Source organism: Natator depressus, chromosome 1 (assembly GCF_965152275.1).
Source record: "Natator depressus isolate rNatDep1 chromosome 1, rNatDep2.hap1, whole genome shotgun sequence".
In the NCBI taxonomy this organism is placed as follows: Eukaryota; Metazoa; Chordata; order Testudines; family Cheloniidae; genus Natator; species Natator depressus.
Window position 1 is genome coordinate 11,849,421 of NC_134234.1, and position 248,417 is coordinate 12,097,837.

Here is a 248,417-nt window from a genome sequence, read left to right on the forward strand (position 1 = left end):
TCACCATGAACCCTATGTCTTTTTCAGAGTCCCTCATCCTGCAAGTGTGACCTACATTCTTTGTTCATATATATAGGCCTTGCAATTGACTGTATAAAAACATATATTGTTCAAGTGAGCCTAGCTTACCAATGATCCAGATCGCTCTGTATAACTGAACTGTCATTATTATTTACCGCTCCACCAATTTTTGTGTCATCTGCAAGCTTTCCCAGAAATGATCTGATATTTCTTCCAGATCATTGACAAAGCTATTGAATAGCTTTGGGTCAAGAAAAGATCCACGAGAGATACCCTCTGCCTTATCCTCTGAACTGTTTTCCTGAAGACGGCAGCACTGACGTTTGAAAACATCTCTAATGTGTGTCTGCTGACAAGGTTATGAAAATACGTATCTTAGAGAGAAGAGAACTGATCATATACAAAGTCTGAGACAATGCAGTTATTCTGGTTCTCCACTGCAAGGGTAGCCCCTGATGTCAAGGGATACTGACCCTGGCCATGTGACAGAGGTATAACCTGATGTCAGGTGACAGAGGCAGGAAATAAAAGTCAGTCTGACATCAAGCACAGGTGTTATTCCAGGGTGTGGAGACGGTTGGGTGCTGAGCTGAATTAAAGATAGTTTATGTAAGGGGTTGTGGGAAGTAAAACCTGCAGCTGGATGTGAGATGCTGATGTGACTTCTGAGGACTCTGAAGTCCATTGGGCTGCAAAGAGCCATCATGGCAGGGGCGACGGACTCTTCCTACACGTGGGGAGGCTACGAGGTCCCACCCCCTCCATGGCTCCATCCCTGTCCCACCGCTTCCTCCCAAGGCCCTACCCCCTAGCCAAGCCAGAGCCAGTCGGGGGAGCTCGGGCCCCCCACCTGCTCGGGGTGCAGGGACCCGAAAGCAGCCCCCAGCCTGTGTCCCCGCCCCCCCGACCTCCCGCCCAGGCAAGTTAGAGGATCTGCAGCTCCCCACAGCTGCCCGGGCTGCTTTTACCCAGGCCAGGCTCCAGCTTCCTGGCCCCTGACAAAAAATGGATGGGAGAGCCATGGCCCTTTCAAAAGTGGGAGAGCCATGGCCCTCGGCCGCCCCCCCCCTCCCCATTCCAGTGCCCCTACACCATGGGATGCTCATTCAAATGCTGGCAGTTGGGCGACGACTGTTAGAAGAGAGAGCTGAGACTTGCCGGCTAGAGATGGGTTGTTCCAGGACCTGGCTGAAGGTGCCAGGAATGGACTCGCAAGACACCAGAGACTAGTCTCATTGGGGACTGTGTGGGTCCAGGTTACTGAGAAGGAGGCAGAAAGACCAAGTCTGGAGGATGTAGGACCCAGCAGCTTTTGAGAACGATGTCTGAACAGGGATCTGTAATAAGACTTCCCTGTGCTTGGGAGGATAAAGAGGGCACCTCTAGAGGAACGTTCATGGGTTTACTTGTAATTAATAAAGACAGAATTTGTTAACTAAATCTGGGTTGGAGCTAGGGTTGCCGAACCTCCAGGATTGTCCTGGAGTCCCCAGAATTAAAGTTTATGTCACGTGACGAAACCTCCAGGAATAAGTCCAACCAAAACTGACAACCCTAAGTGGAGCTGTGGTGACTGGGATTTCCTGCAGTGGCCTTTGAAAAGCACTTACCATATTTATCAGTGACCACCCGGTTCCTGTGATGAGCCGGGCAGAGTGAGGGGTGACATGATAGAAATTTTATAAGTGCAAAGCTCAGAGATGGCAGCAATTATCCACGCTCAGGGCGTAGGATGAGTTTTCTACGTGCTGCTCCTTTAACAAAATAGATAAATAAATCCTGCTTTTCCCTCCATTCGGCCAGGCAGCGAGGTGTGTCACTATCGCAACTTGACACAAATACTGAACTGGAAAAATTCTTATGGAGGCTGCCTGAAAACTCATTAAAATAACGTGGCAATTTGTTGTTACACAAACATTCAATCCTCCATATACTCTTCTTTAAGGAAAGAAACCGCATCCCTGCTGTAGCGGAATAGTTCGTAAAATTCAGGGTCCTGGCAGTGGCATTGGCAACAAGAGAGACTCTGCACTCACCCGCCATCCTGCCCTCCTAAAGTAGGCATCCAAAGTGCCACACCCTGCCCAGGTGACCCATGTGGAGGGCACTGTTCACAATCTACATGTTCAGCAGATGTTTCCTCTCTGTGACAGGAAGGCACCTCAGGATTTAAAAGCTCCCTCATTCTGCTTCCACAAAGAGATGCAGGCTAGGAAGGGATCTACCCCCAAGACCATTTTAAATGCAAGGCAGTTTATTCCGTTTCTAAAGCCTACAAACAGCTAAACCCACATCACTGGCAGGCTACCAGCGTCATTCACTGTAATGAAGACGTGCTATTTCATGGGAGAGAACATCAAATTCAGGGTACCACTGAGACCCTTTTTTTCCCCCTGGGGGCTCATTCCAGCCATGTACTGTCTTCCATGACCTGATCTCTTGCGCCAATACTGGAGAAATTCCTCCGACTCCATTTTGTGTCCCTGGCTTCGATTTTGAACAAGCAAAAGTCACTCCACCATTGGAAGCTGCAGGTCACATGATATTTCTGAGCATGTGCAGTACAAAAATAGGCTAAAGGTCACATAGCCACTGAATGCAGGTAAAAGGTCACAGAGTGCTGTGTGAAGAGGTCACAGAAAGTAGTAAACAACGATGATTGACAGACAACAGCCCTCGAGGGCTGACGGTTAGTCAATAGGATGTGAGCAAGTAGGATGATGTAACAATTAGCCAATGGAATGCTTGGAATGTTGGAATACGAATATGTATAGAAAGATCTGATAGCTGACAGGACAGTATAAAAGTCAGACTCTTGGAGAGAAAGAGAGAGATTGGGAGAGGAACGGACAGGGAGGCTAAGAGCTGCCGAGAAGGAAGAGAGCAGAGAGGAGAGGAACAGCTGGAGAAGTAGGCGCTGAGGAAAACAGAAAAGACGCAGACCTGGAAAAGCAGCAGCAACAGAAATCAGTGGACAGAGTAAACCTGCGAGCTTTAATTATAGCATAGCACAGTATGTCTGTGTGTAGGTTAATAAAGATGCATGAGTGGGTGTTAATTGTAACTTATATATGTTAAACTTAAAGTACAATTTAAGAACTGCTGTCAGTGATCTGTAACAGACTGGCCACCTGTTCCAGAGCGCATCCACTTAGAATCATTTGAACTGTACGTTATTACGGCTTAAAATGCTCTTTAACTGGCAATAAGGGATTTGTGTTCTCTTTAGATTTTTCAGGTATTACCATATTAGGGATTATTAGTTACATTCATAAAAAGGTGTCTTGTTTTTGGAAAGAATCCTGACTGTGTCAATTATTTATCCGTGTCCTTCAAGTATATCCTTAACTACCCTGGAGACCCATATCTTAGGAAGACAGATTAAGGGGGCAATAGGTAGGTTATTCTAGGGGCACTCTGAAACCTGTTTTGGGGGCTAATCGTTTGACCTGCATTCATGGACCCAGCTCTGCTTTAGTCCTCATTAGAGCAGTCTGATTGTAAAAGACATGTCACTGAGCTATGAGATTCCCCCAGAAAACCACCCCCAAAGTGCATCAGCAACAAGCTTCTTTGGAAGCTGAGCATGGATCAGCAACACAGAAGCTCGAGGGAGGGCACCCCGGCTGTAAGTTTTAGTACACATTGCTCTGCCACCTTCTTTCCTGTTTCCAGTTCCATTTTGATGAGTGGCCAAATGCAGGTAAGAGCAGAGCAGTCCATTGAAGGTGACTCTCTACGGAATACTGGATGAAAATCAGTGTCTGAGCATCGCATCGCACATGTTCACAGGGAAACGATCACTGAGGACATTCCCTCTCTATTGTGATAGATCACACGCAATGGAAGATCCGAATAGCTGTGTGAAGGTATGTATCTTAGTCTCAGAGGAGAATCTCAGTAGGGTCTTCCAGCCAGACACCCAACCTGAAAAATTACTCTATCCCATTGCTCCCAACTGATCTGTTTCACTGACATCAGAGACTCGGGAAGGATGGTGTGTCAGTCACACTTACTCTAGTACAGTGCTAGATCACTGTGAAAAAGGGAATGATGTACTGTGTGTAACATTATTTATAACAGCTTCTTTAATGCAAAGTGTATGCCAAAGTGCTTTATAAAGTTACACATGGTACATCATTCCCTCTTTCACAGTAAATTAAAGCCAAAGTTGGGGAATGTCTGTTCCTCGTAAAAACAGCCATAATCTCTTGCAATCAAAAGTATCTATGTGTGAACATGAATCTTAGAGAGGATTTCTTTTTAACTAAAAAGAGCTATAAACCCTCACTTTTCAGATCATAAGGCAGCCATTAGCTGATGAGGGTTAAACAGAAACTTTTCCTATGGGAAGGTTATTTCATAATTGTCCATTATCAGGTTTTTGGCATGTTCCTCTGATGAATCTGGTGCTGGCCACTGTCAGACATAGGACTGCGGACTGGATGGACCACAGGTCTGATCCAGTCTGGGAATTCCTGTTATTTGTTAATGTCCTGTTTCAGAATTTCATCCATTCCAACCAGGAAGCAGAAACAAATCTATTAACATTATTTTTTGTATTGTGGTAGCACCTAGGAGCCCCAGTCATGGACCATGGCTCCGTTGTGCTAGGCACTGCACAAACAGATCATAAAAAGACAGTCCCTGTTCCAAAGAGCTCACAATCTAAGTATAAGATTTAGGTGGATCCAGACAAACAGATGGAGGAGCACAAGGAAACAATGAGATGACAGTGGTCAACACAACAGGCAGAGATCACAGCACACCAGCTGTTGAGCTTTCTGTAGGCATCACAGCAAAGGACAGTTTGAAGGAGGAATTTCAAAGGGGACAACGAGGTGGTTTTCGGGATGTTTACAAGCGGGAGAGGCAGCACGGGAGAAAGTGCAAAGATGCTTGTTTGACAATGTAACAAGCGAGCAATGAAATCTAAGTGGGCGAGGTGGCCAGTCACAATAGTTAGGAGGATCTAATACTTTTTCAGAAATCAGGATCAGTTTGCTAAGGATTCATGAGCAGAAAAAGGGCTAAATTCCCAGCCAATATAATTCACCACAAATAATTTAACCACCTCTAGTTACAGTGTTGAAGTCAAATAATCTGTGGGAGATGGAGGTAAGGCAGGAACACTGTGTTTCAGATGGTCCACCAAAATAAATGGGGAGTCTGAATGATTTAATCTGCATCTGATTTAGAAGTGAAGACCTTGAAGAAGGGACCCTTATCTTCCTATGCCTGAATATGTTGCCAAGCACAATGTCAATACTCAAATAATCTATAATCACGATGAGTCAGTGACGTGGAGAGGCGCAGGTGGGATGTTCCAGACGACAGGAGCTTCAAGAGGAGAGATGAGGTTCTCTGAAGGGAGAGAGGAGGACAGCATTGGATGAGCAGGGAGGGAAGGAGAGATAAAGGCCTGTTAAATCGCGTAGAACAAGTCTATGGAGGACTTTAAAACCAAAATGAGCAGTCTTCTAATGGATCCTGAAATAAGATGAGAATCCAGTGGCGTGGGCTAAGCGTGGGAATGACACGGTTGTGTTTATTTGTGCAAAGGTGGGCAGCAGCATTACACACATGCAGGAAATTGGAGAGGTGGGAATTGCAATGCAAGAGGAGATGAAGGTATGGATAGGCTTTCAGCTGGACTCCAGGCAGTGGCATTACACAGAAAATGATAGGGAGGTGGTGATAGGCAGACGGCAGACATGGGAGGTCCGGGGGAGGAAAAGTCAGGGACAAGGAGGACACCAGCATTATGGACAGAGGAAACAAATTGAGTATATTACAGTACAATGCCTGCATAGTGACCAGGGTGGGGTTGATGCCTGATGCAGTACAATGTTCATGTCAAACATCCAAGCCGTACTGTGGATCATCTACACAAGCCCCCTGAGTGGGACTATTGCGATCCAGTAACCCGTCTCTTGATCTGAATTTAGGTCTGCAGATGTTGCTGTGAAGGTTGAAGAGCTACAGAAGTGAAATAATGTTACCTTCTATAGAAAGGGGAAGAGGTAAGGGCTTCTCACGTGCTGGAAGTGTTCTTCTACTGATTCGGTAAGTAAACAGTTCAGTACATTTGGCTGCACAGGGCAGCATGAGTTCAGTATAGAGTGCTCTGCCGTCTTAGGATGTCATCTGTAGTCCAGTGCTGTGCTATATAACTTCCTTTATCTCAGGTAACCGGGTATCTCTAAATATGATTATATAGACATAGTGCTCGTGACACTGAAATAAAGTCCAATCCAGGTTCCGACAGAAGGGTTCAAACAGTCTGGGCAGTATATGTTGGAGAGGCCCAGAAAATCCTGTTCTCAATTTATTGGAATGATACAGGTTAAATAAGTGTATGTAAGTTTCCCTCATATGTGCACACTTGGTGGGTAGCAATTGCTGACACTCTTCCCCCCCCCCCCCCCCCGCCCAGCATGCCCTCCAATGCAATGCAATGCACCACCGCTACCAGCCTTCTCTCTCTGCTCCAGGGGCAAGGTTTAAAAAGCAGAATCAGTGAATGAAAGACAAGAGGAGAGAGTGCAAGCTATCAAACTGCAGCAAACAGAAGCTCTGAGCCACAGCAATGGAAATATCCTAGTAACTCTACTTGGAATAGAGACCAGGTTTTGATCACAGTGACTTTGGTGGATTTCTCCAGATTCCCACTAGTGTAGCAGATCCAGATCTGGCCCACCACGGCTTTGTAAATGGGAAATGTTTTGCTTTTTGGGAACACGTTACCATCTGCAGTAATAACTAGAGCAAAGCCTGGCTCTGTATAACAGAGACATCTACTGGAGACTTTCTTTGAATGCATGTACTGCAGCTCTGGCTTTTGGATTGAGTACATACCAAGTATTAATCCTAAAATTTCTTCTAATTTAATTTTACCATTGTGCATAGTAAAAGTCATAATTATGGTCCTTTTTTTTTAGCAAGTTCTATTTTTTTAACCTGAGTGGCATTCTGTGAAACAACAGAGGCTAAAACAAACTCAATGTAACAGTATAAAATTACAAAAACAACAAGGAGTCCAGTGGCACCTGAAAGACTAAAAGATTTGGGCATAAGCTTTCGTGCATAAAAAACCCTCTTCTTCGAAGCTTATGCCCAAATAAATCTGTTAGTCTTTAAGGTGCCCCTGGACTCCTTGTTGTTTTTGTGGATACAGACTAACCCGGTTACCCCCGATATAAAATTACAATCACTCAGATCACACAATTAGGATGCAAAGAGGACAACTGGGGGACGGGGAATGTGAATAAGCCAGTGGGCAGCGCACACTGAGCAAGGCTTCAGACCACAGAAATGGACATAGACTTCTCTATCCACACCCTTCTGAGGGAGCTGCACTCCATGGGGACACCAGAGGGTGAAACCAATGACATCCCTTGCAGGGACTGACATGGAGCATTCACAGAAAAGGGCCCTTTTTGGCTATGGAATTTCCATTTCCTTCAACACTCCAATATCCAGATTGCCAAGCGTGGTCTTTCAGGTGACACAGATGTCATAGCAACTTCCATAAGAGCAGGGATTTACTTGCAAGGCTTGAACGCTAAGCATTGAACAGGAGAAGCTGCCCCCTTCCCTTTCTTTTCCATCCTCTCAATCTAGTATCTTATTTTAACCTCTCTAGTGCTAGTGTTTAGCTAAGCTCCTGGTAATCACCGCTGGGGGCTTGTGTGAACACAAGCTGTACTGCTTGACCTATACCAGCATAGCTAATGCAGTACAACCCTCCCCCCATGCGGTTAGGTTTTGTACAGGCATAACTGTATCGGTAAACAATCACACCCCTAACTGGCACAGCTGTTGGAGTACAAAAACTGTGTGTGCTCTTCCTCTTTTCTAAGGACCTTCTCTCGGTGGGGGATGGAATAACCACAGCTTTGGCGGTGGAAGTTGCGTCCACACTAGGAATGCTTTGCCGGTATAGTTTAGAGCCACTCTATTCTGATGGGAGAGACCTCTCCCATCGATATAATTAAATCACCCCCAATGAGTGGCAGTAGCTATGTTGGCGGGAGAGCGTCTTCCGCTGACAGAGCGCTGTGCACGCCAGCGCTTCTGTCAGTGTAACCTGCGTTGCTCAAGGGGGTGTTCTTTCACACCCCTGAGCGACATCAGTTATGCCAACAAAAGTGCTCGTGTAGACATAGCCTGAGTAACTCTTTGCCTGTTTCAAAGCATTATTATAGGCTCGTATAGGCTTTTTAGAGCAATTTCATCGGTGTGCTGAACTATGCCAATGATGAGCTTGTCCTGGCACTGATCTTCAATCAGATAAATTCAGGGGATTGTTTAAGCTTAAAAAACAAACAAACAGGCTGTATCACAAAGGATGCAAATGCTTCGCTATTTCTCCACTGGACCCATACTAAGGATCTAAGCTACATTTTGACTTTCTTTGTTCGAGTTGGGGGGGGTGTTTAAGCCATTTCAGGATGTGGATGGAACAAACCCTTCGCTAGTGAATAGAAAACATGAGGGTTAGAGTGAATTCAGTGACCAGATCACCTACTTTTCCTCTGTTTCTCTCGAACCACCCTGAACTTGCAAACCAGTAGGTGCCCCTTTAATCAGGTTCTCCAAAGCTGCGGTCATACCTCATACATACAGCTGTGATGACAGAAGCTGAATTGACCAAGACATTGGTGAGAAAATATTAAAACTCCTTCGACTCTGTAACTGACTTCTGGCACTCTTGGACCAACAGTTCGAATTCTAGCTTAATTTTGCCTGTTAATGTTTCTAAAGATTGTTTGATACTTTTTATTATTCCGCAAGAAACCCTTTTTTTCCTTGAGGTACTACAGTATCTTTGGCCAGAATTTCCCCTCACTTGTGTCCGGTGCACTGGTGTTGGCGGACACCTTCCATCACTGCATTTCAGTGGGGAAATATGTAGCCAGCTAACAAGGCATATCAAAATAAAGTTGGTTTAGACACTCTGTTTTCAGGTATTTAGATTAAAAGCATCAATGTTTCTCTTATGCTATTTCTCAGTCATAGGCTGGGTCCTAGGGTCTGCCACCCCCTCGTGGCCAGTAGTAGCTCTGCAGTGCCCTGCCTCAGGTTTCCCCTGGGTATACATACACAGAAGGGTTTTCACGAGACCAATAATAGCCCTTCTTGGGGCCTGGTTTTATTAATACTAAATTCAAAATAAATACAGCCTTCCAACCTAGCCTTAAGCTGAGCACAATCCCTCCTCCCTGAGGTATTGTATCTTTGTGATCTCTGAGCCGCGGGAGACACAAGGCCGGACCTGCCTTCTTTGCCTTCTCCCCAAAAGGAAAATAAAACCCCCAGCCAGGGCTTTCTATCCAGCCACAACTCCCTAATCTGGGACTGTGCAGAAGACTCTCATCCTGCCAGCTTCACTCTGCAGTCCCCCCTTTGGCTGTCCACTAGGGTGACCAGGTGTCCGGTTTTCAAAGATACAAAAAGGGACCCTGGCGGCTCCGGTCAGCACCACCAACCAGGCTGTTAAAAGTCCAGTCGGTGGTGCTGCGGAGTTAAGGCAGGCTAGTCCCTACCTGACCTGGCTCCGCACTGAGCCCCAGAAGCAGACAGCAGGTCCAGCTCCTAGGTGCGGGGGCCCCAAGCACCAGCTCCGCAACTCCCATTGGCTAGGAACCGCGGCCAATGGGAGGTGCGACGGCAGTGCCTGCTGAACCTGCTGGCTGCTTCCGGGGCGTACCGCGGAGTCAGGTCGGACAGGAAGCCTGCCTTAGCTCCCCTGCTGACCAAGAGCTGGCGGAGGTAAGCCCATGCCCCAACACCCTGCCCCAGCCATGAGCCCCCCCCAAACCTGAAGCCCCCTCCTGCACCCCAAACCCCTCATCCCCAGCCGCACCCCAGAGCCTGCAACCCCAGATGGAGCCCTCACCCCCACTGCATCCCAACCCCCTGCCCCAACTTTGAGCCACCTCCCACACCCTGAACCCCTCTGCCCCACCCCCCCAGTCTGGAGCCCCCTCCTGCACCCCAACCCCCTCATCCCCAGCCCCAGCCCAGAGACCACACCCCCAGACAGAGCCCTCACCCTCTCCTGCACCCCAACCCTGTGCCCCAGCCCAGAGCCCCCTCCCACACCCTGAACCCCTCTGCCTCACCCCCCAGCCTGGAGCCCCCTCCTGCACCCCCAGAATTTCTAAGATGGTGACTTGGCAAAAGGCCAAATGTGTGTGTACAGACTGGCAGAATCATAACTCTGCGGTAATCAACAGCAGTGAGCATGTGCAAAGTTAATAGCTACTTTGCATGTGCGGTACGGGGTAGAGAGAGAGGTCAGCTAGCTGGCTGGTCATTGTCCACTCATAACTTGTTCTAAAGGTCAGAGCTGTCAATCATAGCTCTGAGGTAAGGGTTGATATTGAGCATGTGCAAATGAGGTAATTGCTTCTAAGAACGGAAAGTTACATCAGGAGAGAGAGCCAGAGTGCAGCTGCCAGAAGGCAGAATTTAATTTGGAGAGAGAGAATGCAATCGGGAAAGGACGGGTAAGGGGGAGCAGTTGCAGAGAAAAATAAAGAAGACTGGAGCAGAGCAAAACCGAAGGACCAGAGCGAAGCTGACTGATCAGAGCTGAGGAGCAGTGGCAGGCAGCAACTGTGATTTAAAGGGATACCAACAGATTGATAATTAAGCCTGCTATTTTTAATTGTAGTATAAATATAGTGGAGGATAGTATATAGGATTAGCATGTGTGTGTGTGCTGATAAGAATGCATAAAATTCTGTTACTAATTGCAACTTAATGTAAACTTTATAGCAAATTTAAGAACTGCTGTCAGCGACTTGTTGCAAACTGGACATTTGTAATAAAGCGCTTTGGTTAGAATCATATAAATTATATGCTGTTATGAACGCTCTTTAAACTCGCAGTAAGGGGTTTGTATAAGGGATTTTGTGCCGCCTTTTGGGTTTTTAGACTATACCGTATTAGGGATTACTAGTTACATTAATAAAAAGATCCTCTGTTCTGGGAAAGAATACTGCCTATGTCAATTACTTTATCAGAACGTTATATCTGTGTCCTTTAGGGTTTTCCTTAACAACCTGGAAATTTATACCTCGGAAAGGACAGATTAAAGGGGGCGAGAGGCAGGTCATCCTAGGTGCACCTGAAATCCATTATTCGGAGTATCACTACAGTCTCTCGGGGAGGTGGATTACTTGCACAGACAAGAGAACCTCTTGCGTTGGCCTAGATAGCGTCTTCACTGAAGCGCTACAGCAGCAGCGTTTTAAGTGTAGACAAGCCCTAAGGGGGCAAACGCTGTGGAGATCAAGGCTGCTATGATAGGGTGGTAGCTTTCCTAGGGCTGCGAAGTCAGGAAAACCAAGGCTGCCATCTCACAGGGCACAGGGAGGTTGTACTCCTTCCCCTTTGCTTCTGTTTAACCTTGCCCCCGCTCTTTTCCCTCCCCTAATCATTCTCTAACCCAGTTGTCCGTTGAAACCTTCTCAACCTGCCCTCCCTTTTCTTCTGAAACTCCCTGTCCAAAAGCAACTGCTAGGGAAACAGACTGACATTCCCAGCCACCCAGGTCCAAGCCCTGCCTGCAGCAGCAGACTAAACTTCACCAGGCTAGCAGCCATTTTAACTTCATCTGGCTGTTTATCTACAGATTTGTGATTAGGCTCGTTCCTGTGTGTCAATATAAATGGTATTTGATACACTAAGCACAGATTAGGCCGCTCAGTTGTTGGCAAGTGCCCCAGAGCTATGGATCGATCAGGCAACCCTATGCATTGCATTTATGAACGACTGGACGGGCTGCACAGAAGAGAGCATATTCTGCAGTTGTCGTTCTACTTCAATGGAAAAGGCATTTTTTATTCTGACTTCTAGTTGACGATTCCTATGATGTTTTTAAGTGATCAGGACACTTGCCCCTGTTTAATTTCATTGTGAGATCTGCCTTTTATTCTGTTCTTCCCTCTCCCTCCTCCCCCATGTTAACTTAGAAACTCCACAGGTCACTGTCCTGCTTGGCTTATTTGAAGGTGCTTTTTGCCAACACTACTTGCACCCCTCCTTATATGTATCTTGAATTTTCACTGTAAAGCTCTTTAAAGAGGAAATGTGTGATATAAAAATTAACAAGAACACAGATTTTTTTTCAGTGTAGCTAATTATTATTATGTATTTGTGTTACACTAGCACATAGAGGCCCTGCTAATGGGGAACCTACGCAGAACACCTACAAGACAATCCCAAAACCAAGAGTTGAGACACCTGGTTATAAACTGGAGAAGATCAAGGAGGAGACTTCAGATGTGCAAGGAATCTTTGCACAACTCATCCAGTTGTACATTTTTGCAGGGTGATCCTGACCCAGGCAGGTAATTGTGCTGAACTTGAGCAGTTCCCAGCTGTTCTGAGAAAACATGATCAAATATGGTATGTTGGTGGATCCAATACAAGACAGAAAAAAAAGTGAAAGGATTGAGTTTCCTGCCCCAAATGGCACTTTCCCATCTCTAGCTGCTTTTCTGGACACAGGAGTGGTCGGTTTTATACCTCACTATTCAGAAACATAACAACTGGCCCTTTTCATGGCAGCTTTTTTGTCCTAGAGGAGAAACAGCAGCATAAGCTGAGCCTCTTGGTTTGGGAGATGACTGGTCATATCTCCTTTCTCCAGCACACAGTTTAGAAGCGCTGTTGGTGAAAGTAAAATGCTTTTGTGTTCTTGGCTGAAATAGAGGTGTATGTGACAGCGATGGAAGATGCACTGGTAAAAGATGTGCCCTTGAAGAAGACCATGATATCTTTGTTGATACAGGTTTTGAGACCCAGTTAAATCAAATGGTAAATTTGCCACCTGATTCCATCGTGATGTCTCAGGACATTTTTTTCTGCCTCCTTTTCCTCCTGGCAACCCCTTCGTTTAAGCCAAAGAAGTGGAAATTCCCTCTCGATTCACTGTTGAATGCGTAAGAACAGTCATAAGAAAACTGAAGACCACCCATCCACTAGCAGACATTAAGTAAAAGTATTTGGAGATGTGGGCTTTCTAGCATAAACTGTCATCAATAAATGCATGTAGAAAGGCAATGCATATTTTTTAACTTGTACAATACAGAATAAACACACACACACAATTTTATTCCCTAATCTAACCACACATTTATAAATCTATTAGGAATAAATATACTCAAACCAAATTAACTGCAATAAATAATGCTAAAAGGTCAAGTTCATTATGTGTAAGGATAACTACCAATTAATTTAGGGCTGATTGGTTTGTAATGATATTAACATTTTGAAACTCTGGGTCCTTTCAAGACAGAGTTGCTAATGGATGGATGTGACAGAATAGACCCCTACAGTGTTCACCCCCTACACACTATTGTAATTATGTTTACACAAAGTATGCCTTCTGAGGTATCATTTAAAAACTCATAATTTGCTGATCAATCATATCATGGCAAAATGCACATAGCAGCATTCTATGTGAAGTTATAATCTGAAATCATGACCAAAAGTATGTTTTCCAGATACATCTGGGGAGTGGCCAGACTAGTTCCTCAGAGATGAAGGGCACACTGATGCCTCAGCCAGGTGTAAGCAAGGCTGGTGGACCATTACCAGCTAAGTGGCCATTCTTTGGCAGGGGCAAAAAATCTACATCTTGGCAAAGAAACAACATGGAGTTTCCTTCCACACAGACTGCCTGTCGCCATGCTCCCAGCTGGAAATGTTTTTCAGAAGGGGAACTGAAACTATAAAAAGCAGGGGCAAACACCCCAAGACACCCATTTCTCTCTCCCTGCCCATCACATTCACTGCACCTGGAGAGACAAAGGAAGCACCACTGGACTCTGGGTCTGAGGTCCTGACCTAAAGAGTTGGTCAGCAGGATTGCCGAAAGCATGTGGTGAGAAAACTTTGCTTTGAATCTAATATAGTTTGTTAGGTGCTAGTAAGCATTGTACCTTAATTTTTCTTATAACTATTTCTGACTTTTATACCTCATTATTTGTACTCACTTAAAATCTCTTTGTGGTTAATAAACTTGCTTTATTGTTTTATCTAATCCTGTGTGTTCAAGAGTCTGGGTAACCCCATTTGGGGTAACAAGTTGTGTGCATATTATTCCCTTAAAGGAATAACTGACTTCATATAATTGTACTGTCAAGGAGAGGGCTGGGCAGGAGAGGACATACGTTTCTGGGGGGAAATCTGAGACTGGGAGTGTGTTGGGGTGACCCTTTGGTAATCTCCAAGGCTGGTAGAAGCCAAGGTATGGCTGACACACACACACACACCGCTGAGAGTGACTTTACATGCTGGAGGCTACAGCAGCAAGGCATTGTGAAGGGCACCCCAGGGTAGAGGGCAGGGATGACACAGCTACTCAGTTAGTCTGGATTGTACTCTGATATTTCACCACAGTGTCTTTTTTAAAGTAGGTGTTTATAATGATATTTATATTACAGTAGCACCAAGAGGCACCAATCAGGGACTAGGTGCTATATGGAGACAACCCCTGCCCTAATGTGCTTACAGCTTCATAGATATGTTTTGTATTTGTTTGCCATAAAGAAAAGTTAATTTTTTTCTATTACCATTTATGCCAAAAATATATTTTATCAGCTCTTCCATATGGGAATTAAATCATGTGAATTCTAATAATTATATAAGGGATCTTCCCGAATCTGTGACTAGCCCCTAGAGAGAGGGATTTATGTAACTTTGCGCAATGCTCAGATTCTACAGGGATAAGTGCCACATCGATAGATTGGATAGATTCCTACTGTGTGTTTGAAAACTAATCCTGGAATCGGTCAGCCTAAATATAGGAATAAATGAGTGAATTTGGCAAATCATCACAAAATAGTTCTGTCTTGAAAAAACAGTCCATGATTATGTCCCCAACGGCCGCTGATGGGACAGTAGATGGGGAAGGCTCTGAGTTAGTACAGAGAATTCTCTTGCAGGTATCTGCCTGGTGGGTCTTGCCCACGTGCACCGGGTCTAATTGACTGCCATATCTGTGGTCGGGAATGAATTTTCCCCAAGGTCAGATTGACAGAGACCCGGGGGTGGGGGGACACTGCCTTCCTCTGCTGCATGTGACATGGGTCACTTGCAGGTTTAACCTAACATAAATGGTGGATTCTCTGTAACTTGAAGTCTTTAATTCATGATCTGAGAACTTCAGTAACTCAGCCAGAGGTTCTGAGTCTATTACAGGAGTGGGTGGGTGAGATTCTGTGGCCTGCAATGTGCAAGAGGTCAGACTAGATGCTCATGATGATCCCCTCTAGCCTTAAAGTCTGTGAGTCTATGATTACACTTAGTTCACTAAGACCTGGTGAGAATAGGGCATCTTCCTATTGAGTTCATTGCTTTTGTCTAAAATAGCTGATACTATCCTATCTCTGCTCCCATGTTCTCCACAGACAGGCAAGTTAGCACATCACACAGGTAGACTCTGGTAAACAGGCAACGTCTGTAGTGGCTAGTTACAGCAGGCTAAATTGTAGCTAGGCCCAGGAGCCAGCAGGGTTCCTATCTCCTCCCCCCTTGACCCTCCACCCCTGCTGGCCATTCCCACAACTGCCATTCCCAAATGTCATGGAGCCTTCTGGTCCTCTGTGTTCCAGCTCTCCCAGTAACCGTTCAAACTAGCCCCTTGCACCTGAGCTCTACGCCCCGCTGCTGCGCTCACCAGCAATCCTCCTGTGGATCTTAAACCCCGATCCTCACAGAACTTAACCTTTCTGGAGGTGTATGGACCAGCTGACCTATGTGAGATTGTCTCCCTCTGGAACAGTCCTAGGGGGGGTATATGAGACAGCACTTCTTTGTCTGTAGATCTCCCTCCCTACAAAGCATGCCCCTATACTCCTCCTAGTTCAAGTCCACTTTCCTCCTCAGGCTTCAGGGGAGTTGTTTGATGTAAGATTTAGCTAGAGACAGTGCAATGGCCATAAAGAGTTTTGGGCAGACAGAGGCTGAGGAAAAGGCATCCTTGACGGAGTTATTGCCTTCCCATGAAAAATGTCGTGTCTGTGGCTATAACGACAATACCCAACAGCAGAGACCGTTCAGTAAAGTTTTGCCTATTCTTTGTTACCAGGGCTGGAGTAACTCAGCGCTCCTAAAGCAATGCTCTCCTTAATGCAAGAGCGAGTTTCTTTATGCTCTCTGTCCAACTCAACAACTTTTGAACCTTGCACCAAAAACAACTCTGCTAGGGGATGTCCCATAAGCACGTGTGGGATGATGGCTAAAGTAAATGAGAGCACAGGTACAAAATGAGTTTAGTTCTGCATGGGGGCTTGTTTATCCCAAACCATTTATGAGACTACACCATACACCCTGCTGGGGGAAGGAGCTGCTCCGTGCTCTAACCTAGCAGCTGCTGGTTGCAGGTCCAGAACATGAAGTGTTTATGGGTTAGAGACAATCTGTTTCTCTTGCTATATTTAACTGGGTTTTTTTAAAAAAAAAATCTTGATAGAAGCAATATTGAGATTCTGTTGGGGGAGAAAAGTCAAACCTATGCTTTAAAGCAAACCAGTTTTAGGTTCAACTGGGAGAAGAAATGGAACCAATTTATACAATTAACAGTTTTGCTGAAATACATCTGAGGACATACTCAGCTGGATTGTCAAAGCATGTTCCGTCCTACTGTTCTATTCAGGGGTTGCTTCTTGATGGAAATGAGCTCCTTCTATATGACTTATTGGAGCAGCCAGGAGATGTAGAGCTCCCTAGAGCAACCAGGGACAAATAGATTCATTTTAGGAACCTCATGTGCTGAGGTTTGTTAGTCTCTAAGGTGCCACAAGTATTCCTTTTCTTTTTGCGGATACAGACTAACACGGCTGCTACTCTGAAACCTGAGGAGGATGTGGAATTCAAACAGATAATGGGTGCAATTTTGAGGTTTATAATAATAATCCCTAGGTTCTGTATAGCACTTTGCATCAGCAGATCTCAAAGCACTTTACAAAAGAGGCAGTATCATCCCCACTCTGTGCCTCAGTTTCCCCATCTACAAAATGAGGAAGTAACTTGCCCAAGGTCACCCAGCAGTCAGTGACAGAGCCATGAATGGAACTAGGTCTCCAGAGTCCCATTCCAGTGCTCTATGGACTAAGCCATACTGACCCAATTTGCACTGGAAGGGCTGAAATTAGGCTTAACCCTAAAAAACCTCTATTTTTCACAACTTATTCAGATATCCCTTTGCTTTCTTCCCTTCATTTATGTAAAATTCCCACTCTCACTGGTTTTGGGGCTTGCATTACAGCTACCAGTGTTTCTGACTGTGGGGCTATATCTCTGCTCCCCCCATACTACATATGAATGAAAAGGCCCAGATATTTCAGTACGGGGATTTATTAACCCTCAGCCCTTCCCTTCAGACTGGGGTGAAGGCAGTGGTGCAAGCCGAATTTATTTCTTACTGGTACGCTGCGCATAGGCGACTCATGGGAGGGACACAAAGGGGGGGCAGCAGCTAAACGGGGGGCATGTGACCCTCCCACATGACTCCTCCCCACCCCACCCCCAGCCTGGGCCCCCAATGCTCTCTCTGTCTCCTCCCCATCCCATGTTACCTGGGGGTGGGGCTCTGTCCTCCCACTGCGCCAGATACAGACTTCTGTACCGCAGGGCTCTCTGGAACTGCAGCGGCAAAAGGAGCAGAATGTGGGGCCGCCTGGCTCACAGCTCCTCTGGTGTGGCTGTACTGCCCCCAGCCCTGTCTTGGGGCAAGGCTGTACAGACCCCAGATAGGAGATGCAGCTGCATGGAAGGGTGGGGCTGGGGGTGGCACAGCAGTGCCAGAGGAGCTGGGCGGCCCCACCTTCTGCTCCTGTGTCTTTCTGGTACGGCGTATCGGCAATAAATATCTTAATGGTACGGCATACCGGACCGCCCTACTTGCACCACTGGGTGAAGGCAGCCATTGCATTTTTCAGCTGAGCGGGCGTATCTCTCCCCATTAACAAAATGTTAAGTAATGTATAAGCCCCACTATGCTCTGTAGCACTTGAGCCATAGGCCTTTCAAAACTGGCCACAATGCTGGCCTCTCTTTATAATAATCAAACATATTGTACCAACTGTGTACAAGTGTGGGGCATCATCTACAACCCGGGTTCCCTTAGTGTCTGAGCACCTCACAGGCTTTAATTTATTTATCCTCACAACTGCCCATGAGATAGGGCAAGGCTGTTATCCCCATTGTAGAGATGGGGAACTGAGGCCCAGGGAGGCTAGGTGACTTGCCCAAGGTCACACAGGAAGTTGGTGGCGGAGCAGGGAACTGAAGCTTGGTCTCCCAAGTTCTAGGCTAGTGCCCTGATCACTGGACCGTCCAGTAGTTTGATGGGCCATCACAGAGATTCAATGAGCAACTAGTGTGGCCATACAGCCCAAAGAGGGGAAAGTCCCAGATAACTCCCCAAAGCAGCAGTTTACTGCTATATTAATCCTCCTTGAGTCTTCACTGGTAGATTAATTAGCACCCATCCAGAAGCACAGGAAGTCTATGTTGGGCATTTACTGTGTGATTCATTTAGGCAGATCTGGTAGCCAGCAGGGCCCCTCCCCCCAGCCCTGCATTGGCTACATCCATAACCTACCTGGAACCTTCTGTCCCCATGTAAACTAGTCAGAACAGCCCCTCCCACCTGAGCTCACAGTTTTCACCCACATTCACCCCATTGGTAGAGCCCTGTAAATAACACTTCTGTGAAGTAAGGAACTATTGTCTTCATTATTTGGCAGAGAAAGAAACTGAGGCAGAGGGTTTCAGATGCATACCCAAAGAGGCAGAGGGAATTAGTCAGAGCTGGGGTTAGAATTCAGGAGGTCGTGGTTGCTAAACCTGCACTCAAGCCTACTGCTCTTTGCCTACTGCTTAGATACTTGAAACAAATCACTGGATATTTTTCTGGACTGACCAGTGCCAAGGCTCCGAAATATCCAAAATTGCCACTCCACCCACAATTTATATTTAGACATTATGCAAAACCTTCCTAAAAGGGAAGGGGTGTGGGTAGAATTGTAGCTAACTGCCTAAATGTTAGGACTGTATTCAAGGGCAGACAAGCAATTCATTAGTCAGTAAACACTTATTATTTTACTGAGCACCTGGTGCGCTCAGTCCTGTACAAACATCGCGGTGGAGACAGTTTTGCTATGATCTTATGATTTAGCCTAAATTCAGCTTTGAAAAGGCCATCAGAGCACCTGGCTGTTACTGCTGATCACTAGTAAAATGCAACAGCTGATGTAGTTATTCTGCGGAACTTCTCAATGGGCCAGCTCCGTCTGCAGGAAACGAATACCAGGCCAGACAGAGGGATAAATAGGCCCTTTTGATTTCGTGCATAAGACAACAAACGATCTCCTTAGGGGCGCACAATATCAATAGCCTGTAACCAAAGTAGTGTCGGGAATTAGAGTGCCCTCTGCGTTCCAGATCCCTGTACTTATCCCTCACTGCCCAGAAACAGACTCCTTGTCTCAGATACAGGAAGAGGGAGGCAGGTCAACATTTCATGGAGCAGTTCTGGCCCCTGCTGGCCATGGGGATGAACCACTAAACACTTGTTCAAGCTGAACTGGCATCAGTTACAACAGGGGAGCAAGTGAGCATGTGGCGGTAGTTCAGAGCACAGGACTGGGTATTAGGATTCCCTCTGTTCTATAAATGGGTCTCCACTGGTTGTATCAACCTGCGAGCTTCATAACCTCCCTGTGACTCAGTTTCCTTTTCTGTAAAATAAGGCTAGTGATACTATTCTCACCTATTGACAGGTTTCAGAATAACAGCCGTGTTAGTCTGTATTTGCAAAAAGAAAAGGAGGACTTGTGGCACCTTAGAGACTAACCAATTTATTTGAGCATGAGCTTTCGTGAGCTACAGCTCACTTCATCAGATGCATACTGTGGAAACTGCAGAAGACATTATATACACAGAGACCATGAAACAATACCTCCTCCCACCCCACTCTCCTGCTGGTAATAGCTTATCTAAAGTGATCATCAAGTTGGGCCATTTCCAGCACAAATCCAGGTTTTCTCACCCTCCGCCCCCCCCCCCCCCACACACACACACAAACTCACTCTCCTGCTGGTAATAGCTCATCCAAAGTGACCACTCTCCCTACAATGTGCATGATAATCAAGGTGGGCCATTTCCAGCACAAATCCAGGTTTTCTCCCCCCGCCCCCACACAAACTCACTCTCCTTCTCACCTAGTGTTCCAGATTCTTCAGTGCACATCACAGTATAAAGGCATAGCATTAATATTAGTAATTTACACACGGCCTGAGACTGCTGTGTCCTCACTGACAAAGGAAAGTCACAGCTGGATTTCACACTTCCATGATGAATGTGATGTGTTGCTCTGTTCAAAAGTGCTACCTCAAGCCAAGAGTCCTCATAGCACAGACCCACCAAATTTTCATAATAGCCACACCATACAGGCATTTATAATCAGTAACTTTTTTCTTTTCTTCCACCATTGCACTGAGCTACAGGAGTCCATTTTCCCCCAGTTAGGGCCTGATCCTGAGGGGAATGGAGGACACACAAATCCCTCTGAAGTCAATAATTATTATTATTAATTACTTGTATTATTGTGGTACCTAAACACACCAGTATTGGACCAGGATCCCACTGTACTACGTGCTGACCAAACAGACCAAAGAGATGGTTCCCCACCGCAAAGAGTTTGTTAGATCAATGAATAAGTAACCATACTCAGCACTTGTATGGGGAAAGGACTCAGAGTGGACCCCATTTGACGGGATTAATGCAAGGAAGAAGACGACAACACTTTCACAGTGCTTTACACTATAGATCTCAAGGTGCTTTACAAAGCACCAGGGGCATGTGCAGGAATTTAAATTGGACCCCTTTTGGAAGGGCACATTCTGTGACCCCCGCACCCATGAGCTTGCTCTACCCCCTCCCCACCCGGACCTGGGAGGAGCTCGCTGCCCCCCACTACTCCTGAAACCTGCTTGCAGCTCCACAGCAGTCTCAGAACCCCCCCCCCCCGCCCCAGTTGAGAACTGCTGATTTAGAAGGCTCTGCCCCTTTAAGGGCACCCTACTATGCTTAGAGCATCAAAATATCCAGAGCCAACCCTGGGATTGAGTTGGAAGTGTTCTCTTTCTACAACTAAAGCTACCCTGCCAGGACAGCTCGGGGGTATTTTTGCGGTTAGGCAGACTGGCAAATGAATGCCCCTCACTAGCCACTAAGTTCCAGAGTTTTAAAGGGCCTACACGTGCAATCAATGGAAGTCGGACACTTAGGTGCTTTTGAAAATCTCACTAGGCACCTACCTGCATGTTTGGGTTCCTAAATACCTTTCCAAATCTGGCCCTAACATCTTCTCATCCCAGGCCATTTGCTATTCTGACGGCATGGCAAAGCCAGCCACATGGCCTCCATGGACTGAGCCTTAAAAATGCAAACTAGTCAGTGCAGCCCTAATGATGCCTAGAGTTCCAAGGTGCCAAGAGAGATTTGCCTCCCCAGCTGGTCCCTTGGGGGGAGGAAATCAGGCTCTTAGCTGTCATATACAGCCCATCCAAGTGATCTAACCACAAGTTCCTTTTCCAAAGTGTGAGAGGCAGAGACATCAGGTTGCAAGCTGTTTGCCTCCCCCTGTACTTCCAGTTTCAGGGAGATTAGGCCAGACCTGCTCTTTTGGGTACCCTGTATCCAGTACAGATTGTTACTCACAAGCTGACCTTATATCAGTCATGAATGGGACCTGAGAGAAGGAAGCATTCTGATCCTCCCAGCCCTTCCAGTAACAGGCCAGATGGGAAGGCAATTCACAGGCTGATTCCTCCCCTTCCAATACCTTAGAGTCCCTATAAATCATTAGGCCAGTTCTTGGCTGGCCCATGAGTTGTGCCGGGGCAGGGTCCCCTTGTACTTTGCTAGTGTTTTACACCACATGGATCTGAAGCTACAAACAGTGCTAGTGCAGGTAACCAATTGTCTAGCTTCTTTTCTCCAAGCTACTAGTCCGGAGAGATTAGACAAGGCCTACATGTCCCTGATTCCTGGGAAAGGCATGTGAATCTGGATTTCACAGACTGTCTCCTTTAACCTTCTCTCATTCAAAATCACCTGCTCTTACCCTGGAGCTGATTTTTAAACACCTCTTCAAATCCTGCACAGTGCGGAAAAGTTTCTACTGCAATGTCCCCAAGGATCTGCTCTCAGGCAGCTGGAAGCAGCGGCAACACTGAATTGCAGGGGCTTGTGTGGCAGCGGCAGGGCACGCACCCGGGCTCTGATGCTCTCGGCAGCCAGTGCCTACTGCACACGCCCACTCCCAGCTGCCTGAGCCGGAGTTGTTTACTTTCCAAGCTATTGGCTGTGCTCTTCTCCCTACCCAGCCGGCTGGCACTTGAAGCACCCGCAGAGTTCTGCTAGCAGAAGGGGTCTTTGCACAAACACTCACTGCTCCTCAGCCATTATTCTGCAACCCCCACCTAAAAGTATCTGAAAAGCATTTTGCTTTCCTCATCCCAACAAGCCCCCCTTAATTTCACACCTTCCATGATTAAAATACTTAAAAGCTAGCCCCCCCCATTAACTTTTGTTTGTTTAATCAATGAGCAACGAAGGCCCATCTGCCCTGTTTTCTTTTTACTTTGCTTCTAGAGGCCAAATCTTGCTTGCCTTATTCACACAAGGATTATTATTGTTAAACATCTGTTAATTATTTCTATTGTATTAATATTAATACAACTAAATATCTAATACTCAACACTGATCTCAAGAGGCACACAGCATTGCACCCCCCTGAGTCACTTGCAAGACTGGGGACTTATCCAACAGTGTAATTAAGCCTGTTGCCTTGCAGATTTTTAAAATGACAAGATCCCTGCCTCCACCCCCTGATCTTAGACTCTAAATTAGTTAATTTTAGAGCCTCATTCTCCACCATCTTGCGTCCTCGCTGAGGAGAACGTTTTGGGACTGTGGATGAAAAAGGATTGGGAATCCCTGGGTGAAACCAGTGGGGAAAGATTGCCTTTTGGAGATGCTTGAACTTCATGGGACACAAGAGTGGAGCTCTAAGCAGACCAAGCTCTGCGGTGGGTTATTGTGATGCTGGGAGACTGAAGTTTGGAGCAGTCTTCCTAACTCTTTGGCAGTGTTGGAAGCATATAGTGATCCCTGGAAAGAAAATTCACTACCCCTCTATCTACTGCAGGGATGTATCCAGCTCCAGCAAGAGTTAAATCATAGGGTTTGATTACCATTTAGCCCTTTTTGCCTGGCCAGTTAATCCAGCAGGAAGTTTATAACCTGCTAATCTTACCTGTGGAGCTCCCCTGAGTTTATAGACACAAGCCAGAGAGTTTGGAGTGAGAACATAGATAGTTGGGAGAGTGGGTTCTCTAGGGCTTAGCACAGTGGTTCTCAAACATTTTTTTTCGCCATGGACCACTTGAACATTGCTGAGGGTCTCGGCAGACCACTTAATGATCTTTCCAAATATTGTTTGTACCGCTAACTAGCTATTGTAAAGCACTTTGGATAAAAGCGCTATATTTTTTTAAAAAAACCTTAATAATTAACATTTTTTGTTCTACAAATAAAAGCACACCACTCATATTTTAATACCAGTAGTCTTACCTTTCTAATGCAATGGATATGCCCTCTCTCCCCCACTGCAGCAGCCCCTGAGGTGGGGCTGGGAAGGAGAGGGAGGGTCTGTCCCCTGACACAGCACTGGGGCTGGGGAGTAGGGCAGTCTCTCCCCAGCAGCCAGCCACAGCCCTGAAGCTGGGGAAAGTCACCTCCTCTGGCCACCGCAGAACTGCATGTCCCAAATTCCCCCCCTTTTCACCTCACTGCCCCTTCCCACCTATTCCCCCAAAGCCACCACCTCACCTTATATGTGTATCTTCTCCAGGGTCCAGGCAAGGCGTGGCTCCACTAATTAGGTGGATGGCCCTTCATTCTCTCAAGTGCAGCTGCCCAGGCATGCACCTCAGAGGGAACTATCCGCGGACCACCTGAATGGAGCTCGCGGACCACAGTGTGAAAACCTCTGACTTAGCCTGTTTCTGTTTAATCAGAACTGTATTCAATTGTTGCTATTTAAAGACTTTAAAAGAAGTTAGAAGCTTCAGATCCATGTGGCTTTAAAAGAAGCATCTGGCTGGATCCTAGAAAGAGAATTTGTAAATAACCACAATAGCCTTGGCAAATAGAGAAGAGTCTTGTTAATAACAAAGTATCTGGCATTTTTTTAAAGAGAAGGAAACATGAGCTTTGTTCGGGGGGGATTAGAGTGATGGTGTGAAGAATGAGTTTTGGGGTAGCTCAAGTTTTGTGGTGGGTTGATGCGGGCCGGGAGTGGGGGAAGATGGTGCTGTAAGAGAGGCCTGAGCTGTATGGTTTAGATGGGGGCAGTTTGAGTTCTATGGTAGATGAGAGCAAGAAGAGGCTCTTAAGGACCCTAAAGAGTCTTGGGAATTTAAAGCAGATGGTTAGCTGACAACAATAGAGCGTTATACTGTCTGCTCACTGTGGTATCTGCAAAGAGAGGAGGATTGTTACCCTCAGCCTGTGATTTTGTTGCTGTCCATTCCAGACTTGGTGGTGATGTTGTCCCTCTGTATCCCTAGTTTTATTCATCCATGTTTTGTTTTTCTCATCACTTACTAATGGAAAGTCCCTTTACATTTCAGCTACTGTGAGGTAATTTCTTTCACGCTCCCTCCTATTCTGGACACATGAATAGAAAGTGTCTTTCAATTGCTGCTCTCACCCCATGGCTGCCACGCTCGCCTCTCTGGATTTATACAGTGGTTTCTCACTCCATCTCTACCTCTTGTTTATGGTCCCTGAGTCTGTATTTGAGAGCAAGCCGTAGTCGTGTAGCGTGACAGTCTGTTAACCTGCCAGTTCTGGAAGGGATTTGTAAGCCTAGCTTCTTTTTCATCTGGTTATCCTAGTGATCTGTCTAGTGGTGGCTCAGCCTTTGGTTTAGTGTCTTAAGCATCAACTGGCAGTGGGTAAAATTGTTTGCTGTTGGTCTTGGGCAGGTGGGAGCAAGGCCCAGAGGTGGCAATGAGGGCTGGCCTGGCTCTTGGGGTGTACTGAGGTGAAGGCCTGAGAGTGTGGGCATGAAAGGGGCAGAAGCGGAAGAGACAGTGGTGCCTGATGTCATGTGCAGCGTTAGGCATTGACCAGACCTGCTGCACCTGCAACAGGGATCATTCTAAGGCCTGGTCTACAGTATACGATTATGTCGAATTTAGCTGCATTAAATCGAATTCAAACTAAATCCGTCCACACAACCAACCCGGTTTTGTCGACTTAAAGGGCTCTTAAAACCGGTTTCTGTACTCCACCTCGGCAAGGGGAGTAGCGCTAAAATCAACATCGCTGGTCCAGATTTGAGGTACAGTGGATGCAATTCGACGGTATTGGCCTCCGGGAGCTATCCCAGAATGCTCCATTGTGACTGCTCTGGACAACACTTTCAACTCAGATGCACTAGCCAGCTAGTCAGGAAAAGCCCCGGGAACTTTTGAATTTCATTTCCTGTTTGGCCAGCGTGGCGAGCTCATCAGCATGGACGGAACGGAAGGTACTGGATCTGATCGCTGTATGGGGAGAAGAATCCGCCCAGGCAGAACTTCATTCCAAAAGATGAAATCCCAATATATATGCCAAAATCTCCAAGGGCATGGACAGAACCCCAGGCTGGGCTGAGCGGGGCCAGCGCCCGGGACCCCAGCTGGCAGGAGCCAGTGGCCGGAACCCCAGACCAGCAGCAGGCTGAGCCGCTGAGCCCACTGCAGCTCTGGGGTTCTAGCTGCTTGCTCGCTCAGCCCGCTGCTGGCCTGAGTGAACGGAACAAAAATTGGCATGCGTGCCGCCGGTTGCCAACCCCTGTTTTAAATGAATGCGATGAGAGGAGGCAGGATGAAATGCTGAGGCTAATGGGGGAGCAAACTGACATGCTCAGGTGTCTGGTGAAGCTTCAGGAAAGGCAGCAGGAGCACAGACCGCCGCTGCAGCCCCTGTGTAACTGCCTGCCCTCCTCCCCAAGTTCCATAGCCTCCTCACCCAGATGCCCAAGAACGCGGGGGTGGGGGAGAGGCTCCGGGCACCCAGCCACTCCACCCCAGAGGATTGCCCAAGCAACAGAAGGCTAGCATTCAATAAGTTTTGAAGTGCAGTGTGGCCTTGTCCTTCCCTCCTCCCCTCATCCACCACGCCACCCAGTGCTTCCCTCCTCCCCCACCCCTCCCAGGCTACCTTGTGAGTTTTCCTCCTATTTGTGTGATGAATTAATAAAGAATGCATGATTTTGAAACAATAATGACTTTATTGCCTCTGCAAGCAGTGATCGAAGGGTGGAGGGCGGTTGGCTTACAGGAAAGTAGAGTGAACCAAGGGGGGCGGGTTTTCATCAAGGAGAAACAAATAGAACGGTCACACCGTAGCCTGGCCAGTCATGAAACTGGTTTTCAAAGCTTCTCTGATGCACAGCGCGCCCTGCTGTGCTCTTCTAATCGCCCTGGTATCTGGCTGTGCGTAACCAGCTGCCAGGCGATTTTCCTCAACCTCCCACCCCACCTTAAACGTCTCCCCCTTACTCTCACAGATATAGTGGAGCACACAGCAAGCAGGAATAACAATTGGAATATTGGTTTCGCTGACTTTTCCTTTCACTTTTTAACCATGGTCCTTGTATGATTCTTACAGAGAGTAAGAGATGGGGAGAAGGGAGGTAAAGAAAGTGGGGGAAGGGGACAGAGGGGAAAAGGGAATGGGAAACCACCTAAAGCTTCTTGTATAGCACTAGGGGCTCAGAGTGAAACTTCTCTAGGAGTGGAGGGCTCTCAACCTGCCCCTGCTGAATCCTTGGTCTAGGACTTGCTATGACAATGTCCAGCTCTTTGAGACCTAACTCTTTCTGCAGCCCCTGAGATTGGGGATTGCGATTCCTGCCCCCTACTGCAGGCTTTAGATCCTGCTCTGCTGTCCTCTGATCACTGCTACACCATCCCCAGCGGCTTCTCGCAATGAACAGCTGCTGGGTCTGTGCTTTGAGAGAAGTCTGCGTCCATGTCCTCATCACTATCGTGATCGCGCTATCGTCTCCTCCTTGCCTGCTTTTGCAGGTTCTGCAAATACTGCAGGATAATGCATGAGGTGTTTACAATGCTCACAACTGCAGCAGTGATCTGAGCAGGCTCCATGCTTGCAGTGCTATGGCGTCTGTGCAGGCAATCCAGGAAAAAGGACGCAAAATGATTGTCTGCCGTTGCTTTCACGGAGAGAGAGAGGGAGGGGTGACTGATGACATGTACCAGGAACCACCCGTTACAATGTTTTTGCCCCATCAGGCATTGGGAGCTCAACCCAGAATTCCAATGGGCAGCAGAGACTGCAGGAACTGGGGATAGCTACCCACAGTGCACCACTCCAAAAGTCGACGCTAGCCACGGTACTGTGGATGCACTCCGACAACTCAATGTACTTAGTGGGGACACACACAATCGACTGTATAAAATCGCTTCCTAAAAATTGACTTCTATAAAATTGACCTAATTTCATAGTGTAGACGTACCCCTTCCTAGGGAGTTTCCCCTTCCTAGGGAGCACTGTAGTATTGGGGTTTGGCAGCCCAGAAGCGGAGCACAGAGGTGAAAGCTAGCTGAGGGGTGAGATGGGGAAGAGTGGGGCTTAGAGAGGATGAGAAGTGGGCAGCTAAAGGGGAGGGAGGTGGGATTGGTGAAAGCTTCCTGCATTTCTCCCCAAGCTCACCAAGGGGCTCACTCCCAACCTCATCACAACAACCCTCATAGGCATGGCTTCCCCTCACCCCGGCCCTCCTCTGGGCTCTCTCCTCAGGCTGTCCCCTACATGCTTCACTAACCCCCTTGCTCCAGCTCTCCCCCAACCCCTTGCTTCTGAGGTAAATGAGGAACAGGGCTCCTGCTTCCCCTACACCTGCACTCTAGGCTGGGGCAGAGACCCTGTGGTGGAATGTGGAGAACCCAATGGGGGGGTTGGGAGAGCACATGAGGGGGGCAGTGGGGAAGGGCAGACTGGTGTAACCATAGTACAGGTGGGAGAGGTCAGGAGAGCAGGGGGGTGCTGGGGGGTAGGGCAAGCTGGGGTAACCCTGGTCTGGGTGGGAGAGGACAGGGGGGCCAGTAGGGTGCTGGGGGGCACAACAGGCTGGGGTAACCCTGACCCAGGTATGGATGGTGGTGGTGGTGGGGGGAAACAGTGGGGTGCTTGGGAGCAGGGCAGACTGGGATATCCCTGGCCCAGGTGGGGGAGGTCAGGAGGCAGTGGGGTGCTGGAGGGGCAGGACAGGCTGTGATATCCCTGGCCCAAGTGGGTGGGGGGCCTTGGGGAGCAGTGGCATGTTTGGGGACAGAACAGGCTGTAGTATCCCTGGCCCAGGTGGGGGGAGGTCAGGGGCAGTGGGGTGCTGGGGGAGGGGGGCAGAGCAAGCCAGGGTATCCCTGGCTCAGGTGGGGGAGGTGCTGGGGCAGTGGGGTGCTGGGGCACAGAGCAAGCCAGGGTATCCCTCGTCCAGGTGGGGGGAGGTGCTGGGGCAGTGGGGTGCGGGGGGGGGGGAAGGCAGAGCAAGCTGGGGTATCCCTGGCCCAGGTGGGGGGAGGTGCTGGGGCAGTGGGGTGCTGGGGGAGGGGGGCAGAGCAAGCCGGGGTATCCCTGGCCCAGGTGGGGGGAGGTGCTGGGGGAGGGGGGCAGAGCAAGCCGGGGTATCCCTGGCCCAGGTGGGGGGAGGTGCTGGGGCAGTGGGGTGCTGGGGGAGGGGGGCAGAGCAAGCCGGGGTATCCCTGGCCCAGGTGGGGGGAGGTGCTGGGGCAGTGGGGTGCTGGGGGAGGGGGGCAGAGCAAGCCGGGGTAACCCTGGCCCAGATGGGGGGGTGCTCGGGGAGCAGACCAGGCTGGCCCGCGTGGGGGAGGGGCATGGAGGCCGGCTACGCACCCCGCCCCCTGCGGGACCAGCCTGGAACGTCAGGGATCTTCACGCGAGGGGGCGGGGCACGGCGGCCGCGGCTGGTGACGATACCCGAGGGGGCGGGGACACTCTGTGGGGCCGCGCGGGCTCATGAATATTACCCGCCCTGCCCTGCTGAATATGGATGAGGTGGGCGGCGCCGCGGCCTAACGCACCGCTCCAGTCCCTGCCAAGGCTGAGAAGATGGCGGCGGCAGCGGCGGGCCCTGGCGGCCGGGCCGCGGCCCCGGGGCGGCGGGGCCGGCGGCGGCGGGCGCCGGCCGAGGAGGAGGCGGCGGCGGCGGCGCGGGCGGAGTGCCCGCTGTGCCGGGATGTGCTGGTGGAGGCGGTGACGCCGCCCTGCCGCCACTCGCTCTGCCGCTCCTGCTTCCAGCGCTGCCTGCAGGGCCCGGGCCTCTGCTGCCCGCTCTGCCGCAGCCGCCTCTCCACCTGGGCCCGCCGGCAGCAGAGCGGGGCCGCCGCCGCCGCGGGAGGAGGCGGGGAGCAGCGAGCGCCGGACGAAGGTGCGGCCGCCTCCGGAACCTCGCCTCAGCCGGGGGGGGAGGGGGGTTACATGCCCTGAGTGCGCGGGGCTCAGCCGGGGGGCGGCGCGCTGGGCTATGGGACCCCCCCAGGATCGGTGACACACAGTGCGGGGGGGGGGGGTTACATGCCCTGAGTGCGCGGGGCTCAGCCGGGGGGCGGCGCGCTGGGCTATGGGACCCCCCCGGATCGGTGACACACAGTGCGGGGGGGGGGGTTACATGCCCTGAGTGCGCGGGGCTCAGCCGGGGGGCGGCGCGCTGGGCTATGGGACCCCCCCGGATCGGTGACACACAGTGCGGGGTGGGGTTACATGCCCTGAGTGCGCGGGGCTCAGCCGGGGGGCGGCGCGCTGGGCTATGGGACCCCCCCCCAGGATCGGTGACACACAATGCGGGGGGGGGTTACATGCCCTGAGTGCGCGGGGCTCAGCCGGGGGGGGGTTATATGCCCTGAGTGCGTGGGGCTCAGCCGGGGGGAGGGCCGCTGGGCTATGGGACCCCCCCCCGATCGGTGACACACAGTGCGGGGGGGGGGGGATTACATGCCCTGAGTGCGCGGGGCTCAGCCGGGGGGAGGGGCGCTGGGCTATGGGACCTCCCCCCCCCCCCCCCGATCGGTGACACACAGTGAGGTGGGGGGGGGTTACATGCCCTGAGTGCATGGGGCTCAGCCGGGGGGAGGGGCGCTGGGCTATGGGACCACCCCCGGATCGGTGACACACAGTGCGGGGGGGGGGGGTTACATGCCCTGAGTGCGCGGGGCTCAGCCGGGGGAGGGGTGCTGGGCTATGGGACCCCCCCCCCCGGGATTGGTGACACACAGTGCGGTGGGGGGGTTACATGCCCTGAGTGCGTGGGGCTCAGCATTGGGGGAGTGGTGCTGGGCTGTGGAGTGGCCCCCCGGGATCAGTGACACATTGGGATGCAGGGGTTACATGCACTGAGTGCATGGGACTCAGCCTGGGGCAGGGTGCTAGGCTGTGGAGGGTGTGCCCCCCCCCCGGATTAGTAACACAGTGGGGTGTGGGGGTTACATGTATTGAGTATTGTAGGCCTCAGTCCAGGAGGCTGTGAAGGGGCTATTTTCATCACCATCACACAGTGGAGGATGAGGGGATTACATGCACTAAATCTACTGGGGCTCAGCTCATTTCTTAGTGTGGTGGCACTCAGCTCATGGGGGACACTGGGTTCTTTCTCCCTCTATGAGATTCGGCTGAATGGGGGTACAGGAAAGGGGCTGGAGTGACTGAGTTTTGGGGTCAGTATAGAGATATGCTCAGACTGTGCAGATTCTGCACAGCCTTTCAAAATTATTCTAGTCTTCATAGCTGCATAGCGAACTTTCCAAATAAATAATCCATAAAAGGCTGTCTGCCTCAGTCTACAGAAAGCCTGAAACATTGACTCAGCGATGTGTGAACTCTCTTGCCCCCATCCTTCTAATTTGGGTGGATTAAGATCTTGTTGTCATAATGTATTGTGATTATTTTCTTGGTGTTAGCATTGCCTCCTTGTTACTGCTTCTCAGCCTAAGTCATGCCATTGTCCGATAGGACTGACTTTCTAAAAATGGTAGGTCTGCATTGAGGAAGGATATGTTATCCAGGGTTACATGTCCTGTCACATCAGTAATTAACCATTACGCTGAAGGCCACACAAGCTTTCAGTAAACTAGAACAGATTGCAAACTCTTTCTTTAACATACAGCTTCTTGCATCTCATCTTTGAAGCTGGTTGCTTTACAGGAGCTGGTAGCTTCTTAGACTGTCTGGGTTGGCCATGCAACTGTAGTCAAGAGACAAGATCAAATAAAAAAAACTCCAAAAACTCAGTTTTTCTTGAGCTGACTTGCTCATGTTAGAATAACTTCTTAAAATGGTGAATTGAAATAGTAGAGGGAAAGGTGGCATTGCCACTTCTCTCATTTCTACATTTAACTACATCATATAGTTAATCAGTTGTACCTGTGTCCTCTAAATAGGTAATCAGTTCTTCACTTTATTTGTGTGCGTCATACCAACATGGAAGAGAAAAACATGAATCGCTAACGCACTGTGATTCGAATACCACAGACCTTGACAGGTGGGCTCTGGGTCAAGGGGAGTACCTAGAATTACTTTAACTCCTTGAAATTGACTGGACTCCTGTTGACAAGAACAGCCGGACTAGGTCAGACCAATGGGCCATCTAGCCCAGTATCCTGTCTCTGACAGTGGCAGATGCTTCAGAGGGAATGAACAGAACAGGGCAATTTCGAGTGATCCATTCTCTGTGGCCCAGGCCCAGCTTTTCTCAGTTGGGAGTTTAGGGATACCCAAGGCATGAGGTGATGTTCCTGTCAATCTTGGCTAATAGCCTGTAATGGATCTGTCCTCCATGAATTTATCTAGTTCTTTTTTGAACCCAGTTATGAGGTTCTTTTAAATAGAAAAGTTGGTGTCAACTATAGGTATCATTTATAATGCTGGAGCTGCATTTGCCCTCATGCTGTACTTTTTTTACCCATCACCCTAAATGTTGTTTGACTGGGGTGCGTGCTGAGGGGAACCAGAGCAAAAAAACTAGATGGAAGGTTACTTTATGAATGTAAGCAGGCAGTAGACAGAGACTAGTGGTTCTTACTGTTGAAGTGAATGCAGGGTTATTGTGTGAGATATTGATAAGTGATATCTCAAGACAAAATACTTCAGAATTAAGCTTGTAAGTACATGGCAGTTGCCTTAAACCAACTTTATTACAATGTTGAGCTTTTAACCAGTTTCTCTGTAGTGAGTTGTAATAGGTCTGTTCTTAGGGGAGAAGAGTGAAAGGAAATAAAATAACTACTGTATTAAAATATCTTTTGGCTGTTTTAGTCAACAAATAGTGACAACATGAATTTATTTTAGAAAAGTCAATGAAAGGCAGACTGAGGTCTCGGGGTGGTGGATAATGTGTTGTTCCTCTTCTCTGTATATGCTTAGCTTCAGATTAATAGTGCAAAGTCTTTAAAACTCATTACCATAATTTTGGGTGTAGGAATTGAAAATTTTCGTATAGACTGAGATGGCAGATTGGGAATTATTTTGTAACTGGCAAAATATATAGTCCAGAAGTAAATGATTACTGAGGTATTTTCTTTGGCATCAGGTTAGTCAGCTGGTAAAAGTAAGGTCAGTTCATCTGTATGGTGTTAGGAAAAGAGAAAAGTTTTGTGCCAAAGGGAGTCTCTTCTTGGCAAAATATTTACTAGCACTAAATTCATCACTTCTTTTGGCTGATTCCTTGTCTATCTGTAAAGCAGGCAACACAGTTGAGGGAACACTCACTACAAACAACTTTCTTCTAAAAGTTGTAGCTATAACACTTGATCATTTAAAAAATTAACTCTTCACTGATGCTTTTTCATTAGCCATGCACCATTAATACTGATGTTTACCCTCTGGAGACTGGACAGTGTAAACAGATTACAGATTAGCTAGTTTCACTTTCTCATTCTCAAACATGAACATAAGGTTTGTCTTCATTGCAGCAGTTATTTTGAGTTAGTACACTCTGCTGTGAAACAACGTACGACAAGTGATTGCTAATCCATTCATTCTGCTAATCCAGTTGATGAGTTTTGCTAACTCTAGTTGTAGCCTGTAGCTGCGTATCTCCTCTGCTTGAGCATCAGCAGTAGAGCTTCAGTCCATGTCCCGTGAGTTAAAGGCGTGGACGAACCTGTAGACTGTTCTTAAATCTCTTCTACCCTCCCCCTCCCACCCCCCCCTTTAAAAGATAAGTAAATTGTGAGCTGTCTTGGTTGTGTAGAAAACATTCAAAATGAAACCCAAGAGTAGTTTTTTTAGTTGTTGCAGTGTTGTCTGCAATGTACCTGAAAGGGTAGCTCTGAGGTGTGAACTGCCCTCTGCCTTGCAGTGGGTGTTAACTCAGTGATATGTCAATATTGTTAGAGTAGATTGTGTAGATCTTCATAATATGATATTCCACCTTGAGTGTCTACAGGTTGTGGGTAGATCTTTAACAAATGGCAGTGTTGAAAGGGAACTGGGCTTAGCTTTAAAAATTTGAGGAAACTCTGTGTAGGGGAAGTGTTAAAACAGTGGTGGTCCTCTTCTACAGTTAGCACTATTACTATACATTAGCAGTATAAAAGTGATTTTTCCTTCCTTGGTATTCACCCCTTCTTGTCAACTGTTGAGAATAGCCCACTTCCATCTTAATTGAATTGGTTCGTTAGCACTGACCCCCCACTTGGTAAGGCAACTCCCATCTTTTCGTGTGCTGTGTATTTATACCGGCCTCTGTAATTTCTGCTCCATGCATCTGATGAAGTGAGTTTTAGCCCATGAAAGCTTATGCCCAAATAAATTTGTTAGTCTCTAAGGTGCCACAAATACTCCTTTTCTTTTTGCGAATACAGACTAACACGGCTGTTACTCTGAAAGCTGTCATTATTTTAAATGGTTTAAGAGTGGTAGCCGTGTTTGTTTTTGCTGATAGTGGTAGCCGTGTTAGTTTGTATCAGCAAAAACAAATACGGCTACCACTCTTAAACCATTTAAAATAATGACAGCTTTCAGAGTAACAGCCGTGTTAGTCTGTATTCGCAAAAAGAAAAGGAGTATTTGTGGCACCTTAAGAGACTAACCAATTTATTTGAGCATAAGCTTTCGTGAGCTACAGCTCACTTCATAAGTGAGCTGTAGCTCGCGAAAGCTTATGCTCAAATAAATTGGTTAGTCTCTTAAGGTGCCACAAATACTCCTTTTCTTTTTATTTAAAATAATGTAAACAGGACTTTGGGGTGGGATTCACAAGGGAAACTAAGTGCCTAACTGCCACTTTAGATGCCTACATCCAAAATTTAGATTTTCATAACTCCTGCTCAGCTGCTGCCTAACCTGGTAGGTGACTAAATTCCCATGGTGGCTAAATTTCTGCTACTGGGAATGTACACAGCCACCTCAGTCCTGAAATTCCTGAGCACTCAGTGCTGAACTCAAGCCTAAGCCTCTGTAGGATTCACAAAGTAGGATCAGGTCCTACAGGCAAGAGGCAGTAGATGTGGTCTGAGGCCATGTCATGGTATGTCTACCAGATTGAGTCCTGCACAAAACACAGGAGAAGGAGATGATGCTCCCCTGAGGATGAGGAGCAATTGTTCCATGAAAAATATTCACCCACAGGCGATACGGTGCTCCTATCATTTTTCTGTGTAAGTTCATTTGAGAGCATAGTGATTGACTGGCTTCAGTCATGTTATTATTGGGGCATTTAGTGTGCTGGCTGAGGTATACCACATGTTGTGATAGATATGAGTAGGACCCATGGATTTGAAAGGTGTGTTGGGGGGATACTGACCACTGTAGCAGTGGAATTTTGTCTGCAGGTTTTGCATCAGTTGTTGTAGCAGGGCCTAGTGCCACTGTGAACTGGTGGGTCCTGATCTGTGGGGAGCTTGCTTCTGATGATGAGATTTGGGGTGTTGTTTTTAGGCCAGAAGAGGGGGTTCAGGAAAGATGTCTTTCAGGATGGAGTCCTCATTTATGATACCACCCCACACTGGAATCCGTACAAGGTATGTGACCATTAAGGGTGTGCAGTCAGAGGGTTTTGTTTTGTTTTTTTCCCATATTGAAGCAGCTTCTCTCTGGATATTTAGGTAGCCCGTTCCATGGTGCAATCTGTTTCTCTGGTGGAGTGTCCTTGTTTGATGAAGTCAGTTTTAAGTGTGTTAAGGTGTGTGTACCAGACTTCCTCCATGGATCATATCCTGTGGTATCCGAGTGCCTGGCTGTAGATAACTGATTTCTTGGTGTGTTTGGGGTGGTGAGCGTGAGCAGGTCTACACTTAAAACACTGCATCGACGCAGTTGCACTGATGCAGCTGTAGCGCTTTAGGGAAGACGCTGTACGCCAGTGGGAGCTCTCCTGTCAGCGTAATTAATCCACCTCCACAAGAGGCAGTAGCTATGTCAGCGGGAGAGCTTCTCTTGCCGACGTAGCGCTGTCTACACCGTGCTTAGGTCAATATAACTACATCGCTCGGGGTATGAATTTTTCGCACCCCTGAGCGACATAGTTGTACTGAAATAATTCTGTACTGTAGACCTGGCCTGTGTCTGTGAAGATAAATATGGTGATCCATGGGTTTCCTGTATATAGTCTGTAGGGTTCCATTGTTGAATCTGATAATAGTATCCAGGAGGCTCATGCTGGTGAGGGAGTGTTCTGTTGTTGAAACTAAAACTAAGTTTTGTAGAATCCCTTTTAACAAAACTTAATTTTGGGCATGTACTAAAATAAAATAGAACTTTTACCATTGGACAAAGAAGATACATTCCTTAAGAGTCTGGCGGAGGGAATGGGAGTGCATAACCCAAGGCTGACTGTCAACAGAAGAAATCCAGACACAAAGCCCTCTGCACAGTAAAATGTATGAGGATCATGTCAGTTTCACTGTGCTTCTGCTTTTGTGAGAGCACTGATGGTGGCAGTGGGGATGGCGGCAAAGAAACACATGATCCTGTGTAAGAAGGGAGACAAGTGAGAGGCAAAAACACAGATCTTGTCTATGCTGGGCAAGTGCATCCTGTTAGAAAGTGTGTTAATAAGAATGATGTTAAACACAGTTTTGCCCTTAGTGTCCTTGTATAGACTAGAAAAATAGGTAGCTTGAAAACATTTTACCTCAACTACCCTGTCCAGTTAACGTGCTTTAAACGTGAATGGTCTTGTTCATACAAAGGCCAAATAATAGTTAATATTTGATTTGTTAGTATGGCTTCTGTCTACCGCAGTGCTTTTCAACCTAGGGGTCTGCAGATTGTCTTAAGGGTCTGCAAAAGGTTGTCGTTACCATAGAACAGTGGTTTTCAACCTGTGATCCATGGACTCCTGAATGGCTACGCAGGTGGTGTCAGAGAGAAGGCTTTGGATTCTTTGACCATGGGATGGTGTTCCAAGAAGGAGGAGTGCTAGGCAGAGACGGGCTCCACCTAATGAAGAGAGGGAAAAGCATCTTCGCAAGCAGGCTGGCTAAACTAGTGAGGAGGGCTTTAAACTAGGTTCACTGGGGGAAGGAGATCAAAGCCCTGAGGTAAGTGGGGACGTGGGATACCAGGAGGAAACAGGAGCAGGAGAGTGTGAGAGGGGAGGGCTCCTGCCTCATACTGAGAAAGAGGGACAATCAGCAAGTTATCTCAAGTGCCTATACGAAAATGCAAGAAGCCTGGGAAACAAGCAGGGAGAACTGGAAGTCCTGGCACAGTCAAGGAATTATGATGTAATTGAAATAACAGACTTGGTGGGATAACTCACATGACTGGAGTACTGTCATGGATGGATATAAACTGTTAAGGAAGGACAGGCAGGGCAGAAAAGGTGGGGGAGTTCCACTGTATGTAAGGGAGCAGTATGAGCTCAGAGCTCCAGTATGAAACTGCAGAAAAACCTGAGAGTCTCTGGATTAAATTTAGAAGTGTGAGCAACAAAGGTGATGTCGTGGTGGGAGTCTGCTATAGACCACCGGACCAGGGGGATGAAGTGGACGAGGCTTTTTTCCGGCAACTCACGGAAGTTACTAGATCGCAGGCCCTGGTTCTCATGGGAGACTTCAGTCACCCTGATATCTGCTGGGAGAGCAATACAGCGGTGCACAGACAATCCAGGAAGTTTTTGGAAAGTGTAGGGGACAATTTCCTGGTGCAAGTGCTGGAGGAACCAACTAGGGGCAGAGCTCTTCTTGACCTGCTGCTCACAAACTGGGAAGAATTAGTAGGGGAAGCAAAAGTGGATGGGAACCTGGGAGGCAGTGACCATGAGATGGTCGAGTTCAGGATCCTGACTCAAGGAAGAAAGGAAAGCAGCAGAATACGGACCCTGGACTTCAGAAAAGCAGACTTTGACTCCCTCAGGGAACTGATGGGAGAATAACAAGAGGGGGAAAGGAATCCAGGAGAGCTGGCTGTATTTTAAAGAATCGTTATTGAGGTTCCAGGGAGAAACCATCCTGATGTGTAGAAAGAATAGTAAATATGGCAGGCGACCAGCTTGGCTAAACAGTGAAATCCTTGTTTATCTTAAACACAAAAAAGAAGCTTACAAGAAGTGGAAGATTGGACAAATGACCAGGGAAGAGTATAAAAATATTGCTCAGGCATGCAGGAAGGCCAAATCACACTTGGAGTTGCAGCTAGCAAGAGATGTTCAGAGTAACAAGAAGGGTTTCTTCAGGTATGTTAGCAACAAGAAGAAAGTCAAGGAAAGTGTGGGCCCCTTACTGAATGAGGGAGGCAACCTAGTGACAGAGGATGTGGAAAAAGCTAATGTACACAATGCTTTTTTGCCTCTGTCTTCACGAACAAGGTCAGCTCCCAGACTACTGCACTGGGCAGCACAGTATGGGGAGGAGGTGACCAGCTCTCTGTGGAGAAAGAAGTGGTTCAGGACTATTTAGAAAAGCTGGACATCCACAAATCCATGGGGCCGGATGTGCTGCATCTGAGAGTGCTAAAGAAGTTGGCGGATGTGATTGCAGAGCCATTGGCCGTTATCTTTGAAAACTCATGGCGATCGGGGGAGGACCCGGACAACTGGAAAAAGGCTAATGTAGTGCCCACCTTTAAAAAAGGGAAGAAGGAGGATCCGGGGAACTACAGGCCTCAACTCAGTCCCTGGAAAAATCATGGAGCAGGTCCTCAAGGAATTAATTCTGAAGCACCTAGAGGAGAGGAAAGTGATCAGGAACAGTCAGCATGGATTCACCAAGGGCAAGTCATGCCTGACTAATCTAATTGCCTTCGATGATGAGATAACTGGCTCTGTGGATGAGGGGAAAGCAGTGGACATGTTGTTCTTTGACTTTAGCAAAGCTTTTGACATGGTCTTCCACAGTATTCTTGCCAGCAAGTTAAAGAAGTTTGGGCTGGATGAATGGACTATAAGGTGGATAGAAAGCTGGGTAGTGATCAATGGCTCCATGTCTAGTTGGCAGCCAGTATCAAGTGGAGTGCCCCAAGGGTCGGTCCTGGGGCCGGTTTTGTTCAATATCTTCATTAATGATCTGGAGGATGGCGTGGATTGCACCCTCAGCAAGTTTGCAGATGACACTAAACTGGGAGGAGAGGTAGATACGCTGGAGGGTAGGGATAGGATACAGAGGGGCCTAGACAAACTAGAGAAATGGGCCAAAAGAAATCTGATGAGGTTCAACAAGGACAAATGCAGAGTCCTGCATTTAGGATGGAAGAAACCCATGCACTGCTACAGACTAGGGACCGAATGGCTAGGCAGCAGTTCTGCAGAAAAGGACCTAGGGGTTACAGTGGATAAGAATCTGGATATGAGGCAATAGTGTGCCCTTGTTGCCAAGAATGCTAACGGCATTTTGGGCCGTATAAGTAGGGGCATTGCCAGCAGATTGAGGGATGTGATCGTTCCCCTCTATTCGACATTGGTGAGGCCTCATCTGGAGTACTGTGTCCAGTTTTGGGCCCCACACTACAAGAAGGATGTGAAAAAATTGGAAAACGTCCAACGGAGGGCAACAAAAATGATTAGGGGATTGGAACACATGAGTTATGAGGAGAGGCTGAGGGAACTGGGATTGTTTAGTCTGCGGAAGAGAAGAATGAGGGGGGATTTGATAGCTGCTTTCAACTACCTGAAAGGGGGTTCCAAAGAGGATGGATCAAGACTGTTCTCAGTGGTAGCAGATGACAGAACGAGGAGTAACGGTCTCAAGTTGCAGTGGGGGAGGTTTAGGTTGGATATTAGAAAAAGCTTTTTCACTAGAAAGGTGGTGAAGCACTGGAATGCGTTACCTAGGGCGGTGGTGGAATCTCCTTCTTTTGAAGTTTTTAAGGTCAGGCTTGACAAAGCCCTGGCTGGGATGATTTAGTGGGGTATTGGTCCTGCTTTGAGCAGGGGGTTGGACTAGATGACCTCCTGAGGTCCCTTCCAGCCCTGGTATTCTATGATCCACAGACTATGCCTAAGATTTCCAAAGGGATCCGCAGCTCCATTTGAAATTTTTTAGGGGGTCTGTAAATGAAAAAAGGTTGAAAACCACTGCTCTAAACAGTCCATTTCCCAGGATAGACAAGGACCCAGTGGGAGAAACAGCTCAAACAATGTGAAGCGGGGGATAGAGCCATAGTAAAGGGGTAGGAGACTGACAGAAGGAGGGAGTTGCTGTACGAGTGGCAATGACTCCTAGCTGAAGACAGCATTTGGTGCCTCATTCTGTTGACCAGCAGAGATTGGGACAGCTGAAGCTAGAACACTTAGCAGCAAAAATATATGAGAATGAAAACAGTTATCTATAACTCAAACTATAGTTTTATCCATCCACCCCCCACACACACTGAATTAAACCCCTTCCTTTCTCTCTCCACACAAGCACTTGAGAATTGCTCAGGGCTCTGTGTGTCTTTTATAAGGTGGGGGCCCATTTTATTCCCACTGCATTCAAAAAATGAAACAAAGCCACTCTAGGTTGGAGGAATATCTCTTTACAAATTGAAGCTTACCCCCAGTTCTAGTAGGCCTTCATGAATCTGGCAGCTAGTTTGTATTCAGTGCATTGCTGTCATTCATAAAATGGCTTGTTAATTATGAAAGAGCTTCAAGAAGCAGGACGTTTGTGACTTCCCTGCCCTAGCATGGGGGTAATTGAATTGGGGAAATCTTTATCTCACTCTCTGCTAGCCATAACATGCAGAGATAACGTCATTATCCTGTCTAATATTTGCCATAGTAAAAATGAATAACAATAATTTAGATACAGTTTAGGCCTGCATCTAGCATTGCAATTTAAGGGGACTTGTTGTTAACTCACTGGTAATAATGCAAATATTAAATTATGTGGCAGCACCCTAATGCCCCAGTGAGGATTGAGGCCCCTTTATGTGAGATGCTGTACCCACACATAAAACAAGGTCCCTACCCTGAAGAATTTATAATCTAAAAACACGAGCCAGACAAATCCTAATACGCAGATGTGAGCAAAACATAAAGGTACTAATCTTATTAGTTACATTTGTTTCCCCCCTGAACCATCCCTTCTACCATCATCTCCCTAATTAACTATAGGAACAGATTACCAAGGCATGTGGCAAATTCTTCAGCACTTGCAGTCTTTAAATGAAGATAGGAAGTCTTTCTAAAATGCATGATCTTGTTAAGCTGCAAGTTATTAGGCTGGAAGCAGGAACCACTAAGTGAAATTCTGTGGTTCATGTTTTGCAGGAGGTCGGAGTAGATTATTTGTATTTCAGTAGCACCTATGAACCCTACGTATAGACCAGGACCCCACTCTGCCCGCCACTGTACAAACACAGAACAAAGAGACATAGTACCTGCCACAAAGAGTTTGCAATCAGAAAACAGACAGCAGGTGGATACTGACAGATGGGGCAGCAGAAGGAAACAATGAGACAGTATTGGTCAGCATGATAGGCAGCAGTCTCACCATACTTGCTGCCTAGCTATTAAGTTTTAGCAGGCCGATGATTTTGGAGATTATTACAAAGTCCCATTTGGCCTTGAAATATATGAATCCTTCTGTTTGGATGCCTCGGCTAATATGCTCCTCCACTGCTGACTCAAAGTGCTTCCGCTTTATATTGTATTGTATTTTAATGCTTGCCTGTTGCCTCACCTTTCTGTATGTCTCCTTCCCAAGTCTGTTTCAGCCCTAATCCGCATCTACACCTTCCCTTATTCCTCTTTTGTGCATTTTCAGTATACTTCACAGTTTTGCTGCCAGGGGTTCTGAAAGCATCCTACGTCTCTGATGGCCTGCTTCCTCTCTCCCACCTGCTCTGGTTGCTGCTGCTCAGGTCTGACTCCTGGGAATTAGTATATTCTACTGCCTGCATGTTTTGGGACAGCTGTGGGGATATTATATGACATAAATTGTCCAAACCTTAAGATAGTGTAAGTGTTTGCTAAGGTTTGAGAAATGAATTCCACTCTCGAAGACCATCTTTACTATCATAGGGATGGAAAAGACTTACTAGGTCATCTAGTCTCTCTCTTTCTGGCATTGCAGGATTCTTCCCTGCAGTGCATTCTCTAGTGCTTTGCCCAGTCTAGTTAAATAATGGAATTTCCACCACTTTCTTTGAGAGAGCAGGCTACTTACTAGATCTCACTTTCAGGAAGAAATTACTGCTTTTTTTTTTTTCTTTCATCCTAAATTTTCTTAATTTCTGTCCTTACCTTCTAGTTATATTCCTTGGATTGTTCTAAGGAATTCCTTTCCCTACTCAATGTTCACATCCTTAAATCTTTTGAAGGTTGTGAAAAACTTCTTCTTTTTCTGAAGATAAAAGAATAAATAGGTTTTATCAGGGCTTCCTTCCTTCCTGCCCCCATTTCTGCACCTCTGTATCACTGAAATATTTACATAAACATAATTTATATTTAAAAGCACTAGCCTCTGTCTGTGAATGAAAACATTTTCTACTTTAAAATGTAAAAAGGGAAGTAGGGAGACCCTCAAAGTTTTTATGATGTCTACCAGGAAACCAAGAGTGACAGTGGTCTAAGGGCTTGTCTACACTGGCACTTTACAGCGCTGCAAGTTTCTCGCTCAGGGGTGTGAAAAAACACACACACACACACCCCCGAGCACTGCAAGTTTCAGCGCTGTAAAGTGCCAGTGTAGACAGTGCATCAGCGCTGGGAGCTATTCCCCTACTGGAGGTAGGTTTTTTTTATAGTGCTGGGAGAGCTCTAATGTTGCTAGTGAAGACATGCTCTAAATGCTCAAAGAGAGAGGAGCGTGCCCAGGGAGCGGGATTAACTGAGTGGATGGAGTTATGAACTTGTAGGATGGAATTGGTTTAGCAGAATGTAGGAGCTTCTGGAAGATGAACAGGGCATCTGATGATGTTTCCATATAAAGCTAGCTAGTTCATCTTATTTTTCAGTCTTCATATTTTTGAATGTACTAGGTGTCTGTTTCTCATTCTAACTCTAATAAATGTGAAAGCTGCTGATCAATACCAAACAAGCGACTAGTGACCACCAAATGTGTGTGTGAATTTGTCTGACTCATCATACCAAAAGTTGAAAAGTGATAGGTTATGAGTGATTGAATAGACTGAAGTTACAAAAACTGAATTATTCTGAAGTAAAATCTCAGTGTTAAGTAACAAGATAGAAAGTATGTACAGTCATCTCAATTAGTGCAGAAAATCTGTGTATTTGGCTTCTTCCAGGTCAAATATGCTGAATGAAATGCTTGAATGAATTGAATGAAATGCTATTTGTTGAAATAAAAGTGCAGATCATTGAGTTTGATCCCATATACTTTTGATTCTATCATAGCCATCAAAGTGTTACCACAATGATAATTAAGTCCTCATTCCAGCTCTTCTGGCAGCTCTCAGACATCAGTTTGATTCAGAAGCAGTTTCTGCTGGTTCCCTCTTCTGTTTACACAAGCAGTGGCAAAGATAAATCAGGGATTGTACTACAACAACTGAAAGGCAATTTCTTGAACTTTTAGGCCAACTACATTGACATTAACATAGCACAAACTAAGTGAGAATTTAAAGAAACATTTGAAGGACATCATCCTGGATACACATCCAGACAGATTTAAACTTCCACTGCCCCATACTGAAAGTGAGGGAATAAAGGAAAAATTAAAGAAGTTAAAGAATCAGTATTGACAGTAATGCAAGATGATTGGCTAAAGATAAGAAATTATCTGATGATGTCTACAAACATCTGTACAGGAAAGACTGCTTTCCTTCTTAATATTGATTCTGTGTCTGAAAAAATAGCCACAGAATACAGGGTCCAGATGGCTGAAGCTGTCATCCAAGAATGTAGAGAAGAGTGTGACATGGAGGTCTTTGCCATTTTTCATACAACAAAAGTAAAATGGGAGGGGGGACCAGTCTTCCTAAATCTGTAACGTATGGTGGTTCAGCACACTAAGCCTTATTATGTAAGTAGTAATCTAATAGAGTTCTAAAGCACATTCAGAAAGTTTAAAAATGAATTCTTCCCTGGTCAATCTCATTTAAGGGGGGAGAAGATTATTGCCCAACTTCCCAACACAGTGGAGTCGCATCTTACATGGGGGTTAGGTTCTAAAGTCAGCGCATAAAGCGAAAATCACGTATAGTCAAAATTACCCTTGAAAATCCCTTAAATCACCCATAAAGTACAGTATACTGCACATGGTTTTGTGTATACTGTACAACCCTGTACAGTAATATGTATAAAGTATACAGTAATGTACAGCATATAATAGAGTACCTATGCTAAATATAATTTTACAATACTGTATTTTTAATTACGGGGGGGTAATTACAGGGGGACATCAGGGCTTGATGTCGATCCAGGAGACGGAGGTGACGGAGAGCGAGTCGTAGATGAAGTGGGTGGCTCTGGTTCAGCTCAAGAAGTTGATTGCGTAGGCTCATCTGCTGCTGGTTGTTTTTCCTTGAAGTGATCGGCAGCTGTCGCTGTTGTCTCTTGAGCTGCTCAAACGTTTCTTGATATGGTCTCAAGTTGTCCGTAATACTACGTGTGATTTTGAGGCTTCGTTCCACAGAGGGGTCGTATTCAGAAATCATTCAATGTTTCGCTGCTTGTAACGCTTCAGCAGATTTATGAAGATTCCATCTTGCTGGCTCTTCCTGTTTGTCGTCGTCATCTTCATCTTCTATAGACTGTTTTATCAGTTCCTCTAACTCTTCATTAATCAATGTGTCTCTCTCTCTCAATTAATTCTTCAATTTCTTCCTCAAGGATGTCGACGAAGCCATCACCACCCACTTGCCTGGCCACCTGAACAATGCGTTTCACTTTGTCAATGGTCGGGAAACCCTTAAAATCATTCACACATTCTTTCCATAGGTTTCGCCAACATGCATTGACTGTTTTCAGGCTTGATTGCATCCATTGCCTGTTTAATATAAGTGATGCAATCAGCAATGTTGAAGGACTTCCAACACTCCATCACATTGACTGGGATCAGCATCCATAGCGCTATGTATCTGTGAGAATGTAAGCCTCGTGTACATGGCCTTAAAACAGCGAATCACGCCTTGGTTGAGAGGTTGGAGGATGGAGGTTGTATTGGGGGGGAGAAAGACTACTTCAACATCATTATGCGCAAACCGGAGTGCCTCAGAGTGGCCAGGAGCATTGTCTATGATCAGCAACACTTTAAAGTCAAGTCCTTTCTCTCCGAGGTACCGCTTGACCTCTGGAATGAAACACTTGTGGATCCAACCCAGAAATAATCCAGAAATGCTGCCATCACCCAAGCCTTTTTATTTATTTGCCAGAACACAGACAGGAGATTTTTGTTCTTGCCTTTTAGGGCTCAGGGATTTGCAGCCCTGTAGAGCAAGCCCAGCTTTATTAAATGCCCAGCCACATTGCCACAAAACACAGTCACATGGTCTTTAGCTGCTTTAAAGCCAGGGACTTGTCTTTCTGATTTTGAAATGTAAGTGCAGTTGGGCATTTTTTTTCTAGATGAGCCCTATCTCGTCAGCATTAAAAACTTGTTCCAGAAGATAGCCCTTTTCTTCTATGATTTTCTTCAATTGTTCGGGGTAGGCTTTTGCTGCCTCTTCATTGGCAAATGGAGCTTCACCAGTAGTCTGCACGTTTTTGAGGTTGAAGCGGTTTCTAAAACTGTTAAGCCCACCTTGGCTGGCTTTGAATTCCTTCTCATCAGAAAGCTGTCCCTCTTTGGGAGGTTTGAACAGTGCGTAGAGGCTAAGAGCCTTTTCTCGCAATGTGTTGCCATCAATAAGCACACGTTTACAGTTTGTCTTCCAGCCATAAGTTTAATGCCTTTTCACTCTTCACTAAAGTCTTATCACGCATCTGGCTTGTCGCCTTAACAGTTATTGGAGCACTTGATGCCCCAGCTTGACGAATTTCTCTCTCAAATCTTGATGGCATGGATGCTAGATTCATTGTGGCCATTTTTACGCACCACGTTGGAGACCGACATACCGTCTCTCAATAAATCTAACACAGCCAGTTTTTCCTCCAGCGTTGGAACAGATCACTTGTTTCTTCAGTTGAGCACCAGATGAAGTAGTTGGCTTGCGTTTAGGGGCCATGTACAAAAAATAAGTATCTTTAAACACTAGAATCACACTCAGCAGGGCAAGATGCTCACACTATGAGAGGCACGTGGGAACTGAGACCGACTGAGGGAACAGCAGATTCACGTCTCCCATCTCACGCTCACTCACGCTCATTGAGTGTAATGGTGGGCGGAATCGCCCGCACTATTTACAAGTATCTTTTTTTTTTTTTTTTTGGCAAAGCACACATAGTTGAATTTGCGTAAGTTAAATGCGCGTATGATGCAACTCAGCTGTAGATACTTTGTGAGACTGAGAACTAAATTAGTGGCTTTGTCTGAGCTGTGTTTGGAACCAAGTGGGGTGTGTATGTAGGGATGGCAAAAGTGACTATGCCAGTATTATGTCCATCCACACCTTGTCCTGGGGCTGTTTGGGGGGGGGGCAGCTTCTGCCTCTTTCACAACTTACAGCTGCTCTGCACATCTGTTTAGGAGACCCAAAGAGCCGCCAGGTATAGCTGTGCCCCTACACAGGAACTAATGACAGAGGGTGAAAAGCTGATTATACTGGCTCTGCACCACGTGGGGATTCCATAGTGCCGGGGAATTCTTAGCTGGCTAGTTAAACTGGCTTTACAGCTACTTGTGGCTAAGAGTCCGGCCCCATGTCTGTCTGTATTTGACTCCAGATATCGTAAGTGTGGTGAATACATTAGGTATAAGGACTTCGTTCATAACACACAATGTGTTTTACATAGTAAGGGATCTACAGAGCCCATATGCACACAAAGTTTCAGCCGTTTGATGTTAAACCAACTTACTAAACCAGTGTAACTTTGTGTGGATATTCTTATGTCAGTTTAAACCTCACTTATATTGGGTTGCTAAACCAGTGTAAGAAGATTATAAGATGATGTAAGAATGTCTACACCCAGAGTTGTACCAGTTTAGTTGAAATGGTTTAGCATCATGTTTTTAGTTATACTGGTGCAACTCATGGTTTTTTTTAATTTCTTTTCTTTTTTTTTTTTTAAAGACAAGTCCTAAATGTTGAAATGCAACTGAAGGTTGTTTTAGGCATATTACAGGTTCCACTGTTGCAACACCATCTCAGCAGAAATCTGGCTTTATTAAAATTAACAACAAAGAACTGGAGCTGCTCAAGGACACAATTGAAAAACGGTTTGGAGCAGCTCTGGAACTTTTCCGTTACTTTAGCCCACGTGACTGGTCCCAAATACAAAGCTGTTAGGTTGAGGAGAGGATGAAACTTGGGGGATGGAATTGTCAATGCTAGTGAAGCTATCATAAGTCTCATATTTTTCTAGCGTTATAACTCTTGAAGTCATGGGACTAAGAAGAAATTTCAGCTTTAATTTAAAAAAGCAAAGTAAGTTTATACAATTAATGGTTGACCAGAAAAGCTTGACCGTTTGCTCCCTAAAGGCAGAAAGACCAGAAGGACAAATAAAAATGAACCCAACATTTATTTCTGAAATTCTCATCTCATGCTTTATAAACCTTTTGGTGTTGGCAATACTGGTTCCTTCTTTCTAGTATTTAAAATTGAAGCTCCAAATCTATACCCCAAATTCACCCTTCTGAAGGAGGTTGTCTTGTGTGTTTGTTGTATCAGAATGTTGGAAAATCATGAAAGCTAAGTCATGGAAGACAAGAGTTGAATTCAAAAATTTTCAACTTTTACAATGCCTGTACTGTCCAGCCAGCTCTCTTATCAGTTGAGTGTGTGTTTTTAGCATGGCTGAAATTTTGTGATAGGCAAGTGACTGTAAAAGCAAGTAAGTTGATGTAGATATTGATACTGAAAAGCAGGCACAAAAGAGTGGTAGGACCTCACTAGTTAGTAGGCTGGAGACTCTGTTGTGTTCTTTTAAGTTAGTTACACAGTTGTGAACTTTTCATTTTGGACTATAAGGATGCCCTCTTACGTTTGAGGAATAAATCTGCTTAAAAACTGACTTGCATGGTTTGATTTTGTTTCATTTCATAAAACCTTTTACTCTCTCTTCCCCCCCCCCCTTTTTTTTTGGTGGAGCTTGGGGATGGTTGAACAAAATTATAGAACAAAAAAAACTAACCCCATAAATTTTATATAAAATAGGCCTAGCTTGCCTGTATTAATGCTGCATCATGGGTATGAAACATGTTTTTTTCAGGTTGCTTGCTCTTTTGGATTCCTCTTAAAAATTTCTCTGACTCTAGAGTGTAACTGGTCCAGACTTGTGCTGTATAAAAGTGGGTGGGGACTTTTAAGCTGACATTAGGAACTTAATAGAGTAACAAAACTTACTGCTGTGGAACTTAAAAGTGACTGTTCACCAATATGATAAACTTGGTTTTGTTTCTTCTACTTTAGTTTTGTTTTAGTGTACTCAGGAAAGAGTTGAATAAATTGTGTGAGACTTAAGAATGCTGAAGTTACTCAGTGCATTGCAAACAAAATACAAGCTCTGTTGTCTAATTATAGTTAATAAGACAGCTAATTGAGAAGTTCACACTGTAAAATGTTTGTGTAGGTGAATGGAATGTAGATCTCATAGGTATATTGATAAATGTAACAGATCATTTAAACAAAATTTAGAAAATATGTTTCGATTAATAGCTTTGTTTAAATGGAAGCAAGAGACGTATAGGAATAAGGATATTGTACTGCCTTTGTAAGTAAAGACTTGTAGATGATCTTGCTAGTTTGGTCTAGTATAGCATAGCGCTGGTTTCTATTTCTGGCTGTGCCACTGACACACTGTGACACTTCAAGCAAGTTGCTTAAGTACTGTTTGTTTACATGCGTGTAAAATGGAGATAACACCTCCATTGGGGGTTATGACGCTTAATTGCTTGTAAAACGTTTGGAGAACATTAGAAGTACTATAGAACAGGGAAGTGTTATTGCTTGGCACTTAGCTTTCAGAACACTTTTGTGTATTGAGTTGGGAGAGCAAGACTGTGTAACAAGGGTAGCTCGACGATATTCCTAATTATCATACTTTAATGTATGTTCCCTTTTTTCTTTTCTTTCTAGACTTTATATTCAGAGCACCCATCAAGTTAAGCAAACCAGGGGAACTGCGTGAGGAATATGAAAGCCAGCTGAAGAAGGTATAGTATTTTGTTTAATTGTGACTTTCTTCCAGAGTAACTTGGAATCCTTACAGATATGCCTGCTTACCTATATGGAGAATTCAAAGCGTTCTTTTCTTTTCTAAAACAAAGGTCATTTATCCCTTCACACCATTTCAGTCAATTCAGGAAAATGTTGGCAGTTGTCAGTAGTTCTGGAACCAGCAAACTGCTATCTTAGGCCATGTCTACACTACAAACTTTGGTTGACACAAGTTACGTTAGGGTACAACCTCCAAAGTTTGTATACCACTCATGCGCATGCATACTTGGCTATTTGCATCAGCGCTGCACGTGTTCACTAGGAGTGCTTGTGTTGATGAATAAGGCTGTGTGCCATGCACTACCATCTGGTGTGATGCCTTTTGGGAACGCTTTGCAGTGGATTGTGGAGTAGAAATGAGTATCCTGGGATCTCTAGGAGCTAGGGGTCAAATTCCCAGAATGCAGCTTTCTCTGTCCCATGATGCCATCCATGTCCCATAACTTTCTCACCCTTTTTTTTAAATCTCACAAACTGGGCAGCACTTTTCAGTGTTCACCATCTTTGACAGAAGCATGGAGCCCGCAGACCTCTCTACTATTCTCACGAATGCAGCAAATACAGGACACACGATCCTCTTCTGTTTGCAGACCTGCTGGAAGTACACCTCTACCCTGATATAACGTGGTCCTCAGGAGACAAAAAATCTCACTGCGTTATAGGTGAGACCGCGTGATATCGAACTTGCTTTTCGAACCTTTTCCTTGTTCCCTGACCGCCCCCCCTCCAAAGACCCTCCCATCCCTAATCACCCCCAGGACCTCACCCCCTACCCACCCCCCCTGCTCCCTGTCCCCTGACTGCTCCAACTCCTATCCACACCCCTCGCCCCCTGATAGGCACTCATCAGCAGCAGTGGGAAGTGGAGCAATGCGGCCCCAGCTCGCTCCACTCCGCCAGCTCCCAGCCGCGGCGCTCCGCCTCTTGCTGCCAGTGAGTGCGGGGAGGTTGGAGAAAGGACACTGCCCGTACTCCCCTGTGGCGGGAAGCAGAGCGCAGCGACTGGGAGCTGGCGGAGTGGAGCAGGCTAGGGCTGGGCTGCTCCCCTTGCACTGCTGCTGGTGAGTGCGGGGGGGGATCCCTTCCCCCAAGGCCTTACCGCGAGCGACACTGCTGGGGCAAGGAAAGCGGAGCAGGCTGCTCCCGGCCCCCCCGCTAATCCCCCGGGCCAGTCTGGGACTGCAGGGCCCCCGAAAGTGCCCCCCCCCCAACTCCTGCCTCCCAGACCTGGGGGGGAGAAGCCCCTGACTGCCTCCATGACCCTCTGCCCCTTATCCAACCCCTTGGCCCCGGCCCGGCCCTGCACCCTTAACACGCTGCACAGAGCAGCGTGTTGGAGCTTTACTGTGTTGTATGCAAACCCGTATTCTATCGGGTCACGTTATATCGGGGTAGAGGTGTACTGCAACAATGGTGGACGTGATGATTTCTTGGAGGACAGTTTGCTGGAAGACATAGCGAAAAACAGTTCAAGGTTGTTGGTGACATTCACAGAGCAGCTTCAGATGGTGGAGTGCTGCTTCTGGGCCAGAGAAACAAGCACTGAGGGATCACATCGTAGTGCAAGTTTGAACAATGAACAGTGGCTACAGACCGTTCGGATGCGAAAGGCCACATTCTTGATCTATGTACTGAGCTCACTCCAGCGCATGGATACCAGAATGAGAGCTGGATTGATAAATGAGAAGCTAATGGTAGTTGCACTGTGGAAGCTTGAAATACTTGTTTTCTACTAGTCAGTGGGAAATAATTTTGGAGTAGGAAAATCCACAGTTGGGGCCATTGTCATAAAAATGTGTAGGGCCATTAATTGTCTCCTGCTATGTAAGGCTCTAACTCTCAACAATGTGTAGGCCTTAGTAGATGGATTTACAGCAATGGGGCAATAGATGCACGCACATCCCTTTTGTAGCACCTTGGACAGAGTATGTCATTAGAAAAGGCTACTCTTCTGTAGTTATGCCAGCATTGGTGGATTACCAGTGATGCTTCACCAATATCCATGTGGGCTGCTCCAGGAAGGTGCAAGACTCTTGCATCTTTAAGGACACAGGACTGTTCAGAAAGCTGCAAGCAGGGACATAAATTCCCAACCATCAGATTACCATTTGTGATATTGAAATCCAGGAGTGATTCTGGGGTACCCAGAGAAGCCCTTGCTCTCCTGGCTCAGGAAGCTGAATGCTGTCCATCTCGACTGTATCAAGGAACTATTCAGCTACCCGCTCAATAGGTGCGGAATGACAGTTGAATGTGCTTTTGGTAGATTGAAGGGACATTGGCAGTGTTTACTCACTAGATGGGATATTTTTCTCACTGAGATCCAAATGGTTATAGCTGCCTGTTGTGTCCTGCATAATATCTGTGAGGCAAAGTGGGAAAAGGCTGCCGTGGAGGTGGAGGTGGAGGTGGAGCTGGAGGGGCTGCCTCCTGACTTTGAGCAGCCAGACACAAGGGCCATTAAAAGGATTCAGTGTGGAGCTATGCCGTAGAGGGGGGGCTTTGAAAGAGCACATGAACAGTCAGCAACAGTGATGTTCTGTGCTGCAGTCTTCTCTGGCCTGGTGCTCTGGGTGCTGCTAAGAACTGTGTAGTGCTTGCTGTACATTTTATAAATGACTGTTTTCCTGAATCTCTGATTCATGTGGTCCTTCCTGTTTGTTTACAAGTACTGCACGTTTTGAGTACTGCTTTGCATTCTGCAGCATGCGTTGTGAACTAATAAAGATAACTGTATTCTCCTCACGTAGAACGTCATTGAGTGGCAAAAACAGTGCAAAAATGCAAGAAACGGGTAAACTTTTAACACAAATTCAGAGAATAGAAATTTGAAATTGGAAAGGCAGCAAACAAACATTTCAGTGCACAAATGTTGTCCATCGTGGCTACATACACTGACCTGTGAGAACCTGTGTGCTGGTGTGTATGTGAAGCTGTGGTTTTCCTTCTTGTTCCCCGGTGTGGCGTGAGAGGGATAAGGATCCTGGCCCATGATGCCAAGTGGAATGTTGGGGGGTATAGGGAGCTGCTAATATGGAGTTCTCCAAGGACAGCAAAGGGTGGGGAGTTCTGGGATTTTTTTTTGTTTTTTTTTTTTGTTTGTTTGACCTGTAGGTTCACCAAGGTGTGCATCATTTGTGTTTGCTGCCTAGGAAGACCCATTATGTGCGGGTGCATCTCCCTATTCTTTTCCTGCTGGGATTCCTGGACCTTTCTCCTGTCTGCCCTTTCCTTCTCCATGCTGTCTGCCATGGTATCCCTCCAGGCCTTTTTTTTGCAGGCCAATGCACTACTGGCTTGCAGGATCTCACTGAACATGGCTGCTCTAATCCTCTTCTTTTCCTCCTCATCAGAGTCAGGCATTCTGCAAGTGTGAAGGGGGCATCTCAAGGCTGTCAGAGCAGCAACTACAGCCAAAACAGACACATGTACCATTGGATTTACAATCATCGTGGAAAGGGAAAGATAAGTGTCAGAACTCACTTTTCTTATTCCCATAAACACTTTTAAGAAGACTTGCTTATTGACCCTTCATCTTTGGAATGCCTTACCACAGCACTGGTCGCCAGCCCCAGCCATAGTGAATATGGCCCACCGGGGACGAGGGTGCGGAAGAGAAGAATAGGGTGATGGCAGTCAACATTGGCACTATTTTCCACAGGTAGTGGTGGGGTTAGCTGATACCTCACTTCTGAGGGTCACAAAGGCACGGAGAGCACAGCTGGCACCCTGAAGACTTGAGGCCTGTATGCTGCTAGCTTGTTTACTGCAATGATGCTAGCTGAACGCATCGTGGGGTGGGGTGGGGTGGGAAAGTGCCCTACCTCAGAGGAAGAAATAAGGCAGCCATCTCTAGAAACCTTTGGGAGAGGATTGCACAATATCTCCATGAAAGTTTCTCATGGATATGTCTCAGGAGATACAAGAGACACTCCTGTGTACATAAACTGCTCTGCCCTGCGCCCCCCCTTCTCACTTGCCTAAACCAACAGGGGAATGAATAGCAGATGCCAATTCTACATCTGTTTGTTGTACCTCTACCTCTTCTCATACGAGTAAAACCGTGAAAAGTTGATACCTGTGTCTTGTTAATTTGGGGCTGGGTGCCATTTTTAAATTTAAACACTGTAAGGGAAAGTGGATGCACACACTTACCCGAAGTTCCTTCCCCTTTCTTGCGCTCAGCTGGTGGAACTGGCTATACTCAAACAGGTCCTGGCTCGCAGCATAGCCGGACCACCCCATTGCATCTCTCCTCTCCTCTTGGCTGTTCACAGCAGAGGTCTCTGGCTTTCCTGAGTTATCCATGGTGGCCTGCAAAGTACTCATGGAGTCTCTACCCATGTATGGCACGCAGCTTGTCGTAAAAGCAGCAGGTCTGCAGCTCATGACCAGATCAGTTGTTGGCCTCCCTGGCCTTCTGGTTTACCTGGCGCAGTTCCATCACTTTCACGCTGCATTTCTGCTGATCCCGTCGTACCCCTTTGCCTGCCTTCCCTGTGCAATCTGCTCTTAAATATCCATGTTGCTGTGGCTGGTCCATAGCTCTGCTTGCACAACCTCTTCTCCCCATGGCCCAGGAGATCCCATACCTCCTGTCTGCGCTTAGCCAGAGGACATCTAGTACATGGAGCTGGCATGGTTGGTTGGACAATTGCTAGGGAGAGTTGCTAGGTGTGCCTGCCAACTTGGGCAATCAGGAAAAAGCATTTCAAAAATACTCAGGGGGATGTAAAGCAGGGATGGCTTCAGGTCTCTGTGACCCCTGGGCAGTGGAGTGTACAACTGTGACCAGAACAGTCACTGTCACAAGGAATGGGACATTGTTGGATAGCTGCTGGAGAACTGTTAGGGTTGCCCTTGCACTGATTGGCCCCAGTAGGTCAATCATGGCTCCATAAGGGAGGTGGTTTTACTATATAACAATAACAAGGCACTTACATTTTGTCGATCTAACTTTGTAGTGTGGATCAGCCTTCGGTTGCCTTCCAAAAGGTGAAAATGTACCTGCTTGGTGCAGTTCCACCATCTGTGTTATACAGGGTTTATAGAAGAATGAGCAATAGTGAATGTAGTAGGTTTGCAAAGCCAGTTGCAGTAAAATCTCCCCTTTCCCTACTATAACTCTTTCAGAATCTTAATTTGTCAAACTGAAGCTTTCAGTGCTTGGTATTAGCCAAAAGATGAACTCAGAAATATTTGAGGAGAATCCATTCAGCCCTTTTGGACTTAAACTGTGTGGGTGTTTTCCCCTTTTTTAAAAAAGAAGCATTTTTTACACACACATCACTGAAATGACTGAACTCTAACCCATAACTATCTCGTGTGGCTAGTCATTATTCTAGAAATGTCATAATGGGGCAGTGACTGCTGTAGTTAAGCTAGGATAATAGTTTCCATTCTAACACCCCGCCCCCCAGTTCTGAGTTATTCATAACTTTCTGAAACTTTCATTTTTTCCAGGCATAAGCCCTGATCATGTAATCAGATCTGCTAGTGTGGACGCGTGCAGAACCCTGTTTATTTCAACAGGGCTCCACACAAGAGCAAGGGCCTCCGACAACAGATTCATTTGCTGGATTGGGGCTGTGCGAAGGTGGGATTCTGGGGTGTTTTGTATTTTTTTGTTTTTTGTGAAGCTTGACCAAAAGTGGTTGAGCTCTTTTTGATAAGGATAGTATATATGCATATCTGCATAGGGAAGGAAATAATTTTTTCTAATGAAATAATCTTTGCAGTCTTCATTTGAAGAATTCAGTAGCCTCTGAAGACCAGCATAATGCATATAGCAAAGGGGCAGATTTAAGGTTAAGAGTGACATCTGGAAGAGTTGATTGCACTGATTTTAGCAGTGAGTTGCCACACTGACACGCAGTCAATAGAGCTTCAGTTGATTGAGGCTTTGTCCCTAGGAGTTATTGATTGTGGTCTTTTCAATTGATTTAAAACACATTTGCAAGTGGATGGAAGGTGTGAATCAGTCAACTGAGGGATGCTACAATTAATTGATTTCTCTATCTTAGACAAACCTCTATTGTAAACCAAGCACAATGGCTTCTGACATTTTTACCACTGTCGGGAATGTGGTAAAAGATTAGGTGCATAGAGATTTTATTCATGTAAATATCTAATTTATCAGTTAATTTAAATGGACACCACTATAGTTAGGAAATTACAACTTTAAAAAAAATTAATTTAAAGATGAATATTTTTATAACTGAGCCTCTTGGCTTAAAAAAATGAGTGTAACTTTAGACCTCTACCAAATGTATCAGCCATGCCAGGATTTTATAAATCTACTTCCTAATGGTGAGGAGGAGACCTTTCCTGGTGAGATACAGGGCTTACTCATCATTTCTGCAGAATTTAATTTTTGTGTGTCTGTCTGTCTCCAAGGAGATGTGACGAGATGCAGTTTTTCTTTCTGAATTGTGTGAACTGCAAATAGCTCAAGTCGTGGTCTCAGCACACAGCCCAACCAATTAGGATGTGTACCGGGGATTTCTGCTGGGCTTGAGGGAATATCTTTCTTCCATCAGCTGCTGGCAACTTTGTGTGATGGCTGCTATTCCACCCTCAGCTACAGTGGCCTCTGGTAACTACAGGGGTTTGAAGTGCCTCAGTGCATTTCAATGGGGTGTTAATTCTGACATCTGATTTTGTTCCTCCAAACCACTAGATGCCTGGAACTTCAGGGGGGACTCACCCATCCTCCTCCCAATGTTCCACAAACCTTTTATATGAGCATCTTCTGGTTAGTGAACTTGTAGTTGATTTGTAGTCCTTTGCATACTCTGGTCAGTCAGCAAGTATTGAGTGTACAGCAGTCCTAATCTAAGTGCTGCTGAGTCTGTTTGGGTGTCGGAGTTTTGATTTTTATATATATATAATTTGAAGTTCAGTGTAATAAGCCCACTTTTAATCACAGTAATGTTGCAGCAGCTATAGATCATTCTGAGATCTTTTTGTAACTATTTCTTGACCTGAAAAAAATTGATAGCAATCCTTCTCATTTCCATTCCAGCAAAAAGGAAAAGTATTTTAATGTGCTTCTGGCATTTTGACTATTCCACTTGTGTATTTTGAGGATGGAATTTTTTGTCTATCTTCCTCTTCTCAATCTTTGTTCCCCACTGCCAGACTGGAACCCTGTTTCCTTCCCTTCGCAATGTGTACATACCCTTTCTGAACCTCATCTGAAAAAGGAGGGGATTGGGGATATTCCCCAAATCTCATCCTGTGAGCAAAGAACAACGTAATCCTTCTGACACATTGTCAGTTGAGAAAATTCTCTATCACTTATCACCAAACCTTATGTAACTAATACACAACTTAAAAAAAACCCAAAATTTTTACGCTAAGTAAAATTTTGAGGGCTAAATACTGTCCCTCTTAACTCTTGTAACGAGAGTTTCATAATATCGCTTTGTATCGTTATTTGGATAGAGTCCTAAACACTAGGGGCAACATAGCATGAAACTGAGGGTGGTTCCTTATTCTCAGTTCCTTATTTGTGGTACAGCTCCTTATTCGTGGTCCCTAGTTCCTTTTTCGATGGCCAAAATTATATAAAAATATAAGTGGGAGCCCGGACTCTTGAGTTCAGATCCCATATCTAACATTGGTCTTGTCTACACTGGCAAGCTTCTGCGTAGTAAAGCAGCTTTCTGCGCTGTAACTCCTGTGGTGCACACACGGCCAAGCCACCTAGTGCGCAGAAACTGCGCAGTTGCAGCATTGTAAAAAACCCAGCCCGACGAGAGGCGTAGAGCTTTCTGCGCTGGGCCTACGGCACCGTGGTTCTACTGTAAACACCCTGGTCGATTACAGCGCTGCAGTTGGCCTCTGGGAGGTGTCCCACAATGCCTGTTCTGCCCTCTCTGGACATCAGTTTGAACTCTACTGCCCTGCCCTCAGGTGACCAACCATGAGCCCCACCCCTTAAATTCCTTGAATTTTGAAAGTCCCCTTCCTGTTTGCTCAGTGACGAGTGCAGTGGTCTCAGCGCATCTTTCCAGGTGGCCGTGCCTGCTCTATGCACCAGGCGATCCCCCGCTTGGAGCAATGCCAAGCTGCTGGACCTTATCAGCATTTGGGGAGATGAAACTGTCCAGTCCCAGCTGCGCTCCAGCCATAGGAATTATACCCATGGACAGATTTAACGATGCATGACCGAAAGGGGCCATGACTGGGACACAGTGCAGTGCAGGGTCAAAGGGAAGGAGCTGTGGAATGCCTACCACAAGGGGCAGGAGGGAAACCACTGCTCCAGTGCTGCACCTACAAGCTGCCAGTTCTACAAAGAGCTGGACGCGATACTCGATGGCAACCCCACCTCCACTGAGAAGACCACTGTGGGTTCTTCTGTGGCGCGCGTGCCAGTCGACAGTGGACCAAGCCAGGAGGAGGAAAACTTGGACAAGGATGTGGAGGGAGACCCAGAGGCAGAGGATGACTCGGAGGTCAGAGATGTCAGGAGCTCTTCTCTACCCCAGAGGAGCCTAGCCAGTCACAGCTGTCGGATCTTGGCGAAGCACAAACAGGAGAGGAGGCCCCTGGTAAGTGGCTTTGATTTTTGGGAATCGCTGAAGTGAGTTGTTGGGGGCAGGAGGGTTGCAGAAAGCAGGCTTGTATCTGTATGATGCGCATACCACTACATGCCTAGTCTGAGCGGTGGAAGAGGGTGTTGATTGACTCCCTCACTTCACGGGAGTCTGCCTCAGATCTCCAGGAAACTCTCATGGAGATACTGGGCAATCTGCTGCCGCAGGTTCTTTGGCAGACCTGCTTTGTTTCTTGCCCCATTAAGGGTAACTTTCCCACGCCACTCTGCCATCACTGGGGGGGACCATTGCTGCACACAGGCAAGCTGCATAAGGGCCAGAGCAGAAAGTCTTAGAGAAGACCCTCCCTTGATTCCCTGCTCACCCTCAGCAGCAAAATATCTTCCATAATGAACACAGCCTGTGGAAAATGTGGGGACAGGAATGATTATAAGGCCCCCTCTGCAGCACTGGCTCTCCCCAAGAACCACGTGTACAGTACGGTTCTGAAACATTGATTTCCCCTTCCCCTGCGGTTACTCACCATTTTGGGGGGCTTGTGGCTCATGTGCGCTTGCCTGGGGTCAGCCAGTTAGTGACAGATATGTGAATAGTGGCTGTGTTTTAAATCACTGAATCAGTGGTCTGTGTATTGCAAACAATGCTGCTTCTGTAAAATGTTGCATTTTGGCTTCTCATATATGACCTTGGGAGCCCAGCCTCCCTCTTTGTTATTGCCAGCTGAACGGCTGCGCAGAATTAGAAAGCAGCCACGAAGAACTAAAGAGGACTTTCTGCGTGATGTCATGATGCACTCTGTGGCCGAAAAACAAGAATTGAAGGCGTGGCAGGACAGTGAGAAGAGGAACCGAAAGGAGAACATGGTGCACCAGAGTGATGCCATGGAGCAGCTCTTAAACGTTATGGAGCGCCAAGCGGACGTGGTCTGGGCACTACTAGCACTGGAAACCGAGCAGCTCCATGCCTGCCCTCCCCTGCAGCCGCTATCTCAAAACTCTTTCCCATGTGCCTCCCAGACACCACCAACACACTCTGATCAATCTCCTGGCTCCAGTCTGTACCTGCGGCATTCCACTCCTGCCCCGTCACAGTCCAGCCCTGCGGTCTCCCAGTACCCACTGCACTCAACACCCGTCCCTCTGCAGTTTAGCCCTGCTGAAGTACAGTGCCCGCTGCACTGTACTCCAAAGGACAAGGTTGGATATGATACCTGGACATACACAAATCTTTAACCGTCCCGGGACCCCGCCTCCTTCTGGGACCCTCCCTTTCCCCCATCCCCCACAGTGCTGATGTGGGGTTTTTTGTTTTGTTTTTTTTCCTTTGTGTCTGTCCTCCAAATTGTGTTGGTTTGAAAGCCATCTTTATTCCATTCCTTGAAATCAAACAGAGCCCTGCAAAGCAACAGGCAATTTCTTACACCTTCATTGTGATTGGTGCAGACGATGAGTTCAATTCTTGAAGGGGCCATTTAGGGATCGAGGCAAAAAAAAAATGGGGGATTGGTCGTACTTTGAACAGGGGGTTGGACTAGATGACTTCCTGAGGTCCCTTCCAACCCTGATATTCTCTCTGGGCTTTGTCTACGGCCATACCACCCCGAACACGCCCGATCTCGTCTGATCTCGGAAGCTAAGCAGGGTTGGGCCTGGTTAGTTGGATGGGAGACCTCCTGAGAATACTGGGTGCTGTAGGCTTAAGGGGGTGGGATAGCTCAGTGGTTTGAGCTTTGGCCTGCTAAACCCAGGGTTGTGAGTTCAATCCTTGAGGGGGCCATTTGGGATCTGGGGCAAAAATTGGGGATTCGTCCTGCTTTGAGCAGGGGGTTGGACTAGATGACCTCCTGAGGTCCCTTCCAACCGTGGTATTCTATGATATGCCATTATGTCATCTTCACCTCCTAGCATTACAAGCATTGCACTCCTGAGCATAGCAACAAATATTAGTGGCTTTCAGCTTCAAATTGCTGCCTCAAAGCATCCCTGATCCTTACAGCCCCGCACTGCGCCCCTCTAATAGCCCTGGTCTCTGGCTCTTCAAATTCAGCCTCCAGGTGCTGAGCCTCTGCGGTCCAGCCCTGAGTGAAGCTTTCACCCTTCCCTTCACAAATATTATGGAGCGTTCAGCACATGGCTATAAGCATCGGAATATTGTCATCGGCCAGGTCCAGCCCCCATATAGGCAGCACCAGCAGGTTTTTAAATGGCCAGAAGCACACTCAAAAGTCATTCTGCACTTGCTCAGCCTGTTGAACCGCTCCTTTCTGCTGTCAAGGTGCTCCGTGCATGGCTTCATAAGCCACAGTATTAAGGGGTAGGCAGGGTCTCCTAGGATCATAGTAGGCGTTTTGGCTTCCCCTATGGTGATCTTCTGGACCAAGAAAAAAGTCCCTGCTTGCAGCTTCCTCAACAGGCCAGTGTTCCGAAAGATGTGTGCGTCATGCACCTTTCCGGACCAGCCTGCGTTAATGTCCGTGAGATGCCCATGGTGATCCACAAGTGTCTGGAGAGCCATTGAGAAGTACCCCTTCCGGTTAATGTACTCAGTGACTAGGTGGTCTGGTGCCAGAATTGGAATATGTGTGCCATCTGTCACCCCTCCGCAGTTAGGGAAGCCCATTTGTGCAAAGCCATCCACAATGTCATGCACATTGCCCAGAGTCATGGTCTTTCAGAGCAAGATGCGATTAATGGCCCTTGCACACTTCCATCAACACGATTCCAACGGTCTACTTTCCCACTCCGAAGTGGTTAGCAACCAATCAGTAGCAGTTTGGAGTAGTCAGCTTCCACAGTGCAATCGCCACGCGCTTCTCCAATGACAGAGCAGCTCTCATTCTCGTGTCCTTGTGCTGCAGGGCTGGGACAAGAGCACACAGTCCCCAAACATGCATGACAATGTGATCCCACCACTCAGTGCTTGTTTCCCGAGCCCAAAAGCAGCATTCCACTGTGGTCAGCACCTCCGTGAACGCCACAAGCAATCTCATGTTGTTGTAGCTACCTCGTGTGGTGAGATCAGTGTCGAACTCCTCGTGCCTTTGTAGTTTAAGGAGTAACTCCACTGCCACTCGTGACGTGTTAGTGAGAGCGAGCAGCATATTGGTCAACAGCGTGGGATGCATCCCTGCAGACCGAAGAGGCAGAGCACACAGGCCGTTGAAAGATGGTGCCAGATGCAGACGGAAGCACAGGGATTGCTGGGATATGAAGCAATGCATCACGGGACATTGGGACAGGACCCAGGATGCCCCGCCACCTCCTCCACCTTCCCACAATTCTTAGTGGCAGAAGAGGAAGAGAAGCTCTGTGGGATAGCGGCCCAGTGTGCACCTCTCCAAATACCGCTGCAAGTGTGAACGCGCTATTGCGCAGGCAGCTCACAGTGTGAACACACAACAGTGGTTTTCCGTCAGCTCTCTGAGCGGCGATAGAACTGCCAGTGGTGTAACTCTGCCAGCGTAGACATACCCTTAGATTTCCTCTGTGATCTAAAGCAAGTCACTTAACCTTTGTCTCAGTTTCCCCACCTGTAAAATGGGGGTGATACTTGCTTACCTTCCTTATAAGTGTGAGTAATGATTGTTTAAAGTGTTTACATTTTTCTTTAAGATGTAAGGCACCTTAGAAATTCTAAACATTGACTTTAGTTTAATCCTTTGCAGTCGAATACAATGCAGTCTTTCTGTCTGCCTGTCTTTCTTCCCTCCCTCCTTCCTTCCTTCCATCCATTTATTTTACTGAAGAGTGTTGATTAGATTTAGATACTCCAGTAAAATACTCTTCTTGTCAGTATGGATGACTTTGTTTCAGGATAAACTAGCACACTGTAGAGTTGGATATTTGTTTTTCCATCTTACTAAGCAAAAAAAAAAAAAAGATAGTTTTCTTATTTTGAGCAACTTGCTTTGGGTACTTGTATTTTGCTGAGGTGAGAAGGCCTTGTAATACTGAGTAAATCCATAGTTGCATCCAGTTCTCTTCACACAGTTTTTTCCTTGGAAACTCTGTAATCAGTAGGGAAACTCCTACCTGTGGCATGTGCTGACATGTCACTTTTCAGCAACAGAGCAGTTTCACCTAAGACGGGGGGCACCTTTAAAGACTACATAAACCTGGACTAGTTCAAGGAAGAGAAGATATCAAATGTGAGTTTCACAGATTCTGGAAATATATGTTGAGCATATAGGAGCAGAATTTCTGATCTCAAGAAATGAGAAAACTGATCACTTTAAAAACCAAACAAATCCTTTTCCTTTAGATTACTTGCAAGGGATTATTCTCTGAAGCTCTGAGAATAGCGATCAAGGCCTCTGGGATATTAAAAGGACGTAGCCAGGTTAAAATAAGAGCTGTTACTTATAATTACTAATAACATCTGAGATTATCAAAACTGAAACTTCTAGGAATCTACTCTTTTTACTTCTCACAAGTTGGGTGTTACAAGTAAGGTAGTCTGTTTTGCTTTTTCTTTTCCTCATGCCTTAACACAGTAATGCAGTGTTCATGTTGCAAATTCTTCCCTGAACTGTTTGCATTCAAACAAAAATTTTGGGCCTAAATTCCTAGGCAGTCTCCCATTAATTAGAACACAGGTTGTTTCTGCTCTGGTGGTGGGTTTTTTGTTTTTGTTTTCCACTGTTTTTCCCCCTCCAGGTTAAAGAAACCTACTAGTTGCAGAAGCTACTTCATCCAAATGGGTATATCTGGGGAAGGGTACATGGAGAGTAACTTCCAAGCCAAATTTGGAGCTGTTGGCTTCCAAACTTTATACTGTAGGGCAAACTTTGCATACTTCTAAGTCAAATGGAAACAAAGCTCTCAGTTGCCTTTGTACAAACATGTTATTGGATGCCAACATTAACCCTTTGGCTTGAGGAAGATCTATATGGTCTCCAAAATAGAGCACAAAAAGTCTTTGTCCACAAGAGATGCTTTTTTCTTTTTGTAAGGTTTTTGTAGAATTCTGCTGTTCTTAATATCCAAGGAAGATAGCCCTGAGTGTTTTCTGTTGACGGAGGTTATGTTTGCACCTTCATAGATTCATAGATATTAAGGTCAGAAGGGACCATTATGATCATCTGGTCTGACCACCTGCACAATGCAGGCCACAGAATCTCACCCACCCACTCCTGCAATAAACCTCTCACCTATGTCTGAGCTACTGAAGTCCTCAAATCATGGTTTAAAGACTTCAAGGTGCAGAGAATCCTCCAGCAAGTGACCCATGCCCCATGCTGCAGAGGAAGGCAAAAAACCCCCAGGGCCTCTTCCAACCTGCCCTGGAGGAAAATTCCTTCCCGACCCCAAATAGGCGATCTGCTGACCCCTGAGCATGTGGGCAAGATTCACCAGCCAGATACCTAGGAAAGAATTCTCTATGGTAACTCGGATCCCACCTCATCTAACATTCCATCACAGGCCATTGGGCCTATTTGCCATGAATAGTTAAAGATCAATTAATTGCCAAAATCATGTTATCCCATCATACCTTCTCGTCCATAAACTTATTGAGTTTAATCTTGAAGCCAGATAGGTCTTTTGCCCCCACTGCTTCCCTTGGAAGGCTGTTCCAGAACTTCACTCCTCTGATGGTTAGAAACCTTCATCTAATTTCAAGTCTAAACTTCCTGATGGCCAGTTAATATCCATTTGTTCTTGTGTCCACATTGGTACCGAGCTTAAATAATTCCTCTCCCTCTCTGGTATTTATCCCTCTGATATATTTATAGAGAGCAATCATATCTCCCCTCAGCCTTCTTTTGGTTAGGCTAAAGAAGCCAAGCTCCTTGAGTCTCCTTTCATAAGACAGGTTTTCCATTCCTCGGATCATCCTAGTAGCCCTTCTCTGTACCTGTTCCAGTTTGAATTCATCCTTCTTAAACATGGGAGACCAGAACTGCACACAGTATTACAGGTGAGGTCTCACCAGTGCCTTGTATAACGGTACTAACACCTCCTTATCTCTACTGGAAATACCTCTCCTGATGCATCCCAAGACCACATTAGCTTTTTTTCACGGCCATATCACATTGGTGGCTCATAGTCATCCTGTGGTCAACCAATACTCCAAGGTCTTTCTCCTCCTCCATTGCTACTAATTGATGCGTCCCCAGCTTATAACTAAAATTCTTGTTCTTAATCCCTAAATGCATGACCTTACACTTCTCACTATTAAATTTCATCCTATTACTATTACTCCAGTTTACAAGGTCATCCAGATCCTCCTGTATGATATCCCGGTCCTTCTCTACAATACCTCCCAGCTTTGTATCATCCGCAGACTTTATTAGCACACTCTTACTTTTTGTGCCAAGGTCAGTAATAAAAAGATTAAATAAGATTGATTCCAAAACCGAACCCTGAGGAACTCCACTGGTAACCTCCCTCCAGCCTGACAGTTCACCTTTCAGTATGACCTGCTGTAGTCTCCCCTTTAACCAATTCCTTATCCACCTTTCAATTTTCATATTGATCCCCATCTTTTCCAATTTAACTAATAATTCCCCATGTGGGACCGTATCAAACGCCTTACTGAAATCTAGGTAAATTAGATCCACTGCGTTTCCTGTGTCTAAAAAATCTGTTTTTGTCCTTTCTCAAAGAAGGAGATCAGGTTGGTTTGACATGATCTACCTTTTGTAAAACCATGTTGTATTTTGTCCCATTTACCATTGACCTCAATGTCCTTAACTACTTTCTTCTTCAAAATTTTTTCCAAGACCTTGCATACTACAGATGTCAAACTAACAGGCCTGTAGTTACCCAGATCACTTTTTTTTCTTTCTTAAAAATAGGAACTATGTTAGCAATTCTCCAGTCATACGGTACAACCCCTGAGTTCACAGATTCATTAAAAATTCTTGCTAATGGGCTTGCAATTTCATGTGCCAATTCCTTTAATATTCTTGGATGAAGATTATCTAGGCCCCCCGATTTAGTCCCATTAAGCTGTTTGAGTTTTGCTTCTACCTCAGATATGGTAATATCTACCTCCATAGCCTCATTCCCATTTGTCATGCTACCATTATCCCTAAGATCCTCATTACTGTCTGATAAATTTTTAAACATTCTTATATGTCTCACTGTACCTGGACGTTAAAATAAAATCCAAATAGAACCATATAGATTAGAAGACAAATAGATAATTCCATGTGGATTTCTACAAATTCTGGGGGACAAGGGAAAGGAGGGAAGATGTGGGGAGGATTTCAGACAGACTGCCAGAAATAACTTTTAAAAATCCTGGTTTATTTACCTCTATTTAAAGATTAAGACTCCTTAACCTCTGAGATTGTGTGTCCCATAGTAAAACAAATAGAGCAGACTCTCTTTAATTCACACTTCCCATTACTGAGTAAAGACTTAATATGAATCCTGTAGCGAGGTTCTATATTACTCAGACCAATCACTTTTGTCATCTCCTGAGAATTATTAACAAACCATGCATCGAAAGAATGTACCCTCAACCCCAACTTCAGCATTTGGTCATACAATTTTTGCTCCTGTTTCTGCCCTCCTTTCTTCACTTTCATAGAATCATAGAATATCAGGGTTGGAAGGGACCCCAGAAGGTCATCTAGTCCAACCCCCTGCTCGAAGCAGGACCAATTCCCAGTTAAATCATCCCAGCCAGGGCTTTGTCAAGCCTGACCTTAAAAACCTCTAAGGAAGGAGGTTCTACCACCTCCCTAGGTAACGCATTCCAGTGTTTCACCACCCTCTTAGTGAAAAAGTTTTTCCTAATATCCAATCTAAACCTCCCCCATTGCAACTTGAGACCATTACTCCTCGTTCTGTCATCTGCTACCATTGAGAACAGTCTAGAGCCATCCTCTTTGGAACCCCCTTTCAGGTAGTTGAAAGCAGCTATCAAATCCCCCCTCATTCTTCTCTTCTGCAGACTAAACAATCCCAGCTCCCTCAGCCTCTCTTCATAAGTCATGTGCTCTAGACCCCTAATCATTTTTGTTGCCCTTCGCTGGACTCTCTCCAATTTATCCACATCCTTCTTGTAGTGTGGGGCCCAAAACTGGACACAGTACTCCAGATGAGGCCTCACCAGTGTCGAATAGAGGGGAACGATCACGTCCCTCGATCTGCTCGCTATGCCCCTACTTATACATCCCAAAATGCCATTGGCCTTCTTGGCAACAAGGGCACACTGTTGACTCATATCCAGCTTCTCGTCCACTGTCACCCCTAGGTCCTTTTCTGCAGAACTGCTGCCTAGCCATTCGGTCCCTAGTCTGTAGCGGTGCATTGGATTCTTCCATCCTAAGTGCAGGACCCTGCACTTATCCTTATTGAACCTCATCAGATTTCTTTTGGCCCAATCCTCCAATTTGTCTAGGTCCTTCTGTATCCTATCCCTCCCCTCCAGCGTATCTACCACTCCTCCCAGTTTAGTATCATCCGCAAATTTGCTGAGAGTGCAATCCACACCATCCTCCAGATCATTTATGAAGATATTGAACAAAACCGGCCCCAGGACCGACCCCTGAGGCACACCACTTGACACCGGCTGCCAACTAGACATGGAGCCATTGATCACTACCCGTTGAGCCCGACAATCTAGCCAGCTTTCTACCCACCTTATAGTGCATTCATCCAGCCCATACTTCCTTAACTTGCTGACAAGAATACTGTGGGAGACCGTGTCAAAAGCTTTGCTAAAGTCAAGAAACAATACATCCACTGCTTTCCCTTCATCCACAGAACCAGTAATCTCATCATAAAAGGCGATTAGATTAGTCAGGCATGACCTTCCCTTGGTGAACCCATGCTGACTGTTCCTGATCACTTTCCTCTCATGTAAGTGCTTCAGGATTGATTCTTTGAGGACCTGCTCCATGATTTTTCCAGGGACTGAGGTGAGGCTGACTGGCCTGTAGTTCCCAGGATCCTCCTTCTTCCCTTTTTTAAAGATTGGCACTACATTAGCCTTTTTCCAATCTTCCGGGACTTCCCCCAATCGCCACGAGTTTTCAAAGATAATGGCCAAGGGCTCTGCAATCACAGCCGCCAATTCCTTCAGCACTCTCGGATGCAACTCGTCCGGCCCCATGGACTTGTGCACGTCCAGCTTTTCTAAATAGTCCCTAACCACCTCTATCTCCACAGAGGGCTGGCCATCTCTTCCCCATTCTGTGATGCCCAGCGCAGCAGTCTGGGAGCTGACCTTGTTAGTGAAAACAGAGGCAAAAAAAGCATTGAGTACATTAGCTTTTTCCACATCCTCTGTCACTAGGTTGCCTCCCTCATTCAGTAAGGGGCCCACACTTTCCTTGGCTTTCTTCTTGTTGCCAACATACCTGAAGAAACCCTTCTTGTTACTCTTGACATCTCTTGCTAGCTGCAGCTCCAGGTGCGATTTGGCCCTCCTTATATCTTTCCTACATGCCCGAGCAATATTTTTATACTCTTCCCTGGTCATATGTCCAACCTTCCACTTCTTGTAAGCTTCTTTTTTATGTTTAAGATCCGCTAGGATTTCACCTTTAAGCCAAGCTGGTCGCCTGCCATATTTACTATTCTTTCGACTCATCGGGATGGTTTGTCCCTGTAACCTCAACAGGGATTCCTTGAAATACAGCCAGCTCTCCTGGACTCCCTTCCCCTTCATGTTAGTCCCCCGGGGATCCTGGCCATCTGTTCCCTGAGGGAGTCGAAGTCTGCTTTCCTGAAGCTTTCTCTTTTTCTGCTTTCTCTCCTCCTGCTCCCCTTCTCCCCCCATTATGGATGGGGAAACTGAGGCATGTGGCGGAATAAGGAACTTTCCTACGGTGAACCATTGTAAGAAACCAGGATTGGAATACAGGATTTTGTGGCTCCCAGTTCCATGTTTAATTCAATAAATACATAGGCTGTTAATACAGGCAATTTCAAGTATGTTATGTTATCTCCTTTCTTATTTTATTGCTAGTTGAGGGGAGAAAAATTACAAGAGGAAAAAACATCTGAGGATCTGATCCACAAGCTAATTCTAGAAGACATGGAAGTGGGAAAAAGAAAAATGGAAGAACAGCAAAAAAAAGATGAACCACTAATGCTTAAAACGAATCAAGAATGTGTAAGTAAATACGACACTGTTCCCACCCCAGATATAGCATTAAACCTACCCAAGACTGACAGGATTCAGTCCTGGATCAGTAATCACTTTTCTAGACGTAAAAAATGATCTGATGTCTCTGACTCCTGCACAACTGAAACTAGGGGATGTATGTCATTGAAGGGATAGTGTCCTTAGCCTGTTCGCCTGAAGCTGGGAATGGGTGATAGGGGGTGGATCAGTTGGTGATTACCTGTTCTGTTCATTCCCTCTGAAGCACCTGGCATTGGCCACTGTTGGAAGACAGGATACTGGGCTAGATGGACCTTTGGTCTGACCCAGTATAGCCATTCTTATGAAGCTGTAGCTTCCCAATAGAACTTGTTTGATTTCCTTCTAGCTCTAGAAGGACCTGAGATACCAGACTGTACAGTTTTGGTATTTTTAGCTATAGGAAACCTACCTTAGGTCATCTTTTTGAGGTTTGAATAACTCTTCTATGCATTGTACGTTTGGATTCCATAGTGACTAAGGCACCTGGCTCTAGGGGGAAGAAATACAAATGATAGTCCCAGTAACATTTTGAAAACATTCCTAAAATCATTTATCTGTCAGACATGTAACATTTTCGGAATACAGGATGATGTGGAATGAAGGTTTCATTTCAGAGTAGCAGCCGTGTTAGTCTGTATTCACAAAAAGAAAAGGAGTACTTGTGGCACCTTAGAGACGACCCAATTTATTTGAGCATAAGCTTTCGTGAGCTACAGCTCACTTCATCAGATGCATAAGCTATTACCAGCAGGAGAGTGGGGTAGGGGGAGAGAAAACCTTTTGAAGTGATAAACACCCATTTTTTTCATGGTCTGTGTGTATAAAAATATCCTCACTGCATTTTCCACTTTTATGCATCTGATGAAGTGAGCTGTAGCTCACGAAAGCTTATGCTCAAATAAATTGGTTAGTCTCTAAAGTGCCACAAGAAGGTTTTATTGGCTCCCATTTGGAGTGACCTGTTTAACTTGCTTCTGGCTTCCCCACTTATGAGTAATGTGGCCGTTTCAAACACTGTGGTGATAAAACCTGTATTGCAAACCATACCATTGCATGTATCCTCTTTCTCTCACATGTTCAGACTTGTAGAAATAGACATCTACAAATGTATATAATACGAGTCATCAGGGGAATATATGGCAGCATGGTAAAAGAGTAACTTCTTGTTTAGCTTTGGCTCTTGCCCATATCAGTCATAGACTGTGTGGAAAGTACCATAGAATAGTTTATGGTTGATAAAGGTTACGCTGATATCAAACTGTTGCTCTCTTAATATTGTTTGCTGAGTGCCTTACTTTGGGCTCTGAGTCCTGTAGCATTTGATAATGAAATGTTCATCACCGAACCACAACTGCACATATAAGTTCTTTTTTTTTTTTCCAAGTGGCAAAAACGTTGGGCCAGATCTTCAGCTGACATAAATTGCTCTAGCTTAAGGGAAGTTAATAGATCTATGACACTATACACCAGCTGGCACTCGCATTCTGTTCTTTACATACTTCAAATGTCGCCACTTTTGGAGACTCAAAGCATTTTCCTGAGGAATAACTATTTCCTGAGTGACTTTTTTGTGTATGCCGGCTGATTCTTCCTTTATTAACTTCAGTTTCCTGAACGCCTCTCGGATTCAGAGAACGAAGAACCATTCCTGAGCAAATACACACATCGGTCGGCTTTTGTCTCCAAAGGCAGCACCTATTCTTTTGCCTTCCTGACAGGGTAAGAAACAGACTTTAGTTCACACTGGCTGTCCGTTACAAACATAAATATTACTCCTTTCATATTTTTGTTCTAAACATCCCTGAAGTACTTAAATCTAATTCAAACAGTTGTCACAGCCCAAAATAAGTTATTGCTGTTTTAGAAAATGTAGTATTGAATAACTGATCAAATACAATCATAGAATCCATAGAAATGTAGGGCTGGAAGGGACCTCAAGAGGTCATCTAGTCCAGCCCCCTGTGCTGAGGCAGGACCAAGTAAACCTAGACCATCCCTGACAGGAGTTTGTCCAACCTGTTCTAAAAACCTCTGACAGGGATTCCAAACCTCCCTTGGAAGCCTGTTCCAGTGCTTAACTATTAACTCTAGTTGATATCTAAAGCCGCCATGCAGCAGATTAAGCCCATTGCTGCTTGTTCTATCTTCAGTGGATGTGAGAACAATCACCATCCTCTTTATAATGGCCCTTAATGTATTTGTAGACATTGGGTCACCCCTCAGCCTGTTTTTCTCAAGATGAAACGTGACCAGTTTTTTTTAACCTGTTCTCATAGGCTAGTTTTTCTAAACCTTTGATCGAGAATAGGACCTATTTGTCCCACGGTTGCCATAGAATTGAGGAATAATGCATAGGGTATGTGTCCTTTGAAGGATGTATTGTAAAATTCATTACATTTACAGTCTCTGTAGTTTATAAAGATCTACATGGTAGGTTTATGTATAAAAATGTTTGTTTATACGGTTCTCAAAAGGGACAGGGCACAAATGCCAAGAGCTGGCCCCAACTCCAAGGAGCTGCTTATATAACTTTACTCTCATTGGTTGCATCAAGTGTAACAAATGGGGGCGATTGGGTAGGACAGGACAAGGGTTTCTGTAATGTCATGCATTTATTCAGGGCTAAATTGTGGCTTTGCCATAAGCCCTGGGTGTAGAGCAATGTGTTATTGCAGTGGCCCAGGAAACAGATCAGTCATAATCTCCCTCCAAGTTCCCCCTGCTCTGGTAGTTGGGAGGTATCCTGTGCAAGCTAGATTCTGTCTTGGTGGCTACCCCTACCTCCTGCATGACACAGGTACCTGGTGCACATAAGCTGAATGTGCTATGTGCCCATCTTGATGGTGCCATGAAATGCGCTGTTTTTAAATTAATACACAGTCTAATGTTTTACACATTCCTGATTTTTAGGAACCTAACCTCCAAATTGGAAAGGAGTCAGAGTTGCAATGACACCATTCAAGATCGATCAAAGAGCAGGCAGAGATCAGCCCCAGCCAACAGAACAAAGGTACCAGATGTTTTTGGAAATATATTACATCCAGTGAGGGAGAAGTTTGTACGTTTCATAGAAATGTTGTTGAAGGCTATACAGTGACAGTTACTTGGAGACCATCTATCGATCGGTCAAAAAAATTGTGTCAGCAGAGGTTTGATGTTAAATCCGTATGGCTAATCAGTCCCTTACGATTTACAGCAGGAGCTGACTGCCAGTCCAGGTTGGAAGTAATTGAACAGAAAAATGGACAACACACACTTTTTTGCTAGCATCATGTGATAACAGGGAATTCAAAGGGTACTCTACTTCCTTTTTTGTAAATCAGATTTCTTTTCAAACCTGATTCACTGGTGGTTTAAAAAATAGCTCTCTCACAAGCTTGAAAAACAACTGTCTCCATCTCACCCCCAGACTACTTTTTAACCTCTGCATTTTAGCAAAAAGTTATTCCATCTCCCCGGCCCTGCCCCGCACCCCTTGCAGATCATTTTTAAAATGGAGCAGAAATGATCATTGTTGACCTGGTCTCTCTCCTTCCTCGTCCACCGTCACTGATTAACATCGCCTCTCTAGGAACAGTTGATCTAGTCTTGCTCTTGCTGAAGTCAATGGGGCTCTGTTTGTGAATGAACTGGTGCTACAGGCCCAGCAGAGGGAGAACAGGAGGCCTGATTTCCAGAGGTGCTGAGTGCCTATGGCATGGATGGACTTCAGTAAGAGTTGTGGCTACTAAGCACCTCTGAAAATCCAACCCATGATTTGCTCAGGCAAATGTCCGTCTGCTGTTCCAGCCTAATTACTGGGCTGCTGTTGCGCGTCTGGCAGACTTCTTCCTTTGCACCATTTCTGAGACTCTAAGGCCTTTGTAGCACCATCAGCCTCAGGATTTGATCTCCCCAGCAGCAGCAATTTGATATCATTGTCTGTGCTTTTACTCCGCTACTAATCTCCACATACTCGGCCATTTTCTGCCTCTCTGGCCTGCAGGCTCCTGGTGCCTGGCAGCAACACAGTGGATTCAGTCAGTGTTATTTAGTCCAGTCGCACCAAGTATCAGGTGCCTCACGTCCACTCCAGAAGGCCCAGCCCAGTCCAGGTAGGAGATGTGGGGGATGTAGTATGCTTCAAAGGGCTTCAGTGGCAGGGGCTTCTTATGAAACCTGTGGCCCTTCTCCTCCTTCCATCCACTCCCTGCTGAGTCTTCCTGCATGGAGATGGGGTGTCCCCTGCAGCCATTGGCTGAGCCCTTGCTCCAGAGCCTTTCTCCCTCCCACTGCACCTTACATCCATCAGAGCCTTCACCTCCAGTCACTAGAGGGAAGTTCCACTCTTCCTCCACATCTCCCTGTCCAGCGAGAAATCTTCATGACCTCATTCTCCCCAGAACTTCACTTCTTTCAAGAAGGAATAAGGAACCATCCCTCTTCTGCCTGCATCTGTCTCCTTTACTAGGACTGTCCACTTTTTGCACCAAATCCCCTTCTCTTCAGCTTTTGCTTCATCTTCATTCCACAAGTGGGGGGGGGGGAGGGGGGAATCATGCTAAGCATCCAGTCACTGTCGGAAGCAGAAGGAACCCTTGGGATAGCCATTTGATGGGGAACCCTGCTTGCAAGATGGGGAGATCCTCATAGGTCCTGCTCAGGTGACATAAATAGTCTTGGTGACAAAGTACTGTGGACCTCCCTGAGGTGACAGTCATGGGCCATGCTCCTAAAAAAGGACCCTCTTTCTAGTGGTTCTCAAACTATGGATCGGGACCCCAAAGTGGGTTATGATCCCGTTTTAATGGGGTCACCAGGGCTGGCATTAGACTTGCCAGCGCCCGGGGCTGAAACCAAAGCCTGAGGGCTTCAGCCCCGGGTGGCAGGGCTCATGTTACAGGCCCTTGCCTGGGTCTGAAGCCCTTGGCCTTCGGCTTTGCCCTCTTCCCCACCCCCACCCCACCTGGGGCAGGGGCGCTAAGGCTTTGGCCCCTCCACCCAGGGCGGCAGGGCTTGGGTGGGCTCAGGCTTCGGTTCCCCCTCCTGGAGTCATGTAGTAATTTTTGTTGAGAAGGGGGGTCGTGGTGCAAGAAAGTTTGAGAATCCCTGACCTAATCTAACTCGCATTGGAATTGATGGGAGTTGGATCAAGTCCAGAATGAGGTACCGTAAAAGTAATCTGTCTTCCCAGCTCCCAGATCTTTTTTTAAAGTAGACTGTGAGTGGACCTGCCCAGAGAACAAGTGCTCCACGAAAAGGACGTTCCACAACCTGTATTAACTCCAGAGACATAAGCTTGTTAAAATCACCTCTCTAAACTGAACAAAGAAAAGCCATTCCAGAGCCGGGGCTAGCCACCATATAAAATCACCTTGACTTTGAAAAGGAAAACTCATTTGCATTTGTGTATATGTAGTTTTTACTCTGTGTTATCTGTAGCTGTATGCCCTCACGCTCTTAAATGTGACTGTTAGAAATGTCTTTGAACATGGCTGGCCGTGCTGCTCTTAAGGAGTCTCTGCTGCCAGCTCCCTTGTTGTTTAATCACTAGCAAACTGGAAACCACGCTTTGTGTGCCAATAATGCACAGGAGATTTGTTTACCTGACCCTATTCAGTGTCCTCTGGCCAGCCTTTTCTCTTTGCTTGTTGCAGTAAGAGCGTGTTAAAGCCTGGATCAGCCATTTCTTATACATCAGTTGATGGCAAGAAAATGTCTGAGTTTACTTGCTGTAAACAGCGTGCCCCTGGCAGTACAGTCATGCTGCTGCTAGGCATGTCGTAGCTTCATAGATTGCAAGGCCGGAAGGGACCATTATGATCATCTAGTCTGACCCCCTATATAACACAGAACCCCTCCCCCCCGCCCTCCCCCCACAAAAAAATCCCTAGAGCAGATCATTTAGAAAAACATCCAACCGTGATTTAAAAATTGCCAGCGATGGAGAATCCATCACGACCCTTGGTAAATTTTCTTTGAGTTAGTCTAGTTCCATGGTTATCAACCTCTTTGTTCCTGAGCGTCAAGCTTTTGCCACCACTCTGGCTAGCTACTCTCCATTCCTTTGATGTCCCAAGCACAGCCCTCATGCTAAGGATGAATTTGGGACCCAGGCTGTGCTTGATTCTGGTGCTCCCTTGTTACCTGTGGGCCATTCAATGTGCTCAAACCAGCACAGTCGCTTAGTCTGACTTGCTGCAGGATCAGGAGCACCCCAGGCTGCATTCCAGAATAGACAGTGCACAGTTGAATGGAAGGCAAGCAGGACTGCAGGGCCTAGCCCCAAGGCTGGACTTAGTGCTCATTATTGACATGGTGGGATAAGGAAGTTGCTGGCCCAATTGGAAGAAGGTGGCTGAGGCTGCTGGCTGGTACAGCAGACATCGTGGCCTGATAAACAGGTACAGTTGCCTGAAAGATTAGGAACTAGTGGTCTAGTTAGTTGTTTGAGTGATTTTGCAGCGTTTCCTATTCTCTTGCAGATTCACCCATTTCACTCTTACTCTGGCCCCTCTTTTTAGATCACTACAATGACAAACTTTCTAATCCCAATGACTTGTTTTACAGGTTCTATCCGTGACCAGTGCATCGACTCCCATCGTTGGAGTTTTGTCATCCACCCAAAACAATCGCTGCCTCTCTGCCCCAGATTTGACAGCAGAAAAGCGACTGGTTTCCAACTCTGTTTCGTCACTCTCCATCCTGCACAAGCCGGAGCGATCCATCAGCCCTGAGAGCAATGACAGTATCTCAGAAGAGCTCAATCATTTCAAACCTATTGTCTGCTCACCATGCACTCCTCCCAAGAGGCTTCCCGATGGCAAAGTCTTGAGTCCTTTGATTATAAAGTCTACTCCAAGGAACCTGAACCGAAGCCTGCAGAAACCAACCACCTATGAAGCTAGTCCCAGAATCCTGAAAAAATGGGAGCAAATATTTCAGGAGCGCCAGATTAAAAAGACTCTCTGTAAAGCTACCCTTACATCTCTGGCTTCAGAGACCGGAGAGGACTTTCTGGTTCCTGACATTGCTAACTCCAGTAAAGAGCAGCTGCGAATCTTAAATGATCAAATTCTACCTGATACTGCGGCACACACAAACACAGAGTTAGATTATTTCCCTTCGATCAGTGAAGTGAAGCTCGAAAGGGCTGGTAACAAGAAAAACCGTTCACAGGCCTTAACAATGGATGGCAGTTCCTCTGATCTAGATACAAGATCAAATGGAACCTCTCTGAACACTCAAGTTTCAGATGTATCTGAAGTAAAAACAAATTCATATCTGGACAAATCTTGTCTTAGCATTGGGGCAAAAATAATGACCAGAAGAATAATTGGAGTCAACCCAGCGCTGCCAGGGAACAGTATGCTAGGAGTTTCTATCAAGACAGCAGGAAAAAAGCAGCTTAAATACCTGAACAATAGTGAATTAATCAACGTACAAAATGGAACCTGCAATTCTGTTGAAAATGTGATTGGCGAACAGCCCCCTTCACTGAGACGAGGACGAAAGAGACACTGTAAAACAAAGCACTTGGAACAGAATGGTTCAGTTAAAAGACTGAGGCAGACCGCTGGCGAGATGGGCTTGGCCACAGATGATCCTTTAGTGAGGGAGATGGAACAGAAGCTGCAGCAGGAGGAGGAAGACAGGAGGCTAGCCTTACAACTGCAGCGAATTTTTGACAGTGAAAACAGGACAATGGATAGGCGGAAAGCAAGAGTAGATCAATATCTCTTGCGGTCAAAGAGCACTACAGGTGCAAAGCAGCACCTATGAACAATGTTGCCTTTTGTAGAGGACATGAGGTTTATCAAAATACCCTATAGGAGGAGCTATTTTCTTGTCATACAACCACCCACAATTTTTTTTTTTTCTTTTTGATGGTAAGACATTTTAGATCCAGTTCACGCTGAAGCCAGGGTCCTTGCAGGCTAAAAACAAAAATTCACCTGTCCCGTTTGGTCCATCACTCTGAAAGACAGTCGATCCTCCCCATGTATACACTGAAATGTACTTATACATAGTAGATGACATTTCTGAGTTAAATGCTGGTGGTGGCCATCTTACTAAGGCAATGGGATACCAAGAGTATATGAGCCCAATGATAAAGACCTTGTAAATCCAATGTCCAGCCTGCTGCATCATGTCAGACAGAAATTAGGGATTGAAAACACATTTACATAAATCATCTAGACTGTTTCTCTCCAACCCCCAATCCTGTGCCTGTTTCACGCTCTCCCTTATGCTGCAGCCAGATACTGTGAATGGATCGTAAGTTATACCATAGTGATGTAAACTCCCTGGTTTGTGATAGCCTCTTTATTAAGGGGTCCCACTGTTATAAGATTGAGTCATGCTTTCTCCTTTTTGTCCCAGCAACTAAGGAGCAAATGGATACACCGATAGTGGATACGATTCAGTAACACCTTCCAGGGGCACAAAAAATGAAATACATTAGACAGTGTAGATATGGGGTTATTTTAATGAGACCAAATGCAATGTAGGAAACGTGCAAACCAAGGATTTCACGGAAAATGCATTGTTGAAAACTAGTTAATCGATGTTGGTAATATCGCAGAAAACTTAGCTATAAAGAGAAGGTAAAGTGAATACTACCAACCCACTCTCTTGGGGTGGCACAAAGGTGAAACCAATCAACATGGTTTTACTCATCTTGGACATTTTAGGAAGAGAAGAATCAGTAAGGAAAAGAGCCACCCAAATGAATCCGTTGGACATTGGCAGCATGGGAGCCCTGTGTAGTGCTCATTCCCTCGGTATAAACCAGCCACGGTTGGGTTGGGGAATGTGTGCACTGCAGTGATAGTAATACGCTTACTGCACTATTTACACAGAGGTTTCAAAGTGTTTGGTAGCAGTAATTATCCATTATCTTCACTTTAGAGATGTATAAACTGGCACACAAAGTTAAAATTCTCAAAACGGCTGCTAATTTTGGGCACCTCCCATTCCAGTTGAAATCATAGGGAGCTGGGGGTGCTCAGCACTTTTCAAACTCTTGGTCCTAGATCTCCCAAACGGGGCTCTCCAAAGACAGTAGCATCCAGTCATTTGACTCTATCAACTTGCCCGGGGTCAGTGGTAGAGTTGGGAATAGAAAACAGGACTCTTGACTAGTCCAGGCCCCTATCCAGTGGAGAGCGTGTTCTCCTCCCCACATGCAGCAATCACCACATGAAGCCCTTTCCAAGTGAGAATTCCCACAAGGCTTTCACTGTTGAGCTTTATGCCACAATCTGGCCCAAATCACTCTGATGTTTTAAGCAGCCCGATGAAGTCTGTCTGTCTGTCATGGAGGGTGTTCGTTGTTCTCTCTCGGACCAATTACACGGAATATAGATCAGTGCATTAGGTAAGATAAATGTCCATGATCACTGTTTAATGGGTGTGCTTCCTTCCCAAAGAACCTCTGCTTTTCTCCCTTTCATCTCAGGCCTGTCCTCGCAATTGTTTTACTGAGTGAAATAATTTTCTTGATTACCACCAGTAATGGGCTCAGAAATGTCACTCTTGAATCCTGAATTTCTAGACGATGGATCTTCTGTTCTTTCAGTGGAATTTCCCCCCCCACCCACCCACCCCAGAAACGTGAGTCTGCCAATTTAATATCTTGTTGCTCCTTATACTAGGTGATACTGGCATTTTAAAGAGCTACCTGAAACACACTGAACCAACAGTGCACCAAGCAGCTGGCAAAGCTTGCAGCTGACCTGTGGAGTGCGGGGAGGTTCTGCTAATGCAGCTGTGTCTTTTGCTCTCTCCTTCCATCTTAAATGATGATGAATGGCTTGCCTTCCTGGCAACAAAGGAATTGGTTTTGTCTCCAGCTTGCCACTTATTCATATAACTACAAGGACCCTGAAGCTTTTTACTGCTTTAAACTGGATTTTTAAAAAAAAAAAAAAAAGAAATCTTATATTTTAATGGATAAAATTTATATATTTTAAATACTATATTTCAACAGATCGACACTTTCATTTTGAGAAATCTTGTAGTAATGATGACATAATATATATCTCGTATTAACACACAAAAAACTACTGGCTATTAAACTAATATGTGAAGCCAGGAAGTTGATGCTGGCTTTCTGCACTCTCTTAGACTGGACTGCTGTGCCTAACTGTTGTAGCTCATGGGTTGTGTATTATTGTATCCTCTTCGGAGAGGAAATTCTGCCCTTAGTTACACACTTGCAACCTTTCTGGGCCAAATGCACAGCTGATTTTAAGCTGATACAACTCCAGTGACTTGACCTGCATTGCACTCACTTAAGCCAGCAGTGAATTTGAAGGAAACTGCCGAGTCGTTGACTTGATTGAAGTCAGTGGGTTTGCATGGGTCAGAGTTACTGATGATCAAATTTGGTCTCATCAGTACTTACGAACAGCAGAGTACATTAAGGATGGAGCAGCAGTCTTTAATCCTGAGTTTCTTTTATTTTTGTTCCGAGCAGAAGCTTTTTTTACACTATCCAAGAGTATTCTTGATTCCCCCCACCCCCCCACAGTCTCTCTTTCAACATCCCCCTCGCACCACCCAAGTGAATACCTTGAAACAGGCTTCCTTACTCAATTACCTTGCCTTGTTCTAGGCCTGGGCTGCTGCCTTTTTTTTTTTTTTTTTTTTAAACAAAAGAGCTTTTGAGAAACTCACTTTATGTGGGTTTAACAAGCTGAATGTATCTTTCCTGGGAATGAGATTTTGAGTCCTACCCACCTAGGCCAGTGTCCTTTTGTGTGTTGGGTTTTTTTTTTAAAAGGTCACTTAAACACTTGGGTTTTATGTGTTAATTTCATGTTAATTTCTTTTTTTATTTTAAATCTGAGTCTCAGTGGAAGTGCAGGAGCCATTGCCTCAATTATGACAGTTCCTCAAGCTAACATAGCTTGATAGAAAAGAACCAGGCTAGAATGTCTGTTATGTACTTTATTATCTACGGGTCGTTCACACAAAGGGCCCTACTCTGCAAACTGTTACATGATTAATCCAAGGCCCTGATCCCATTGAAATTAATACAAAGCTCCCGTTGATTCAGTGGGTGCAGATCCGGACCATAACAGAAAAGCCCTTACAATGTATGGTCCATTGTATCAGTATTTATTTAAGGAGGCCTTTGATTTTGGGATCCTCGTGAGGAATAACTGTGGATCCTAAAAATCTTTGTCACTTTTTTTATGAGACATTATTACTCGTATGCAGTAGCATCTTTAAATAATGTGGCAGGGTTGGTTTTAATATTTCCAAGGGGTATTTGTCCACAAAATATGGTGTAGGATTTTAGTCCATTAATTTCAACCTTTCTTAAAAGAAAACTAGTTTATTTATAATTTTATCCTCCATCTAGTTGCTTAAAGATCAAGAAAGAGTTTCCAGTTTGCTAGAATAGGTAAGTCCTACTCCCTTTGAAGTTGGTGAGAGCAGGATTGGGCCCATACTGCCCGGTCCAAAGTCCAGTGAAGTCAGTGGGAGTCTTTCCACTAACTCTGGGCTTTGGCTCAGACACCTGGTTTGTGCACCTGCGTGTGCACTGAGCCTGGGAGGCTGGAGACTCGAGTTGGTGGAATGTTGAGGACTCTGTTGGAATGTTTTACTACTTTAAAATGAACAGTGCTTTTATTAGTTCCTAGAAGAGCTTGGGTAAAAACAGGGCGCTGCATACAACTGCACTTCAAACAAGGGACGTCCCCAGCCCCTCACGCATTCAGAGGTCCAGTTCACACTTCCTTTGTCGCAGCTAATGCCATGTGAGACGTATCAGTAAACCAGCAGCTCTGGTGGAGACACCAGAACCATGGATGGAGTCAAAGATCTCCACATGTCTGGAGACACTAAAACAACACAAGATTTTTATTAAAAATCTCTATTTTGGCAATTGTTTTGCATCCTACTCCTTTCTGATCTCACATTCTCTAAGGAATTGAACCTAATCCCTGCAGTTTGCGTGAAGGTGAAGGCATGTACAAATTCTTCCAAAATGTGAAAGTTTCTCACCTTACTGCCCTCCTGTAAGATCAAATGGGGCTCAGCTGTGGCAGCCCTGTTGCTGGTGAAGTAATTGCACTGCTTATTGCACTTCTGTGTGACCAGAAGGGGTGGGGTTAGGGATTTCATTTAGTAGGTGAATGACTGAATCTGCCAAAGATGCCACAAGACTTTAAACCAACTCTGACTCTATGTAGATTTCTAGATGGAAAAAAATGTATTAAGGTTCTTTTTGTGGGGGGTTAGTGACTACAGACATCAGTTAAAAAAAAAAATGAAGGAAAAGTGCCAAAAGAATGGATTGTGCAGAAGATGATTGTGTAACACTGTCCTATATTGTCAGTATTTTTCTTCAAAGGGTATTGTACATGGAGTATGGATTAGTCTTGAAGTACAGCTTAAACAAGTGCTTCTTTGTCGTTTGTCAATGAAAGCAAAGGGGAGATAGAAGCCTTAAAGACTATAACTGATTTTAAAACCAGGCCTTTAGCCATGCATCAAGGAGATAGCCCTGCAGTGCTCTCTGCTGGACTTTCCGGACCTCTTTGCCATCTTATAGTTTTCAAGTGAAAGGTTGGTAAGGAGCTTGTCCTGTGAGAAGGAAAAATATTTCATAAAAACTCATCCTTACCGATTTTTAAAGGGGACGAGAAATGAAAACTAAAGACCAGTCCTTATTCAACTTGTGCATGTGGACATGAAGGTCCAGAAAGTCACTGATCGAGCTCCAGGGGATCTTTGGTGGATCTTCACAATGAGCTCAAAGCTGTGCCAGGTTCGCTGATTGAACTGCAGCTCGGAAGCCGGAACGGTCGCTCTCCGTGTTGTACATGAGTTTGATGCAAACTTTTTTCTTCCCTGTATCTTTAAAACACTGCAACGCATCAAACAGATAGAGAATTAGCTATTCACTATGCAAAGAAAAAAATCATTTAACTGATGGGATCATGTGTATGCCTGGTTTTCTGGTGTTTACTGTCAAACTGTTTAAAACCAAGATAGATGTTGCTACATTTTTCCCAATATGCTTTAAATTATTGTGCTGTGGTGTATCCTCAACTTGCTGTTCAAAACCCAGTGCAGTAAAAGACAAAAGGTCATTTAGGGTCTCAGCTGAATCACTGTGGCTTCCTCAGCACATTATAAAACACAGTGGAGTTTGCTGAAAGCTTATTTACTTGCATGTGTGTAATGTGTGGGTAAAATAACATGTGGGGACATGGTTCTATGGGACTGTGGCTTCTGTTATTTCAAGCAGAGTAAAAAATTCCCAAACTAGACCTGTGTCAGCCATACAGATACCTTGTACATTTTAACAGCAGCGAAGAGGGCTCTAATCCCAGGACAAAGGCAGAAGTTAAAATAGAATAAAACAAGGTTCTTGTAGTGAATTACCTGTTTGGCCTGAAGTTGCTGTACGTGAAAACGAGCAAGTCCGTCCCTGTGTCTTTTCTAACCTGTTACAGCCCCAACTAGGTGGGGATTGGTCCTGCTTTGAGCAGGGGGTTGGACTAGATGACCTCCTGATATTCTATAAATGGTATGCAAAAAAACAGCTGCTGAAACTTCCAGTTTGCCATAATAAAACACATTCTTCGTGTAGCGAAGTAACCATCTGGCCAGTGCTGCCAGAAAAGGCCGGGCTGGGGCTGGGTGGCCTGCAGGTGGTAAGTGGCAGTTGGGAGCTCTGAGGGTAGGACTGGTACTGGGCTGAGACAATGACACCATGAGTCCAAACAGCACAAAGTTTTGCTTGGGTAGGTGAGGGCCCCCTCCCCTTGCTAACCGCAGGAGGCCTGAACTGCTGTTTTTGTAGTGCAGCCAAGGCTTGGGGCTTCCACGTATCACAGGGCTGGCATTTGCCATAGTCTTCCTCTGTTCCCATTGCAGTCAGTGGGAGCAGAGGCAGGGCTAGGGTACAGTCACCAGAAGCAATACAGCTGAGAACAAGAACCTTTGCTGTATAGTCAAGGATAACTTCAGCGAGGTGGGAGGAGAATGAAAGATGGGCTCCACCATGGTCCTTCTGATGCCCAGCTGCCGTCTCACACAGGAGCCAACCCTGGCTGCAGAAATGAGATGGAGAGGAGGGTTTTGGAGTTGGGCCATTGGAACGCTTCCTGTGCTAAGGTATAGATTCAGAGAGTCCAAGCCCAGAAGAGACCTTTAGATCATCTGGACTGGCCGCCTGCTTAACACAGGCCACAGAATTTCACCCTAGTTTGAGCCCTGTAATTTGACTAAAGCATCTCTTCCAGAAAGGTATCCCGTCTGTAACGGGCAACTAGCATCCTCCCAGAAAAGTTCAGAAACCTGGTGCTCTGATCCCAAGCATGGGGGGAGTTTATCTCTACAGAATGCTGCCCCCAGGCATGGTGGCAGGCTTCAAAACCCTTCCCTTGCTACTGAGGGAGCCAACAGTCATGTTCTGTCCAGCCAGCACCAGAGTACCCCCCCCCCTCAGCCCACAAGGAGGTGAGGGGAGCAATCCTTAAAGGGGCCAAGGTTTTCTTTCTCCTGCTGGCCCAGATAGATAGATAGATATACACACACACACACTCTCTCTCTCTCTCTCTCTCTCTCTCTCTCTCTCTCTCGGGCTCTCAAGCTGCAGGGGGGCACTGGGAGTTGTTACACCTTTCTCTGCTAAATGAAGAGCCCTTAGTAGCTGCTCTCCTCTCTCTGAAGGTGTTTATATGCTCTGATTAAGTTCCCCTCTTGTTCTTTTTGATAAATGAAACAGGTGGTGCTCTTTCAGTCTCTCACATCCACACCTCAAATCAATTTTAATGGCTCTTCTGTGCCCTCTCCAACTTTTCAACATCCCCTTTAAAATGTGGCCACCAGCCCTGGATGCAGTCTTGCCATCTCAGCTTGCCGAGCGAAAATAGTATCTTCCCCCTTCCATGGGGTTTACCATCTTCCCCCACTGCACATGCTGAGCATTATCACCGGTTTAGATTTGGTTTAGGTAAATTAGCCCAAGTACCGTGGAATCCCTTCAGGGCTGAATTTGGCCCACACTGGTTCTTTTAATCATTCCTCCCAGGTCACTTCCCCCCAAGCCCTGTGATTGTTTGTCAAACATCTGCCTCTTACAGGAAAATTAGTCTTTGCATTGATGAGTGCTGCACGAAGTACTTCAGTACAAACATGAACACAGCCCATTCAGACAGTCAAACTGCCGTCACACGGAGTAGAGCAACCGGGTCTGTAACAACTCCGCAGCCACTGTAGCAACGGGTGTTACAATGGTGCTCCTTCGCCCTGCCACCGCACCTCTGGAGTTGAGGGGAGGGGCTTTAATTTTAAATACAACTAAGCCCGCACATTATTTTCCTAACTCAATTCTGAGCCATGTAGAACTTTTTAAAATCTCTCTGGGCTATTGCTGTACTCCAAGCAAGGTGACCTCAGCAGCAGCTGGTCTTGCAGGGTAGGAGTGAGTGGTTAGTAACTTGTTTTAAAAGCTGAACGCTGGATAAGCTTCCAGCAGTCACCTGAGTTACTGCACTTGCCTTAGAAACAAAGAGAGTGTATCAGCTTCACATGTTTCACAAATCCAGCCCCCGTGCTGCTCTGGGAAAGACACCACTGCGATACACAACCACCAAGCAGGTGCCTGATTGTGGGGTTATGCTACAGGTGTGACTCATAAAACACATGCAAAAATGCATGCGCTGGAGTATATTTTGCTTAGAAAATGTTTTAATATTTTGTCTTGAGTTCTTACCTATTCCTAGCTCCGAATGATTCAGTTACGTGGAGTGGAATCCTCACCTTGCTTATCTATGCTAGAAATACAAGTACTTTAATGCGTTAGTTTCCTAGGTCCGGAATCCATGTGGAGTAGGTGTGAGGGGTATGGAAGAGAACTCGTCGTCCATGTAAATTTAACCAGGCAGGGTTAATGAATGTTCTGCTAAGATGAGCTGAAGTTAGTATGGCAACATGTGAAACCAGCTCCATTTGTTGCCCTTCCCTCTGTTTTCACTACTTCATGAAGCCGTCGCTGGTGTCGGGCGAGTGCCTTTAGCCACCCTTGTTGTCACCCATCTACAGACACTGCACGGCACCCTGGGTGACGAAAGGAGTTCTGCTACACTCGCCCCCGTCCACGCCTGGAGCAGCACGTTAGCCAGCTGGATTCCTTACTTCCGAATAACCACGTTATAGCGGCAGACGCCTTGCTGGTGGCAGCAGCAGGGCAATAACTGACCGGGTGTTTTGGGAGCTATTTGTTTATTTCACTGATTGCAGCTGTAACTATGTGGACTCAAGTGAGAACAATTGTCCTGGCATGTTACACACAAACCTTTTCACTGTGCTGCATTTTCAACCCTCGCTCCGAAAATCGCACTAACCTCGTTATAAAACTAACTCAAAAATATATCTAGAAAGAAACGCAAAAGTTAGGAAGCTCCTGTTCTCCACAGACCAGTTTACAAAGCAAATGTCACTAAACTCCTCTTACGAGATGAGCTTTTCTCCAAATCCGTATCCTGAGGCAGAGAGTCTGGTTTACTTTCCTCGATCTTGACAGAAGTTTCCTGAGTGGAGCTTTGCCCCGGCTCTGGGATATTCACACTCTCCTTGGAAGTTGCCAAAGCAGCCTTGTACTTCTTGTGGAATTCCTTCATCAACCTCAGAGCCTCCTGATACTCCTTCCGGTTGGATTTCTTCTTTCGCAAAACAGATACTAGGGAAGATCAGAAACTTGATCTCACTATGTTTCCCCTGGAATTGGTCTTTTAAAATCTCACTGTGACTTTGATCTTTACTGCTTGCCTCCCACTTCTGATACAGAAAACATTGTCAGGTCAGATCCCATGCTCTGAACTCAGCCGCAGCTCCTACTGTAGGCAACCGGGACTGCACAGATTGGGTCCATACAGTAAAATGGTTTAGTCCATAGATAGCTGGACTCCAGCTACCTTGTTTAGAGAACCTTACTCACTAAACTACTTCCAAACGGGACTGCTTCTTCCCACGCTAGGTTTTGATGCGTCGGGAGCACAAACAGTAGAGTTTGGGATGAAAGGTTCTGCTCTGGAGCTAGAGAGGTTTAAATGGCCTAGGTATTGGATTAGGCCCCTGGCATTCTTGAGTCAACTCCAACTCGTCTGGCTTTGGACAAGTCACTTCCCTTTGCCTCTGTTTCCCTTCTCTGTCAAATGGGGCTGACTGCAGTACAGGAGTGGGGTGAAGGTCAGTTACAGGGCTTGATGCTGTGGCCCCTGTTCTCAGGATTATTCTATTATAAAACCTGAAAATATGGACTTTAGAATGGAAATTTGAACACGGTGCCTCCACTTGGTTAGTGGTCTGTTTAACCTGCAGCGGAAGGTACTCGGTTAGCCCGGAAGCTACACTCTCTGGTTTTGTACTTTTCCACTTTAGGAAGCCATTTTTCCATTTAGTTTGAGGAAACAGATGGCAGCAGGGTCCAGTTCATGATTTGTTCCTGGTTCACATCACGGAGGACCATGCGCGCCCTGGTTGTTGCGGGTCTGAGTCTATAACATGCTGCTTGCTGCCCAACTTGTACAGGCTACTCAGCACCTCCTAGAGGGATGGGGAAACTGAGGCACAGAGAAGGGACATTTCCAAGGTCATCCATAAGTCACTGTCAAAAAAATCACGGGTGGAACATAGGTAACTTGACTTCCAAATCTAGTGCCCTTAGTCACTGGACCACACACATTTAATTTCAAATACTTCACAATGCAGATGTTTCCAACATTTGCACAGGTCTGTCCTATCACAATCTTTGCATGCAAGTGAAGAGTAGTGAGCAGAAATGCAGAGGGGAAAATACCTAGTGGAACTTCTGTGATGTTCATGTTGCCTCTCATGGCTAGGAAGACTTCTTCCAGCAGCTCAGCTTTAGTCTTTTGAGACGGAGGGCCAGGTGGCTTCCCCAGCTAAAAGGAAAGCAGACAATGACGAGTAGGTGTGATGGTCCATGTCCCTGGTCATCTTCCACTATTCTCCTACCCTGCCCTGCAATGTTCGGCGCACTGCGCTTTCACTGGAAACACAGCCTATCCATTCTAAGCGCTCGGCTCAGTTTGCCCTGAGCAAAGCTGGTCATAGACGTGTCTCAGACGTGCCAATCTACATCAGGTCCATGTTTCTCAGCTGTCCTTTGTACCTAAAATGCTGCGTGATGTGCAATTACGGAGTAGCGTGGCTCTTACATCATTCTACTGCAATGTAAGAATTTACTCCATAGCATCGACCCATCCTAGTGGGCTACTGTCAACATTTTGGAGATGGACAGTTCCTCACTAAACCATAGACCAGTGGTTGCCAATCATTTTGGGCAACTGTGCCCAGGTACCAGATTAAGCGGGGTGAGCCCATGCTCAAAAGTTCCCATTCAAACTGCACACAACACGCCATGATTAAGCTTGGAATGATCGTGTAATGGCAAGGTGGGGGTCTGGAGCATGCCATGGTCCTAATATCCAACGAAAGGTTGGCTATTAGGAAAAACTTTTTCATTAGGAGGGTGGTGAAGCACTGGAATGGGTTACCTAGGGAGGTGGTGGAATCTCCTTCCTTAGAGGTTTTTAAGATCAGGCTTGACAAAGCCCTGGCTGGGATGATTTAGTTGGGGATTGGTCCTGCTTTGAGCAGGGGGTTGGACTAGATGACTTCCTGAGGTCCCTTCCAACCCTGATATTCTATGATTCTGTGAAAGGCAAGGATGAGCAATAGCTGGGGCCCTAAACAGAAACTCTTCACTCAGGAATAAGGGAAGCTTATTGTACCAGCGTCGGAAGCCTGTCATGCGACATATCAGGAGATGGGACCCACTTGCTTAGACTAGAAGGAATCTGATAGCACTGGGCCAAAACTTTGGAGCCTGACATGAAAAGAGGTGAAGGATTTAATGAGAGATGACTCAGGGATACAAAATTCTGACCCAGATCTGACTGGGGGACATTCAGATCTAGGGCTTCCATTCGAGTCCATTACCAAGTTCTGAGCCCAGTTTGGCAGGGGTTGGATCTAAAGTTCTGGCTTGGACCCAGTTCCAGATATAGACAGAGAACAAAAATAACTTTTCTGCCATCAAAGCCTAAATGTTTTACCTTCTTTTTTCTGGGCACATACGGCTTCTGCATGCTGTCAAGCCTCGCCTTCGAGTCACGATACACCAGGGGCTGTTTCAGAGCACGCCTCAGCGCCTGGACGTTTTGCTGCATTCCTAGGAACAAAAGGAAATAGGTGTGTCTGAGGAAACCCCCTGCTGCGGCTGACAATTACAGTAACACTTAGCACTTACAGACCTCTTCAAAAAGCCTTCCCATATTAATCAGATAAGAAATCATCTTTAGCTGCTTTCATCATAAATCATAGAATATCAGGGTTGGAAGGGACCTCAGGAGGTCATCTAGTCCAACCCCTGCTCAAAGCAGGACCGATCCCCAACTAAATCATCCCAGCCAGGGCTTTGTCAAGCCTGACCTTAAAAACCTCAAAGGAAGGAGATTCCACCACCTCCCTAGGTAACGCATTCCAGTGCTTCACCACCCTCCTAGTGAAAAAGTTTTTCCTAATATCCATTCTAAACCTCCCCCACTGCAACTTGAGACCATTGCTCCTCGTTCTGTCATCTGCTACCACTGAGAACAGTCTAGATCCATCCTCTTTGGAACCCCCTTTCAGGTAGTTGAAAGCAGCTATCAAATCCCCCCTCATCACACTGCCATTAACCAATGGATCTACAAACTATGTACGCAAGACACTGGAGGACTATACACCTCATTCACCACTAAAAGACGGCCCATTGTGGAGTAGGACTCGGCCCCTATTTAAAATCCACACTATACACCAGGTTCAACACAGGCTAGAGAATGATTGTTCACAAGGGTAACATTCCCAAGGGCAAGCTGGATCTCAGCTTTGGCTAGCCAATGAGAAAATAGCATTGCTCCAATTGCTTTGTAGCCTGCAGTGCGGCACAGGGTCAAGGCAGCCACTGGAGACCTGGCTGGGCTGGGAAGAATACAGACCATTTCTTCCGCTGTTCACTGGCACATGACAAACAAACTGAGACAGGGGCTTCAGCTCGGACATGCCAGTCAGACACCCAGCTCAGCGTGCAGTTGGCAATGAACAAATACTTCACTTGCATGGATCAGAACCGCAGTCAGCCCAGCCTGGAGGAGAACAGGATTTTTCACAGGAAGTGGAGGATACCAGCCAGCTGAAAGCGCAGGGGAACCTGGGGAGCAGGAATTTAGCCAGGACACCGAGGCTAATGCCCCTCTGCTTGCAAAATGGGTCATGGGTTCTTCAGTGGCTCCACGTGGCCAGGGTCTCAGACTGAGGTATGAAAGGGCAGACCCTGCACCAGCACAGGGCCCTATCTAGCTCTGCCAGCACTAACTGCTGTCTTTTCATACTTGGGTGGCTCAGAAGCTGACAGACTGAATCGTACCCAACTACCCCAAGGAAACGGCCTTTCAGAGCAAAGAGATGCATAAGATTCCAGGCCAAAGGATGATCTGGTTCACTCCACTTACCCAGAATGCACCCCTGCATCAGGGCCAGCCTCATAGGGCCGAGAGGGACTTACGTGACACAAAGACCATGTATTGGCCCCCTGCCCAGAGGTGAACATTACCCTTATTGTGGAAAACTCCGAAGGCACCAGTTTAACACCAACATTGCTCAGAGGCAAAGAGAGGCACTTCAGGAACATGGTTCTTTCCACTGACTGTTCAGATTCCGAGTTACACCTGCTAACCTAAAGGTCAACGGCAGGTTCAGATTCAGAGGTTTTAAGGTCAGAAGGGACCTTTCCGACCAGCTCGTCTGATCTGCAGAACAAGCATTTCTGAGCAAGAGAAATCAGCTTTCTGGACTTACCCACTGGCTCAATGAACTCAGGGTCAGTTTTCACATGGAGAAATTCTTCATAGCCTTTATATTTCATGGGAATATACATGCAGCTGCCCAATGTCTTGCGCTTGTGTTTCCTTTTCCCTTGTCTTTCCTCCAGTTCATGTCTCCAAATGGAGCTGGGGATGTCATCCGCATGATCCAGCTTCAGACATCCGGGGGAAAGGATTTACAACAGGCACTTTTCATTGCAAAGCAAGTCACCAAAGACCTGCCTTTACCCCACCCAAACTCTAGATCGGACGCAGATCTCTCAGAGCCGAATTCTACCAGCTACATCAACTGCAACTGCATAGCCCCTCGGGGCTACTCGGGCTTAAGTGAGGGTAAAAATGGCCTCTAAACATCCAAATTTGATGCATCGAGATTTCCTAATTGAATGCATTGTAATAATAATATCTAATAATTAAAGTATAGCATCTAATATCATAACACACTCCAAGCGTTAATTTACCTGCAACCCCGCTGGAGAAGCCTATATTATCCCTGCTAAGCTGGGATTTTTCAGACAAGGCTAAGACCTGCTTAGTTGTTCTTACCACAATCCAACCTTAAGGTTAAACACCAGGTAGTAATGACACCTGAGCTCATCTCAGCCCTGTCTACGGGATTGTTTCCAGATCAGAAAAATCCTGGTGCAGACCAGACCGAAGACCAACAGGGAGTTTGCTCATTGTCACACAGAGAGTCACTAGAAATGCTGGGAACAGAAGTCAGCAGTGCTGGTGCTTGGCACCCTGCTCTCACCACTAGACCACTATCCCTAGGCCAGGTGCAAAATAGGAAGTGGCCTACAGAGATCGGAAGCTCTTTGGTTGGGGACGGTTTTGTACGTGTGCGATGTGTATACAGGGCTGAGCACAATTAGGGCCTGTAGGTGTTACTGCAATCGAACTAACTAACAAGAACTTCACCATTCTGCCCAGCCAATGCACCTCAGTCTGGATCTGGACCAACACCTCAAGAGGAGAGGTGGGAATTCAGTTTCCATGCACAAGTAGTCCCTTGAATGTGGTCACCTCTACTGAGGCTTCTAATAAGGGAATCGATTGGTGCCAATGGCTTTTGTGATGTGGTCACTTTCCCAGTGGGAACAGAAAAGCAACAACCAACTTGTTTCAGACACATCAGTAAAGAGCCACTAGACGTTAATGATTTTTGATGACATGGGCTGGATTTGAACCAGTAACTGCAAGGGCTAGGTTCTATAGTCAGTTACCAAGCGCCTAACCATCTAGTCCACCTGCAACCATGTTACCTTTGTAAATGCAAGCATGACCAGGAAAGCAGAGAATTGATTTTTGGTTTCCTCTAACACTACAGCTGGGCATGTAGTTGTACTTGTTCCTGCTGGGCTTTCTATTTCCAGCTGGCTTGTAAATGGAGAATTATGACTCACCACCTTCAGTTACATGCATGCCATGCTTTCTTCTTTTAGAAAACAAAGGTCATTTCCACCATCTGAGCATGTCTGGACTAGCCTTTGGCTCTCGAAAGCTGGATACCTCCCTCATGAATTCACAAGTGAGGCTGGTTTAATACTAGGCAGACACACACGGTACATGCTCACACACCTGAGTCAGGAAGAATAATTCAATGTCATCTCCAGCGCTGTCAGGGCCAAGCTTGGAATCACATTTCTCTTTCTCTGGCACCTCCCTATGGCTACCAAGCATTTTGGCGTCATCATAAGGCTCCTGGTGCTGCTGCGCTGATGATGGTCTGATCGGCGGAAGAGGATCAGACAGGCTCAACCTATGTGATCCTTCCTCAGACTCCTCTAGTTTACCCCCTTCTGTATCCGACCAGAGTTTCCAAAAGGAGGACTCAAGAGGAGCTTCTAGCATCAGCGGCTGCTTTGGAACCTTTGGGATGTGTGATGTTACCTGGAAGAGAAGTAAAGGCTGAACCTCCAGAGTTCTCTGAGCCCTGACAAATACTGAGCACCCTATAGGACTTCTGACCCATGCTGGAAGGGACGGTGGCATTTCTAAATAAACGGTGTGTGTAGGTAGGGCCTGAATGCAGACACAGCCAATATCAGCATCCAGCTATGACTCATATACTTTAAGGCCAGAAGGGACCATTGTAATAATCTAGTCTGACCTCCTGCACATTGCAGGCCACAGAACCTCACCCACCCACTCCTGCAATAGACCCCTAACCTCTGGCTGAGTTACTGAAGTCCTCAAATCATGATTTAAAGACTTCAAGTTACAGAGAACTCACCATTTACACTAGTTTATACCTGCAAGTAACCCAGGCCCCATGCTGCAGAGGAAGGCGAAAACCTGCCAGGGTCTCTGCCAATCTGACCTGGGGGGAAATTCCTTCCTGACTTCAAATATGGCAATCAGTTAGTTAGACCCTGAGCATGTGGGCAAGACCCACCAGCCACACACCTGGGAAGAAATTCTTGTAGTAACTCAGAGCCCTCCCCATGTAGTGTCCCACCACCGGCTGTTGGGAATTTTTGCAACTAGCAGTCACCAATGGGCCACACACCAGTGTAGGCAGTCTCCTCACACCATCCCTCCATAAATTGATCAAGCTCAGTCTTGAAGCCAGTTTGGTTTTTTGCCCCCTCTGCTTCCCTTGGAAGGTTGTCCCAGAACTTCACCGCCTCTGATGGTTAGAAACCTTTGCCTAATTTCAAGCCTAAACTTCTTGTTTATATCCATTAGTTCTTGTGCCAACATTGTCGCTTAACTTCAATAAGTCCTCTCCCTCCCTGGTATTTATCCCTCTGGTGTATTTATAGAGAGGGATCAACTCTCTCCTCAGCCTTCTCTTTGTTATGTTAAATAAGCCAAGTTCCTTAAGTTTCCACTCATAAGGTAGGTTTTCCATTCCTCAGATCATCCTAGTAGCCCTTCTCTGCACCTTGATCCATTTTTAAGCTGGTTATAATAGTTTAGCCACATTCCCAAAGACCAGAGCAATCCATGTTATACCTTCGCTCAGCCACAACAGAATTTAATTGCCATTGTCATGGGAATGTTTTTATTCCACAGCTTCCAGGCCAGGTTGTGAGAGCCGAGTGTCAGGAATGTGCTAGGCTCTGCCACGGTCTGGGAAGCAACTTGTCTTCAGTCAACACCCTAGGGATGCACTTGCTGGACAGCGCAAATCTCAGGGTGAAGCAGCCCTGGCTGGACATCCAGGGGAAGTTTATTCATTATTGCAAGAAATGCAGGCAGGAGTAAATCATGCTTGATGCATCCTTAACTCCTGTAAGCCCCCCACCTTCTACTGAGCAGCCACAGGAAGACTTTGCCAGTGGCAGCTCAGACCCTGCTGGAGCCACAGAGCAGGAATCACTGGGAGAAAGTCTGTGGCCTCCATTACACGCAAGGTGAAACTATGTGATCATAAGGGTCCCTTCTGGCTTTCAAATCTATGAAGCATGTGCCAGGAGGAAAGGAGCCAGCAGAGCAGCAGTCATTCATGCAGAGCAGCTCCTGCCTCCATATATCAGGGGGTGCCCATATCTACGGATCCCCTGGATCCATGGGATGGGGACGTCTATGCTCCTCCAAAGCCCTCTCACTTGAGGGTCGAGTCCCGCATGCTCTGCGGGGTTCACTACATGGAGGGGCCCCATGTAATTATACTGAAAGTCACATTACGCAGTTGCAGTGCTTAATAGAGCTGGAATTCCGCACCAGCTTAAAATTAAGCATGTGCTTTAGTGCTCTGTTAAACTGGGGCCATGATACGGACTGTATGTTATTTAGACTGTAAACTCTTTGGGTTGTAAAATTGCCAGGGCTAGGAGCCTGTCATATTTCTCTGTGCTGATTGATATCGATATCTTGACTATACTTTGGAATGAACGAACAGCTAATGTGCAACTTCAAACCATCTCGTTAGTGGTTGGTGGGTGAGGATTGTCGCTCCACCGCCCAGAACAACATGCAGTTCGAGCTTTCTGCCAGAGAGAAGCACAATTCTGTCAGTACTGCAACGTTTTGCTGCAGTACTTGGTTTGGGCTGATGTGAACTCCTCCTACGCTGTTAAGAGTTGGACATGGATCAGATGTACCACTGGGGAGGCAACAATAATTGGACCATTCTTCATGTACGTGTTCTTTGAATATGTAACATGACTAGCGCCCTGCAGACTGTCTAGTGATTAGAAATGTCGGGTCAGCCAGGTGCTAGGAGCCAGGAGCGGTCAGAATCATGCAAGTCAATGAGAGTTTACCACTGACTTCACTGGGCTCAAGGTTGTGTTTACCACGCTGATCCATTCATACCTTCCTATTAGCCTTGACTGGAATGAAGATGTGTGGTTTCTCCAGTTTTGAAATCTTTCTTCTAATTAGCTTAATCCCTAGTCTGTGCTGAAGGAAACTGGTTAGCAAAGGTGGATCACCTGCCAAACAAGGAGACTGCATTAAAATCAGCTGTATCTGTCCTGGCGCTCTAGAAGCAGAAAGCAAGCTCTCTTCTAGATCCCGCGTTTTGCTCAGTTCCAAGACAAGGCTCTCTGGGCTAGCAGGGGCTGGACTGACTCATGCAGTGAGACAATGAGCCAGCACCTCCTCTGGCTTCCAGCGGTTGCTGCTGGATTGAAGCTTTAATCTGTAAAAGCACTGGGGCAGATCCTCAGCTGGTGTAAACCGGCATAGCTCCACTGAGCCACGGTGAGACGCAGCAGCTGGGGATGGATCTGTCCCAGTCCTCACTGGTCTATCACCAAGAGGCAGCTGATTGGTCACTGTAATGGGACTCAGGAGACCGGAGCTCTAATCATAGCAACCTCAAGGAGTTGGGAACCTAACTCCCAGAAACTCAGTGGAGTCGTGCACCTAACTCCCTTAAGCTCCAGCTCCGCACAATTTAGAGTGATGGGGCTTGCTCCCCCTGGCCGGTATGTGGGCATAGGCTAGGCCTTGCCTCCTCCCCGCAGACTTTGGAGTGGCTTAAAGCTACAGAAGCAGTGTCCAGGAGAGCACAAGGGCTGTAACAGGCCCAACCCTTCCCAAGAGACACATCCCTGGCCCAGGACACTGAGAACCTGCGAATTGCCCTGGAGATGTCATGGAGGCCAAGGCCAGCGGGATTTCTCCCAGACCTGAGCAGGCAGCCAGCGGTTTAAAGTAACAGCAGCTCTAACACCTCAACTCCTGTGTCCGGCCAGCTGTCAGAACAACAGGCGCTGGAGCAGCAAAACCGAGGCAATGCGTGGAAATAGCCCCTTTTCAAAATGAGCAGCACCGGGGAGCAGTGGATGGATCCTGCACCTCAAGGGGAGTTTTGTTACTGACTCCAGGGGAGCAGGAGCTGGCCCTGCGGGTTTCCCTTCTTCTTAAAGGGCCAGACCCCTCAGGGATCCTGGCTGGTCCCGTACCGCTCCTGAGGGTGGTCAGGGGGTTGCTATGGAATGTCAGCTCCGTCAAAGAGGGAAAGAGCGCCACGGCTAGCAGGTCCTCCTCATTTTTGATCTGCAAGATAAAATACAAAGCCACAGCACTCCCTGCTTGCCTGCGCTGGGGCACTCTCTTGGACTCAGATTTTACTGTCATCATAAAGGTACCCGATGGGCTGAATCCCCGAGGCAGCAGTCTGGGGACAGAGAGGACTGTGCTGTCTAGTGGGTAGAGCACGGCCCTGGGACTGAGGAGACCCTGGGTTCTATTCCCAGCTCCGCCACTGGGTGACGTTAGGAAAGTCACTTCACAGCTCTGTGCCTCAGTTTCCCCATCTGCAAAACAGGGATGATGGTTCTGCTCTCCTTTGTAAAGTGCTTGGAGATCTATGGATGGAAAGCACCATGTAAGGGCCAGGTACGCTCTCTGAGGGGCAAAGCTTGTGTTCTTCCCGAGTAAACACTGACAGCAGGGCTGGGGTGCAGCCACCCTCATCTCTCACATGGACATGCAGTCCAGTAGCTTGAATCAGCATGGAATAATGCATGCTGGGAAGTGTAGTCTCAATGAGCCACACCTCCATAGCAAAGACGAGGGTGTATCTGCAATCATAATTTATAACAAGATGAACAACAATTCCATTTACATCTAGCTTTCCCCAGGCAGATTCTCTGTGAGCATCAGCCATACTGCAGTCTGACCAGGAAGACCCAGCACTCAGGTAGCAGCCAGGCGAGAGAGAGGGCTAGATTGGATTACTCTACCACTCCTAGCGCTCAAGTGTCTTAGTACTGCTCTGTTACTACAGCTGACTGTGCGTGGGGGTGTGAGGAGGAGGAGAAGGTACCCTCCACTGCACCCACGCACTGGCACAACCCAATCCCACTCTCCGAGCACAGAGAGTGCCAGGAGCTTCAGAGGAGGCAGGGCAGGGGCAGGCTCTGCGCCCGCCCTTCTGCACCGACTTGCAGTCAGCAACTGGAGCCTACTGATTTCAAAGGTGCAGCAATGACCACTCCTACCTGGGCTGCGCCAGTACACCCAGAGGCAAGCACAGTGCCTCCAGCTCCTGACGCTGGTGCAATGCCCTAGGCCCTACCTCTGCGTCCCAGTGCCTTCTACAGCCTCAATCCTAGAGCCTCCCAGGCCAGGAGTGGAGTCACTGAGGGGACAGCAAGTGTCTAGGACAGAACAAGGGGACAGAGGTTTCTAAGTTTCTTACAATCTCATGGTACAGCAGAACACGCCTGGCCACAGGAAGTCTCCGTGGTGAGTGTATTTCCGGTTCCCTCAAGAAAGCATACCAACGGGTTGCACGTAGCAGCACAATAATGGCTCCCCTGTCTCCTGACAGGCCCAGATTTCGCCCTGACTACTACGGAAAGCACCAGCCTGTAACCACATGGGCTGACTCACCTTGTTGTTGGCCAGGCTCAGATAGCGCAGTTCCGGAAGGGGGGGTGTAAACTCCTGGATCAAGGTGTTCCTGAAACTGGCAGGGAGAGTCCCAGAGTCGGCGAGACATGAACGGTCATTTCCCTCCACGAAAACATCCTTACAGAGCAAGGGAGAATGGTGAGAGAGAGAGAGAGCTGTCACAGGGGGATCTCCAGGACATGGTCACATCTAAATCCAGTCCAATTACCATAAAAAATCCACACTCACTGCAGATCAGCAAAGTACTCATGGAATGAAACCAAGTAAAAGATAATGCATGAAGCCTAATGGTTAACACCAAGGACTAGGCCTCAGGACTCCTGGGTTCCATCCCCAGGCCTGCCACTGACTCAATGCAAGATCTTGTGCAAATCACTTAACCGCTCTATGCCTCAGTTTCCCCATTTGTAACAGGTCAGGTGTGTTGCCATTATTCTATCTACAGTGTTCACATTGGCCTGGCTCCAGGCAGCACAACCAGCTGGTACTTTCCCCCGCTCATTGCATTTTATGCTCCAGAATCTAAGCATTCATTTAAATAAATTAAAACTCTAACCTTATAGTTTTAATGAAAACCTTCAAAATAGGAACCAAACACACCACTGCTGTGATCTCTGCTTGAGCCTACAGGTAGCCTGAAAACCAAGAGCTATCAGAGATGTGAACGGCCCGGTAACGGGTTTCACTCCCTGCTCTGACACCTCCTCATGGCTAGGCCTGGGGATTAGCTCTTGCCTGGATTGGTGCCCCCTTCTGTCTGTCATTCGCTCGCCCCACAGGCTCTGCAAGACTCGGGGCGCTCTCTGTAACTCAGCCCTCCGGCTATGTCACGATACAGTTTTCCCCTTCCAGGGGAGCCAAGTCCCACCAGACAATCTGCCCATGGGCCATCTCAGGCAGTGTTCTAGAATTCCCAGTCGGTGCCACTTCCCCAGTCGCGGGTAGGAAAACCGAGCCCACCTGCTACACCTGTTCCAGCTCAGGGACCCTAAAATCAGCAGCCAAGGTCTGCACAGTATCAGTCGTCACTGCTCTTTCCTCCTCTGCCTCCCACAGGCTATTTCTCCCCACAACTCCTCGGGATAAACCCCTTCCGTCAGGGACAGAATACCAGGGTTTTTGCTCCTCACTGGGTCTCCTACTACCTCTCTGTGCCCAGAGAGCGACTGTAGAGTCTTCCTGATGCCCCTTTCTGCTCTCAGCGTATGGCTTTACACAAGCCCAGCCTGCTCCTGCACCTCAATTAGAGCTTATCAGTCAAGCCAGACTCTCCCACAGGTGCTGCCTATAAGGTTAATTGGGCCCTTCTGAGCCACCTGAACCCCTTCAGTGCTGCTGCAGGGTGAACACCCCATCACAGACCCTTCTCAGTCTCAAGGGGGTGTTAACTCTGAAGTCTAATGGTGATGGGTCACCCTCCTCAGGGGGTGAGGGATAGCTCAGTGGTTTGAGCATTGGCCTGCTAAACCCAGGGTTGTGAGTTCAATCCCTGAGGGGGCCATTTAGGGATCTGGGGCAAAAACTGGGGATTGGTCCTGCTTTGAGCAGGGGGTTGGACTAGATGACCTCCTGAGATCCCTTCTAACCCTGATATTCTATGATTCAATATTTTATCACCATTGATGAGAGCTTGCCTGAAAGGAGAGTGGAATGATCATTTTAGGAAAATCCACCCCAACCAGTGAATGGCACAACCAGTTTGGTGACAACCCTACCTTTTTTCCCCTCACTCACCGCTGTGTGTTTGTAAAGTCCATTGAGACCTTTGCATGCAAGGCACTGGGAGTAGTAGAAATGAACAGAGTCTTCCTCAGAAAATGCTCCCACTGGGATAGTTCATAGGACCAAATGTGTTATTTAAACAGCAACAGAAATGTGCATTAAATCTGCTTTAAATGAAGACTAATCCATCAGAGCCAGGGAGCCTTGAGAGAACTTGCTTTTGTGTGTTGCATTAATGCTGGAGTTCTGCGTGGAATTTTCTAGAATTTTTAAATACATCAAACTTTGTTGTTTAATATTTGAAATGGGTAATGAACTGCCCCCTACTGGATGGAATCAGAACTACTTTCTCTCCTCCGGGTGTGCGTGCACACATGCTTCTAAGTGAGCTAGCATGCAAAACATAGCAGCACTGCGAGTGGCAGGAAGGGCTAGCCATCCCACATACATACCTGTCTGTGATGCTAGGTATGTACGCAGGGCAGCTAGCCCCTCCCACTGCTCACACCACCGCAGCTACATTCTTTTTAGCGCGCTCGCTTGATCAGAGCTAGCGCGGGTATGTCTTCTCCAGATGGGAATTTCACCCCTCGCTTGAAGCACAGATATAAACCGAGAGAGAGCGAAGCTGAGGTGTAGGTGCTTAGCATCTCTGAAAATCTGGCCACTTATTTAAGTGCCTAAATACGGATTTCAGAGCCTAACTTCAGGCACCCAATTGCCAAATTATGGCCTATGTCACCTGACCATGATCCCAGAGTAAGAAACTGGCAGTGGTGGGACAGAACTCTGGACTCCTGTCGGCCTGACCCCGAAACCGTTAGAACGCACTTCCACTCTGTGTGGGGAGCACCACACAGCAACATGGTATACAGCTTTAGTTTAAACGCACACCGCAGATTGAAGAGCTGAAACCTTCACAGGGTATGTGAAAATTAGCTGCACAAGACTCCAGGTTATGGCAAGTGATTGATCATAAATCATTCCGGCTGCTAAGGCCTTGGCATTCCCAGAAGGGTTTCTAAAGAATAAGGCAGAAAGAGGCTAATGCTCCTAAAGAGAAGAACCCGAAGAGGAGGAGAACTTTGGAATGCACATCCTATACCATAATCTCATTGGAGAGTTTGAAGAGCGGTTAGACAAACCCTTGTCAGGAATGGTCTTGATAATACTTAGTCCTGCCATGAGTGCAGGGGACTGGACTAGGTGACCTCTTGGGGTCCCTTCCAGTACTATGATTCTATAAGCCAGCAGACAGTTCTTACCAGCAATGGTGGTTCTCGAGAGACAGAAGTGACAACGACCTCTGTAATAAAACACAAACAAATCATGGGCTTCTAAATACAACTGCATGGGACTTAGCTGGTCAGCTCTTTGGGGCAGGACCATCTTTTTGTTCTACTGTGATAATATAATTGATAAATAAATCATAATGGAGCTGTGTTTTGTGTTGGCCCATCCCGTAATTAGGGGAATCGGAAGCATACATGCAGTGTCGGTCTGAGCCTGGAAGAGACCGTCTTCATGGTGAACAAAGCCTCTGGCTGAGTCTGCCAACACGTATAGCAACTAGTACTGTTCACGGCCGACTGGCGAAACATCCATGGATGTCAAGGGCGCAGGATGAGGGCCTCAACATACTGGGCATGTTGGTTGCACTGTAATCCACAGGTGAAATCCTGGCCATAGACGCCGACTCCGTGAGTGCTCTGGGGCTGGAGCACCCACGGGGAAAAATTGGTAGGTGCTCTGCACCCACCAGCAGCCAAGCTCCCCGGCCCCAGCTCAGCTCCGCCTCCTCCCCTGAGCGCACCGCGTCCCCGCTTCTCCCCCTAGCTCCCAGCACTTCCCCAAATCCCCATCCTGGCCCCGCCTCTTCCCCGAGCGTGCCGCGTTTCCCCTCCTCCCCCCTCCCTCCCAGCGCTTGCCGCTGCAAAACAGCTGTTTCACATTGGGAAGTGCTGGGAGGGAGGGGGGAGGAGGGGAAACGCGGCACGCTTGGGGAAGGGGCAGGGCCAGGGCCAGGACGGGAATTTGGGGAAGGAGTCCAATAGGGGCAGGGAGGGAGCAGAGTTGGGGCAGGGACTTTGGGGAAGGGGTTGGAATGAGGGCAGGGCAGGGGAGGGGGCGGGGCAGGGGTGGAGTCGGGGTGGGCCAGGAGGGGGGGAGATCGAGCACCCACCGGCGCTGGGAAAAGTTGGCGCCTATGATCCTGGCCCCACTGAAGTCAATGGGAGTTTTGCTGTTGATTTCCATGGGGCCAGGATTTCACCCCATATAGATGTTTAAGGCCAGAAGGGACCATTAAGATCACCTTGTCTGACCTCATAATGAACGGCACTCTCTGAGTTACCTGTCTCCTCCACCCACTCCCCCACCCCCCATAACACACACACACGTTATCCTCCACAGTATTGCTGTTTTAATCATGGCATGCAGTCTCTCTGATACATGGTTCTGGAAAGGCTCAGCCATGGATTAAGAAACCTGATCCTTCTCCCACTAAAATCAATGGCAACGTTCCCACTGATTTCAACAGGAACAGGAGCAGGCCCTGAGAGCCGGGAATGAAAGGCAGCGCTGTTACCTGTCCTGTCTGGATCCTGGTTGTTTTGTAAAATTAAGTATTCTAGTTGCTCTTTCTCCGTCACCAGCTGGCCTTGCAACCCTGCCCCAGCTTGCAGCAGCTGCTCATGCTTCTGTCCAAATCTAGGCGGAAAGCTGTATGACTCTGCCTTGGTGCCCATCTTTGCCGATGGTGGGTGGAGGGAGAACTGGGAATTCTCCATTTGATGCAGGTAAGGGACCTCCGTAATCCCATTCTTGTCCAGATTTAACTGCTTCAGGCTGATCAGAAGAGGAAGTGACCGTGAAGCCTAATGAAAGGTACCATTGCACAATATGCAACAAAGCCCTGTTACTAGCACCCGGAGTGGGAAACCGTGCCTGAACCTCTGTGGACGCTGTACTTCTCCATAACAACGCAACAGGAAGATTTCAGAGAGAGCTGCTTCTCCCTCAGATCTTCCTCTATGCTGCAATACGCTAAGGTAACAATCACAGGCCTGCTCGAGTAAGGTGCTGAGGGTCCTTCCCTCCCATGGAAGCCGATGGGAGTTCTCAGCTCACAGGAAAGACTCAGCGTCTTGCAGGATTGGGCTCTGTAGCCTGAGTGACCCCAGGTTTGCTTAGTTATCTGGGCTCTAACAGACAGGAAGACAAGCTGGCAGTTGGTTAAAGCAGGAGGTGCTGATCCTGGGGTTTGGGTAAGTGGGATCCTGCTGTAAGAACAGAACGACGCTTTGTACCTCCACAGCAGCTAAAAATCATTGATGAAGTTAACCTGTGTGGAAGGAAAGCATGGTTATCCCCAGCTGACAGATGGGGAAGCTGAGGCCCAGAGAGATTAACTGACTGGTTCAGGGTCACAAAGGAAATTTGTTGAAGAAACAGAAACAAAATCAAGGGCTCCTGATACCTAGTCCCATGTCCCCACCCAGTCTGTCCGTCCTCCTCTCTTCAGAACTTCACAGACAGTATGAAATTCTACTACAGGAAGTCTACACTGAGGAAGAACAATAACATATAGAGCCTCTCTTTGAATTCAGACCAAACCACCACCTCCAGGCCACTTACAGTTCCAAAATGCTTGCAAAAAAATACAATCTAGTGATTAATGTCAGCACTAGAAATCAGAGGAGAACATAAGAATGGCCATACAGGGTCAGACCAAAGGTCTATCTAGCCCAGTATCTTCCCACAGTGGCTATATTCTAGTCCCAACTCTGCCACTGACTGCCTGAGTGATCTTGCATGAGACACTTCACCGCTTTGTGACTCAGTTTCCCTTCCTGTAAAATGGGGATAACAACACTTAGCCAACTCACAGGGTGCTGTGGTGTCTGACTCGTGAATGTTTACAAAGGGCTTTCAGATCATTCAGTGTGATAGAAGTGCAGGGTATTATTATAAAATGCTCTCCTGCCAGTTCCCCGTGGCTTGTTCACACACTCCTGACGAAAGCTGGGAGAGTTTTCAGGTTGATGGCAATTCCGAAAAATTGAAAAAAATTATTTCAGGTTGAACCAAAAACATTTTTTCAAATTTGAAGCAAATAAAAAAGGGGGAAAAACTGCTTCAGGTCTAACCGAACGTTTCATTTCAAACCCTTCAAAACCAAACCTTTCAATCTTGACCGTGGTTTAAGGGTTTTGCTTTTTTTAAAAAAGATAAAACTAAAGGAAAGTTGGAAACAAAAAGTCATTTTGAAGCAAAAAATCAAAATGTTTAGTCTCTAAAATATCAAAGCAAAACATATCCTTTTTTTTTTTTTTTAAAACCTTCTCAAATCCTATTGTTCTATAACACACCGCATGTGTAAAGACCACACCACTGTGTTCATGATTCTATTGCAGCAGGTGGCTCCCTCTTGGCGAGAGTTTGGGGCCTGATTCTCCACCTACTGATCTCGATTCAGACGCCTCTAAAATGCAGCGCAAACCACCAGTGGGCTGTATGAATAGCTAATACTGATAATAAATCAAAGGGACTTTTCCCACTGGCTTCCGTAACTCAGCTGAACTGAAATAACCTACTGGGTCTATCTGAGCCTTGGGACATGAGCAAAAGCATTTGGCATGATTCCGAATTACTTCCCACCCATTTATTTTAGGGCAGCCAGGGGGTCATTGTCACTTTGCTGCTGTTTTCATTTGACCTACAGTTCCCAAGATGGGACAAAGCGGAAAGGAAAATACCCTAAATGAGTTACAAAGACTCATTTATTTTTAAGTTTCAATGTGTTGCTAAGGGCAGCGAGCAGAGACGGGCCATGTGCCAAGAGAAGTCAGAAACATCTGCAGCAGGATGGTTTCCTTACCTGCGGAGATTAGCCAGGCTTACAAAGATGCTCGGGTGAGAAAGATCATTGTCATCCAGCAACAAGACTTCTAGAGATGGAAACCTTAAACGTGGGCTGTCACTGCAAGTACAAAAGGGATCTCATTAATAAATCAAACAGGTGGAGAGAAGTCAAAAAACACATTTTTGGCTGCTGTGCAAGAAACAGATCTTCACTGGTTCAACCAGAGACATAAGCCTTGGACTTTACACGTTACCTTTTTAAAATACAGGCTCCATTAAGACTTCATTTGTAAATGGTTTTATAAAGGGTTAATAACTTATTAATAGCTGTTTAAGTATGTTTTGGGCAAGATTAGATGGTTCTAAGAATGTTACTGGCATTTAGATGCGTGAAGCATGTTTCTGGCATGGGTTAGATATGTTATAGGTAGTTCTAAGCAAACTACCTATAACATATCTAGCATCTCTTGATTTTTAAGATAATCTTGTGATGGGGGGGGGGCTGACTCATTATTTTTGAATATTTGGGGTTGGCAATACTGCTGACAAAAAAATTGAGACATTCCAACGTAAATAAATGTTACACTGAGCTGTAGGATTGCTTAAAGAGATATGTACAGTCGTAGTGTATCCTGCTCGTTAGCAAAAGAAAAGTAGGTTAAGGGGTGACTTGATTACCTACATGGGAAACAAATATTTACTAATGGGCTCTCCAATCTGGCAGAGAAAGGTATAACACGCTCCAATGGCTGGAAATTGAAGCTAGATAAATTAAGAGTGGAAATAAGATGTACATTTTTTAACAGGGAGGGTAATTAGAACGATTTACCAAGGGTCATGGTGGATTCTCCATCACTGGCAATTTTTAGATCAAGACTGGATGTTTTTCTAAAAGCTTTGCTCTAGGAATTATTTTGGGGAAACTCTATGGCCTGTGTTATACAGGAGGTCAGACTAGATGATCCCAATGATCCCTTCTGACCTTGGAAGCCAGGAATAGAGAGGGAAAAGGCCCCTGAAGGAGGCTGTCGGAGGTTCTGGGCAGGCGTGCGAGTGAGTGAGTGAGTGGTTTGCTGGCTAACTTCCCCAAACTGGATAAGGCTCAAGGCAGCAGCAGAGGGAGGTGCCTCCTGACTTCCAAGTTGGGGCCAAGGGTTAGATAGCGCTGAAGGCAGGGGAGTATCAGGGGGGCTTACCCACTGATGTCTGCACATTGGAACCAGACAGAACTGAGGGCCAGGGGAGCAGGCCCAGCTGACAACCCTTCTGAGATGAGAGGTTAATGGAACTGAGGGAATGATGAGTGGTCCCCTGGTGAGGATGAACTCCCAGCAGAGAAGCTGGGGAAGGGCCTGCTGGGAAGAGCAGGGCTACACTCCATCTGGAAGGGCTGCAGTAACTGTCCAGGCAAAAGGACAGGTGAGGACCAAAGAAGAGCATGGATGTCGTGGAAGATGCCAGACTGTGGTATATGCTACACTGATGTCCCAGATGCTGTGGGAATTTAAGGACTGGGGACAATAAATGGTCCATGTTTGGGGAGTTTTCTTACAGATTGTTTGCACGATGTGTTGGTAACAACGGTCCCAAGGAGGGGTATTATTGAGCCTGTTGTAGAGTCTGAAGGGGCTCAATGGGGTAAGTGGATGGTAATCACAGCATCAGAGTGCCCAGCCACAAGGGGACGCTCAGGGATGAGGGGGAATTGTTCACAGGGGCCAATTATTGCAAAGACTCCTCTGATCACTTCAAACTGGAATGACATCACCAATCCATTTCACACATAAGAACCCCTAGCTCTTACATAGCACTTTTCATCAGTACATTGCAAAGCACTATACAAAGGAAGTCAGTATCATCATCCCCATTTAACAGAGGGAAAAAACTGAGGCACAGAAAGGGGATGTGACTTGTCCCAAGGTCACTCAGCAGCAGAGGTGGAAACAGAACCAAGGACTCCCAAGTCCCACTCCAGTGCTCTATCCATTAGGCCACCATGCTTTCCTCTCACAGGCAATCAAATAGGTAACAACTTGGGGTAATTACCAACCTGGGCTGGATTCAAACCAGGAGACACACAGATGACAGGCTCCTCTTAAAAGGTGTGGAGGACCTTTGACTTCAATGGGAATTTAAGTGCTCAGAACTTCCCAGAAGACACCCAATAGTTTGGATGGTTGGGCCCCTTTAAGTTACAGAGGAACATGCTGACACAGGAGGAGCTGTTGGAGTGCACAGATAAGATTCTGCAATACAAAGGTTCCTGGCTTGGCCCTCTGCCTCTGCTCTGGGATGGGAGGCAGCAGCTGGGTGTGCAGTGGTAGGGGAGACGGATGGGAGAAGGGCCTAGATTTCTAGGGGAGGCAGCTGTTAAAAAAAACCCCAACACTTGGGTGTTGGGGTGGATGGGAGGTTCTTCTCCCACCTTGATCACGAGACAGGTGCTGTCATGGTCCCCATGGGGCTGAAGTCAACGGGACTGATCACATGCTTATAGCTAAGCACATGCTTAAGTGCTTTGCTGAACTGTATCCAGAGTCTTCAGCACCTTGTGTGCAAGCCTTTAGTAAGGGGGGCTCTGTCCTGCCCAATCACCCATGGGAGTAGGGTGACCAGATAGGAAGTGTGAAAAATCAGGACAGGGAAGTGGAGGGTAAATCACCTATATTAAAAAAAGCCCTGAATATTGGGAATGTTTCTATAAAATTGGGACATCTGGTCACCGTATGTGGGAGGGGGAGGGGAATATTTGGTCTCATGGGCATCCGTTGCCAGTGAAGCTCCATTTCAGAGCTGACCGACAGAGAGAAGTCTGCAGCTCACACAGCTCTTCTTCAGCTAACTGATCGAGCTGGATTTTCCATGGTAAACCTGTGTGCTTTTGGAATCTAACCTGCTGGCCAACTCCGTATTTCCTGGGGGGCGGGAGAGTCACACTCACTCTGCCATCAGCCACGAGGCTCTTTCACTGATGGATTTTTTTTACCCAGAAAAAAAAAAAAAACAGGTTTCAGTTTTCCAGGTAAGAAGTGATTGCTGTCAAGACAAGCTCAATCCTTGGCCTGCCAGCCATGACAACAGCCATCCAACAGTCATGTTAACAATGTAACCTGCTACATGATCCTCACCTTACCTACAACAGCATGTCTTTTAAACAGCACAGTGCCGTGGTTACATTTCAGAAAGACTGAAAATGCACAGTGAGAGTCTGTCTTTTTATTCAGCTCAAATGAATAATGCTTCACGATTCTCTCTCTTTCTGGACTTACTTCTCTGAGACTACCAGGTCAGAAGGAAGAGATCTAAGTCCGTTGGCTGTTAGGTGAAGAACCTTAAGTTGAGACAAAACTCCCAATGTCCGAACATCCTCAGGAGACAAATTGTTATAAGAAAGATCCAGTATCTAGGGGAAATGTAAAAGAAATTCCCAATGTAGCAAAAAACAAACACATTGGCCTCTGCTGGAATTATTTATGGCTTCTTATATATACAGGATATTAATAAATAATAATAAGTAAGTAATATTCAGTGAGGCCTGATCCTATGAGATGATGGGGACACGCAATTTCCAGTGACTTCAGTGGGGGTGGAGGATGCTCAGCCTTTTGCAGGAAGAGCTCAGCATTGAGCCCTTGCTCAGATGCATCTGATACCTGTGACAACAGTTCAGGTGTGAGCAGGGAAACAGAAATTGTCAGAGAAGTGACTGAAAAAGGAAGATTTTGTGACAGAAGAGTTTTCAAGTCATCATTAGTGGAAATATTTTTATAATACCTTGCACTTCTGATGCACCTTCCACTGGAGCGTTTCAAAGCACTTTCAAAATGATTCTGAGTGTGTGCAGTGTAAGCCTAGCTTGGCTTGCAAATGGAAGAGGTCTCGGGGGATTGGAAAACTGAGGCACAGAGCAGTTCCTTGACTCGCCCAAGGTCACACAGTATCCCTCTAGCAGGGCCAGGAATAAAACCTGGTCTCCTTGCTCCCAGTACTGCGCTCTAAAGACTACACTTTGCTCCTTCCTCTAATCACGAACATAATTGGTTTAAAAGAACAGCTCTAAAGAATGTAGGAACTGGCGTTAGTTAAAACACTGAAAAATTGTATCTAAAAATGACATTTTCCCATAGAAGTAGCAGAAAAATCTTTTCAATGTTCCTTATTCACAGCGTCTGAATGAAAGATGCCCCAAAATAGCCAGCCTGGGAATTTAAAGCAATTCTGAAGGCATCACCATCTCATCCCACCAATTTCCAACATGGGTATCACATGAAATACTGAGTAACAACCAGCCTATAGTTACATTCACTCTTGTCACCAATGGAGTATGTGAATCACATCTGTGCCCAAGGTGAAGAGATATAAATCTCCTTATTGAATTCCTCATTATATTTTCTGCCCACATCTTCACCATTTTGTTCAGGTTTCCTTTACAATAGCCACAATGAAAACTAAATACCCTGTTAAATAATGTTAATAACAAATATTCAATAATGTTACATCTTGTTATGACAACTCTAAATGTGGGTGGGTAGAAGATGAGTTTGGTTTCCACCTTCCCTCTGATCTTACTTCCAAGTGCAGAAAGTCTCCAGCGCTGATTTTAAGATTTCTTAGTCCATTCAAGGAAAGTTCTAGTTCCCTTAGCCCAGAAAACTTACGAAATGCTTCTAAATAGATAAAAAGAGAAAAAAGTCGTATGAGAAATTGAAAGAACAATTGACATCTTGCTGTGGAACCAGCCAAGGTGCCCAGCTGGCAGGAGAGAATGGGACCATGTTTTTCTGGGAGAGAAAAACAAAGGAGATTTTATTCCTAATGATCGTTTACATGGTTTTGTTTTTAAATTCTAGCCTTTAAAAAAAGGGGGGGGCTAACAGTGAGGGGCCCAGCTCTCACTGAAAGTCAATGGAAAATGGACAGCTAACTCCCTTATGCTGCCTTGAAAATCTCTCATAAGTGAATTTAGTGTTGGTGAAAAGCACTGGCCCCTAAAGCCTGAGAGATGGGCAGGACCCACACAGCAACAGAAGGGCCGCCCCCTCAGGTGAGTGATGGGGCAGCACTTAGCACTTAACTGAATATGGGGGATAAAAAAAATGAACAAACAGGGATGGGGTGAAGAGGTACAACATGAGGGAACCACAAGGAACACCAAGCAGAGAATCCTGCTTGACAACCCTGGAGACCAAAGTCCCCTATTTATACAAACATCAGGTGCATCATGGGTAATGGCAGTGAAAGCTACTGTGGCCTCAAGCCTGCCCTAGAGGGACCGACCACCTCTGTGAGCTCAGTCTCCATTGCCATTTATTCTCTGGTCTCAGTACCAATTCTAGTGATTGTTTAGTGGTGTGTATCCATGTCCATTAGGAACTGGACTGAGGCCATCAAAGTCACCATTGAAGGGCCAGTGAACAGCCATCAGACAATAACAACTTTTAGTCATTACTAACCTGGGCGGCAGTCAAAGTGAAAGACTCTATATCCTATTACGTACCCCTTGGGCTATCCAGAGCTCCTTTTTGTAAAATGCTCAATGTTAATTTTCAGCATCGCTTCCCAGTCTTGAGCAAAACAAACTGAAACAAAACACTGGCCAACACAGAAGCTAACTGCTAGCCCCTTTAAACAATCAAGAGCGGGAGTTTGGGCACCCAAAACAATCTGTCCCACCAAGGATTAGGAGAGTCACTGGAGTGCAGAGGTGGGAGTTAACAATGTCCTTTTTTGTTAAATAAAGAACTGAGACTGCAATTTGATTTTATGGTGGGTCCTGGGAATTTGGAATGGCATCCACATGGATCACAACTAGGACCCCAATCCTGCAATTAATAACACATGGAGTGTCACAGGCAGTCCTCCAGGTGCTATCAATGACTGAATTGGGGCCTAAAGTGTTCAGGAACATTGGTCCACTTCCAACAAAATAATGCCAGCCATTGCTTCTCTTCCTATCCCCTCTCCTACTGGCTGTGTCAGGAGCAATCCTGCATATCCCTAAATATGCCTGCAAATGCAGCTCTCACCCACTCGGTAATATTGACCATGTATGGACCTGTTTCAGCTGCAGTCTTCATCCATGCCTCAAGGTTGCTTCTTATCTTGATGGCTGCAACTCCCTTCCCTGTAGCATCTCCAACCCCTACACTCCAGAATGTACAGAATACTGCTTCTTCTCTTCCCATGTATATAAGAAAGCATGACATCATCCCATCCTCAGATCATTCCAGTGGCTCCCAATATATTTCAGGATCCAGTTCACAACTGCTGCCATCTTTGTTTTTAAAACCCTGCGTGAACTCCTATCATGCTGAGTGTTTATACTCTTCTAGTGTGCTCCTTCACAGACCCCACCCATAAACTGACATCTTCGATCCCTCAATGTTTTTGCCTGACCATCACTGTTTTCAGTTTCCCATAGTTTTGTCTCATTTAAGGGTATGTCTACACTGCAGAGACTATGTCAGCACAGCTAGGTTGGCACTGCTATGCCAACATCGCCCCATAGCAGCCTATACCTACAGAAGGGTTGTTTCTTTTTTGTCAAGGCAGGAACACCACCTCCCCAAATTACATTAGCTATGTCAACAGAAGCACTGTTCCATCAACATAACCCGCAGTGTAGAAGCAGGTATGTCAGCGTTGCTACGCTGGGCAGGGGTGGGTTTTTTCACACCCCTGATTGAGGTAGCTATGCTAATATATCTTTCAAGTGTAGACCAAGCCTTAGTCTTCCTCTGCATGGCCAACCATCCATACTTCAATCCTTCCTGGCCTATCCTAGATATCTCCCCATAAAGATGACCCACCAGCTGGATTACATGCCCCAGTGTTCTCTTATGCTTATTGTAAAGCTAGTAAAGGTTAAACAGGTACAATGGAAGATGGTCAGCTTATGGATCAGACCCAAGGCCCATCCAGTCCAATAGCCTGTCTCGGACAGTGGCCAGTGCCAGATGGTTCAGAGGAAGGTGTAAGAGCCCCGTAGTAGGCAGATGTGGAGCAATCTGTTCCCCACATTAGGTCTCATCCTGATCTCCAAGAGCAGAGACACATGCTTAAATCTTGTAGCATGATGTTTAATATCCCTTCCAAAATGTTGTGATTAATTATTACAACTCTGGAAATTCTTGATATTACTGAAAAACGTGTTTGAAAGAAAATATAAACCACACCTCAACTCAACACGATCTCTACAGTACATGATGGCCCAATATAATTTGCTCTTTTTCAAAGATGTAAGTCAGTTTCACATGTTTCCTCCCCTCTGATCTGGGTGTATCCTTGAACCACTGAAGGAAACATTTAGCTTAACTTTTTTATTCTCGACTGAAATTAGTTTCTTTTATTTTCTCCAAAGTAATAACTGATCATACAGCACTAGGCTTGTGTTGGCTTGAAATACACCACTCTGCAAGTGGGTCTACAAATCTGTATAAAGACAAAGCGCGAACAAGCAGTGATCAGTTACTTACAAGTGGGAAAACACATCAGAATGATCTCACCACTATCACGTCCAGCACCAAACAATTCACAGCTTCAACTTCCCTTCGTTAGGCTGACTTATATATAACTTTTTGTTATCTTTTCTCATACCTATTTATTAGTCTCTCCCTATCAATCCTCCACCCCTGCCAGTACAAGTTTTGTGCTAACTCAGACCAGTTTCTTCCAGTGCTGTAGTTGCTTGCATCTTCCGATTTTCCTCACAAACGTGATTACGTTGCATCTTTCTTACTTATGTGCAACACTGAACAAGATTACTCTGCAATTTCTGTTAAATCAGAGCAGGTGTCTGTCAGACCTTTGCTCCCAACACTTGGGACTAAGGAGACCTGGTTTCTATTCCTTGTTTCTGCCACTGGCCTGCTGGGAGGCCTTGAACAAGTCAATTCACCTGCTGGTGCCTCAGTTTCCCCATCTGTAAAATGGGAATAGTGATACTGGCCTCCTTCTTACAGCGCTTTGAGATCTACTGAATGCTGGGGAGCAATTCTCCTGCCTAGAGGCGCCACATGTGCCTTCTGGTTTAAACCTATTTGTGAGATTCTAGCCATAATCTCAGAGATGTTTAGCTTCTCTGTATTATGCGCCTCTGTCTAAGAGATATATCTACATTTCAGCAATGTCCCTTCTTACCTAATGTCAATAGGTTTTCTGTAGCATTGATATAAGCGACGGAATCAAACTGCTCAAAGTCATCTTCTTTAGCCTGAAAGAAGAGAAAGAAAAACAAGTGTTCGTACCCATTTTGAAATAGCTGGATCTTTTTTTCTAACAACTCCTAAGCTGTAGCACTTCTTAGTATTTGTTTCCTACTGTGCATTCTGAAAATGGACAGCAAGTGTCTGAGGGTCTGTCTTCACTGCAGAGTTACTAACTTGGGTGATCAATTGCTCCAGTCTCTTATGGCTCACCCAGGAACTCCACTTTAGCCCCTCACTGGGCCCCTCACCCCTCTAACCCCAGCATCAACATCCCATCTTCACAAAAGGACTGGTGACCTTTTCACCTCTTCTTTCCCTTTCCCCTCTTGTCTTCTTGGGGTGGGCAGATGGCTTAGACTCCCTCCCCTGTTCAGAGGAGCCTGACACAGAAAATCTGCAAGTGGCGAGAGCCAATGGGACAGAGCGGGGAGCCAGTCCCAATCCCATGGACAGGAGCTGCTACTGCAGGGTGAGTGCAGGGCACGCTCACTCTCCAACACAGTACGTGTACCCGCTGACTCTCCGAGGCCTCCCCTCCGCACTGGACTGGGATAGAGACAGGGACACCCCCGTACCCTGCCATCCACACACATGGGAGCATGGGAACTGACAGTTTTACTCAGCCACACATACCCCAAGAATATTTTCACCAGCCATCTATCCACAGGAGCCACCACTTCAGTATGTCCAGGGTACTTATTTAATATTTAGTATGGGAACGTGTATATTACGTATCATGGGTAAGAAATATTTAATAAGCCAGATTTTTTTGCACTAAAGCTATTTATTGAGTCACAACAGGCCATCAAGGTTTACAGATGGGTCCTGTCCCCAAAAATGTCGAGAACCACTGAGTTATACTACAAGTGCACAGTTGTCTGGCCTGGCTGCAGAGAGGAAGTAGGTGTCTGCATTTTCACACGTTGTTTGCCTGCAGCATGGACACTCATGAGCTAACACAGTGGATCTCTCTCAGGATTTGAGGTGGTTCTGCCCATTTATTTTAGAGAATATCTCCTACTTACCGAGACCAGATTTTTGTTGCTTATATTCACAGAGCATAGATCTGAAGGGATCTTCACACAGTGGAGCTTAATCTGGGAACACAAACCAAAGGGTTAGCCCTGCAGCCTAGCCAGGCAATTCCAGGTTCAGCCGTTGGGTATCGGGACACAGGAAGGCGCAGGACCAGGACCAGGACTGCCAGGGGTTTACTATCTGGATGATGCCTTGGGGCCACGTGCCCTGCTCTCAGAGGAGCTGCACCAGCGTAAGTGTAAGTAGTGTCAGGATGAGCTCCACCCTGACATCTGGTGGTGAGGTGTGGCAAATTGTGGAAAAGAACTTCAGGGGCCGATCTCATTTGCATAGGCACACCCACCCCACCTAGAATGAGGCCATAGCTGCCCAAATGGTCACTTTGGCTGCTGTGGGATCCCCAGTGTTTCTGTTATTGGGGCAGGAAGAATAAATTGTTATTACCCTGATTATGGGAACTGTGCTTGGAACTGTACTTGGCCTTTTGTTATGATGGAGGGACTCACCATCAACTAAGTAGCACTCGCTAGGCAAGGGTCATGGGTTCCAAAACTCTGTGAATTGAGAGAGGCTGGGGACAAGTATTAATACTTGGTAGCATGGGCTCCTGGGTGAGGGCCTTATATGCTAATTGCACTTCCTCCTCTCTCCACTGTGGGCTATCAGAGCTAATTTTGATTCCATTAGGAGTCTAGTTACAGGCTGCTGAGCTCACTTTGGGCTAATGGTGCACCAGCACTGAGGCTCCCCTACACAAGCTGAATCCACCTAAGAGCTGAAATCACTGAGTGTTGTGTTAAGTAGTGGGGGAGCCTGAAGATATATTGTGGAGCAGTTTGTGGGACGGCTGGAGTGCCTTGTGGACAGGCTGGTGGAGCAGTTCATAGGATGGCGGGAGCTGCTCGTGGGACGTGGAGCGGAGCAGTTCGTGGACTGGCTGGTGGAGCAGTTTGTGGGACGGCGGGAGCTGCTTGTGGGCCGCGGAGCCGAGCAAAGCAGTTTGTGGGGCAGCTGGCGGAGCGGAGCGAAGGCCTATGGAGCTGTGGGGCGGTCAGCTTCAGATCATGTAAGGTGCCCCTTACCTCTCTTCCTGCTCCATCTCCACCCAGGTTGGGAAGTAAAGCTCTGCAGATAAACTTTTGAACTCTGGGGCTGCCCTGACCAGGGACAGAGACTTTTGGGTCATTGGACTTTTGGGACTTTGGGTGATTTGGGGTTGCTGGACTCAAGAACCAAAGGGAAAGAGCATGCCCCAATTTGCTTGGGGTGGTTTTTTTGCTCATGGGTTGTGTTATGAATCCTGTTGGTGGTGTTTCCCCAACATAATGCCACATTGTTTCTCTCTGTTATTAAAAGGCTTTTTGCTACACTCAGACTATGCGCTTGCGAGAGGGGAAGTATTGCCTCTTGGAGGCGCCCAGCGGGGGTGGTACATATTTGTCCCAGGTCACTGGGTGGGGGCTTGAGCTGGTTTGCATTGTGTTATTGGAATGAATCCCCTAGATATTGAACCCAGCCCTTGTTGCTGCCAGCTCTGATGCGCAGAAGGGTTACATATGTAACACGTGCCGCCTGCTGCCGCAGGACACGCCGTGCAGAGGTGCAGGGGACCCGGTTCTGCCGGCCTGAGCCCAGCTGACAGCGTGCGGGGCGCTCGCTGTGCGGGGAGCCGGAACCACGTGCTGGCTGGTGAACGACCAGCACCCCACGGGCTGGGCTCGGGATCGGGCGAAGGTGGCAGGTGCTGCCCCCTCCCGCAGCCTCAGCCCAGCAGCGCCCCCTGCCGGCGGGGCCTGGGTCCCAGCGGGGCGGGGCGCGCGCGCAGACGGGCACGCGCCGTGAGGGGTGAGGCCCGCCCCCGCCAGACTCCAGCCCGCACGCGCCGCACCCGCGCCTTGACCCCTCGACGCCTCAACGGAAACAGCATCCGGCGCCGGCCAGGCCTGGGGTGCGAGCGGAGGGGAGGCCGCGGGGCGATGGGCAGGGAGGCCGCTGGGGCCAGAGGCACCAAACTACACATGGGCCCCTGGCCCCATTTCCCTACGGCCGGCCCTGAGCCCCTCCTCACCCCGCCAACTCCTGCCCCACGCTCCCCCTCCCTTTGCCCCCGCCCCCTCGGCTCCTCACCCCATTGACCCCTTGCCCCCCCCGGCCCTCATCCTTCCATCCCAGCTCCTCGCCCCGCCATCCCCACAGCGCCCCTCTGCCCCTGACACTCTCCCCCCTTCCCTTCACCCCCCACCCCACCGACCCCCCTCAGAGCTCCTCCCCAGCACCTGCACACTCCCCGGGGACGCCCCCTTCTGTCTTCACCGGCCAGTGCCCGGGTCTCGCCGTGCTGCCCCTCCGACCTCCTGCCCCATGGCACTAACAACAGTGGAGGGGTAAAGCCGATGGGAGACTTCTGCCCCGATCCTCCCTGGGGGGTGGGGAGCTCTACACCACTGCAACAGCACCCCACTGCATCAAAGCCACTGCCTAGGGGAATGTTTGGGGGGTACAGGACTGTCCCGTCCCCCATCCCCCCTCCCCCAGCCCCTCATGGCAGGAGAGTAGTCAGGTAAAAAAGGACGTAGCCAATGCCGCCCAGTGATGGCTGGCTGCCAGGCTGGGGTTTTGAGGCCTTTGGCAACTACCACCAATAAATGTGCAAGGGACCTTAAAACTACCTGTGCGCACACTGGGAGCTGCACTAAACAGAGTTTGAGTCCATGCCAGTAGATTCTGTTAACATAAACATGGGTGCCAGTAGCTCTGATGGGACCCAAATGAGCTTGTGGAGTCAATGCAGCTCCAATTGCTGTTAATAGTACTTGGGTAACTCTCTCCAGAAGAGGCCAGGGTTAATTTTCACATCCGAGATGTAGTTTTATATATTTATTGTTTTTTATTTTCTGTCAAGATCACCCCTCTGTACTCCAACAGGGATCCCACTGACACCTGATAGGAAACAATTCAGAGCCATAATCTGCTGCACCAGAAAAGATGGTAGACCAGAACAGAATAATGAAACTCATGGATGATCTGGCCAGAACCAGAAGGGAGTTCAGAGCGGCTGGACATTTTGGGAGCCAGGAAGCTGCCCTGAGAGAAAAGCTCCACCGGGCATTCCCTAGAATACTGCAAGGGTTCCTCACCAAATTCATCCAGTGCCACAGGATGTGCCAGTTGCCTCCCAGTCACTTTGAGAAGAAAATTCAAAAGACCTCCCAAGACAAAACCAAACTGTTCTATATCGGCTGCAACCGTGAAATATCTCACTACCTGTGGGAAGCTGAACCACAGGCAAGAAGGTGGCTGGAAATCAAGGTGAAGTACAGGAAAGCCTGCACATATTATTGCCATGCAGGAGAGTGGGATGAGACCTGCACTGTAGAGCGACTTATCAGGCAGTACTATGGCATCAATCCCCGGTGCCTCAATGTCAAACGTACCAGAGCAAACCACTCTGGTATCATTTTTCTGTTGATCCACAAATTGAACAGACATCGGGGGGAACCTTGCAGTTACTTTCCACCAGTGACATTGAGTGAGCGTGAAGAAAATGTTTGGGTACTAGAGAGAGAAATCATCTTTAGGATCTGCCAAATGGAAGACAAGAATGAGCTAGTGCAGTTTTTGAAGACTGATTTCTTCCAGGTGATGGGGAAATACCCACATTACCTGGAGCAGTGCCGAGCCATGACTGAGTTTCATCCCTCTCTATTCCTGCAAAATGTGGAAAAGATCCTATGTGGGCTAAAGAGATCGGAAGGTTTTCTGGTGGGGATCCCGGACGCTGAATTAATATCCCTGCGACCTTACCTGTGGGAGATGGGATCTACCAAACATGAGCTGGAAGCTTGTAAGACAGTGCACACCTACTTCACTAAGGTAGATGGTACCATTGATGTGAGGAGATTCCTGGAGAAGAAGTGGTGGGATCCTCGCTGCCTTAACAATCATACCCGTTGGTACCAAGGTGAGAGGGTACCCATAGGGTCCTTCTTGTACCTGGTGAAATTTTACATTGGTCGTCCACCTCTTATGGAAGCTTGCTCACACTGTAAGCATAGGAAATTACAGAAAGAACCCTATGTCTTGGGGCAGAGGAAGGGCCACAGATGAACCAATATGGAAAAGAAGAAACATCGGAGGAAATACCTGTAATTAAAAATTCGGAATGAATATTCATTGTATATTCTGGACTCCCACCATTGCCTTTGCATACCTTGCCCACTCCTCTGTGACTAACCTAAAGAACTCTGAATGCTATTTTTCAGCTCTTCTGCTTTAGAGGACCAACATTCTGAAGACTCTTCCTACCCTCTCTTGCCAAGAGCCTAAGAGATCCTCACAAACACTTTGAACAAAGGTGCATGAGTCCTGCCATATTCTCTGCTGCTGAACTAGAGTGAACTGAGCTGAACTAGTCCTGCCTGTAATGTCTTGTTGCATCTTACACCCATTTTCCGATACAGGGATCTCTGGTTAACATTTGTCATTCAGCCATACTTCTAATTGTGAGGCCTCAAAGGCATTTAGGCACCTAATTCCCATTAAAATCAATCAGAGTTAGGTGCCTAAATATCTGAGAATCTGTGCCAAAGTGCTCAAACAGGATGTTGCTGAAGAGCCCATAACAAAAGAATGCACTTCTTTGCATTTATTGTCCTTTTTCAAATTTAGTAAAATAAGCGTTCAGAGTGTGACTTGTTGACGCACTGGTCTATGAGTTTATACACATTGTGTTCCCAATAAACAGAGCAACATCAACAGCTTTTATGCTGCCATTTCATATTGGGTGCAGACTAAACATGGAAACTGAATCAGAACTGGCACAGTGAGATGGCTCTACATTGTAAAGGGAGGTCTGTTCTGGGAAATTCTCAGTGGGGGGTTGGGTAGCAACAGCATGGAGCAGCTGGGAAGTGAGGACTGGAAGCAGTATCAGAGGATTCCCTAGGCATTCAGGTCCCTAACCTTTCGTTTTAAAAATAAATTCAGCATGTAGCGCTTACAATGGCAAAGAAAATCAACCTTAAGTAACCAGATACTGTGTAGTGAATCTGCAAACAGCTTGACACTATATCTCTAGTATAAATTTTCCTCATTCACCTCAGTATCAGTGGTAGATAGTTTAAATGTCGGCATTATTAACTGGTACACCACAGCCATTTTCAATCTGCAGCCCTTTCTCCCTCTTTCACACATTCCAGAGTTAAAACAGTTTTTCCAACAAAGGAGACATCGCTTTTAATGATAGAAGCGGGGCTTGAACCTTTTGCCAGTAATAAACTTGTTCCAGGATACAAATGTCTGTGGCTTATCCTAGGGATCAGGCTATGGCAAATCACAAACATTTGTTTCTTGGAATGAATGTTTGACAAGTGTCCATACTAGCAGATACAAATGTGATAACTACCTCAAATTAATTAGCAGTCAGTTAACTCAAAACTGATGAAACAAGAAATCTTTGGGTAAGGGGAGGGAAGGAGGGCTCAGCCTATGGTATAAAGCACAAACATTTGTAGTGTCCAGATTAGCATGTACAAACTAACTGGCAATCAATTAACGCTCCAGTCACTTAAACACTTTAGTATAGATAAATCAGTTGGTTGCACCAGCAGTAGTCAACAATGCCATGGTGAGAACCCCACTTCTGTCCCCCAAATGCTGAGAATAGGGAGGTTGTTGGGATTCCTATCAGGGTGCTTGGTCCTGAACACTGCTCAGGGGTTCCACTGTTTGTCAGCCGTTGAGTACTTAATGTCTTCATAAATTAGAATCTCCATCCATTCTGTTGCTGGAAAAGAAACAGCTTTTGCTTCCCCATCCCAGAACCAGCTAATTGTTTGGGATTTCCACAACTCTCTTTTCACAGCCTCTTGGGGGCTGCTGTGAAGGGGGTAGGTGGGAAGAGTCTGTTTCATTGCTGTCCAAAGTGAGTTCTGAATCCTAGCCATGAAACTGACCAGAGTCTTGTTAACGTCCCCCTACTGATGCTTGGGAACGCCAGGAGCTGCAACAGAGACATTTGAGCTGTCTGTCTGCAGTATCAGAAAGAAAGCACTGCATCTGGTCATGTTTGGAAGCTTATTTTATATTCTTAAGGACAAGAAATGTTTTTTTCCAAATTAAAGCATAAATTCTGCAGAAATTGCTGATTTTTAAGTCTCATCCCCAATTACCAGGACGAGTTTCTGCTCACCAGGGGTGAGTGAATTTTTAAGCCTTAAACTAAAGAATCATACATTTAATGAGAAAAACATTGGTGTAGCCAGCCTGATGCCAATTCCCCCCCAGCAAAGGGGGCATCCTGTGGGTATGCCAGGGGCAGTGACACCAGAGTGGCCTCTTGAGGGTCATTATCCATCAGCACAAGTTAGACCAGTCCCAGAGCTGCTCTGATATGCAATGGAGGCCAGTTGACCCCTATGAGCCCCTAGGATCAGAATAGGAGGAAAGTGGTGTAAAGCCAGTTTTACCTCCCTCTAGCACACTTGGGGATCCATCCCTTTGCATTTAGATTCAATAATTTTAAGCTTCATATAACTGTGTTAAGTGTACAAACTGTTGATTTTTACACTATTTTCTTTAAAATCTGTTTTATGTGAACAGTAAAGTGCCCTAATTTGTTACCGTTTAATATTTAATGCTAAGATTGTATAATTATGATTGAGTATTTTTTAGAAAACATTTTGTAGCCACCTCAGATAGTTACAATTTTTGAGAGAACAATGTTCAAACAGGAAGACTGTTACATTATTTGAGTTTGGACTCTCTAGAAAGAGAACTTGCCATGTTCTCTGCTGCTGAACTAGAAATAACATTTGATAAAACCAGCCTAAGAGTCTGATTTAAAAGAAATTGGAAAAGTTTCCAAGCATACACGCTTTGTCAGTAGAGACCATCTCCCAGAACAAAGGAGATCTCACATGCCTTGCCAATATTAGAGAACATCAAATAACTTAGGAATTTTTTTCAGAGTAGCAGCCGTCTTAGTCTGTATCCGCAAAAAGAAAAGGAGGACTTGTGGCACCTTAGAGACTAACAAATTTATTTCAGCATAAGCTTTCGTGAGCTACAGCTCACTTCATCGGATGCATCTGATGAAGTGAGCTGTAGCTCACGAAAGCTCATGCTCAAATAAATTGATTAGTCTCTAAGGTGCCACAAGTCCTCCTTTTCTTCTAGGAATTTTTAGTCACTGTCTATATTCACACACACATTAGTGTTTCTATCAAGCCAATGAGAACAGTATGAACTGTGAAAAGTCAGTCTCAGGAAGGCTGAGTTGTGTCTCTATGGAGAGACAAAACTGCAAGCAAGGCCATATTTAGAGCAATGACCAGCTGGTGGTAGCAGCACAGACTAGGAATTGCTTCACAGAGGCACTAAGGAGTGCCACAGATACTGAAGACTTTAAGCAGCTATGCTACAGAAGACCAAGCCAAAGAAAACATCTGGTGAGTACATGAAACTTTTCATAAACATGATCCAAGGGATAGGTAAACTCACAACCTGAACTGAACTGATTTTAATGAAGGATCTAGAATATTTCCTATAACTGTTTCCTGTCTGCATCTATCAAAGGTAATGCAAAAAGTCTTGCTCCTACATGCAGCCTGGTTTAGGCAGGTTGAAAATCACCCTCTGAAATATAATTAAAATAAAAAGAGGAAGAATGGTCCCATTTGGGTCTGCACAGGCCCAGGGGCCCACCCACATGGAGTAACTTGAAGGATCAGAGTCTAAATAAGGACAAGGGATGTCAGGGGTGTGTGTAACGTTATTTTGAGGTATATGCGGGATCAGATGCTTAGCCGTAGAGACTTGTGCTCATGTGGACAGGGCTGCACTGATCACCAGGATCAGGGAGGAATTTCCCTCCTGCAGATCACACTGGCAGGAACCCTAAACATTTTTGGTTCTCCGGAGTATCCAGCAGGGAACCACCATTAAGAGGAAGTGGGCATATCTCACGCAGTCTAATTCCTGCAACAAATGCACGCACCTATATATTTCCATTCTTTTTTAAAAAAATCTGTTTTTGATAAGGAATAGCCTATGTTTGGAAACCCATTTAATATGTAGGTCCAACCAGGGAAGGTAAGAAATTTAGAAGTTTTGTCATGACTCTGATTGTCCCTGAAGTTACAGGTTTAATCAGACCCCAGATATTAAGGGCCTGTCAACACACAGAGTTATTCTGGAAGAGCTGTTCTGTTTTCAAGTCACAGCCTACCTTATTCTTGAATACTTTTCATGTGTAGACAAGCCCTAATTCAACTTTTGTGTGTACGTATATATACAATATGTAATGCAATCTTTTGGGGGGAATGAAGGGAAGAGGGAATAAGACATTGATACACAGTCTGAGGTCCTTTAAATTTGATATTCTGTAACATAATACTGCTGTTCAGTAATATCCTAGGAAAAAGGAGGGAGCGTGGTCTGGTCACTGGACAAGGAGTCAGCGACTATGGATTCTATTGTCATATCAGCGATTGACTTGCTGTACACTCTCCAGGGCACGATCTATCTCTTACTATGTGTACATACAGTGCCTAGCCCAGTGGCGTCCCAAGCTCAGCTGGCATCTCCAGGAGTGCCTGTAATCCAAATAATTTATAATAGCAATAAAGCAGATGCCAGGGGAGGGTGTGGATTAAGGGTAACTTTAACAGAAAAACAAGATGCCAGTGCTGGCCGTCAAATATTTTTTTACTTGCAAAACTGAACATGTGGAGCCACTGAGAGACAATAAATGTGGAACGCTGATGGCATTTTTACAGAGCACCTTTTCAAAGCAGAGTCACGCTTTCAGTAAAAAGAAACTCTGGGCAAAGTGGGAATAGAACCAGATCTTCTGACTTTCGCAAGCCTGTACCAAAAGCATAAGACCCTTGCATATTTATGTTTTTTTCTCATTTACTTGATGGTTTTACTTTGTTTTCAGAGACTCAATAGTTTTGTTACATTGATGTTTTCACTTTAGTAACTGCTACAGAATAGAATGGTTGTTAACGTCCTGATCCAACAGAGCACTTAAGCACATGTGTAGGCCTGTTGACTTTGATGGAACATTCTTTTATACTTTACTTTCACAGCTTTAATCAGTCAGAGGCTGACAAGCTGTAATAGTTAGGTCCTTTCCCAGAGTTAAAGTAGCAAGTGTTCTTTCAAATGTTCTGCCTAGCCTTTGTCTTTATTTCTCTAAATTGAATTTTGGTTTAGTTTATTTTAAATACAGAGTTACCTAACTCCTACACGTGGTATACCCTGTCCTACCTTCAACTCCCGTGGCTCTATTCAGACCACTTTATCCGCTGTCCACTGCAGGGCTCCTGCAGAACCCAGGCCGCTCTCTTCTCTCCTGTCTCTCTCTCTCTCTTTGATATGTACACATACAGACCATGCACATAGCATGTTTTCCTCTCTCCCTGAACTACTGCAATACCATATCTCTTCCATACATAAACATTAACATGAACGTAGGCAGTGCCAATAACTTAGCTGAGGCTCCAGCAGGTTTATGTGGGGGGCAGCGTCAGCAAGGTTCTCCCATGTGTTTGAGGAAATACAGCATCTCTCTACAGAAAACTCATGGTTTTAGTTTAATTCCCACCGCATATGTTGTTTTAATAGATTTATTATTTTCTCCCACTCAGAATTTCTGCAGTGTACTCCAGCCAGGATTCCTCAGACAGCAGATCACAGGAATCTATTCAGAGTCAAGACCATGCACGGTTTCCCAGATAGGACAGTGAACCAGGAAACTTGTGGATCGTCTGGCCAGAATCACAAAGAAATTCAAGGCACATGGGCCCTTTGAAAGATGCCTTGAGAGAGCAGCTCCCTTAGGCTACCCCCAGAATACTGCAAGCGTTCCTCACTGAATTCAACTAGTGCTTGGGATGTGTCAATTGTCACCTAGCCAGTTTGAGGAGAAAATACAGAGGACATCCCAGGACAAAACCAAATTTTTATATTGGCTGCAACTGCGAGATAACTCTGTACCTGTGCAAAGCTGAACCAAAGTAAAAAAGGTGGCTGGAAATCAAGATGAAGAGTAGAAAAGTCTGCACATATTGCCACACGGGAGGGTGGGATGAGACCTGCACTGCAGAGCGACTTATCAGGCAGTACTGTAGCATCAATCCGCAGTGCCTCAGTGTCAAACATACCAGAGCAAACTCCACTTGTGTCATCTTTATTTGAATCTCTGAATTAAACGGGCAGCAGAGCAGGACCCTAAGCTCTTCTACTAGTGGTTCTGGATGAACCCCAGGAAAATGGGAGTTTGCTAGAGAAAGAATGCATCTCTAGTCTCTGCCAAGTGGAAGACGAGACTGAGCTACTGCAGTTTTTGAAGACTGATGGGGAAAGTACCCACATTACCTGGATTAGGGCCAGGCCATAACTGAGTTTCATCCTTCTCTATTCCTGCAAAAGGTGGAGAAGATCTTCTGTGGGCTAAAGAGATTGGAAGGTTTCCTAGCAGGGATACTGGATGCTGATTTAATATCCTTGCAACCTTACTTGTGCGAGATCTGCTCTGCCAAATGTGAGCTGAAGGTATTCGAGAAAGTACACACCGGGTACTTCACTAAGGTGGATGGTACCAAAGATGTGAGAAGATTCCTGGAGAAGAAGAAGTGGGATTCTCACTGCCTTAATTGCATCCATTGGTACCAATGTGAGAGGGGTGTCTATAGGCTCCCTCCTGTACAGGGTGAAATGTCACATTTGTAGTTGACCCCCAACAGAAGCGAACCTGTGCTCTTAAGTATTGGGAAGTCCAGAGAGAACCCTGTGTTTCAGGGCAAAGGAAGGGTAACAGCAGAGCCAGTATGAATTGTGTGGAACATCAGAGCATATTCTTTCACCTGTTGTTCTCCTTGCCAACGTGGAAAGATTCAAAATAAATCACAACAGTTTCATGGCTCTTGCTGTTGCCTGTTTACAAACAATCCAGTCCTCTTTGCCCATTGTGAAGGACCGGGAATGCTAATGTTCAGGTCATCTGCTCTGAATAACCAACACTCTGAAGCCTTTTGTTCCCCTTCTGCCAACCATCCATGACACCATCTAAGGCCTTGTCTACAAATGGAATACTTCCTGATTAATTGTTCCTAATTAACTTCATGTGTGGATTTCAGAGTAGCAGCCGTGTTAGTCTGTATCCGCAAAAAGAAGAGGAGGACTTGTGGCACCTTAGACTAACCAATTTATCTGAGCATAAGCTTTCGTGAGCTACAGCTCATGGTACCACAAGTACTCCTTTTCTTTTTTCATGTGTGGAGACACTTTATCTGGAACAAAAGTGTCTTGTTCCTGTTTAGCTTCACCCACCTGGGTTAAGATAAACATATATTGAGAACATCTTATTGCATCTCATCCCTATACCATATGTGGAAGTCTTGAGCTATGGCTTATGATTCAGCCTCCCATGTATTAAGGGGACAAAATAGAGCTGAAGCACGACATCACTCAAAGGTCCATGGCAAAATAATGCAACTTTTTGTAAAATTTTACAGAATGATGGCTTTTAGCTGGAGCATTTGTTAACATGCTGTACCATGCACTTCCACACTCCTGCATTTACACTCTAAGGAGGGCAATATCTGCAGCCTTTATGCTGACATCTCACTTTAGATGCAGCATTTCCAAAATGCGGTCCTAAAGACATGCATCGTTTGCCTTACTGCCTCCTGTTCTCTGATTTGTGTATCCTCTCCCAACATTCCTGGGTGCAGGGGACAACTTCAATAGCCAGCAGCGCTCCCAGCAGAGACAGAAGGAAGAACAGAGGAGAAAAGGAATGGAGGATAAGAGAGCTAGAACCATAGCAAGAGATGAGGAATGTCAATGGGTTAGGTGGGAATGGGGACAGCAATTTAAGAGTAGTACATTAAGAGGATGAAGAGGAGAGGAGTTCAGATGAGCATCAAGACATGCGGAAAGGACAATATTCAATTATGCACAAGAACATTCCTTTGCTAGTAAATATTAAAAAGTTTATTCCTTGTTAGTTCTGTGTTATATTAATGAGTTTACAGAATTCTTAGTGAAAGCTGGTTTACTGACAGTTTGTGTGTGGCAAGCTGGGGTATAAATAGGTAGCACAGTAGCCTGCCCCACACTAAGTGGCCGTGTAGACCCTGCTGCTGTGCAGTAAAAGTTCCATAGTGCGCTTTGATTGACTGTTTCTAAGTCGACTGAATGCGTCCGATGAAGTGAGCTGTAGCTCAAGAAAGCTTATGCTCAAGTAAATTTGTTAGTCTCTAAGGTGTCACAAGTACTCCTTTTCTTTTTGCGAATACAGACTAACATGGCTGCTACTCTGAAACCTGTTTCTAAGCAGTTAGTGCACTATAGATACATCCCAGCTTACCACACATTAACTACCTGTGCAGACAAGCACTGAGTGCTTGTTCAATGACAACTGGATTTAAAAATGGAACAAAAAGACTATTTTGCTGTGTGAGGGTCATTCTTTGCAGTTACAAACAGACACTGTTTTTGCAGTAACCATTTGTCTTGTTTGACCCCACTGAGATGCTGTTCAAAGTTTGAGGTTACATGTTTACAAAGCACATTTTGTACCACATCCTGTGAAATCATTAAAGGTTAAGTCTTTGAAAACCTGCTAGACTGTCATTTCTTTCTGCCAGTGAGCAATGAGTATCATGACCTGTCCCTGTCTGCTTTGTTCTACAATAGCCCCTGCATTTCTCTGCATCTGAAGAGGCATGGGCATTTTCCCTCTGGCTCCTGTATGTCTGAACTGGTCTTAAAGGGCTGTAAAAGAAGACATGTCTGATCAGCTGGCAATTATTACTAATATGTGGGGATCATGTATCACTGTATAGGCTGAGTATTTGTAGCCAATTGGCTGCAGACATGTAATAAACTAATTTCTTAAAGCTATTAACATGCTTTCTGGGTGGTGAAGACAACTCAGGCCTTAACACCATACCGTGCATATGAAGTTAGGTGGGAATGTGGTGTGATCATAGAGCTTTGTGCGAGACCATCGTTATTAACCAATGCTATTTTGGTTAAGAATCTGAGCACCAGAAGTAACCTTTAGAATAGCCTCAGTTAACGGGGAGGGAGGGCATGGATTAAAAAGTCAGAGTGCTCTTGGAGGGAAGGGGGAATAGAGAAGAGGATGTTATGACTAAGGAAGGAGAGTAGGGAACTTCCTGTGGAACAGCTAGGATATGGGCTTGGGGGAGCTGACGTGTTGGGAGGGGTGGGAAGAAGACCAGAAAGGATCAGGTCACTTGCTCAATAGAGACATAGGGAATGGCGTTGAGTCGATTTTCCAGCCATAAATTAACGTCTGTCTTGACTTTTGTTCACATGGATTCTGCAGCGCTTCCAGTAGTAGAGAATTCAAAATTTTATTTATTAGTTGCATTGCAGTAATGTCAGTACCCCACTGTGCTGGACAGAACAAAGAGAGAGTCCCTAGCCCAAAAAGTTTACAATCTAATGTGACAAAGCTCTGTCCTTGCCTCCGTGGGTCCCGCATTTCCTGGCGGATTTCGCTAGCCTCAGGGGCTCACTGTGACCCTCCACGTAACCCTTCTTTCTCTCGAGACAAGGGTCACAGTCTACTGAGCCATTTTCATCATAAGCCAGCGAGGGAGGTGAGGAGAAGTTATCCTTCCTTGCACAGTCTCTGTTGTCTCCCAGTCTCAGTGATTAATCGGGGGGCGGGAGCCCAGGTCCACCCTCTACTCCGGGCTCCAGCCCAGGGACCCTAATAGTATCAGCTATGGTAGCTGACCTTTTAGAAACATGACATGTACAATTCCCTGAGCTACTTCCCCCACAGCAGCCCTCACTTCCTCAAGCTCCACTTCACCCTTACCTCAGGGCCTCCTTCCTTGTGCCTGATATGGTGTGTACTGCTCAGTCTCTCCAACAGCGCAACTTCCTCCCACAGCTCCTGACATGCACCCCCACCTGACTAACTGGGAGGCTTTTAACTAGTTTCAGCCAGCCCCTGATTGGCTTTAGGTGTCCCAATCAATCTAGCATTCTCCCTGCCTTCTGGAAAGTTCTTAATTGGCCCCAGGTGTCTTAATTGACCTGGAGCAGCTTCCATTTCACTTAACCTGGTACCAGGGATTTGTTTAGCCAGGAGCTAATATAGCTATCTCCCACTACTTTTCTATAGCCTTCTGGCCTTGCCCCATCACACTAAGTAATATTTGACCTGTGCTTGCAGGTACAGTATTGTCACTGAAATGAAATTACCTATTGCATGGAAGATGGCAGCCAAGCAGACCACACTGAATAACGTGGCTATAGATACAGCAGCAAGTCCCTAACTCTTTCAAAAATTGCCACGGGGTCCATACAGAAGGAAGAGAACCTCAGCTTTTAAGGTATCACCTGTGTGACCCACACAGCCTGAACAGTATAGACCCCAGGATAAAAGCATATGTTGACTCCAATACTATGGAAACTGTAGTAACAAGATCGCCAAGGTATATTAAACCAGGTGCTTAGACGTGCCCTCCCAAGACTGTTGTGATGCTTCCTCAGTTAGCTGGGAAAGCACTTTGAGAGCAAGGGATTAAAAGTGCTATATAACTGCCAAGTATAATTTACAAGTATTTTGCCTCCTCATTCAGCTAGGTTTGCACTCACCAGAAATGGCCCATCTAGGATATTCTCTTGAACCATTTCATCTGTATATCCATGGTGTTGGAGCTCTGCCAGGTACTGTGGAGTCCCCCCTACTTTCTCTTGAAGGGATTTCGCACAGATCACTGCCTCAAATTTGGTCTTCTGGGCAGCTCTGTGAGCCACCAGCCAGTGACCAGCCCCTGGCATAAGGAAGTACAAGATTAGAATAGACATCAAAGTAAGCAAACAACCCTTAGAATGTGTTTGTGCAGCACCAACAGAGTGCTAGGCACTTCGGCATTTGATCTGATGTAAAACATGGCTAAATCACTGTTTTTTAAAAATGACCTCTCTGTAAAATATTTGCGTATAAAATAATTAATCGGGGGCAACTCGATCGTCAGTTAAGGACAGAAATATCAAGCCTGTTGCCAGAGACACAGAAAAGCAGAATTTTACTACTGTTTTTAAGTAAATCCTGGATTTTTTCTGTAATTTCTAAGTATTTCAAGGATATCAACTCAGCCAAAACAATTCCACAAAATATATAGAACATAGCTAAAGACAATGATAGGGGACAGATGCTGCTCCCTGGATCTCTGGCTGCAGCAGTACTGTTCCTGTCCTACTCGGTCATCAGGCTGTGATTCCTATTGAAATTCTCATTAAAATGAAGCCCTAGAGATTATACAACTGTCCACTTTGTATCAGGTGAAGTTTTGGAACATTTTCAGTACATTTAAATATAGTTTTAGAATGTACTTGTTTACATTACAAATTCTGATTATTACTGTATGTCTTACTATAGCATCTGGGAGCTCCACTCCTGAACCAGGACTCTGTTGTGCTAGAAGCTGTACAAATGCAAAACAAAAAGATGGCCCCTGCCCAAAATACTTTACAGTCCAGGGGCTAGAACAGGGGTGGGAAAACTACGGCCCGTGGGCTGGATCCGGCCCCTCAGGGCTTTGGATCCAGGCTGCGGGATTGCCACCCCCCCGTGGCGCTGCGAGCCCTGCACCACGTCCCTGCGGCCCCTGAGGGAGGGGGGGCAGAGGGCTCCGCGCACTACTTTTGCCTGTGAATACCTCCCCCAAAGCTCCCATTAGCCAGGAAAAGGGAACCACGGCCAATGGGAGTTTCGGGGGAGGTACCCACAGGCGAGGACAGCGCACGGAGCCCTCTGCCCCACCCCTACCCCAGGGGCCGCAAGGACGTGATGCCAGCCGCTTCCCAGAGTGGTGCGGGGCTGGGGCAGGCAGGCAGGCAGGGAGCCTGTCCTGGCCCCAGTGCGTGCCGCTGCCACCCCAGAGCCGCTACAGGTAAGCAGCGCCAGCCCAGAGCCCGCATCCCGAAGCCCTCCTGCACCCCAACCCCCTCCCCTGAGCCCCCGACCCTCCCCGCACGCCTCCTGCACCCCAACCCCCTGACCCTCCCCGCACTCCTCCTGCACCCCAACCCCCTGCCCTGAGCTCCCTCCCACACCCCTCCTACACCCTAACCCCCTGCCCTGAGCCCCCTCCCGCACTCCGGCCCCTCCCTGCACCACTGCCCTGAGCCCTCTCTCGCACTGTGCACTCCCTCCTGAACCCCAACCCCCTTCCCTGAGCCCCTTGTAAAGCCCGCACCCCTCCTCTGCCCCAACCCCTTGCCCTGAGCCCCTTCCTGCACACCGCACCCCCTCCCACACCCTGCACTCCCTCCTGCACTCCAACCCCCTGCCCAAGCCCTACACTCATGGACCTGCATGCAATTTCCCCACCCAGATGTGGCCCTCAGACCAAAACGTTTGCCCACCGCTGGGCTAGAATGTGTTATGAAGGTACAGCCCTTAATAGCAGGAGGTGCAGATTTGCACCACCCCAAAGAGAGCTGGAGTAGAGCTTTTGACTCAATGGTTGCATCTGCGCTACAGAATTGAACAATTAGTAAATGAATGTGCAAGCCAGTGCCTGTACCAATGGTGCAATGTTTAATTAACCACTCTGCTTCAGGTGCAGCTTTTCCCTGCATATATATACGAGTGCTGTTCTGCACCATTGTACCTGCATTGTCACCTGGATACTTAACAATAGCCAGCACACTTCCCTGAGGTAGTGGCTCATGGGAGATTTCAAAAGGTGTCAAGGAGGAAAATTAAGGAAGAACCAGTGCCATTTCCAAGTCCTTTTCCCAGCATCACAATTACTTTTCAAAAGCTCCAGCAGAAACCCTTCTGGCTGAGCAAGAAGCAAAAGGTGAGCGTTGTTCTTGGCCTCCATTTGGCTAAAAGGACTTGGAAATGGCTCCATGTCTTGGAACCTTCTGGGACTTTCCCAGGAAATAGAATCATAGAATATCAGGGCTGGAAGGGACCTCAGGAGGTCATCTAGTGCAACCCCCTGCTCAAAGCAGGACCAATCCCCAATTTTTTCCCCAGATCCCCTAAATGGCCCCCTCAAGGATTAACTCGCAACCCTGGGTTTAGCAGGCCAATGCTCAAACCACTGAGCTATCCCTCCCCCAACTTCTACAATTTCCTGGGCTCCCACAAGGCCTTTTGAAATCTCCCGGAAGCCACTGCTTCAGGGAGCTGTGCTGGGAGCTGTGAAGAAGAACGAGAAGACAATGCAACTGACATGGCATAGTCTTATGCAAGTATCGGTGCAAGGCAAAACTTAAAAGTGCATGAATAGTGTGTACACAATACACCATTAGTACCTACCCTCATGATGTCCCATCTGTTCATTAGCAATGATCAGTTCCCTGGTGCAGACATAGTCTTAATTTGTTGTGTTCACACATGACTCTAGACTAAGTTTGTAAGGGCAGGGGCTCTTATTCATTTGGCATAAATGTACAGCATTGTGTACATTTATGGCATGCACATGACAGCAAATATATGTGTCATGAAAAATGAGTTATTTTCTTTGGTTTTCTCCTCCCCAGATCATTATAGAGACAGTTACACTTGAGTTACTGTCTGTGATGATAATCTAATTAAAAGTATCACATTTACCCAAATTTAGCCGTGGTGTAAAAGGGTGCAGTTCCCATAAAAGCCATTTATGCCCAGGCTAAATTTGGCCCAGTGACTTTTCCTACATTAAGTGCATGCAGATGTAAGAACTCTTGCACACAAACTGAAGTAAGTGTCTCGAGTTTCTAGTCTGAATGAGACTCATCTCTTAACGCATATATTTTAACATATGGGTGATGGAGACAAATCAAAAGTCCAATTGCCAGATTCCGAGGTGGTGTAAGTCAGCATAACTTCACCGAAAATAATGGAGCTACACTGCTTTATACCAGCTTAGGATCTGGCCCCAAGCGTTTAACAGTTCTATGGAATCTGACATGGTATTATGCTGCGGGGTGACAAAGTTATTAGCAGTCAAAAAAATGTTACCTTCTTCACTTGTCCACAAAATGTTTCTGGCAGGGAAGCAGTTGGTTACATAACTGTTTCCATTGTCCAGTTTATACAGATTTGTTGTAGCCATCTTGTCTGCAGAGTTACTAAGAAGATCAAGGCACAAATAAACCAGTTTACACTTTCACTGGTACTTTTACTTTCACAGCTAATAATATTACTCAAAGCACTGTACAAAGATTAGTTAGTAAATCCTCAAAACAATCCTGTGAGTGTACATGGTAGGCGTTCCCGACTTTTATATACAAGAGTAAACTGAGATGGAGAGATTACAGCCAAAATTTTCAAACTTGAGTTCCCAAATATAGGCAGCTAAATCCATCTTTAAAATATCAGAACGTGTTTGCTTGAGTCAGTATAGAATATGACTCCGATTATTTTTCTGTTTTAACCCTCATCCTCCCTTTTCTTACCCCTTTCAGAGAATCACAGAATCTCAGGGTTGGAAGGGACCTCAGGAGGTACCTAGTCCATCCTCCTGCTCAAAGCAGGACTAGTCCCCCAGTAAATCATCCCAGCCAGGGCTTTGTCAAGCCTGACCTTAAAAACCTCAAAGGAAGGAGATTCCACCACCTCCTAGGTAACGATTTCCAGTGCTTCACCACCCTCCAAGTGAAAAAGTTTTTCCTAATATCCAACCTAAACCTCCCCCACTGCAACTTGAGACCATTACTCCTCGTTCTGTCATCTGCTACCACTGAGAACAGTCTCAATCCATCCTCTTTGGAACCCCCTTTCAGGTAGCTGAAAACAGCTATCAAATCCCCCCTCATTCTTCTCTTCCACAGACTAAACAATCCCAGTTCCCTCAGCCTCTCCTCATAAGTCATGTGTTCCAGTCCCCTAATCATTTTTGTTGCCCTCCGCTGGATGCTTTCCAATTTTTCCACATCCTTCTTGTAGTGTGGGGCCCAACACTGGACACAGGACTCCAGATGAGGCCTCACCAATGTCGAATAGAGGGGAACGATCACATCCCTCGATCTGCTGGCAATGCTCCTACTTATACATCCCAAAATACCATTGGCCTTCTTGGCAACAAGGGCACACTGCTGACTCATATCCAGATTCTTATCCACTGTAACCCCTAGGTCCTTTTCTGCAGAACTGCTGCCTAGCCATTCGGTCCCTAGTCTGTAGCGGTGCATGGGATTCTTCCGTCCTAAATGCAGGACTCTGCACTTGTCCTTGTTGAATCTCATCAGATTTCTTTTGGCCCAATCCTCTAATTTGCCTAGGACCCTCTGTATCCTATCCCTACCCTCCAGCATATCTACCACTCCTCCCAGTTTAGTGTCATCTGCAAACTTGCTGAGGGTGCAATCCACACCATCCTCCAGATCATTAATGATTAATCATTAATCATTTCCTTTGTTATCTTCATGTTCTGAGGCCTTGAGCAAGTCACACAGGCCAACGTTTGAAAACCTGGGTGTCAAATATTAAGCACCTAAATAAGTGATTTGATGGAGGAATGATGATGGTCAGTGTGGCGCTGGCATGACAGGTAAAGTGGTGAGGTAGTGGCACTGGTTACCAATGGAGGACGCAAGGAAGTGGTGAGGTTGGCACCTGGTTGGTGTGGAGGTGCTGACAGGGAACGCGGTGCGAAGCAGTCAGCACGTGGTTGGTGTGGGGGTGCCAACGGGGGACAAGGCATGAAGGAGTTGGCATGGGGCACCAGTGGGGAGATGTGGCATGATGGGGTTGGTGTGGGCTATGAAGGCGGGATGCGGCATGACGGAGTCGGCGCGTGGTTGGTTTGGGGTACTGACGGGGAACACAGAGCAACAGGATCGGCAGGTGGTTGGCGGCCTGACTTAGTTGGGAGTCCCCAATGGGGTGAGGCGTTGGAGCCAAGCTAAAACCATAGAGTTCTTGGTCCTCCAGTTCCTGGAGAGGCCTTTAGCCTCACTCCCGGGAAGATGCTGCGCGGGGCCCCTCTCACCCCGTCTCCGCCCTGTGGGCGCCGCTGGTACCTGTGCTTCCCTCGCCATCGTCCTGGGCAGCGTCAGCCCCTGGCGGAGTCTCCGCGCGCCGGCTGTCAGGGCCACCAGGCAGCCGCCATGTTGTCTTCTCCCCGTGCGGTCCCCATAGCAACGGGGACGCTCCCGAGGGCTCGAGCACCTCGGGCCACGCAAAAAACTACGTATCCCGGGGCGCGCGCTTCCGGCCACGTGCCCCAAGCGGCGGCAGCTGTAATATTCTGTCGAGGTGGACGTGCTAGAAATCCCGTCAGCCTCCGCGCGGCTGCCCTGCGCAGCCAATCGCCGGCGCACAGCTCGCCCCGAGCCGCGGGGTGGAGGGAGGAGAGAAGATGGCGGCGAAGGGCGGCAAGAACGGGCTGCTGGAGAAGGTAGCGGGCTGGGGGAGGGGACGGCGGGCTCGGGGCGCCCCGCGGCTGGGGCCTCTGGCTCAGGCGCTGCAGCCTGGGGCTAGGCCCCTCCCCTCGGGGGGCACCCGGGACTGATCCCTGCCCCCCCTTCCCCAGAGCCGCCTCCTCTTCCCCTCCCCCCCCGGCATCCCTCCCCACTGGGTGCGGGCTGCTCCCTGTCCCCCCAGAGCCGCCTCCTCTCCCCCCCCGGCATCCCCCCCCACTGGGTGCGGTCTGCTCCCTGTCCCCCCAGAGCCGCCTCCTCTCCCCCTCCCCCCCCCGGCATCCCCCCCCCACTGGGTGCAGGCTGATCCCTGTCCCCCCAGAGCTGCCTCCTCTTCCCCCCCCCCCCACTGGGTGCGGGCTGCTCCCTGTCCCACCAGAGCCGCCTCCTCTTCCCCTCTCCCCCCGGGTATCCCCCCCACTGGGTGCAGGCTGATCCCTGTCCCCCCAGAGCCGCCTCCTCTTCCCCTCTCCCCCCGGCATCCCCCCCCCACTGGGTGCGGGCTGCTCCCTGTCCCACCAGAGCTGCCTCCTCTCCCCCCCCCCCGGCATCCCCCCCCCCCACTGGGTGCGGTCTGCTCCCTGTCCCCCCAGAGCTGCCTCCTCTTCCCCTCCCCCCCCCGGCATCCCCCCCCCCCCACTGGGTGCAGGCTGATCCCTGTCCCCCCAGAGCCGCCTCCTCTCCCCCTCCCCGGCATCCCCCCCCGCCCCACTGGGTGCAGGCTGCTCCCTGTCCCCCCAGAGCCGCCGCCTCTTCCCCTCTCCCCTGGGTATCCCCCTCACTGGGTGCGAGCTGCTCCCTGTCCCACCAGAGCTGCCTCCTCTCCTCCTCCCCCCCAGCATCCCCCTCACTGGGTGCAGGCTGATCCCTGTCTCTCCCCCCCCCCCCCCCCGGCCAGCCATCTCCTGTGCGCCCCCAGGGGTCACCCTCACTGGGCACAGGCTGATCCTGGCACACACACTCCCTTTTGAACCCTGAGGTGGGGGCCCTGGCCCCTTAGAGCATTATCTCCAGAAGACCTGGTACAGGGGCACAGGCATCCATCTGGGGCTGGTCCTGTGACCCTCAGCACAGGAGTCCTGGCACCCATACCCCCCCCCCCCCGAAGAGCATCCCTCACACCCTTTATCTGAGTGTTGAGAGACCTCTACATGGCTCCCTCCCCATGAGTACTGAAGCAGGGCTTTTGAACCCATATGTGCTCCCCTTTCCCCACTCTGAATGTAGGAGGGGGACTCTTTGGTTCCATAAGGCTTCCTCACCTAGGTACATTGAAATGGTGCTCTTAGCATGTATGTGCCATGTGTGAGCATTGAAACAGGGCTCTTGGCGCAAGCAAGCCCTCTTTTGCCAACATCCCATTTTGCAATTAACGTGCTCCTCTCCAGGCACTCCTTAGTACCCAACCCTGCTTCATGGAGCATTTTGCTATCGGAATCTACTCAGCACAGAGGTGTGGTTCTGTAAATGCACATTTGAAATAATGGACAGCTGTAACTGGTCCCTCTGCTTTGTTCCTTTTCAATGTTGTCTCTTTGCCTGGCATGTGCAGCATATGATAGGAAGTAAAATGCAGAAGTAACGAAACAAAGGAAACTAAGGCCAGGTCTACACTAAGAGCATATTGCTGGTACAGCTATACAAGATCAGCAAAGCACTCCTAGTATGACTTCAGCTTATGTCAGCATTCCTTATTCCGAATGCTCACCACCACCACCACCTTACTCTGAGCAAAATAAGCTCTACTGGCGAAAGTGAGAGTTTTGCTGGTATAAGCTGTGTCCACATGAGGGGCTTTTACTGGCACAGTTTTGTCAATTAGAGATTGTACCTCATTGTGCTCCTGACAGACACAGCTATACTGGGAAAAGTTTGTAGTGTAGATCTGGCCTAATGCCTATGGTTATTAATATGAAGTGAGTTTGGTAATCTCAGCCCAGTTTTGAAGGGCCAGGTGTTTGCATCTTTATTTCTCCCTTTCTCTGCACCAGCCTTGACTTTGGCCTGGAATGGGACAATCGAGTTTGAGATCAAAATATACCGTAGGCAATAGGTTTTTAGAGCTGAGTCATCCCTTAAAAACACTTGCGTTAACTGTTGCCATAAACGATGGGGTTTTTTAAAAATTAAATACTTCCAGGTTCCTTGCTGCAAGCAAATGTGTTTAATTTTCAGATTTCAAATGGCAGCAGTTTGTGGTTTTAGTGTGATGCCTTCTGGAAGTATCCTCGTTATTTTCAATGTGCTTGGTAAGCCTTCAGTTGTGGTTATGTAAAGTGCAACGAAAGCAAATGTGTGCTGGGGAATATAAATATCTTTATCTTCTGAAATGGCGGCTGTCCAGTTGGTGCAGAAACTGAGTCATTCAGTAACAGTGCATTGAATCTGTTGGAAACCCTAACTATAATCTGATGTATTCTCCTCAGGATTTCTGTTTGCATGCATGCACACACTCTTACTTGAGAGCTGTTCTTTCTCACTCATGTTGATTCTGGGATGCTTTGGATGGCTTTGATGAAACCTGGTGATCTCAGGGAGCAGAGCAGTTGGGGCACATGTTGGTGAAGTGATATCTGGAGAACTGCTGGTGTCTGAATATCTTTGGTTACAAGGGTTTGTGTTCAGCTTTACAGAAGAGCTAAGACTAAGGCCAGGAGGTGTGCCATGGCAAGGGACAAATATTTAGCACACTTCTCGTGTTTTATAAATATACCGTCAGGTAGAACTTTTCCGGGTACTATGCATACTGACTGCTCCATACTGTCTTGCTCCATTAGTAGGGCTTGCAGTTCATCTTTGACCATAAGCTAGATCAGGTGCAGCCCTTTTGATTTTGATAGCCACAACCTGACAGACTGTCTTTCTAGTTGAGTTGAAATAGATTTATTACAACCATAGTCTACATAGGCCGCTGACTTGTTCCTCTTGACTACTTAACCTCATGTGGAGGAGAGGGTGCCAACCATCCTTAAACATGCAGATGTTCGCTCCATCCTCAAGGTCTGAAACCCTCTCTTTTGGTGTTGTAGTGTAAGATGGGAATCAGTTAGTAATGATGACAGGGATTTGACATGTACTGTCTTTTGAGGGCTGATCTGAGCTCTCTTGTTGCTCCATGTAGTAGAGGCCCATTGGTGAAATTACTTGCAAATATAAGATAGAGTATCATTTATGCCTCTTGCTTATTGAGGAGACTTGCTTCCAGGCAGTGAGGTGGTTTAAGAACTCGGGTGTCACTTTTACTCAGTCCTTGTCATGCAAGGCTGTGGGTTGGATGTAGTATACGAGTGGGTTTTTACTGGAGCAACTTGTGCAGACTATATCCTTGCTTATCCTCGGATGACCTTACAAGACATTTGCTTATTTATGTCTACAGCACCCCAACATGTGCTGTGTGCCTTCTAGAAATATGTGAAAAGACAAGTTCACTCTCCTAAAAATGCCACAGTCTAATAAAATGAGAATAACAGGGTGAAAGGGGTGAGGAAGTACCAAGGTAAAGATCATGCAATGACTTGTGAACATGTTGAATTCCTTCCATAATGGGGTGGGGTTGGGTTTGGGGGGGTGGGGGGGGGGGTTGGTGTGTGTTAACTTGCTGAGATGCAGGAGTGAGCTTTAAGGAAGTATTAACATGGTGGTAGCTTAACAAATGAGTCTTGGCGTTATTGTAAGCACATGGTTACTGGGAGGGGTGGAAGCCTATAAGTACAGTAGAACCTCAGAGTTACGAACGCTAGAGTTATGAAATGACCAATAAACCATACATCTCATTTGGCACCAGAAGTATGCAATCAGGCAGCAGTAGAGACCAAAAAAGAGAGCAAGTACAGTACAGTGTTAAATGTACACTACTAAAAAATAAAGGGAAAGCAGCATTTTTCTTCTTCATAGTAAAGTTTCATAGCTGTGTTAAGTCAATGTTCAGTTGTAAACTTTAGAAAGAATAATAATAAAGTTTTATTCAGAGTTACGAACAGCCTCCATTCCCAAGGTGTTTGTAACTCTGAGATTCTACTGTACTTAGCCTCTAGAAGAGATTATTACCTGTCAGCAGGGCTTCTCCTTTGCTGCTGCATCCTGAACAAGCTGCTGTGCATTTTCTAGGGTTGGCATGAGGGTAGCTACACTGAGGCAAAAAAAGGAAGATGGGGCAAATCCTAACACACTGGGCTGAGGCAAAATTCGTTAATGTGAGGCACTCAGTTACTAAAGCAATGAGTGTTATCAACCAACATGTCAATAAATAAACTTTTTTAATACAATCACTTTCATCTCCATATTTATCATCTATCCCTAATTGCCCTATAATGGAAACCTTTGAATTCTTACATATTTCTCATTTTATGAGAGGGATTCTTTTATTATAACAGACATTTTATTCAGTGGCTCAAATGTTCAGAGATCACTTTTAACATAAGTTAGTATTAAATGTTTAATCATGGAACATGGAGACAACTTCCCTTTAAATAGTTTTGGATTCCAAGTGTCACTTTTTCCCTTAATTTCCTATCTTAGGAACAAGCCCAGGAATACAGTAATGACTTTGTGGAGAGAACTAGTTATTGTCACTTCAGAAATGCGAAGCAATTCTGTAGCTAACATGTGTGTTCTGGTAATTTAATAAAGGGCACACAGATATAATTGAGAATTTCTTTGATTTTTCACAGTTTATCTCAAATGGGTCAGGTCAGTTCCAAAAAAGCGACTTTTAAATGGCTTGTTGAACTTACCTGTTGTATCAATAAGTCCAGATCAAATTTGTTCAATTTCACAAGTAAAAAGCTAGTTTTTTATCAGCCCTGAAAATCCAGCCTCTCCTTGTACTTCATCACCAGTAACAAAGATTCTGCAGGTCAAATGACACTTTTGCTTCTTTGTAATACTGTTGGTTTCATTGGGTTCTACGGGTGTAATATAGGACAGAACATGGTCCTGCAATTGACAGTTCATAGTTCTAGTCTGTACATCAGCAACAGAATAGGATCAAGCTATTCTGTGTTGACTCTGACTCAACAGTAGTAACTTATTTTTGACACTTGAGTGACACACAGCAGATCTGTAGCATAAGAAGCTGCCATTTTTACGTCATTTCTTTTTGGAACAGTAATACATGTTAAGGCTCTAGTAATCAAAATACAATCACCTGTAGGCAAGTATCTTCCCACAAAACTCCACCTCCCACCCCAGTTGAGAAATGGAGCCTAGATATTCTCGCGAAGGATGCCTAGGAAATGCTCGTGTGCAGTCATGACATTTGAATTATTTTCTTCAACTTCCTTTTGGTTTCTCTTTCTGCCAACAGCTAAGGAGGGACTGAGGGACTCGGAGGTGGTGTGGGGATGTAAAGCTTACTTGACCTTTGGGTACCAGTCTAGTTATTAGAAAGAAACTCAGAAATCCTTCCCCCTCCACCTTTTTCACTTTCCCCTCTGTGCCCCTTCCCCCTCCCCCACCCCCTCAAACTCCAAACACACATGTTCAACTAAACCCCTGTGGATGATCTAATGTGGAGGGTGGAAAAAAATCTAAGACTTGTATGCCGTTATAATCTGTGGGAAAGGGTTTTCTCAGCTATGATTCATTCTATACTAACCTTAGTATTGCTGTAAAAATCGGGGTCCAGTGATCTTCCATAAATATCTTCTATTTTAAACTTACACAAAAACAAGGGCTATATTAACTACTGGCAAAGGGCCTGTTACTATGCTGCCTTGTAAAATCAGCTCCTGCACTTGCACACGTGCTGAAGTTTCCTAGGCATTCAGCAATTCTTGCCTGTGTGTCTCAGAGGAGAATTGTGTGATTATTTTTCAGCGCCTGTAGAAGTAAATCGGGGCAAACATCTTATTTTAAAATAGTTTATTTTAACCAGAGAGAGAAGTGTGCTCTTCTGGCACTAAGTCAGTAAATCATCTTGTCAACTTCACCTTGGGGAACTAATGCAAGTTCAGAATATCTCCTACCAGGATCTAACGTGTGGTTCAAGTTCTACTGAAATATCGGGCCATTTAAAATACACACAGCTCAAAGCAGTACTGCAAAGTCCTGCCAAATGAATTTAAGACAGATATTGCTATGAGTTTTATGAACTTTAGGGAGGGCGTTAACTCTTGTATTACACATGTGAAGTTATACTTGGTCCATCATAAGCAATAGGGTCGCATCTCTGGGCGACAACTTGTGAAAAATTTGAATGTAATAATACCACCCAACTCGTACATATCACTTTTTATCAGTAGATCTCAAAGTGCTTTACGAAGGAGTTCAGAGTCGTCATCCCCATTTTACCTATGGGGAAACTGAGGCACATAGAGGCTAAGTAACTTGCCTAAGGCCACTCAGCACACAAGTGGCAGAGCTGAGAATAGCACCCAGGTCTCCAGAGTTCCAGTCCAGTGCTCTTTCCACTAGCTCACACTGCCAAGAGGCTAGATGGCCAGTGTATAGCTGGGTTAAAAGAGTGGGGATTATATTTGTTCTTGTTTTCTTTAAAAATCTCTCATTCATGTAGGACAGGGGTTCTAAAACTTCATCGCACCGTGACCTCCTTCTGACGACAACAAATTACTATACAACCCCAGGAGTGGGGACCAAAGTCTGAGCCCAGCCAAGCTCCACTGCCCTGGGTTGGGGGTCGGAGGGCAAAGCCAGAGGGCTTCAGACCCAGGTGGGGGGCCTGTAACCTGAGAGAGAGACAGTTTTCATAGCAAATGTAAGTACTTTGGAAGATTTGATGGAAAAGAATTAACAAATCATCCAACATCATTAACATTCCTATCACTGGCAGTGGCATCTGTTGGCAAAGGCAAGCATAGAACTGAAATTACAATCACTCCATTTTAAATTGTCACTTTACGGGATCATTTCTTCAGCACTGCTTATGAGACTCATCAGATTAAACCTTTTCAAAACTTGGTATATCATGGCCACAACAATAAAATCTACTAAATCTGAGGTCTGCTTTGAAAAAAGCATGGTTGGAAGGTCTAACATCATGCTGAATTGCGGTACAAACCACTTACAGTACTGCAGCACAATTGTGTAATAGGTACTAGATTTCGTTAATCTTTGGGCAGTTGTTCATATACAAATGATACTTGCTATGGAGCACTTCCTTTGAGTGTGGTTTTGAGTCACCATTTGCTCTTCTCTTCCTATTCGGTATGGAAACACGTGTTTTACAAATAAAATGTTTACGCATGCCAAGTTCTTGGAAGTGACTTGATTTCTCAATTTGTATTGCAGTGGAGGATTGATGACAAACCAGTAAAAATTGACAAGTGGGATGGATCAGCTGTGAAAAATTCTTTGGATGATTCTGCCAAAAAGGTATATTCTGACTGACTGTGCTAGCCTCCCGATGGGCCTTTTGAAATCACTGCCGTGGGAGCCACAAAGGTACTTAAGTGCCTACATTTCATTTTTAGGCACTACTGTGAGGCACAAAACTCCCACTCGGCTGCTGCCTAACCCAGTAGGTGCCTAAACTCACTTGGCATCTAAGTATTTTCCTCTGGGCGTGCTCGTTGCAGCTTCACTCTAGGCACCTGGGCGCCTGTTTCCTTCCTGAACATAAGCACTACTGCTTCATGATAGGTATTTGGAGGTTTATCTACCACCTCAGCCCCAGAGCGATTCACAAACCAGGAAAGACAGGTGTTTGGTCCCCTAAGTCATGTGCGCGGGCCCAATCCAGTTGGCACCCTCTGAGCACACCTTCCAGATCGAACTCACGCAAGGGGCCCACACAGAACAGCCAGGAGCGGGAAAGACCTCCCTTCTAACCTTTAGCCTTGTGTTGAAGAAGGACAAGTGCAGAGTCCTGCACTTAGGACGGAAGAATCCCATGCACTGCTACAGACTAGGGACCGAGTGGCTAGGCAGCAGTTCTGCAGAAAAGGACCTAGGGGTTACAGTGGACGAGAATCTGGGTATGAGTCAACAGTGTACCCTTGTTGCCAAGAAGGCTAACGGCATTTTAGGCTGTATAAGTAGGAGCGTTGCCAGCAGTTTGAGGGACGTGATCATTCTCCTCTATTCAGCATTGGTGAGGCCTCATCTGGAGTACTGTGTCCAGTTTTGGGCCCCACACTACAAGAAGGATGTGGAAAAATTGGAAAGAGTCCAGTGGAGGGCAACAAAAATGATTAGGGGACCAGAGCACATGATTTATGAGGAGAGGCTGAGGGAACTGGGATTATTTAGTCTGCAGAAGAGAAGAACGAGGGGGGATTTGATAGCTGCTTTCAACTACATAAGAATGGCCATACTGGGTGAGACCAAAGGTCCATCCAGCCCAGTATTCTGTCTACCGACAGTGGCCAATGCCAGGTGCCCCAGAGGGAGTGAACCTAACAGGTAAGATCAAGTGATCTCTCTCCTGCCATCCATCTCCACCCTCTGACAAACAGAGGCTAGGGACACCATTCCTTACCCATCCTGGCTAATAGCCATTAATGGACTTAACCTCCATGAATTTATCCAGTTCTCTCTTAAACCCTGTTATAGTCCTAGCCTTCACAACCTCCTCAGGCAAGGAGTTCCACAGGTTGACACTGCACTGTGTGAAGAAGAACTTCCTTTTATTTGTTTTAAACCTACTGCCCATTAATTTCATTTGGTGGCCCCTAGTTCTTGTATTATGGGAACAAGTAAATAACTTTTCCTTATTCACTTTCTCCACCACTCATGATTTTATATACCTCTATCATATCCCCTCTTTGTCTCCTCTTTTCCAAGCTGAAAAGTTCTGTCTTTATTCTCTCCTCATATGAGACCTGTTCCAAACCCCTAATCATTTTCGTTGCCCTTTTCTGAACCTTTTCTAATGCCAGTATATCTTTTTGAAGATGAGTGCACTACATCTGTACCCAGTATTCACCTGAAAGGGGGTTCCAAAGAGGATGGATCTAGACTTTTCTCAGTGGTAGCAGATGACAGAACGAGGAGTAATGGTCTCAAGTTGCAGTGGGGGAGGTTTAGGTTGGATATTAGGAAAAACTTTTTCACTAGGAGGGTGGTGAAGCACTGGAATGGGTTACCTAGGGAGGTGGTGGAATCTCCTTCCTTTGAGGTTTTTAAGGTCAGGCTTGACAAAGCCCTGGCTGGGATGATTTAGTTGGGGATTGATCCTGCTTTGAGCAGGGTGTTGGGCTAGATGACCTCCTGAGGTCCCTTCCAACCCTGAAATTCTATGATAGGGTACACACCCAGGATGTGGGGGACCCCTAGTTCAAGTCCCCTATCCCCCCCCTTCCCCTCCCAGCAGGAGAAGGGATTTGAACAGGGAGCAACCACCTCTCAGGTGAGTGCCCTAGCTACCAGGCTATGGGATATTCTGTTGTGATTTCCTCAATGTCTCCTCCTGAAGTTGTTCCACTTGAATTCAGCAATGGAATACTTCAGTACTAATTGGGCCAGTGACCAAATTAGAATGCCTGTGTAGCCTAGTAGTTATGGCACTCAACAGAGAGGTGGCAGATCCCTGTTCCAATCCCATCTTCCCCTCAGGAGGAGGAATGACGTGATCCAGGAGTCTCTATCCTGGGGGAGTACCCTAGCCACTAGGCTAATGAGTTGTATGGGAGTCCCTTCACGGATTCCACGTTGGAGCTTCGCTCTGTACAGAACTCTCATGAAAGCCAGTGACAGATCTGTGTGCAGACGTTTCCAGGATCAGACTCCTATTGAGTGTCTCCTCTTAGAGCTGTGAACGACTCAGAAATCACTTGCTTTCTTAGATGTTTCCAACTCAATTACCATGTCATTTTCCATTAATAAAATTGGCTAGTTAGCCTTAAAATGGCTTTTACTTGTGTTAGGAAAAGTTTAAAGAACTTATGTACCTTTAAAGACTATTTAAATTAGATATAAAATATATCTAAAGTTGCAGCACTCTCACCACATTTATTGCTGTTTCTGTGATGCTCCTGGAGTTGAATTGGTTTTCCCCTTTTGGATGCTTTAATTAAAATCATCTGGATTATGCCGTTAAAATTAGTGCATCTATAGAGAATTAATTTAACTCTTCTTTGGAAGCCATCTGTAAAAGTAGCCAAGTATACAATAAACTGGGCTCTTTGCTTTCCCATCAGGTTCTCCTGGAAAAGTACAAGTATGTGGAGAATTTCTGTTTGATTGATGGCCGCCTCATCATCTGCACAGTCTCCTGTCTCTTTGCCGTCGTGGCTTTGATTTGGGATTATCTGCATCCCTTTCCTGAATCTAAACCTGTTCTCGCTTTCTGCGTGGTATCATATCCTTTCCTGTGTGCTGCAGGTTTAAGATGTCTGTCTTTCCCCAACAAGTAAAAAAAAAAAATTTAAAAAATCCATAATTCTTTCCCCTTTTAGAAGACATAGAAGTAAAACTGGTAGGTCCTGTCTGAATTTCACAGGCAGTGGGGCTTGCCAGGTTTCTATTTTAGTATTTTATTTTAACATCCAAGTCCTCTTCCACATTATTTTAGTGGAAGAAACTTGTATTTCTGTAAACGGACTCCTATAGCACCAGCTGCTTCCTGTGATACTACAGATCAGGTGCTGAGAGTGAAATGGCAAGCAAGAGCAATTGTCTGAGGCTGCCATCAAGGAATAACAGGTACATAAAAATTGGGAAGAGGACAGCAGTATAAATGTAAGTTACATTGAGAGAACAGTTAGTAAATCTGAAGTATTGAGTAACTTTTATCATTCAGGTTTTTTTCAGCAATGTTCTCTGCCATTCTGAATACTGACTTTATTTCTGCTGTTTGGCTATAGGAGTTAGTCTCCTGAATTGTCTGCACTAACCATGTCCAGAGTGATGGCTAAAGTGTGCAACATTTCTCTGTATATACAGCAGTCTCTCTGAATTGTGCAGATAGTCTCAGGGGGGCAGTGTGAGCTGGTAAATGGAGCACAAAGCTGAGAGTCAGGAGCTTTGGGCTTCTAACCCCTACTATTCCACTGACCTGCTGTGTGACCCTAGATACACGGATTATTTCCACTGCTATTCTACCTCAGGCTTTCATGAGGCCTCCTTTAGATGTAGCCAGTGAAATTTCAGTCAAGTAACTGAAAACACCATTTAGTCTTTTATATTCACGCTTAATTGTCTTTTAATCTTTTGATTTTTCTGTCTGACTCCTTGGTAAGTCTCGTTCAAGAGAGGTTCTGATAAACTTTTGCCCACCATGCATGTCACTTCAGGCATTGATCTGTGGTCTTGTGGTAGTGGGAAGATTTCTAAGAGCTAGAGATAGACACATTATATTTGCATTTAACTTGTTCATACTAATAAAAATGTAAACCAAAAACCAAGCTCTAAATGATCTTGTCAGAAGCAATTAAATCCCCAGCCATTGTGTGGAGATGAATCATGTATTTGTATGCATTCCATTGTTCACATGTCCTACTTGTTACTGTTGCATAGCTCTCGTATTCCCTTAATTTCTTTAACTTTCCCGAACTTATTTTGTGATGATGGGAATCCTGACCATCTATACCTCATACAAGGAGAAGAGCATTTTCCTGGTAGCACATCGAAAAGATCCTGCAGGGATGGACCCTGATGACATCTGGCAACTTTCCTCCAGTCTAAAAAGGTATTTTTGCTTCTAGAACCACATTTACCAAAGGACCATAATGACAGAACGTCCACGCTCTGCTGAGGCCTGGGATTTGCCTACTTACTAGTTACTGAGGGGCAGGAATGTCCTTTCCACTTCCTGTTAGTTCTGTCACCTTTCTCTGTACAGATTTACTCAGAGCAGCGCAGGAGCCAAATGGCTGGTGTCTGTGTTTATTTGCAGCACTGTGGCATAAGCCTTATACAAAGGGTTCTATATTACACCTGTGTCATGCACTGCATTGCCTCCCGGTTGGTTTCTGGGCAATATTCAAAGTGTTGGTTCTACCAAAAGCCCTGGATGACCTGACACCCGCTTCCTTAGAGCCTGTCTTTCTCCCTGTGCTCTAGTGCCGTTAATACCCACATGGAATCACCCCACATATTTTCTGCTCTCTATATCAGGGTTTCTCAACCCGTTGGTAGAGCCCTATAGCGGGCATGGTATTTCCACCCTTACTTCTGCACTGCTGCTGACCGCAGCGCTACCTTCAGAGCTGGATGCCTGGCCAGCAGTCGCCACTGTTCAGCCGCCCAGCTCTGAAGGCCAAATTTGAGTCAGTGGCACTGCAACCCCAAGAACCAGGTCACAACTCCACGCAAACAAATTTGGTCCAGTCATGGGGGTGGGGCCAAACCTGAGTGGTGCTGCAACCCTGGAGTTTGCAATGCCCGAAGCGGAGAGCTACGCCCAGCCAGCCTCACAGCACTGGATTTGCCACTGTGGGGTGAGTGCTGGGCAGGACCCAACCGAAACCACCCCAGGGCCTCCACCTCCAGACTATTTACTGGGTCGCAACAGGCCGTAAACATTTGCAAATGGGTCCTGAGCCCAAAAAGGTTGAGAACCAGGATCTCTATATTGCACCCTTTTTGCGTCCGTATTTGTCAGGTGTTACATCCCCTTTTAGTCATTACTTAGCCAAGTTAAGTCTCTTTTCTCTTTAAGTCAACTCCTTCTGTCCTTTCGTCGCTTAGGCCTGATCCTTCAGCTGTTAGAAAAGTAGACCCATTAACTCTATTTGCATGAATGCAGATTGCAGTATTGGACATTTAGTTGCTTTTATTTGAGCTCCTATCATGATTTTTAGTTTTGAGATGTCTAAAACTTTTATGCAGTATTCAATTTTCTGTCCTCTATTATAACTAATATATGTAATTTGATGCCACAAGATATTGGAGTCCCCAGAGTTTAGCATGATTCAAAAACAACTTTTTAAATGGGGAGAGTGTTAGCTTAGATAGGCTAAAAGAATACGGGTTACAAAGCCTCATGCTTCCGGCATAAACCAATCACTGACTGATGGGTTAGGAAGGAATCCTGTATCTTTAAAACATCTGGTACTGGTTGCTGTAAGATGTGACACCAGAAGAGATGGGACACACATCTCTCCCTATATGCATATATATGAATAGCTGGTTGCCTCCCTGTTTGTGATTTAATTGTGCTTTCTATTCCTGGCCTGTAAAATATATTTAATTAAAGTGTAAAACAGTCAGACTTTTGGAGACACAAGCATTTTATTAACTGAAACAATGAAAGCAGAGCAGGAAGGAAGTAGGTGGAGGAGGGAGCGGGAGCAATGTTAGTTTGCTTTTAAGGGCAGAGGAATTGCTTACATGGAATTGGTTCATGTCATTTAAAACAGGGAGGCATTACCCCAAAGTGTGACGGCTAAAATGTGGCCCAATTAACCTCATCTTTGACTTAAAAATACAGTTTTCCTTAAAAGATCATATAGATACATATTAACACACACACGGTGGAAATCTTCCATGGCTGTTGAACTGATCTCACGGCATGGACACTGTCATTTTCAGGAAGTCAGGTCCACTGTGACACGGAGAGATTGATCTTTACTGACATGAAGAAAGCACTTCATTTTGTCTGTTTGCAGACTCAGGAATGGATGGGCCTTTCTACCTAGGTTTTTATTATCACTATGTCATTTGAGCACCTTAACAGAAAAAGAAATGAGGTTAGTGCTAGTCGCTTGGGGAGACGAGAATCTCTCCTGCAAATCCAGGACTCCTCTGTCTGAAGGAAACAAAAAACAAGATAATTTCAAGCAAAACTCCCCTTAAATGCATATTGATGCTTACCAAAAAGCAGGGTTACAATTCATGAGCTTCAGAGTAACAGCCGTGTTAGTCTGTATTCGCAAAAAGAAAAGGAGTACTTGTGGCACCTTAGAGACTAACCAATTTATTTGATCATGAGCTTTCGTGAGCTACAGCTCACTTCATCGGATGCATACTGTGGAAATTGCAGAAGACATTATATACACAGACACCATGAAACAATACCTCCTCCCACCCCACTCTCCTGCTGGTAATAGCTTATCTAAAGTGATCATCAAGTTGGGCCATTTCCAGCACAAATCCAGGTTTTCTCACCCTCTGCCCCCCCACAGACAAACTCACTCTCTTGCTGGTAATAGCCCATCCAAAGTGACCACTCTCTTCACAATGTGTATGATAATCAAGGTGGGCCATTTCCAGCACAAATACAGGTTTTCTCACTCCCCCACCCCCATACACACACAAACTCACTCTCCTTCTGGCAATAGCTCATCCAAACTGACCACTCTCCCCACAATGTGCATGACAATCAAGGTGGGCCACTTCCAGCATAAATCCAAGTTTAACCAGAACGTCGGGGGAGGGGGAGTAGGAAAAAACAAGGGGAAATAGGCTACCTTGCATAATGACTTAGCCACTCCCAGTCTCTATTTAAGCCTAAATTAATAGTATCCAATTTGCAAATGAATTCCAATTCAGCAGTTTCTTGCTGGACTCTGGATTTGAAGTTTTTTTGTTGTAAGATAGCGACCTTCATGTCTCTGATTGCGTGACCAGAGAGATTGAAGTGTTCTCCGACTGGTTTATGAATGTTATAATTCTTGACATCTGATTTGTGTCCATTTATTCTTTTACGTAGAGACTGTCCAGTTTGACCAATATACATGGCAGAGGGGCGTTGCTGGCACATGATGGCATATATCACACTGGTGGATGTGCAGGTGAACGAGCCTCTGATAGTGTGGCTGATGTTATTAGGCCCTGTGATGGTGTCCCCTGAATAGATATGTGGGCACAGTTGGCAACGGGCTTTGTTGCAAGGATAGGTTCCTGGGTTAGTGGTTCTGTTGTGTGGTATGTGGTTATTGGTGAGTATTCGCTTCAGGTTGGGGGGCTGTCTGTAGGCAAGGACTGGCCTGTCTCCCAAGATTTGTGAGAGTGTTGGGTCATCCTTCAGGATAGGTTGTAGATCCTTAATAATGCGTTGGAGGGGTTTTAGTTGGGGGCTGAAGGTGACGGCTAGTGGCGTTCTGTTATTTTCTTTGTTAGGCCTGTCCTGTAGCAGGTGACTTCTGGGAACTCTTCTGGCTCTATCAATCTGTTTCTTCACTTCCACAGGTGGGTATTGTAGTTGTAAGAATGCTTGATAGAGATCTTGTAGGTGTTTGTCTCTGTCTGAGGGGTTGGAGCAAATGTGGTTGTATCGCAGAGCTTGGCTGTAGATGATGGATCGTGTGGTGTGGTCAGGGTGAAAGCTGGAGGCATGTAGGTAGGAATAGCGGATAGTCACTTTGGATAGGCTGTTACCAGCAGGAGAGTGAGTTTGTGTGTGTGGTTTTTGGAGGGGGGTGAGAGAACCTGGATTTCTGCAGGAAATGGCCCACCTTGATTATCATACACATTGTGAAGAGAGTGGTCACCTTGGATGGGCTATTACCAGCAAGAGAGTGAGTTTGTCTGTGGGGGGGCGGAGGGTGAGAGAACCTGGATTTGTGCTGGAAATGGCCCAACTTGATGATCACTTTAGATAAGCTATTACCAGCAGGAGAATGGGGTGGGAGGAGGTATTGTTTCATGGTGTCTGTGTATATAATGTCTTCTGCAATTTCCACAGTATGCATCCAATGAAGTGAGCTGTAGCTCACGAAAGCTCATGCTCAAATAAATTGGTTAGTCTCTAAGGTGCCACAAGTACTCCTTTTCTTTTTGCGAATTCATGAGCTTGCCCATTAACATCTACATCAGTTTCACCCTGTTAGAATTAAAATAGCAGTAAGGTCAGAGCAATCAACAGCCATGGAGAAGTTTGAATTTTACTAGTTATTTTAACTCTAATGTTAATTTAAGAAAGTGCTAACCCCAAAAAGAGCATTAAAAAAATCCTTTAATATCGAGTTATTATTTACTGATACTGCATGTTGCAGCATCTTTGTGCATAGACGGTGGAGCATTGCATGCTGGGACCTGGGCCGTACACCTGTGGTGAAGATGGGGGTTGCTGCAGCATGTGCCACTTGTTCAAATTCGGGGTGTTCTTTTGGCTACTAGGCTCTCAGCCCAACGCAGCCACACAGCTGTGCCAAATCTGAGTAGCCCCCTCTCTAAATTGACTCACGTTCTTTTTCTGTGTCCCTTCAAGGTTTGATGACAAATACACCCTGAAATTGACTTTCATCAGCGGGAAAACCAAACAGCCGAGAGAAGCAGAGTTCACCAAATCTATCGCTAAATTTTTTGATAACAATGGAACATTAGTCATGGAGGCCTACGAACCGGAAATCTCCAAGCTTCATGACAGTTTGGCCACGGAAAGAAAAACAAAATAATGATTCCAGTGGCCATCTTCCTGCGTGGATCATGCTAAATTAATACCAATAAATAAAGTGAAATAGCAAAGAATGTTACTTGCCTCTGTTTTTGTCCTGAAATCCTATTTAATTCTGGATAAAGCAGGATTTTTAAACTTGGATCCGAAATCTTGACGCTAATGCAGTCAGATTAAAGCTACAGACGGTCTTGACCTGTGTGGTTGCAGTGTTTAACCTGCCTTTCAGGTTGCTCTGTCACTTTTGAGATGATGTTGGATGACATTTGACCTATCGAAGACCTTTAGGAGGGAGGTTTTTGCTCAATGCTGTATTGACTTCCTCCTTTTTACCTGGCAGTGCTTTGTAGTATGTAGCTCTGTGCCATGCAGTGTTTGGGGGATTTTAGCATTCACATTTCGCTGACTTCATTTTATCTTTTTCTTAGTGAATCCTTATGTTAGGAATTCAGGACAAAACCTTTATGTAAAACAACTCTGTCCATTCACAAACAAGTGTTTTCTTTATTTTTATATTTATCTGATTGGGGAGTGGGTGGGTGGGATCGATTTTTATATCAAATCCTTTTATCTGTTGGAAGAGAAAAATATCGAGACTGCGAATATGCTACTTCTGTATGTTAGAGCATGAAATTTATTGACAAGGTGAAAAAAGCAATGGCATTTTTAGAGCTGTAAATGTCCTTCATGTTTGTCCAACTGGCGCATTTCGTATTGAGATTCTGTTCAGTTGTGTCCCTGATATAAACTGTCATTTTTCTAAATGATTTTTTTTTCAATAAAAGGAAAGAACAGATGTGAAAACAGTGTTGTGGTCTTCATGGGGGAGAGATTACTGGAGCCCAGTCATCTTAAAATCACATTCCTGTCTAGAAAACCATGGTACCCACTACCACGTTACATACATACCTGAGACCACTAACACTGAAGAGTTAGACCCAGATCCCCAAAGGAATTTATGTGCTTATAGCCCTTCCTTTGCCATTTTGTGTGGAGTTAAGTGCACCACTGCTGTTCTTGCTAGAAACTGCTTAGGCACCTGCGTCCAGAAGAGGGGTTTCCATCTGTGAATCACAAGCACAGCTAGGTACCTCCAGCCATCTCGGACATAGGTTCCTAACTTGAGAGGGGTGAGACTTAGGACACACCCCTCTCATCAGTGTCCACTATTGGTTAGTTTAGAAGATAACCCACCTAGTGTGCTGGCTTTTGTGGTTCTCATTCTCAGGGCCGAAACTCTCCCCATGCATAGCCTAGGCATCCAAGCCAAGGTCTGGGGATGTCCCAGTCCCTTTGTGGATCTGGGCCTTTGACTCCCTTCAGTTTGTGCATTTGACAGCACTTTCTCGGGAGTCCATTTCACTGTTTCTTGGAGACTTCAAGGGAGAAACTGCCCAACTGAAAAGACCTTTATAACCATCAGCAGGGGAGTGAAAGTACTCTTCGTCTCACAATGATTTGAAAAAAAAAATTCAATGTCAAAACAATTAAGTTGTCACCCTTTAAAGAACAGCAGTGGGCCAAGACAGCCCATCTTGTCTTTCAAAACGAGTTGTCCTCGCTGTGATGTCATTTGTTTGGAAGGAACTTTGTTTTCTTCATGTTAAAAATTGAGATTACACGACCTGTTTGTCTTGTGCTTATTTGCATTGCCTCCAGGGTCCCAGTCAAGGATCAGGAGTGCACAGTGGTAGACGCTGTACAAAAAACAGAGCAAAAATTTACAAATTTTGTCACCGTCTTTGTTGAATAATAGGTGAAGCAATGGAACGTGCTGGAAGTAGTGGAGAACAGCTTGCTCCTGTTCTGGGGAGTGAAGAGAGGTTAACAGTGCAGGGGGCTGCTATGGGGACCAGTGTCATGTAGGGAGGAATTTTCACAAGCACTGGGCCTTGGCCAAGTAATGGCAGCCTCCTTCAATGAGAGTTGTGATTGGCCAAGCCTGAGTGCTCTTGAAACCTCCCACCCTGACTTCTTATTTTTTTGAGGGGAGGAAGTAGATGAGAAGCGGCTGTGTTTGCTCAGGGTGCTCTCTGAACTGAATGAAAATTGGAGGATGGTGAGGAACTCCTGAGAGCAGCCATTCCCACACCCGCTGTGCCCTCTTGCCAGGTGCAGCTCAACTAGAGGAAGAGCATGAACGTGACAACATTCGTCTAAATACCTTGAACGTTGGAGGGCTCTGTGTCTCCGGAACCTCTCAGGAAACCACATCCATCTGTTTTGGACAGAATAATGAAGTTGAGAAATCAACTCATATAGCCTAGCCTCCAGCTGTAGGTCTGTTTACTGCAGCTGGTTCCTTCCGGAAGGGGTTTTACAGGGATAGGAATCACCAGAGAGGGATATAAAGTCAAACTTCAGACCTTGTTATGGGGCTCCCTGTCTAAGCGTGGTCCCTGGAAACCAAGCACATAGTGACAAATGCTCTTCCCCTACCCCTCCTGCTGTTGGGTCCCAGTGACCTTGCTCCATTCATGCTTAGCATGGTTGCAATTCACCCACCACTGACTCAGTTTACCATCATTGTGATAGCCCCTGCCAAGCCAGCACTAGCCTGGCAGTGCCACACTGTTCTCTGCAGGTCATCGGCCGCCTAGGCTTGTCAGTCACCTAAGGAAGTAGCAGGCTAATGAGGCATATGTCTACACTGCAGAGAAAACCCTGGGGCTCTGAGTCTCCAAGCCCAGGTCAACTGACTCAGGGTGACGGGGCTTTAGCTGCAGCTCTAAAAATAGCAGTGTAGGCATTCCCGCTCGGGCTGGAGCCCAGGCTCTGAAACTTAACAAGGTGGGAGGCCAAATTTCTAAGGAGGAGTACAAAAAAGCAGCACAGAAAGGCTAAGGCACAAAATGAGTTATACCTAGCAAGGGATGTAAAAGGCAATAAGAAGAGGTTCTTTAAATACATTAGGAGAAAGATAGATAGGTCTTCTACTTAGGGGAGGAGGACAGCTGCTAATTGATGACATCAAGAAGGCTGAGGTGTTTAATGCCTATTTTGCTTCAGTCTTCACTAAAAATGTTAATGATGACCAGATACTCAACACAATTCATATTAACAACCAGGGGGAAAGGAAGGCAAGTCAAAATAGGAAAAGAACAGGTTAAAGACTATTTAGATAACTTGGATGTATTCAAGTTGGCACGGCCTGATAAAATTCATGCTAGAGTTAAGGAACTTAAGGAACTAGCTGAAGCAATCTGAGAGCCATTAGCAATTATCTTTGAGAACTCCTGGAAGACAGGAGAGGTCCTAGAAGACTGGAGAAGGGCAAATATAGTACTTAACTTTAAAAAGGGGAACAAGAAGGCCCTGGGGAATTATAGACAGTCAGCCTAACTTCAATTCCTGGAAAGATACAGGAGCAAATTACTAAACAATCAGTTTGTAAGCACCTGGAGGATAACAGAGTGAATAGCCAGCATGGATTTATCAAGAGCAGATCAGACCAAACCAGCCTAATTTCTTTCTTTGACAGGGTTACTGTCCAGTGGATGGGAGGAAGCAATAGATGTGATATACCTTGGTTTTAGTAAGGCTTTTGACACAGTGCTGCATGATATTCTCGTAAGCAAAGTAGGGAAATGTGGTCTAGAGGAAATTACTATAAGGTAGGGACACTACTCAAAGAGTAGTTATCAATGGTTTGCTGTCAGTTTGGGAGGGTGTATCTAGTGGGTTCCCACAGGGGTCAGTCCTGGATCCGGTACTATTCAATATTTTCATTAATGTCTTGTATAATGGATTCATGGGCAGCACGTGAGCCCCCCCTTTGGGGACGCTAGCCATGCAACTCCATCCCTTCTGCCCAAGCCCCCCATACTGCCTGCTGGAGCCCCAAGGGCCCCCCCACACCCAATGGGGCCCACCCCCTCCCCACATCCGAAGGAGCCCCAGCCGAGCAGCCCCAGGCCGCCCGCTGGCCCCAGCACCCGGCTGCCACCCTATCATTGGGTTGCGCACTGGCCCTAGAACTGGGTCACCGGCCAGCCCCAGTCACCTGCTGGCCTCTGGCCAGAGCTAAGCTGCCGCCGGCTTGGAGGAGAGGGTGTAGGGTGCGCAGGGCCGGGGCTTGGCTTGGCCTATTCTACCTGTCGCCCATGAATGGAATAGAGAATGTGCTTATAAAATTTTCAGATGACACCATGCTGGGAGGGTGTTACAAGCACTTTGGAGGGCACATTTAAAATTCAAAATGTCTTTGACAAATTGAAGAATTGGTCTGAATTCAGCCAGTTGCAATTCAATAAAGAAAAGTGCAAAGTACTTCACTTAGGAAGGAAAAAGCAAATGCCCAACTACAAAGTTGGAAATAACGGTCTTGGTGGCAGGACTGCTGAAAAGGATGTGGGGGTTATAGTGGACCATAAACTGAAATGAGTTGTCCATGTGATGCAGCTGCAAAAAGGCTGACCTGATTCTGGGGTGTTTTAACAGGAGTGTTGTATGTAAGACACAGGAGGTAATTGTCCTGTTCTACTTGACACTGGTGAGGCCCCAGCTGGAGTACTGTGTCCAGTTCTGGGCACCACAATTTAGGAAGGCTGTGGACAAATTGGAAAGAGTCCAGAGGAGAGCAACAAAAATGTTAAAAGCCTTAGAAACCCTGATCTGTGACGAAAGGTTGAAAAAAACAAGGTTGTTTAGTCTTCAAAAAAGAAGACTGAGGGGGACCTGATAACGGTCTTCCAATACTTTGAGGGCTTTTATAAAAAGGACAGTGATCAAATTGTTCTCCATGTCCACTGAAGGTAGGACAATTAACAGGCTTAATCCGCAGCAAGGAAGATTTTAAATGAGATGTTAGGAAAAACTTCCTATCTATAAGGTAGTTGAGCTCTGGAATAGGCTTCCAAAGCAGGGCATGGGGTCCCCATCATTGGAAGCTTTTAAAAACCAGTTGGACAAACACCTGTCAGGGATGGTCTAGGTTTACTTGGTCCTGTATCGCACAGGTGACTGGACTTGACAACTTCTCGAGGTCTCTTCCAGTCCTACATTTCTATGATTCTATGAAATCCCAAAGGGACATGCTCTTCTTGCAGATCAACCTCTTAGATAGGTCCTTAAGGTGGTCTGGCTGGATATTCAGTTTATGTGCCCCACTGGCAATCTTATTGTGCCATCGCAGCTTTTGGTGCCCACATGATGGCTGGCGGGGTAGCAGCATTCCTGGGCACAGGCACGTGGAATTTTCTGATTTTCATGACAATATGTCTGCACCGAGACAGCCTCCAAAACTGAACCAGTGCAGGTGGGAGGCAGCTGCTGGGTTCTGCTTCAGATATCCCATTTCTGGTCTTATCCTGCCACTTAATATGGAGCAACTGAGAAAGGCTCCAAAACACAAATCCAATGTTCTTCAGCCTTCCTCAGCACCCATGTTTCACTGCCCTGCAATAGAGTTGCTATGACCATGTTTCCATCGATCCACAGCTCCGTGGCAAGTCTGATGCCATGCCCGCAATGTGGCAACTGCTGCTGCTATACAAGCGCCCACATCTTTTGAGCATCCTCCAGCGCTGTAACACTGCCCAAGTATTCGACCCTTGCCACCTGCTCGATGTCCCATCTGGACAGATTAATAGGGAGCTGTTTGTAATGTGGGGCTGGAGATGGCTTCGTGGTAAGAGCCAGAGACTTAGTTTTATCCAGATTAATAACCTTACCATCGAGGCAGGTTCTGTATGAGCTTCTGGCCCTGGGTGAGGCATGTTGACAGGGCTGAGTAGGAGAAGCCCTGAACTGTCACTGCCCATTCCTAGTTCTGTGGATAAACCAGGGCTTCTACCCCAAGTCAGGCACTGAATTAGGGTTGCCAGTTTTGGTTGGATGTATTCCTGGAGATTTCATCACATGATATAATCTTTAATTAAAGATTAATCTTTAATTCCTGGAGACTCCAGGCCAATCCTGGAGGCTTGGCAACCTGAATTCATGCAAGCCCCTTTAAAAAGGGTGAAAAGCAGCCAAAGCAGCCAGAGGACAGCTGGGCTGTGTTACAGAAGGAATCACAGAAGATAAGGGTTGGAAGAGACCTCAGGAGGTCATCTAGTCCAACCCCCTGCTCAAAGCAGGGCCAACATCAACTAAATCATCCCAGCCAGGGCTTTGTCAAGCCGGGACTTAAAAAACTCTAAGGATGGAGAGTCCACCACCTCCCAAGGTAACCCATTCGAGTGCTTCACCACCCTCCCAGTGAAATAGTGTTTCCTAATATCCAACCTAGACCTCCCCCACTGCAACTTGAGACCATTGCTCCTTGTCCTGCCATCTGCCACCACTGAGAACAGCCTAGCTCCATCCTCTTTGGAACCCCCCTTCAGGTAGTTGAAGGCTGCTATCAAATCCCACCTCACTCTTCTCTTCTGCACACTAAATAAGCCCAGTTCCCTCAGCCTCTCCTCATAAGTCGTGCCCCAGCCCCCTAATCATTTTCATTGCCCTCCGCTGGACTCTCTCCAATTTTTCCACATCCTTTCTGTAGTGGGGGGGCCCAAAACTGGACGCAGTACTCCAGATGTGGCCTCACCAGTGCCGAATAGAGGGGGAAAAACAGTTACTCACCTTCTTGTAAGTGTTGTTCTTCAAGATGTGTTGCTCATATCCATTCCAATTAGGTGTGTGTGCACCGTGTGCACAGCTGTCGGAGAGTTTTTCTCCTAGCAGCACCCGTCAGGTTGGCTGTGGAGCCCCCTAGAGTGGCGCCTCCACGGCACTCAATATATGACCCTGATGACCCGGCCCCTCCTCGGTTCCTTCTTGTGATTACTCCAACAGAGGGCAAGGCGGGTGGGTTTGGAATGGACATGAGCAACACATCTCGAAGAACAAGTTATTAGAGGTGAGTAACCGTTTTTCTTCTTCGAGTGATTGCTCATATCAATTCTAATTAGGTGACTCCCGAGCCTTACCTAGGTGGTGGGGTGGAGTTATGGAATTCCTGATTGGCGCACCACTCTGTCGAAAGCTGCATCATCTCTGGCTTGCTGGACGATGGCATAATGAGAGGTGAACGAATGCACCGAGGACCAACTCACTGCCCTGCAGATTTCTTGGTTCGGGACCTGGGCCAGGAATGCCACCAATGAGGCCTGTGCCCTTAGTGGAGTGTGTTGTAACTGCCGGGACTGGTGTCTTGGCCAGCTCATAGCACATGCGGATGTAGGAAGTGATCCAGAACAATATTCTTTGAGATGAGACCGGGAGTCCTTTCATGCGGTCAGCCACCGCTATGAACAACCGGTTTGATTTCCTGAATGGCTTAGTGCATTCAACATAGAAGGATAACGCTCGCTGAACATCCAAGGAGTGCAACCCCTGCTCACGGCTACCGGCATTTGACTTTGGATAAAAGACAGACAGGAATATGTCTTGGCTGGTATGGAAATGAGAGACCACCTTAGGCAGGAAAGCAGGGTGAGGTCTGAGCTGCACCATGTCTTTGTGGAAAACTGTATGAGGTGGGTCGGAGGTAAGGGCCTTTAACTCAGACACTCTTCTTGCCGATGTGATGGCAATTAGGAAGGATACCTTCCATGAGAGGTAGAGAAGGGAGCAAGTCATCAGCGGTTCAAATGGGGGCCCCATTAACTTGGAGAGGACCAAATTAAGGTCCCATGCAGGGACAGGCTGTCTAATCTGAGGATGTAGCCATTCCAGACCCTTGAGGTACTGTCCCACCATGGGGTTGGCAAAGACAGAGCGCCCAGTGACTCTGGGGTGAAAAGCTGAGATAGCCACTAGGTGTACCTTTATGGACGATACTGCCAGGCTTTGCTGTTTCAGGTGCAGAAGGTACTCCAGAATAAGAGGTAACGGTGCCTGAAGTGGGGGCGTATGACGCTGGTCCCACCAGCAAGTGAACCTCTTCCACTTTGCCAGATATGTGGCCCTCCTGGAGGGCTTTCTGCTGCTGAGTAAGACCTCCCTTACCTGCTGTGAGCACAGAATTCATGGGGTTCAGCCATGAAGCTTCCAGGCCGTGAGATGGAGGGGCCGTAGGTCTGGGTGATGAAGCCGACCGTGGTCCTGAGTGATAATGTCGGGGAGGAGCGGCAACGTGACCATGGCATCAACCGACAGATCCAGAAGCGTGGTGTACCAGTGTTGTCAAGGCCATGCTGGTACCCCCAGAATTATTTCTGCCCCGTCTCTGCAGACCTTGAGCAGGACCTTGTGCACGAGAGGGATCGGGGGAAAGGCACAGAGGAGACGGCCTCCCCAGGGTAGCGGGAATGCGTCCGCGATTGAGCCCGGGCTGCTTTTCTGGAAGGAGAAGAATGTTGGACACTTCCTGTTGCTCCGAGCGGCGAACAGGTCGATCTGGGGAAACCCCCACCTCTGGAAAATGGAGTGAATGACGTCCAGCCGGATGGACCACTTGTGGCTGTGAAAGGACCTGCTGAGGTGGTCCGCCTGTACGTTCTGGACTCCTGGCAGATATGATGCTTCCAGGTGCATGGAGTGGACTACACAGAATTCCCACAGTCTGAGGGCCTCCTGACAGAGGGACAAGAACCGGGTTCCACCCTGCTTGTTGATGTAAAACATTGCAGTGGTGTTGTCCGTCGTGACTGCCACATACTGGCCTTGCAGTTGAGGCTGAAAGGCCTGGCATGCAAGATGCACAGCTCTCAGCTCCTTGATATTGATATGGAGAGAGAGCTTGTCCTGTGACCACAGGTCCTGCATTCGGAGATCTCCCAGATGTGCACCCCAACCTAGAGCTGACGCGTCTGTCACCAGAGACAAGGAGAGTTGAGGGCTGCTGAAGTGGACTCCCCCGCAGACCATTGGAGCATTGAGCCACCACTGGAGTGACTCTAGGTCCTTCTGTGGTACCGTGACCACTAAGCCCAGGCTGTTGCGCCCCAGGCAGCATGTCGAAGCAAGTCATGTCTGTAGATGCCTGAGCCCCAGCCTGGCATGCCGGACCACATACGTGCAGGTGGCCATGTGACCGAGGAGACTGAGGCAATTCCTCGCTGTTATAGTCGGGTACTCACTCATGTATTGAATCACGCATGACATGGCTTGGAATTGGGACTCTGGCAGACATGCTCTTGCCTGGACCGAGTCCAACACTGCCCTGATAAATGCTATTCTGTGGGTCGGTGACAAGGTTGACATGTTCACGTTGAGGAGGAGACCGAGTCTCTCAAACGTGGATGTGACCAGACTGACCTGAGACTCCATCTGCTCCCTGGTGCACCCCCTGAGTAGCCAGTCATCTAGGTAAGGGTATACCTGCACCTGCCTCCTTCGGAGGAAGGCTGCTACCACTGACATGCACTTGGCGAACACTCATGGGGCTGTCGACAGGCCGCAGGGAAGAACCATGAACTGATAATGTTTTTGGTAGATCACAAACCTTAAGAAGCATCTGTGAGCAGGGTGAATCGCTATGTGAAAGTACGCGTCTTTCATGTCAAGCGCAGCGAACTCATCTCCTGGATCCAGGGAAGGGATAATTGTATTGAGGGAAACCATGTGGAACTTCAACTTTGCTATGAACTTGTTGAGTCCTCGCAGGTCTAGAATGGGTCTGAGACCCCCCCACTGGCTTTGAGGATTAGGAAGTATCGGGAATAGAATCCCTTGCCCCTTAGCTCCTGAGGAACCTCCTTCACTGCTCCTATGGCAAGGGGTTCCTGCACCTCCTCGATAAGGAGCTGCTCATGAAAAGAGTCCCTGAAGAGGGTTCGGGAAGGGGGGTGGGAGGGACGGTAGGAGCCGAATTGGAGAGAACATCCCATTTCCACCATGCGAAGGACACAGCGGTCTTATGTTTTTTGGGACCACGCACGGTAGAAGTGGGATAGACGGTTCAAAAACCACGGGGAAGGATCCGGTGTTGACACAGGTGCTCCGTCCTCAGGTGCACCTTCAGAATATCTATTTTGAGCCCAATGAAGGCTTAGTCGGGCCCTGGACCTGTCAGATGGGGGATGAGAAGGCTTACACTTGCCATTCCTACCCCTGCGCCTGTAGAATTCCTGCCTCGGCCGAGGAGGATATGGGTGCTGTTGTGGCGGTTGGGGCTTAAAGGGCTTTTGTTGGGTTGCCGGGGTGTGTGCATAGCCAAAGATTTCATTGTCACCCTGGAGTCTATGCCGTCTGGAGTCAGTCTGCTCGGCAAACAGACCCACCCTGTCAAAGGGTAGGTCTTGCATAGTTTGCTGAACCTTGGGCGAGAGCCCCGAGGCCTGCAGCCAGGAACTACGCCGCATAGCTATCCCTGAGGACAAGGTGCAGGCTGCTGAGACCGCAGCGTCCAGTGTGGCCTGTAAAGAGGTCCATGCCACTGCCTTGCTGTTAGGGGCAAATTCCTAAAGCTGTGTTTGTAAGGTTATTGGTATTATGATTTATGATGTTTGTATGGAACCCATTTTGTTATCTAAAATGGAGGACTTGGTCATGTGATCAGGAGTGTTGTGCAGTTGGAGTGTTTTCCCGCCCTTTCCAACGGTCAGCAGTGGCCCAAGTAGTAAACAAGTTCCAGTTTTAACTGGATTTTCCCGCGGATTCTATGGGGTTTCCCAAGGCAGGGGTCTCAAACTCGTGGCCCACAGGCCATCTGCGGCCCACGAACCTCCCCAGTGTGGCCCGCAGGGCTCCAGGAGTTTTGGGGCCGGGTCTCTCCCTTGGCCTCACCTGCCACCCCCGGGCACTCCTCCCACACACCCCCCAGGTGATTTATGATGGTCCGGGGTCCCAGCAGCGCAGCAGAGCTGAGTGGCATCTGCCAGCTCGCTCCACGTGTCTGCTGGCCCCTTCCTGCAGCCCCGGGCAGGGTGGGGCTGTGCCTCCGTGCGCTGCCCCCACCCCAAGTGCCCTTGCGGCCCATGGGAAGCTGCGGGGACGGTGCCTGGGGGCAGCAGTGCACAGAGTCCCCCCGGCCGGCCTGACCTTGGAGCCCCAGGTAAGCGCCGCACCCCCTGAACCCCTCCCAGAGCCTGGACCACCACCCCCTCCACACATACCCCCTCCTTCCCCCAAACTCCCTCCCAGAGCCTTCACACCCTCCCCACACACCCCAGCCCCCAAACTCTCTCCCAGAGCCTGCACCCCCTTCCCACACACCCCCTCCTGCCCCCAAACTCCCTCCCAGAGACTGCACCCCCTCCCCACACACCCCAGCCCCCAAACTCCCTCCCAGAGTCTGCAACCCCACCCCCTCCTCCTGCACGCTCCAGCCCAGAGCCTGCACCCAGCACCCAAACTCCACCCCAGACTCTCTCCCCAACCCAAACTCCCTCCCAGAGCCCAACCTCTCACTCCTTCTGCACCCAAACTCCCTCCCACAGCCTGCACCCCAATCCCCTACCCCAGACCTCCTCCCCTACCCAAACTCCCTCCCAGAGCCTTAGGCAGGTGGGGAGTGGAGTTTTTTGGGGGGCAGAGTTTTGGGGGGCAGGTTCTGGGTGGCATGAGTGACATTATTGGCCCGCTGGAAGGATTTGAGGACTGGCACTGGCCGTAAAGTAAATTGAGTTTGAGACCCCTGCCCTAAGGGATTTTGTGCTATATAGGCTATATAAGAGCGGCAGTTACCTCAGTTCGGGACTGCCCATCCGAGTGGCAGGTGCACGCGGGTTTGCTTCCACAGGTGATCAAAACTCTGGACAAGTGCCATCTCCAGCTATTACTTACCATCTGCAGCAGTTAATGTCCACCGTTGTCATTCGCCTGTGAACACCCAGCTGTCATCTCGTGAGCCTGCCGCCGTGTCATCTGGAGCCAGTGTGAAGGACGAGTCATCAAGGGATCTCCTCAGAGTTCCTCTCCTGAGGCTCTGTACAAGCCAAAGGATCGAAGTCCTGAGCAACCATCAGAAGGGTGACATTGTATGTTTACTTACCTTTTGTACTCCACGGGTGTCTAGTTTGGGTCTTGGCTTCAGGCCACAGATGTTCTGAGTTACTGTACCGATAGAATAAGTTTCTGTTATTGTTTTATGCATTTTTCCCGTTCCCATTTATGTACCTCAGTTTCCCCAAAATAAACACAATGTGTTTGGTTTATATACACCTGATTCCACTTGCCTCATTCCAGCAGAGGAAGGGGAAGGGAGGTTACCTAAGGAGGACTAGCTTGGCTACCAACCAGGTGATAGATACTGGAACTCTCAGTAAAGGACTGTGGGCCTATATTTTTGTTGGGGGAGTTCCCTGCAGCCTTTCCATATTTTATTCCTTGACCGAACATTGCCCTCCCCGACAACTGCCCCAAACTCCTCCCTGGACTCTGCTGGTACCAGCTCCCTAAACTTCAGCATTGAGTTCTAGGAGTTAAAGGTACCTGCTCAGGATTGCCTGTTGGTTGGCAATCCTGAGTTGCAAACCCCCCATGGAGTAAACTTTGTGTTCGAATAAATCCAGGCGCTTGGCGTCCTTAGATTTAGGCGCTGGGGCTTGCTGACCCTGCCTCTCCTCTCCCTCTCCTTTACTGCCAACACTACCAACGAGCAAGGCTGTGGGTGTGTGAACAGGTAGTCAAACCCCTTGGAGGGCACGAAGTACTTCCTCTCCACACCCTTAGCGGTGGGAGGGATGGAGGCTGGGGTCTTCCAAATGGTCTTTGCACTGGCTCGTATAGTTTTTATGAGGGGTAGAGGGACCCTGGATGGTCCTTCTGATGCCAGGATGTCCACCATAGGGTCCTTCAGCTCTATCACCTCCTCAGCCTGCAGGTTCATATTCCGTGCCACCCTGCGCAGGAGTTCCTGGTGGGCACGGCTATCTATAGGGGGCGGTCCCAAGACAGAGGTGCCTGCCACCGCCTCATCCGGAACCCACCCCAGTTCCTGAGCCAGACCCTGGAGTGGCTGGCACGGAGCTAGAGGTGGCTGGCACGGAGCTAGAGGTGGGGCAGGAGGTCCCCAAGGACAAAGAGGGTGGAGGAACTGGGTCCGCCAGACCCACTTTGTCCTCGGGGACCTCCTGCCCCACCTCTAGCTCCATGCCAGCCACTCCAGGGTCTGGCTCAGGAACTGGGGTGGGTTCCAGAGGAGGTGATGCAACCGCCGAATCCTCTGCACCCTTAGGGGTGGGGCGACTGGCTGCTGCCTTCAGCACCCTAGGCTCGGACGCCACTAAGCATGAGGCCTTGGACTGGGCACCCTGGGCCTAGTGGTATGCCCATGGGGTCCAAAATGGCCACTGTGCTGGCCCGTGACACTGCGCAGGCCATGGCCCTGCACCGACGTCGGGTATGTTCCATTCCGGCGCTGCTGCGAATATTTGGACCCTGTCTCCAAGTTCGAATCGGTGCAATGTGGGGTGGGGGGGACTCGGTGCAATGAGGGCTCGCGGGGGGCAGGTCTGTTGGGGGGACTCGCCATGAGTGGGGGCAGTGTGGAGGCCTTTTTTGGGGGTGGGGCACTGTAGCACATCTCTTTAGCAGTAATCTTGGGCCAAGCAGTGTCTGCGGGAGGGGAGGGACAGACCAGTCGCGTGGTGACGGGCTGGGCTCGGCTCAGTAGGGCTTGAATCCCTGCCAGGGTTAGAGCTTCTACTTTCACTTCTCTTGCTGTTTCTAGGTTCCTTGGTCTAGTTTGCCCCCTTCGCCGTTGGAAAGAGCAGAAAGACAGGCCAGGAGGGAGACTCCAGAGCCGGTCTGCATTGGAGACAGCGCTGCGGGGATCCCCTCCAGCGGGGCAGGCACCTGCTGATGGTAAATTACTGCACTGCATTACTGCTGGGCTGGTGCTGGGAAAGTCTGGGCTTGGAGGAAGGCCCCTGTTTGTCACTTGGAGGCAGTGGGGGCCGGGTTCTGATCTCTGTCACGCTCATGTAAACCCAGAGCCAGAAATTACTTTGGCATAATTGAGCAGAATTTGGCCCTAACTCAGTGTCCTAGCCCCCCCTCGCTGATCAGAACTGGATCCTGCTGTCATTGAAATCAGTAGGAGCTAAGCCTGCACCCTTGCAGCATTGATCTCTGAGCTGGTTGCCTGATGCAGTGAGTCTATGGCAGGGATAAGGAAAGAAGCCAGATCTCCTGACTTGTGGCTTAACCACAGGGCCATCCTGCCTTCGTCCACATTTCGCTGTGGCCAGTGTTTGTTCTTGTTTTAACGAAGGTGAAATGTCCCTTTTCTAATCTAGGTTGATCCCTTGGGGTTTCTCTTTCTGTTTCTTTCACTTCCTGGCTCTGCCCTCCCTCCCTCCAAGCTGTTGTTCGTGGCGTTGTTTGAAAGACAGGCCAAAGTTTTTCATTGACACTTTAATTAAAAATGTTGTGATCACATTTCTCCCGACGTTATCTACAAAACCTCAAGGTGGGGCTTAAACTGCCCCATCTCCCTTTGAAGTGTGCAGGAAACTCTGGGCGGCGTCAGAGCATGGAGGAAACAAAGTCCATTTTGGGGAGTTGGGAGCCAAAGAAATAGTAGCAAAAGGAAAATGAAATACGGTTGTGCATAGCTGGAGGTGGGCTGTAACCACGTATGGCTGAGCTCTGCAGCAGGCCATTAATGCACTCCTACCTCTGTGGCTCAGGCTTATTGCTTGTTCTGTCTGAGGAGCCCAATAATGTTTCCTGTCTGAGCAGGTGGGTGCAGCTCTGCAGCTGAGAGAAGCTCTGGAGCTAGTATTGGTTTAACCCCCTTGATGCCTTTTCTCTCCCAGCTGAGGTGTCTGGTACGTCGAGACATCATGATCAATGATGCTTTGGGAAGGTGACTCTCTTCCACCAGGATCCACAGAGTGGGGTCACCTATCGGGTCCCCGCACTGCTGTATATCCTCACAGACACGCTCCTGGCGTTCATGGAGAAGCACTCCTCTGCCAGGGACGAGGACGCTGAGTACCTGGTGCTGAGACGAGGTCGGAAGACAGGGACTTCGGTCAAGGTAATTCCTTGTGCGTTGTTTCCCTGCAGACCCCCCCCTTGCTTGCTGCCGCTCTCAGCCCGAGGTGTCTCAGCATTAGCGCTTCCCATGTTACCCGGGGTTCTTTCAACCCAAAGCTCTTGGTAACTTTTACTCTGTGCGAGGTGGACGGTCACATACCTGCTTCTGCGTTCCTACAATCTGTGCTGCTTGTGTCAGAGACGTAGCTCTGAGAGCATCAGATTCTGCCTTCAAATTAATCACTTCACTTTCCTTTTCCGCTCTGATTCTTTCCAGTTCCTGCACCTGGTCTTTTAACCGATCTATCTCCTGATCCAGTGTTGTCGCAACCATCCACAACCCCAGCAAAGCAGCCTTTTTCTTTGCCCTACCATTCGGACCTCCCCACCTTCCTGCACTAACCCAGATATCCCATTGCTTGTGGAGCTGCAAGAAGGCTCCGGGGCCAGTGAAGGCACCAGGCTTCCAGGGTCCATTACCCCCATACTCTTGTACAAAATCTGTCAAGCTGTTTCCCAACATAATGTTCAACTGTTCACTCTTTCCAGTTGTTTCCCTGTCTCTGGACATAATTTCTCAACTCCAACAGGCAATCAGCCTGAGTTCTGAGTCCCAGTAACGGAATGTATCCGTAAATTAACTCACGAACTGCGACACGGGAACTTGTAGGGAGCGACCCAACCCCGCCGTCTTTTACCTCCTATTGCAATGGACAAACTACAAACTGTTTGTACCATCCGTCTCCTTCCTCTCTACCACATCCTTGCTGGGGCCTCCAAATTCTGTTCTGTGCGAGCCGCCTCAAGGCTGCCAGGGCAGCGTAGTGAGCTTCACACCGACACCAGGGCTTCTGGAGGCAGATGACGTGGAAGAGCCAGACACCCCAGCCCACGAGATGACCTGCCTGTTGAACAGTGGGAATGCCGCCTCCGCCCTCCACAGAAGCACCATGTCATGGCTGCTTTACTCCCACCCGATGGATAAACGCAAGCAGGTCAACCTGAGCATCTATCTCAACCGCTCCCCATTGAATGAGGCCAAGTGGGGACACCCCTGGCTCCTGTACGAAGGGCCGTGTAGTTACTTGGACCTGCCCGTGTGACAGTAGGCGCCAACGCTGCTCTTGTTTGGCTACTTGTTTGAGTGCGGGGTGAATTACGCGTGTGAGGAGATCGCCCTCCAGTTCTTCTGCTTTGAGGATCTCCGGAAGAGCAGAGGCTCCTGCCCCTCCTTAGAGCAGGAGCCCGAACCAAAGCTAAAATCTGACTAGCAGTGTCCTCCAGGGGAGTAAGTGAGGCAACCCCTCCCGAAGATCCCCACCCCCATGAGGCCTGGGCTTCCAAAAGCAGCCTCTTCTTTTGGGTGTCTCTGGTTCAGGGCCTGGGACTTCCTAGGGCATGGGTGGACAAACTATGGCCCGTGGAATGAGTGTAATAATTTCTGTGGAGTTATGACAACTATTTTGTCAGAGTTGATGTGCCATAGCCCTGTGCTAAAATTCTTATGCCCTTCCAATCGAAATTCTTAATGTCCACCACTGCCCCCAGCTGGTTAGAATCACATCAACTCATAGGCGCAGGAACTAGGGGTCTGGGGGGTGCTGCAGCAACCCCAGGTTTTATGTGGGGCTCTGCTTCTGGCCCCGCACCTGGGGTCCCGGCCGCTGGCCCTGCACCCAGAGTCCTGGCTTCTGGCCCTGTGCCCAGGGTCCCAGTTGTCAGCCTCGGGGCTCTGCTCCCGGCCCCACATGCAGGGTCCTCTCCTGGCCCTGAGTCTGGGGCTCTGCCCCCGCCCCCAGCTGTGGCCCCAGCCTCAGTCCCCTTACCATGTCCATGTTCCCCCTCCTAGAGCCACGGCCCTGCTCCCAGCCTCAGCTCTAAGGGATGGCAGGGAGAGCGGACATGGGTAAGGGGGGGTGCAGTGTCCCCACTATAAAAATGATACTGGAATCCGTCTTAAACCTGGTGCTTTTTCATTTAGAAGGAGGGGTGGGAACCCCAAAAAGACAAAGGATTCTCACCTTGTGCCAAAGATATAAAAGGGGGTGGGACAGAACAAAGGGATCTTCCAGAGAACACCCCGGCTTTCCATCTAAGGCTTTGGCTACAGTTGCACGTTATACCACAATAAAGCCTCCCAGAGCGCTCTACCTTACTCCCCGTCCAAACTGGCAAGGCACGGAGAGCACTCTGACTCCCTGGCTGGAGTGCTCCTGGTACTCCACCTCCCCGAGAGGATTAACAGCTGTTGCGCATTGGCTGAGACGCTCCAGCTCCAGTGTAAACGGGGAGTAACGTTATTACGCACGGATTGACCTCCGGAAACTCCCCATAATCCTTTTAGCTGAAGCGTCCTCTCTTGTTTTGTTGTGAACTCCGGGTGCGGAAGTGCCGTTTCAAAGCTCCGTTTCGGGGGCTGCTTATCAAAAAACCAAACACAGCCACTGTTGGCTTTGAATGAGTGAGAGGCAGGCAGGGGGCTCCGTTTGGAGCGCCGACAGCCAATGTTTACTTGAAGAGAGAGGCGGGAAGGGGGGTTGGGGACCTTTTCGGCGAGCAGCTGCTTATCTCGTCTATGAGAAAAAAAGAAACAGCTGCCGTTCGCTTTCAGTGAGTGAGAGCAAGCGGGGGAGGGAGGGGGGGTCTGTACTTACAAGGCAGCACGCTGACACACTCTCAGCCCCCCAAACACCCACTCTCTCTCCCCCCATGCTCCCTGTCACACTCCACCCCCGCCCCCATTGGAAAAGCACGTTGCAGCCACTGGAATGCTGGGATAGCTGCCCATAATTCACCGCTCCCATTGCGCTGCAAATGCGGCCACGACAGTGCGCTGGCACCTGACAGTGTGGACAGGCTGCAGCGCTTTCCCTACTCAGCTGTACGAAGGCGGGTTTAACTCACAGCGCTGTACATCTGTAAGTGGAGCCAAGGCCAAAGATGTCTGCTGGAACTGACAAGGACTGTACCAGGGGAAAGGATTGAGCCCAGACAAGAAAGGAGTCTAGTCTGTGAAAGAAGATTATTGGAACCTCTCTGAGGGTGAAATATTACCTGTAATCAGTTTCTTAATGTATTAGGTTTATACTTGTGTGTTTTGTTTCATTTTGCTTGGTGACTTACTTTGTTCTGTCTGTTATTACTTGGAACCACTTAAATCCTACTTTTTATACTTAAATAAAATCACTTTTGTTTATTAGTAAACCCAGAGTAAGTGATTAATACCTGGGAAAGCAAACAGCTGTGCATATCTCTCGATCAGTGATATAGAAGGTGGACAATTTATGAGTTTACCCTGCATAAGCTTTATACAGAGTAAAACAGATTTATTTGGGGTTTGGATCCCATTGGGAACTGGGTGTCTGGGTGCTGGAGATACGTGACTTGCTGAGCAGTTTTTCATAGAATCATAGAATAACAGAGTTGGAAGGGACCTCTGGAGGCCATCTAGTCCAACCCCCTGCCCAGAGCAGGACCAATCCCAACTAAATCATCCCAGCCAGGGCTTTGTCAAGCCTGACCTTAAAAATTTCTAAGGAAGGGGATTCCACCACCTCCCTAGGTAACGCATTCCAGTGTTTCATCACCCTCCTAGTGAAAAAGTTTTTCCTAATATCCAACCTAAACCTCCCCCACTGCAACTTGAGACCATTACTCCTTGTCCTGTCATCTGCTATCACTGAGAATAGTCTAGATCCATCCTCTTTGGATCCACCTTTAAGGTAGTTAAAAGCAGCTATCAAATCCCCCCTCATTCTTCTCTTCCGTAGACTAAACAATCCCAGTTCCCTCAGCCTCTCATCATAACTCATGTGTTCCAGTCCCCTAATCATTTTTGTTGCCCTTCGCTGGACTCTCTCCAATTTATCCACATCCTTCTTGTAGCGTGGGGCCCAAAACTGGACACAGTACTCCAGATGAGGCCTCACCAATGTCGAATAGAGGGGAACGATCATGTCCCTCGATCTGCTGGCAATGCCCTTACTTATACACCCCAAAATGCCATTGGCCTTCTTGGCAACAAGGGCACACTGCTGACTCATATCCAGCTTCTCGTCCACTGTCACCACTAGGTCCTTCTCTGCAGAACTGCTGCCGAGCCATTCGGTCCCTAGTCTGTAGCGGTGCATGGGATTCTTCCGTCCTAAGTGCAGGACTCTGCACTTGTCCTTGTTGAACCTCATCAGATTTCTTTTGGCCCAATCCTCCAATTTGTCTAGGTCCCTCTGTATCCTATCCCTACCCTCCAGCGTATCTACCACTCCTCCCAGTTTAGTGTCATCCGCAAACTTGCTGAGGGTGCAATCCACACCATCCTCCAGATCATTAATGAAGATATTGAACAATATCAGCCCCAGGACCGACCCTTGGGGCACTCTGCTTGATCCCGGCTGCCAACTAGACATGGAGCCATTGATCACTACCCGTTGAGCCCGACAATCTAGCCAACTTTCTACCCACCTCTTAGTGCATCCATCCAGCCCATACTTCTTTAACTTGCTGACAAGAATACTGTGGGAGACCGTGTCAAAAGCTTTGCTAAAGTCGAGGAATAACACGTCCACTGCTTTCCCTTCATCCACAGAGCCAGTTATCTCATCATAGAAGGCAATTAGATTAGTCAGGCATGACTTTCCCTTGGTGAATCCATGCTGACTGTTCCTGATCACTCTCCTCTCGTCTAAGTGCTTCAGAATTGATTCCTTGAGGACATGCTCCATGATTTTTCCGGGGACTGAGGTGAGGCTGACCAGCCTGTAGTTCCCAGGATCCTTCTTCTTCCCTTTTTTAAAGATGGGCACTACATTAGCCTTTTTCCAATCTTCCGGGACTTCCCCCAATCGCCATGAGTTTTCAAAGATAATGGCCAATGGCTCTGCAATCACAGCCGCCAATTCCTTTAGCACTCTCGGATGCAATGCATCCGGCCCCATGGACTTGTGCACGTCCAGTTTTTCTAAATAGTCCCAAACCACTTCTTCCTTCATAGAGGGCTGGCCACCTCCTCCCCATGCTGTGCTGCCCAGTGCAGTAGTCTGGGAGCTGACCTTGTTCGTGAAGACAGAGGCAAAAAAAGCATTGAGTACGTTAGCTTTTTCCACATCTCTGTCACTAGGTTGCCTCCCTCATTTAGTAAGGGGCCCACACTTTCCTTGGCTTTCTTCTTATTGCCAACATACCTGAAGAAACCCTTCTTGTTACTCTTAACATCCCTCGCTAGCTGCAACTCCAGGTGTGATTTAGCCTTCCTGATTCCATTCCTACATGCCCGAGCAATATTTATATACTCATCCCTGGTCATTTGTCCAATCTTCCACTTCTTGTAAGCCTCCTTTTTGTGTTTAAGATCAGCAAGGATTTCACTGTTAAGCCAAGCTGGTCGCCTGCCATATTTACTATTCTTTCTACACATCGGGATGGTTTGTCCCTGTAACCTCAATAAGGATTCTTTAAAATTCTTTCCCCCTCATGTTATTCTCCCAGGGGATCTTGCCCATCAGTTCCCTGAGGGAGTCAAAGTCTGCTTTTCTGAAGTCCAGGGTCCGTATTCTGCTGCTTTCCTTTCTTCCTTGTGTCAGGATCCTGAACTCGACCATCTCATGGTCACTGCCTCCCAGGTTCCCATCCACTTTTGCTTCCCCTACTAATTCTTCCCGGTTTGTGAGCAGCAGGTCAAGAAGAGCTCCACCCCTAGTTGGTTCCTCCAGCACTTGCACCAGGAAATTGTCCCCTACAGTTTCCAAAAACTTCCTGGATTGTCTGTGCACCACTGTATTGCTCTCCCAGCAGATATCAGGATGATTGAAGTCGCCCATGAGAACCAGGGCCTGCGATCTAGTAACTTCTGCGAGTTGCCGGAAGAAAGCCTCATCCACCTCATCCCCCTGGTCTGGTGGTCTATAGCAGAGTCCCACCACGACATCACCCTTGTTGCTCAGGCTTCTAAACTTAATCCAGAAACTCTCAGGTTTTTCTGCAGTCTCATACTTGAGCTCTGAGCAGTCATACTGCTCCCTTACATACAGTGCAACTCCCCCACCTTTTCTGGCCTCCCTGTCCTTCCTGAACAGTTTATACCCATCCATGACAGTACTCCAGTCATGCGAGTTATCCCACCAAGTCTCTGTTATTTCAATCACATCATCATTCCCTGACTTTGCCAGGACCTCCAGTTCTCCCTGCTTGTTTCCCAGGCTTTGTGCATTTGTATATAGGCACTTGAGATAACGCGCTGATTGCCCCTTGTTCTCAGTATGAGGCAGGAGCCCTCCCCTCTCACACGCTCCTGCTCTTGCTTCCTCCCGGTATCCCGCTTCCCCACTTACCTCAGGGCTTTGGTCTCCTTCCCCTGGTGAACCTAGTTTAAAGCCCTCCTCACTAGGTTAGCCAGCCTGCTCGCGAAGATGCTCTTCCCTCTCTTCGTTAAGTGGAGCCCGTCTCTGCCTAGCACTCCTCCTTCTTGGAACACCATCCCATGGTCGAAGAATCCAAAGCCTTCTCTCCAACACCACCTGCGTAGCCATTCATTGACTTCCACGATTCGACGATCCCTACCCCGGCCTTTTCCTTCCATGGGGAGGATGGACAAGAACACCACTTGCGCCTCATACTCCTTTATTCTCCTTCCCAGAGCCACGTAGTCTGCAGTGATCCGCTCAAGGTCACTCTTGGCAGTATCATTGGTGCCCACGTGGAAAAGCAGGAAGGGGTAGCGGTCCGAGGGCTTGATGAGTCTCGGCAGACTCTCCATCACATCGCGAATCTTAGCCCCTGGCAAGCAGCAGACTTCTCTGTTTTCCCGGTCAGGGCGGCAGATAGATGACTCAGTCCCACTGAGGGGAGAATCCCCGACCACCACCACCCGCCTCCTTCTCTTGGGAGTGGTGGTCGTGGAACCCCCAACCTTAGGACAGTGCATCTCATGCCTTTCAACTAGTGGAGTCTCCTTCTGCTCCCTTCCCCCAGACGTATCATCTGGGCCACTCCCCGCAATGGTACCTGTGGAGAGAACATGAAAACGGTTACTTACCTGTGTCCGCGTTGCTGGTACATGGACGTTCCCCCTTCTTCTTCTGGAGGTCACATGTTGCCAGATTTCTTTACCATCCTCCTGTCCGTGCTGGGCAGCCTGCTCTGAATCTTCAGAACCTTGTGCCTGTAGAAGCATATCCTGACGTCTGTCCAGGAAATCTTCCGTTTCTCTTATGCAACTCAGGGTCGATACCTGTTGCTCCAGACCTTGAACCTTCTCTTCCAATATGGAGACCAGCTTGCACTTTGTACAGACAAAGTCGCTTCTGTCCTCTGGAAGAAAGACAAACATGGCACATCCAGTGCAGGTCACAACAGTTGAACACTCCCCATCCATATTACCTTCCTACTATGAGCTTCCTCAGGAGATGCAGTAATTACTCATAGAAGTCATTAGGGTGTAAGCCTCAGTGGGCTCACTCCAGGCGAACTCCCAGGCAAACTCCTGCTGTTTGCTGCTCTGCTGTCCCCCGCCGCTCAGCTGGTTCGCGAAGCACTGGCTTTTTTTAAACAGCCAGGCTCACCTGAAACAAACGCTCCCAACTGCCGCCCTTTTCAGCCAACCAATCAAGCACTCACTCAAACTTTCAAGCTGCCCTCACTACAAACACTCCGATCCTCTCAACAAACACACACTCAGATACCCAGATACTCACCAGCACCGATCCCAGGCAAACTCCTGCTGTTTGCTGCTCTTCTGTCCCCCGCTGCTCAGCTGGTTCCCCGCCGCTTTTGGTTAAAGCCTGCAGCTTTGGGAGTGTGGACCAGACCTGGGTCTGTGTTTTGGATTGTGTTCCGGTTGTCTAATAAACCTTCTGTTTTACTGGTTGGCTGAGAGTCACATCTGACTGCAGAGTTGCGGTGCAGGGCCCACACGGGCTTCCCCGGGAGCCCCGCCTGTGCGGACTCGCTGTGGGAAGCGTACAGTGTGGAAGGGGATGCTGAATGCTCCGAGGTCAGACTCAGGAAGGTCAAAGCTGTGTAAGCTTCTTGCCCTGGAGACAGTCTGCTCCCAGAGGAGACATGCTCCCACAGAGTCCTTACTGGCTTCGTATGGAGTAGTTCCAGAGCATTGCCCGGTGACTCCGTGACAGAAGGCAATCAGGCTGGTCAGGCATGACTTGCCCTTGGTGAATCCATGTTGACTGTTCCTGATCACCTTCCTCTCCTCCAAGTGCTTCAACATGGAGAAGCTCCACTAGGTGGCGGAGCAAGACTGCCCGATGCCAGGGAATCAGGGAGGGACAGACTGAGGGGTGGAAATGAGAGGTGCTACAGGATAATGGGGGGAAGAGAAGTGGTGGCCTGCCTGTCTGGGGAGAGCAGCGCTGGGGCTTTCTCTGTGCAGCTGAGAGGCCAAGCGCATGCGGTGAAAATCCAGCACACGGGATTGGTGTGGGTAAGGGCTACTGGTTAGAGTACAAGCCCCAGGACTGAGTTCTATTCCAGGCTCTGCCCCTGACTCACTGCCAGAGCTGGGGCAGGTCACGGTTCTGCTCCCTCCTTCCATTTTCCCATCGATCTCCCGGGGAAGGGCCAGGAGATTGACCCCTGCTGTGAAGCCCTGTGAGAGCTGGAAATATAGAATAGGGAGGGTAACCGGCCGAGGGCGAAGGCCACACTCCATGATCACAGCAGTCCCTGCTGGCCTGGGACCTGGGCTGGGGCTCGCTGGGTGAGAAGGGCTGAGCCCGAGCACTGGCCCGGGGTCATAGAATCATAGAATATCAGGGTTGGACGGGACCTTAGGAGGTCATCTAGTCCAACCCCCTGCTCAAAGCAGGACCAATCCCCAATTAAATCATCCCAGCCAGGGCTTTGTCAAGCCTGACCTTAAAAACTTCTAAGGAAGGAGATTCTACTACCTCCCTAGGTAACACATTCCAGTGTTTCACTACCCTCTTGGTGAAAAAGTTTTTCCTAATATCCAACCTAAACCTCCCCCACTGCAACCTGAGACCATCACTCCTTGTCCTGTCCTCTTCTACCACTGAGAATAGTCTAGAACCATCCTCTCTGGAACCACCTCTCAGGTAGTTGAAAGTAGCTATCAAATCCCCCCTCATTCTTCTCTTCTGCAGACTAAACAATCCCAGTTCCCTCAGCCTCTCATCATAACTCATGTGTTCCAGTCCCCTAATCATTTTTGTTGCCCTTCGCTGGACTCTCTCCAATTTATCCACATCCTTCTTGTAGTGTGGGGCCCAAAACTGGACACAGTACTCCAGATGAGGCCTCACCAATGTCGAATAGAGGGGAACGATCACGTCCCTCGATCTGCTCGCTATGCCCCTACTTATACATCCCAAAATGCCATTGGCCTTCTTGGCAACAAGGGCACACTGCTGACTCATATCCAGCTTCTCGTCCACTGTCACCCCTAGGTCCTTTTCCGCAGAACTGCTGCCTAGCCATTCGGTCCCTAGTCTGTAGCGGTGCATTGGGTTCTTCCGTCCTAAGTGCAGGACCCTGCACTTATCCTTATTGAACCTCATCAGATTTCTTTTGGCCCAATCCTCCAATTTGTCTAGGTCCCTCTGTATCCTATCCCTACCTGACACCATATCTACCACTCCTCCTAGTTTAGTATCATCCGCAAATTTGCTGAGGGTGCAATCCACACCATCCTCCAGATCATTTATGAAGATATTGAACAAAACCGGCCCCAGGACCGACCCCTGGGGCACTCCACTTGACACCGGCTGCCAACTAGACATGGAGCCATTGATCACTACCCATTGAGCCCGACAATCTAGCCAACTTTCTACCCACCTTATAGTGCATTCATCCAGCACATACTTCTTTAAATTGCTGACAAGAATACTGTGGGAGACCGTGTCAAAAGCTTTGCTAAAGTCGAGGAATAACACGTCCACTGCTTTCCCTTCATCCACAGAGCCAGTTATCTCATCATAGAAGGCAATTAGATTAGTCAGGCATGACTTTCCCTTGGTGAATCCATGCTGACTGTTCCTGATCACTTTCCTCTCGTCTAAGTGCTTCAGAATTGATTCCTTGAGGACCTGCTCCATGATTTTTCCGGGGACTGAGGTGAGGCTGACTGGCCTGTAGTTCCCAGGATCCTCCTTCTTCCCTTTTTTAAAGATTGGCACTACATTAGCCTATTTCCAGTCATCCGGGACTTCCCCCGTTCGCCACGAGTTTTCAAAGATAATGGCCAATGGCTCTGCAATCACAGCCGCCAATTCCTTTAGCACTCTCGGATGCAACTCGTCCGGCCCCATGGACTTGTGCACGTCCAGCTTTTCTAAATAGTCCCTAACCACCTCTTTCTCCACTGAGGGCTGGCCATCTACTCCCCATGCTGTGATGCCCAGCGCAACAGTCTGGGAGCTGACCTTGTTCGTGAAGACAGAGGCAAAAAAAGCACTGAGTACATTAGCTTTTTCCACATCCTCTGTCACTAGGTTGCCTCCCTCATTTAGTAAGGGGCCCACACTTTCCTTGGCTTTCTTCTTGTTGCCAACATACCTGAAGAAACCCTTCTTTTTACTCTTGACATCTCTTGCTAGCTGCAGCTCCAGGTGCGATTTGGCCCTCCTGATTTCATTCCTACATGCCCGAGCAATATTTTTATACTCATCCCTGGTCATATGTCCAACCTTCCACTTCTTGTAAGCTTCTTTTTTATGTTTAAGATCCGCTAGGATTTCACCGTTAAGCCAAGCTGGTCGCCTGCCATATTTACTATTCTTTCGACTCATCGGGATGGTTTGTCCCTGGAACCTCAACAGGGATTCCTTGAAATACAGCCAGCTCTCCTGGACTCCTTTCCCCTTCATGTTAGTCCCCCAGGGGATCCTACCCATCCGTTTCCTGAGGGAGTCGAAGTTTGCTTTCCTGAAGTCCAGGGTCCGCATCCTGCTGCTTACCTTTTTTCCCTGCGTCAGGATCCTGAACTCAACCAACTCATGGTCACTGCCCCCCAGATTCCCATCCACTTTTGCTTCCCCCACTAATTCTTCCCAGTTTGTGAGCAGCAGGTCAAGAAAAGCTCTCCCCCTAGTTGGCTCCTCTAGCACTTGCACCAGGAAATTGTCCCCTACGCTTTCCAAAAACTTCCTGGATTGTCTATGCACCACTGTATTGCTCTCCCAGCAGATATCAGGATGATTGAAGTCGCCCATGAGAACCAGGGCGTGCGATCTAGTAGCTTCTGCGAGTTGCCGGAAGAAAGCCTCATCCACCTCATCCCCCTGGTCCGGTGGTCTATAGCAGAGTCCCACCACTACATCACTCTTGTTGCTCACACTTCTAAACTTAATCCAGAGACACTCAGGTTTTTCTGCAGTTTCGTACCGCAGCTCTGAGCATTCATACTGCTCCCTTACATACAGTGCTACTCCCCCACCTTTTCTGCCCTGCCTGTTCTTCCTGAACAGTTTATAACCATCCATGACAGTACTCCAGTCATGTGAGTTATCCCACCAAGTCTCTGTTATTTCAGTCATGTCATAATTCCTTGACATCACCAGGACCTCCAGTTCTCCCTGCTTGTTTCCAAGGCTTTGTGCATTCGTATATAAGCACTTGAGATAACCTGCTGATCGCCCCTCATTCCCAGTATGAGGCAGGAGCCCTCCCCTCACAGACGTTCCTGCCTGTGTTTCCTCCCGGTATCCCACTTACCTCAGGGCTTTGGTCTCCTTCCCCCGGTGAACCTAGTTTAAAGCCCTCCTCACTAGGTTAGCCAGCCTGCTCGCAAAGATGCTCTTCCCTCTCTTCGTAAGGTGGAGCCCGTCTCTGCCCAGCACTCCTCCTCCATGGAACACCATCCCATGGTCAAAGAATCCAAAGCCTGCTCTCCGACACCACCTGCATAGCCATTCATTGACTTCCACGATTCGACAGTCCCTACCCAGGCCTTTTTCTTCCACGGGGAGGATGGACGAGAACACCACTTGCGCCTCAAACTCCTTTATCCTTCTTCCCAGAGCCATGTAGTCCGCAGTGATCCGCTCAAGGTCATTCTTGGCAGTATCATTGGTGCCCATGTGGAGAAGCAGGAAGGGGTAGCAATCGGAGGGCTTGATGAGTCTCGGCAGTCTCTCCGTCACATCGCGAATCTTAGCCCCTGGCAAGCAGCAGACTTCTCGGTTTTCCCGGTCAGGGCAGCAGATAGATGACTCAGTCCCCCGGAGGAGAGAGTCCCCGACCATCACCACCCACCTCCTTCTCTTGGGAGTGGTGGTCGTGGAACCCCCAACCTCAGGACAGTGCATCTCATGCCTTCCAACCAGCAGAGTCTCCTTCTGCTTTCTCCCCCCAGACGTATCATCTGGTCCACTCTCCGCAATGGTACCTGTGGAGAGAACATGAAAGCGGTTAGTTACCTGTGTCTGCATTGCTGGAACCCAGACATTCCCCCTTCTTCTTCTGGAGGTCACATGTTACCAAGCTTCTTCACTGGCCTCTTGGCTCCGCTGTGCAACCTGCTCTAAATCTTTAGAGCTTTGTGCCCGTAGAAGCATATCCTGACTTTTGTCCGGAAAATCCTCAGATTCTCGTATGCAACGCAGGGTCGTTATCTGTTGCTCCAGACCTTCAATCTTCTCTTCCAATATGGAGACCAGCTTGCACTTTGTACAGACAAAGTTGCTTCTGTCCTCTGGAAGAAAGACAAACATTGCACATCCGGTGCAGGTCACAACAGCTGAACCCCCCCATCACCTTCCTACTATGACCTTCCTCAGAGAAGTTGGCAAGATGTAAGCCTCACTGGGCTCACTCCAGGCAAACTCCTGCTGTGTGCTGCTCTGCTATTCCCCCCTCAGCTGGATGGAGAAGCTCTGCCTATTTTTAAACAGCCAGGCTTCCCTGAAACAAACAAACACACAGCCCCAATGCCCGCCCCCTGCAGGCTACCAGCCAATCAGGCACTCGCTCAGCTTTCACACTGCCCTCCCAGCAAACACACACTGGGATACTCACCAATCCCAGGTAAACTCTTGCTGTGTGCTGCTCTGCTGTTCCCCGCTACTCAGCTGGTTCCCGAAGCTCTGGCTATTCTATCTGGTCACCCCTGGGACCGCGGGGTTCACGGGGCTTTACACCAGCCAGGATCTGGGCAGTTAGCGAGAGCACCTTAGGATTTCCCTCCGGTGCCGAGGGAAGCGATTCAGCGGCACACGGCGGCGGGAGGAGACAGCCGGGGACAGGCAGGGACCGAGCCCTGCTGCTCCCCGCGCCCTGCGGTGCCCGAGCCCCGCGGAGCCGTGAGTGCGGAGCAGAGTCTGCGGTGAGGGGCGGCGGGGGCAGCTCTGATGGGGGCGGGGGGGACTCGGCGCAATGGAGGAGTGGGGGGGCAGGTCTGATAGGGTGAGGGGGGACTCGGCGCAATGGAGGAGTCGGGGGGCAGGTCTGATGGGGCGGGAGGGACGCGGCGCAATGGAGGAGTGGGGAGGCAGGTCTGATGGGGCGGGGGGGACTCGGCAAAATGGAGGAGTGGGGGGGCAGGTCTGATGGGGCGGGGGGGGACTCGGCGCAATGGAGGAGTGGGGGGGGCAGGTCTGATGGGGCGGGGGGGGACTCGGCAAAATGGAGGAGTGGGGAAGCAGGTCTGATGGGGGCGGTGGGGACTCGGCGCAATGGGGACTGGCGGGGGGGAAGGTCTGTTGGGGGGACTCTCCATGACTGGAGGCGGTGTGGAGGCCTTTTTGGGGGTGGGGCACTGTGGCACATCTCTTTAGCAGTAATCCTGGGCCAAGCAGTGTCTGCAGGTGTGGGGTGGGCTGGGCTGGGCTTGGCTCAGCTCAGTAGGGCTTGAATCCCTGCCAAGGTTAGAGCTTCTACTTTCACTTCTCTTGCTGTTTCTAGGTTCCTTGGTCTAGTTTGCCCCCTTCGCCGCTGGAAAGAGCAGGAAGCCAGGCCAGGAGGGAGACTCCAGAGCTGGTCTGCATTGGAGACAGCGCTGCGGGGATCCCCTCCAGCAGAGCAAGCACCTGCTGACGGTAAATTACTGCACTGCATTACTGCTGGGCTGGTGCTGGGAAAGTCTGGGCTTGGAGGAAGGCCCCTGTTTGTCACTTGGAGGCAGTGGGGGCCGGGTTCTGATCTCTGTCACGCTCATGTAAACCCAGAGCCAGAAATTTCTCTGGCATAAATGAGCAGAATTTAGCCCTAACTCAGTGTCCTAGCCCCCCCTCGCGGATCAGGACCGGATCCTGTTCTCATTGAAATCAGTAGGAGCTAAGTCTGCACTGAGCCCCTTGCAGCATTGATCCCTGAGCTGGTTGCCTGATGCAGTGAGTCTATGGCAGGGATGGGGAAAGAAGGAGCCCAGTAATGTTTCCTATCTGAGCAGGTGGGTGCCACTCTGCGGCTGAGAGACGCTCCGGAGCTAGTTTTGGTTTAACCCCCTTGATGCCTTTTCTCTCCCAGCTAAGGTATCTGGTACGTCGAGATATCATGATCAAGGCTTCGATGAGCTCTGGGAAGGTGACTCTCTTCCACCAGGATCCGCAGAGTGGGGTCACCTATCGGATCCCCGCACTGCTGTATATCCCCACAGACACGCTCCTGGCGTTTGCAGAGAAGCGGTCCTCTGCCAAGGACAAGGACGCTGAGTACCTGGTGCTGAGACGAGGTCGGAAGACAGGGACTTCGGTCGAGGTAATTCCTTGTGCGTTGTTTCCCTGCAGACCCCCCTTGCTTGCTGCCGTTCTTAGCCCAAGGTGTCTCAGCATTAGCGCTTCCCGGGGTGCTGCCTCTCCCTGGGTATCTGCACTCCAGGCTATTCACCCCCCAGTATCTAATGATACTGGGCAGGGCTAGGTCCTGTGAGGGGCAGAGCGCTCCAGTGAGGTGCCGGGGGCCTTTACCTGCCTTTTGAAGTGAGGAGGGAGTTGAGGCTGCTCACCACCTTGCAGGATCGCACCCCTAAGGAATATGATTGGGGAAGATGCCTGGCAACCCTACTGCTGACCTGGGTTGGGAGGCTCGCTCCAAATGGAGTGTAAACGTCCAAGAGAGCAGCTCAGGAGACGGAGGGCGGGCCGGGCCGGGCCGGGGAACTGGCTGGGATTGTGACAGTCCCTGTCCCACGGAGCTAGCAACTGTGTGTTTGGCATGTGTCTGGTCTCTAATTGCAGCCAGCTTGTGTCTGGCTGGATCCACGTAGGGAGGAAAAGCAGAGCCAAGCCACTAAAGCAGAAGCCAGTGCAGCCCTCAGGGGAGCTGCTGCAGCCCAGCCCCTGCTCCCTTAGAGGAAGGCAGAACCAACAGCCTAAAATGAGGCTCTGAGAGCCCCGTTTTGGCACCTGCTTGGTTTTCAGAAGTGCTGAGGGCTCGACAGCTCCCCCTGGCAGTGGGGCGAAGTGTGAGTTCCATGGCCCATCCAGTCCTGAGGCGGCAGTACAGAATGGTCATCCTGATGTACTGAGGAGTGGGCCCCGCTCGCTTACCCCTCTGACCTACCTGTTCTTGCCCCCTCTCTCCCGCTGCAGTGGGGGCCCAGGGAGCCCTTGATGAGCGCAGTGTTACCAGCTCACCGCACGATGAACCCCTGCCCGGTGTACGAGCAGAAGAGTCAGACTGTCTTCCTGTTCTTCATCTGCGTGAGGCAGGGCATCACAGAGCAACGGCAGATCCACACTGGGCGGAACGCCGCCCGGCTGTGCTATGTCTGCAGCGGAGACGCCGGCCAGACCTGGAGCTCGGTAACGGACTTGACGGAGCAGGTGATTGGGGAAGACTTGAAGGACTGGGCCACGTTTGCGGTGGGGCCAGGGCACGGGGTGCAGCTCCGCTCCGGGCGGCTGGTGATCCCAGCTTACGTCTACCACATTACCGCTCACTGTTGCCGCCTGCCGCTGCCCTGCTGGACCCAGCCCCAGTCCTTGGTCTTTTATAGTGATGACGGCGGGCAGTGCTGGCACAAGGGCGAGCTGATTAAGGGCATGAAGATGGTGGAGTGCCAGGTGGCTGAGGTGGCATGCCAGGCCTGTGACCCCGTGCTGTACTGCAACGCCCGCACCCCGTGCCGATGCCGGGCGGCTGCGCTCAGCACAGACCAGGGGCTGACATTCAAGAGCCCCTCCTCATGCAAGAAGCTGTGCGAGCCGCCTCACGGCTGCCAGGGCAGCGTAGTGAGCTTCACACCGACACCGGGGCTTCTGGAGGCGGATGGCGCAGAAGGGCCAGACACCCCAGCCCACGAGATGACCTGCCTGTTGAACAGTGGGAATGCCACCTCCGATATCCGCAGACGCACCATGTCATGGCTGCTTTACTCCCACCCGACTGGTAAATGCAAGCGGGTTGACCTGGGCATCTACCTCAACCGCTCCCCATTGACGGAGGCCACCTGGGAACACCCGTGGCTCCTGTACCAAGGGCCGTCTGGTTACTCGGACCTGGCCGTGTGCCAGGAGGCGCCAGCGCTGCTCTTGTTTGGCTGCTTGTTTGAGTGCGGGGTGAATTACGCGTGTGAGGAGATCGCCTTCCAGCTCTTCTGCTTTGAGGATCTCCAGAAGAGCAGAGGCTCTCCCCGCTCCCTGGAGCAGCATCCCAACACAAAGCAAAAATCCAACTAGCGGTGTCCTCCGGGGGAGTAAGCGAGAGAGACACACGCTCGCTCCCCCCCGGAAGATCCCCATCCAATGAGGCGTGGGCTTCCGAAAACAGCCTCTTCTTTCGCGTGTCTCTGGTTCAGGGTCCGGGACTTCCTGGGGCCTGGTCTGTAGAGGAGCAAAGCATCCGTCGCTCCATCTGAGATTGAGAACTTGGCCACAGCCCGGGCAGCCATGCCAGCCTCTCCGTTGCCGTCCTACTGATGTACAGCACCCTGAGCCAGATGCACCACCGCCGGGGGCCAGAACGCCTGCTGGTGTAAATCAGCTCCAAAGGTTACACCAACTGAGGATCTGGCCCAGAGAGAGGACTGCTCAGTCCGTACTCCACAGACCTGTCGATCCTTGGTCCCTCTGCTGAGACTGCCTGTCCATTAAGAATTGCACTACAACAAAAGAGAACTCACTCTGGGTGCAGGGAAGGGGAGGGGGAAATGTGCTTTGCTGCTGGGGGTGCGGTCCTAAGTTCCCCGTAAGCTGCGCGGCTGTGCAGCAGCCTGTTGAGTGCCCACAGGCACTCGTGGAACTCGCCCGGCTGGGACCTGCCGTGACCGGGCCACCCCTCCCCTGGCCCCAACTCAGCCCGGACTTGCCGTGGCTGGTGGGAGGGACGCCCTTTTCCCAGACCCAACCCAGCCCCAGACCTGCTGCGGCGGGGAGAGGCACCTCTCTCCCCAGCCCAGGTGCTGCTGTGAGGAGAGAGAGCTGGGGGGAGTCCTCTTTCCCCACTGTAGCCCCGGGGCAGCCTGTACCCCAAACCCCTCACCCCTGGCCCCACCCCAGAAGCCGCACCCCCATCTGGCGTCCCCGCACCCCGACCCTCTGCCCCAGCCCTGAGCCCCCTTCTACACTCTGAACCCCTCGGCCCACCCCCACCACATGCATTTTGTTATGTGCACCAATATGGAGGTGATGTGTGACACATGACAAAATTCATTCTGCACATGGGTGGGAAAAGTTAGAGAGAACTCTGGTGCTGTCTTATTAAAGGTGATGCTAAGAACGTGACCACACGTGGTCGCTGAAGATCCCATGTTTGCAGGAGTAGTAGTTTAGCATCTTGGCCATTTCTCAGTTCAGGGAACAACCCAAGCATGCTTTGCAGTGTCAGCTGGAGAAGTTGTTCCAGTATTTCCTCTCCTCGGGCAAGTCCCGATGTACCTGGTGTGTGGGCGAGTGAGCTGTTTGTTCATTTGCTCTGTAAACTGCTCCAGGAGCATACACATCCTTCCCTTCATAAATCAACACCACAGCGTCGCTTCTGCCCTGGGGAGCAAGCAGGCAGCAGCTTGGAGGCAGACGCCAACGCTACTCCCCATCATGTCTGTGCATGTCAGCCCCAAACCGTACAGCATCTCTGCTGTGTTGCTGGTGTGCCAGAGACCCCAGGTTAACCTGTGGCTCTCCCTCCTGAAAATAGTTATAGAAAGCCCTGTGGTGTAGCATCTATGGTGCTGGACTGAGACTTGGGGGACCTGAAGTCTGTTCCTGGCTCTGCTGCTGAACTCCTGGGTGACCTTGGTCAAGTCACTTTGCTTTTCTGTGACTCAGTTTCCCCCCACCCTTTGTCATGTCTGTTTAAACTGTCAGCTCTTTGGAGCACAGCCTGTCTCTTACCATGTGTCTGTATAACAAATGGGGCCCTGATCTCAGTTAGGGCCTCTTGATGCTACTGGAAAATCAGTAAGTAATAGTATTACATATTTATAAGCAGCTACCTCATTTCTCCTCCCCCCCCCCGCACCCTTAGTCAGCACTTAGCCAAGCAGTACATATCTAGCCCTTACAGAGGCAGAACCTGCAAACACTCATCCACCTGCTTAACTCTACTCGCATGAGTAAGTGCCATTGACTTCAATGGGACTCCTCACACAAGTAAAGCTACCTGTATTTCTAGGATCTAGCCCCAAATCTTTCTTGGTGAGCTAGCAGGCCTGATTCTGATCTCACTTGCTCTGGTGTAAATGACACAGTTTCATAGAAGCTGATGGAAATCCCAGGCGTAAGCGAGATGAAAATCAGGCCAATTATTTTGAAATCCGTCCCTGCAGGATCTTTGCTGCCCTGTGAAAATCCCTTTAATCACCTGATGATGAATTGGCTTTTGTTTCTTATTTATTTTTATCGGTTCTCTGTTTGTAGCAACTGCCACCAGTTCTGTAATGGCACCGATCGCTCGCTGCATCGTCTGAGTCCCTTGCCATGAAACACCTTCAGCAAGAGAGTGACTACGGAATGTAAAGGGCTAGATTCACTCATTCCCCACTGGCCAATTTGCATGTCTCCGGCAGCCCAGGACAGCTGGAGAGTGTCGGTGAATCTGGCCCCTGAGTCTGCTTGACCCAGTGATGTCTGGTTAAGTCAGTAATGAGCAGATGCTGGCTCAACGACCGAGTGTAATAATTTCCGTGGAGTCGTGACAACTGTTTTGTCAGGGTGGGTGCGCCATGGCCCTGTGCTAAAATTCTTATGCCCTTCCAATGGAAATGCTTAATGTCCACCACTGCCCCCAGCTGGTTAGAATCACATCAATTCATTGGCGCAGGAACTAGGGGTGCTGGAGCACCCCCAAGTTTTACATGGAGCTCCACTTCTGGCCCTACACCCGGGGTCCTGGCTGCCAGCCCCGTGCCTCGGGGCTCTGCTTCCAGCCCCACATTTGGGGCCCTCTCCTGGCCCCGAGCCTGGGGCTTCACCCCCAGCCGTGGCCCCAGGTTCAGCCCCCTTACCCTGTCCATGTCCCCCCTCCCAGAGCCATGGCCCTGCTCCCAGCCTCAGCTGTTCATGTGCTGGGTAGTAGCACGCAAAACCTATTTGTATTCATTGAACGGTGCTTTAATTTTAGAAACTCGAACTGCTGACTGTCCATTCACTGGCTGAGAGGATGTAACCATGTCTCCCTCCAGTGGTTGGTCCCAGCAACTATCACAGCTATTCACCTAGGGTCACAAGGCGTTAAATCCTCTCTGCTGATGAGGCCAGGGTGCATGGTTGGTGCTGGTGCATCCAGATCTGATGCACAATGGTAGCCCCTGGCGCCTCTATCTGTACGTGGCCATGGTTCATTAGTAAGGATCTTTCTCTGCATGGGTCTGCGTCGGCTGTGCTTGTTTTATTTATTCCTCGTCGCCTTTAACAAACGAAACGTGCAGCCTCTTTGCACCTAAAGTGAGAACACGGCCCATATTTTATATTCGTCTCCACAAAGAGGGCCGTTGGCGTCAGGCCCCTGGTGCTTTGAATGCCTGCTCGAGCGAATGCAGGGTCGAGCCCTCCCTTGAAAAAGAGGAGGCGGGATGGTGTAATCTGAGCTGGATGTTAGCAGATGAAAGCAACACATGATTCCCAACCCCACTGAACACAGCGGCTGCAGGCTGGGGCTGCACAGCACTATTAACAGATGTTCTTCTATTAAAGCACGCCCTTGATTTGTGCCAAAAACTGGCCTCTCTCTCAAATGAGGGCTCGGGGTCTGTCTGAATGCTTTTCTGCGTCATGCAAAGATATTGCTTGAGCCTGTAACTGTCTAAAACAAAAGGCCTTACATACGATACAGTTACACCACTGATCTCCGGAAGAATGGGTATTAATAAAGCTCTCCGCTGATGCCTGTATCCCTCATGGGGTGGTCCTGTTTGTTTAACGGCTGCAGAGTGGCAGCGGCTACGTTCGGAGGCTGAGTTGGCCTGGGGTCAGAGCGTGGGATGGGATGGCAGGAGGCCTGGGCTCTAATTCTGGCTCTTCAGCTGATTCGCTGCGGAAGTTGGGCTGCGTGGAACTGAGAACGGGCTGTGATGATTGCGCCTGGAGCAAGGCGTCTCGAGCTGGAGCTGCCGGTTGGGTGAGCCAACTGTGCTGGTTTCTCAGTCCTTCTGCTTGTCTCCTGTTCCCAACATGGCAGAGCAGAGGGACGGGGAGACTCAGCCAGACCACCCAGGGGATGAAATCAGATGTCCCCTACCAGAAATGGGGCCTTAGCAGGTATGTATTTAAGGGCTGAAACTTACAACCTCTAACCCAGCAGTAGATGATTAAGGACTAAGTACAGAAACTCCTCACTTAACCTTGTCCCGGTTAACCTTATGTTGCTGATCAATTAGGGAACATGCTCGTTTAAAGTTGCGCAATGCTCCCTTCTAACATGTGACGGGGTGGAGGCAGGGGACTATGAACTGTTCAAACAGGCCCTGCTCCGTGAGTTTGGGCTGACCCCTGAGATGTACCAGAGAAGGTTCCGGAGTCAGCGTAAAACACCTGAGGTCACATACCTACAAATGGTCAACCGAATGCAGGGATATGCCCTCAAGTGGACGGCTGGGGCCCAAGCTAAAGAGGACCTGCTTGACCTAATTGTACTGGAGCAATTGTATGAACAGTTGGCTCAGGAATGTGAAGACAGGCTGCAGCAGGGAGCCTGCTGCGGGGATTTAGTTTCAGTTTGGGGCTGGGTGGAGGAACGCAAGGAACATCAGGGCTGGGGTCTAAGCTCCCTGCTCCCCCAGAAGGACTTGACTGAGGGGTCCTGGCTGTACCCACAACCTCTGTTTTGGACTGTGTTCCTGTTGTCCAATAAACCTTCTGCTTTACTGGCTGGCTGAGAGTCTCAGTGAATCCCAGGAAGAGGGGTGCAGGGCCTGGACTCCCCCACATGCCGTGACAACTGGTCGTTTGGCAGCCGCCTGCTTTGTCCACTGCTTGCAGGAAGAGCAACCCTTTGCAGCTAGCTGGTGGGGGCTTGGAACCAGGGTGGGCCGGCAGCCCCCCATCCGCTACCTGCTCCCCTAAGTTCCCTGTGTGGTAGCCACCCAGCAGGCTATCAAGTGTCAGGCAGTTCAGCTGTCCCTCCTCCTACTGCCGTGTGCTGCTCCTGCCCTCTGCCTTGGAGCTGCTCCCCGAGACTCCTGCTGGCTGTACAAGGTGGGGGGAGAGGGGTGCTAATGTCAGGTTGTTCCCCTCCTGCCCCCCCATCTCCACAGAGCAGGGGAGGACACGACAGGGCTCAGGACGGAGGGAGCTTGTTGGCAGCAGGGCCGGTGCAACCACTAGGTGAACTAGGCGGCTGCCTAGGGCGGCAAGTGGTTGGGGGTGGCCAAAAGCGCGCTCCGGGGAGGTGGTGGAGCGGAGGTGAGCTGGGGCAGCGGGGTGTGGGGAGGGCCGCCTGCAGCAAGTAATGGGGGGGAGGGGGCTGCGCACAGGGGAGCTGCTCCCTGCCCCAGCTCACCTCTGCTCCGCCTCCTCCTCTGAGCACACCGCCCCTTTCTGCTTCTCTCCCTCCCAGGCTTGTGGCGCCAAACAGCTGATTGGCGCCACAAGCCTGGGAGGCAGGAGAAGTGGAGGCAGCGGCATGCTCAGGGAGGAGGCGGAGCAGAAGTGAGCTGGGGCGGGGAGTTGCTGCGTGGCTCCCTGGGTCGAGGGGAGCTGCCGCGTGGCTCCCCGAGGGGAGAGCGGGCGGTGGGGAGCTGCTGCAGAGGGGGTGCCTCAGGGAGGCCGGGAGCTGCCATGGGGGGGCGCCTCAGGGCGGAGGGGGGGTGCAAGGTGGAAGTTTCACCTAGGGCGCAAAGCATCCTTGCACCGGCCCTGGTTGGCAGCACCTGCTGTCTCAACTTGCTGATCTACTTAAAAAGGCAATGTACTTAGAGTGAGGTCAGTGTACTTAAAGGGGCAATGCGCGTCTCTCTCACACACACACAGTGTGTATCCCTGTCTCTCTCTGCCATGCTGTCTCCCCTTCCTCCGTTCATGCTGCCTTGCAGAGCATGAGGCTACATTAACAACGTGTTAACCCTTGAGGGCTCAGCCAAGTGCTAGTTCATCATTTAGCAGTAGGGCATTCCCTGGGAAATATCCCACCCTCTTCCACCCTCTGACTTCACCACCTCAACCAAGCTTCACAATGATCAGTACTGTTTACAGTATTGTTTGTTTAAAACATATACTCTGTGTGTGTGTGTGTGTGTGTGTGTATAAAATATAGTCTTTTGTCTGGCAAAATTTTTCCCCTGGAACCTAACCCCCCCATTTACATTAATTTTTATGGGGAAATTGGATTTGATTAACATCATTTCACTTAAAGTCGCATTTTTCAGGAACATAACTACAACGTTAAGCGAGGAGTTACTGTAAGTACTTCAGGGTGGTTCAAATAAATTTGATGACCCCCTCTCCACACTGAGTCAGACATTTGGGCCTTCCAGCTGAACAGCTACAATCTCGCTGTTTCCATCCACCCCAAACTCCCCAGACCATCCTAGCTGTGGTGGGGTAAACTACTATGGACAACTGGAGAACCTACTAGGTTCCTGCCATCACAGTGGCATAAAAGAGATTGAGAGGGGAAATGATTTTTATTCAGCCTGTTTGGTTTTGTTAATAACCAGTTAACTCAAATGCCTGAGATCCATGGAGGAGAAAAGTTCTCTTTGTTAAAGATTCAGCACTCTGCCCTTTTAGTTAAGGACTTGGGAAGATCTCAGTCCACATCTCAGACCTCCAAAGAGTTCTCCAGCAAAAGCAGCATCCTGATATTTCTAATCCTCTCTGCCTTATCTGTAAAATAAGGCTAATACTACTTACCTGCTGCACTCTGGGGGTGGTAGGTGTGAGACTGAATTCATTCAAGCTTGTAAATTGCTATGAATACCTCAGATGGGAGGTGTTACGTGCAAGGTATTAGGAGTGTAGTGAGCTGGATAGTATGTGTGTGTATATCACTATTGCCCGCTAATGGATGGAATAGGAATTGTTCAACTATGTCAGTCTGTGTTGTTAACAAGTTTTTCTTTAGCTTGATGGTAGGGCGTTGAGCTTTTGGAGCAGGAGGCTGTGAGTTCTAGTCCCCACTTAACTCCATTTAATGCTGTAACTGTTTGTCCCCACGTCTTTAACTCTGTTGCTACAAAAAACAAACAAAAAAAAGTGCTGATTTTTGAAAGCTCATTTCCAGGCTTAATTTCCCTCTGAAATGGAAATCATGCCACATACGTACACTCCTAGGAGAGCAATGAAACAAACAAACACACCCTCCCTTAGCTTGATTTTTTATTTTGAGGTCTGTGCTAGTTCGATCCCAGTTTGGCTGTGCTGGTGTATATTGTTTTTAGACAGTCATCCAAGCTCAGCAGAATAGACGGCAGCCACCCACTGCACAGCCCCTCGCCCCATTAAGCCAGGTCAGACATGCTTTCAGCTGAGAATGGCTTCAGTGCTGTGTCAGCATTCTGGCTGCAAACCAAGCAAACAGACAAAAGAAGAGAGTTGTGAGTGTGCATGCGTGGGAGGCAAAATACACCCGGAGGCAGTGGGAGCGATTCTGCTGCTATGGGAGTCCATGGCAGCAAGCCCCAGCATGCCAATCTGAAGCAGTTTTACAAGCCACGCAGGGCTAGATTCTGTGCGCCCGGACTCTGGATTTACCCTGCAGTCGCTCCATGGACATCAGTGGTGTTACCCCTGGTATACACCAGTGTACCTGAGACCAGGATCTGACACAAAACAAACCATACATATGTGTTGGCCCAATCAGCATCCAAGCCTTTACAACCCCTATTGACTTTGATGGGGATTATGCTAGGGGATAAATAAGAGCAGGATCACCACTCCAGCCAAGCCCAAACCCAACAGCCAGAATTAGACCAAAGCATTACAACCGTCAAGAGCCCAATACGGTGCACCATAGGCAGAGAACAAGAGCGACTGAAGTACATTGGTGCCCCAGGCCCATGAAATGGCACAAAATTTATTACAATTCTGGACAGTTCATGGCGCTGAATCGGTAATGGGGGGCGTGTTCCGGTGACGCTAGCCTTGTGATGGCTCAGTTCTACTTGTGTGGACAGAGCCCATGTTGTGGCAAAAGCTATTTGGAAAACGGAATCTCCTGCCATGGGAAATTCTGATATTTTGCTGTTTGTGTTTATCCCGATTTGGGACAAAAAGTTGAACTCTTGAAAGTGTTGTGGAATGAAAAGTTAAAATTGATTTGGAAAAATCTAAATGAAAAATATGGGGATTTTTGATTGAAATGAAATGTTTTGACATGTCAACGCAAGACGTAAAATGTGTGTTTCAAATCAATGGGAAAATCCCCAAATTTAATCAAAATTCTCCTGTAGGGAGTATTTTCCAGTCCTTCGATAACTCATATCTACCCATTACCCAGACTCTTCTCCTCTTTCCATCTGTACTGATGGATGATGGCCCCAGACTCCTTCCTGGTTCCCTTCTCTCCCAATACTAACTGGTTTCCTATCAGCCATGTTTTGGTTTGTTTTTTTACAGTATTTTCTGCTCTGCCACATCTACATCTCTCAGATTTGTTTTCTGTGTATGTCTGAAGGGCCAGAAGCATCTGATCTCACCCACCCCTGTGTAAATGCAGAGTAATACCTCTGAAGTCTTCAGTGGAGTTACTCCAGATTTATACCAAATCAGAATCTCCGCCCAAATCTACATCATGAATCTTTTTCCTAAAAGTTGTGTGAGTGATCAATGACCAGGACAAAGTGTGACTCTTATGTCTCATGTCTCTTACCCTCTGCAAGGAAAGTGGAAAATATACAGTGAGCCTTCTCTGACTAAACTGATTAACCTAGTGCTAATAAAACAGGCCCTTGTGGTACCATCCGTCTTGAAGCAAAAGACTATCAGATCTTTGGGGCAGGGACTGTCACTGTTTGTGTGTACAGTGCCTAGCACAATTGGGCCTTGATCTGGGTCCTCATTGAAATCAGTGAGGAGTCGACTAAAAATTGAAGTCCCTGTATGGCCCAGCCGTACTCCTGTACTTAGCAGTGAATGAGGCAGCCCCCAGGGAGTAAGGGTGGAAGAATCAAACTCCTGGGCATGATCCGACTCCCATTCAAGTCAATGAATCATAGAATATCAGGGTTGGAAGGGACCTCAGGAGGTCATCTAGTCCAACCATCTGCTCAAAGCAGGACCAATTCCCAACTAAATCATCCCAGCCAGGGCTTCGTCAAGCCTGACCTTAAAAACCTCAAAGGAAGGAGATTCCACCACCTCCCTAGGAAACGCATTCCAGTGTTTCACCACCCTCCTAGTGAAAAAGTTTTTCCTAATATCCAACCTAAACCTCCCCCACTGCAACTTGAGACCATTACTCCTCGTTCTGTCATCTGCTACACTGAGAACAGTCTAGATCCATCCTCTTTGGAACCCTCTTTCAGGTAGTTAAAACCAGCTATCAAATCCCCCCTCATTCTTCTCTTCTGCAGACTAAACAATCCCAGTTCCGTCAGCCTCTCCTCATAAGTCATGTGTTCCAGACCCCTAATCATTTTTGTTGCCCTCTGCTGGACGCTTTCCAATTTTTCCACATCCTTCTTGTAGTGTGGGGCCCAAAACTGGACACAGTATTCCAGATGAGGCCTCACCAATGTCAAATAGAGGGAAACGATCTCGTCCCTCGATCTGCTGGCAATGCTTCTAGTTATACATCCCAAAATGCCATTGGCCTTCTTGGCAACAAGGGCACACTGTTGACTTATATCCAGCTTCTCATCCTCTGTAACCCCTAGGTCCTTTTCTGCAGAACTGCTGCCTAGCCATTCGGTCCCTAGTCTGTAGCGGTGCATGGGATTCTTCCGTCCTAAATGCAGGACTCTGCACTTGTCCTTGTTGAACCTCATCAGATTTCTTTTGGCCCAATCCTCTAATTTGCCTAGGTCCCTCTGTATCCTATCCCTACCCTCCAGCGTATCTACCTCTCCTCCCAGTTTAGTGTCATCTGCAAACTTGCTGAGGGTGCAATCCACACCATCCTCCAGATCATTAATGAAGATAGTGAACAAAACCGGCCCCAGGACTGACCCTTGGGGCACTCCTCTTGATACCGGCTGCCAACTAGACATGGAGCCATTGATCACTACCCATTGAGCCCGACAATCTAGCCAACTTTCTATCCACCTTATAGTCCATTCATCCAGCCCATACTTCTTTAACTTGGCAAGAATACTGTGGGAGACCGTGTCAAAAGCTTTGCTAAAGTCAAGGAAATGGAAAGACGTAGGTTGAATGGGAGTTGAATCAGGCCTGAACTGACTGATTGAGACTAGCAAGGTAGCCCAGCTACAGCGTCAAATGTCACTTGCTAAAAGGCTGAAGCACAAGCCAAACCAGAGAATGGGGGGAAACATGATACACACCTAGGGGGGAGTTGATATGGATCTGGCACTTCTGGGCTTGGTCCATTCCACAAGATAGATCTTTGGCACGCAGCACCTGTAAATAAAAGAACAGGCCTTGCCTATGTAGCCCACTGGTGATTGTGTTTTCTGGGTCCCCCCGATGACAGATATGGCAACCCCCTGCAGTAGTTTTGGGGACCGTTATGTTTTTAACACTGAGAGCATAAAAACCTCAAAAAGCCATTAGACTGAGCTGGGTCAGCTGTAGAATATCCTTGGCCCTTTGTGCCAGTACAGGTGATGTGTATTATGCGTTCCTGGAATCAGTCTGGGGCAAGTAATGCAAATCCCCAAGATGGCTTTGAAGTGTGACAGCCTAGGGGACAAGGAGAGGGCCTGATTTTACCTGTTTGCAGGAGGCTGGGAGACAAAGCAAATCTTTGGGTATAAAGGGCTGGATTTAAACAGACTCAGGGGCCTTCCTTTGGATTTAGCAAATCGACAGGATCTTTGGGCCTCCGGGGACTCCCAACCCTTGCTGAAGGGTTGGAAAGACTGTGGTCTATAGGGCCCCCTAAGATTGCTGGGTGACTTCTGGCATGTTCACTACGCGTGTAGGAACTGATTGTTTTTTATGTTTTTTCTGGGATGCTTTTACCTGAAGAATAAATGTACTCTGCTGAGAAAGAGTGGTAACTTGTAACTACTGGCATATAGGCGGTCATAGCTTGGAGAGACAGTACAGCCCAGATGTTGGCCTTTAGGCAGATTGGCTTGCTGGGAGTATCACAGAGTAGGGCAGGGGGATGTGCAGCCTTAAACCCCACAGTCAGGAGGGGCCCTGCCCAGAGACAGGTGACAGCTGGAGGCCTGAGACCTCACTTGGCCCTCCTGGAGTGGACCACAGAGGGGGGAGGTACCCTGAAACTGTGACACTTGCTGGCTGCTGATCTGCAGAGGATATGAACCTCTTACAGCCAGCAGCTATGGACGGCTGGCTCTCTAGCTCAAGCAGGAGCACTTCATGCTTTTTCTTGTAGAGGTACCTGGTTCAGCCCCCGGTGTGCCAGCCAAGACGGTGGCCATAACATGTGCTCTCCGAGGCCATTGGGCCAATAGTGACCCCGGGCACGGGCAGTGAAAAGCCATTCGTCCCTTCCCTACCGGTGTATTTCTTCCTCCTCACACAGCAGGGGGCCACTCCCACGCCAGGAGAAGCTGGGCCACGCAGCCCCGTCTTACCTGTATCGCCGCGGGCAACCATAGTGGCCTATGTGTACCTCGTGGGCAAGGCAGAAGCGGCGGCAGTACCCTCTCCGGTTCGCACAGGTCCAGGTGCTCATGGGAGCGACCTCCTGGGCACCTGGGCAGGGAGAAAGCAGCAGCTGAAGAAAACACGCCGGAGGGCTCAGAGCCCGTACCCCTGCTGCACTGCCTGGGAACCCCATGGGATGGGGGACGAATTCGTAAGACAACACGCTGCCCTTCTGTCCTGCTGCTGGACACGCGCACCAATGGGGGCTGGTCCCTTTGAGTAGACTGGGGCCAGTGCCGCTGCATCAGAACAGCTGGGCCCATGTGAGCCAATTGAAAGGGGCAGGGCTACACCCGAGGTTATAAAGGTCTGTGTGCATGACTTATGAGGAGAGGCTGAGGGAACTGGGATTGTTTAGTCTGCAGAAGAGAAGAATGAGGGGGGATTTGATAGCTGCTTTCAACTACCTGAAAGGGGGTTCCAAAGAGGATGGATCTAGACTGTTCTCAGTGGTAGCAGATGACAGAACGAGGAGTAATGGTCTCAAGTTGCAGTGGGGGAGGTTTAGGTTGGATATTAGGAAAAACTTTTTCGCTAGGAGGATGGTGAAACACTGGAATGCGTTACCTAGGGAGGTGGTGGAATCTCCTTTCTTAGATATTTTTAAGGTCAGGCTTGACAAAGCCCTGGCTGGGATGATTTAGTTGGGGATTGGTCCTGCTTTGAGCAGGGGGTTGGACTAGATGACCTCCTGAGGTCCCTTCCAACCCTGATATTCTATGATTCTATGAGAGGAGGGATCGGGGCAGGCTGTGCCTGGGGAGAGAGGGACCACAGATGAGTGGAGCTAAGTCCGGTGGTGGGTTCCTGGAACAAGGGAGTGAGGTCGGTCTTTGGTTCCCAGCGAAGAGGGGGGGAAATAGAGGCAGGGTGCCACAGAGCGACCCTTGGCCACAAGGGGGCACTGAGGTGGCACCTGCCATATTACGGGACTCTTAAAGTCCAGTGGTTGGGATGCACCTCGGGTCTGCTCAGTGGAAAGTCACCCACTGACTTCAGTGGGTTTTGGATCAGGCCCTAACTGAGGACAGCTGGCCTCTTGAACAGATGTAGCCTAAAGCTTTAAGACAGAGGGGTGCACTGGCTGGAGAACTGGGCTGTAATTTGTAGAGCTGGGTGGCAAATGGGTTTCTTGTCCCATGACAATTGAAAAAAATTTCCCGTCTTGAATCAGGGTAAAAAGTTGAAATCGGGAAAAATGTTGTGATCTGAAAAAGATTAAACGGTTTGGTTTGGCCATTTTATTTTATTTTTTTTAACTATAGCTCACGTTTCAAAATGAAAAGTCACTCTGCAGTGGAAAACCAGAACTTGTTGTTTGGAAGAGGTCAGAACAAAAGACTCTGACAATTTCCAAACGTTCTTCCACATTTTTTTCAAGTCAAAAAATTGTTCGAAACTGACCCTTTTCTGCAGAGTTTCCATTTCAGCTCATCAGCATTTTCTGATGAATACCCATGACACTGCAAAATTCCCAACCAATTCCCATTCTTTGTGTTCTAGTAAAACCTAGCAGGTCCAACCACGTTCAGGGCCCCATGTGCCAAGTCTGTAGAGAGTAGACACACAGACAGAGTGCCTGTCTAGGTAGCCCTGCCAAGGCAGACAGATGGTGGAAGGAAGGAAGTTTTATTATTCTTATTTTACAGCTGGGGCACTGAGGATCCGAGAGTTTAAGTGATTTGCCCAAGGTCACACACAGGATCTGTGGCAGAGCTAGGAACTAAACCCAGGTCACCTAAATCCCAGTCTAGTGCTGTAGCCACCAAATAATCCTTCCTTTCCTAGGCCTGGCCTCTGTTTCTCATTCCGGCTCACACTCACTTGCTGGGTAACCTTGATCAAGTCATGTCAGTGCTCTGTGCCTCAGTTTCCTCATATGCACAATGGAACTAATGAGCCTGACCTCCTTTGTAAAGTGCTTTGAGATCTACTAACAAAATGCACTATAAACCCTGTCAATTGTCAGTCCCGTAACCAAAGGCTCTTTGCCTTCCCATCACTTACACTCACAGCTTCATCACTACATCTTTGTAGTCCTTCTCCTTCAGGAGCTATATGGTGGCAAGAGGTCCTGTCTACACGGTTAAACTGGAGTAACATGCCTCCACATAAGAGCATAAGAATGCTCATGCTGAGTCAGACCAATGGTCCATCTAGCCCAGTATCCTGTCTCTGATGGTGGCCGGTGCCAGATGCATCAGAGGGAATGAATAGAACAGAGCAATTTTCAGCAAAAGAGGTTGAATCTACCCTTCCATTATAAACGGGGCTGAATTAAAGCAATCCAAGGCACATCCCATGTGGGTCTGCCATGGCCCCATGCCTGCCCCTCCATCATGGCCCCCACCCCATGGCCCATGCCATGGCCTCACCCCTTCTTGAGAAGGTGGCAGAAGATTTCAGCAATAAGATGAATGGGGCAGGTCACACCTCCTGGAGCTTCTGTTTCAAGCAGCCTGCATACTCAGGCAGGGGCCAGTTACGCTTGGCTCACAGTTTCAACCTTTTCTGTGCATCCGCAAGGACATTTTAAAAGGCAGAGATTCTGACTCCAGGAGCTGGGGCTCTGGCTTGAGCCGGTAGCGTCTGGCTCAGATTACAAACCTGATTTTGACATGCACACGATGTCATCAAAACTAGAGCAGTCTGTCTGACATTCCACAGGGTGATCTTACGCCAGGGTTTTCTGGAAAGTCTGAGGCGAGCAGGACAAGCTATTTGGGAACCTGGAATGTTCCAAAACCAAGGGTGTGATCTCACAAGCTGGAGAGTTTCCTGACTCTTTTGGGTTCATAAATAGACTGGATAGACAGACAGACTCAGATCCCGGGGAGCTGCCGTGAACTCCCTGGGAGCAGCATCTCTGGTGCCTTCCCCTCCTCCACAAGCTGCTGTTGCAAACGTGAGCATCATGGAAAGGGGGGTGGACTAGCTCAGTGTCTCTCTGCCTCAGCTGATGCTGGGTCACTCCAGTGCAAGCCCAGTGATTAGCACACAATGCCCATGGCCTTCTCTGCTGCTGTTTGCCAGGGGCTGAATGGTGACTTGTCATTTTTTCCCAGGCCCCGGCCTGCTGCTATAATCAGGGCACTTGGGTATCTTCCCCTGGGAGTTTATAAGCACTGTATAGGCCAGGAGAGAGGAGAGCTCCAGGGACAACTTCAGCAGTGTTGTCACCCCCTGCCCCCCGACTTCACTGGTCAATGGAGTGACCCCAGGGATGAATTTGGGCCCATTTGTTTCTAGTGCTGGACCATGTGGAGCGTGTCTCTGTGAGATCCCAATTTAGTGAAGACACCCTGGTCTGGGGTTGCTGGTGCTCCCAGGAGATGCTGTTCATAAATGGGCCATATTCTGCTCTCAGTTGTACTGGCGTAAGTTCCGAGTAACCGCCCTGAACTTCAGTGGATTTACACAGGTGGGAACAAGAGCAGAATTTGACCCAGTGGAACGATCTCCCTGCCTCAAAAGTCTTGAGCAATTTTCCTGCCACATGCAAAACAAACCGATCCTAATGGTCTTCCTCCAGATTTCTGAGTCTGATCACCCCAGCTGCTTTCACAAAGGCAGGCGTCCTCCCCTGGACAGTGCTAGCCAAAGACCCAGAGGCTGTGATAGTGTTACAACTCTGTGTAGTCCTTTAGCTTTGGATTCTTCCATGCACACACAGTTAGCTCATGCCCTTTACATGCCAGGAACTTCAGAGACTGTAGCAGTTTGAATAGTTTAAAGTGAGGAGGGACCCATCTCTTTTGAAGGAGTACTTACTGATGGTTCCTGTCAGTGCCAGAAGCAGGAGAAACCCTAGGCCCAGGGCATTCATGATGGTGCTTGGCTTTCGGGATGTTGATTTTCTGTTGATTCTAACCAGCTAGCCTGTATTTATCAGTTCAGTGCCTGACAGCAGAGGGGTGGAGTTTGGCATGGGAGCACTAGCAAAGGGCTAAGAGCAGCTGTGTCATGATCCGGGCCTTGATTTGGGAGGTAGGTTAGACATCACCCTTAAGAGTCACTAAGCTCCTTCGGTTTAAATATTGGCTGGAAATCCTTTGGAAATCCAGAGCCAAGAGACCTACTCTGCTAGGAGGGAAATCAGCAGAGAAGGGGGAGACCTTGAGCGTCCGTTCATTTGCACCAGTTTTACAGCAGTGACTACAGCGGAATTACTCCTGCTTGACACTGGGGTAAGCGTGGGGAGAATGGAGTCCCTGCTATGTTAGATCAACCCGCGTTAGGCTGCAGGCTCGTTTGACTCATCATGTCTGTTCAGGGCACTGCACCCCGATGGGTGCCATACACATATGTATATGGCGCCTTCAGTCTGTCCTCAGAACCCAATCCCTCCAGTCTCCTCCCCATTTTCAGTGCTGTTCTCTAAACTCCCTTCAATTTGTCAGCATCTGGGGCCAGCACATGATCTCAATGACACAGTGTGATGGGTGAGGAGGTGCTGTGTAATAATCCAGGAACACTGCTGTAATAGTGTTCTGAACACTGTATGGGACTGGGCAGTGAGGGGAAGTTATTGTATGTTGGGTTATAAGTCTTTCCTGTAAGAATGCATTGACAAAGCTTGAGTGGGGGTTGTGGGGAGAGCAAACAGGAAAACCACACAATAGTTTTCAGAGTAACAGCCGTGTTAGTCTGTATTCGCAAAAAGAAAAGGAGTACTTGTGGCACCTTAGAGACTAAATTTGTTAGTCTCTAAGGTGCCACAAGTCCTCCTTTTCTTTTCACACAATAGTTGTAGATGAGCAAACATCGGGGGGAGGGGGGCAATTACAGGACAATAAGCTACTTCCAGGCTAATATGACCCTGCTGTCCTGCTAGTGCTGGGAACTAACAGATCAAAGGGCTCTAAACAGCTAGAAAGCTCCACTCAGGAGAGGAAAGGGTGATTTGCCAGGAGCTATCCAGGGGGACAAGCTCTGCAAAGGGAGTCTGAAGGAGTTGTCCCTTTCCTTGTCCAGGGAATGGCAAGCGGTAGGGAGAGGCAGGCAGGCATGTAGATAGTTTAAGATCTATTTTCTCTTAAGTGCTTTGGTTCTAAATACTTTGCACTAAGGAGGCTGTTTGGCCACCGATTTTTGCTCTGTCATTGCTCCTAGAGGGGGCAGAACTGCAGGCACTGAAGCTAATTCAGGCCTGGTGAGGTCATCCCAGTGGATCCCAGGGGCAGTGTCGGCCCTCGACCAAATAGTGCCCCAGGCAAGGAGCACCTTTGCTGCCCCCTCCATTTCTTAAACTTGTGGATACCTTATATTTTGTTGCATTTGCAGCCCATTTCATGACTTAGTTGCACGATTTGCAGGCATGATTTATCCCTGTCATATAAGACGATAAAATTGCATGCTAGGATCTGTAAATCTGTATTTATTCATGCCATATATAAGCAAAGAAAATCAAATCATTTCCTCCACGCTTATAGAAACTTTTAAATTTGAAGAATAACTGAAATGTACTAACCTCAAGAAATTGACCTGTGCACCAACATTGGGTGGACCAGTATTAGCGTTACAATAGGTGACAACCTTAGAAAGTTAACCCCAGCCCTTTCGTTGAAAAGGTCCCTTTTCTCGCCTTTGCCCTCGTGAACTGAGGCACGGCATCAGCAAGATCCAAAGACCAGCCAATGGCATTTCCAAGTGACAAAATAGCCAGCGATCGTAGTCTCTCGTCGGCCATTGTCGATCGAAGATACGTTTTAATGAGCCTGAGCTGCCAAAAGCTGCACTCCCCACTCATGCCTGTGGCCGGCAGCGTGAGCAGGATCTTCCAAGCTGTCCCCACATGGCTGACGACATTCTAGGAGCTTCGAGGAAAATGTAGTTCTCAGAAAGTCTGGAAGGTTCCATGAGATTCTACAAAGGCCCAGAACATTCTGGGAGGTTAGTGAAAAATGAGTCCACGTGCAGAATACCTGAAACAGGTTACTTCAAACATTCTCTTTTCCCTTTTGTCGCTAATAACAAAAACAGCACCCCGAGCCTGGCACCTCAGACAGCCACCTGGGTCATCTGCCTTTAAATCCAGCTCCTCCCAGGGGACTGCAGCCAAGGGCCTGGTCTAAGAGTGGAGAACCACGAGAGAGGTGATGGCGTGAGACCCCACGGGGTGCACTCAAAGAGACCAGGAGGGGTGGGGGCAGTTAGCCCACTAACAGACACAATGCAACCCTCTACTCTCCTGCCCTGCTGGGCCACCCTGCCTTAGCCTCAGATAAAGCAAAGGAGGCATGGAAGGGACTGACCCTTTCTGGGTCCCAGGGCATCTGCCCTACTAGCCTTAGAACAGAAGAACGGCCATACTGGGTCGGACCAAAGGTCCATCCAGCCCAGTATCCTGTCTACCGACAGTGGCCAATGCCAGGTGCCCCAGCAGGAGTGATCCTAACAGGTAATGATCAGTGATCTCTCTCCTGCCACCCATCTCCACCCCCTGACAAACAGAAAGTAGGGACACCATTCCTTACCCATCCTGGCTAATAGCCATTAATGGACTTAACCTCCATGAATTTATCCAGTTCTCTCTTAAACCCTATTATAGTCCTAGCCTTCACAACCTCCTCAGGCGAGGAGTTCCACAAGTTGACTGTGCGCTGAGTGAAGAAGAACTTCCTTTTATTTGTTTTAAACCTGCTGCCCATTAATTTCATTTGGTGGCCCCTAGTTCTTATATTATGGGAACAAGTAAATAACTTTTCCTTATTCACTTTCTCCACACCCCTCATGATCTTATAGACCTCTATCATATCCTCCCTTAGTCTCCTCTTTTCCAAGCTGAAAAGTCCTAGCCTCTTTAATCTCTCCTCATATGGGACCCGTTCCAAACCCCAAATCATTTTAGTTGCCCTTTTCTGAACCTTTTCTAATGCCAGGATATCTTTTTTGAGATGAGGGGATCACATCTGTATGCAGTATTCAAGAAGTGGGCGTACCATGGATTTATATAAGGGCTATAAGATATTCTCCGTCTTATTCTCTATCCCTTTTTTAATGATTCCCAACATCCCGTTTGCTTTTTTGACTGCCGCTGCACACTGCGTGGCCATCTTCAGAGAACTGTCTCTTTGTATCTTTTCCCATCAACATTTTTTAGCGTAGGTTAGTGTGACAACTTGTCAACTTTCCCGTACATTTTACCATTGAGCTCACAACCAGAGTCAATTTGTCAGCCCACTTATCACAACATGGCTAGCTCCTCAAAGGTGCCTCATTCCCATTAAAATCAATGGGCGTAGTTAGGTGCCTAAATACCTTTGAGGAGCCGGGTCACTAGAGTCTAGACCCATGTGACGATCCCCACACCTGCATCCTGCCCCGCTCTCAACGTCAGCAAACCGTGCAGCTGTGAGTGAGCTCTGAAGTCGGATTCCCCTGGCAGTTGTGGTGGTTATTTGCTCACTGTCCACTAGATGGGCACATTGGTCTTCTTGAGCATTAACGCAGAGCCCCTGGGGGCACTGAAACCCCCAGTGAAGCATAGAGCATGGCCTCTCTAGGGCCAAACCCTGAGGAACATGTTGCCCCTGCAACTTCCACGCAAAGTGATGGGCCAGATCCTGACATGTGCGGAGTGAGCCCCCCCACCCGGCCCCCCGCAGCTCCCACTGCAATAGGAGGTTGGGGGTGCTCTGCACTTCACAGGAGATTTGGCCCTGTAGCCCGCTTCATGTATGATCAGGGCTTAAATTCAGCCAGAGCTGCCCAGAACACAGCTCTGGTAAATATTTTCAATGCCCCCTGGAGTTTTTCTAGCACGTTGTGGGGGGGGGGGGGATGGCTTGGGAGGCTCTAGGAAATACTCTGTGAGAATTTAAACCCTGTATATGATGCAACTGCAGCTGGGCCAGAGCAAGCAGACTGCTGGAGAGATCATTCCATGGGCACCAGCCATGGGGAAGGGAAGGCTCTGTGCTTGGAGCTGCAAATCTGGCCCCTCTTCTCCTGGGTGTGGATCTGCTCAGTCAGTTGGCATTTTCTCAGCCCCTGACAGGGAACAAGAGGACTGGACTCATAATAATCTATAGCTTTTATACAGCACATCGGATAGCACTTTATTCAGAGCTGGAAAAGACCAGCTAGATCAGCAAGTCCATCCCTCTGCTGCTGCAGGACTGTTCCCTGCAATTCAGGGGTTCTCAAACTTTTCTTGCTGGGTCCCCCTTTGAAAATATTTCAGGCTGTGATGACACCCCTCCCCCCCAAAAGTGGTAGCAAATTACTGTGCACGCTCAGAGGATAATTAAAAGAAGCAGGGAATCATTATCCCTGCAAAGGCGCTGAAGCCTTTCTAAACGTGTAAAGCAACAGGTTTCAGGAATAAATACATGGGCATTTAAGAAATACATTTTCTGGGGGGAAAAGACAACAGGATACAGTGTGAGGAGCAGGAAGCCTTTTCCAGTGATTGTGGCAATAATCTTGATATTGTACAATTTGTGGTAATAATCATAACATTGTCCACAGATTGTGGCTTTATACAAAACTATATACAAAAAAAAAAGCTTCTGGCAGGGTGGGGGGTTGAGGCAAATTGCCTGGCTGCCCGTTAGGAGCCGCCAGAGACCAGGGCAATAAGAAGAGGACATCGAGACGCACTGTGTCTCCGAGAGGCTTTGAAAACCAGTTTCATGAATGATCCAACACGGATGTGACCATTCTGTGTGTTGTCCCTTACCAACCTGCCCCTTTGTCACATGTACTGCCCACCAACCCCAGTGTGCACAGTGAATAAAGAGCCTCTTGTCCTCAATTCATGCATTTTTATTATGCTAACAAACACTGACCAGAGACAGCAATGAATAGCAATGATAACCCGTGTCGAAGGGCCTGATAACACAGCGGGGCAGGGGCAGGGACGCGGCACTTGTTACAATTGCACTGTCTAGCAATCAAAGCTGTGGGAATGAGAGCTTTCTGCTCCGTGAACCATCCCCTGGAGTTGAGTTCAAGGGATAACGGAGCTTCCTCCCACCGTAGGACGTCAGGGAGAGGAGGATATGGAACTTGGTGAGGAGGGCAGCTGGTTCATCACTGGGTGCTGCGGGACTCTAAGGTCTAGCTGCCTTTCCTGCACCTCAACCAGATGCCTCAATAGGTCTGTTTGCTCCTGTCTAGGCTGCAACATCTCCTCTTGCTTGTTACACGCTTGTTCTCTGCATGCTTTCCTGCTCTCTGACAGTGTAAGCCTCCATGCATTCAGCTGGGCCCTGTCAGCCTTGGAGGAACGCATCAAATCACAGAACATGTCTTCCCATGTCTGCTTTTTTCGCCTTCTAATCTGGGACAGCCTTTGTGCCGGAGTGGAGGAAGCACCCAGAGACAATGTTGCAGCTGCAAGGAAAAACATACATTGTGGAAAACAAAAGGTTAACTGTTGCAATGAATGAAACAATTCACAGCAGGAAATACATTCCCAGAGGTACATGGCCACATTTTTTGGGGTATGTTTACACTAGGAAATTAGGTCGATATTATAGAAGTCGGGCTCCGCTTCTGCCGGCCGGGGGCGTGCACGCCGCTGTCCGGGCACTGGAAGGGGAAGATCCCAGAGCCAGGGCCCCACGCAGGGCAGCTGGGGGGCCGGCCGGAGCCTCCCCCGCGGCGCCGCAGCGGGGAGCCTGGCGGCGGTGGCTGCGCTGGGTCTGTGGCTGGGCTGGCTGCGCCGGGCGCCGGGCGAGACCTTCAGCTCCATGCTCAGCGTCCGGCAGGCGCTGGACACTGAGCGGCGGCTGCTGCGGCACCTGGGAGCCTACCTGGAGTCGGAGACCCACCGGCTGAAGGACCTGCAGAGGTAAGTGGGCCAGCCCGGCGCGCAGCACCCAGAGAGGGGCCCGAACTGACCGTGGACCCTTTGGCTTTCCCAGTGCCCTGCCCTCCCAGGCTGACTCTGATCCAGACACCCCCCCATCTGGCGGGGTCCGCAGCCTGATCCACCCCCAGACCTTGCACCCCGCAGCCTGGCTCTGCCTCAGGACCAGCTCCCAGCAGAGTCCGGATCAGCCTGGCCATTCAGACTCGGGAGGGGCAGGCAGCTGGGTCAGAGAGCCCCACGGCCTGCAGCCAGGACACAGAGCCATAAACTTTCCCAGTGCTCAGCTGCCCCAGTGGGGTCCCCTCCGGCCCCTGGTGAAAGCACTTGGCTGGGCACAATCCCTCTTCTTGCAGAAGGGACCCGCCCTGCCTGCCCGCCCCATCCCTATCGCTCCGGTGCTGCTCCATTCGCTTCCATGGCAGGACGGCCGATCCAGCGGAGCCTCAGACCCTGGGTATTTCAGAAGGCGGTGCACTCTGCACCGGGAGGGGTCCAGGCCTGGAGCAGGACCCCATGGTGCTAGGGGCTGTGCAAACAGAATGAAAGAGGGTCCCTGCCTCAAACAGCGTAATGGGCTGGGATTATCAAAAGCCCAACTCCCACTGAACGCAGGCACCTAACTCCCTTAGGCTTGTTGGTGATCCTGGCCGTTAGGCCACGCTGGTTAGCAAAGAACCTGAGAGCATTTTGCGTTTGGTTTGCGTCTGTGTTCCTCGGTGTGCAAGCGCCTAGAGCGTCAGGAGAGACAAGTTTTAAATAAATCGATAAAAGACAGAAGAGAGAGTACCAGACGCCACAGGAGATGGGCTTTGTAGAATGATGGTTGTGTCTCACCTAGGGCTGGTCAGTTTGCAAACCAAACAGGGGAGGACCCAGCCAGGGATGTGCTAGCAAAGGGCATGTGTGGGGAGTGAAGGCATGGATGCAGATGAGCTTGTTGTTATTATTAATGCTAGTTTGCAGTAGCAGCCGCTGTGTGCCAGGTCCTTTCCAGACACTTGAGAAGGATGGTCTCTGCTCGCAGTCTGAGGGTTTCCATGCAAGGAGGGCATGTGAGTGCGTGTGAATGAAGTGGAGACGTTTATGGCGGGGTGGGAGGTTGATGCAAATCGCCTGGCCACTGGTTAAGCGCAGCCAGACACCAGGGCAATTAGAAGAGCACAGCAGGGCGCGCTGTGCATCAGAGAAGCTTTGAAAACCAGTTTCATGACTGGCCAAGCTACGGTGTGACACTTCTGTTTGTTTCTCCTTGATGTAAACCCGCCCCCTTGGTTCACTCTACTTCCCTGTAAGCCAACCGCCCTCCCCCCTTCGATCACCGCTTGCAGAGGCAATAAAGTCATTGTTGTTTCAGAATCATGCCTTCTTTATTAATTCATCACACAAATAGGGGGAGAACTGCCCAGGTAGCCCGGGAGGGGTGGGGGAGGAGGGAAGCACCGGGTGGGGTGGGGGATTAGGGAAGGACAAGGCCACACTGCACTTCAAAATGTATTTGAATGCCAGCCTTCTGTTGCTTGGGCAATCCTCTGGGGTGGAGTGGCTGGGTGGCCGGAGGGGGGCCCCCCGCCACGTTCTTGGGCGTCAGGGTGAGGAGGCTATGGAACTTGGGGAGGAGGGCGGGTGGTTACACAGCGGCGGCAGCGGCGGTCTGTGCTCCTGCTGCCTTTCCTGCAGCTCCACCAGACGCTGAAGTATGTCAGTTTGCTCCCGCATTAGCCTCAGCATTGCATCCTGCCTCCTCTCATCGCGCTCCCGCCACCTCTCCTGGCGTTCATTTTCTGCTTTCAGGGACTCTGCCATTGTCTGCCTCCATGCATTCTGCTGAGCTCTTGCAGCGCGGGAGGCCTGCATGAGCTCAGAGAACATTTCATCGTGGGTGAGGTTTTTTTGCCTTTTTATCCATGCTAGCCTCTGGGACGGAGATGATAGGGGGAGCGTTGAAACATTTGCAGCTGCAGGGGGGGAAAAAAGGGAGAGTGGTAGTTAAAAAGACACATTTTAGAGAACAATGGCTGACTCTTTCATGGTGATCCAAGCTGTTAAGCACATGTGCTATGTAATGTTTCGGTACATGGTCGCATTTTGCCTCTTATATTGAGGGCCTGCCGGTTTGGTGTGAGAGATCACATACGCAGGGCCGGGCAACAGAATTCGGCTTACAGGCAGCCATGGTAAGCCACAGTCTTTCGGCTTCTTCAACCTTCATCACATGTGGGAATGGTTTCAAACAGCAGTGCCCTCCTTTCTCATGCCAAGCACCCGTTGGGTTGGCCATTTAAAAGGAGGGGCTGCAGTTTTCAGGTTAACGTGCAGCACAAACCCAATGAACATCCCCCCCACACACGCCCCCCAGTTCTCTGGGAAGATCGCTTCACCCTTCCCTCCACCATGTGACTAATATCAGGGAAGATCCCTGCAAGCCAAACGCAAACAGCTCAGCATGAACCCCGGCCCCCCACTCGCCTCCCGCCACCGCGTGGCTAACAGCGGGGATGATTTCTTTTCAGTCACAGGCAAACAGCCCAGCAGGAACGGGCACCTCTGAATGTCCCCTGAATAAAATTCCCCTATTTCAACCAGGTGACCATGAATGATATCACTCTCCTTGTCCCCCAAATCCTCTTTCCTGGTGCAGGGTTAAATCGATCTAACGCTGCTAAATTCAACCTCAACTCATAGGGTAGTCCAGGGCCTAGTCTTCTAAAAGAAGAGCCTGCCAGTGACATACAACACCTGGCAGAGTGCTGGGCAGCTGATTTTGGTTTGCAGGCAGGCATGGTAAGCACACAGGAAAGGGTAGGCGGTGCAGGGCAGGCCCGGGGACATTTTTTTGGTGTGGAAACTCTTGGCACATAAACAGGCTTTTCCGGGGAGCCCCCTTTGCACGGCTGGACTGCCCCCCCCATTCCAATTGTTTACCTCCAATTAAACATTAACTACAATTGCATTGAACCCCTGTAGTGTTATTGCAAATATGCACTCACCAGAGGTGCCTTCCCCACTGGAACAGTGGGTCCTGGGAGGGGGCTGGCACCCGAGTTAGGAAAAGGTCCTGGTTGTCGGGGAGAATGGATCCTCTGCTTACCTGCTGCACATTCTCCTCCTCCTCCTCTTCCTCATCAACAATGTCCTCCTCGCTGTTGCCCGTGGCCGCCCGGGAGCTATCCACGATGAATATTGGCGCACCGGTGAAGTCCCTGTCTAGAATGGCATGCAGCTGCTCATAGAAGCGGCATGTCTGTGGCTCAGCCCCAGGGCGACTATTCGCCATCCTTGTCTTCAGGTACGCTCGCACGAGGGCCTTGATTTTCATACGGCACTGCTGTGAGTCCCTGGTGTAGCCTTTCCCCCCCATGCGCTGTGCGATTTGGGCATAGCGCTCTGCCTGCCCAGGCTCTTCTCCCCACAGGGCAATCAGATCCAGTGTCTCCTGCACGCTAAAGGCTGGAGCACGTCTACGGCCCTGGGCAGCCATGGTCAGGGGCGGTGGTGAGCTCCCCAGGCTGATCAAACAGGAAATGAAATGCAAAAGGGCCCCGGGCCTTTCCTGTGTACCTGGCTGAAGTGCAGTGGAGTTGAAAGTGCTGTCCAGAGCGGTCACATTGGAGCACTCTAGGATAGCTCCAGGAGGCCAAACCCCTGGAATTACACTGTGCTGTGTCTACACTACCCCTAATTGGACCCAGGAAGGTCGACTCTGGCGCTACTCCTTTCCTCCAGGTGGGGGACAGGCGTGGGTTTTAAGAGCCCTTTAAGTCGGCAGAAAGGGCTCGGTAGTGTAGACACACATTATAAATTCGACCTAATGGGTCTAAGGAGGACCGTAGCCCTGCCCGTAGGTCTGTGCCGCCAGGGATCACGGGGATCCCGGCCCGCTGGCTGGCTGAGCTCCTGGCCTGGAGCCACACATCACCAGGCTGGTCACTCCTCTCTCCAGGGACAAGTGACCCCGCCCGTGTCTCTCACACCGGCTGACTCGCTGCGCCGGGGGACGCTGCAGGAAGCCCCCAGGGGGTGGGGTGATCAATCCCCCTCCCCCGGGAGAGCTGCCTCCTGCCCACGAGCGAAACTCACCGGGCCAAACCCCTGCGCGCCCGAAAGGCGCCGCCGGTGTGAGCCTGCCTGGGCGCCCCCTGGGTCAGTGCCGGCGGCCGGCCCCCGCCGCAGCTTTCCTCTCCCCGCGTCGCGTCCGGAGCTTCCCCGCCCCCGGCGCCTCTCCCTGCCATTGGCCACGGCGGAGCGCCCGCAGCCGGGCCCCGCTTCTGCCGGCCGGGGGCGCACACGCCGCTCTCCGGGCGCTGGCAGGGGAAGATCCCGGAGCCGGGGCCCCGCGCAGGGCAGCTGGGGGCCGGCCGGAGACTCCCCCGCGGCGCCGCAGCGATGCGCCTGGCGGCGGTGGCTGCGCTGGGTCTGTGGCTGGGCTGGCTGCGCCGGGCGCCGGGCGAGACCTTCAGCTCCATGCTCAGCGTCCGGCAGGCGCTGGCCACCGAGCGGCGGCTGCTGCGGCACCTGGGAGCCTACCTGGAGTCGGAGACCCACCGGCTGAAGGACCTGCAGAGGTAAGTGGGCCAGCCCGGCGGGCAGCACCCGGAGAGGGGCCCGAACTGACCCTGGACCCTTTGGCTTTCCCAGCGCCCTGCCCTCCCAGGCTGACCCCGATCCAGATACTCCCCCATCCGGCGGGGTCCACAGCCCTATCCACCACCGGACCTTGCACCCCGCAGCCTGGCTCTGCCTCGGGACCAGCTCCCAGCAGAGTCCGGATCAGCCTGGCTATTCAGACACGGGAGGGGCAGGCAGCTGGGTCAGAGAGCCCCACGGCCTGCAGCCAGGACACGGAGCCGTGAACTTTCCCAGTACTCAGCTGCCCCAGTGGGGTCCCCTCCGGCCCCTGGCGAAAGCACTTGGCTGGGCACAATCCCTCTCCTTGCAGAAGGGACCCGCCCTGCCTGCCCGCCCCATCCCTATCGCTCCGGTGCTGCTCCATTCGCTTCCATGGCAGGACAGCTGATCCAGCGGAGCCTCAGACCCTGGGTATTTCAGAAGGCGGTGCACTCTGCACCGGGAGGGGTCCAGGCCTGGAGCAGGACCCCATGGTGCTAGGGGCTGTGCAAACAGAATGAAAGAGGGTCCCTGCCTCAAACAGCGTAATGGGCTGGGATTATCAAAAGCCCAACTCCCACTGAACGCAGGCACCTAACTCCCTTAGGCTTGTTGGTGATCCTGGCCTTTAGGCCACGCTGGTTAGCAAGGAACCTGAGAGCATTTTGCGTTTGGTTTGCGTCTGTGTTCCTCGGTGTGCAAGCGCCTAGAGCGTCAGGAGAGACAAGTTTTAAATAAATCAATAAAAGACAGAAGAGAGAGTACCAGACGCCACAGGAGATGGGCTTTGTAGAATGATGGTTGTGTCTCACCTAGGGCTGGTCAGTTTGCAAACCAATCAGGGGAGGACCCAGCCAGGTATGTGCTAGCAAAGGGCATGTGTGGGGAGTGAAGGCATGGATGCAGATGAGCTTGTTGTTATTATTAATTCTAGTTTGCAGTAGCAGCCGCTGTGTGCCAGGTCCTTTCCAGACACTTGAGAAGGATGGTCTCTGCTCGCAGTCTGAGGGTTCCCATGCAGGGAGGGCATGTGAGTGAGTGAATGAAATGTGCATGCCCAGGACTGTGTGTGTGTGTAACAGTACATGTGTGCAAGTGAGCGAGAATGTGCAGCCAGGATCATGTGTGTATGACAGCACATGTGTGCAAGTGAGTGAGTGTGGCCAGGACTGTGTGTGTAACAGTACGTGTGCAAGTGAGTGAGTGTGTGTGGCCAGAATCATGGCTGTGTAACAATACATGTGAGCAAGTGTGTGTGCCCAGGACCGTGTGTGTGTAACAATACATGTGTGCGAGGGAGTGAGTGTGTTTTCACAGAGTTGAAGCCCGGAAGGGACCATTAGATCCTCTCACCTCCTGTCTGTCACAGGCTGTTCAATTTCACACCGATACCCTCGTGTTACACCCAGGACTTTAATCAGACCAAAGCATTTCAACCCCCAGGAGACTAAACTGAGTGCCACAGGGAGTGACCGAGGTCCTACCAATGTCCCAGACCCCTGCGGTAGCAGGGAATGGATTAGGTGAACTATGCCTAAACGATCCCAGCAGGTGAACCACCCCGCATTCTGCAGGGGAAGGTGAAAACCCCCCTGTTATAGAAGGGATTCAGATTGTATTATTAATCAAGGGAGATCTGTCCGTCTACACTGCAGCTGGAGGTGTGCCTCCCAGCCAGGGTAGACAAACACGCCCTCGCGCTGCTTGAGCCCTGAAATACTCCTGAGGGAATTCTGCGCCAAAAAATTAAAAGCGATGCCTCAATATTTTAAAATTCTGCAAGTTTTATTTGTCAATAAAGAAATGTGGCTCCAGCGTGGCAGAGGGGAGCACAGGCCACTGGCGGCATTGAGGTGGACGATCACCCTGAAGCCCCCACCCCCTGCAGTACAGGGACTCGGCAGTGAAGCTGCACCTGACCCTGATATAGTGCAAGGGCCGGGCCTGCCCCAGAAACACCCCGGGGCCCTGCCCCTCTGTGCCAGGTACACCAGGTGTGGCTGGGCAGGCTCAGCCCAGCAGGATCCAAGTGTGGAGAGGCTTAGTGTGGGGGGATCCGGGTGTGCGGTAAGGGGTTTCTGTGTGGGGCAATCTGGGTGTGGGTGGCTCAGTGGGAGATCTGGGTGCATGGGGGCTCGTTGGGAATCCCCCCAGGAGTAACTGAAACCGAGAGACAGGTGGCAGCCCCAGAGTACAGACCCAGGGGGTCAGGAGGGCTTGTGCTCGGACGGCAAGCCCAAGCCCCCGTGCGGCAACAGCCACACTCGTCCAGCCGCGTTCTAATCCAGCGAGGACGTGTCTGTCAGCGTCCACCCCGGCTCCCCCCAGCTGCCGTGTAGACACGCCTTGTGCGTTGGGGGCCTGCGAGGTGCCTCACCAAGCCCGGCGCTGGAATTTTTCTTTGTGTCGGCTGTTAACTGGAATAAAGGGGAAGCCCTTGTTTTACCTTACACAGGGCTTAGGACTCGTGATCGCCGGTCTGACAGTGCTTAAGTGTGTTTGTCCATGTTTGTATGTACAGTACATGCGTGCATATGAGTGTCCCATGTAAGTGTGCCAGTGAGTACGTGGATGAATGGGTACCTGCTTCTGTGTTTGTGCAAGTGAATGGGGATGTATATACATTAGCATCGGTGTGTGTGCAGCATGCATATGTAGGGGTGTGCATGTGTGTGTGTGTGAGTGTGACACATGCATCAGGAAGTGTGTGTGTGTGCACACGTGCATCTGGGATTGTGTGTGTGTGTACGTGGACTACCAGGCTCACTGGACAAACTCGATGTCAGAGCTGCCGTGTTTGTTGCTCAGTCTTACCATGCATCTGCACTGACCCAGCTGGGCCGGACAGGAGTCAGCAGCCGGGCACTTGCATTGCTCATTGCTACTGTGTGTAACAATGGGGGTGAGAGGCTATACATGCAAAGGTCCAAGCCTATTCCAGGTGCAAGCAGGGCCATGCCACTGCAATCAGGGGTGAAGCTGTGCCGAAGGACCTGCTTGGGTGGCCCCTGGTCTTGTTTACACTGGTGTAAATGTAGAATGACTCCAATGAAGTCACTAGAGTTACGCTGAGGTAAAACTGGTGTAAGCAAGAGGAGAATCAGGCCTAAAAACTTCCCAAGTCATCCGTAGTGCAGAAGAAATCTTTGTCTAGGAAACCCAGAGTCTGAGCATTGTGCAATAATCCTTTCCTTTCTTTGCTAACTAAGAAGGAGTCCCCCATCCCACATCAGCTCCATCAGCTTGAGGCTGCATGGTGGAAAGCCTCCCATCCCAACAATGCAGCATTCAGCTGTTCTGCGGTTTCCTGCATGGAGCAGTTAAATGTCTGGAAACAAAAGCACATATCGGGAATGATGTATTTGATTCCCGATGAACCTTGTGGCCTTATTTGTAACAGACATGGAGCGGGTCATATGCATGTCTGCGGAACCTGGCCCCCAAATACACCAGCTTTTCCACCAATAACAAACATGACTAAATCCCTCAGAATTATTGCTTTAACATGTGAAATAACAAAGTGGGACGCGGTCAGATTGGCAGCAGGGTCAGATCTGCAGCCCCAGGCAGGGGGATAACATGAATATCTAGTGTTATCCTAATTCACGCTTACAGAAATGTGGTGGGAGGGATATTAAACCTCATGCTTCTGCACAAAAGCCAATGAGGCAAATTGTCCCACAGCTCCTGCCTCTGTGGGGTTTTTACCCCTTCCTCAAGAATCTGATGTTGGCCACTGTCGGAGACAGAATATTCCTGTGCTCCTGGAGATTTTCCCAGCTCCATTATTGCCAACCCCAATCATTCAAAACTCATGAATCAGTCTCTCCTCCTCCCCCGCAAAATAATCATGAGACTCAAAACAATACATTTTGCGTCATTTCATCTGAGCCTTTAGCGGCCATGTTTTCAAGCTTTGCTCTGATATCACGAGAGCTAGAAAGTTACATTAAAATAAAAAGCATCTCTCATGATCCCATGACACTGGGAGCTGGGGCTTTGAGACAAACCCCACACAGTGTGAGATGGGGGATCAGATCATGAGAGTTGGCAAGTTGAATGGGTTCTGTGAGTCATAGATTCCAAGGCCAGAATGGACCATTGTGATCATCTAGTCCAGGGGTGGCAAACTTTTTGGCCTGAGGGCCACATCTGGGTGGGGAAATTGCATGCAGAGCCATAAAGGTAGGGCTGGGGCAGGGGGTTGGGGTGCAGAAGGGAGTGCGGGGTGCAGTGTGAGGAAGGGGCTCAGGGCAAGGGATTGGGGCAGATGAGGGGTGCGGGGTGTACGAGGGGGCTCAGGGAAGGGGATTGGGGTGCAGGAGGGGGCTCAGGGCAGGGGGTTGGGGTGAAAGAGGTGCGGGGTGCTGCGGGGTTTGGGGTGCAGGAGGGGTGCAAGGTGCAGCAGGGGGTTCAGGGGGTTGGGGTGCAGCAGGGGGTTCAGGGCATGGGGTTGGGGTGTGGGGTGCAGGAGAGGTTCAGGGTGCGGGCTCCGGTGGCAGCGGCGTGCACTGGGGCCAGGTTAGGCTCCCTGCCTGCCTGCCTGCCCTGTCCCCGTGCCACGCCGCTCCTGGAAGTGGCTGGCACCACGTCCCTGCGGCCCCTGAAGGAGCGGGGGCAGAGGGCTCCACGGGCTGCCCTCACCTGTGGGTCACTCCCCCACAGCTCCCATTGGCTGGGAACGGGAAACCTTGGTATGCTATGGTATTGCTGTGTCAAGGTTGGGTGCAGCCTCACCACTGAGTCCATGTCCTGGGGAGGAGCTGCACAGTGATTTCCCACCACTGTAGAACCAGTGGCCTGTGCTCCCCAATGCCAGGCTGGAGCCTCCACATTTATCAGACAAATAAAATTTGCAGAATTTTGCAGAATTTTAAAATATTGTGCGCAGAATTTCTAATTTTCTGGCGTAGAATTCCCTCAGCAGTATCCTTTGCATTTGACTGGAGATGGGCACAATCTATGGATCTAGATTTCAACCACAAAGGGAGTTTGGCTCTGGGGCTTTGGTTCATCCCAGTATAATGAAAGGGGCCATTTGTAATATACCCAGTTCCAGGTTCAAATTTTGTACCAGCCCAAAGCTGAATGGTGTGCAGATTTGGGGGGTTCCTTCTGGCCCCTCTGACTGGCCAGGTGACACACTCCAGTCATCATTGCTCATGGAGGAGTCAGGCTGCAGGTTCAACATGTGCCTCCTGACACAGAGGCATTTACTGCAGGGAGACAATCTCAGGATCTGGATTTGAGCTCAGGAGTCTAATAATGAGGGCAGTGGAAAATACCTTTTTATGAGGATGGGTCACATGACTAACATCTGGAATGAGTCAAGCTCTAGGTGCCATTTTATGGCTTTTCCCCCTGCTCTGCTGAGCACAACAGAAAATCTAAAGTTAGATCCAAGCTGGAGTCAAAGCAGGGATCTGGGGCTTGGGTATCTGTGAGCTGGACAATGGGGCTGGCCATTGCAACTGCTGATATGCCCATGGAAAAGACAAAGTACCAGGCACCACAAGCTCACGTGAGCAGCAGGAAGTGACCCCTCCCATCCCTTGCATTTCTGAGTGGGTTTGATCTGAACTCGAGCAGAGGGGAGCCGGGGGAATGAAAGTCGTTAGAGATGTTAGCTTATCCCCGTCCTGCTCGTTCCCGCTACACACGGTGTTCTCCAGGGCTTAGTAAGAGCAAGCTCTGTTCTTGTTATCAAAAGAGAGATACCCAGATCCACCAGAGCACCGCCCTTCCTGCAGCTGAGGGGGCAGGACCAGCCCATCTGACCCCTGCTTTGTCCTGTCTAGTTTCAACTGATGGCGCTTCCCACGAGCCACCGTCCCTCAGTCTTTCCAGATCTCACTGCTGAGGAGTTTCCCCAGCTCCGTGCTCCCCGGCCCGTCGCCCAGCCTGCTGCAATGGGCCGTGCTGGCTGGTTCCAGTGTCTCTGAGGGATTGCCCTGCTCATGCCTTCCAGGTTTTACAACAAGGTGCAGGATTTGCACCAAGGAGCCGGGGGCTCTGCGGCAAACCCGTTACTCGCCTACACGCTGATCAAGAGGCTGCAGTCTGATTGGCTGAATGTGGTGCACAGCCTGGAGGCCAGCGAGAACACCCAAGGTACCGGAGAGGGGGCTGTGCCGAACCCACAGCTGCCACGTACCCACAGCGCTTGACCTGCTTTGAGTCAGCAGATGAGCGCAGAGGATGGGATTCACAGAGGTATTCAAGTGCCTAATTCCCATGGATCCCAATGGGAGTTAGGCACCTACATGCCTTTGTGAATCTCTCACCATGTGTCCAGAGGAGCTGGGGCTTGGGGCTAGAGGTTCAGCTGGTGTCATCGGGCCTGGATCCATCACCCCCATGTAGAGATAATGAGGGGGATGCTCAAGGGAGGGACTGAAAGTGGGAGGGAATGAGGGAGGAGGGGAAATTGGGAGCGGGAGGAAGGTGATGGCCAGGAAGGAGAACAAGGCGAGGAGAGGAAATGGGAAGGGAATAACAGGAGACAATGTGGGGGGTCAGTTATGGGGGACAGAGAGGAGTAAGAGCAAGGGGCACAAGCTCGGGCAGGCTGCGTACCCATGGATGGGCAAACAAGGGGAAGGTCCCATTTGTTCGGCACTGAAATGCTTTCGGATGGCGTTTCAGGGGAAGCCCCTTCTCCATGAATCCCTCCTTGGCTCCAGCCAATGGAAGCACTTAGCTGGGCACTGGCGTGCCGTTCTCCGCCGCCCAGTTGACGCTCCCCCCCGTCACTGACATTACAGCGCTCAAGAATGGCTACACGCAGGTGGAGAAGGACCTGCCCGAGTTCGAGGACTTAGAGGGAGCAGCGCGGGCGTTGATGAGGCTGCAGGATGTCTATGCTCTGAGTGTGAAGGGGCTGGTGAAAGGTGTGTTCCAGAGAGCCAGCGGCACCCACCTCCCTGACATCTACAGTCCCGGGCAGCTCTTCCCGCTCTCCGCTGATGACTGCTTCCTCGTCGGCAAGGTGAGGGGGAGCCATGGGGCCAGCACTGCAGGGGCATGGGCAAGGGGGTTACCAGGCTGTCACTCAACCTGTGCGTAAAAGCATCTCCTATGGAACCGTCTGCGGGGACAAACTCCAGCCACTAGAGGGGGACAAAGAGCCAGGCTGCTTTAACGTGGGTTGCACGTATCTCATGAAGGCTGGTGGGGGTGCTGACTGCAGTGGCTTGAAGTCCCTGTGGGTTAGTAAGAGCACCCAGGTCCATCAATGCCCTGCCCCTCCTCAGCTGATGGGACAGGACCTGCCCACCTGATCCCTACTCAGGGCAGCCACGGAAGACACCAGTGAAATGACGGGTAGCTAGTCCACAGCATCCACTCAATGCCCCTTGATCGACTAGTTCTAATCCGGGTCTGTGCTAAACCCATCTCCCCACACGAGTGTCTTCCCAGCACACTCCACAGTGACTGGATTGTATGCTGGGGAGTTAGGGTGCAAAAACGGGACACATGCAGGGGCTCCAGCCCTTGGCCGGGCTGGAAGTTGGAGCCAGGCCGTGGTAAGAGCTGCCCGGGGGCTGGGGTGCCCAAGAGCAGCTTCTGGCCCGTGTCCCCACCCTCTGGGGCATGCTGCCCAGGGCAGGTGGAGAGTCCGGGGCTCCCTGCATGGTTCTTGCTACTGCCTGGCTCTGGCTTTTGGCCTGGCCAGGGGCAGGACCTCAGGGGGAAGAGGAGCAGTAGGGGGCGGGGCCTTGTGGTGAAGGGGGCTAAGGCCCACCTCAGGCCTCCTCCCCCACTAGGAAAAGGCTGATGCCTCCAGCAGGCACAGAGCAGCACTGTTGGGAATCCAGACAAAGGATGGAAGTCCCCCTGGAGCACACCCCACTGAGCATCAGGAGCTGGTACCAGGAGATGCAGCATTAGCAGGAGTCAGCCTAATATAAGCCACACAGAGCTGGTGTTGGGACCAGAATGTGAACGCTGTGACCAGAAGGGAGTTACGTCCCTCGTCAGTATGCCAGGCCGGATACGGTGCTCTGACGTCGCTGTGTTCATGTCACGCTGTCACAAATTCAGAGCTCGCTTTGCTACGAAAGGCTCCACATGTGATTTAAATAAAGGGCCTGCCATACACAGCATACGCCGCCTTCATGGGGCCTGTTGGCCCGGAGCAAGTATCGCCCTTTGAACCAAATACAGCAGCACCGGCACCCCAGGGAGCCCCAGTCCCAGCGGTGAGAGCTAAGCTAGGTTCCCATCTGAGCTCCCCCAGACGGAGCTGGGGGCCCTGAACTCAGGCGCTCAAGCTGGAAGCGAGTTCTGAATGCCTCTGTCAGAAAGAGCTGGGACTCTCTCTGTTCTAGCCCAGAATTTCTTTACCCCGAGGGAGCACCAGCCGCAGGAGACCTGGGTTCTAGTCTCAGCCCTGCCATGTGAACTCGGGTGAGGCACTTCACCCCACTGTGCCTCCGTCTGTCCCTCTATGAAATGGGAACAATCAGACTTGCCTTGCCGGGGTGACAGTCCCTGGATGTTGTAAAGTGCACAGATATGAGAGGGGTAGCCGTGTTAGTCTGTATCCACAAAAGCAATGAGGAGTCCGGTGGCACCTTCAAGACTAACAGATTTATTTGGGCCTAAGCTTTCGTGGGTAAAAAAAAAACCTTCTTCAGATGTATGTGACCGTGATCGTTCGGGGGAAATTATGAAGTTACAGTGATAAGAAATTACACTGGATATTTCTTTCCTCAAATATTGCAAGCGAGACCCTTTCTGATTCATCTCTTAGACATTCCTGGCAGACAGTGACAGCAAGCTCTGCGATCCTGTTTCATGCAGTCACACCAGGCAAGGAGACGCCTGGTCCCGATCTCTGACTGTGATTAATTACAACATTCTGGGAGTTCAGTTATAGCCCGGAGAACAGGTTTTCTCACTGCCTGGAGTTATAGGAAAGGAAGAGCTGGGGCAGCAGAGACCGTAACTCAGGTTTCCTGATTTCTTTTTCCCCTCACCATTTAGGAGAACTCCACATTCCCTTCAGTAGATCTAGGGCACACAGGCGATCGTTCAGCTGTTACAAAGTGCTAATCAATTAATTAAGCCCCACAACCTGAAAACAGGTATACTGTGGATGTGCTGAGACCTCTGCCTGTCATGATGGCCAATACTGTCTCATTGTTTCTGTGTATTCCCCAGGCTGTCTGTATTTACCTGTTGTCTCTTCTTGACTTATACTTAGGTTGTGAGCTCTCTGGAGCAGTGATTGACTTTTTGGCCTGTGTTTGTAAAGCATCTGGAACAATGGGCCATGACTGGGGCTCCTACATGCTATGAAAATACAAAATAATGATAATTAATAACAACACCCTTGGAAATTAGGTTAAGTATCACTTGTCCCCATTTACAAAGGATGCAACTGAGTCATAGAGAAATTAAGTGACTAGCCCAAGGACACACCGCAAGTCACTGGCAGAGCTAAAAGAACCTTGAGGACCTGAGCCCAGGCCCTCGCTCTAACCACTAGACTATACATGAACTATCAGCATAGAAAACACAAATAAAGTGCTGGACAAATACATTTACGCTGGTGAAGAGCAATCATTGGAATGTCACTGCAAAACTATCACTTGTTTGGATAATGAATCTCAAACACTGTTGCCAGTTCTTGCATATTTATCAGCCCCGGCTCCAGCAGTCCTGTGGTGTCAAGTGAAAAATCTCAGCTTTTGTTGAACAAAGTAAGTTTCTAGCCCTCACGTTTGCCAAGGAGCGGTTGGAAACGTGACCCCCTAACAGGTCAAAACCCAGAAGGCCCATAAAAAAGGATCCCAAGTGTATTGCGGTTCAAATCTTATTATTTTTAAGATTATCTCATGATTTTTTGCAGCCAGACTCACCATTTTGTGGGGCTGGCCAGACCAGATACTGTCCAAACCCCCCAATCGTGACTTCTGAAAATGTTCTGTGTTGTTTTGAACACGGCAAATGGTTCAAATCTCAACTCTGCCCCCCCCAAAAATACTTTAAAACATGCAGTTGGCGAGACAGCAAAGGAGCAGGGGGGAAAATAACGGGAGGAAGACTAGGGGCTGGTCTGCGCTGGTAACTGACATTGGCATAGCTACCTCCCATAAGGGGTGTGGATTTTTCGGGAGACGGAGCTGTGCCACTAGCCCCCAGTGTAGACAGCGCTAGGGTGACGGAAGAATTCTTCCGTCAGCCCAGCGACTGCCTCCCAGGGAGGTGGATTACCTGCGCCAGCCGGAGAACCCCTCCTGTCGGCGCAGGTAGTGTCTACTCTGAAGCACTCCAGCTGTTCCACTGTAGCATTTTAAGTAGCTGAATTTACAGCAATCCATGCTTAGCCTCTGATAGTCCTTAACCTGGATGGACAGGTCACTTCAGGCAATTATCGCTAACTGGATTAGCCCCAGCAGCCATGTAACATGAGCTATGCCCTAATGGGAAAGGGGGCCCACACTCCCAGGCAAGGACATTACTTGGGGTCCCACCCTGCATGTCTGACTGAGCCACTAGCCCCCTTGTCAGCAGTGGTGCTAAGATGCTCAGGGACAGGCAAAACTATCACTGGGGAGAGAAAGCTGGTCATGGGGATAAGGCACTAAACAGGTACTCAGGATATGTGGGTTCAGGTCTCAGCTGAGCCACAGGTTTCCTGTGTAATACTGGGCAAGTCACTTAACCTCCCAGTTCCCCTATGTATAAAAGGAATGTATAAAATATGGAAAAATCCTAATTCTTATCCAGCACTCTTCCTCTGTAGATCTCAAAGTGTTTTGCAAAGGAGAGCAGAATCGTCAACCCCTTTTTATGCCTGGAGAAACCGAGGCACAGAGCAATGACGTGACTTGCACACCAGGCCCGCGGCAGAGCGGCAAATAAAAGTCAGCTCTCCTGAGTCCCAGCCCAATGCTCTATTCACTAGGCCACGCTGCCTCGCAGGAAATAACAATATGTCCTTTGTCTGTCTTGCCTATGTAGATTGCAAGCTCTACAGGGCAAGGGCTGCCTCTTACTGTGGGTCTGTACAGCACCTTGCACAACGGGGCCCTGATCGCAACTGGAGAACAAATAACAATAAGATAACTAGCGTGGAGTCAGATCAGGGGTGCATTTGACCCACTGATTTCTGTGTGAGCTTTGCTGAGCTGCCACACTGAGACCAAGCTGTGTTATAACCCGGCCCATGGACGCGTTTCCTTCCCCTCCTCCCTGCCCCACCGCTCCATGCCCCGCTCCAGCCCTCAGGGTGGACGCGGCATCTCGTCTGATACCTTGCAGGTGGCGTACGACATGGAGGATTACTACCACTCCATTGCGTGGCTGGAGGAAGCCGTCAGCCTCTTCCGCGTCTCCTACGGGGAGTGGAACACAGAGGACGAGGGCAGCCTCGAGGACGCGCTAGACCATCTGGCTTTTTCCTATTTCAAGGCAAGTCCGTGGGGCCAGCCTTCACCTGCCTGGCAGGGCTGCGTTCCGGATCTCACTGAGCTAGAAACACGGGCAGCTGGCAGCAAAAGCCTGTCGTGCTGTTTCTGTTGGGTAATGTGAGGGGCTCTCCATTGGGTGCGTATGGAAACAAGACCTGAACCAACACCCCAGATCCAAACACCCGGGTCCAGCTCCTGGACTCTGACTAGGGAGCGCACAGACTGGGAGTGTGTGTGTTTGGGGGGGGGGAGGGGGTGTCAGTCATGTCTTTAAACCACCTCTGTGGTCTCCTAATCCTGGGCCACCTGTGCACAAGTCCGTGATCACCAGGACCTGCTGGCCACGCCTCCTTTTTCCTGGCCACACCCTCTATTCCAGCACATGGGAAGAGGTCCTGGCTGTATGCCCAGGAGATCCCCCCTATGCTGGGCTGACCCCACCCCACCCCGCAGGGCTGACTACCCCAGGATCAGGACATTTTGCACCAGCAGCCAAGCGTACAGCAGCCGCAGCCCAGGAGAGGGTCTGGCCTTCAGGGATTTGGGTCACTGGGATTCCAAACCTGGATCTGGCTCTGAATTTTGTAGCTGGCTCCTATCTTTATAGCAGGGTGAAATGAAAGTCAGATCTGCCCTCCCCAGACTGTGCGGGGTTTGGGGGCCACAGCGGAGCTGAACGCTGCAGCGCAGACCCATCTCTGGTGGCTTTGCTTATTTGTGCGTCAGACCCAGGTTCACCTCCCCACCCACACCGGCCCCCTCGTCCCACTCAGTAACAAGCTACCCTGCAGGCAGCCAGAGCTTGTGCCCTTTGTCTGCCGGCCAACTCCGCTCCCCCCATTTCCTCGAATAACAAAACTCTTGTTTCATCTCATTCATTTCCCTGCCTGCTCTGGGACTGCGGCTGGTTTGCTCAGGCGCCTCCTGCTGGCTGAGCAGTGTGTTACCGTGCGTGGAAGGAAGCCCCTTCTGCTGGCATCCTATCTGCCCCTGCAGCCAACATGGACGCTGTCTCTGAGCCTCTAAGCCACTAACTCCCCAGATCCCTCCCCAGCCCTGCCCCAGTGACTGCAATTGACTGAATGTCCGGCAGCAAGCTGCTGGCACCGGGGGAATCTCACCCTGGCCGGCCAGAATGACTCAGCCTCAAATACTCTGTCCAGGGGCAGCCTCCCTCCCTCATCCCACTTCCAGCTACCGCGAGCAGCTGTCTGGCTGTCGCTACGCTGCTCTGCTTTATTCAGGCCCGGATAAGCTGGTGTGATGCAGGGCTTGGGCCCCCAGTGATGGCAGACTGTGGTGATGATGCAAGGTGTCAGCATGGCCTGCTCTCTGGATGGACCTGCAGCCAAGCCACACTGGGTGGTGCTGGCTGGAGAGGGGGTATGGCCAGAATGCCCCTGTGCCAGCCTCCACTGGGCAGCTTCTAATGGCACCCAATCGCTGATCAAAGCTGGTGGGATCCTTAGGGGAAGCATCTTCCCCACCCTGCCCGGGGCACCGGGTGCATGTACACGCAGGGCCCGATCCAAAGCCCGATGAAGCCAACAGACCCCCCCGCCCCCACATTGATTTCAGTGGTGCTTTGGTTCAGACTCGTCGCCGTTAAGACTCTGAATCAGCCTGAGCCGTGATGCTCGGATCGGAATCAGAACTCGGAGCGCGCTCGTACACAGCCCCTGGCGCTGGCGACGCCAGTGATTCCTACAGCTGATCTGGCTTTGTTTGTGCCTGAGGTTTGTGCCCGTTTCTCTGGTGCATGGTGGGAGCCGAATAGGAGCAGGGGGTAGGGGGTCCTGGCTTGAGCAAATGCAGACGGGATACCCATTGCACCAGGGACACCCATGTTTCCTCTCTCTCTCTCCTAGGCAGGAAATGTTTCTCATGCCTTAAGCCTCTCCAGAGAGTTTCTTCACTACGGTATGTGATTGTCAGCGGGAAATCAGTGACTTTTCCCTCCGCTCTGGGTGAAAAACTGCTTTTCATTGAAACCAGGGGTTCTCCAGCTGTGGCCCATGGAGCCCCTTCCCCATGCTGTGCAGTATATAACGGGCTGGCAAGGAAGCACAGGGGGGAGGGCTGGAAAGGGCGGGTCCAGGAGAGCAGCTCTTTCCTACACGGCAGGCTGTAAAACTCCAAAATTGCTGAGCTAAATGAGCACCAGGTTTATAGACCAGCTGTGCTGAGCTCATGCTCACCGCAACTGAGGTGTGAGGAGGCAATTCACCCCTGCCCCAAGTCTGGGGTAGCCAGGGCCAAACTGGCTTCAGGTGCAAGTTAGAGCAGCCCCAGGGTTGCTTTAACGTAGGCAGCCTGCACCGTTCTGTCACACCAGCCTGGCTGCAGTGTATGGTCCAGGTTCTGGCCCAGTCCCCAGCAATCCACCGCTGCCTGATGAAGGCACCATTCATTCTCTTCGCGCCACTGGAATGGCACTTAACTCACTTAACAACCTTAACTCAGGCTGCAGATCAGGCCCAAGGATTTATTGGTCTCTCTTGCGTATCTAGTTGCTAGACGCCTGAAAATTGTTACCAGCATTGGTAAACTTCATAACCAACTGGCCAGTGTGTGTGTGCACCACTGACCTCTACTAGCTAGAATTACAACTGCTCCATGGTATCCTATAGAGTCAGGTGATAGAGGCCCCACTTTAGCTCAAGTGGCCCAGGGTAGGGCTTTTAGAGCAGAAGGATCTGAGTTCTGTCCTCACTCTCCCCATGAAATTCAGTTTGGCCATGGGACACAGCATGGCATTGGTGACAACCAGGAAATCCCTTAGTGACTGTGGATTATAGATTTTAATTAAGGACAGAAGGGACTGTTGTGATCATCGAATCCAGGGGTTCTCAAACTGCGGGTCGCAAGGTTATTATGTGGGGGGTCGTGAGCTGTCAGCCCCACACATGGCGGGGCTCTGGCTGTCAGCCCCATTCATGGTGGAGAGCCCGAGCCCCTCCCACCCAGCTCCACCCCCAGCCCTGCTCCACCTCCAGCATTTAAGCTAGTGTTCAATATAAAAAACGTGTTTTTAATTTATAAGGAGGGTTGCACTCGGAGGCTTGCTGTGTGAAAGGGTCGCCAACACAAAATGTTTGCGAACACTTATCTAATCTGATCTTCTGCATAGCACAGGCCAGAGGACACTACCCAGTCATTCCTGGGTCAAGCCCATAACCTGTGTCTGAACTAGCATGTGCCTTTAAGAAAGACAGCCAGTCGTGACTTTAAGGCCGCAAGTGATGGAGGATCCACCATGATCCTTGGTAAATTGTTCCAGTGGAATGAGTTACAATCTCCTCTGGTGTTATTTGGTGAGAGAGACAAACTTTTGAGCTTTCGAGCTTGTCTCTCTCTCATCAACAGAAGCCGGTCCATTGAAAGATACGACCTCACCCACCTTGTCTCTCTAATATCCTGGGACTGACACGGCTACAACGAAGCTGAGTGATTTTACTTGTATTTCAGCAAATAGGGACAGAGCAGACGAAGGAATAGCTGTTAAAACGCTATGAAAGCCGACAGATGAACTCAGTCAGTGGTGCCCGTGTCCACGGAGCATCAGAGCACTGCCAAAGCCACCTGCCGAGGGCCGGGATAACGTGCCTATGCTGTTCCCCACAGATCCCAGCAACAAAAGAATCGCTAGGAACGTCCTTAAGTATGAAAGGCTCTTGGTGGAAAGTCCAGAGCGCGCCACGGCCGAGGTGGGCCTGCAGAGGCCGAATGTGACTCACCTGCAGACTAGAGACCTCTATGAAGAGCTGTGCCAGACTCTGGGGTCACAGGTACGGAGCCTTGAGCCTTCCTGTGGGGCTAGGGGGTGACGGTGAACGAGACCCACTCACGTCCTCTTGCCCAGGACAGCCCCGGTGTGTGCCTCACACCTGCCCAGACAGTCCTGGCCGAGGGTGTTGTGACACATCTGCCAGTGTAACCCGCGGGTCGGTGTTTGTTGTGTGCCCGCCTCTGTGCCTCTCTCCCAAGGGTTTGGGGCTGGTCCAGCCCCCAGCGCTGGAGCCTGGCTCTAGACTCAGGCCTTTGAGTGCTGCAGGTCCCCTGCTCCATCCCTGTAGTTAGCCTGGCTGTGGCTGGTGGCCGTCAGGTGAGAACCGGAGGGAGGCCCAGCAGGCCCCCAGTAGCCATCACATAATAGCCGCTTTGGGTCACTGTCAGCCTAGGCCAGGTTTGAGCCGATATCCCTGAGCTGACTGGCTCTGTGACCCATTCTCAGCCCTGGGATTCTAGCTCCTGCCTCGTCAGCGCTGCAGGCGAAGCCTTTGCAGACCTTGTCAATTCTACGCACGATCCTGCTGGGAAAGAGGGAGCATGTGGCTCCAGGGCACCTGAAGCTCCCAGCACTAGATGAGGTTCAGTCCCCTGTAAGCTGGAGTCTCCAGCCGTCTCCTCACACATTCCCTGGGCTGGTTCCCTTTCAGCCAACCCAGTATCAGATACCAGCCCTCCATTGCTCGTATGAGACGAACGACAGCCCCTACCTGATCCTCCAGCCGGTGAAAAGAGAGCTGATCCGGCTGCAGCCGTACGTAGCCCTGTACCACGACTTCATTAGCGACCTGGAGGCGGAGAAGATCAAGGGGCTTGCAGCTCCCTGGGTGAGTTCATCAAACAAGGCTCCTTGCAGACCTAATGCACACACATGTCCTCATACAGCTCTATGGGGAAGAGAAACACCTTTCCATGGCAAGGGGGGAGGGGATGTCATCTGAATGCAGTCAAATGGGAACGTCTGGACGGCTAGAGGTGGGTCTGAACCCCATCCACACATCCAAAGAAACCCATGAGATCGTTCGGCACTCAGTCAGGCCTTCATGACTCCAGCCCCCAGCCACACCTATACCTGCACCCGGTAATGGGATTTTAGCCTTAAGTGGCAGGGGCTTGTTCCTTCCATGCCGAAGGACGTGGGTCCGAGCCGCACTGCAGCCGAGAGCCGGGTGAAGCGTTTTTCAGGACTGGGTGTGTTTCTAGAAGATCTGCTTTAGTTTAGCCAGGTATTGCGACAGGGAAGTTCTCTGGCCTGTGCTGTGCAGAGTTGTTGTAGCCGTGTTGGCCCCAGTATATGAGAGAGACACTGGGGGTCAGGTCATATCTTTTATTGGCCCAAGTTCTGTGGGTGGAAGAGACAAGCTTTTCAGCTCCACAGAGCTCAGTGGTGGCCTTAGGATCTGTGAATCTAGCTAAGTTCCTCAACACAGAAGCCATCGTAGAAACACGAACAACTGTCTGGCTTAACATTCTGGTGGGCACGTTCACGGCCTGGCTGCCTGCACCGATTGCCGGCTCACCACTTGGAACAGGGACGAAATTCACTAGGGATCGTACAGCAGCGTGAGACTGTCGGGCGGCTCGTTCTTTAGGAGGGCAGGGGGCTAGTGGTGGATTGTCTCCCAGCCAGAGGAACGCGAGGAAGACGCTGCTATCCCGAGGTAACAAAAAGAGAGGGACGGAACCGTCCGCTCGTCAGCCCCGCGTTTAAACGGTTTGTTCTGAAGTAAACCGCATGCCTTTAGCTGCCTCTCTGGGCTCCCGGAAGAAGACCTGGTGCCTTGGTACTGGAGCAAAGCAGCCCATGGGGAAATTAGTAACTGAATCCAGGACTGACAAGTCGTCAGTGCTGTAGGCCTGGGACTGTACGAGAGCCACCCAAGCTCAGCCTCTTGCTGGGCCCAGCTCTCCTCTCTCTCCCACTGTCTGGTATGTGCTGAGTGGCTCATCGCGGCACTCGCGGGGCCTGCCCCGTTACAGGGAGGACTGTGCGGGTTGCAGCTCGGCTGGTGGCCAGCCTTCCATCCCCTCCTCCCACGGCCACGGCTACACCTGAGCGTCAGTGGGGAGAGAACTTGCCGGGCCGGTGATGCCAGCCAGCGGCGCAGCAGCGGGTGGCTCAGTGCCTGGCTCTCGCTGGCTGGCTAATAGCACCCCAGCTTGGATCCCCACTTTGTGGGCCCCATCCCGGCGCAAAGCCTGAATGCACAGATCCATAGCTCCTGCCTTAATCCACCTGGGAGTGTAGGTGCCTGTCGGCCTCCCCGTGCGACTGCAGGTCCCATATTTGTTACGTCCCCTGACTATCTCGTGTGCTCTCGTCTCCCTGTTGCTCAGCTGCAGAGATCAGTGGTTGCCTCAGAAGAGAAGCAGCAGAAAGCCGAGTACCGGATAAGTAAGAGGTAATTAACCCCTCGCCCCCCCCCCCCCGCCGACGTTTGGGCGCCAGGGTTCTCACAGCTGGAATTTCATGCCCTGTCTGACCCATCTTATTGTTAATCATATTACAGCAGGACCTAGAGGGCCCCCGACTAGAGCAGCGTCCCATTGTGCTAGGTGCTGTACAAACACAGCGCGTACGTCTACGCTGCAATGGGGGGATTGCAGCATGTGTGGACCTGGCTGAGCTAGCTCCGGTCCCAATAGCAATGAAGCTGCAGCAGCACGAGCTCGCTGCCCGATTCTGTACCCAGGCTCCCTGGAGAGCTTGTACTGGGGTGGCTAGTCTGTGCTGCCTTGGCTTCACTGCTATTGGTACCCAAGTGACAGCTCCAGTTGTGGGAGAGGGATAGCTCAGTGGTTTGAGCATTGGCCTGCTAAACCTATGGTTGTGAGTTCAATCCTTGAGGGGGCCAGACTTAGACCATCTGGGGCAGAGTGGGATGGCCAAGGAGTCCCTGGCAGGAAACAATGAACGGTACTGAGGCCTCTGCAATCACCTCTCACTAAGAGCTGGGAACTTCTGTGTCCCAGGATGCGTCTACACTGGAGCTGGGGGGGCAATTCCCAGCTTGAGGGGAGGGCCTACGCTTGTGCCAGTCGAGCTAGCTCTATAAAAATAGAGTCTGGCTGTGCAAGCAGCGGGACGGACCGGCTGCCTTGAGTAGGAGCCCATCTGAGACCCTGGGTCCGTATCCTGGGCAGCCGCTTCTATTTTTAGCACACTGGCTCAATCAGAGCTAGCGCAGGTAAGGTCGCTCCAGCTGGAAACTGCACCTCTGGCCCCAGTGTCGATGGTCCCGCGATGACGCAAAGCGAGGTGAGCAAACTGCAGTGAGATGGGAGTGATACTGACTAATTTCCGATGGGAGGGACATTAGACCATTCTCACCTTAGGCTGGGTTTCAACCAGTATCGTCGGAGTGCGGGGCTGTGGATCCCATTCCTGGTCTCTGAGTTCCCCTGCAGTGACAGGCTTTTCAGTCTGCCGCGGGAAGAGAATGTATGGCTGGAACTCAGACGGTCGCTTGCTGGGGAAGCTTCGCTAAGACAGAGAGGACAGTTATCCTGGCTCCCTGCAGAGGAGGAAAGAGTTAAATCCAGAATCCAGGCACGGGGTAGTGTGGCTTTGCAGTGATCCCAGTAAAATATTTCCAGGCTCAGCCTCCCAGCCTCATCCCCAGACGCCCCGTTGAATGGAATTCCATTCCCAGGCCCAGAGCCAGATGGAGAGGGTAACTTTTAACCCCTGCAGCTCCAGGGGGCTGCTAAAGAAGGCAGAAGGGGCATTGGCAGAGGTCACCCCATTGCCAGTGAGAAGGTGTTTGTCATGACAGGACCCAGAAAAGGGAGGGGGGATTAAACCATAGGGAGAAGGAAATGATAACTAGATAAATTAATTTAAAAGACGAAGACCTAGATCCCCTAACCAGACGAACTCATCTCCAATGTGCACAGCATCTGATAGAGAAACCCAGTCTACGCACAGCCTTCCCCGCTGAGCAGCTGAAAGCCCTTCATATTCAGTCATTAATTCTAGCTACTGCCTCTGTAATGAGGTACCTGTTAGTATAATGACTGCTGTCGTACAGGTGAAGTAAACTGAGGCACAGAGACTTGTCCAAGGTGACACAGTAAGTCAGTGGCAGAGGGAAGACCGAATCCAGCCGTACTAATGCCTAAGCCCCTGCTCGAACCAGCAGACTCCAGTAGTCACTATCGAGGTACAATAGAAAAGGCAAGACTGGCATTGTCTCCAGGTTTAATGTTCTGGGTGTGAACCTGGATTCTCTACAGACCTCGTAATGACACTGAAAATCCCTCTGGCTGAAAAACAACGGAACAAATGAGGCGCTTCAGACGTACGTCTGGGTGGGATTCAGTTATTTGTTAGCCAGCAGATGATTTGTTCCTTATGGGGCTCTGCGGGCTACATTCTGCCCCGATGACTCTCCCGCGCTGCGTAATGTGACTCCACCATGCGGACAGCAGTTCATGGCCATTGGCAAGAGGCAGCCGTTGAGATGAAAGAGATGATTTTCTTTCCTGCCCTCTCAGGATTGTTGGGCCCGTCCCCCGCCTTTCTGCACATTCCCTGAAACCCCAAAGTGGATGCAGCAGCAACTTAAGGCAGGATCCTCCGTGTTTATGTAGCTCAGCCCGAGGCTTGGTCCGCACACAGAATTTGCAATTTAGCTAGACTGGTGCCAGCCCCAGTGTGGCCACTCTTCTGCCAGCTGGTGCCATTCTGGGTTCTCACTGACAACGTTGGCACTGAGTCCTTGGGACCGACAGGGTGGGTGGTGGGGAGCAGGGTGGCTTTTGCACCTTTGCAATATTCTCTCTTTGGACTGGCAGGGTCGCTCTAGCTCACAGATGTCTGAGCCCCTCCCCCCTTGAGTCAGCCGACCTGGGCCAGCCGCAGTCGTGCCCTGGGTCTTTATCGCAGTATAGATATACCCGAACCTCTCTGAGCCTCAGTTGTCCTTCCGTAAAATGGGGATATAATACCTCTTCCCTGTCCCCACCTTCTGTCTGTCTTCTCTAATGTAAGCTCTTTGGGGCAGGGACTATGGCCCAGATCCTCAAAGGTATTTGGGCACCCATTGAAATCAAAGGGAGTTAGGTGCCTAAGTGGCTTTGAGGATCTGGACCTGTCTGACTATGTGTGCGTGTACAGCACCTAGCGCAATGAGCCACTGACTGTGCTTGAGGCCTCTAGGTACAAATGTCATAGAAGAATAATAATAATAAAATAGGTGCCATTCATGGAATTTAGTGTTGGGTTTAGATTTCGTACCCCCAATCCCACCCCGTACTGTTTGGCTCCAGCGTGCTGGTTCTGGTCTGTTTCTAGCTGAAGTGGAGAACAGAATCTGGCAGATGATTAGATTCTGGAACACTCTGAAAGGCTGGCCCACAGCAGTGCCAATGTCAGCAAACAGATCTGGTAGAAGAATACGGTTTCCATGCACTGATCCAAAACACACGGCCTCCAGGACGATTACAAAGGCAAAGGCCTTTGACATAAATAGTCCGGGTACATCAAGAAGCTTCCAGGGCTGCGCCCAGTGAAACCAGCTCCAGGAAAGTAAAGATCCCTTTGCAGTTCACATTTTACCTGCCAACCTTCAGACAGCAGCTGCCATGCCCCCGTCTCTGTTTGGCGCGGCCTCTGCTCTGAGTGAGGCATTCAGCCACTGGCAGCATGTTAGAGGCAGGAGAAAAGCTGATTTTGTTTCAGAAACAGGAGACCTGGGGCGGGGTCCTGGCTCTGCCACAGACTCACTGGGTGAGTTTGGACAAGTCACCTTGCACTAGCTTTTTAAAGGGGTTTAGGTGCCCAAAGCTGTAGATAGGTGCCCAAATACCTTTCCAAATCTGGCCCCTGGAGCCTAGTCTGAAGCCCATTCGAGTCAATGAAAAGACGCCCATTGGGCTGTAGATCATGGTCCTATTGCACATGCGAATTAAGGGTTTGCCACAAGTGGATTTTCCCTTTTAAAAAATCTGGCCCTTTGCCTCTCTGTGCCTCAGTTTCCCCTATCCGTCCAATAAGGACAATAACCCTGAGCCTACTGCACATGGGGCCAAATTCGTCCCTGGGGAGCTCTTCCCTGGTGGAACTCGATTGACTCTGGCTCGTTGGGCATTTAGAACAGATTCCACCTGGGGATCCTGCTGCCAGCTGTTCTGGGCGACCCCTCTGAGCTTGTCTGCTGTGCATTCTAGCGCCTGGCTGAAGGACACGGTCGACCCTGTGATCGTGTCGCTCGATCAGAGGATTGCAGCCCTGACTGGCTTGAACATTCGGCCACCATATGCGGAGTACCTACAGGTGGTGAATTATGGCATAGGTGGACACTACGAGCCTCATTTTGACCATGCCACAGTGAGTAACAAAGCCCGTGAGACTGGATCACAATGGGTCATTTTCACACAGGGCCTGAGCCAATGATCACTGAAGTCTACGGGAGGCCTCCCATTGGCGTCTGTTGGCACTGTGCCATGCAGCAGTGTCCTGTGTTTCAGTACCGCTCCAGGGCTGTGGTGCTGATCAGTCTATTTCCTGGGGTGTGTCAGGGCTGATTCCCCACTCCGGCACTTCATGGGGGTCCGCAAGGATTCTAAACATTAACACTGGCCACTGCAGCCTGGTATTAAACTCCCACGGTTACAGCTTCTCTCTGACCTTGGATGGGTAGATGCTGCCACCACTCAAGTTCAAAAACCCCTTTGAGAGCCCAGGAAGGCGCACTTGGGAATTCCTTCCTGTGGGGCACCCTCAATCCCTTTCAGCCCCCCTGCAGGGAAGAGCTGAGGAAGAAAACAAAGGAAATCAGCTGTTGCCACCAGGTAATTAAACAACATGTGCACAAACCTCTTAGGACACAAAAATTCAATCCTGTTCTTAAAAAAGGTAAATTTTATTAAGAACAGAAAAAAGAAAGAAAATACATCTGGAAACTCAGACTATTGCTAGATTTAAAGAACCCACTTACAAAAATTAAGCATCAAGAATAACCTTCTTGAGGTCCAGCTTAAAGGTTACAAGCAAAACAAAAGCATTTGGAGTTAGCACAGAGGAGTCCACAAGCCATAAAGAAATAAACAGAGATAAACCTATTCTCGTCTTCCTAGACATTTCCTGATCTACTTACATATCTGGGGTTTTAAATGAATAGTTTCTAGGTATGATCTGATGATTTTTCATACCTGGCCCAAAGGTTTTTACAGCATCACTGCTCCGGAGAACAACACAGACAGACAAAGGGGAAGTTTTTTCCTCAACTTTAAAAAGTTCTGGCCTTCCCATTGGCTCTTTTGGCCAGGTGCCCACTCCCTTCCTTTTACCTGTGCAGGCAGTCAGACTTTTTAACCCTTTACAGGTAAAGCAAGTAGAGAACAGCTACGAAGAGGGATTTTATAGCTAACTGGCTGGCTGGGTCCATAAAAGGGAGCTATTCCCCACCCTCCCTTTCATTTATCACAGGATTCTTTCGCACGATCCTTTCCACCTGACTTAAAAAATACTTCCTTTCTGGAACCCCAAGGGCTGCTGTCTCCCTGGGACAGAGAAGATGGCCAAAGATGGGGTTAAAAAAAAAATCAGCATTTTTAAATGGAAACATTTTACAGGAAAATCTCCCGGTTTTGGCTTGGGACAGTTCAATGAAAACACACAACATTTCCATGGGACATTTTGAAATAATGAAAAAATTTCACATTTCCAGTGAAAACTTATTGGCATTTTAAAGCCAGTTCTACACATATTATACCATAAGCTGGGTTCTGCTCTCCCTTGCACCTGTTTACACCTGGGTGACACCTGATTTCAGTAGAGTGACTCCTGATTAACGTGAGTGTAACTTAGATCAGAATCTGCCCAGTGTTCATTGCTTCCATCCTAGTAAAGATTTGCAGGCCTTGATGGAAGGGGTGGTAAATATGGCAGAATTCAGTGCATATGCTTCGAATAGCAGTCATGTTTAGGAGTCTGCTACAAGATTATTTGCTTACTGGCCCTGAGGTGGCAGATGCAAATTGGCATAGGTGACCTTGTCCATTGGCCTTTCCTGTTGTTAATTTCTAATTTCTGTCTCGACATTGCAGGCAACTGGGCACAGTGGATCTTATTAAGGTAGATCGGGCTTTTGGCCTGAACTGCTTCCTTTGAGCGCAGGGCCATGTCCCATAGCACTGGTAACATTAAGCTCTGTTATGAATAGTGCAGCAGTGCTGGGTCCGTGAATGAACAACTGTTCTCTTTTGATGCAGTCAAGAAAGAGCCCCCTTTACAGAATGAAGTCGGGTAACAGACTGGCCACAGTCATGATCTATGTGAGTATTCCCTGCCAGCTGGGGCCTGGGCAGGCTTTTGTTTCTTAGTGAGTGTGAAGGGTGGTTAAAAGATGTCTAGGGATATCATTCGAAGGGAGCGTCAATCACGCTAAGCTGAATTGCAGCCTGCAACCATGTCAGGCAATGAGATGTGTTGTGGGCTAGTGGTTAGAGCAGGGAGCCGCCTGGTTTCTATTCTCAGCTGCAGGGGTTGGACTAGGAGCGAATGTGCTCTATACAAGCTCTGTCCGCAATCCCAGACCAGCTGGATGTTTCTGATTAAAAGGATCAACAGGGAAAGAGTTAAGAATGTTTCAGGGTGTCAGTAGGGTTCAGGGTCAACACCCAATTGAGATGGATTAAGGCACCCAACACTTTTCTGAGCTCTGGGTTACAGCCCCCCATCATGTCACAGGCAGGAGGTTTTCTTCCCATTACTAGGGCTAGACATATGGTTTCAAATGAAAGCTCAGATTCTACAGAACCTCGGCACAGCGTTGGTACAATGAGCCAGTCAGTAGCTAACACCAGCCTAGCTCTTCCCTTGTGGGTGTTCATTATGTGCACCGTGGTATGAGTTAGCTCAGGTAGGACATTCCAGGCAGTGTTAAAAAAATACAGAGAAGTCTGTGAGAGAAGCCAACAAATTGGCTTCAAGGCAGCATTGGCAGCACAAGGGAGCAAGGTGATAAAAGACAAGAACAGACAAGCAGGGAGGGGCAGAATTGTGCAGGGCCTTGAAGGCCGTGTGATCTCAAGCCAATCAAAGCGTCGCTCTGTGCCTCAGTTTCCCCACGTGCAAAGCAGCCTCCTCAGTAAAGCGCCCCCTGTGAAAGAGGCTTTGCAAACACGCAGTGTTACACTGAGTGCTGCCCTTGTTTTCCAGCTGAGCTCAGTAGAAGCCGGAGGATCCACTGCCTTTATCTATGCAAACCTCAGTGTGCCTGTGGTCAAGGTGAGTGGGAGTTTTTTCCAGCATGATCTCCAGAAATATAGTCTCTCCAGCACAGCTGGGAAGGGACAGCCACCCCACGAGGTACCTGGACCATTAACTCCAGTCTGCCATTTCCTCATCTGTTCCATGAGTAACACCTCCCAAGTGGAAACCTCTCCCAGGGGCCGCGGTGGAAGCTCCCTCTCTGGGGACATTCACTGTTAGACCACAGAACCCGCTAGTCAGTGCTCAGCTGGCCGTGAAGCTGCTCTGGCTGGACAACAGGAACCGCGGTCATGTCTCAGGGCTGGACTGTGCCAAACAGGCTGTTCCCAGGGGACAGGTGCCAGCTCCTTGTGTGTCCCCATTACGCACGGAGCTGGGTGCAGCTTTGGCTTGTGCAAATGTTTGGCATCCTGCAAAGTGTGTTTGAGTTCGGCTAAGTCTCCCTCCCCCCCAAAACACAGGGACGCTCTCTCCAAACACCCGTCCCATTCCAGGCAGGAGCCATGCCAGTCCAGATCCAGACTTCTCTGGAGTTCGGGAGTGGCTGGATCTGGGAGTTTGGTTCAGCCCATTGCATAGCTAGGGGTGAGCTGCAAGGTTCCACTCTGGAACTGGTCTTTCCTGGAGATTTGGGGGAGAGGGGGGTTCGGGCTTGCACTCTGGAGGTGTTTGCTTGAACCTGGGCTGAGAAGCTGCAAACCAGGTGAGTTTCTCACAGTTTGGGGCTTGATTGGGCCTGATCCTCATTTCCACTGAGCCCCTTTTCCCCACTCCCGACAGTGCAAAGGGGCCTTCGGGGCCCATGTGTCAGTGAGCCACTGGCCCATTGCGAACCTTCTGCATTGCTCAAAATACAACGCTTCACAGTCTGAGTCCAAAATTAGATTCACCTTGTAATGATTCCATCCCCTGTGGGAACAGGCACCACCCTCTTCCCATCACTGTCTTGTAGGGACAGTTCCCACTAAGTGTAACCTGTTGGGGAGGAAGCAGGATGAGGTCAATTCTGGAGGGACTCTGAACTGGGTAATCAGACATATTTGGGGGGGGAGAAGTGTGGTCTGAGCACAGGCCTGGCAGCCAGGATCTGGGGGTTCTAATTCCAGTGCTACCACCAGTGTCCTAGGGCTTTGGGCAAATCACTTAATCACAGAATCAGAGAAATGTCGGGCTGGAAGTGACCTTGAGAGGTCACCAAGTCCAGCCCCCTGCGCTAGACTAGACCATCCCTGACAGGTGTTTTTTCAACCTTTTCCTTAAAAACATCCAGTGATGGGGATTTCACAGTCTCCCTTAGAATCCTAGTCCAGAGTCTAACTACTCGTAGAGACAGAAAGCTTTCCCTAATATCTAAGCTCCCTGCCTGGGGCTGAAGCCCTTGCATTTCGGCTTTGGCCCCCACACCTGGGGCAGTGCAGCTCGGGCTTTGGCCCCCCACTCCTGGGGTCCTGTAGTAATTGTTGCTGTCAGAAGGGGGTCGTGGTGCAATGACGTTTGAGAACCCCTGACATAAATCTCCGTTGTTGCAGACTAAGCCCATTACTTCTTGTCCTCCCTTCAGTGGACGTGGCGAACAATTGATCCCCGTCCTCTCTAGAACAGAGCTGAAGACGGTTATCAGGTCCTCCGGTCAGTCTGCTTTACTCAACACTAAACATGCCCAGGTTTTCAACCTTTCCTCCTAGGTCAGGGTTTCTGAACCTTTGATCATTTTTGTTGCTCTTCTCTGACTCTCTCCAACTTATCCAAATCTTTCCTAAAGTGTGGCACCCAGACAGTACTCCAGCTGGGGGCTCACCAGTGTTGAGCAGAGTGGGACATTTGTCTCCTGTGTTTTACATCCAACACTCCTGTTAATACACCCCAGAACGAGATTAGCCTTTTTGCAACTGCATCACATTGTTGACTTATATTCCATTTGCGATCCGCTGTAACCCCCAGATCCTTCTCGGCAGCACTATGGCCCTTCTGCTGGTGCGCATTCGATTTTTCCTTCCTAAGTGTAGCACTTTGCACTTACCTTTACTGAATTTCATCTTGTTGATTTCAGACGAATTTTCTAATTTGTCAAGGTCGTTTTGAATTTGAATCCTGTCCTCCGGCATGCTTGCAACCTTTCCCAGCTTGGAGTCACCTGCAAATTTTATAAACATACTTCATTATCCAAGTCATGAATGGAAATATTGAAATGTACTGCACCCAGGACTGACCCCTGCTGGACACACCCTAGATTTGCCCTTCCAGTTTGACAGTAATTATTGATAACTACTACCCAGGAAAGCTTATGCCCAAATAAATTTGTTTGTTAGTCTCTAAGGTGCCACAAGGACTCCTCGTTATCTTTGAATACAGACTTTCAACCACTTGTGCACCCACCTTCTAGTAATTTCATGTTGACCAAATTTCCCTAGTTTGCTTCTGAGAATGTCATGTGGAATTGTGTCAAAGGCCTTACTGAAATCAAGATATAGCATGTCTTCTGCTTGCCTCCTAGCCACCCAGCCAGTAACCCTGTCAAAGAGAAAATTAGGCTCATTTGGTGTGATTTGTTCTTGACAAATCCATGCTGGTTATTCATATAACCCTGTTATCCTCCAGGTGCTAACAAACTGATTGTTTACTAATTTGTTACAGTATCTTTCCAGGGATTGAAGTTAAGATGACTGTCTATAATTCCCCAGGGCCTCCTTGTTCCCCTTTTTAAAGATAGGAGCTAGGTTTGCCCTCCTCCAGTCCTTTGAAACCTCACCCATCCTCCATGTGTTCTTGAAGACAATTGCTAATGGTTCTGAGATTGCTTCAGCTAGTTTAAGTACCCTAGGAAGAATTTCGTCTGAATTGCATTTAATCTCTGCCTCACCTGTTAAAGGGAGATGATAATTCTTCCCTTCTAGGGCTGATGTGTTGCTTAGGTAATGGTTAAATAATACATTGCCCTGCTATTGCCTCTTTCACTACAGGATCTCAAAATCTTTTACAAGTTAAGCCTCGAAACGCCTAGGAAGTAGCATTATTATCACCATTTTACACATGGGGAAACTGAGGCACACCGAGGTTGATTTGCCCAAGAGCACAGGATGAGCACTGGAATTAGAACCCTCATATCCTGGCTCCTGGGCCTGTGCTCAGACCCAAATATGTCTGATTGCCCAATTCAGAGGGTGGTGCCTGTCCCCACAGGGGATGGAATCATTACAAGGTGAATCTAATTTTGGACTCAGACTGTGAAGCGTTGTAATCTGAGCAATGCAGAAGATTTGCAGTGGCACCAGCGGCTCACTGATACGTGGGCCCCCGAAAGCCCCTTTACACTGTCGGGAGTGGCCGAGCCAGGAACAGAAGCCAGGTTTCCTGACCCATGATTCAGTGCTGTAGCCATAAGACAGCTGTTGCCCCATTGTGCTGTAGGGTCTCCTTCCCCAGGGAGTGCTAAGCAGGAGTGGCAGTTTGTGGCCTTTGCAAAGCAACTGTCTCGGACCCCTCCCGTTTAATGGGAAGGCTGGGAGCAGGCCGAATAACTGTGTGTATATACAGTAAACTGCTCCTCCATCAGCTTTTCTTCCTGAGCAATGAAACTAGCATGTACCTTGGGCACCACAGACACAGACAGGTCATTTCAGTGCATGGATGTGTGTGGGACAGCCGCCATGCTGGGGGACGGAACTGGGGAACGCCAGAGCTAAAAACACTACACCTCCCAAGAAGGGACTGCAACAGACTCCGATCTGCTGTGAATGAGCAGCGACAGAACCCGACACGCTCACCAGAGGGAGCCCCCTCCAGCCATCACGCATCTTGTCTCATTTCCAGAATGCAGCTCTGTTCTGGTGGAACCTTCACAGGAACGGAGCCGGGAACGGGGACACCCTCCACGCCGGCTGCCCGGTCCTCGCGGGAGACAAGTGGGGTAAGAGACGCCGGAGATCATCACAATGCACAGCCCGCTAGCCTCCCTGATCAGGTGTTCTGTTGTTTGAAACCCTGGTGCAGTGAAACCCGGAGAAAGGATGGCCTGACAGAGGGCATCAAGCTAGTCACCCTGTCTGCCCAGGATGGGCATGCTAGTACAGGCAGGAAGTAGGGATGAGATGGTGCTGCAATGCCAAAATAGCCACAGGACAGAGGGACTGGGCAGCAGATGAGAGACACCTTCGAAACACTAATAATCCTCTGCAACAGGAGTTCCAAGCACTTTGCAAAAAATGATGTCTAGGTGCGGGATACTTAAACATCACTTCACCCCTTCTGAAATGCAGCCACCTCTGAGGTGAAGCCTGGCAGCTGTTTAACTGTTCACAGCAGTGCTGCATGACAGTTTAGGACAGGAAGTAGAGAATACTGTATCTGACTGACACTATGGGGAGAATTTAGGGAACCACAGTGTAAGGTCCAGAAGTAGAATTTAGCCAGCACACCCTGACGCTTGTGAAAAGTGACTCGAGACCTTTAACAGACACAAGTGGTCAGGAGCTTGGTTTTCCATCTCCTCCAAATGCCAAAACCTCCAGGAAGACAGTGTGCCTCTAGCACCAGAGCACCCCCTTCTGGATTGCCGCATCTCTGCTCTAGCTCTTTGTGGAGGTCTCCCGTGCATGTATTAAGCCATCATGACCCTGCTTAGCTTTTGAGAGCTGAGAGGCTCACAACACACAGAGATCACATTAAAATAAACACAGCTGGGGAAACTGAGGTACCGCGGGGAGATGAAGGGACTCAGACACAGTGGGGAATCAGCCCTTCCTAGCTGCCTATTTGGGTGGTGTCTAACAGGCAAATGTATACCTCGTGCAAAAGTGGGATGGTTTAAATTACAAACAATCACAGAAATGACCTTTATGCTAGTTGGCAGCAATGTCTAGTGATTAGAACAGAGGGGCCAGGGAGTCAGGGCTCCTGGGGGTCTAGTCCCCGCTGCATCTGAGTCCCTTCACCTCCCCGCTATACCTCAGTTTCCCCAGCTGCAGAGCTAATACTGCCTTGGGACAGAGGGGCTGTCCGAGGGTTCATGCATGATTCATTCAGTGCTTGGCGAAGGCCCAATGGCACGTGCTAGGAAAGCACCGGGGGTTATTGCTTCTCATCATGCTAGCCTGTGGCTCTGCCCAGCCGTGGGACAGTTTCTGTTGCCATAGTAATGAGTATCCTTCAAAAGGGGAGGGAGGCTTTAAAAATAAAGCTAGTCTGGGGTGTAAATAAAAGCTGAACTAGCTCCCTCCCCGTGAAGATGGCAGCCAGCCCAGAGTTTGGGGCCCACATCTTCCCGGCACCCCGGCCTGGAGCTTGCTCCGGCTTCAGTTCAGCCTGCTTTGCACCTTCCCTTAGTCTTGAGCAGTTTCTAATGGGCAGGATGGGCTGGGGCTGCCTGCGCTAGCAGGGGACTGGTGTCAGTGACCCAGAAGATTCCTTCCCATCCTACGGGCCATGCTTTCCGGTTAGGGAGCCGTCCTGCATTGTCACAGGGAGGGAGCTGTAGCTCCGGCTCCACTTTCTACAGCCACTGAGCGCGTTGCCCGCCGGGTTCCCCAGCACCTGTGGCTGCAGCAGCTTGGCACTGCCCAGGGAGTGAGCGCCGCCCTGCCAGCTCCCTCCCAGAGCGATCCGACTCGGTGTCTCTACTCAATGAGCAGCCCGGGTCGATGGACTGGGGCTCGCGTGGCTTGGGCGACCGCCCTAAGACTAGCCCCGCAGGCTGGAGCTTGGGCTCCGAAGACCACCCGCCTCCCCAGACTTCAGAGCCCGAGCCACAACGGCTACGGGGCCATTTGTAGCCCGAGCCCGTGAGCCCCAGTCAGTTGCCCCAGGCTCCGGCAACGCACACTCTCCCTTTGCCCTTCGAGAACGCTCCCACCTGAGGCTCTCCACGGGCTTTCCAAGCATTAGTGGCTTTACACTCAATCATCCCATCTCTGACAGTGGCCAGAGCTAACTGCAGGAGAAGAGGTAAGAAAGGCCTAGGAGGTGGGTGATGGCAGAATTACCATTTCATCGGGGAGTTCTCCCTCTGGCCTCTTCAGTCAGTGGGTGGCTGACTCAGGAGGGTCTGTATCCCTTCCTGGCATCTCTGTTACTCTCTCCATTTTAGAACTTTAGGGAAACTGAGGCAGGGAGCACTTCACACCAGAAAGTTCAGCCCCTATGGAGTCACCCAAATAAGTGGCCGGATTTTCAAACACAACTCAGACCGCTGGGGGTGGGGGCAGAGCCCTTGAATATCTGGCCCCGAGCAATTTGGGATGCTTGACTTGAGTCCGTGTCTGAGCCAGGACTAGGAACGAACCCCTGGCTCTTAGTCCTGACTGCTCCCTGCTCCCAGTATGCTGCCGGGCATGATCCCCCAGCAGCAAGCAGATGGGCTGAACGCCTGAGCTTCTCCTCCACCTCAGCCTCTGAGACTCTCCTGTTGAACCCGTGCGGACACCCAGTGCCGCCCTCTCTCAGTGTGCGTCGCCCCCGTCTCTTACAGTGGCAAACAAATGGATCCACGAACACGGGCAGGAGTTCCGAAGGCAGTGCGGCCCTGACCCCAACGACTAAGGGCCGGAGCAGAGCGTGACCACTCCACCCAATCCAAAGGCATGGGAAGAGGTGCAGGATGGAAACCCACCACCATCAGAGCCAGAAGCAGGGACCACCTGGAAAAGCCAGCTGGTTGGCTGCAAGGGAATATGGCCTGCTGCCAAGGCACGTCTCAGCAAGGCTTCCTCTGCTGCATATTGAGTCTAAGGATCCAGGAGGGGCTAGGAGGGGGGAATGGAACAAAAGTAACAGTGGGAGGGGAGCAGGGCACTTGTAAGGAGAGAAAGAGGCAGCTGGATGCGCCGGTGCTGGCTCAGCTGGGGAACAAGAACAGCAGAAAGGGCGTGATGCCGTTCCTAGGAAGTTCCCATGGGCCAAGGGGGAGGAACTAGTCCGAGGGCCAGAGTCTGATTTCAGTTACACTGGCCATGTTAAGTCTGGAGTTATTCACTGACTTCAACCCTAGGTTGGCACCAGTGTCATTTAGAGCAGAGTTTGGTCTATCAGGGGAAAATAAAGCAAAGGGAGACTGAATAGCCAAGGCAGTCCCCTAATGGGGTGACTCTGGCCTGCACAGTATGCTGGAGGAATCAGTGTTGCATTGGGCGAGGGTAAGGCAGCGATACTCAATTAGATCTGGAGAATTTTATGACCCGAGGCGGGCCATTTGCGCAGAAGGCTGACAAAATTAAAAACAAATAATAATTTCAGCTGCCAACAAATAAAGACCTTGACTGCAACACAAGTATTAGTGTTTCTATCTTTTAACCAAGTCTACAAATCACCATTATTCCCCGTGTTTGTGGCAATCTCTATGGGGAGAGGTGACATCGATGACTCTGGCAGGCTTGGTGAGGAGTGGTTTGTAGGAGATCAGGGCAAGGCTCATGCACTGGTGAAGATGCTCATCTGTCAGGCAACTGCGGGGTTGGTTTTTTTATAAAGTTCGTAGTAGAAAACCCAGATTTGCAGAGGTACATTGATCCGAACATCATTAAAAGATAGATGGCTGGATTCTGGCTATTGTGAAACTGGGCAGCATATTGAGTCCAGAAATCACCAAGTCCCACTTTTCTGAATGTTGCCTTCAAGACAGCTGAGCTCCGGAGTCTTACAGTTTCGAATGGAAAGGAACCTTCATCAGTTGAATCAAGAATGTTCTTTGCTTCAGAAGGGCAAGGTCCATTGGCAGAGACAACAAACAGAGCCTCACCTCTTCCCGCCCCTGCTCCACCCTGGCCCCACCTCTTCCTGTCCAGGACCACCTTCTCCTCTGAGCGCACCGCGTCCTCGCTCCTCCCCCCTTCACCTCCCTCCCAGCCTCCTGCAAGCCACAAAACAGCTGTTTGCGGCGGGCGGGAGGCGCTGGGAGTATCAGCAGGGGGAAATTAGTTTTTGTAGTGACCCATCCACTCCCAGTCTTTATTCAGGCCTAATTTGATGGTGTCCAGTTTGCAAATTAATTCCAGTGCTACAGTTTCTTGTTGGAGTCTGTTACTCACACCTTCTTGTTAACTGTTTGAAATGAGCCACCTTGATTACATTGGCCTCATTAGCACTACAAAAGTGATTTCCACCCCTTCTTGTCAACTGTTGAGAATAGCCCACTTCCACCTTAATTGAATTGGCTCATTAGCACTGACCCCCCACACTTGGTAAGGCAATGCCCATCTTTTCATATGCTGTGTATTTATACCTCCCTACTGTATGTTCCACTCCATGCATCTGATGAAGTGGGTTTTAGCCCACGACAGCTTATGCCCAAATAAATTTGTTAGTCTCTATGGTGCCACAAGGACTCCTCGTTGTTTCTGAAGACCAGTCTGTAGCTCTGCCTAGTCAAACAGCCTCGCGAAAGGAGGCTGACCCTCCAACAACATAGCCAGCTAAGGAGGAATGTTGATGTCTTACTGTATTGCCCCCCCTGAGGCTGCTGTCTGTTCAGCAGTAGGTTTAAATGCATAGAAGAGCAAATCATTGCTAATAACACTGCTGTCGCAGGGCGCTGAATGATGCTGATTTGCTGTGTCCGCTGGCAGTCCCTCAATTTACAGCAACCAGACAGCTGTAAGCCAGCTTTGGGCTGGCTCCCAGTCCCAAGGCTGTGCTCCGTTCCCTTGTTGCAATGATCGGTCTGAAATGTAAATCTGGCAAGAAGCGCAGCCTAGGAGGAGAGGAAGGTGCTAATGTCGCCTGTGTTGGTTGTATCCCAGCACCAGGCCAGCATTCAAAGGATCCAGTGCACCAGCAGATCCAGCAGGTCCCAGGGAAGCTGCCTGCCTTAAAGGGGAAGCGTCATCAGCAAGAGAGCTTGTATGAAACTGGTTTTCTCCAGAAGTTTGACATCTTGGTGGCGTTTGCATCCGTTAGCCGTTAGTTTGTTTTTAATACATTTCATAATCAAAGCTTGTACAGAAAACAGTTCTGATGGTTTTCATTTAAAACCTGCTGGTTTTGAGAAGCGAAACGCATTTTTTTCAGTAAAACTTAAACTTACGAAAGTCACAGATATTTTCACGAAAACCAAACCATGGCGGCCATTTTTTCGCAACGAAAGATTCTGCAACCCGCCTCCCAGCTCTTCATTTGTAAAAGTGTCAAGCGAGTCTAATCCGCAACTCCTGGGGGACTTTTGAAGGGGATCTCAAACCCTTGTGATTTGTGCAGCTTTCGTTTATGTCCTGTATTACCCTGCTGCTCTCTTAAGAGCTTCACGGTTGCATTCCTTTGCCTCACAATGGTGTTTCTTCCTCGCTTGTCAGACAGAGCTTCATTGCTTGTAAGGCCTGAAAGCACCATTGCGTTCATCTAGTCTGACCCCCTGCATAGCCCAGGCCAGAAAACCTCACCCAGCAATTCCTGCATCCAGCCCCTATCTTATGGTTGAGCTCGGAATAGTTTTAAAAAACGCGCCCAGTGACTTTTCCATTCACGAGTCTCCTTTTATTCCCTCCTCTCCCCTTTGCCTAGGGTCCGCTGTCTCCCCTACGACAACGTCACGGGCAGCTAGCACAGTAGCCATTTAAACCCAGTGCCCAGTGGGATACTGACTGTCATGTCGAGCCCCTGTTTTCCCTCTGGCTTGTGCCTGTTGAACAGTTCTTTGCTCGCTGCTGAAATTCTGCCCCCTGCTGCAGAGTGGTGCACAGTACGTGTTCAATTCTGTGCTGCAAAGAGCTGCGGGGCGATAAGTGGCAGTGAGGAGCTACCCAGCTAACAGTGAACGCTGTGGAGTTGGGAGTAATTAGCTGTCTCTCTAGGACAGAGGTGGGCAAACTGTGGCCCGCGGGCCACATCCGGCCCGCGGGACCCTCCTGCCCGGCCCCTGAGCTCCTGGCCCGGGAGGCTGGCCCCCGGCCCCTCCCCTCCTGTTCACCCACCCCCACAGCCTCAATGCACCACGCCGCCAGCACCATGCTCTGGGCACTGGGGCTGCGAGCTCCTGGGGCAGCGCATCTGCAGAGCCCAGCCTGACCCGGTGCTCTGAGCTGCACAGTGCATGGCTGGCTCCAGCCGCACGGCGCGGCTGCAGCGCCACCAGCCACCGGTGCTCTAGGCAGCGCGGTAAGGGGTCAGGGAGCGGGGGGGGGTTGGCTAGAGGGCAGGAGAGTTCGGGGGTGGTGGTCAGGGGATGTAGGGGTGTGGATGGGGTCGTGGCGGTCAGAGGGCGGGGAACAGGTGGGTTGAATGGGGGCAGGGGTCCTGGGGAGGCAGTCAGGAAGGAGCGGGGGCTTGAGGGGGTGGTGGGGGGCAGTCAGGTGCAGGGGTTCTGGGGGCGGTCAGGGGACAGGAAGTGTGTGTGGGGGGGTGGATAGGGCAGAGGTCTGGGGGGGGGCAAGGAGGAGGGGGCGGGGAGTGGATAGGGGGAGGGGGCCAGGCCACACCTGGCTGTTTGGGGAGGCACAGCCTCCCTTAACCGGCCCTCCATACAATTTCCGAAACCAGATGTGGCCCTCAGGCCAAAAAGTTTGCCCACCCCTGCTCTAGGACAAATACTCAAAGGTCTGTATAAATGTCTTCCTCTCTTAGCCAGTTTTCTGGTTCCATCAGGCATGTCTCTGCTGCAGCTGGGGGGAGTGACTCCCAGCCCAGTTAGACAGATACACGCTAGCTCTGCTTGATGTAGTTTGCTAAAAGTAGCCATGTGGCCGTTTGTCCCGGGCAGTGGCTCCGGCTAGCCACCCGAATCCAAGCCCACCTGAGTCCAGGCAGCCCCCATGCAGCACCATCCACACTGCTATTTTTAATGTGCTAGCTTAGCAGAGCTCCCAGCTGCAGTATGGACAGCCCCGAGAGTCTTCCTTTAAACATACTGGCCTGGGTATAACAATAATAAAACAATAAAACCCACAGCTGGTTAGGCTGCTACTATGCTGCACACCCCAGAAAGATGGAACTTTAAAGTGGCAGCAGGGCTTGAACTCAGATCCTACTGCTCCCAAACCACAGACCCCAGTGAGCTGAGCTAGAGGAGAATCGCCATTAGCACTGCAGGGTCTATGACACATAGGAGAGCAGTTCATATTCCATCCAGCAGAGGACAGCGGACTCACACTGACTAGCCAATCAGCTTAGTATATTGTGTAATGCTCTATAGTCAACTCACCTCAGCCCTGTGAGACAGAGAAGGATTACAATCCCCTTGGATAGCTAGGCACACTGATGCCTAGAGCCGGAGGTGACATCACTTAGCCAAGGCCACCCAGCCAATCACTCTCAATGCTGGGATTTGGACTCAGGAGTTCCTGCTTCCCCACCCCATGCACAGGCTTCCAGATCACTCTCTAGCTGAAGAAGTTTCCTGTCCAGCCATCCTCTCCCCGGCCCCAGTCTGCTCCACTCAGATGCACTATTACTGGTCGCTAGCGAGCTTTGGGCTGGAGAATCACAGGCCTCCACAATGGAACAGCCCTCCTAGACCAGTGGCTCCCACCCATCTCCTGTGCAGGCTCCATGTGGGCTCCTGGTACTGGGCTCCTGATACCAGGCCCTGGCCCAGCGTTAGCAGGGTGGCTTAGTGGTTAGAGCGCAGGATTGGGCTGCATTCTATTCCTGGCTCTGCATGGTGCCCTTGGGCAAGTCACTTCATCTCTCCATGCCTCGGTTTCCCCATCTGTAAAATGGGGATAATGACACTGACTTGCTTTGAGCTCTAGGGATGAAAAGTGCTATGTAAAAGCTTGGTTTTCTGTTCCATTTTCTCTCTCTCCTGACCTTCCTTTTCTGCTTCTTTTCTTCTCCCCTTCTCATCCTATGGCTCTGCTAATCGCTGCTCTCGGGTCTGTTTGGCTTTCCTGTTCCATGGCTCCCCAGCCCTGGTCCCCGCCAGCAGAAAGCCGCATGCCGTGGGGGGGGCGGAAGGGGTGTTAGTGTCTATGGGAGCCTCAATGAGGCTGAGCGCATTTAGCTCAGTGCTGTAATGAGCAGAGAGAAGCTTTGCATTGTGGGGCTTCCACCTGAGCCTGCAGCTGCTTCTATGGTGGTTTTCTTGGAACTGGGAGGGGGGCAGCAGGCAGGTAGATTTCCAGGAGCCCCTGCTATCCTGGAGCCCTGGGAGCACATTGCAGGGAGGGGAACAGAGCTGGGGTCATGCAACTTTCTGTGCTCCCACTGTTTTCCTCTGCCCTGTGTCTCTGCCTCCAGAGTAATCAGGGGCCCATCTAGGCAGACCCAGCCACTGGAGTGGGAAACACACTACCAGGCCACTCAGTCAGTCCATGCCCCAAGACCCAGGAGGTCTGTTCCCTATAGCATGTCCTCCAGTCTTCTGCCCGCTCTCATTAATGACTCATTTGCCTGGGCTCCCATCCCGAGCCGTTGGGAGGCGCTCACACAGTCTCTCAGCTTTCACCTCCCCTGCTCTGCAGCCTAGGACGGGCACTCAGATACCCTGGGGATGGGCTCAGTATAGGAACCTGAACAGAATACCTCTCTTCACTCGGCTTCATCCCATTCCTCCTAGCTGCCTCCACTCGTTAACATCAGCCCCATCCAAAGCCACAATAGGCCACCCCTGGTTCTCCAGTTCCATAGCTGCCCTTCCTAGAGCTCGGGTCTTGCATCTTTCTGGCACTCCGCCCTGGCAGCCAGACGGCCACAGAAGAGGAAAAGAAAGCAGCATTTCCCTTGGAGCTGTGGGTCACACGCCCACCTCCCTGGTGGTGTAAAATCAGCTGAGTTAATATTTGAGGAATGGCCATTGTGGTTAACCAGCACAGAGCTGGATTTCCCTCCTCCAGCCCCTTTCCCAGTATAATAACACGCCAGGGTTTTTTTCTGGCCGCAATCACAGGAGAAGGTATTGGTTGTTCTGGAAGCCTCAAATGCACTGATGGCTGAGCCTGTGCTGCAAAAGCTACTTCGTGAGTAGCCTTGGAAAGAACTGAACAGCTGGCACCATAGCAGCTGCTGAGCTGGTAGACGAGTGGCTCAGTGGGATTGTTTTGCGCTGTATCCGAAAAGATTTTCAGAGAGCCTCAAGTCCTGTCCGGTGCATAAGTAGGACCTTCAATAACTACACCAGACAGTCCAGCACCAGCTTTTACCATTATTTAGCTCAGCTTTTTGCAGCATACCCACCACCATAGTAATTGTAACAACCAACCTGGAACTTGTAGGGAAGGGCACAGCACTGGAAAGTCAGTCTGTGTACACATGGCTGGAATGTTAGCTGCATTTGCAGCTGCTCTGTAAATAGTTCTCTTAGGGGCTTGTCTACACTACAAAATTAGGTTGACTTAAGTTAGGTTGACCTACAGCAACTAAATCAACTTTTGGTGTCCACACTACCCTCCTTCTGCCGGTGGGGTGCACATCCTCACCAGGAGCACTTGTGCTGATTGAAGTGGGGCATTGTGGGGCACTGACAGCTGCACGGGCTCACAGCTGGAGCCCCGCTCCGCCCTGGAGCTGACAGCCTGAGCTGCGAGCCCAGCACCGGGCTCAATTTCACAGCAGGGATCCTACCAGCAGTGAAATTGACATTCTTGTCAGTTTCACAGCTGCTATTGTTTCACATTTTGTCTCCGGCTCTAAGGGTCAGCCCCATGGCTACATGGATGCTGTGTTGCCCTAATTACATTGACCTAAGCGCTATGCCTCTCGCGGAGGTGGAGTTATTAGGTCTCTGTAGTGGGCGACTTACGTTGGCGGGAGCAACATTGTAGTGTAAACGCTTACAGAGTTAGGGCGTCGTAAGCTACCTTATGTCAACCTAACTCTCTAGTGTAAACCAGGCCTTAGTAAAGAGCCAGTTAGAAACATGGAGTCCTCACATGTTGTGGAGTCTCCATAATTGGAGGTTTTTAAGAACAGGTTAGACAAACACTTGTCAGGAATGGTCTCGTTACTACTTAGTCCTGTCTTGAGTGGAGGGGACTGGACTAGATGATCTATAGAGGTCCCTTCCAGTCCTCTACTTCTGTGATTCTGTTATTACCCAGCACATGGTACATGAGAGAGTAATGGAATGCGTTCGGTGTCAGGGCTCAGATTGTAAAAAGAAAGAGGCAGGCAGTACTTTACTCAAGCTCCACCCATGATCCCCAAATCTCCCCGCTCAGCCCCAGAATAGCTGTGTGTGTCAGCTAAAAGGATCAGCACTGAAATAGTTAAGGATGCATTTAAACACCAATCAGTAGGATCCAGGGTTAACATCTCCTTGAGATGAATGGGGGCAGTTTGCATAGGCTGTTTGCAGACTCAGCAAGAGAGCACGGCCTTGGACTGCATTCAGGTATTCTTCACAGTCAGAAGGGCTAGATGCTTACCGGCCCTTTCTAATGAACGTTTTAATGACTCTGCAGAGGCTGAGGGGACAATCTGTGAAGTGCTGGGGAGCTGGCTTGATATGGCCACAGGCTACGCCAAAACTTACCATTAGTGGCAAAGAGTGGGACACAGAGCTGTAAAATAACTACCTAAATTGGGCTGCTACATAACATGCTCCAGAGAGATAGGGCTTTATGAAGCCCAGTTAGCCTCAGGTGTCCACTGAGAGAAAGATGAGTGGTAATTATCATCCCTAACTTACAGCTGGGCAGCTCAAGCAGAAAGCGCTTACAGGAGAATCCTAAATCCTGTGCTCAGACTATTGGCCCAGGGCCTGTCCTTCATCAAAGCAGCTAGATACCACTGTGTGTAGCTGCCGTAACCCCAGAGCTGGTAGGGGACTGTCTGGAGTAGGTACTAAGATCCCTCCCACTCATGCCCTGTACACCATGAGCAAATTTATTGCAACCCAGCCTCAGGCCCTTGGGTCACAAGCATTGCTCCCTGGGACTCTGTGCCCCACTGTCTCCTCTCTGTGCCAACGCACTGCCTGGCTGCTGGCAGCAAGCTGCGGCTCCAAGGCCAAGCGGAGCACAAGGCTGTGCAATCAGACCTATGGAGCCTATCAGAGCTTGGAGTAGGCACGGAGCTTTAGGGCAACAGGGTAAGCATTCGTGCCCTGGACTGGGCCTGCAGGTGTTACCGTAATATACATAATAATGCTCCATAAGAACCTCCTAATGGACTGGAAGAGACCTGCTGGGTCAAGCCCAAGCCCCACTGTCCAGCCAGCCCCGTCATTTGTCCTCACTGAGCAATGGCCAGTTCTTGGTGCATTGTCTGAAAAAGGGCCTGAGGGAGATTGGGGCCCCACTGTGGTGGGCACTGTACAGACACATAGTAAGAGGCAGTTCCCACCCCAAAGAGTTTACACTCCAAATAGACAAGACAGCCAAAGGGCCGGGGAGGAAACAGGCATGGAGAGGTGAAGTGACTTGCCCAAGGTCACCCAGCAGATCAGTGGCAGAGCCAGGAAGACCAGAGCCCTGGGCTCTAACCTAGTGCCTTGTGCTGGAGCAGGAAATTTGTGTTTGTTCTGGGGGTAGGGTTGGCTTAGCCCCTCACTCCAGCCCTGACAAACAGCCTTTATCAGACAGCCTGCACAGAATAGCTTCTCACAAAGCAGCTCACAAGGGGAAGGGGAACATCACGTCCGCTGTGCAGCCAGGCTGGCCCTGAGTCTCTCTCTATGTGTGTGTGCGTGTGTGTGTGAGAGAGAGATCAGGAAACAGAGCCGCTCCATGGAGCAGACAGGCTCTCGCCTCCTCCTGCATTCCAGCGGCGTGGGCTCTCTCTTGGCTCTGTGCCTGCCTGGAGAGGAATTCAACCCTGCCTGTGTGAGAGTCGAGCTCCCATGGGGCACCAGATACAAGATCCCTTTCTCTGGCCAGTGCTGCAGCACCTGTGGCTGTGTGGCTGGAAGGTAAAGGAGCCTTCAGCGGGGAGGCAGGCCACGAGGCTGGTTCCCCAGCAGCATCTGGTGACTAGGTAAGGAGACTGGCTGTAATGCAGAAGATTCCTAAGAGCCCCGTCCTGCATTGCTCGCACTCCCAGAAGGCCTATCAACCCCCACTGGGGCTGGGCTGTCCTCTCCGAACACAGGAGAGCCAGGCACGCTGCAGCACAGGGCTCCAAGCCGGATCAACAGGCATATTGACCACTCGGGGCGAGCGGTGCTGGCTCCTAGCTGATGAGAGGGGCTGGGAGCACCTCATTAGCCCCTGTTTTTCCAGACTCAGTGGGCCTGTTTTTGCAGAGGTGACAGGCAACTACAACTGCATTAGAATGAAAGGGGAGCTGTGGGTGGTCAGCAACCGGTCCCAGTTCAGATAAAACGAGCCATCGCCTGAAGTGGTGTGTCCGGGGTCAATCGAAGAAAGCTGACGGGAGCAAGCACAATGCACACTTGGAAACGCTAGAGGGCACTGAAGCAAGGGAGCTGGAAAAGCTGTGGGTTTCTCATCGCGCACAGAGAGGCCAGCGAATCCCGCTCACCGCTTGATCGCTACAGTCAAAGCCCCGCAGCACAGCTTAAAGCTCATGCCGACCCTTGGCCCAGGTTTGCAATGGACGCAATGTCGTGGGCCCGAGTCTCTGCTCCACGAGAGTCAGAGAACCCGTGTTCCTCAGCATTCCCAGCCAGGCTGCTACAATCGCGCAGTACCACAGATGCTGTGCCAGGGCCTGCTGTGGCCCACTCAATAGATATCAAGGCCAGAAGGTACCACTCCGATCACCGGATCCGGCCTCCTGCCTGGGATCTCTCTGCAGCCCCAGAGGAGCAGCTACGCAGGGTCTGGTTCATCTAGTCCAGCCAAGCGGTCGCCACCAGCAGCCGGCACCAGAAGATCCCCCCGGCAGAGGCAGCAATGGGCTAACCTATCCCTGCCCCCGGTAGCTGGAAATCAGCAGCTGCTCAGAGGCTCCGTTAACGTTTTTATTATGAGAGTGGGGGACTAAGAAGAGCAGGTTTCTGCCCCCAGCTCTGCCACCGACTCGCTGCGGGACCTTGGGCAAGTCACTTCGGCTATGATTTTCAGACGCCAGAGCTCGTGCTGTGGCTCCTCGTTGCACATTTAGACACCTAGTCAAGGGGCCTGATTTTCAAAGGTGCGGAGCAGCCAGACTGCCTCTCTCCACCTCCGTCTGTCTGCTGCCTCTCTCCCCCTTCCCCCCACCCCCAGGTTCCTCTCCAGTCTTCCCTTTCCTCCTAGTCCCATTCCCCTGCTCTGCTAAATCCTCCCCTCCTGCCATGTACCCTCCCTTGCCCAGTTCCTCGGAGGGCCTGGCCTTAATTACCCCATTTGCCCATAGGCTCCCTGAGCTTTTCCTACTGCTCCCAGCTTTTCCTACCCCTCCCTCAAGGTCTCACAGAGTCACTTCTCCAGGCGGGACTGGCCTAGAAACCAGGAGGGGGTTGGCCTGTTCTTTAGGGGGTCTCTTTATTTCCCTTGGTCAGGCAGCTTGACTCCGCTACCAGTGAGCTGGGCCCGGTGTCTGCACCTCAGAGGTGGGCTGGTCCCCGTGCCTGCTGCGGTCTGACCACAGCGGTGAGCCGGGAGCAGAGCAGCCCCTCCCCCTCCAAGCACGTGGGTATTTGTTCTGCTGTGGCCCTGCACTCAGGGGAAAGGGCGAGAAAGGGAAACTGAGGCACTGAGGGAGGCATTGGGCTCAGGTCAAATAGACAAGAACACTGGTTTTGGAACCCAGATCTCCCAGGCCCGTGCTCTGTCCACCAGGCCATGTTGCTTCCCATGCAGATATTTTTACAAGAATAAATTTATACCCGAGCCTGCTGTAGCTTTACTGATCACAGCAAACAGCGGCTCAGCCTTGACCTTCCATTGCACAGATCATGTGTCTCACTGTGGATGGGCCCCGTTGCATTCAGGCTTGTATGATGCGCTTGCCCTATTACTTACATGTAGGCTTGGAAGGATTCAAGTTTTGCCAGTAAATGTCAGTAAACATCTGTGACGGGTTCCCCGGGATGCAACCTGGAACTGGGGTACCACTGAGCCCTCTGTCTTAGCAACCTGGGCTCCCTCTCACACTGCGATGCTGTGGCAAGCTGCAAACCTCTCCAGGAACTGCACTTACACAGACAGGGACACATCCAGCTGAGTTACAGGAATGCTTTCACCAGCCACCCCTGAACCAACAATGGAGAGGCTTCAGCCAATTCCCCACAGCTTCCCAGCCTAGGAGCCCAGGGCTGTACCGTCTGGTCCTGGTCAGAAGCCTGACCAGTGTAAGTTTATTACCCAGTCCGCCCCTCCCTCAATGTAGAGAGGACATGCACCAGCTCTTGTTCCTGAGCAGACTTCCCAAGCACGTCAAGCAAAACCCACCGCTTTAGGTAAAATATAAAACAGATTTATTTACTACAGAAAGATAAATTTTAAGAGATTATAAGTAGTAAGCATACAGATCAAAGTTGGTCACCTAAGAAATAAAGGACTTGCAATCTGAGTTCTATAAACTAGACAGGATTTGAATCGAGCAGTATCTCACCCTGCTGGTACTGTTCCTTCATTCACAGGCTGAGGTTCTCCTTTCCAGCCTGGGACCACCACCCCCGTTCCAAATGTTTGTCCTCCAGCCAGTGCTTCCAGGGGATGAGTTGTGATGCAAACGAGGACCAGTAGTGATGTCACTTTCCCTCCTTTATAGGTTTTTCCTATAAAAATCCACTTGTGCCAAGTGACCCACACTGTAACAGGCAGGAGCGACGGCAGAGCAGTGTTGTTAGACATGCGAAGAGATGGGGATCGCATGCCATCCTCCGCGGCACCAGCTGATCAGTGCAGGGCTTCCACCAGCACCCCTATCCATAGCACTGCACCATCGGCCAGGGGCGGGTTCGGTCTGCTCCCAGCCTAGGCTACTGCTGGAAGTAACTACCAGACCTTATGTCCTCCTAAGACAGTATGGGATGTATAACAGCTATAGCCACCTGGGCTGATTTTGGGGGGGGACTAGCACCCACCACTCCCCCTAGAAATCAATGCGAGCTAGACGTACTCAGCACCTTTGGAAACCAGGGCAAAAGCTTTTA

General features: G+C 48.9%; 6 protein-coding genes and 1 non-coding gene across 12 annotated transcripts; 6 read left to right on the top strand and 1 right to left on the bottom strand.

Moving 5' to 3' along the window:
* The first annotated feature begins 29,256 nt into the window (after positions 1-29,256).
* On the top strand, positions 29,257-77,096 carry RNF169 (ring finger protein 169). Its single transcript, XM_074942874.1, has 6 exons — positions 29,257-29,575; positions 48,706-48,782; positions 67,335-67,481; positions 69,121-69,233; positions 70,425-70,524; positions 74,064-77,096. The coding sequence occupies exons 1-6, from the start codon at positions 29,257-29,259 to the stop codon at positions 75,273-75,275; spliced, it is 1,968 nt and encodes a 655-aa protein (XP_074798975.1). The 3' UTR covers positions 75,276-77,096.
* Positions 58,992-59,107, top strand: LOC141981080 (5S ribosomal RNA). Its single transcript, XR_012637638.1, has one exon. It is a non-coding gene; the product is annotated as a 5S ribosomal RNA (ribosomal RNA).
* Positions 77,097-78,114: 1,018 nt separating the features above from the next.
* On the bottom strand, positions 78,115-131,411 carry XRRA1 (X-ray radiation resistance associated 1). 5 transcript variants are annotated; one of them, XR_012639830.1, is made up of 20 exons: positions 131,083-131,410; positions 129,080-129,189; positions 125,713-125,891; positions 111,048-111,119; positions 109,955-110,027; positions 106,385-106,482; positions 105,085-105,218; positions 101,832-101,933; positions 99,540-99,799; positions 98,218-98,258; positions 95,210-95,347; positions 93,775-93,868; positions 92,678-92,796; positions 89,993-90,304; positions 88,386-88,563; positions 86,603-86,718; positions 85,321-85,426; positions 83,977-84,201; positions 83,236-83,296; positions 78,119-80,376 (listed from the first exon to the last, which is right to left on the bottom strand). XR_012639830.1 is itself a non-coding variant. In XM_074954700.1 (19 exons), the coding sequence occupies exons 2-19, from the start codon at positions 129,171-129,173 to the stop codon at positions 80,369-80,371; spliced, it is 2,349 nt and encodes a 782-aa protein (XP_074810801.1). In that variant the 5' UTR covers positions 129,174-129,189; positions 131,083-131,410; the 3' UTR covers positions 78,119-80,368. The 5 variants fall into 5 exon arrangements, 2 of the variants coding, with proteins under 2 accessions (XP_074810816.1, XP_074810801.1); XR_012639828.1 differs by having other exon boundaries at positions 78,117-80,376; positions 83,236-84,201; XM_074954700.1 differs by lacking the exon at positions 83,236-83,296.
* On the top strand, positions 131,263-148,514 carry SPCS2 (signal peptidase complex subunit 2). Its single transcript, XM_074954730.1, has 5 exons — positions 131,263-131,459; positions 138,730-138,813; positions 141,579-141,738; positions 142,933-143,068; positions 147,533-148,514. The coding sequence occupies exons 1-5, from the start codon at positions 131,421-131,423 to the stop codon at positions 147,717-147,719; spliced, it is 606 nt and encodes a 201-aa protein (XP_074810831.1). The 5' UTR covers positions 131,263-131,420; the 3' UTR covers positions 147,720-148,514.
* A 12,363-nt stretch (positions 148,515-160,877) lies between these two features.
* Positions 160,878-163,848, top strand: LOC141981070 (sialidase-3-like). The gene is given in 4 exon segments (XM_074942876.1): positions 160,878-160,934; positions 162,423-162,578; positions 163,168-163,193; positions 163,248-163,848. Coding segments are annotated over 4 exon segments (840 nt in total).
* An 11,703-nt stretch (positions 163,849-175,551) lies between these two features.
* On the top strand, positions 175,552-180,018 carry LOC141981153 (sialidase-3-like). 2 transcript variants are annotated; one of them, XM_074942890.1, is made up of 4 exons: positions 175,552-175,868; positions 176,447-176,580; positions 177,011-177,241; positions 178,075-180,018. In XM_074942890.1, exons 3-4 carry the CDS (start codon positions 177,038-177,040, stop codon positions 179,161-179,163), a joined length of 1,293 nt encoding a protein of 430 aa, XP_074798991.1. In that variant the 5' UTR covers positions 175,552-175,868; positions 176,447-176,580; positions 177,011-177,037; the 3' UTR covers positions 179,164-180,018. The 2 variants fall into 2 exon arrangements, with proteins under 2 accessions (XP_074798991.1, XP_074798992.1); XM_074942891.1 differs by lacking the exon at positions 175,552-175,868 and adding an exon at positions 175,921-175,948.
* A 24,803-nt stretch (positions 180,019-204,821) lies between these two features.
* On the top strand, positions 204,822-237,848 carry P4HA3 (prolyl 4-hydroxylase subunit alpha 3). Its single transcript, XM_074954743.1, has 13 exons — positions 204,822-205,041; positions 211,053-211,195; positions 211,849-212,072; positions 216,356-216,509; positions 218,377-218,424; positions 220,129-220,292; positions 220,944-221,120; positions 222,631-222,695; positions 226,465-226,624; positions 228,511-228,573; positions 229,460-229,528; positions 233,324-233,420; positions 235,977-237,848. The coding sequence occupies exons 1-13, from the start codon at positions 204,863-204,865 to the stop codon at positions 236,045-236,047; spliced, it is 1,614 nt and encodes a 537-aa protein (XP_074810844.1). The 5' UTR covers positions 204,822-204,862; the 3' UTR covers positions 236,048-237,848.
* Positions 237,849-248,417: the final 10,569 nt, after the last annotated feature.

Bases quoted from the DNA above. Each gene is read 5' to 3' on its own strand.
- RNF169 (XM_074942874.1), top strand. From the start codon at position 29,257: ATGGCGGCGGCAGCGGCGGGCCCTGGCGGCCGGGCCGCGGCCCCGGGG. The intron at 67,482-69,120 runs GTAAGTAAATAC...TATTAACTTCAG, and splicing joins TTAAAACGAATCAAGAATGT to TTTCCTGAACGCCTCTCGGA. The intron at 70,525-74,063 runs GTACCAGATGTT...CTTGTTTTACAG, and splicing joins CCCCAGCCAACAGAACAAAG to GTTCTATCCGTGACCAGTGC.
- XRRA1 (XM_074954700.1), bottom strand. From the start codon at position 129,173: ATGGCTACAACAAATCTGTATAAACTGGACAATGGAAACAGTTATGTA. The intron at 98,259-99,539 runs GTAACAGCGCTG...GTTTTATTACAG, and splicing joins CCAGGATCCAGACAGGACAG to AGGTCGTTGTCACTTCTGTC. The intron at 84,202-85,320 runs GTATTTTCCCCT...GATCTTCCCTAG, and splicing joins CATCACAGAAGTTCCACTAG to TATCTGTTTTGCGAAAGAAG.
- SPCS2 (XM_074954730.1), top strand. From the start codon at position 131,421: ATGGCGGCGAAGGGCGGCAAGAACGGGCTGCTGGAGAAG. The intron at 131,460-138,729 runs GTAGCGGGCTGG...TTTGTATTGCAG, and splicing joins AGAACGGGCTGCTGGAGAAG to TGGAGGATTGATGACAAACC. The intron at 138,814-141,578 runs GTATATTCTGAC...CTTTCCCATCAG, and splicing joins TGGATGATTCTGCCAAAAAG to GTTCTCCTGGAAAAGTACAA.
- LOC141981153 (XM_074942890.1), top strand. From the start codon at position 177,038: ATGATCAAGGCTTCGATGAGCTCTGGGAAGGTGACTCTCTTCCACCAG. The intron at 177,242-178,074 runs GTAATTCCTTGT...CTCCCGCTGCAG, and splicing joins AGACAGGGACTTCGGTCGAG to TGGGGGCCCAGGGAGCCCTT.
- P4HA3 (XM_074954743.1), top strand. From the start codon at position 204,863: ATGCGCCTGGCGGCGGTGGCTGCGCTGGGTCTGTGGCTGGGCTGGCTG. The intron at 221,121-222,630 runs GTGAGTTCATCA...CCTGTTGCTCAG, and splicing joins AGGGGCTTGCAGCTCCCTGG to CTGCAGAGATCAGTGGTTGC. The intron at 226,625-228,510 runs GTGAGTAACAAA...CTTTTGATGCAG, and splicing joins CTCATTTTGACCATGCCACA to TCAAGAAAGAGCCCCCTTTA.